General features: G+C 43.0%; 4 protein-coding genes and 1 long non-coding RNA gene across 21 annotated transcripts; 4 read left to right on the plus strand and 1 right to left on the minus strand.

Annotated features, from left to right (window-relative positions):
• Positions 1-4,257: 4,257 nt before the first annotated feature.
• On the plus strand, positions 4,258-30,418 carry MYOZ1 (myozenin 1). 2 transcript variants are annotated; one of them, XM_082223649.1, is made up of 6 exons: positions 4,258-4,462; positions 11,802-11,884; positions 17,154-17,335; positions 27,685-27,955; positions 28,555-28,720; positions 29,809-30,418. In XM_082223649.1, exons 2-6 carry the CDS (start codon positions 11,809-11,811, stop codon positions 30,038-30,040), a joined length of 927 nt encoding a protein of 308 aa, XP_082079775.1. In that variant the 5' UTR covers positions 4,258-4,462; positions 11,802-11,808; the 3' UTR covers positions 30,041-30,418. The 2 variants fall into 2 exon arrangements, with proteins under 2 accessions (XP_082079775.1, XP_082079776.1); XM_082223650.1 differs by lacking the exon at positions 11,802-11,884.
• A 15,048-nt stretch (positions 30,419-45,466) lies between these two features.
• Positions 45,467-151,436, plus strand: USP54 (ubiquitin specific peptidase 54). 6 transcript variants are annotated; one of them, XM_082223555.1, is made up of 23 exons: positions 45,468-45,618; positions 98,114-98,940; positions 103,683-103,775; positions 110,715-110,849; positions 112,788-112,901; positions 113,020-113,102; positions 115,582-115,687; positions 116,156-116,302; positions 116,563-116,712; positions 119,731-119,899; positions 121,757-121,927; positions 126,048-126,179; positions 126,336-126,704; positions 128,875-129,100; positions 130,424-130,563; positions 132,342-132,515; positions 133,797-133,916; positions 135,051-135,237; positions 138,309-139,747; positions 141,570-141,688; positions 142,863-143,000; positions 148,728-148,917; positions 150,079-151,436. In XM_082223555.1, the coding sequence occupies exons 2-23, from the start codon at positions 98,794-98,796 to the stop codon at positions 150,723-150,725; spliced, it is 5,196 nt and encodes a 1,731-aa protein (XP_082079681.1). In that variant the 5' UTR covers positions 45,468-45,618; positions 98,114-98,793; the 3' UTR covers positions 150,726-151,436. The 6 variants fall into 6 exon arrangements, with proteins under 6 accessions (XP_082079685.1, XP_082079686.1, XP_082079681.1 ...); XM_082223558.1 differs by having other exon boundaries at positions 126,048-126,173; positions 126,330-126,704; XM_082223556.1 differs by having other exon boundaries at positions 45,505-45,618; positions 98,118-98,940.
• A 1,859-nt stretch (positions 151,437-153,295) lies between these two features.
• On the plus strand, positions 153,296-196,884 carry PPP3CB (protein phosphatase 3 catalytic subunit beta). Of its 11 annotated transcripts, none has more exons than XM_082223616.1 (15): positions 153,296-153,424; positions 161,550-161,750; positions 165,949-166,073; positions 168,553-168,664; positions 169,719-169,864; positions 170,284-170,423; positions 170,502-170,579; positions 170,679-170,773; positions 181,954-182,079; positions 183,015-183,092; positions 184,153-184,179; positions 187,733-187,817; positions 188,882-188,979; positions 193,642-193,671; positions 195,327-196,884. In XM_082223616.1, exons 2-15 carry the CDS (start codon positions 161,723-161,725, stop codon positions 195,503-195,505), a joined length of 1,347 nt encoding a protein of 448 aa, XP_082079742.1. In that variant the 5' UTR covers positions 153,296-153,424; positions 161,550-161,722; the 3' UTR covers positions 195,506-196,884. The 11 variants fall into 11 exon arrangements, with proteins under 11 accessions (XP_082079742.1, XP_082079738.1, XP_082079740.1 ...); XM_082223612.1 differs by lacking the exon at positions 153,296-153,424 and adding an exon at positions 155,750-156,013; XM_082223606.1 differs by lacking the exon at positions 153,296-153,424 and adding an exon at positions 156,224-156,244.
• Positions 184,192-186,993, plus strand: LOC309532894. Its single transcript, XR_014220058.1, has 2 exons — positions 184,192-184,650; positions 185,010-186,993. It is a non-coding gene; the product is annotated as an uncharacterized lncRNA (long non-coding RNA).
• Positions 196,885-200,891: 4,007 nt separating the features above from the next.
• Positions 200,892-228,076, minus strand: ANXA7 (annexin A7). The gene is made up of 13 exons (XM_082223621.1): positions 227,919-228,076; positions 221,549-221,603; positions 214,892-215,114; positions 213,626-213,721; positions 212,050-212,087; positions 210,278-210,380; positions 209,369-209,463; positions 208,594-208,707; positions 206,888-207,058; positions 205,125-205,295; positions 204,944-205,019; positions 204,006-204,118; positions 200,892-201,501 (listed from the first exon to the last, which is right to left on the minus strand). Exons 2-13 carry the CDS (start codon positions 221,600-221,602, stop codon positions 201,379-201,381), a joined length of 1,377 nt encoding a protein of 458 aa, XP_082079747.1. The 5' UTR covers position 221,603; positions 227,919-228,076; the 3' UTR covers positions 200,892-201,378.
• Positions 228,077-235,520: the final 7,444 nt, after the last annotated feature.

A 235,520-nucleotide genomic window follows, 5' to 3' on the forward strand; every position in this document is an offset into this window, starting at 1 on the left:
GTGGTTCGAATCCCTGTGACGGGGTAAGCTCCCGTTGCTCGGTCCCAGCTCCTACCGACCTAGCAGTTCAAAAGCATGTCAAGTGCAAGTAGATAAATAGGTATCGCTCCGGTGGGAAGGTAAACGGCGTTTCCATGTGCTGCTCTGGTTCATCAGAAGCGGCTTAGTGATGCTGACCACATGACCCGGAAGCTGTCTGCAGACAAACGCCGGCTCCCTTGGCCTATAGAGTGAGAGGAGCACCGCAACCCCAGAGTTGGCTGTGACTGGACCTAACGGTCAGGGGTACCTTTACCTTTAGGAATGACAAGAGACCCTTTTGCCAAAGCAGTGCCCCTCACTGCTCAGCAGGGATTTGCTTATTCCTGGACCCTAATTTCAGAGCACCAAAGAATCTCAGGTTTCCCCAATTCTTTCTTCGGTTTTGTCAGAGCATCCTTACAATGCTACCACGCTAAGGAAATGAAACAAAACATCAAACATCCTTTCTTTCTTACAGTCATTAGATTAAAAAAAAAACATATTTAAATATAATAAACTGCATGTAACCTTTCATGTAGGTTTTATATAACGTGATAGTGAGAAGCATGGACAGAACGTGGTCCGTACATTTAAAATTATCCCACTGTCACTACTGGCCATGCAAAGCAAAGAACTAAGAGTCAGGATGAAGACCTTTCAGTCAAGCAGGCATAGTGGAAAGTACTTTCACTTAGGCATAGTCCCAGCCTGCCATGATCCTACAACATGAGGACTCCGCAGAAGCAGAGTCCACTGGGAATGATGGCTGGTCCATAGACACCCCAGTGGATCAAGGTGAGAGAACCTTGAAGAGAGATCCCCACAGCTGGGAACCTTGATTGCAGCAGGAGAGTCTGGCCCTTTAACTACAGGAGACAGAACTTAGTGGGCGGGGCTTCCAGTCAATAAGTACTTTGTAGACCTGCTATAAAATTCAGCCAGTTGCTCTAAGCTCTTGCTGGAACAACTTGGATGTGTTGCTTTAGCAGCTTCATCTATGATGCTGAACTCACAACTTGGGTGCTTTTGCCTGTACAGCCAGGAACTTCTGACCTCCAATTTTGTGGACTATCACCCCTATTGGATCCCTGCGGATCACAATACAGCCTGACCTGGAACTTCATATAGTTCTTCAACATGGAGGAGAGGCCAATGGACTGCCTGGGTGGGTAAAGTTATCTTAAATATAGAGCCTAAAGGGACACCATAGCTCAGGAAGCCATTCAACCTGGAACCTCAACAGCATACCATCTGGGGGTAAGGTGTGCAATAACATAACTTTTCAATTTGTAGCCCTAACAACTCCTGGCACCCACATGGAGAGGCCCCCATGAGATAGCCCATGTGGGAGAAGGGTGCTCTGCCTGATAGCTGATTGCAAGAGACTGAGCCCCTGCTTGGGAAGGGTTTCTCTTTCAAAAAAGAAAGGGAATCCCGAGAGTGGATGCTCTGCAAGATCAGGCGCTGACGTGAAACGGCTCATACGTTCTTGCACAAGGCTATGGGAATGAGGTTACTTGCAGGGGAGAATGCTGAATGTATGAACCAAACCATGGAGAGCCTGCTTACAAGCAGCTGGTAAGAGCCCAGCAGCACAGGATCCAAGGAAACTTTCAGAGAATTGAGATCCATCAATAGCCAGCCAAATCCCAAGTCTTGATGACTCCCAGAGCACGGTCCCACAATTGACAGTAGTTATGTGAAAGAGGAAAATTCAGCAGGTGTCGTTTGCACAACAAGCTGTCATTCCCTCTTCCGCACGATTATTAACAGCGCAAGAGCCCAGCCGTCTTTTGCAACTGACCACAGTGGTTCAGAGTGTGAGTTCAGCATCCTTTTCTTCGGAAAGGCCTGTAGAGAGTTTCCTTTCAAATTCTATTTCTGATGGATTCAGGGACTCTGAGATTGCGTTAGGGGGTTTCAATAACTGAGGGGTCAGAGGCTGGGTCACAACAGCGCTGAGGGTAAGCATAAAAGCTCCTGGTGTCACATAACCCAGCTGGAATTGCAGCAGTTACCAATGCTGAATCTGACAGCACTTGATGTTTGGGAAGAAACACCTTGAATATGACCACCTTACTTGACTGCATCTTGCTGTCAGCAATTCCTCTACACTGCACCCTACGCTGCACCCAGTTCAATAATAATAATAATAATAATAATAATAATAATAATAATAATAATAATAATAATAATAAATTATTACACACACAAACACACACCGCCCATCTGGCTGGGTTTCCCCAGCCGCTCTGGGTGACTTCCAACAAAACATTAAAAATACAATAAAACATCAAACATTAAAAACTGCCTTCAGATGTCTTCTAAAAGTCAGATAGTTGTTTATTTCCTTGACATCTGGTGGGAGGGCGTTCCACAGGGCAGGCACCAATACCAAGAAGGCCCTCTGCCTTGTTCCCTATAACTTCGCTTCTCGCAGTGAGGGAACTGCCAGAAGGCCCTCGGCGCTGGACCTCAGTGTCTGGGCAGAACGATGGAGGTGGAGATGCTCCTTCAGGTATACTGAACGGTGGTGGTGGAGATGCTCCTTCAGGTATACTGGGCCGAGGCTGTTTAGGGCTTTAAAGGTCAGCACCAACACTTTGAATTGTGCTTGGGAATGTACTGGGAGACAATGTAGGTCTTTCAGGACTGGTGTTATGTAGTCCCGGCAGCCACTCCCAGTCACCAGTCTAGCTGCCGCATTCTGGATTAGTTGTAGTTTCTGGGTCACCTTCAAGGGTAGCACCATGTAGAGTGCATTGCAGTAGTCCAAGCAGGAGATAACTAGAGCATGCACCACTCTGGCGAGACAGTCCACAGGCAGGTAGGGTCTCAGCCTGCGTACCAGATGGAGCTGGTAGACAGTTGCCCAGGACACAGAGTTGACCTGTGCCTCCATGGACAGCTGTGAGTTCAAAATGACTCCCAGGCTGTGCACCTGTCCTTCAGGGGCACAGTTACCCCATTTAGGACCAGAGAGTCCTCCACACCTGCCCGCCCCCTGTCCCCGCCCCCAAACAGTACTTCCATCTTGTCAGGATTCAACCCCAATCTGTAAGCCACCATCCATCCTCCAAATGCCTCCAGGCACTCACACAGGACCTTCACCACCTTCACCATGGCTTTGACATTTGCAGCTCTTGCTTGGCATGCCTTGTGCTTCCAGTCCCTTGCTTCCCTGTGTTTCTCTTAGGGCGCCTCCAGACTGCTTAATATTTTGTGAGACATTTAGGTCGCAAAAATTGAAGCAGTCTACCCTCTAGCACAACAAATCCATTTTAAAAAAAGAAATGGACTGTTGAAAGTGATGGAACAATTTGAAAAGCACAAGATAAATGAACGATGAGCAGGACAGGACATAAATGCTCGTTGTTCTTGCATAACCCATGCAAGCAAATCAGAATGAATGCTCAATAAACACCGGATATAAACTAACTTCTGTGTATGCTTTGTGCAAGCAAACCAGGATGCATGTTAAATAAATAGGTCATCCAGGGGGAGCCCTCTATTCCCACAGTCCTGCTTTTCTCCAGATTTCTTGACACACATTCCTCTTAAGGAGTCAGGATTGCTTCATGCCTAACTTCCTTGCTCTGAGGCTTTCTAAATGGAGAGGCAACTTATAAATGTTAAAAGTAAATTTGGAAGGTAAATAATTTCCCCATCTGCTGCAAGTACTCATACTTGTTGGTAAAAGTATGTGAACTGAAATGCAAAGTGTCTATTTTCTTCCTGCTTTGCACACTGGAGAGTTGAAACAAGTACACTGAGTCACCACCATGCCAACGGCAGCAGAAGTGACACGTGGCACGACATAGAGGGGCTGTGATCATATTGCTCGTCTGTGTTCCCCTCCGAGCCCCAGAACCTTTCCACGCCCATTCATCTCACAGAGCTGCCTGCCAAGTTCTGCAGAACTGCCTGCCCCAACCGACCCATCTCTTATCAGCTTGCAGCCGATTGCCCTTAAATGCGCGATTTCAAGCATATAATCCACATAGCTTTTTATGCAGGTAGCAGCAGTGCTTACAACCCAGAGGAAGGAGAGGGATGTGCAGAGCTGGTCCCCTGCTTGGTATCTGGCCCCAGGTTGAGGTAGCTGTCGTGGGAGTGCTGAGGTGCACTTTTCTCTCTTCCCAGCCTTGCCTGGGCTGGTGCTATCTGAGACTCTTGGACTCCGAGATCCCGTTGACTATTAATAACCCCAGGATGTCTGTGTGAGCAGTGTCTCCAAGAGTCAAATTCGCAGCACTCCACATCAGCACTTTGTGCCGTGCAGACCCTGAGCAGGGAGCGTGTGGGCCCCCGGATACCCAGGGGGGTCAAGAAGAGCTACTAAGCCTCCTGCAAGACCAAGCAAGCGAAGAACACCAGACACACCAAGGTCTGCTCTTGCTGCTGGAGGCTCTGCGGAGTGGCCTGTGCATGCGTGCCTGAGGTGAGTGCCTCCACAAGGTGATGGGGAGCCGGGAAAGGTAGCTAGGAGGGATGGGACATTAAGAGAGGGGGCGGAACAAATGGTGGAAAGTCTGCATTGCATAGCAGTGCGCTGCCTGGCAGTGGGGAAGGGGGTTAACAGGCAAAGCAGGCAGAAAGAAGTACTTGCACCTGTGAGCCTGAGACCCCTTTCCTCCCTAAACACTCCCGGAACCACTAAATCCAGCGGACCCTCTTTCGTACACTAGAAAAGCAAAGTCCTGCTGAAGTCCCGCTCTTGGGGACAATGACCATTACAGAGATCCCTTTTTCTTGAAGCCATCCACTCAAAATTGTCACCGCCGGCACTGGCAGCTTCAGCAGTCTTAAGTTACCATCCAGGACATTTGGGAAGCCTGCCAACTCTCCCGTTCCTTTCGTGGCCTTACTAAATGTCAAAATAGATCAGCTCTTTCTCTTGGATGTATCTCAGTATACTGCACATAAGGGTGTTTCCTCCCATGTTTCCCCATTTACTAACTTATCTCACTAAGTAATACTACAGCAGAAGTTCTTTCCCATTCCCCATGAGGTCAGGTAGTAGCACCAATGCCTTGCCAGCTAGTTTCTGCTCGTTTTCTCTATCACCGGAGCAGCTGTCCAGGATCTTGCCGAAGTATTCATACGGGGCATTTAATTGGCACATCTGCTGCCCTTGATTTGGAGATATACACATTTGGCAACTACATGACATGGAGTTCACACTTGTTGGATGGATCCCAGTGTGTGGAAATCAGTAAATAACTCCATTCCAGAAGACATTTTGTTGACCTGTAGGGTTCTCATTTGCTCTGGCCAAGGTGCTACACAGCAACAATCAGCCTTCACTTCTCACCTCAAACTGTTCAAAATGAAATTTAAAAAAATACCGTAAAAACAGTTTTAAGATGAAGGAGCTCTAGCCCAGCCTGAGCTCTTGGGCTCAAATGAGGAATTACAGGGTGAAATGTGTTTTGTCTTTTGATACAAGAGTAATGCTGTCCTTTGCCCTTGAAATCTAAGAATAATGAATGAAAAAACTTGCTTGCAATGGATACATTTCACAAATCCTCTCAGTTTAATGCCTGCAATTCTGTACTTTTAATCAGAGACTGGAGAACAGATGGCAGAAAGAGCAGAATTTAGATGTCCAGCTAGCTGATTTCTTCTTCTGCTTTAAATAGAAGGTGCAATCAGCTCCCTGGACAGCTAGATTCTACCAGTTATGCCATCTGTCAAAGAAGTCCTACCTATTTTGTCATGGCTGAGAGTTTGGGGTGCAATTGCCAGAACTCTCCCACATAATTGTAGAAGCAAAACTGGAAGTTCAAAGGTGGTCTTGTTTTATTTTTAACCACTTCCACAGCCTTAATTTTAATGATGGATAGCAAATGAACGCAACAAATTCATCTGTTGAATTCCCTGTCTCAGACATTCTCATCTCGCCAAGGGAAAAACTGGAAGACAAAAGGGTGAATTAGGATTGTGTGGTGAAATAATATCCCTGTGGTTTTGTTCCTACTGGTGTAAATAACTTCTGCATTAGCAAAAACAAAAGTAATGGAAGGGGTTTTCCTATGCAATCGGTTTTTTGAGAAAATAACTTTCTAAGCTTCAAGAGATTGTCCTATATCTATATTCAACCTTCAAAGTGTACAACAAAATACAACAGCAGATTAATTATCATTTTATTGCATTGATTATGACTAGGAATGGGTGAATAATTCCATTTTGGTTTATGTCAGTTTCTCGTTTTTCCAATCTGAGCACAGTTCTCGAAATTTCCACATCAGTTTCCATTTAAAAAAAAATCTCATGAACATTCATCAGCATTTTAGTGCTAATTTCACCTCGTATACACATTTTTGCATGCAATTTTTGCCTAACGCATTTTTGCAAAGCATTTTATTTTCCCTGATAGTTCTATTTTCCCCAAAATAATGCATTTTTAAATGTTATTTTCACTGATATATCCATTTTCATGCATATTTTATCTCAGTATGTGCACTTTTGTACACATTGCTTGGCTGGCGAACTGCACAGCAAAATTCGGAGACGTGAGAATTTTGAACAGTTGCATTTCCGTTCACATATTGTTTCGTAAAATGTGAATTAGGCAGATTCGCCTTTGTTTGTGAACTGAATTGAACCTATGCCTACCTTGTAGGAATGTGACACATAGGTAAATAGATCCATTTCTACACAGTCTTTCAAAAATGTTGAGGTTCTCAAAGGCAAAATGCAGTATACAGAGACCAGAGCGGCTGCTAAGGAAACCAGAGAACACTGGTGAGATTCTGGGAAACATATAAGAAAATTTAAATTTCCAGCGAATGCTTGTGATGCTCATGATTTGGGGCCAATGATTTGCTTACTTTAATGGAGAAACCCCTGCACAAAACCTTTGGCTAATATGGTGGATCCTTGCTTCATGGGAGATGAGACACAATTTCTGAAAGGATGTGAAAAATATAGGAAGGAGTGTGATGGCTGGGAGGATCACAAGAAGAGTTGTTTGCCCAGGTATGAAGTTGGCCAGTCTCTTTAGGCAGCCATATAGGGAGCAGCAGGAATAGGCCTGTAGAAGTGTGGGTACCGTTGGCATAGGGAAATGTCAGAGGGATGACCTGGGTGCTAAATTTAGGCTGTTCGGTAAGAAATTTGGGACCTCCATGGTGGCTTTCTCTAAATAGACCTCCTGTTCCCAAATAGGAGCAGTAGGGCAAGCAGAGGTTCTGATGATCAACGGATTAACAAGAAACCAGTAGTTCTAACAAGTACATTTTTTTCTGCTATTAACAAAGGAATATTCTGTGCAGGAAAGAGATTACAAGCCAGCAATGAATTTAGAACTAAAACAGAACGGAACTGGGCATTATGATACAGAAACACTTGAAGAAGTAGTTGCAAATTAGAGAGTGGTATGGACATGAACAAATTTTGCGGGGGGGGGACGACTCCCAACGAAATTGCTAAAATCTAAGAAGGCCCTGGAGGTCACACAAAAATTCCCACAGTGCCATTTCCTTGAATAAATTGGCAGCCCCCTATAGCTGCCTTGAAGTTGGGGGAGGGGGAGGGGGTAGATCTAAATTATGGTTCTGCTGAGTCAAACCTAATTTGGCTCTTGGACAAGGAGAGAGAGAGATTAAAAATGTCTCTTAACAATTAAACTCACTGGGGACTCCTGGTCAAATCATCACCTTCTCTGTCTAATCTATGAGGCCACCACTTTCCTGAAGTTAAGCAGGTCTAACCTCCTGGGAACCACATGTATGACACTTCAGGTTCCAATACAGAAGAATGGGTAAAATGCGAGTGTAAGAAAATGGCCGCTTACTCAGTCTCTGGGTAGGCAGCAGTTGCGGAATTCCCCCGGCCAGCTACAAAGGATGGTGGGATAATCCACCACCGCTAGATTTCAAATTGGCCATCAGGTAGCGAGAGGGCCCAGCTATAAAGGTCAGCTGCATCCAAGTTTCGGACCATATTCAGATCCGAGAAGGAATTTCCTGCAAACAAGATTGACCCTGTTTGGAGGTTTTGCCTTCCTGATAACAAATAGTCACAACTTTTGGCAGATAAGGCATTGAGTGGAATCCTTTAGTCTAATATTGGGTCGGTGTGAAGTGGTGCATCACCTCTAATGCAAACTGGAGCGATCGCAGGGTACTCCATTAGAGGGGTCTAGTGAGAACTCTGTCCAGAAGCCAAGCATGGGCCACCTATGTAGACCCATGTTTTGAGGAAGTCCCATAATCTCAGACACGACCCCACACAAACATCTGCCACCCACCTGGAGGCTGAAATTGGATTTGCACCCAATGGCTGAGCCAAAGCCTACCTACAACTATAATCAATAAAAGTTGTGACCAATTTTAAAATCCCAGAATATTTTCCTTTTCGGTTTGTTACACATAAACATTGCCTAGGCCCTTGCTGCCTGGGTTGGGGGTCACTGTGAGTGGGTCCGCTATAGCGATGCAGGCAAAGAGCATTTCAATGGAAAACAAGCAGAATTACATTTGAGTAGAAAATATAGGATTGTGATGCCAACGCAGAAGTTTGAGAACTGTCAAAAACTGAGGCGTAAGTAATATAGTCTTAATAGGGTACCCAAATGTTAGTGAGGTGATTATGAGGAATAGACCTAGCCAAAAGAAGCTCTATGTGCTGTTGTTTTTTAAATCAATGTAACAGAAAGGAAAGTGGACATATGCTGGACCTTTGCCATTGGGCCACTAAATGTGGAAGTTTATTGGTGCATTTTTTTTCTGGTGGGCGGCTTGTCGTGTGTGCGGTGATGTTTCAGTGGGTGGTCCCTTTTGCCAAATCCTTGCTTCCATTTGCTTTCCCCTAAGCACAACCTAATGGGACATGGTGTAAACTACTGGCGCTGTGGTGTAACCTACTGAGCCTAGGGCTTGCTGATCAGAAGGTCGGCAGTTCGAATCCCCACGATGGAGTGAGCTCCTGTTGTTCGGTCCCCGCTCCTGCCAACCTAGCAGCTCGAAAGCACACCAAAGTGCAAGTAGATAAATAGGTACCGCTCCGGCAGGAAGGTAAACAGCATTTCCGTGCGCTGCTCTGGTTTGTCAGAAGCAGCTTAGTCATGCTGGCCACATGTCCTGGAAGCTGTACGCCGGCTCCCTCAGCCAATAAAGCGAGATGAGCGCCGCAACCCCCGAGTCGTACATGACTGGACCTAACAGTCAGGGGTACCTTTACCTTTACCTTTTTAAGCACAACCTAATCATAAATTAACATGTTAGACATATACACACACCCATGCACTTTGCCACCCCAATATATATTTGTAAGGAGCAGATTTCACTCATTTCCCTCTTGTGTAACCCACACATATGGCTACGCATAGGCAGTCCAATGGAAGAATGGAAATCACTTAACTGTTGCAGAAGGGGCTAATCCTGTCCCATGTTCATCTTTATTTGTCTTGGCTAAGGGTATTTTGAGGGTAGGGAGGGCATATGTCTTACCAGCTGCCAACTGTGCCTTTGACTGGGGATGTGGACAAAGTTTGCACTTTTTGTAATCGCTTACAAAATGTCACGCAATTCGCTGTTTTGTGCCCCCAAGCACAGTGAGCGAGATTCTTCGAGCGATCGCAGGATTACAGTGCTCTGCGTGGTGGTGGTGCTTTTTAAAATGAAAAATCCTTTTTTCCATAATGAATTCTGCTATTCTAGCTTCCCGTTATACAAGTAATCTCCTGGACATATGGCAAGTAGGGTGATTATTATTGTTGTTATTGTTATTATTAAAGAAAACCTGTTAAAATTCCCAGAAAAGCTCCCCCCTTTTTTGGGGAGGGGTGTTCCCAAAGAAAGCTAAACAACTTTGACCCCCAACTTTGTCTAGATTTCCACTTTGGGGGATATGGCAGCCCTAAAAATATGGTACGTAAACCAAAACCATGCTAGAATTTGTGGCTGGAATTCATGTTGAGAAACATACAGTCTGTCAAAGTTTTTGAAAACAATTATGAATTTTGTACAATTTTTTTTTTAACTATTTTTACAACAGATGTATCACATTTATGAAAGAGAACAAGGTGTAAAGTGGGATGGGTTCAATAACTTGAGAAAAATGAATGAAATAAGACAAGATCACAAATCACATCGTTATTGATAACTGAAACCAGAAATAAAAAAATTCCTTCTAGTAGCACCTTAAAGACCAACTAAGTTAGTTCTTGGTATGAGCTTTCGTGTGCATGCACACTTCTTCAGATACACAAAAATGCACGTGTATCTGAAGAAGTGTGCATGCACACGAAAGCTCATACCAAGAACTAACTTAGTTGGTCTTTAAGGTGCTACTGGAAGGATTTTTTTTATTTTGACTATGGCAGACCAACACAGCTACCTATCTGTAACTGAAACCAGAAAGAATAGAACATTGATAACTCAAGCAAGAAAAACACGGGGATACATATTGCAGACTAACCTGCATATCTGGAATACCTGAAACAGGCAGCAATTGTTAGTGGCAGAACTAATTTTTTTGCTCAAGCCAAATCTGCCCATTTACCAACATACATTTTCATGAGCACAATATAGATACTCCGATTGTTAAAAACAAAACAAAACACCTCAGAGAAAAGCACTATCAATAACAAACCTTATTCTGTTGCAACGTAGATGTGACCTTTAAAACAAAAAAGCAGCTATACTTTTAAGTAACAGATTTAAGAAATAAATCTGATAATATGTAAACTAATTATCAGATTATGTTTCTGCCATGCAACATGTTGTATCTACATCTATTAAACATTGCTGAACAGATTTCTAACAATATATCTGGAACATTTATATGGTCCAGTGTTAGCAGAGAATCTTCCTTAGCTTCTTCAGCCTAGAAATTAATAAGGAGGCTTCCTGGTCCTTTCTGTCCTCCTCAGGGACATGCCACATTATCAAATTATTTGTTTGGGTTTACTTTCCAAATCTGCAGCCTACACAGTTATCTTACTGAATAAAATCTCCTGCATAGCTTATTCATCACTCAATTTCATTTGTTGTTTTGGTACATCCTTCTGTATATTATCATAATTAACAAATATAGTTCTCTGTACTGAGGTGAGTCGTCTGTAGACCAGAGATCTCAGGTGAACCTCAACAAACCTCAAACATACCCAGCAGCTGGGTACCAGGTCATGAAATTCCTGTTGGTGCTGCTGCTGCTGCTTCTTCTTCTTCTTCTTCTTCTTCTTCTTCTTCTTCTTCTTCTTCTTCTTCTTCTTAGCAGCAGTAGCAGTAGTAGTCACCCATCTGACTGGGTTGTCCCAGCCACTCTGGGTGGCTCCTAACAAAATATTAAAAACACAATAATACACTAACCATTAAAAACTTCCCTGTGCAGAGCTGCCTAAAGATGTCTTCCAAAAGTATAGCTATTTATCTGTTTGATATCTGATGGGCAGGTGTCTACAGGACGGGTGCCACTACTGGGAAAGCTCTCTGCCTGGTTCCCTGAAACTTCACTTCTCGCAGTTGGGGAACTGCCAGAAGTGATTGCTGAAATTGGCCAAAACTGCAAAATATGCAGCCAGAATGAAAAACAGGTCATGTGCCATCATTGTTCCTTAGGGTTTGCTGGGGCTAGGAAAGATTCCAGAAGCATCTGTGTGGACTGGCCCCTTTTGTCTTGAGAGAGGAAGTTGGTAGACACCTTTTCTATATACGCCAGAAGGGGGAAGGGATTAGCAAACGAAAGAAAACTCCATCGCGAAAGAGGCAACAGCTCTGTATTTAACCTAACACGAATGAGAAGTTCATTTACACTATTCTATTCTCGTACAGAAACAGCATGCCTCTTGCAGGAACCCCGGCTCCCAATAAGAAGAGAAAACCTACTAAACTCATTTTAGAACTAACCCAAGAAGGTAAGATATATGTGCACCTGAACGCAGACATAAAATCCTCTCTGAGCACTTCCTCCCTAGAGTATCTGTGGAGTGCCAAACAGAGAACAAGCATAGAAGCTTCTATGAAAATGAAGAGTCATGAGTGGTTAAGTTACGGCTTATGTAGAAGGACCACAACAGTCTCCTGCTTTCTAGAATATTTACAGAGCCAAAGGGCTCACCCCAAAGAGCCAAACTGTATGTGATGATGTTTAGTCACATGCAGTTGGTTTCAAGTTTTTTCTTTTTCTTTTACAAGATGGAACCCACAAGCAGAAGAATGGCACAGTGAGGGACACAATGGCTACCCATATTTTCCCAGCTGAGGAGAAAATATGGATATTTATTGCGGTCTCTCACTGTCACCGGTGTTAAGTCCTTAGATTTCAAGTAGCACTGCAGTGGCAAAGGTTATTTAGATATACACTGACCAGTGCCGGATTTACGTATAAGCTAAGCAAGCTATAGCTTAGGGCCCCACTTTCTTGGGCCCCCCCAAAAAAGTTCACTATTAATATACTTCTTCTAAATTGTATTTCAGTTCAACAATAACTTTGATAAAATACATATTTTGTTATGTGCAAATGGCTTTAGATACCTATTAGGTCCATAAATTACCTTATAGCATATATTCAACACAAAAAACAGTGACAATTTGTTGTTGACAAAGGACATCTGGACATATAAAGGGCCCCATTACCTTCAGTGGTTTAGGGCCTCATTAAACCTAAATCCAGCCCTGACACTGACATATGTGCCTCTCTTGCGCTACACATTGAAAACAGTATTATGCCATTTTAAACAGTCATGTCTCGTCACAAAGAATCTTGGGAACTGTAGTTGGTTAAGGGTTTTGAGAGTTGAAAGGAGACTCCTTATTTACCTCACAGAACCACAATTCCCAGAGTTCACTGGGAAGAGGGATTGAGTGTTAAGCCACTCTTGGGATTGCAACTCAGAGAACTCTAAAAAACTATAGCTCTGTAAGGGGAATAGTGGTCTCCTCACAACTCTCAGCATTGTTAACAAACTACAGTCCCCAGGATCCTTTGATGGCATCCATGACTGTCATAATAGGTACAGTGGTACCTCGGGTTAAGAACTTAATTCGTTTTGGAGATCCGTTCTTAACCTGAAACTGTTCTTAACCTGAAGCATCACTTTAGCTAATGGGGCCTCCCGCTGCCGCCACGCCACTGCTGCGTGATGTATGTTCTCATCCTGAAGCAAAGTTCTTAACCTGAGGTACTATTTCTGGGTTAGCGGAGTCTGCAACCTGAAGCATCTGTAACCCGAGGTACTACTGTACTGCGTTAGAGGTACAGTACAGACAGGGTGGTTAAGAGTCGGGAAAGAAGTTAATTGTTTAATTATCTTGCTTTGACTGGAAAAAAGGCATGGCTTGATTCTGAATCTCTAGTTCTTTGACTTGTTGATGGGGGGTGCATAAATATACTTGCACAAGCAAGCCACACGAAGCTCTGATTCAGTATAGTAAATGAATGGCAGTGCCTTGGCTGAAATGCTTCAGTATTGCTTGAAACCTTGTCGCATGGCCTCCAGCATGCTGTGCACATAGTTTATCAGCACAGCAGCCACAGCAAGTGACTGCTGGGGTTGGGATATGAACAGCTGTGACCTAAGAACCATGAAGGATGTTAACGGTGGCACAAGTTTTAGGACCAGGTGGCCTTCAGGTTTAGGGCCCCAAACATATGCAGAGCTCAGACCCTGCAAGGTGAGCAAAATGGTGTTGCTCCGATTGTGTGGCGTATAACTGGGCTCATCCCAGCTCTGTACTGCGGAGACATCAACAAAATCACAGAGGTTCTGTTGTTACAGTTCTCATGGTGGATTCCTGCTGAGGAAGCAACAATTGAATCCATGAGAGGCGACCGGGATTGCTGTCTTAGAAATGAAATGTTAACAGCCTGTTTTGTTTGTTTATGTTTGTATGTGGTTGGGAAAATTAAATAAAAATATTTCCTTTTAAAAAATGGCGAAGACCAAAAATTGGCTTCTGCTGGCTTCCTTGGTGTCGGGGCTAGTGCACATTCTAATGAGCATAATCTGCCAATTTCTGTTTGGATTAGGATGGAAATCATCAAAAGTAAAAAACAACAACCCAGAGATCCAGAGACTAAGAATTCTGCTGTCAGGTGTGCAAATGCCATGCCCATTTTCACTTGCCTAAGTCAAACATCTGTTCTGACAATGACCCATAGAGATCAGTCCTTTTGCTCTGTCTTTTGACACCCGATATCTGCTGTAAACTGTGGAAGTGGACATGGCGAGAGAGTTCAGATCTCCACTTCATAGAATAAGCAACTGAGGACAACAGGTTGGCAATGAAGTATTTTTAGTTTGTAGGCTAGTGTTATTGTTTCTCAAAGGTACCGCCAACCCTGCTTGATGCCACCTGAGTGATATTGTCATTAACTGAGAAAGAACCATTTGTCTGCGATAGCTAGTAGTGTGTAAAGATGGATAAAGTTGCAGGGTGAATGGAACAAAAAACTGAACGTGTTCAAAACTTAGTGGTGCTTGCTAAGCAGGACAGATAGAAGTAAACATGGTTAAGACTCTAAATGTCACTTCCGGGATAGCCAGAGGAAATGTCACATTGTATAGATACTTTCTTCCTTTGTGGGGCCATCTTTGCTCTCCACATAATACCACCCATGACACAGCCCCTTCCCACCACCTCAAACTTATTGCTTAAGCTTGGCTGGCAATGGCTTCTTTGCTGCTGCTATTCCTCCTCCTCTCTAGCTCTCAGGCAAACTCACTCCCTTTCTACTTCTTCCTCCTGCAAAATTTTCTCAGCCTCATTCCCTTTATGACCTCCTTTGTCCCTTCCACACCCATTAATTCTGATAGCCTGGATCCAGAGGTCCCACCCTTGCTCTCTCCTCAGTCAACTGTTTGGTATTCCTGTCACTCCAGCTGTTCTGTGCCTGCCTGGGTCCCTCATCCCCTTGGCTCTGGGCTTCCCTGCTCTCTCCTGGCTTGGTCTATCCCTCGTCTTGACTCCTTGTGGTCCTCCACTTGCGCCCCAACCCCACTGCTTCTGGAACACAGCCATGGTCACCACCCCCTGGTCTTCCACAGGGGGAAAACAACACACAGTTGCTGAGGAAATAGCAAATACAGTGGTGCCCCGCAAGACGAATGCCTCGCAAGACGAAAAACTCGCTAGATGAAAGGGTTTTCCGTTTTGGAGGTGCTTCGCTAGACAAATTTCCCTATGGGCTTGCTTCGCAAGACAAAAACGTCTTGCGCTTTTTTTAAAAAGCCGCTTGAAGAGGCGCAGTTGCGACGGACCGTGCTTCGCAAGACGATAAACATCGCAAGACGAAAAGACTCGCGGAACGAATTCTTTTCGTCTTGCGAGGCACCACTGTAACAAAACTATGATATGGCAACATGTGGCTTTTCTGGTCATACTTCTTACATGAAAGAAACATGACTAGAAAAGGTACCATTGTGTGCATTACATGTACTGTAACAAACTGTTTGCAAGGACACACAATTTGACGTCAATAATGTATGGATTTTTACAGGGCAAGATTGAGGCTTTTTGTGTGTGTCTTTTTGGTGATTAGTAACAAGATGGTGGTCATTCAAGGCCACTATTGGTTTCTTCATTTATTTACTTATTTCACTAATTTCCTTTAGCAGTAATACTTGCAAGGTAGTCTACAAACCAAAATAACAATGCTACCAATAAAATAACAACAAAACTATAATTGAAGTCAAATTAATCAAAAGAAACATACCCGCATAGTAATATATGCTTGAGTCAGGAGAAAACATGCACAAAAGTATTGTAAAATTGATGACATTGGTGTTATTTTTCTAGAAAAAGAGGTGTTGAAACTCACAATGAACACTTTCCTCATTCTCTCAGAATGGCAATGGTGCCCACCTGACAGGTGCCAGAACTGAGTTCTGGAGAGTTCCAGCTGAAAAAAGTCATTAATAACGTATTCAGAATCTATTTAAAAGCAATGAGAGTTCCCACAGAAGGGGATTCAACCATAGCAGAGCTGCTCCTGAAAAATCCTTGCCCCTGTGTCCATGCATCTAATCTTTGCTAATAATGAGCAAGGCCTCAGCAGCTGATTTTAATGGCTGAAGTAAGTTTGTGTTTGCAGAGGAGATCATTCAAATAATCTTTGAAAAGTTAAAACCAGCACTGAAATGACTCGTTGTTAACCAGCATAGTTGTGGTACAGAGTCAGTAACTGCCTTGTTCATCTCAGCAAGTTGGAGGGCCAGAGTTTGAACCAACTGCGCTCTCCGAACTGTCTTTAAAAGCAGCTCCACTTGGAAAGCATAATTGTAGCCCAGTCTAGATGTGACCTGTGCACTGTGGAGACTGGTCCATTTGGGTGAATGGGGGCACTGCTCCATCAGTCTTGCCCTCAGCCAACTGTTACCTGTCTCTTCCAACCACACCAAGGGATGGCACTGCCTGTCTGCTTCCTGCTCCTCCTCAGTCTCAGTACTACCTTTATGTAACTCAACAAGGAGGAAGAAGGTGACTAAATCTTGACTGTCACTGGCTCTGGTTCCACCTACTGCAGATTTATTTAAAAGGCTGTGGGGATCATACCCTGTTAGAAACAACGCAGGGCAACAACGCAGGGCAACAACGCAGTTGGTAGGCCGCAAACCTTCAAGCAGTCTCCTCAGGAAGTGAACGCTTGAAACCTAACTGGGCAGTATACCATATACACTCATGATACAGGTGAAATCAGAGTCAGAGTGGACTCGAATGATTTTTATCTGCAAAAAGTATCGAAAACCTGTCACAACAGGCCACTGATAGCTCCATCAGCCGCTCCCTTGGGCTTGGCTGCAATAAAACCTTCACCACTCTGAAAAAGGTCAGCTGTTTGGCACTGTGCAAATGTATGTTCCCAAGCCTACATTTTGCCAATATAATGGGAATGGAATCAATTACACAATATTTACAGAAAGGAAAGAAGGGTGCTTACCCCCACCAGCACATGTAGATTCTCTCTTACAATCCCACCACCAAGGTCATTTAAGTTCTTCTTACCTATTATTAAATTATCAAGGGCCCATAATTTCCCTTCAGAGAAGGCCAGTTCCACCAGTCACACTTTATAGGCTTTTTGTTTTTTAACTGCTCTGGTTGCACTGGTTTGGAGGAATGAAGAAAGAGGTCAAAATGGAGGTTTCTTGTAGTTGTAACGTTGTCCTTGTTGTACACCTTCAGTCATGCCACAAGAAGGGTCCAAGCTGAACCTGGGGAAGAAGATCAGCATCCCCAGGGATGTGATGCTAGAAGAACTCTCTCTCCTCACCAACAAGGGATCCAAGATGTTCAAACTTCGTCAACTAAGGGTAGAGAAATTCATATATGAGAACAACCCAGATGTGTTCACCGACAATTCTGTGGTAAGTATAGAAATGTGTGGTCAATTGCATTTGTCCATGCTGATCATAGACGAAAAAGGATACCTAGATGGTTGCATGCTGTCAAAAGTGCCCAAAGGCAGGACCGGCTGTGGTTCTTGGTGAAGTTTGTTTTTGTGCCTATATAAAAGCTGGCCCTAATACAAATACTGATCTTCAAATTACAGTAGGTGTATACCTCCATACAAATGCATGGTAGTTAATAATAACTCTTTTATTTTGGCAGCACTGCTGCTGAATGGTTGGATATATTTGGGAGGGGGCATTTGAAATCATTTGGGAAGCCAGATCAGGCCCACAGCTCACCAGAGTGGTTTTGGGTTAGTAGGTTGGATTGAGATATAAGACATCCAAATTCAAATTCCTGCCGTCAAGCTCATTTGAACAGACTCAAGCTGGTCAGTCCCTCTCATCCGAGCCTATTGTACCTGATCTTTTGAGGATAAAATGGAACAAGGACCTCTTGTCTAGAGGATGAGGCAGAAAAGCAGGTCACCTTACTATCTCCCTCGTATATTAATGTTCAAATAATATTGTTTCACCTACTTCTGCAAATTGTTTGAAGTTCCAGCAGCAGTCGCTACAGGAGCTATTTCCTTGTGAGGAGAAAGTTCTAGAGGGGTGTGGCATTTTTTGGGTGATATATGTTTGTTTATAAATATACAAATTGTGCATAGAGATCTGACAACTATGTTCCCACATGGGAGTCTAAAACAGAGCAAGGGACCCAAAAGCAAATATAATCTACCTGCTGTCCTGCCCCTGCTAAGAACAGACCCAGATTGCTGCCTGTAGCTGAACTACAAATGATTCCCCTTGCTCTCAGGCAAGGTGCATAGAGCCTAAGGCTAGGCAAGTTATTTTAGCACCTGAGGCAGAAAATCCTGTGAGTGCTTCTCCTTGGGAGTAGAAATACAACAAAAGGAACAACTGCTGATCTTTCGTGACTCTCAAAATTAGTTGCCCCACTCTGCCAAATGTTAGGGCTGGCACTGCAACTGCAGAGAATGATTTATTGTCCAGAAGCAAGAAAGCCACATCAGTTAAGAACAACAAGAGGGAAAGTTTACATCATACATATATATTTTATTATAGATTGTTAATATACGTGATGCTATAAAATATTGCTTTTATTCTTGAATTTGACTCACTGTGTTTGAAGTTGCTTTTCGAAGCGTACAAAGAGAAGCACATAGGTTATAATGAAGCAAATGACCCTTCCTACCACTTTAAATAGAAATAGTTTAATAGACCAGGGGTCTGTTTTTCAACCCAAAGGGCTGTAATTCCTCGTGGGGAGCCTTCCAGGGGCTGCATGCCAGGGGGAAATCCAAAGCATGTCCTGGATTCACATGTTGCCCTGTTCTTCATAGTGTGATATCTCATTATATTTCCTAGACCCTCCCTAAGTTTTGCAGTCAAACTAAGGAAGCAAGAGATAGTGGCAGGCAGAGGCAGAGCTTCACTGCTGCTTCTCAGGCCACTGAATTCCATGTGGCAAGCAAAGAAGGTCCTAGTCTTTTCTCCATATCTAAGTGCTGGGCCTTGGACAAGGGCAGCTTTTCCAAGCTACGTGCCGACCAATAATTGCTGGCCTGCCCACAGGCCAGTGGCGTAGTGTGCAGGGGCTCAGGGGCAATTGCCTTGTGTGCAACATTGTTAGGGGCGTAAAATGTCAACACGCGGTGCTGCCTCAAAACAGCTGTGCACTTCCGTCGCTGGACTCTGTTGTAAACAGCTTCTCCATGCGAACCAGGAAGTGGCCTTTCCAGACAACAGAGCAACTCTCCTCTGCGGCTGCAATCTCCTGGGTGACACAGGTGCTGTTAGGCAGTTGAATGCACATGCAAACCCTGTCCATTTCCTTCCCTCCCATCCCCCCTCCGCACCTGCAAGGCCCCGGATGCTGGCAACCCACACTATGCTACAGACCGCTCTGGGACTCCCACAGGGCTTATGGGTCCAGGACAGTTCCTAATTCAGGATCCCCAGCACCATACAGACACCATTAGCGGTGCATGTAGGTCGTAGACATGATCACTGATTGGCTTTATTTTCAATGGCTTTTTTTAAAGCAATATTGGGGTGCATACCCTCCAACATTTCCCCAATAAAAATAGGTACATTCTATTTAATAGTAGTAGTAATAATAATAATAATAATAATAATAATAATAATAATAATAATACCCTCTCCATACGACTGGGTTGCCCCAGCTTCTCTGGGTGGCTTCCAATATATATAAAAACATAATAAAACATCAGACATTAAAAAACTTCACAATACAGGGCTGCCTTCAGATGTCTTCTAAAGGCTGTATAGTTACTTATCTCCTTGGCTCGGGGGTCACATAACTCCATACCCTCCCACATTTCTCCAATGAAAATAGAGATGTCCTACCATAGCTTTCCAATATTTCTCCAATGAAAATAGGAACATTCTAAGGAAAAGCAGGACTTTCTGGGATCAAATCAGAAACCGGGGCAGCTTCTGTAAAGACTGTCCTTGGAAAATAGGGACACTTGGAGGGTGTGGGGAAGGGTTTAGGGTTCAGAATCTTAGGTGGCCTCTCACTTCTGACATAGGAGATGCAGGTACCAATTCTGTCCCAATGAGCATAGGGAGATTTACTTCTAAATAAACATGTGCAGAATTGCAACAAAACACCTCACAGGTATTATTTTAACTTTTTATAGAAATATTACCTGCACAGGTAAGCGCAGGGTTGCTCACCATCAGCAGTATCACAGATTCCAGCCGTTAGCGACCCGTGACATGCAAAAAAAACCGCAGATCCTTGTAGCATTCAGTGCTTGTCATGGATATATTGGGGTTTTCATTACATTGCCAGCAACTGTGAATAGTGGTTTGAGTACCGGAGAAATGTAGTTCCCAAACAATCTGGCAGGCTATTTGAGGAAAGGCGTTTGACTCCCTTATAACAACTGACTAATTACAGAGGATTTAAGCTTCCATGTACAACACAACATGGATTTGGAGAGGTCTTAACTTCCCCCGTTTCAAACTAAAGGCTCCTTTCTACGCGGGCTGAGGACAGTGACTGAAGGCGAGTGACTGTAACTCCAGACGTGTTGTTAATAACATAGACTGTAAGCATTTTGGGAAGCTCTTCATCAGGGAGGTGGAAATAGAAACACACATGGTGGTCTCAATCATTCCCTTTAGGGCACGCTGAAAAGAGCTTCATGGCATCTCCCCATCTCAGCAGGCCTCCTCCCCCAGTGACGTCAGGACCTTGAGATGCCTAGCAGTTCCATCTCCCTGAGGTGGATCGTTTTTCATTGCCTAGTTCTCCTGAAGCACATATAGAAATGCTGGAGCTAAAGACAGCCCAAGTGCCTTGCGGCATCAGGAAAATTGCCGCTATTGGGACTTCCATGTGAGGCAGCTGAAGGGCACACAAGTGGAGTTCTCTCTCGTTGAAACAGAAGGCTTGGCCTGCACCAAACTTGAAGGTGCCCTCTGGGCTAGCCAGGCTATTTGGTGACTAACTCAAGCCACTTTGGGCAAATGTCCAAAGGTCATCATGCCAGCCTTTAGTGTGCAGTGGACATGCAGCTCCAGTGGCTTGGGGTCATTTTGATCCTATATTAAACTGGCATTGAAAGTAACAACAAAAACAAAAGTGAAATGTATGAAAATGCCCTTTCCTGATGTCTGAAGCAGCTGCTTTTTACATGAGCTGCACCACACGTGATCCTGTGTCCCACTGCAATGAGCACTGTACTCATGGGGTGATTAATACCTCACAGAACAGGAATGAGCCATACCGCATTGTCACTTTGCCAGGACAAACATTTTCCTAATGCCCCCGCCAAACCGTTGCCCTCCCCATCTCTTCTCCCTTTGTGTATGTGTGTGTAAATAGAATGTGCACACATCTACCTTCTCACTTGTCTTCTTCACTAGATATCTCATATCTCATCTCTACCATTCCATCATTCACCAGCCTCCCAAGCTTGCAGAAATATAGTTGTTTTGCACATATATTGTTTTGTGTGTGTATTGCATACATTTCTCCCCTTGGTTTCATGTTCTGTGGATGGAAGTACTCATTTGCTCATTTCCATACCATTTGCCTGTATTCAAGATATTATGAAGGGGGGAAACCTTTCAAGATTCATCAGTACCTCTTATTATTATACCCAGATATTTATTAATGGGATCACCAATTGCACTGCCGGTATTAACCCTAAGAACTGACTTTTTGGCTTTCAAAGAAAGAACACTTTAAATGGGGTTTCTGTTCACCTGTCTGTTCAAGAATTAGAACCAGGTATATTGTTGGATTGTTGGGGGAATGAGAACTCTGTGTAAGATGATGAACGGTGTGGAAAGAAGAAATAGGTAACATTTCCCCTTGCCCTCACACAATGCTAGAACTCAAGAGCCCCTTTCAGCCACTTCATATTGTTGTTGTTGTTTAGTCGTGTCCGACTCTTCGTGACCCCATGGACCAAAGCACGCCAGGCACTTCTGTCTTCCACTGCCTCCCACAGTTTGGTCAAACTCATGCTAGTAGCTTCGAGAACACTGTCCAACCATCTCGTCCTCTGTCGTCCCCTTCTCCTTGTGCCCTCCACCTTTCCCAACATCAGGGTCTTTTCCAGGGAGTCTTCTCTTCTCATGAGGTGGCCAAAGTATTGGAGCCTCAGCTTCAGGATCTGTCCTTCCAGTGAGCACTCAGGGCTGATTTCCTTCAGAATGGAGAGGTTTGATCTTCTTGCAGTCCATGGGACTCTCAAGAGTCTCCTCCAGCACCATAATTCAAAAGCATCAATTCTTCGCCGACCAGCCTTCTTTATGTTCCAGCTTTCACTTCCGTAGATCACTACTGGGAAAACCATAGCTTTAAGTATACGGACCTTTGTTAGGGTTAAATAAACATGCAAGGGGGAGCCTTGGGGACCAGCACATTGTCTGTACCTGCATCACTCTCCCCTTAACTCTCTTTGAGTGGGAGGGCAAACCTGTGAACTCAGGAACCTAGGGAACTCTAGGTGGGAGCCCTGACACGATGGCTAGGAGTGTTAGTCGGCAGGGTGTAAATTCAGGCAAGACAAAAATAAGGACTTATTTGCACAATCAATGTATGCGATCCATTGTCCCAAGATGTAGCGAATAGTTTGGATGACTTTTATTATTATATAAATTTGTGAAAGATAGGTCTCGCAACAGCTGTTGTATCCATGATCAATTGGTCCTTCAGTGAATATCTTAGTGAACAGCCCATCAATTTATCCCTTTTTTGTTGCCTCTGAACAGAACATACCTATAGCTATTGCAGACAACACACATCCATATGTCTCACCCCATTATGTCTTCATAATGCCAACATAGGTCATAATCCTGCTGGTGTCCCCAGTCTCTCCCAATCATTTTTCATAATAAATGCATTTTTCTATGTACAAACATCTAAAACAACATGATGCATCAATACCCCTTTTTCCCTTTGGCTATTTTCTTATTGGCATCGTTCGCTCATGATTTTGCAGACTTTGCCTAAAGCACAGAGAAGACTCCTCTTTGCACTTTTGTCTCTCCCTTCCACCAAGCCTGGTGTTTGGTTTTGTTAACCCTTCTTCGCTCGGCCTTTTCGAGTCACCATCCGAAGATTCCCTTCCTAATTGTACTCAGGTGGAGCTCATCTGTCCCCAGAACTCTTGGTTTCTTCCTGAACAGCAGCTCTTGGGTCACATCCACACTAGCTATTTAAAGCACAACACGTTGCTTAACAAACTACAGTTCCCAGGATTCTTTCTGGGGCGTGCTTCAAATGTATGGGTGTGTGTGTGTGTGTGCAGCTGTAGAAAGGCCCCAGTGGAAGGGAATGTTCCAGTTTAGTGTACCAGATAAGCGTGTCAGATTTCAAGCAGGAAGACCCACGTTTAAATCCCTGCTCAATTATGAAGCTCTGGGGCAGTAACCAGCTCTCAGACTATCCTACTAACATAGTAGTTGTAGACCCCCCAAGTGTCCCTATTTTCCAGGGGCAGTCCTGGATTTACAGAAGCCAGTTTCTTATATGATCCCAGAATGTCCCACTTTCCCTTAGGGTGTCCCTATTTTAATCAGAGAAATGTTGGAGGGTATGAAGACATCTGAAAGCAACCCTGTATAAGGAAGTGGGGTTTTTAAATGTTTAATTACTGTATTATGTTTTTATATCTGTTGGAAGTCCCCCAGAGTGGCTGGGGCAGCCCGATGGGCGGCGGGGGTAATAATAATAATAATAATAATAATAATAATAATAATAATAATAATAATATACTATTATTGAATCAACCATCCCTATTTTCATTGGAGAAATGCTGGAGGGCGTGCAAGCAAAGAATATGTTCTTTTAAATATCCCCAGGCCAGAAACTAAACAACTGTTTCAAGGACAGGTGAACAGGACTGCGTCCGTACAAAGATGCAGAGAACAAAATTAAGGAAGTTGTTTACCAGTATATCTCACTGAATGAGACCTCCAACTACCATATGATATCCCCGATGACTTAGGAGCACAATTATGTGGGCATCTCCATTTGTTTGATCACCTCCATCCTTCCCTATATTTTGATCTTCTTGTGACAAGGCTGGTAAACTTGTCACCCTTCAAATAGACTTCACCTTCCATCCTCCTTGACCACTGGCCATGCTGACTGATGCTGCTCTGTGCCCTCTTTTGGTAGGAATATGTGGTCAAAAGAGTTTATTTACTATGTACCTCGGAATTAGGATTGTGGTGTATGGGACGTTTTGTGATTGGGCTAGACAGAGGCTACAGTATTGATGTTATTGTGCAGCTAAGTTAGATCAGTGCCCAGGGATTTCCTCTTCTTCACTCTTATCTACCCACATCCCCTGCTCAGTCTGGCTTTCCATTCTCCTTGTTGAAGGCAACCACCAAACTTTTGAGCTGTCTGTAGAAAATCAGGTGGTGCATGACTGGATCTCAGTAACTGAAATGCACTGGATGCATCTCGCTGCATGCGCACTTTCTATTTTGTACTGCAAGCACCACTAAATACCACCAGTTTACGTGCATGCGATTGTTTCAAATTGTGGGCCTAGCCATTCTTAGAACAGCTCGGCATTTCAGAGGATCAATTGTGGCTTTGTTAAGAGTGGGTGCGTTTTGCTAGCTCCTTTTGCTAGATAATGGGACACGGGTGGCGCTGTGGGTTAAACCACAGAGCCTAGGGCTTGCCGATCAGAAGGTCGGAGATTCGAATCCCCACAACAGGGTGAGCTCCCGTTGCTTGGTCCCTACTCCTGCCAACCTAGCAGTTCGAAAGCACATCAAAGTGCAAGTAGATAAATAGGTACCACTCCTGCAGGAAGGTAAACGGTGTTTCCGTGCGCTGCTCTGGTTCGCCAGAAGCGGCTCAGTCATGCTGGCCACACGACCCGGAAGCTGTACGCCGGCTCCCTCGGCCACTAAAGTGAGATGAGTGCCGCAACCCCAGAGTCGGTAACGACTGGACCTAATGGTCAGGGGTCCCTTTACCTTTATCTTTGCTGGATAAACACGAGGCTGGGGTGCCCCACAATTTTGGTAAGCGCTCACAGGGACTTTAGCCTGGCAGAAGAGGAAGCAGATGCAAGGGAGGGAAGCAGCCCCAGATGGTTGTTGGCGGCTGGAGTTTAGTGAGAAGCTGTGCTGAGGAATTGCCCACCTGCAGACGTAGGCATCATCGTCACATGTTCACCCTTCAAGCAGTCTGGCCTCCTGAACTCAGAAACCAGTTGCGGATTTCAGTTTGTGTTTGTGCCGCTCCATGCTTCCCTGTTTAGTATGGGAACAGACAGCCCTACCAGCCACAGCCTCCAGCTCCAGGCCGCATCAGAGATGAAACCTTCCATGACTCAGATTCTCTTCCTCTCTTCCTCTCAACCCCCAATCCCATATTTCCTAACATTCAGAGGGAATTCATTCTCCTTGTTCTTAAAATGGGAAATTTATATAGGCAAGGGAGGGAGATTCCCCAGAGCTCTGTCAATTTAGTTTGCTTGATGGCTCTGTGCCCAGACTGCAGATTGGATGACCTGCCGTGAAGCCCTGGCGACTGCAGCTGAATACATGGAGTGGAGTGTTAGATAATTCTACACTCAGCCTTGTGGGGTTTTCACTTCTTCTATCCTATATTTAGCTGACCGAACAGCTGGCCTTGGAAGCCTGTTTACAGCCTGGAAAGCTTCTCATCGCCAAACAGTGCTGCATGTAACAGGCAAGCAAAGTGCTTGACCCTTTAAAAAAAACCAATGTGGGGTTTTGCTAGGATCCCTCAGAGGTGATTTTGCAGGTGGATCCAGTGGGCCTTGCAATCCTGCAATCATGTGCCTTTGCTCAACAGAACCTGAGTAGTTGCTGTTATCTCTCTGTTTCATGATTTGCACATGACTGTGCAAATCATTCCTAAATTTTTTCCTGCAAAATGTATTTAGTGAAGGCAAATAGCTGGATAATATGAACATCATCTAGTTAGTGCACAGATTGCCTGTTGTTGGCAAAAGTCAAAATGACTTGCTGGGATTAGCTACATGGAGAAGGAGAAAACCTGCAGGAAAAAACGCCCAACAAATCTGCACACAGATGGCATAGCAGAGGTGTTTGTTTTTAATCATGGGGTGAAAAGGGCACCCTGCTGATCAACCGCTCTATTTCTACAATTTTCAGAATTGGTGGAGGAGGTTCCCTTAGATATCAGTTAAGCTGCCAACCAATCAATGTCATACGCTTGTATGGATTTTCTTCCCACACCCAACTCTAAGTTTGTAGGTAAACTTGACTATGTCAAGTTTAAAATTGCAGGTAGGCTTGGTAATTTTTGTTCCTTTTCTAGCAGGTCTCCTCCTGCTGCATTATGCATGTTTGTGTCTTAGTTGTGCCTTTTACCGCCCGTTACATCTTGAGTGCTGCCCTAGCATTGCAACAAGGGGCACTTTGTCCTAACAATCTAGTTCTCAGAACCTAAATTATTATTATTTCTTAATTATCATTATTATTATCAATTAAATTTGTATCATCTGAATATCACAGGGCAGTTCACAATGTAAGTAAACCTAGCAAAGATACAGAGACTCTTGCCAGCAGCAATTCTCACTGTTGCTCCTTTCTAATATTTTATTTTATCTAAAGAATTTATATGCTGCTTAACTACAACGCTCTCTAAGCGGTTTACAAAGATAACCTTGAGGCCACCCAACCAGCCCTGCCAACGCATTTACACCTATGGCATAACTGCTCACAGGGTGGATTTGATTTAAATCAAATCAATTTAAATCACGATTTAAATCACTAGCTAGTAAGACTTGATTTAAATATTTTTTTACAGAAAGACTCATTCTTTCTGGTATAATCTTGATATTTACAAGCAGATTAAGGTTTCATTTTTGGAATAATAAATTTTCAGAGTAGTTTTTACAGTTATATAAAAATTACTGATTTGGTTATACTGTACTATTAGAAATACATAGACTGATAGCTATGAAATTATTGGGAGGGTTAATAAGTTAACTGTATATCATTGAACATGGGACGCAGGTGGCGCTGTGGGTAAAAGCCTCAGCGCCTAGGGCTTGCCGATCGAAAGGTCGGCGGTTCGAATCCCTGCGGCGGGGTGCGCTCCCGTCGTTCGGTTCCAGCGCCTGCCAACCTAGCAGTTCGAAAGCACCTCCGGGTGCAAGTAGATAAATAGGGACCGCTTACCAGCGGGAAGGTAAACGGCGTTTCCGTGTGCGGCTCTGGCTCGCCAGAGCAGCGATGTCACGCTGGCCACGTGACCCGGAAGTGTCTCCGGACAGCGCTGGCCCACGGCCTCTTGAGTGAGATGGGCGCACAACCCTAGAGTCTGGCAAGACTGGCCCGTACGGGCAGGGGTACCTTTACCTTTATATCATTGAACAATTTTTCTGCTGTACTTCACTGGAAGGAGAAAAACAATCATTTCCTTAATAACAATTTAAACAATTTATTTAACTAAAACAATAACATTATAGCATATGTATCCATATTTGTTAACTGATGTGGTTAAGCAATTTAAAAAAACGCACAAAAAACCTGGACTGAGTTTTAGCACATATGAAAAACTTGAACAAATCCTTATTTCCTGATGAATAGTATTTGGACTATAATGTAACTTAAATAGAAAACTTTCTTTAGAAAGATTTTTCCTCCAAAAGCATTTTATTTTGAAAATCCAATTTACATTAAAAAAAATTGGATTGATTTTTGTTAGCTGGAAATAGGTGTAATGAATCGTCACCTTGACATTCACACTTCTTTCTCTCTCTCTCTCTCTCTCTCTCCCTCCTCCCTTCCAGGATCATTTTCAGAGATTCATCCCACCTGGGGGACACTACGGAGTTGATTCTCACGGTTATTCACACAGCAGTGGGAGGATGGTGGGTGGTGTAACTGTAGGGCAGTATGGATCCAGTAAACTGCAATACCCTCCTGCTCCTCCTCCAAAACCTGGGAGCAAAGGTGGAGCTGGAGGAACAGGAGGAACAGGAGGAGGCCACACCGAGGGATCTGCCGGCACAGGAGGAGGTGTGGATGGTAGCGGAGGAAGTGACACCACTGGCGGGAAAGGCAAGTATCTGTGAGCACATACACACACATATACAAGCTTAAGCGAGGAAAGATGCCAGGGTTTGGGTGCTATTGCTCCAGAGATCGAAATACGTGTTTCAGTTGCGCAAGAAGCAATCCACATCCTGCCTTTTACATTATCTTTCCCAAAATCTGGATACCCCTGACAGTCATAAAACATTCAATTGTTTATGCTTCCTGGTCCATTTCAGCACCATGGAAAGATGGGTTGGGTATAAAAAAATAAAATTATTATTATTATTATTATTATTATTATTATTATTATTATTATTACAGTATTATTATTCCTACTACTAACTTATTCCAGCTGCATCCAAATAAATGACAATGTGGCACTCTGGTAAATTCACGCAGAATGGCACAACTTGCGTAATTTATTCTGAATGGAGGCTTCCTGATTCTTTGGTACAGAATTTGGATTTTGTTTGAAGCAACCTACTGTCACCTTTTGACTTTATAATTCATAACATTTATCTGCCCCACTGGCATTCTTTTATGTGTTCCTCTGTTTTGCCTTTAAAAAATGACCTAAATAATCTGTTGTTGTTGTTGTTGTTGTTGTTGTTGTTATATTTCAGGTGACAGCAAAGGTGGAAGTGGGAAACATGTCTCCATTTTTAAGACCTACATCTCTCCATGGGAAAGAGCTCTAGGCATGACCCCACAAGAGAAAAGTGAATTCACAATTGACCTCCTTTCTTATGGCTCCAAAGCAGACCTCTGCCATTATAAATCTTTCAACAGGTAAGGGGAAACTTTTGATATATTGGTGGAGTCTGACAGTGGATGGTAAGTAAGATTATTGTGAGTTAAACAGAAAATGGATTTGATCTGGAGCTTCAGCAAAAGGAAGTAAGACCCTCGTATTAGGAAAAAGACCCTTTCCCCTTAAATGCAAGGGAGATGAGCTCTTTGGTTATTAGGGAAGCTGTGAGTACAAGACAAAATAGCCAAGGTCTGTCGATACTGGAAGTCCCTCTTTCCTGCTAAGACTGAAACAGGCTCCGGTTCCACCCATTGTGAGAAGCCAAGGGGTAGACCTGAACCCCATGCAAAATGGCATTTTGGTTTCTTCCAAATCGATGATTCTATAAACTGTGAAGGGCTGAGCAGAGAAGATGCAGAGAGTACACACACGAAGAAAGATGGAAACTGACAGAGAGTTGTTACGAGGAAAACTGCGCGACAAAGTGGCAGGGGAGGGGAGGGTACGTTGAATGTGGACAGTACAACAGCGGGGAAAGATATTTGATATTTTATTCAGTTTCTATACTGCCTTTCATCTGGGGATCACAGGGCTGATTACAGAGGCATACTTGGGGGGGGGGCGCACACGAAACTGGCTTCCACTGGGGGCGTAGGCCCAGGCCCCCCTCCAAGGAGTCACCTATCAGACTGTGGAGAGTGTGACGCATATGTGTGTGTTGTTGTGGCAAGTTCAAACACAAGATAAGGTTCCCGTTTGTCTCACACTGTGGCACAAAGGCGTGTGGTAAAGTGATTTTTTTAAGGGAGAGAGTGCCGATACAGCCCCTTGCCAAGGTTGCAAAAGACCCTAGGTACACCTCTGGTGGTTAACAGTATAAAAACACAAAAATACGTAACATAAAGGTAAAGGTAAAGGGACCCCTGACCATTAGGTCCAGTCGTTTGGGACTATAATTCCCATCATCCCTGACCACTGGTCCTGTTAGCTAGGGATGATGGGAATTGTAGTCCCAAACATCTGGAGGGCCAGAGTTTACCTATGCCTGAGCTACGGCTTCCCTATGCACTGAACTGTCCCTAGTGCTGAGGCCAAAACCTTGATTGCCAATTCTACTTCTCCCTAGGACTGCAATGCCGTATGGGGGATATGAGAAGGCAGCCAAGCTGATGACCTTCCAAATGCCCGAATTTGATGCTGGCCCTTTGGTACCCGAACCTATCATTGTGTGCAGCCAAGAAGTCACCAATAGACCGTCTTTCAACAGAACCCCGGTACCCTGGCTGGGGTCTGGAGAGCCTACTGAATACACCATTGAAGTGAACGTGCCAGTTGCAGGTGAAACAGAAGAATTATAGAACCTTCCTTTCCCGCCCCATCCTTTCTGCATCTGCCCACATGCAAGTCTGTTACAAGGAGCTGAAAAATGCACTTCCAGTCCCAGAGATTCCTAATCTTTGTCCTTAGAACAGCCAAGTTCCCACTAGGTTCTCAAACGTATCTATGCTGTGGTATTTATCCATATCAGAGGTAGAAGAAGGAAAGCACTAAAGTAGGAAAGAAGAAAGAGAGATGGTGTGGGGAGGGGGAGATAAATGACTTATATATCTGCCCTCCAAAACAAAACAAAGGGACAGTCTTGGAATGTTTAAGCTGCCTGCCTGCTCTGTACCGGGTTTGATCCTGTTTTATCATTTGGCAAAAACAAATAAAGCATCTAGAAAGAAAGAAGACAAGACTCTCCAGTCTTTGTTTCATGTTCACAGTTTATTTAAAACAACCACATCCTATTTTCCATTGCGGGGGTGGGGGGGAATCTAACAGGGCACAAAGAACTACCATTCAGCTTTGCCATGATCCAAGGTTGCCAAATATATTTGTGGCTCTGGCATGTAAGGATGCACCAATGGGACTGGCACCAACAACCGGTTCAGTAGCTTTTGAAGTTGCGCAGCTCTTGTGGAATTATGCTGCTTGTTATGTACTGAGAACAATAGGATCCAAATTGCAGCAGTCTGATTAGTCCTAGAACAATAGGATTCAGAATGCAGCAGTCTGATTGGTCCTAGAACAATAGGATTCAGAATGCAGCAGTCTGATTGGTCCTAGAACAATGCAGCAGTATGATTGGTTGGCAGGAACCACCCAATCCTGCTCCAGATTGAAGTGAATCCACAACCTGATTGGCTTACAGTAGAATTCCAGAATTAGCCAATCATGTGCAGCCCATTGTGTAAATAATGTATATAAAGCAGATACTGTGAGGGGACATTCATTCATTCCTCCTCACCACTATGAGCTGAATAAAGAGCATGAAATCACTTTGCGACTCTGAGTATATTTCACTGGCGACGAGGATGGGATCCCGCTGAGCTGACTGCCACACACAGCACCGCAGCACCGCCACCTGCCGCACCGCTGCCTCGCACCGTGTATCCAGGCTTCAGCTCCGGGACACAAGGAACTCAGAATGGCAACCGACAGCAGCTTCTCGCCATTCAACCCAGCATCTGGAGACTGGGAAGCATACGCCTCCCGTTTCACCTTCCTCCTAGAAGCCAAAGGGGTCACCGACGAAGAAGACGCCAAGAAGAGGGCGATATTCTTCAGCGTCTGCGGAGAGGAGACGTTTGAAATCGCCCGGGCTCTCCTTGCGCCTGAAGACGTCGCTACTGTTCCATACAAAACAATAATGGAACAGTTGAAGGGGCACTTCTCGCCGCAGCCCTCAGTGGTGGCTCGTCGAAATGCCTTCTACGCAAAGCGACAAGCCCCTGGGGAAACCATAACTGGGTTTGTGACCTCTCTCCGCCAAGCCGCCCGGTTCTGCAACTTCTCAGAGCTGGAGAACATGCTTCGTGACCGCCTCGTCGGTGGCCTGAAGGATGAGAAGCTGCAACGACGCCTCTACGCTAAGAAGGACCTAACGTTCCAGGTCGCTCTGGAGGAGGCCCTGGCAACGGAAGCTGCCGAGAGGTCGACGCAAGAGGCACGGCCGAGCCAGCCATCCCAACCGAGGGTCCACCACGAAGACCTCACCGACGACTCAGGATCCGACAGAGAGGAGGTGCACCGAGTACAGCAGCGCACTCAAGCAGCGCACAGACCACAGCTGCCTCGACGAGAAGGAGGAAACTGCGCAAGCTGCGGGGAGAGTCACGAGAGGAGGACCTGCCGTTTCCGCAACGCAGAGTGCAGGCAGTGCAGAAAATCGGGACACATCGCCCGGGTGTGTCGGGCTCGGCCCACCCGACACCAGGCATCAGATGACCAACCCAAGAGCCCCAGGTCCCGGGGCCCAACGCACCAAGGCAACTCGACGGAGCTCACGGACTGCCAGGTATACCAGTTGCCCCACCCCAACGTAGAGAAAATTTATGTAGAGGTACAGATAGAGGGGGCCCCATGCCGCATGGAGCTTGACACGGGTTCAACTCTATCCATAATCTCGGCAAAGACCTTAAGGAAACTGTGTCCTACTGGGGGTCCCAAACTCAAGCCGGCCCCATTCACTCTACGGGACTTCCAGAAACGTAAGGTCCCCACAATGGGGGTGGGGACCTTCAGGGTGCAATACCGAGGGCGGACGCGGCAACTGGACTTGCTTGTGGTCAAGGGCCCCTACATTAGCTTACTGGGATTGGCATGGTTTGGACCACTGGGGCTAGCTGTCACCGGGGTGAACCACACTAGCTTACAAGTGGACGTGGACGCCATATGGAAGGAATTTCCAGGGGTTTTCGACGGGAAATTGGGACAGTATACGGGCCCCCCCATTGCTCTACAGCTTGACCCCGCAGTACGACCGGTCAGGCTCAAGGCCCGCCGGGTCCCGTTCGCCCTGAAACCCCGTATAGACGAGGAATTGGACCGGCTCGTGGAGCAAGGAGTGCTGGAGCCGGTGCCTAATGCCCCCTGGGAAACCCCAATCGTCACACCCGTCAAGCCTAATGGTTCGGTCCGCATCTGCGCAGACTACAAATGTACCATAAACAAGGCCCTCACGGCCCACGCATACCCAGTGCCAGTGGTCAGCCATGTCCTTGCCACCCTGGCTGGGTCGAAAATTTTTGGGAAGCTGGACTTGGCCCAAGCATATCAACAGCTGCCAGTAGATGAGGCCACAGCAGAGGCACAGACGATTGTGACGCACAGAGGAGCGTTCAGGGTAAAGCGGCTGCAATTCGGGGTCAGCGTGGCACCAGGCATATTCCAGAATCTAATGGACTCTCTCCTTAAAGGGATTCCTGGTGTCACCCCCTTCTTCGATGATGTGTTGATTGCTGGGCCCACACCAGAGGAGTTTGAGGACCGCCTCCGCACCGTTCTGCACCGTTTCCAGACGGCGGGTCTCAAGGTGAAGCGGGAAAAATGTCTACTAGGAGTGCCTCAGGTGGACTTTCTGGGATTTATGGTGGACGCAGAAGGGGTCCACCCGACTGGGGACAAGGTACGGGCTATTTGTGATGCCCCAGCGCCCAAGAGCAAGACTGAACTTCAGGCCTTCTTGGGACTATTGAACTTTTACCATTCCTTCCTTCCCCACAAGGCGGCGGTAGCGGAGCCCCTACACAGACTCCTGGACAAGCGGGCCCCTTGGGTGTGGGGCCAGCGCCAGGAGGCCGCATTCCAGGCAGTCAAGAACTTGCTTGTCTCAAACTCTGTCTTGGCACACTTCGACGAGAGGCTGCCAGTGGTGCTAGCATGCGATGCCTCACCCTATGGCATTGGCGCTGTCCTGGGGCACCAACTCCCGGATGGAAGAGAGGTACCGGTGGCGTACTTTTCCCAGACACTCAACGCAACCGAGCGGAACTACTCGCAAATTGACAAGGAGGGTCTGGCAATCGTGAAGGGAGTAAAAAAATTCCATGATTTCTTGTACGGGCGGCCCTTCACCGTGGTGACTGACCACAAGCCGTTGCTTGGCTTGTTTGCCCCCGAAAGGCAGACCCCCCAAGTGCTGTCTCCTCGCGTCCTCAGGTGGTCAATTTTCCTTGCCAGCTACCAGTATGCACTGGTTCACCGACCTGGGAAGGCGATGGGCCATGCGGACGCCCTCAGCAGGCTACCACTACCGGAAACAGGCCCTGACCCAGCACCTGCACAAGAGGTTATGAGCCTGGAGCTGCTTCCCGACCGCCCCATTCAGGCACAAGAAGTTGCACACCATTCCAAGAAAGATAGGGTCATCTCCCGGGTCCTGGACTGGGTGTGGAGGGGATGGCCCAGCAGCAGCCCCGGGCCAGAATTCGCCGGCTACACAACCCGCAAACATGAACTGTCGGCCCACAAGGGGTGCCTGTTATGGGGAAGCAGAGTCGTTGTTCCCCAGCCCCTCCGCAAAAGGGTCCTCACAGCCCTACACGAGACACATCCAGGGGTAGTAAGAATGAAGGCCCTTGCCAGGAGTTATGTGTGGTGGCCGGGGATTGATGGAGAGATAGAGGCCTGGGTCAAACACTGCCAGGCCTGCCAAGAATCCCGCCCAGATCCCCCAAGGGCCCCAGTCCAGTCCTGGGAGTCCGCCCGAGCACCATGGTCACGCCTGCATGTGGATTTCGCTGGCCCATTTCAGGGGAAAACATTCTTCATAGTGGTGGACTCCTACACCAAATGGCTGGAAGTCGCACTGGTACCGTCCACTTCCACGTCCGCAGCCATCCGGGTACTACGCAGGCTGTTTGCAACCCACGGGCTCTCTGACACTCTCGTCTCAGACAACGGGACCGCATTTACGTCAGGAGAATTCCAAACCTTCACAGCACAGAACGCCATCCGCCACATCCGTTCGGCGCCGTTCCACCCTGCCACCAATGGCCAAGCAGAACGCATGGTGCGGACCACCAAGGACACCCTTCGCCGCATGACGCAAGGGGACTGGGAGTACCGCCTTGCCACATTCCTTCTAGCACAGCACAGCACCCCCAGCTCAACGACTGGCCGGAGCCCCGCTGAACTACTAATGGGTCGGCGCCTTGCAATCAGATTGGACCGCCTTCACCCCGATAGAGCTCAGGATGAGGTAGTGGTGGGGGAAGGCAGGAACCCCCGGACCTTCGAAGCCCAGGACCCAGTGTACGCAAAGAATTTTGGGGCAGGCCCAGCATGGGTACCCGCCACAGTCACCAGGGTCACTGGCCCAGTGTCGTATGAGGTGCTAACGGATGGGGGGCAATGCTGGCGCCGCCACTGCGACCAGATACGGCGACGATTCCCGGGAGAAACCCAGGAGGAGGACAGGTCAGAGGAGTCCCAAGGGGACAGCGGGGCAGTGAGTCCCATAGAGCAGGAGGGGCCAGCAGGAGAGGCAGAATCAGTAAATACAGAGAGGACCCGTGAGGCCGAAAGGACACCGGAACCAGAACCACGAATGAGCGAGCCGGTTGCGCCAGACCAAACAGGCCCATCACAGCCAGCATCCTTGGAACACGAGCCAGAACCTGAACCCCAGACCAGGGAACACCACAGGCCGCAACGCACACGTAGGCCGCCGGCATACCTTGAGGACTATGAATGCGACCTCCCGGGCAGGACTGGAACTTAGAGGGGAGGGGTGTTATGTACTGAGAACAATAGGATCCAAATTGCAGCAGTCTGATTAGTCCTAGAACAATAGGATTCAGAATGCAGCAGTCTGATTGGTCCTAGAACAATAGGATTCAGAATGCAGCAGTCTGATTGGTCCTAGAACAATGCAGCAGTATGATTGGTTGGCAGGAACCACCCAATCCTGCTCCAGATTGAAGTGAATCCACAACCTGATTGGCTTACAGTAGAATTCCAGAATTAGCCAATCATGTGCAGCCCATTGTGTAAATAATGTATATAAAGCAGATACTGTGAGGGGACATTCATTCATTCCTCCTCACCACTATGAGCTGAATAAAGAGCATGAAATCACTTTGCGACTCTGAGTATATTTCACTGCTCATCTGCTTAGCAGTCCAAGAAGAAATTTAAACCTTTTACCCATCAACTTCCTGTTTGACCAGCCACAGTCTAAAGGCTCTTCCACGCAATGGCTGGATCCACACTGCAGCCCCTTACAGTTGCAAGGTATTGCTGTACTAGGTTGTTGTTGTTGTTTTTTACAAATGCAATCGCTGCTCATTTAAAAAAAATATATAGCCATTCGGTTATTGAGAATAAAATGAAGTATAAAACTTCATTCCTAGAACCATCCAGCTAGCTGAGATTAAAGGTTAAAAGTCAATTTCAAGCTGCCTATTTTGCAAAAAGGAAATTGGTTGAATACAGTGGTACCTCGGGTTACATACACTTCAGGTTACAGACTCCGCTAACCCAGAAATAATACCTCGGGTTAAGAACTTTGCTTCAGGATGAGAACAGAAATCGCGCGGCAGCGGCGGAAGGCCCCATTAGCTAAAGAGCTAAAGTGGTGCTTCAGGTTAAGAACAGTTTCAGGTTAAGAACGGACCTCCGGAACGAATTAAGTACGTAACCAGAGGTACCACTGCACTGGGGTTTTATCCCCCCCCAAAACTAAAGTAGTCTGACACAAGAAAGCTACTTTAAATAGCTCCAAACTTTTTGCTGTTAGGAAAGTGATGGATAATACACTAACGACTGATTAATGGGAAGATGTATAACCACTTATGAAAGGAAATTGGGATGAATGTTCATTGTCATATAGTCAACCTGCAAACAAATCAGAAGGAACATGGGGGGGGGGATCCTGACCAACTGCCACGTAAGCTGTGTGCAAGCACACCAGGAAGCATGCCTAAGAAACAGGCGCCCAAATATGGTGTGGGGGCAGAAGGTGAGGAAAAAGGGTACCTAACTGGTTTTCCAGGACTGACACCACTCCTATCAGTAACTGTATTAATGTCATTCAGGTGGTTGACATGACCTGAACTGCAGAAGGAAAACGCAACAACTCAACAAAGTCACCATTAAAGTAGGCTGCAGAATCCTGAAATAAAGGGTCAGTAGTTGCAGTATTACTTCAAGGTGGGGTAATGTACTTGTGTCGTGTACTTCATAAGCAAGCCAGAAACACAATACAGTTCCAAGGCAGAGTGCAAATATGGATCTGACCAAGAGTCATAGTATCCTAGCTGGGATTTCAGACTTTACTCAATACACCTCTCAGTTCCTGTTCAATGGTAATAGCATGCAACCACTTGCCTTGGAGCCTCACTTCCTGTGAATAATAGAAAAGTCACACTGAGATGGGAGACTGGAAATTCCCCAGGTATGCTGGCTGCACTTCAAAACGTTACAAATTCATTGGCCTTTTTCATGGAATCCCCTGCTTAGTGCAGTCAGATTTAAGTGAATATTAAGCAGCATTTGTGTAGCCATCACTACCCCACATTTGGCAAACCCTCACCATGATCAACTCCTGCCCAGAAACCTATATCCCCATTGTGGAAGGACGTGCAGATCCAGAATTGGCCTCCACAGTCACCTACGGACACACTGTTAAGTCCATATTCATGGAAGACCATCTTACTCGGCTACGAGTGTTAAGTTGTGGGCGAACATATCAGACGACACAGCGATTCTTCCAAAGCAGCTCTTTATTTGTAAGCTGGAACAGAACTGAACTGAAGAGCTCAGTCAACCTGCTTATATAGAGCTCCAGAACAACGTAACTGTAGCAACTTTCTAACACTATCCAATCACTGAACGTTACTTTCGATCCTTCATTTGCATACAAACTATCCAATCACTGAACGTCACTTTCTATCCTTCATTTGCATAACTATCTACAGTATCCCCCTGCTGGCCCAGGGTGAGAACTTCAGTACATAACAACGAGTGATCGCCAAAGAAGAAGGAAGACATTGCAACATTGCCATGTTGCTTGGTTTGCCTTCTCCAAAGAAAGAGAAAGCAGCCTGTTTTTGCTTTCCCTCCTAACACCCTACCTCGTTTTTCATCTATTAGGGCCCTTATTCTTCCATCCCTGTGTTGCTTCCTAAAAACTCAAGGAGTCGCTCAGTATCCACACATGTAACTGGGAGTAAGTTCCAGTGAATTTGGCTGGATTCAATTCTGTGTAGACATAGTTAGGACTAAGTTGCTAGTCCCATAAGCTTCAGAAGCTTATATGTTGGGAAAAAACCATCAACTGGCAATTACTAAGGTGCCTAAACAGTATGCTTACTCATAGGATTCAAAGGTAAGAGGGTGGTAAATTAGATCTATTATGCACTGGCTACTGCCCAACACAGTATGCTTGCCAAGTCTGCATGTACGGCAGTACCTTCTCTGCTAGAGTGTGAAAGTGCAGTACTGGAGAAGAATGGTATCCTAAGAAGCCACACTGCCTGCTTGGTCCTACGGCTGAAGAGAGAATATCTTTTGTTATTTCTCTATGAGTCCAGAGGCATTGCACAAAGAAACAGAGAGGCGGGCATGTGAGACAATTCGTGCTGGAAGATGGGTTGGAAAAGTACAGTACTATCATTAAACTAAACTTATTGGGAAGAAACAGAGCCTAAATTAGATAATGCATAGTTCTCCCCAAAATGGGTTTCTAGACTACTTATGTAAGAAATTCAGACCAATCAAGTGTGTTTTGGGATTTTAACATGCAATTTATTTTATTTCAATGTTTTGTGCTTTTGTAAACCACCCTGTGAGCTTTGCTGAGGCATGGTATACACATTGAGTCAAGAAAACTGTTTTATTTAGCAAACTGCATCATGTTACAGTGACCCTGTTAAAGCAGATTCTCAGCGTGGGATTTCTTGTCATTGTGACTATGTTGTACCTCTTCTGAATATCAGTTGCCGGAAATTATGAGCGGAGAAAGTGATGTTTCCCTCAGTCCTGCTTGTGGGCTCCCCATAAGCATCAGGTTGGTCACTGTAAGAGCAGAATGCTGGTCCAGATGGGTCTTTGGTCTGATCCAGCAGGGTTCTTCTTACATTCTTATATCCTTACTCTTGAACCTAGTTCTGTTCCTTGAAAGGAGTTGGGCAGCTTGAAAGCACCTTTCATCAATTATATCTGAAAGGCCTGCTGTGTACGCCTTACACAGAAACAGGGATTGAGCTAATGTCTTCCATGCATTGAAACCACAAAGCCAGAGCGCACAGAAACGTCTGAGCCATTGAGCCTATTGGGCTTGCTGATCGGAAGGTTGGCGGTTTGAATCCCCACGGTGGAGTGAGCTCTTGTTGCTCTGTCCCAGCTCCTGCCAATCTAGCAGTTTGAAAGCACACCAGTGCAAGTAGATAAATAGGTACCGCTGTGGTGGGAAGGTAAATGCTGTTTCCGTGCACTCTGGCTTGGTAGACCTGTGGAGTACGGAACACCCACAAGCTCTGGAAAGGATTTTAGCAGAACAAGTCAGACTGCTCACAGTTGCCACACAAATTCAGTTACACAGCACCTCAGCCAAATTCCACAGTGCATATCGGATGAGTAATTACTTCCACATTCTACTGGAAGCACACAAGCATCTTCCAGTAGCCCTGAAGCAAGTGCAGACTCGGGGCTTTCTGCTATTTCTTCTTGTTAAGTGTTTGCCTTAATTATTTTGGGTCCCGCAGAGAATCTCAAGGCATCGCCTCCACGGCATCTTCAGTTTCTGAACGGGTCAGTACACAGACACAATGACTTAGAGAAATGAGTGACTCTTGTGGTGAAGAGGCAAATCTTTTGAAAAATATGTGCATCTCCTTGTAGTTTTCAGATAAACAGATATACTTAAAAAAAAATTAATAACTTGGTGTTGCAGTTAAAACATATTGCGGATATTAAAAATCCCAGCTCTATCAAAGACAATAAGCAAAAGATAGCTGAATGAGGCTTGGACTGCCCCCTATAGGCTTCACTGATTATTTATTAACTAATAAATGCAATACAAAACATAATACTTTGCAGCACTACCCATATCAATCCAAACCATGCCTGCAAGTCAAGCAGCCACAATAGAAATATTCTAGAATTTCTAGAATTTAATTCTTGTTTTTATGATAGTGTCAGAGCTGCTCCAGATCCTAGCTCACCGAGGATCACGCTAGCCAGCGGTCACTTTGTAAAAGTCTTTATTGAGTTACAGTTTCCATTCTCAAGCGGCTGCGTGCAGCTCTACGTCTTAAGGGTTAGACCGGCGAAGCTCCGTCTGAGTCTCCGCCCCCTGTACACCAGCTAAGTACCCTAGCCTTACTCCACCTTTTCCGCCTGACCGTTCTTCTCTGGGTCCCTCTGCCCCCCGTGGTCTCTTCCTTTCGGGACGCTTCTGACGCTGACCCCCCGGACCCTTCTGTCTCCTTGCGCCGGGCTTTAGGACCTGGCTCCCTTTCCGGGCTGCTTACTGCGCCACCTTCCTGTGTATTTGAACTTGGCGCGCGCCGCCTGACCGTTTCCTCGCTCCCCGATGGAGGTGTGGCCACTCCTGACTCATGTCCTCCCTCCTGCTGCGAGCTGCCAGAACTCGGTACCTGGCGCCCTTCCTCCCCACTGCGTTCTGCTGGTGATGCTGGCCCCGATTTCCAACTGCTGCTCTCTGAGCCCCCTCTGGACCCTTCTTCCTGGGGTGTCCCCCTAAGCTCCCCCCTTGCTCTGGCCACTGGCGCTCCTTCCTGTGAATCTTCTGATTCACTGGAAAGACTCGGAGATCTCGGGTCGTCGTCATCACTCATCTTTTCTTCTGCCTCCTCCCCCTCGCTCTCTGTTTCCTCCCTTGCCCTCGCCTCTGCTCCTGAACCCCTGACAGATAGTATTTCATAAACAGCTAAAACAGAAGAAAAATCAATAAAATGACATTCTCCAAGCTGATCTACACCTGGCCATTCTTGAGATCTGCATATCCTTCTAATTTAAGCATTGCATGCATATACAGAACTTTTGGCAAATTATCCTTCAATCAAACTTCGTCTGCAGCAATGTTCTTGTACATTTGTGTACAGGGGGAGCTCAAAAGCAGAAGTGATCCACGACTGCACTCTGATCTGGGTTCACCTGCAAGGCAGGTGAACACACAGGAACCCAAGGCAGCTGAATTTACAATCAACAGTTTTAAACATAGCGTAATAAAATTAAATGGAATGTTAGAAAACCCGAGCCTTTTCACAGAGGGTGAAAAAAGAAGAACTCTACAGGATCAAACCAAAGTTCATGATCCTGCTTTCCACAGTGGCCAAACCAGAGGCCTCCAGGAAATTCACAAGCAGGGATTTAGGGGATTAGACCTTTTCTGCTGTTTCTCCCCATCAAGTGATATTTAATGTTGTACTGTACTGCCTCTGAACCAGGATGATTCACTATAGCCATCACTTTCACTAGTACCGACCTTGGGCAGAATGTACTGATGGCATGCTAGGCAAAATGGCCTCAGCTGTGAACAGGAGGGGGGACTCTGCGTGCTCAAAACTCTGCGGTTTCCCAAAATACAAAAAAAGAAGGTGAGAAAGCCACATGCCCCTAACAGAAACAGCCCACCCAGACTGCACATGAAACGGCCACTAGATGGATCTAAGACAGGCATAGGCAAACTCCGGCCCTCCAGATGTTTGGAACTACAATCCCCATCATCCCTAGCTAGCAGGACCAGTGGTCAGGGAAGATGGGAATCGTAGTCCCAAACATCTGGAGGCAGGAGTTTGCCTATTTTTAAGTTGTGGGCGAACATATCAGACGACACAGCGGTTCTTCCAAAGCAGCTCTTTATTTGTAAGCTGGAACAGAACTGAACTGAGAAGCTCAATCAGCCTGCTTATATAGAGCTCCACTAGAATGCAACAGTAACCATTTTCTGTAACTAGCCAATCACTGAATGTCACTTTCGATCCTTCATTTGCATAACTATCTACAGTATCCCCCTGCTGGCCCAGGGTGAGAATTTCAGTACATAACACCTATGCCTGGTCTAGGACGGTGCATAAAAGGGGAGCTTGGAACAAATGCAGAAGTGAGAGGGGCAGTCAGCTAAGCTGCCCACACATAGCACAAGCCACCTTTTAATCACAGTGGAAGAGAAAGCAATTGTGCTGGATCTTGGAGGTAGGAGAAATTAGGGCAAGGAAGCGGTGGGGTGAGTGAGGATCCAGGAAGAAGGGAGGGAGAGGGAGGAGTAACAAGTGCAGCAGCGGCACCTGAGAGACATGGTGCAACAGCAGAGAGAAATAAAGGGTGCAGGAGAGATAGCTGATAGAGAAGAATCTGGAGGCAGCATGTCTTCCTCACAAACACACAAGGCCTCACTTGTCATAACTAATAGTCGTGGATAGATCAGTCCTCTAATACAGGGCTCCACTGGGCTCCAGGCTGTATCTGGCTCCTCTCTCAGCTCACATGCTGCTTCCGGTCCATCATCCTGTCTAAACATTGCCTAGGAGAAGGCAGAGGAGGAAGAGATATTAGCTGCCCTTCATTCCCCAGACGATCAAGAGCGAGAACAGGGACCGATGGAGCGACTGCTGCACAGATTCACACATGAAGGACTGATTGTGTGGGTGATTTATTTCTGAGTAAAATATACCCAAGAGGAACAAATTTATTGAAGGGATCTAGGCGAATATTTTTGAGGTGGGAAAAATTGACTCGGGGCAATCTCCAGGTAGGAAATTAATTTGGGATGAACTTATTGATTGCCGTTAGGATCTGGTGGCGGTATGTGTGGGCAGTGGCGTAGCGTGGGTTGTCAGCACCCAGCACCCAGCAAGGCAAGTAATTTGCGCCCCCTAACCCGTGGATTTGCGCCCCCTAACCCTAACCCCCAGATGTTGCGCCCGGTGCGGCTGGCCCCCCCCTGCACCCCCACGCTACGCCACTGTGTGTGGGAGAGAGGGAGAGAGAATGAATGAATGAATGAATGAATGAATGAATGGGGTGCATGCCGGTATGACTGAATAAGTGAGAGGTTGCTCATGTGTGTGATGGTGATGAAATAAAAATATGATCCACCTAGATAATATCCCACTAGCCAAGTTACACCAGCAGAACAGGTGAAAGCAGGATGGGGATGTGGCAGAGCTACAATTTTATCCTAAGCTCCTTCATTTTTACTGACAACGATGACACAACTTCAGGCCAGATCAAAGGCGGGTGTGAATATTTTCCCTCCCTTTGAAGTCAACAAAGCAAAGAAAAATTAAAATTAAAAAGCTGTCTTCCTGCTTCTTGCCATGCCAATGTGGAAATGAAAGAGAACAGGATAATGTGTGGACCCACACCCAGCCACGTGACACCTCATGCGGTATTACAAACTGCACACTGGGAGGCCACAAGTGAGATGAAAGGTGCCATGGCCCTTTCTAGAAGCTATTTAATTTGTTTCTTAACCAGTGTGGTGTAGTGGTTAAGAGCGGTAGTCTCGTAATCTGGGGAACCAGGTTCGCGTCTCCGCTCCTCCACATGCAGCTGCTGGGTGACCTTGGGCTAGTCACACTTCTTTGAAGTCTCTCAGCCCCACTCACCTCACAGAGTGTTTGTTGTGGGGGAGGAAGGGAAAGGAGAATGTTAGCCGCTTTGAGACTCCTGAAGGGGAGTGAAAGGCGGGATATCAAATCCAAATTCTTCTTCTTCTTCTTCTTCTTCTTCTTCTTCTTCTTCTTCTTCTTCTTCTTGTTCTTCTGATACTGTGTGGGGCTAGCTGCCACAGAGATGCATTAAAGTACCCAAGCCAAAGAAAAGCCCACAATCCTGAGGTAACACTACTTGGTGATGAAAGGATGTTAAAACTGCTTCACTCGGTAAAAACATTTGGATAAGTGCTCCTGAAAATTTTAAAAATTGAAATGTATTCAACATAGTGCATTTTGTAAATAAATTATGAGTATCACCAGGTACTTGTTGCTATATGCTTTTTCACCTTCTGGTGCTTTATTTCCTTCCATTTTAAATTTCTCAATCTCAACCTCAGGAATAATCCACAATTCAAAAAATATGGACGGGAAATACATGAAGAACAGGGGAGACTCATCAAGAGAACAAAACAAATCTGCAATATAGACGCGTTGCTAAAAACATACCATTTTAGGGGGGAAAGAAAAAGTGAGCAAATGAGATTTTCATCAAATTTCCCACTGTATGTATAATATTTTTGTTTCCTCTCCAGATTTAAGGTTATCAGCCTCGTAACTACAGCAATCCTCTTCAGAGGTCGACAAGAGAACACACCTGGCATTCTTCTAGCAAACGTGTCTTTCAGCCTGAGGCATGTTGATGCACTCAGTTGTGGGAAGCATAATGCACCGTTTGTTTGTTTATTTAGATGAGTTGTATGCCGCCCTTTGCACACATCACAGGGCAGTTTACAACAAGGCAGGTTATGACTGGGGAGCGGGCCCAATTCTCCTGGCTTATTAGATCAGGGGCAGGAAAGCAGGTTGGGTGGCCTGTCTGTCCATGGTGGCAGTGCTGAGCAGAGCTCCAGTCTACACACCTAAAACCCATGGCTTTTTTTTCATCTGGAACTCACCAAAACTCAGTTCCGGCACCTCTCAGGGTGGGCATCATGACATGGTGAGTTCTGGCACCTTTTTTTTCTAGAAAAATAGCACTGTTAAAGCCTCACCCGTCTTAATAATACAGAACTTGCCCCTGATTCATACATTCTGGGAAGAGATGGCATGGTGGATGCTGCCAAGTTCAGATGTGCAGGCCATTACTGTTGCCAGACTGCCCTCCCTAGTCTGAATCATGGTCAGTCTGTGTGTGCTGCTGCTGAATGAAGCTCTATGCCTACGTCTGAATTTCCCGGCCTGACCATCTATCTACTTGTTCTCCCCGACGTACACACATTTGGTGTAGGGGCTGATGCAAGTAAAATGGCAGTGCCAGAGCATTTTGGGTTTGCAGGTGCAAAGTTCTGCTGCAGCATCATCTGCGATCCCTGCTGTTTGCCCCTCAGCCCTGGGCACTAGGCCTGCTGGAGACAGATGTTGCCAGTATACATTTCTGAGATAGAATCCTAAGACATACGCAGAATTTAAAAACAATGCGATCTCAAGGACCACCCGCGCATTGGAGAGCAAGCTTTTGCCACCAGCCTGAAGAAAGCAGAGGCGGAAATGAGGTTTGAGGTAGAATCCTATGTTGCAGTTATTCAGTCTTTTATTCATTAATTATACGTATACCTTTAGGCGCCAGGCAAACATGTTCCTTTTTAACCAAGCCTTTGGTTGACCTGATTGACATATTACCCTTTTAAAATATGGCTCTTTTGGGGCGGATGTTATCTTGTTATTGTTATTTTGATTTTATATACAGTATTGTGATCTTTTCTGTGAACCGCCCTGAGACTGCCCTGTATAGGGCGGTATATAAATTCAATAATAAATGAAAACAATAGCTAAGGAGAGAAGCTCTTTGCTGGCTAACTGCACCAGGCGGATGCAATCAGATCGCCCCCCACAAGAAAAGGAAAAGAATATTGTTAGCTTATTCTTTGCTGAGAAAAGACCCCCTTACAATAGAAGGCTAGTATCCTCCCAGGACCACTTAAAAACATCAAGAAAATCACAGGGCGCTCGCGAGCAGCCCAACCAGAAACACCCCGCCCCTAGGGGCGTAATTGGCCAGCGCATCTGGCTACTAACCAGCTGTTTAATATCCCTTCCAACTCAACAAATTCTTTATTATTTCTGTACGCTCTGCAGTAGCGGCGGTGGGCCTCGTTCGCTCTCGCGATACTTGGGTTCCTTTATTCCCGCCGCCACATTCCGCCCCCCCCCCACGCCCCGTCGGCGAGCCGAGGCAGCTCTCTCTCTCTCTCTCTCTCTCTCTCTCTCTCTCTCTCTCTCTCTCTCTCGGGCCGCGTCCCCTCGCGCCTGAGCTATCGCGAGAAGCGGTTGCCTTGGCTCCCCGTAGCTATAGCAGTAGTGACACAGCGGCCCGAAGGGCGAGGGGGGCGGGGCGGGGAAGGAGGCGAAGCCGCCGAGGAGGCGAGGCGAGGCGATGCTCTTCGCGAGAGACGCTCCTGAGGGGGAACGGGCAGGGTTGGCCGGCGGTGAGTAGGCATAAGTTGGTAGACCCCGTTGAAACTCCTCGGAGCGGGTGAGGGCCTCGCTTCAAGCTGGGCCGGGTCCTGAGCCCGCCTCGAAGCCGGGGAGCCCAGAGACCTCGGGGGGGGGGCGGGGAGTAAGGCGGCGGGCGACCCTGACTTTGAGGAGGGTTTTTTTTTTGGGGGGGCGGGATAAGCTCCCCCCTCCAATCCCCTCGAAATATGGGCCCCTCCATTTTCATTCACATTTTTGGGGGGCATTGTTCCCACCCCCGCCGTTTCAGGGCACACGCCCCCCGTCTCCCCCCAATATCGTGTAAATGCTCAGCTAGACTCTTAATCCCACCCCCACCCCCCAATCCCGGTGCGGGCGCCTTTTTGTTGTTGCTTTGTCACGCTACAGGTGTTAAATGGGCACGGCATAGCTGGAGAATGCAGTTGTCACACACAGACACATACCCGCACCCCGAAACTGCAACAAAACACATCCTGTTGAATAATCTTAAGGACTCGGATTCATCAGATGCAGAAAAGTGTTATCCTCATTTTGTCAGGCATGTTCATATGGGTTCCGGCAAAACATTGGCTCTGTTGGTATGGGCTATTTCGTTATCCTTGTTGGTATAAATTTGGGCTTTAGCAGGCCAGCTACTGCTACTCAACATTTTAAGGCCTCCTGCTGCCTGGACTTAACTTTTTAAAATACCTCCCACAATTGTATATGTGTGTGTGTGTGTGTGTGTGTGTGTGTGTGTTATCTGGCAAGAAAAGATCTTTGTGGCATCTGAAAGCCTACTGCGGTCCACAATGCTTATGCGACAATAAACCTGTTTTTAAGATTCCATAGATCTCTTTTGCTCCATTCTGAAGGATCATGCTTCTTTCATTGTTCCCTGCTTCACGTTATGCATTACTAGAAATTCCTGGTAACCTTTAGGAATCTTATACTTTGAAAACCGTGGATTAAGGCTGAAATTCACTTCACTTTCTGCATCTTTCTAATAACAGAAGGCAGGGGTATTTTGAAATAAAGGCTGTTCATCATACTGCATGGCATTGGCTTTCAAACTATTGTGCAGATTGTTGAGTTATTTACAAGTTTATCAGGGTTTTCTCAATGGGAAAATGAATAATGGCAACCAGGGTTCCTTAAGTTTCTGCAAAGCAGGCTCCAGTCTTTTCCTGCAAGTAGATCCACTGCCAGTGGGCTACAGAAGGTGGGAAGGTTTTGCTCTTCCATGCAATGAAATCTTACCTCCCTCATGATTTGCAGCTGCAAGAGAGTATCATGTACAGTATTCTCTATTCAGAAAGAGCAATGATGAACACCTTGTTTCTGTGTGTGTGCACTCTGAAATGTGTTGTGCAACTCCAGGATCTTTTGGATGAGTTTGATCTCAGGTCTGATTTAAGTTATAAAATTTCATTCCCCTGACAAGGGGACCCAGTTTATTTCCCCAGACCTCTCAGTGGGTTTTCATACCATCAACTGTGGTAGCTTTTTGATTCATTGTATGGGTTAGGGACACTGTTTTACAGCGGTTCCTTTCACACTTAAAAAACTGTAGTTTAAATACATTATTGTCTTACAATATGTTATATAAACAGCTCAAAGAAAGCCACCCTAGCATATAAAATAGCTGCATTTCTTGTTACTGTGTAGTCACATCTACATACACGTGCAAAGAAACACGATGCCTCTAGTATCCCTTTTCGAGATTAAACTTGCAGAAATTCTCTCACTGTAGTCCTAGGCACACTTATCTGGAAACAAGTCCAACTGAACATAGTGACATAGTGGGGCTGACTACTGCTTTTTATTAGTACAGTGGTACCTCAGGTTACATACGCTTCAGGTTACAGACTCTGCTAACCCAGAAATATTACCTCGGGTTAAGAACTTTGCTTCAGGGTGAGAACAGAAATGGTGCAACGGTGGCACAGCGGCAGCAGGAGGCCCCATTAGCTAAAGTGGTGCTTCACGTTAAGAACAGTTTCAGGTTAAGAACAGACCTCCAGAACGAATTAAGTTCTTAACCAGAAGTACCACTGTACTGGTTGGGTGGTTTTTGAAGGGACGCTGGAGAAACATTTTTTTTGAAGGGTTGTGGGAAATCAGGTACTGTATTTATCAGGGTGTAATTCATTTTAAATCCATCTTAAACTATAACTAGTATTTCAAGTTGAGCATTTTCTGAAGGCATTATTGACAAATTACAGTATCTTGAATTCAGAATTTAAAAATTAAAGAAGTCTACCTGTATTTATTAGTACAGTACCAACTAGCTGCCTCTGTCCTCATCTGACATGTTGCTTAGCACACCCATGCAAACTAGCTACAGTATAGGCATGAATGGAATCTCGTATTCAATAATATCCTTGACACATAGGGAAAAAATTCCATTAGTTTTGGGTGACCTCATAGTCTCACTAGATATGCACCAATTAAATCAGTATATCTTCTCTGTAATGTAAGTAATATATAATATCACATCTAAAATACTGTAAATATTTATGCAGTGCAATTTGATGTGGTTCATTAGAGGCCCATGAAGAGCAGGGGGCAGCTGGTCGCACTTGTCTTGGGCCTTGGTGGGCTAAGCTGGCCAGGGGCCCTCACCAAGGGCCTACTGGACTTATGCTATCATGCAAAGAACATCCTGAGCCTCCCAGCTGACTGGGGACTCTTGCTTCAGTCAAGCTCTGCATGGGCCTGGTTCATAATGCCTGTCCATGGACTGAAGCATAGTTTGAATGTTTAGAGATCTTTGCCATTGTAATTTAGGAGTAGATTCTATTTTGCCAGTTTCCATCAAACATCATACACCTTGTATAAAAAGTCTTTTTGGTCAGGAGAGGTCCCCATGAAAACTTCAGAAAGTTAGATTCCTTCTGTGTATAAAAACAACAGCCATCTTCCATTGAATGCAGCTTCAAATTTCATGAATTTAAACAGGGGAAATGGTACATTAGACAACTTTTGTATTATTTAGCCAAAGAGAAAATGTTCCCCTGAGCTGTATTTTATTCTTAGTTAAAATGTACTGATTGCCTTTATACAATAAAAAGCATGCAGAGGGTGAGCAATTTAGTCTCATCTGTTCCAACTATCTACAGAAACCTATCCTCTTTTTTTAAAAATACTTGCTAGGATAGCAGCTCAATCGTATCTCTTAATATTCAATAAGGACAGGACTTCTGCCAGGCTTGAGAGAGGTCTGGGTAAAGAGTCCTCTGCTCCCTGGAAAATGAAGATGATGGTAGATGATGAGTTTTGCCAAGTTCTTCGCTTCTCTTAGTGCTGGGCTGAGCACCATCATCCACTGCTGCTGTGAGCCACCACTGTCCAGTGCTGCCTGCCTCACTGTCTGTCTCCCATAGGGTTGCCAGGACTGTGATGGAGCAGACTGTGATGATGGGAAGAGAAACTTCACAGCAACTTCTACCTTGGTTTTCCCAGAATGCCCGTGGGCACATGTGGGAGAGTATCTTTGTAACAGAGTTAAAAGGAAAGAGAAATCTGGGGCACACATAAAATGGCATGTAAGAGACAAGTGACAAATAAGATCAAGATACAGAATTTAGAAGGAAGTTAAATGACTCGCGTGTGAAGAGTTTTGATTTACCAGTGTCAAAACATTTTCATAAAGCTGCTGAATAAACTGTTAGACAGTAAAACGTCATTCTTCAGTACAGTACAGTCCTAGAATGAAAGGAGCTCTGATGTAGGCGGATTCAGCTCTGCCTGAGATTATGTCTGCTCCCTCCCACAGGTTCAACAAAGGAAGAGGTGTTGTGGCACCCTGTTGTATTACAAGTTATGTTGCTTTCACACCAGCTTTTTTTCCTGGAATGTTTCCTAATACCAGCTGGAGTTGCTGAATCAGGTTCCTCTTTTGAGTTTGGCTGCAGGAAAGCGAGTTGCTTTTCCTCAGCAATGTTTTCCCAAGACACTGTTTTCTGAGGAAGGACAGCAGGACAGCTTCAACTGCTGTATCACAAAGTGGGCTCCACTCTTCTTGCAAGTCAGACCATTTCCATGGGGCTGGAGAAGGTGGGAGGGTTTTGCTCTTCCTTACAATGAAGCCGCCTCCTTTGTGACAGATTCCCCATCAGCTTGCTGTGAGATGGAGCATGTTAGAACCCTTTCTTATCAGCCCATTTGCTAGTTAATTCCTGTGCTCTGTTTGCAGGTGTGAAATCCGTGCATGCATGCAACCAACAGGACAGGAAGTCATAAGGATAAGCAGGGGCAATCTTGAGAAAGATTGTTGCTTCCCCATCCTTCTTGGAAGTTAACCAGTGGGCACACACAAGTAGGAACAGTGTACTAATGACAGCACTACCATATCATCCAACCCTGTACAGTTTTTCTGGTATACAGGAGAAATCATGTAGGTGAATTATTAATTACTGTGCTCCACTGAACAGCCAACTGTTGTCTTGGAACCTGACTTTGCCATTTACTATGTGTAAGCATGCACCTGACATAAAAAGCTACATCAATTTGTATTGGCACAAAAGTGGCCTAATTCGTGTAATCAGAGGTTATACACATCAGGGATGTAAAGAGCTTTTTAAGTGGACAAGAGTTGTTGTTTTTCTTTCAGTCTTCATGGATACTAGGGACTCAAATCCGTTAACACAGTGGGACTTTTTTCTGAACAAATATGCATAGGATTGTGCTGCATGACTGACAATGGATCACAAATAACTAGGTATGGTTGAGCAGGCAGGCTTATTCTTTTTTGAAAGCCTGTTGTATCCGTTTAAAAGGAGGAAAATCAACATGTTCTTACATACTTGAAATCCAGGATGTGATTAATGAGGGAATAAGAAGACTGCTTGTTAGGGGGGGAAACTGTGGCTTCTGTGTTAACAGCAGCTGAGGATGCTTTCTGCTGGAATATAATTTTGAATAGCTGCATTAAAGCTTGTTTCTTAGTTATTTCAGTGCAGCAGGATTAATTACTAAAACTAAAGTCTGAATACTATTTTGGAAGACTTTAAGTTTGCAACTAAAAATGTTATTCAGGAGATGCAGTGATGATAGCTCTGTAGTACTGTATTCTTGCTGGGCTGATAATGAGTTCTTTAACAGGGCTACATATTCTGCCTGCCCAAGACAGTCTGTTTTGCTAGTAGATAATGTATTCTTCACTGTAGCAGAATTACATGAACATAAAATCTGGATGCTGGTTTTAATTGGCCTAATCATATGGAGTATGTTGTTGTATTAGGGAAGAACATGTGTCTGATGCCCACCTATGCAGCCCTAGTTTTGGGAAGTTTTGAAAATGCCATCAATATTCAAACTACTCAGTAACAGGAAAAATACTCTTAAGTACTGTAATATCATACTGATAATGAATACTCTTGGATCACTTATGTAACTGTAATAGAAACTAAACATTATTTCCCCTTTACAGCATAATTCCCTGCAAACGCACAAAAGGGAGGGCACTTTCTCTTTTAGAATACAGCTACATGGTTCTTTTGTTAAAGGTTTTAGTCTCCTGTTCTGAAGAATGATTATGGCTGCTGTTCTGTAACCAAGGATTAGAGTCCTAAAAATAAACCAAAACAAAGCTCTTAAAATTTTGCAGGTACTACACTCCTTTTGTTGGATCAGTAAATCAGTGAAAAGAGAATTGCTATGGGCATCATGGGTATAATAAAGTGATTGCTTTCAGTATTGTTAGTACAGAAAATGTATGCATAATTAAATTTTTAGATTTTAATTTTTTTACTTTATGTGTCTTCAAAAGATCAGATAGGCAGGGCTTTTTTTTTTAGCAGGAACTCGGGGAAACTCAGTTCCGGCACTTCTCAGGTGGATGCCGTTTTAAGAGAACGAGGGAGACATTCATGGTGAGTTCCGGCACCACTTTTTATAGAAAAATAGCACTGGAGATAGGTAATAACAGTTTGTCTCCAGAATCTTCTGATTATCCCCTAAAATTAAACGCTCATGCAAATAAGATTTCTCGCCTTGTTTCTGAAACACTATAATATGATCCCTAGCATAAACCCTTGTAGCAAAGTCAAAACTGAATTAGGCAAACATACATTGTAGTATCAGAGTGGGAAGGGAGCTCAGAAGTCATGTGGTCTATTTCCTACCCTGACAATGTAGTAAATGTGCTCCTGCAGCATCCTTGAAAGGTGGCCATCCAGCCTTTGCTTAAAAATGTCTAACAAAGGAAAGTCCACCATATTCCAATACACTACAGCATATTTCCTTTCTGATCAAACAACAAGGGTGCCAACTTGAATAAAATGTTCAAGGAGGGGCAGGTAAGCCCCACCCTCATAATCGATCACATGATGTGGTGCATGCACACCGTTTGAAGGGCAATGACCATCAACTTTGGGGGCCCCCTCAAATATTTTAGGGGGGCAAAGGGATCTTGGCCCCTAGGAGTTGGCTCCTATGTCAAACGGCTTGTACAATAAGGAAGTTCTTCTTAATGTTTAGTCTAAATAACTTTCCTCCTTGTATCAGGAGCCGTTTCTGTTATTCATCAGGAAAGCTTGCGCAGATGAAAGGGATAAAATGAACAAATTGATTTGCTTTTAAACATATAGATAGATAGATAGATAGATAGATAGATAGTAAGTACAGTTAGTTTAAGCAAGAAGTATGCCACTTATTGGTGCCTGAATTATTTAGTTTAGATGGAAAACAGTTTGACAGAAACAGTAATTCAATAAGCCGATTCATGAAGCCAGTGTGTAACCCCCCCTTCATTACTTCCATCAAAGTTCAAGTAAGGCAAAGGTCAGACCAGTTAATACAGTTGAAACCGAGAATTCTAATGCTCACTCAGAAACAAGATCAGCACACTCAGATGAGAGTGAAAAGTGTAGAGTTGTTCAGGTACATACTTCAGGTTCTCCTTTTAGCTGTTGGTACAATCTTATCCATTAGGCTCTTCGGACTGTCAAGCAATGCTTCACAGAAAGCCAGGAATCTGAGTCAATATTGTTGTGCTGTGCTTCCTTTTGTGATGTCCTAGGTGCATGTGCTGATAACCATGCTTGGTGTGATTGCTGAGATGCTACCACAGCTAAGATTGAGGTTTTTGTCTAGGAAAACTAGGAAACTCCTCCCTCTGTCTGTGCCTTGTTAAGGAGCTATGGTGTTACTTGGACCTGCATGTGGTTGGTGAAGACAACCAAAAGAGCATACTTCTCCCTCTGCATTCGCCATGTCCTCAAGTCAGTTTCTGAACACCTCTATTGTCCTTACTCTAGAAGTGAAGTGGTGTACATCTTTTCAGTTGTGGCACTGCAACTCTGAGAGAGGTCCAACTCGTCTCCTCTAGGTGAGCAGTGAAATCTTGATTATTTAGCAAGGCTTGTGTGATGAGTTGATACTGCTTGACTGGTCGATTTAGATGTAGTTTTAAGCGTAGATTTCTGTGTAGCAATCTCTCTGTTGCTTCTCCCTGACTTTGTAGATTATTATGGCTTATTGTTGTTTTAATCTTGTATAAACTTTGTTGGTAGTGGAGGTCCTTGAATCCTAAATTTGTTGTATTAAATGGTCAAATAACTAAATAATGAACTGCTGTTGGTTGTGTTAGGATATTTCCGTTCCACCTTAAAAGGGAGCAGGATGTTTGTGTCACAGCCTGCGTATTTCCTGTTTGCAGGATGTTTATGTTTGCTATTGCTTTCGTTTCTCTCTCTCTGTCGGAGACACTGACGCAGACAGTCATGTCTTTCTCTGTTCTGATCAACGCTGAATAAAGCTTGTAAATAATGCTCTCCTGAGTGTGACTTCTGCTGTCAATTATCTGCTGATAAGAGTGTGCATGAGCTCTGGAATGTGGCAAGATATTTTCTAGAAACTCATGTCGCTAATCGATGATACTGCGTGCCTACGAGAGGTCGATGGATCGTCCGGCACACGGCTTGGGCCATGATGGACTTTATCTCCCAGGCAGTATCCCAACAGGTTGATCATGTATGTGGGGCTGTCTCATCTTGGTTATGGCCTGGGTGAGCAAAGTATATATAAGGAAATAGTCTCAATGCATATGGTGCATTAATTTTGCCAAAACTAACATTGCTAGGTTTCATCATGTGGACGGTAGCCTCAAATGTTCTATGTGCTGCTTTTAATTTCCATGAAAGAAATATGGGAAATAAATGTAATAATTATGAAAACAAATTCCCATTCCCTCCTCTGTTCCCATTACATTTTTGTATTACTTGAGAATGATAGCATACCTCACACAATCCATTGGATCTTTGATTATATTTTGTCGGGGGGGGGGGGAGAGTTCTGTCGAACTTGAAAGCACCCAATTTTCCCAGCAAAAGTAATGGCTATGATGACACCATTAGCAACGAAAATCTTGATAGTCTCCATAGCTTCTGTTGAGACTACCAATTAATTTCTCACAGCTGTTGAACAATCTTTTTTTTTGAACTATGAGCTATCTTAAGTTAAACCAGTGCCTTGCCGTTGAAAAGTAGTGTATCCTGTTACCAATCCCTTGAGCCACCCAGATGCCTCTTTATCCCAAATCTTACTTGATCTCTGCTCCAGACTCTACCATGTCCATTTAACAACACATTAAGACTGCCTGCTCTGGATGTGAGTAAACGGTTGGTTAAATATAGAAACAGTTTCTTATTTAGTGAAGATTTCCATGACAAATCCTTGTGGATCACCATATAAACACAACCATATGGCCAAGTCCAGTATTATCTTAAAACGATTAGCTTGGAGTTTAATACTGTCATTAACTGAAAAATACACACATCATTTTATTTGTATTCCACCTTTCCATAGTTCTAACCATGCTCAAGGCAGCTTACAACATGAAGACAATTGCATAATTACAAACATAACCAAAAGGAGCCTTAAATAATAAATAAAACATCAAAAAGTACATAACGAAATGGAACAATTTCGACATAAATCATAAGGACGAAAATAAAGATACAAATGATTAATATCAATACCAGCATCAACCCTCAAGCGAGCCCCCCTAAACAGTATTCCAGGCCAAGATTGAATTCACAGCTTTTGCGACTGGCTTGTGTCAAGCTATTGATAATGATATGTAAAAAAAGTTGCCGTAAGCATAAATAAAAGAACATTATCACACATTCATTAATTTCTTGATCTCATGAGATCTTATTGATTGTTGTTTTATTTAGTGTTCATTGATGATGTTTAATGGAACCTAACTGGAGCTTTTTTGTTTTTGTTTTTTTTAAAAAGCGCTATGAAATGCTCCATGTTTCTGTTGCTGTCAGCTGACTAGAGCCAAGGCCCTTTGTTTTTCCATTGTTTTTTCTACCAAGTGGGATGTTGATGGAATTGATTGAAATGTATTGAAGTGTTTAGTGCTGATTGTGGTTGGGAAGTCAGCTCTGAAAGGAAACTCATTGTTCTGAATGATGTGTCCTGCGGTTTAATATTTAGCTGTCAAAATAAAGATTTCTCTCCAGGGCCAAGCTAAAAAAAATAAAAAGTAGAATTGCTAATTTAGCATATGCTTACAGGGCATAGTAATAAAGAGGAACAGCAATGATTTATTTTGTCCTCTTTCGATGTATTTTAGAATAAATATTTGCTTTTGTAAAATTGCCCGGGGGGGGGGGAGGAAAGCCCCCAACAATGCTATAATTCTCTCACAAATTAATTTCCACCCTTTGCAGAGGCGCTAGCCACAGTACCAGTATTTGGTACTGGTGGTGAGGGCTGAAAGTATCCCAGATACATGGTTTCCCTTGTACCAAAACCATTATTTGTGTTTTTACCTCATTGCCTTGATATTATTTCCCCATCCATGTTTAGAGAGAGCTTATAAAAATAATGGACGTGGGTGGCGCTGTGGGTTAAACCACAGAGCCTAGGACTTGCCGATCAGAAGGCCGGAGGTTCGAATCCCCACGACGGGGGTGAGCTCCCATTGCTCGGTCCCAGCTCCTGCCAACCTAGCAGTTCAAAGCACGTCAAAGTGCAAGTATTTAAATAGGTACTGCTCCGGCGGGAAGGTAAACGGTGTTTCCGTGCACTGCTCAGGTTTGCCAGAAGCGGCTTAGTCATGCTGGCCACATGACCCAGAAGCTGTACACCGGCTCCCTCGGCCAATAAAGCGAGATGAGTGCCGCAACCCCAGAGTCGGTCACGACTGGACCTAACAGTCAGGGGTCCCCCTATAAAAATAAATATGATGACATTCAAATAGAAGCAGCCTTACAATTGTGTGTGTCTGGTTTTGGGATGTCAAACTGGAAGCTATTGCTGAGAGGTAGGTTGTAGAATTTTCCTTATCATGGAAATGTTTGTGAAGGTCAGATTACACAAGGTTCTTGCGTGTGGGTGCTTTGGGGAGGTGGGTACCTAGATCAGTATTACCTCAGTGTTGTCTGCTCACAAGTTCTTACAGGTTCCTTATCTTGAAGCAGCAGGTCAGCACCTGCTGGGAGATCTTTTGTTGAATAGTCTTGACTGTCTTTTTCCCTCCCAAAGAGCTAAAGTCTTTTACTATTATTGGGAAATTTATTTCTAGATAAGTGTCAGTCAAGAAATTCTGCTGGAAGGGTGGGGGGACTCCTTTGCTTAGTGTAAGATTGGGTTTAGCAAAACTTGATGGATTTGGCTGCCAAGAAATCGGCAGCTATTTAACTGAGTCTTGCTATGCAACTTTAAAGATTTGCTGTGGCTGTGCTGAATCAAGTTCAATAGCTCAATGTGCAAAATAATGGCAATATTGTTCCATTCATATCAGTAAAGCAAGAGCTGAGAACTTGTGTACTACCAAATTGCTGTTTATTTCAACATCTGACTTGTGTAGTCAAAACAAAATTTCAGAATAGAACATTATGCTGGTAAAGAAAGTCAATTGATAGATGAAGTTTTAAGGATTAAGATGAAAGTCTGTGTTCAGAATCAAAGTTATGACAAAATAGTTTTGCTTAACTGGTTTAGTGATCTCAGCCCAAAGCATCCAGTCAGTTCAGAATTTAATGTCTGCATATCTGTCAGCATATGGATAACTTGCTCCAAAAACAAATTGGCTCAATTCTCCTAATCTAACATCTGCAATGCTCTGACTTACTAAATTCATTTTGACATGGGGGGCAGGGAAGACTATTGGAAAACTGTGACAAGGACCTCAAGTGTATTTGAGAGAATGGAACTAATCAAATTTTCTTTTTCATGTTTGTTTTTCACTTGCTTTATTATTGTGCTGAAGAGAATATGGCATAACATTAAACTGTTGTACGTTATGAGTGTTTGAGAAAAAGTTGGCCATGTCTAAGTGTATTGCTCCTTATATTATGTAGATGTCCATTGTGTACATCCTGGAGGCCTAAGTGGGAGGAGATACAAATTAGGAAAATACAGTGGTACCTCGGGTTAAGTACTTAATTCGTTCCGGAGGTCTGTACTTAACCTGAAACTGTTCTTAACGTGAAGCACCACTTTAGCTAATGGGGCCTCCTGTTGCTGCTGCGCCACTGGAGCACGATTTCTGTTCTCATCCTGAAGCAAAGTTCTTAACCTGAGGTACTATTTCTAGGTTAGCGGAGTCTGTAACCTGAAGTGTATGTAACCTGAAGCGTATGTAAACCGAGGTACCACTGTACGTGGATCGAAGAGGCTTCCTACCCTTGCAGAAAACAAACAAACAGAAGGTTGGCATAACAGAAGAAACAGAAGAAAACCCTATACAGTGGTACCCTGCAAGATGAATGCTTCGCAAGACGGAAAACTCGCTAGACGAAAGAGTTTTCTGTTTTGGAGGTGCTTCGCAAAACGAATTTCCTATGGGCTTGCTTCGCAAGAGGACAATGTCTTGCGAGTTCCTGATGTTTTTTTCCTCTCCCCCTTTCTTCCTAAGCCGCTAAGCTGCTTATCAGCTGATCCGATCAGCAGATAAGCCGCTAGTAGCGCTAATCCGCTAATCCTTCAATGGGCTTGCTTCGCAAGATGAAAAAACGGCTAGACGAAGAGAATCACAGAACAGATTATTTTCGTCTTGCGAGGCACCACTGTAAATGTCCCAGCTGAGTGGGAATTTGAACTTGGGTTTCCCTCCTCTTAGTCTAGCCCTCTAACCACAAGTTTCCATTGCCTCCTTTTAAATGATTTTATGTAGGAATGTGTGTGAGAGAGTTGAACAATAAAGCAGATAGTGTATAGGAGAACTACCAACTACCCAGGGCAAATGTTTTCTTTCATCTGGAGAAAGCTCACTGCCATCATCCAATAACTTTTTTATCCAAAACTTTCATCCAAATCTTTACAAAAAATCCTATGTGTATTCTTCAGTGGCAAAAATTGAAGTGAAATCACTGGGACCTCCTCTTTAAGAGATGCATTTTGATGACAATCATGAAAATACAGCCACCTTCTAATTTTGTGTGTGTCATTATGTGACAGAGAATTCTTGTCACTTCTCAGTAGTGCATATTTGTAGAGTCAAGTCTTATGATTAGCTACTGTTTGAAGAGATACAAAAGAAGCAAAACTTGTAACATTTTAGATGTAAAAGGAATTAGCCTGTTATTGCTGTGTTGTGTTTGGAGTATTTAACATGCAGGTTGAAGATACAGTGGTGCCCCGCAAGACGAATGCCTCGCAAGATGGAAAACTCGCTAGACGAAAGAGTTTTCCGTTTTAGAGGTGCTTCGCAAAACGAATCTCCTATGGGCTTGCTTCGCAAGACGAAAAGGTTTTGCGAGTTCCTGCGGTTCCCCCCTCCCCCTTTTTTCTAAGCCGCTAAGCCGCTTATCAGCTGATCCGATAAGCTGATAAGCGGCTAATAGCGCTAATAGCGCTAATCCTCTAATCCGTCAATGGGCTTGCTTCGCAAGACAAAAAAAACGCTAGACGAAGAGAATCACAGAACGGATTCTTTTAGTCTTGCAAGGCACCACTGTACCTGCTTCCTTCCTGCTGCCATAGAATATATCAGTAGGAGAGCACATGGGTAACCTTTGCTATCTGGGTAAGGGAAGCCATGTGCATTCCCTCAGCTTAACAAGGCCCCCAGTGAATGTTTTAAAGGACAATGTTTGCTCTGTCATTTTGGTGAAAAGAGTGAGGCTTTACCTTCACTGCCAAAAGTAATCTGGTGGGGAGGGGTGGAATTGTGATTTAAAAAGAAAAAGGGCCTCTTTCTGCCTGAGACCAGTTCATCTCTCTGCTCAGCAACAATTGTTCCTAGGACAAAAGGGTACTAAGATCACTCTTGGCTACTGAAATGGAGCCAGCCTCTAAGGGTGGGTACATTGCAGAGGGGAAGGAAAGGAGGGATACCACAATTTTAAAAAAATCAATTTACAATGACCCCATAGTTTGGACAATAAATACTACGAGAACCAAAACTCCCCTTTTCTTTCCTTCTCCTGACAATTCTTTGCTGGTGTGTGTGTATAATATGCCTGCCACTTTTTTATGCAAAACCTGTTGGGATATTGTCTGTAAAAGTTTGCTTTAACTTGGGCAGCAGATCTTCCCACAGATTTCCTTAGCATATTCTAAAACTTTTAATGAGGAAGACTAGGCCTTCAGGCACAGAGGAACAAGCATGGTTTGGATTTCAAATTGCTTTGTCAACTAAATAGTAGAGCAAGGATAACTAACATGAGGAGCCATTGTTAGGGATAATGGGGTTTCAGTCCTGCCCTGTTTTCTTCCCAACCCTATACTGCATATAACACCAGTGTCTCACAACAAATTTAACTGAAGAACCTGAAGAAAGAGACAATGGATGTGTTTTTGAAAATGAGGGGAATTTATTGTTTTATTTTAAAAAAGAAAAGGAGTGTGCAGCAGCCCCCAGTATTTAAAGAGCCCCAACCCCATTACATCATTAGAACCAGAACATAAACTGGAAAAGAGGAAAAATTTCAATGTTTGGTCCAGATCCTAGGTGCTGCACCCTCACTAAAGGAGACTGTATGGCTGATTCACGAAATGATTGTAGGATGATGTGTGTACCTGAGCTTATGGCCTCAAATTCACTTTATCTTATATGCTGCCTTATTGCAAAAATGACGACTGGACTACTAATCCTAAACGGAATAGTTGCCCAACCACCCCCTCCAGAACCCACCGCTCTCAACTGACTGTCAACTGCCTCGCATTCAAACTCCCTTTCAAATCCTCATCTAATTGTCACTCACCACCAGAATTCCACAATCTCTCTTTCCCTCTCCCTCCTTAACATTCCCATAATAATTCTGATACAATTACCTTAATAACCTTATTACATTCAATATTTTATACACGATGCTGCCTATAACCATACTGTTTGGAGCACTTGAGCTTCCCATTCCTGATTCCTAGAAATGGGGGAGCAAACTGTAGGTTCTCCATCCCTGTTCTAAAAACCAGATGTCTCCCCCCAAATGATCCTGGGAATTGTAGTTTGTTAGGGGTTTGGGGGATTGTAGGTCTGTGAGAGGGAAGCCACAATGGCACGAATCATTTCGGGGGAAGTCATGTGCTTTAAAGGCGCATTGGATGCAATGAAGGAATCTCAGCTAGGTGATCCATGGCTGATCGCCATCCAAGCACTGCTTAAAAACCTCCAAGGAAGGAGAGTCACTGCTTCAGGCCCTAAGCGCCTCTGGAGCAGGAGAAAGCAAGCTTGCTCCATCCTCAATGTGACAGTCCTTTATATTTAGTTATTGAAAAGGCTGCATGGTGCGGATCTCATATCAGTGTTATGAGAGTGTAAGCAACACATTTCTCTCTCCCCTTTCTCCACACCATGCAGAATTGCAATGGTAACCAGAAGGCTGGAGTTTGGAGCCCAGCCAGGGCTGGCTGTGGGCAGGATCCTTGCTTTGCCGGGGGTTTGACTAGATGACCCTTGAGGTCCCTTCCACCTCTGCCATGCTATGATTATATCAAGCAGCTAAAGGAACAAAAAGATGCTTCTGAAACATTTGGGAATCATAGGCACATTCTCCCCACCAGTGGCTTCCAGCAAGAGCTTGCATCTTCCTTAGGAGAGAGGCAGTCCAGAACAAGGAGGGGAAGGCTCAGAGTTCAGGTAGGTGGAAATGCCAATTGAATGCTCTATACTATAGGAATGCTTCCTTCCCATGTCCCCCACCCTCATGTGCCAGACTGGTGCTAGCATGGCTGGGAGCCAGGTGCCTGCTCATTCCTCCATTTTCTTTGCAGTGGGGAGCCTTTCCCCAACATATACTTTGTTCTGACCAAATCCCTGAAGAGATGTGATGACCCTCAGGTACTGGGGCAGAGGGAAGGAAGGGGTCCTTATGAAACACATTTGGGGAGTCTGTGGCTTCCAGCAAGTCCTTTTCAGAAGCATTGCTCCCTCCAACAGGGGAGTCTGAGCATAGTCATCACAGCTAGTTGCCATTGATAGGCCTCTCCTCCATACAATTGTCCAGCGCTCTTTGAAAGCCATCCCATCCAAGAGGCTCTTGTGGTGCATCTGATTCTCCTGTGGTTCCTTGCTCCTGCAAGGAGATGACTTCGAAAGAGCTGTTCGACAGTGGAATTTGCTGCCAAGGAGTGTGGTGGAGTCTCCTACTTTGGAGGTCTTTAAGCAGAGGCTTGACAACCATATGTCAGGAGTGCTCTGATGGTGTTTCCTGCTTGGCAGGGGGTTGGACTCGATGGCCCTTGTGGTCTCTTCCAACTCTATGATTCTATGATTCTATGACTATGGTGAGATCCTTTGGTTAACATCTGTCTGGGCTGGAAAATATTAAAGAATCAGAGGACTGGTGAGCTTCCCTTGAAGCACAACTGATCAAAGGCAGGCAGATCTGTTAGCATCTTGATAAAGATGCTCAAACAGCAAAGGATGCTCTCATACCCCACAAGCACCTCAGAAAAAGCTCCCAGGATGATGGAGAAGAGAGCAGTTAAGTGGTTAGTGGGGCTCCAGGTTGCCGTTTCCGGATCCCACCACAGCCCTTCCAAGTTGCCCAAGAAATCAATGTCACAACAGTTTTTTCCTCGCACCTCCTCCCCATGACCCCTCGTGGGGCCTTCTCAGACATATGCTGTGTCTGAACCAGCAGATCCCACCAAACCAAGTATTTTGAGGACCCAGTCAGAAAAGGAGTGTGCACAGTCATACCAGAAATAAGCAAAATAACTAAACAGGTACTAGAAGTCACCCCAGAACTGACCCTACTGAACATCTTCCAAGATAACAATGCCCACTCGCACTAGAAAGAGCTCATAACCCACCGACAGCATACGATTCAATATGGCTAACGTAACCCGACAACCCTCCTCACCCATGCACAAACAAATCCCACTGCAGCCAGCCAAAGAAGAAGAAGAAGAGTTTGGATTTGATATCCCGCCTTTCACTCCCCTTCAGGAGTCTCAAAGCGGCTAACAATCTCCTTTCCCTTCCTCCCCCACAACAAACTCTCTGTGAGGTGAGTGGGGCTGAGAGACTTCAAAGAAGTGCGACTAGCCCAAGGTCACCCAGCAGCTGCATGTGGAAGAGCGGAGACGCGAACCCGGTTCCCCAGATTACGAGACTACCGCTCTTAACCACTACACCACACTGGCTCTCCCTCACTGGCCAAAGACGATCAGCCACACCCTAGGCCACCCCAACCCCTCTCACCACCAAGGAAACATAACAAGTGAATAGAAAGAGAACTTCCCCAAGTGACGCTGGCAGAAAACCCCCAAGCATACACTAAATAAAAGAACTTAAGCTTTGCCACCCCATCCCCTCTCTCCTGTCCCCACATCTGGAGCACCACATGTTAACTAACCCTGGATCAGGGGAATACTCCATTTCCCCCCTCCATTTTGCCTCCTCAATTTTGTTTTTTGTTTTTTTGGGTGGGGTGGGGGGGGAAGGGTAGAAACATGTGTCCAATCCCATATATATTAAAATCTTTCTCTGAGTGCCTGCACATCTGCGCAGCCATAGTTGCTAAGCCATAGTGTGGCAACCCAGCCCAATAATGTGCTTTATTAAGTTCTGGTGGATATTATTAGTGAGCATTTAGGAGTATTAAACAGGGATGTGGGTGGCACTGTGGTCTAAACCACCAAGCCTCTTGGGCTTGCTGATCAGAAGGTCGGCGGTTTGAATCCCCGTGGCGGAGTGAGCTCCCATTGCTCGGTTCCAGCTCCTGCCAACCTAGCAGTTTGAAAGCAAGTGCAAATAGATAAATACCGTATTTTTCGCTCTATAGGGTACACCTGACCATAGGGCGCACCTAGTTTTCAGAGGGGGAAATCAAGGAAAAAAATATGATCCCCCCCCCCCAGCTCTGGGAGCAGCGGACAGGCTGCACGCAGCCTGTGCACTTCTCCCAGACCACCTCCCTGCTATTGCGGGAGGTGGGGGAATTCCCCCATTTCCCGCAACAGCCCACAGGAGGGAGAAGGGACTGATTCGGTCAGACAGTCCCTTCTCCCTCCTTGGGGAAAAGCCCCCAAGAGTGGCGCGCTCTTTAAAGGCTGTGTGGCTCCTGCGGGCTTTTCTAGGAGGTGGGGGAATTCCCCCACCCCCCACAAAAGCCCACAGGAGCTGTGCACCCTTTAAAGAGCGCGCAGCTCCTGTGGGCTTTTTGACCGAGCTTGTGGGGCTGGCGGTGGGGGGAAGCGCTGCTTTTGCTACCACCAGCCTCAAAACCAGGTCGGGGAGCAGCGCAAAGGCGTCGTGTGCCTTCCCGCTGCCCCCCGAGCCTGTGGGGCTGGCAGTGGGGGGAAGCGCTGCTTTCCCCCACCGCCAGCCTCAAAGACCAGACTCTCCTGGCCTCAGTGAAAGCAGCGCGAAGCCTCCGGAGCGCAGGCATCGGAGGCTTCGCGTTGCTATCGCTGAAGCCAGGGAGCCTGCATTCGCTCCATAGGACGCACACACATTTCCCCTTAATTTTTGGAGGGGAAAAAGTGTGTCCTATAGAGTGAAAAATACAGTAGCTTCCTCTGGCAGGAAGGTAAACGGCGTTTCCGTGTGCTGCTCTGGTTTTGGTGTTCCGCTGCACCAGAAGTGGCTCAGTCATGCTGGCCACATGACCTGGAAAAACTGCGGACAAACGCCGGCTCCCTCGGCCTGTAAAGGGAGATGAGCACTGCAACCCCAGAGTCGTCTGCGACTGGATTTAACTGTCAGGGGTCCTTTACCTTTACTTTTTTAGGAATATTAAACACCCGTGTATGGTTGCTAGCAATTTTGAATGAAAGTAGCTTGTGTTCTTTATTACTAATCCATACCCTGCAACATTTCACAGATAAAGATTTGACACATGCATGTAACACCTCCCATATTATTAAATATGGTGGTTTAATATATTTAATATTACCCCTCTTTTCTGTGCAATAGCTTGTCCTGCACTGGTTTAAAATCTGATAAGAGTCTGTTTGGTTTTGGGGCTAAAATTATACTTGAAAAACAATGAATTTTCTCTTGGGTTCTTAAGAATCAAAAGGAGCTTCACCAACATATGCAGTTGCTGTCTGTGCACTGCATGGTGCTTTAGTGTTTCTGCGCACATGTCTACATGCATATAAAGAGACAAGATGCATCCACCACCCCAATTCTTGTGAGCCTGGGAAGAGAGCTAAATATGGAAAACTGACAGCAGCTCTGGCAACTCCCACTAATTTTTTTTTATCAAGATTTCCCCCAAAGGCAAATATAGAGACAGTGATTGTACAGGAAATATAGATAATCAGAGCATATGCTGAATAAGCATGTGCTGTGCAATAACAACACTCTTAGGCATTTATGGTGGGAACATAATTTCAAAAGTTACAGAATACAGAGCATCTTTAGGCATGGGGTCGAAATTAGGGATGTACCAAGCATGTCGATGGAATGTCTTTATACAATATAGTCACTTTTTTCAGATTCCTTCTCTTTAAAACAGGGATTAAAAATTCCTAACTCAATTACATGAACCCAGCCTTAGACCAACGAGTGTATTGATGGAGGTAAAGGCTTCCCCAACATGATGATTTCCAGATGTTGGACTACATCACTGCAACACCTCAAGAATGGCCTCTCTGCATATAAACCAACCTAGACTGTGCTCATAATTTGAGGCCCTTTGTGTGCCTCCTCCATGTGAGGTCCAGAGAGTGGCAGCATGAGACTGGGCCTTTGCTGCAGTGGCTCCCCGTTTGTGGAATTTTCTCCCCAGGAAGGTTCATCTGGTGCCTTATATATCTTTAGGCACCAGGCAGAAATATTCCTCTTCAACCAGGCCTTTGGCTGATTAATATTCTAAAGCTTTTTCAATGTATTTGTAGGAGGGGGGTTATTGTATTGTTGTTTCTGTTTTAGCTATTTATTTGTGCTTTTATCTCATGTGTTTATCTTATGAAATGCCCTGAGACCTTTTGATGAAGGGTGGTATATAAATCTAATAAAGAATATATCATCTCTAATCACTGCTGGCTGTGGCAGATGGGAGCTGAAATGGAACATTATCTGGAGGGCACTAGGGACTTGGTAGATTGTTAAAGAAAAAGTGTTTTATATGTGTTGTATAGATGCTATAACACTGCGACACTAGATGGCACTGTGGAGTCCTGTCTTTCCATACCGGATATCCCTGTATGTGAATTGCTTCTTTGACATGTCTAGATCCAGCCCAGCTTAGAGAAGACTGCTTTAGGAAGTGAGCAAACAGATTCTTCTTACTCATAAACTCATGCAAACTCTTGTGTTCTATTCACCTAAGCAGGTGAGCAGGGCTAAGGTTGCTGGTTTGATCACAGCACAGCCTTGAGCCTCATAGACTAGGAAAAGATAGCCTAACATGAAGTGTAATGTGGATACGTTGCTGCTACTGTACCACACTACTCTGCATCTATGTCTCCCCTTGCAGGCCAATTGCCACCACTGTGTTCCTCCACCTCTTCTCTATCCAGGTCAGTTGTGTACACACAATTTAAAGAAGAAATAGGAGGGGTTGGAATGGTGTTAAAATCTGGCCTGGCAAGCTTACACTTATTCATCCTTTGTTGCCTGTGGAAAGCAAAAAACTGAGTGCTAGTCAGTCAATTCACAGCAGACAGGAAGAAAAAATCCTGGGTGTGTTTGTATTATTTGTTTGCTGAATTGTTTGCTGAATTGTGACCATAGATCATATTTATATTATATATTGCACTAGAGATAGTAGGATTAGGAAAAGGGACATTTTTGTAGTGACTAGAGGAGGAAATGGAGGTGAAATATTCAGAGCTAAAATGTTTTTGAACAAAAATGTTTCTAATATGAAAGAGAGATTTCTCTCGTCTACCTTTACGCATTTGGGGCAGAATTACGGGACTAAACTGCATTGTCTTTGGTTTATTGCTTGTTATAGAGGAATTGTGAATTGTCACATGCATTTCAGCTAAAAATGACATTTCTTTGCTGTGGGTCCCCCCCCGCCCCAAAGGAGCAATTTACATCCAGGGTGAGCAGAGCAGAGCAGGAAAAATGCAGAAATTGAATGATTACGGGAGTATGTTCTGCAGTGCCGAGAACACACTGGCAAGGGCGGTCTCTGGCTGTCACTTTAAAAAAAAATGACCTGCTTGTTGGAGGAGGGGCAGTTTCCTGAGAATCAGGTGCATGTCTGTAGAGATGATGTCATCTTTCTAAGTAGACCTGCTTGAGAGAGACGGATGCAGAGGAGGGAATGATTTCCTAATTGCAGATCTCCAGCTGGGAGGAGTAAGAAATGGATAGAGCACAGGCAGTTTGTAAGTATTAAAAATATTGCTGAAGTCATCCGCAGTCTTCAGGAATTAATTGCTGTGTGAAGGTGATACAAAGAGCATGCTTCTTAATTGAGGACTGTGGAAAGACACTGGTTTGAAAAGGTGTTTTTTAAAAATTACTAGTTGTCCCATGTTTAGAGGTAACATTTCTTAGGTTTCTTCCTAATGACAGTAAGTGTCATATGCTTTCTTCCTAGGGAAAAAAGCATGCTGCGTGGCTTATTGAGTAATTTTATCTGCCTTTTCATACTGCCTTCTTTATACTAAGAGGCAGTGCTGTAGCACTCACTTGTGGTAAAATGTAGTCCTGTATTGATGAGAAATGTCCTTGGTCCCCAGGCACTGCTTGCTTGTACCTTGGCTTTTAATTTTTGGCTTGCAAATGTAATTAACACATGCAAGATGGGCAAGAATAGCAAAAGTTAGCTGCTTTCTTGTCTTTGATATCAGCTGTCAGCCTGCTTCATGGTCTGTGATGTGATTGTTGGACTGCGCTGAAATAGTTCTGGCATTGCACCACATTATCTAGGTGAACAGAGGGTCTCTAAATAGTGGCTTCATGGTGACTTGTTAGCCATTCTTCTCAGTATTCTCTTTCAGAAATAACCAGGCCTCTACAGACTCCTTAGGTACCCACATACACAAGGAGAAGCAGTTAGTGCTAGTGGATAGGTATGGTAGGTATTGAACTGTAATAGTGGACCTAAATTAAGCTAGCACAGAACCTAGAAAGACTGCAGTTACAGCATGTGGCTGTAGTGGATTGTTGTTTGCTCTGACACGTGTAAATTTCAGGAGGAAGTGAAATGTTTACTTTAGATGAAAGCAGTACTTTAAGGGAAGGGAATCTGTAATTGGATTGAAGGACTAGCAGAACTTACTGGCTATTTCAGAAAAGGCTCTTTGTGTAGACTATTTGCATCTTTAGTGTTTATAGTATCTACCAGGTATGAAGTAGTGGACATAGGTAAAATGTACCTGCTGTTGTGTCTTGTGAAGTTGAAAGTATAATTATGGTTTGGTGGAGAAACTTGCTGTAGGCAGTGGGGTACTGGCATATAGTTAGAAACAGGCCGTGTGGAATGGCACCCCTAGGTGAGCTGAGTTTCAGTGTGAAGAGGCCCAGAGTTTATATACAAGGAAGGTAATTGGTTCATTCTGTTCACATGACTCCTTTGCCAGAAGAATTCTGCTTGAGGTTTCCATCTGATGACTTGAAAGGCCTGCAAGCTTCTATTCCGATGAACTCTCCTGCTAGCACAGCATGTTAAGGGAACAGGAACCTGACTCTCAGTGTTCTGATGTGAATGCTCCAGTCCCTGACAAGAATGCTGCACTTATGAGTTGGTGCTGCCTCAGTTTTTTTCTCCCATGGTCCCCTTGGATGCTTATCAGCACATGGCTTTCAGTAGGTTCTAGGGCGCACACATGCCCTGTTGTGGCTGTCTTACTGCCTGAGATTATTCCATCAGCTTCATAGGGTCACAGGAGAAGAAAGTACCTGATCTTTGGGTAGGCCCATTTCTACAGAGCTAACTATCCCTTACTGATTAGGTGTGTATTTATTATAGGTTGAAGATGTACATTTGGAAGTTAGATTCATGAATGGAGGGGAGCCATGGATTCAGAACTACTAGAGGCAAATGGACTTGCTTTAGCCCAACATAAAACATGTTCTGAAAATGTACACTGTTCATTAGAAAGGGAGTTCATTAGCTGTGTTCTTAAAAGCTTTAATAATTACATGGTAACTGTTAGAGCTGCAAGTTTAGTCAAGAGCTAGGAATCCACCTCTTGTAGACCCCTAGGTGTACCATATGTGCCACTTAGAGCTGTGGAGGTGGGGTCACTGCTGTGGGATTTTAAAGACCTGCAAATGCTGCTCTACCCCTTTCTTTCATGCTGAAGGTAAAGGACTGTTCTGTTCCAGGTAGTGGACTCAGCCAGATGAGGTTATAGCTCAAGGTGTGTTTGTGACCTAATGTTAGGCACAAATTTGTGTTCCAGCAAGGAAACCAAGGCAAAGTCAAGGATAGCCAGGTTCTGGTCTAGCAAGGCAAGGTTCAGCTTCTACTAAAGCAAAGACCAGCAAAGTGGAAGCCAGGCTCCAAGGAGGTTGGGGTAGGGAACTTTTTCAACCTGGAGACCACATGCTAGTGGTGGGTAGAGCCATAAGCAAAAATGAACAGACCGGTGAATATTAATGTTACCTATGTATAGTAGCCCCTTCATGGATCACTGCCTTGCCGTGGCGAAGGGGCTTGAAGAACTCAGAGAAGCTATGAACTACGCCGAGCAGGGCACACAAGATGAACAGGTCATAGTGGAGAGTTTTGACCAAACGTGATCCACCTGGAGTAGGAATCGGCAAGCCACTCCAGTATCCCTGCCAAGAAAACTCCATGGACAAAGACAACAGGCATATAAAAGTTATGACACTGGAAGATGAGCCCCTCAGGTCGGAAGGTGTCCAACATGCTACTGGGGAAGAGCGGAGGACAAGTACAAGTAGATCCAGAGCTGATGAAGCGGCTGGGCCAAAGCCGAAAGGACGCTCAGTTGTGGATATGCATGGAAGCGAAAGGAAAGTCCAATGCTGTAAAGAAAAATATTGCATAGGAACCTGGAATGTAAGAACCATGAACCTGGGTAAGTTGGATGTGGTCAAAAATGAGATGGCAAGAATAAATATTGACATCCTGGGCATCAGTGAGCTAAAATGGACGGGAATGGGCGAATTCAGTTCGGATGACTACCATATCTACTACTGTGGGCAAGAAACCCGTAAGAGAAATGGAGTGGCCCTCATAGTCAACAAAAGAGTGGCGAAAGCTGTACTGGGATGCAGTCTCAAAAATGATAGAATGATCTCGATACGAATCCAAGGCAGACCTTTTAACATCACAGTAATCCAAGTTTATGCGCCAACTACTGGTGCTGAAGAAACTGAAATTGACCAGTTCTATGAAGACTTACAAAGCCTTATCGAAGTGACACCAAAGAAGGATGTTCTGCTCATTATAGGGGATTGGAATGCTAAAGTAGGGAATCAAGAGATAAAAGGAACAACTGGCAAGTTTGGCCTTGGAGATCAAAACGAAGCAGGGCAAAGGCTAATAGAGTTCTGTCAAGAGAACAAGCTGGTCATCACAAACACGCTTTTCCAACAACACAAGAGACGACTCTACACATGGACATCCCCAGATGGGCAACATCGAAATCAGATTGATTATATTCTCTGCAGCCAAAGATGGAGAAGCTCTATACAGTCAGCAAAAACAAGACCTGGAGCTGACTGTGGCTCAGATCATCAGCTCCTTATAGCAAAATTCAAGATTAAACTGAAGAAAGTAGGAAAAACCACTGGACAGGTAAGATACAATCTAAACCAAATCCCTTATGAATACACAGTGGAAGTGAGGAACAGGTTTAAGGATTTAGATTTGCTGGACAGAGTGCCTGAAGAACTATGGATGGAGGCTCGCAACATTATACAGGAGGCAGCAACTAAAACCATCCCAATGAAAAAGAAATGCAAGAAAGCAAAGTGGCTGTCCAACGAGGCCTTACAAATAGCGGAGGAGAGAAGGCAAGCAAAATGCGAGGGAGATAGTGAAAGATACAGGAAATTGAATGCAGATTTCCAAAGAACAGCAAGGAGAGACAAGAAGGCCTTCTTAAACGAGCAATGCAAAGAAATAGAGGAAAGCAACAGAATGGGAAGAACCAGAGATCTGTTCAAGAAAATCGGAAATATGAAAGGAACATTTCGTACAAAGATTACCATAATAAAGGACAAAAGTGGTAAAGATCTAACTGAAGCAGAAGACATCAAGAAGAGGTGGCAAGAATACACAGAGGAATTATACCAGAAAGATATGGATGTCTCGTACACCCCAGGTAGTGTGGTTGCTGACCTTGAGCCAGACATCCTGGAGAGTGAAGTCAAATGGGCCTTTGAAAGCACTGCAAATAACAAGGCCAGTGGAAGTGATGGTATTCCAGCTGAACTGTTTAAAATTTTAAAAGATGATGCTGTTAAGGTGCTACACTCAATATGCCAGCAAGTTTGGAAAACTCAGCAGTGGCCAGAGGATTGGAGAAGATCAGTCTACATTCCAATCCCAAAGAAAGGCAGTGCCAAAGAATGCTCCAACTACCGCACAATTTCACTCATTTCACATGCTAGCAAGGTTATGCTTAAAATTCTACAAGGAAGGCTCAAGCAGTATGTGGACCGAGAACTCCCAGAAGTGCAAGCTGGATTTAGAAGAGGCAGAGGAACCAGAGACCAAATTGCAAACATGCGCTGGATTATGGAGAAAGCCAGAGAGTTCCAGAAAGACATCTACTTCTGCTTCATTGACTATGCAAAAGCCTTTGACTGTGTTGACCACAGCAAACTATGGCAAGTTCTTAAAGAAATGGGAGTGCCTGATCACCTCATCTGTCTCCTGCGAAATCTCTATGTGGGACAAGAAGCTACAGTTAGAACTGGATATGGAACAACTGATTGGTTCCAAATTGGGAAAGGAGTACGGCAAGGCTGTATATTGTCTCCCTGCTTATTTAACTTATATGCAGAATTCATCATGCGAAAGGCTGGGCTGGATGAATCCCAAGCCGGAATTAAGATTGCCGGAAGAAATATCAACAACCTCAGATATGCAGATGACACAACCTTGATGGCAGAAAGTGAAGAGGAATTAAAGAACCTTTTAATGAGGGTGAAAGAGGAGAGCGCAAAATATGGTCTGAAGCTCAACATCAAAAAAACGAAGATCATGGCCACTGGGCCCATCACCTCCTGGCAAATAGATGGGGAAGAAATGGAGGCAGTGAGAGATTTTACTTTCTTGGGCTCCATGATCACTGCAGATGGTGACAGCAGTTACGAAATTAAAAGACGCCTGCTCCTTGGGAGAAAGGCGATGGCAAACCTAGACAACATCTTAAAAAGCAGAGACATCACCTTGCCAACAAAGGTCCGTATAGTAAAAGCCATGGTTTTCCCAGTAGTGATGTATGGAAGTGAGAGCTGGACCATAAAGAAGGCTGATCGCCGAAGAATTGATGCTTTTGAATTCTGGTGCTGGAGGAGACTCTTGAGAGTCCCATGGACTGCAAGAAGATCAAACCTATCCATTCTGAAGGAAATCAGCCCTGAGTGCTCACTGGAAGGACAGATCGTGAAGCTGAGGCTCCAATACTTTGGCCACCTCATGAGAAGAGAGGACTCCCTGGAAAAGACCCTGATGTTGGGAAAGATGGAGGGCACAAGGAGAAGGGGACGACAGAGAATGAGATGGTTGGATGGTGTTCTTGAAGCTACTAGCATGAGTTTGATCAAACTGCGGGAGGCAGTGGAGGACAGAAGTGCCTGGCGTGCTCTGGTCCATGGGGTCACGAAGAGTCGGACACGACTAAACGACTAAACAACAACAATGTATAGTAGGCTTACTGTACTTAGCCACACTCTTCTCCATCCAGGCAAGCAATAAGCATTATCAACGACATGCTCTAGCCAGGCAAAGTACTCAAGTCGAGCACACAACAGGGATGGTGAGAATTCTAAGAACCAGACAGAGAGGCACCAAGAGCTGCATTTAGTCCCTGGACCTGAGATTTCCCATTCCTCCAGTATGACAAAGTCTAACAAAGCAGAGATCAAATTCTGCTAAGGCAAGGCAAGCAAAGCAAGTAGCACTGTGGATAGCTCCATTTGCCACTCAGGCTGGAGAGTCAAATGTTGCTTCAGCAACAAGCAAGCCCAGACTGAGCCAGCAGTTAAAGGGTCTTAGTCTGCTTCAGTAGTAGTAGTAATTGTTGTTGTTGTTTGTACTCTGCCCATCTGACTAAGTTGCACCAGCCACTCTGGGCAGTTTCCAACAGAATATACAAAAACACAACAGAACATCACACATTAAAAGCTTTCTGATGCAGGGCTGCCTTAAGATGTCTACAGAAGGTCGTATAATTATTTTTCTCTTTGACATCTGCTGGGAGGGTGTTCCATACCATGGGCATCACTACCGAGAAGGCCCTCTGCCTGGTTCTCTGTAACCTGAGTTTTCATCATGAGGGAACTACCTGGACCTCAGTTTCCGGGCTGAACAATGGGGGGGGGGTGGAGACACTCCTTCAGGCATGCAGGGCCAAAGCCGTTTAGGGCATTAAAGGTCACCACCAACACTTGGAATTGTGCTTAGAAACGTACTGGGAGCCAATGTAGATATTTTAGGACCAGTGTTATATGGCCCTGGCGACCATTCCTAGACACTGGTCTAGCAGCTGCATTCTGGATTAATTGTAGTTTCTGAGTCACCTTCAAAGGTACCTGCCTGTAGGGGGCAATACAGTAGTCTAAGAAGGAGATAACCAGAGCATGTACCACTCTGGCAAGACAGTGGGCAGACAGGCAGGGTCTCACCTAGCATACCAGAAGGAGTTGCTAAACAGTCGCCCAGGACACAGAGTTGACCTGCGCCTTTATGGACAGCTGTGGATCCAAAATGACCCCAAGGCTGCACGACTTCCGGAGGCGGCGCGAAGCAAGTAATGGCGGTCCTCTTTGCGCTGCGAAGAGGGGCTCCGCAGAAAAGGGTCGTTCGCTGCGGCAAAGCGACGACCCATTAAGAAAAACCACGAGCAGAGTGAGCTCGTGGCCGTGGGATCCGGCGGGCACCAAGAGCGACCCCCGAAACGAAGAAGGGACCCCGTAAGGGGTTTCGGAAGCGCGGAGGGGAAGCGGTGCTGTGGGTTCATCGCTCTTTCTGCGGGAGTGAAGCCGCGCGGCTGTTACTGATGAGCGCCGACCTTTCTTCCTTCTACATTGGATTACAAATCAACTACTCGTGAGTAAGATTTACTCAAAATTGGATTATAAATCTATGAATTTGGCTGAAAGCGGGAGACGAGAAAAAGGAAGTCCGCCTCCCGATGATGCTTAGTGATCAAAGGCAAAGATCTGACAAGCTGGAAGCAGCACAGAGAGGCTTTTAAAGTGAGAGACATCATACGTCTAGAGAAGTTGGAAACTGAAGGAGGCAAGTTACTCTTATTTTCCTGTTATTTTCTGTACTTCATCTGGGGACTTTCTCCTCTGCTAGACTTTTAAAAATCCTAAAGATTCTAAAACCCCCAGTCTCCGGACTTGCAGCGGGACAAAAGGCTATTTTGCGGATACATTTACAAATTTGAAATGGATATTTAGAGGCATTACTGTTGGATACAACTAAACAACTGTACTTTGCACCTTTTAAGAAACTTGTGGTAACATTGTGAGAGCTCTGCCAGAGGGAAAAGGTCTTTTCCAAGGATTACTGTTAATTTACCTAACTGAAGGAACTTTAATGGCGACTGAAACTTTGTTTCTTCTTTCCTGAACTGTAACATTACTCCCTCTAGTGGAGTTTGGGATTTACAACTCTCTGGGAACCAACTTTGCTTTGTCTCTCTGTGGTTTGATTGTTTACTCCAAGGCCTGTCTTTCTCATGAAACTTTAGACAGTTTGACCTTGAATCCAAAGACAGGTGTGGAATGAGCGACAGAGTGAAAACAAGAGCTGCGTCGAAGGCAGGGAAAGGCAAATTGACACAAACAACCCTGTTTTCTCAGGGACGTAGATCTTCAGTCCCTGCCGTTTTACAGACTGCACCCTCACCAACAACTCCAGCTGAAGAAGCTGAACAACCAACAGGTGAGGATATGGCATCTGGAGGATCTAACACTTTGCTAGAGGAAATGCTACAACAATTCGCAATTTTGAATAAAAAAGTGGATGATCAAACTGGAAAAATTGATTTAGCCACATCCTCAATTACCAAACTTTCAGAACAGGTGGCTAAGCACTCACAAGATATTGGTAATTTAAACGACGTAACATCTGAAAATCGAAAATTGGCGGAGGCTGCGATTGGGAAAGCAGAAGCTGCAGCCAAAGGAGTGGAGGAACTGAAAGGAGAGGTTAGGCCGCTCTACAAACATATTACGGACCAGCAGGCCTACCTGTCTTTGGTGGAATTGAGAAACAGGGAAAATAATTTGAGATTACGCTCTATCCCAGAGATTGAGAAAGAGGATTTGACTGGCTTTCTAACGGCAGAATTTTCCAAATTCTGGGGTATAAATCAAGACATAGACTTCAAAATAACGACTGCATTTAGATTGGGAAGAGTTGCCGGGAAGGACAGGCCTAGAGACTGTTTGATCATTTTAAGGACTAAACAGGAGAGAGACAAGCTACTTGATTTACATTTTAACAAAGCACTTGTGATCCAGGACAGAAGAGCACAAATTTACAAGGATATTCCTAAACAATTACTAGACCTAAGAGCTAACTACACGGACCTAGCTGGACTTTTGAGAGGTAACGGAATACCTTACAGGTGGGAGTTTCCACAAGGCCTTTCATTTAAATACAAAGGAAAGAAGATAAAAATCAAAACGAAAGAGGACAGCCAGAAGTTCCTACACGATCACGGAGAAGACTTACAGAAAGGAGCGGCAGCTATTTGGCCACCACCAGAGTTAGGAAAAGAGTTACCACCCTCGGATTCGGACAAAAAAGAAGACACCCAACAAGAGTAACAACAGATTGACACAAGATGTCTCTGCAGCTGTATATTTGGAACATTAACGGCGCGAATTCCCCAGAAAAACGCAAAAGGATCTTCCATATCTTAAAGAAAGAGAATTTGGATATAATTTGTTTGCAAGAAACCCATGTGACCAGGCTACACAGGAAGGTGTTAATAAATAAAAGATTAGGCCAAGAATTTATCTCATCAGACAGAGTCAAAAAGAGAGGCGTGGTGATTTACGCCAAAGAGAACCTTTCACCAAAATTTTTGTTTAAAGATGAACAAGGAAGAATCCTGGCTATTGAAATTTCGACCCAAGGAGAAAAAGTTTTGATATTGGGAATCTACGCACCAAATGAGGGGAAATCAGAATTTTATAAGAAGCTACATGAGACACTACTGGACTATCTGGACTATTCCAACATCATTATGATGGGAGATATGAATGGGGTTGTCTCTACTTTGATGGATAAGTCACAGAATCAGAATCTGACTAAAGATGGAAGACTACCAAAAACTTTCTTTGAACTAACTGACAATATGGATTTAATCGATCTATGGAGGACGAGAAACCCCCTAGGTAAAGAAGGAACTTTCTTTTCTGAAGCCCACCTGTCATGGACAAGAATCGACCAAATTTGGACAACTAGAGGGCTGGCACCTAAGACTACAAAAATAGAAATCTGCCCAAAGACTTGCTCCGACCATAACGCTCTGAAAATGGAAATGAGATTTACTACTGCCGATTCCTTCAGATGGAAAATGAATGACAACCTGCTAAGAGATCAAGAGATTGTAAAGAAGGCCCAAAAAGTTTTAAAGGACTACTTTGAAATCAACTTAAATACCTCGGTGGAAAAAAGAACAATCTGGGACGCGAGTAAAGCTGTCATGAGAGGGTTTCTGATACAACAGAATACGATTAAGAAAAAACTCTGGAATGGTAAAAAAGACAAGATATTGGAGAAGATAAGAGACGGTGAGAAAAAACTAAGACTGAATCCAAAATCAAAAGAGACTCTAAGAGAAATTAAATTCCACCAGTCACAATATGCGCAACTGATTAACCAAGAAGTGGAATGGAGAATTAAACAAATGAAACAAAGATCATTTGAGTCGGCAAATAAATGTGGGAAACTGCTAGCTTGGCAGTTGAAAAAGAGACAAAAATTAAATTATGTTACCAATCTAGAAGTTGAAGGAAAGAACATCCAGAAACCCGGAGAAATTAGAAAGTGTTTCCAGAAATATTTTAAAAAACTGTACACACAAGGATCCGAGGATGCAGCCGAGATAGAACAATTTTTGAAAGAAAATGGCCTTCCAGAACTATCTCAAGAGAAGAGATCAATCTTGAATTGTAAAATAACACAACAGGAAATTGAGGATGCCATTCAGAATATGCAGTTAGGCAAATCTCCAGGACCTGATGGACTCACCTCCAAGTATTATAGGACGTTAAAAGACTATTTGATACAACCACTAGAGGAGGTTTGTAACCAGATTATGGGGGGAGGGAAGGCACCAGATACGTGGAAAGAAGCATTCATCACATTGATACCTAAAGTGGAAACTGAAAAGACTCAACTTAAGAACTACCGTCCCATCTCACTCCTAAACGTGGATTACAAAATATTTGCAGATATTTTGGCTAACAGATTTAAAAAAGTACTAAATGAAGTAATTCATAAAGACCAGGCTGGCTTTCTCCCAGGTAGACATTTGTTTGATAATACCAGGAACATTATTGATATCTTGGAACTTTTACAAACAAATATCAACACCAAAGCAGTGTTAATCTTTATTGATGCGGAGAAGGCCTTTGACAACATTTCCTGGAAATTCATGAAGAAAAATTTGGAAGGGATGGGAGTGGGAAGGGGGTTTGAGAATGGAATAGAAGCAATTTATTCAGAACAAAAAGCTAAGTTGATAGTGAACAATGTGGTGACAGAAGAACTTCATATTGAAAAAGGGACACGACAGGGGTGCCCCCTATCCCCTTTATTGTTTATTTCAGTCCTGGAGGTTTTGCTGAACATGATAAGGGAGGATCGGCAGGTACAAGGAATACGGGTCGGAGCGAAACAATATAAACTGAAAGCATTTGCAGATGATCTGGTTTTAACACTACAGGAGCCAGAACCCAGTACAAAAAGAGTTTTGGAACTGATCCAGAAATTTGGTCGGGTGGCGGGTTTTAAGCTGAACAAGCAAAAAACTAAGGTGTTAGGGAAAAATTTGACGGCTATGGAAACAGAAGGGTTCCAGAAAGAGACAGAACTAAATATTGTTAAAAAAGTGAAATACCTGGGAGTTAATCTGTCTTCTAAGAATTTGAATTTATTTAAAGACAACTATGAGAAATGTTGGTTAGAAGTTAAAAAAGATTTAGAAATTTGGTCAAGACTGAAATTATCCTTGTTAGGTCGAATCGCAGCTATAAAGATGAACGTTTTGCCAAAGATGTTGTTTTTGTTTCAGGCCTTGCAGATTGTGGACAGAGTGGAATGCTTTGGAAAGTGGCAGAAGGACATCTCTAGGTTTGTCTGGCAGGGCAAAAAGCCCCGAATAAAGTTTAAAATATTAACTGATGCAAAAGAGAGAGGGGGGTTTGCCCTGCCGGACTTAAGGTTATATTATGAAGCGGCGGCCTTCTGCTGGATGAAAGATTGGATTTTACTAGAAAACACTGATGTCCTAGATCTGGAAGGCTTTAACAATTCGTTAGGTTGGCATGCGTATTTGTGGTATGACAAGGGTAAATCATATGGAATGTTTAAAAACCATATTGTCAGAAAAGCAATATATATGGTCTGGAAAAAATACAAAGACTTATTGGAAAGCAAAACTCCGAGGTGGATTTCACCAATAGAGGCCAAAGCTCGGAAAACAACCAATATGGAGGCATACTGGCCGAAATATTGGGAAATAATAGAAAATATTGGAGGTAATTGGAGACTGCAGAGCTTTGAAAAATTAAAGGATAAGGTGCAAAATTGGCTGCATTATGCCCAAATTAATGAGGTTTTTAAGTTAGATAAAAAAACAGGTTTCCAGGTGGAAAAATCGAAACTTGAGACAGAGTTGCTTGAACCAAAGACCAAGTTATTATCGAGAATGTATAACTTGCTGCTTAAATGGAACACTCAGGATGAGACAGTTAAATCAGCAATGATAAAATGGGCTCAGGACATTGGTTATAATATTATGTCTGAAGACTGGGAAAGGTTATGGACCACCGGTATGAAATTTACTGCATGTAATGCTTTGAAAGAAAACATTATGAAGATGGTATACAGGTGGTACATGACCCCGGTTAAGCTAGCTAAGATATACCATTTGTCCGATAACAAATGTTGGAAATGCAAGGAAGCTGAGGGGACATTCTTTCACCTCTGGTGGACCTGCCCAAGACTGAAGGCCTTCTGGGAAATGATCTACAATGAGTTAAAAAAGGTGTTCAAGTACACCTTTCCCAAGAAACCAGAGGCCTTTCTTCTGGGCATTGTCGGCCAGAAGGTGTCTAAAAAGGATAGAACTTTTTTTATGTATGCTACAACAGCAGCAAGAATTCTAATCGCTAAGCATTGGAAGACCCAAGATTTGCCCACACTGGAGGACTGGCACTCGCAATTGATGAACTACATGGAACTAGCCGAGATGACTGCAAGGATCCGGGACTTGGGAGAAGAAGCAATGGAGGAGGACTGGAAAAAATTTAAAGACTATCTGCAAAAGTATTATAAGTTATATGAAACATAAGATGTCGTATGATTGGGAATCTAGCCCCAGTAACGAAATTTAACTATTTATGAAATTTGATAAGATTTATGAAAGAACCAAGATTTAAATGGGTAAAAATGATATTATGGTATACTTTTAGAGTATATGGTGAGTAAGAGATTTAAATCTAAATTGTAATTGAAAATATAAAGAAATACACGAAATAAGGGTATAATTTGCTGATAAATTTATTGTCAAGAATGCATTATGCGGGGGACGGGGGAAGTCCAATGGAAATTTGAAATAAGTTATTGAAGTGGTCGTGTTTCTTTTCTTTTTTATTTTCTTTCTTCCTATCCCTTTCTTTTTATTCTTTGATTGCTTTGTTATCTCTGTAAAAAATGTAATAAAAAATATTATAAAAAAAAAACAAAATGACCCCAAGGCTGCACAGCTGGTTCTTTAGGGGCACAGTTACCCCATTCAGGACCAGCAAGTCTCCCACACATGCCCGTCCCCTGTTCCCCAGAAACAGTACTTCTGTCTTGTTGGGATTAAGCCTCAGTCCGTGGACTGCCATCTCTCCCAGCCACCTCTAGCCACTCACACAGAACATTCATCGCCTTCACTGGTTCTGATTTAAGTGAGAGGTTAAAGGTAAAGGGACCCCTGACCATTAAGTCCAGTTGTGGCTGACTCTGGGGTTGCGGCGCTCATCTCACTTTATTGGCCGAGGGAGCCAGCGTACAGCTTCCAGGTCTAAGCCACTTCTGGCAAACCAGAGCAGTGCATGGAAACATGGTTTACCTTCCCGCCAGAGCGGTACCTATTTATCTACATGCACTTTGACATGCTTTCGAACTGCTAGGTTGGCAGGAGCAGGGACCAAGCAACGGGAGCTTCACCCCGTTGCAGGGATTCGAACCGCCGACCTTCTGATCGGCAACTCCTAGGCTCTGTGGTTTAACCCACAGCGCCACCCGCGTCCCGCCAGTGAGAGGTTAGAGATGGCTATTATCTGCATACTAGTGGACACTCAGCCCAAACCCCCAGCCATTTTATATAGATGTGAAAAAGCATGGGGGAGTGGATGAAGCCCTGAGGCACCCCACAAGTGAACGCCAGGGGTCTTAACACTCACGCCCCAACACCACTTTCTGGACACAGCCCAGGAGGAAGGAGTAACCACTGACTGATGGCACAGAAGTGACTGTAGTTTTCTGGAGTCCTCAGAATTTGAGGATGTCAGTGTAACTTTCTCAGGCTGGAGTGATGGTGATAAAACAGTCCGCTCCTGTGCTACAGCTTTCTGGACAGTAAAGTTTGACTTATTCCAGGGGCAAATCCCTCTCTTACTTTGATACTTCCTCTGAATCTCTGGCCCCATACCCCAAAGATAGGGAGTTTGTCCATGGGTCTTGAAAAGGGACAAGGTGCTAGTGTGTGTGTGTACATACGTGTGCACACACATATACACGAGGAATGAAGTACTGCATATGTGAGAAAGTAGGGTGTTGCTGCATATTTGAGGGTTGATGCGGCATTTATATTTCAAAAGATACCATGGGTTTTCAAGAAGAGATGCCTGTGGCAGCATATTAGCTCATGGACCAAATTGTAGTTCTGTCTGTGTGGTGGTAGGATTTTGCCGTCACCTCTGCTCACATCTTTTCCAGTGTGCTATCTTGCAAAGCCATTGCATACATTCCGCTTCAGTGCACTGAACCCTTGGAGCTAAATGATGCCGCGGAACTTGGATTTGTGGGTCATGCAGTTTGAGTTGGTGCTCCTCAACTGTAGGTTAATAGTTTCAATATCCATGCCTATTCAGGGCTTTAGTGTTATATGAATTTTTCATAGCAAAATGCCAGGTATGCTAGTAAATTCAAACTGTTCAGAGTAGTAAACTCCTGTGCAGGTACATTCTCTACCTGTTGGTGGAAGTGACTAGTAGATGTCTTCTTCAGACACTGTCTTTGCAATTAATTTCCTCCACTTAGCTTCCCAGTGTAAATTGAGTTAAAGTGTCATATTTGTATTGGAGCAGCTGCACTGAAGTATAGCACAGAAATATTTCCTATGCTCTTCTGTTATTAATGATAGTTCTTTGTGGTTTCTGTTCAGTCCAGCCTTTGCGATTAAATATGTGCAGGCCATACTACTTGGGAATCCCAGAAAGTTCTGATAGTTGAAAAGGCCTTTGGCTCATGTTTTTCAGGGAAAGTTTGTTATCTTATACTTGTGTTTTTATAATATCTTTAAACAGGCATAAGTACATCTGGGCAGTATTGTTTCACGCCATGCTGTTCATCATGAATAAGTGGTAGCATCTCACAATCTGTTTGAACTGAACAAATCTCAGTGCTGTTTGTTATGAAAATGCCCTCTATTAATAATTTTATGAGCTATAGATCCCAGAACAAATAGCAGAATTAAAGGATAATGCTGAAACTAGGGCTGTGCTAATATTTTGGCCAAGAGTTTTTTTCCAGCCGCTCACTGAGGTTGGGGAAGAAATTGCCCTCAAAGCCTGGGGCAAGATGGTGAAAATTAGGAGAAATTAGCAGGTGTGCTGTCGGAAACGCCGGGGGCGGGGCGGCAATGCAAAGCCCCCGCACTGACGTATACTGACATGTACTAGGACACTTACCTTTTATTTAAATTACAAGATAACTGAGTATGTGTGCATGAATGTTTCTATGCTTGTGTCCATGCTTCCTGTAATTAATTTTTTTTAAAAAAACCACAATCCTTGTGCAGTTCTGCAGTGGAGCACTTGAAAGCGATGCAAAAATATTTTGCCATTCCCAGTCTCTCCACAGGTAGCATCACCAGCTGCTCACAGGTCCTTCTGTTTCGAAACACCTTCCAGGAAGGTAATAGTGAGACTGCAGAGCTGCAAAAGCATTGTTGGGGATTTTTGGTGATTGAAGGAAGTGCACACGTACACTCTCAGTCATCTCGTGATGTAAATAAAAAGTAAGTGTAACAGCATACCCTTGCTAATTTCTAGGGATTTCCCCAACAGTTGTTCTGCAGGTCAACAATGCTTAGTATGGTAGAGCTGCCAGGGAATGAGGTGGACAGATGGAATCAATTGCCTCTCCCCCATCTCCATGCTTGTACTGCCTGGTTTGACAGTCAATCAGTATCCTTTCCATCTTGTACTGTCAGTGCTTCATGTTTCAGCTGCTTGCTCTTGGCTGAGAGCTGTAGGATTAAAACCCTTGCTAGGCACAAGCCTTAAATATTACTGGGAGGGGAAATGTTATTGCACCTATTGCTGTGACAGATCTATGGTGTTTAAGGTTTCCTTTGGTTAAACTTGTGTATGGAAATATTTAAAACATTTTTATTTTTTATTTTTTCAATAAGAGACCATCTTGCTCCCTTCTTCCCAGTGATGTACTGTATTTGATTATACAGGACATATAAGATTGAGCTTCATTTTCCCATGCTGTTCAGTTCTGTGTCCTAACAATGTATACTTAGAAATAAGTTCTACTGAATTCAGTGGGATTACTCCCAGGTAAGTGGGGTTAGGAATATACCCCTGCATATTAAACAATTTACCACTTTCATTTCTTCCAATTGTTTATCTCATCTCTCTTTTTCTAATTCTCCCCTTTCCAATGAAGAAAAAATAAATATGTTGCTGGCGCAGAAGGTAGGAGTGTAAAGGGGAAATTCTAAGAAATTCTGCCAAATACCTTGAAATTTATCTTACATCCATCTTTTTATATAAAGTATTTGAGCTGCAAGATTTAAGAGGTCTTTCACCCATTAATCTACATCAGGAGAGCTTGTGGCTTTCCGTTTTTGAAGCATGATATGTTCGGTCCTGTAATAATCACATGCATTCAGTTCTGCAGTCCAGACAGCTGCAACAATAATCTATTTCTATGATTTTTCTAACTATGGTCCAAGATAAAGATCAATACTTTTAAGTTTAACAGGGCAGTGGGTCTGTGATCAAAGAACCACTGGCAGTCTATACTTCCAAGTGGTCTTGAAAGAAAAGAAATGCTGAATTGACAGTAATAAATGCCACAACTCCTTCTATACTCAGTGTAGCTGTACTGAGTATGTGGGGTGGAGAGAGAGATTGTCCTCCACGCCATAGAACTTTTTGTCAATTAACATCACAATCCTAACCATATCTTAAAAATCCTATTGAATTTGGACCCCGCTTATACAGTATTTTCAGGAGGTATACAAAGATTAAATATCTGTGGAGATTATTTGACTTAAGCTAGAGAGGTTAAAAGAGAATCAGTTTTAAGAAGAAATCTTAATGCATCTAAATCTAAATAATCCCTACTTCTTCCTTCAGGGCAGATTGACTTTGACTTGGTGAAATTCTGCACTTCCAGGACTGCATCAGTCTAGTACTGGGTGTAGTACTAGATTATTTGATGTTTAGAAAACAAAACTTGCCATTGTAGCTGTAGAGATAGTGTTTGGAAACATAGGTAGTGACTGCAGAAGTTAATCATTTAGCTAATTGGTTTAAAACTTTTTTTCTACCCTGCCTGCCAATAAAATAGGGACGCGGGTGTCGCTGTGGGTAAAACCTCAGCGCCTAGGACTTGCTGATCGCATGGTCGGCGGTTCGAATCCCCGCGGCGGGGTGCACTCCCGTCGTTTGGTCCCAGCGCCTGCCAACCTAGCAGTTCGAAAGCACCCCCGGGTGCAAGTAGATAAATAGGGACCACTTACCAGCGGGAAGGTAAACGGCGTTCTGTGTGCTGCGCTGGCTCGCCAGATGCAGCTTGTCACGCTGGCCACTGACCCTGAAGTGTCTGCGGACAGCGCTGGCTCCCGGCTTATAGAGTGAGATGAGCGCACAACCCTAGAGTCTGGCAAGACTGGCCCGTACGGGCAGGGGTACCTTTAGCTTTTTTGCCAATAAAATGTTTTCAATGTGGTTTGCAATAAACATGCAAAACAGTGATTAAAAACAGTTAAATAAAAGATAAGCAAATTCCTTAATAGTCAACCATAGACCAATCTGGAAACAATTAAAAGACTAGGAAAACACAGTACTTTTAATCTTGTGCCAAAATGAATTGATATGGAGAAGGAGTTCACTCCATTGATAAAGCCTAATCCTGATAGCCAACCTCCTCATTTCTGGGTACCATGAGTCAGGCTTCTAAGAAATACTTCTCAACTCCGCTTTTAAAAGGCCTAACACTTCCTTCCTCATTAGCTAGATCAGATGGTCACATCCTCTCCAAGCAGTTTCATGTAATATTGAATGGCATGGGAGTTTTTGAATAGCATGGGAAACTTGCAGAACCTTACCACATAAATGTCATGGTCCAAAGCACCTGTGTCTCAGTTTTACCTTCTGGAACGATTCAGCCAAATTATCAAAACGTTATGCCTTCCATTCCCACCCCGACAAAACTGTCCAGAACAATACAAGCATACCAAGCATGATATGCACAGTTGTTGTCTCTTTCCTGATATGTGTCACCCAGTGGGGTGGTTTTATTTCTCAGAGCTTGCTGGAAGCAAGACTGAAGTGGGTCTAGATCAGGATGTGAAACCCTGTGGCCCTACAGATATATTCAGTTTCCAACTCCACCCAGTCATCAGCTGGATAGCTCAGTTGGTTAGAGCATGGTGCTGATAAGGTTGCAAGTTCGATCCCTGTTGAATTTTATTGTTTTATTTAACTTAAATATCAGATTTCCTGGCTTTGGAAGTTAGGCATTGTGAAACAATAATATCCTTTCTTTCGCTAGCGTTTAGATTTGTAGCAAACCAAACTTGCTTTTTGCTTAGGGGCAGGTTGTGGGGGAAGGCTTGACTTCAGATATGTTTGAATACTGTCTCTTTTTCTATCAAGATAAAGAAGATAACTTTTGCTAGTATTATTCTGTTCACTGTAAACAGCTTCACTGATAGCTGCCAGCATTGAAAGCATTGAGGTTATATGTTTTATTGGATCAAGTACTATTGGTGTACATTATTAAGGAAGATTACAATGTGTTTGATGTAACTTAAAAACAAACAAACAAAGCTAAATTTTGCTGTGGTGATCTTTCTGTGTGTCCCCCGCCTCTTTTTTCTGTTGAACATTTTGTTTCTGAAACAACTGTTATGGAATCCCTTTCCCCCCTAAGCTATGACTTGGCAGAGAGAGCAAGCTGTGAAAACATTGTGCTCTGTTACTTTATTGGGAAGTTTGTATCATAAAAAGCTAAAGGTCGTGAAATGTTAGTGGATTTTCCCACGTTTAGGAAACAAAGATTTAGCAGGTGTCTGGGATTTGACTAAATCACAGTGGTTCTCAAAGGCTAGGGCATGTTGCACTGGTGTGGCAGGAGAGAATGGCAAGTGTGGCAGGCAGAGTCGAGGGCAATCAAAGAAACATTTAAATGTTTCAGTGTAATATAGGATAGGATGGTATCATTTTTTAATATATATATATATATACAACCAGAAACAGTTTTCATGCCTCTCTTCAAGAGCATTGGCTATTCCTCAACGGTTTTCCACAATGGATCTTTGTCAACAAAGAATTTTATCTCTGACAAATATGAAAGGCCAGAAAAGAGAGAGCTTATTCCATGAAAAGAGTGGTATCTGTAGTTTTCCAGAAATACAAAAAATAATAATAAATAAAAATTTGAAGGGGGAAAACCTGAATGAGGAAAGTGCATTAAGAACGGAGCATGTGCACTGGACATGGAATGCTGACTTCCTGTTCAGGGCAAGAGATGGAAAACTTGGGGAGTGAGTGATACTTCCAGGAATCCAGGATGTTTTCCATATTCTGGGAAATGATATGGTTAGCATACTGGAACCTCGAACAGGAGCACTCCAAACAGTAGCATTTTGTTGCAACTCCCACTTGTATCTATTTAATGCACATTACTTTGAGGCTGCTAATTTATATGATTGCTAAGTCATTTGATCATCCCCTGCAACCTTGGAAAAAACATTATGGCAACGGGAAGACCAGCCTGGTCCATCCATCACCCCAAGAATGAGCAGCTGAAGGGGATTTCTTTCCCTTCTCCCTGCCAGAGAGAACACTTGGCTGCAACTGTGGGTTGACCTCAGCAGCATCTACCTTAGGGCCAAATAACAGGGCGCAAGGCCAGGATCCTGCAGCTTAGCAGGGAGCCAAATAAATTACAGGGGCAGCTGCACCAATATATTTGTTCACCTTTAAAAGTCTTTTTTGCAGAGGTGGGTGTATTGCAAAGTAAAGCTCCAACTGCACCTACCGTCTTCATTTCCCCAGTGTGCCTGTGGTCCCACATGGAGCCCAGGCACTCTAGGGAAATGAAGTTGGTGGGCGTGACTGATTCTTTACCCTTGGTCATTGTAAGAGAGGAAGAAACTAAAGGGATCTCTTGGTGTGCAGCTGCAATGAACCCCTTCTGTCATGGCCACTATATTAAATTTCTCTAGGGAAATGGGTGCAATTTGGAGCTTTGCTGCCCAATGCACATTACAAAAACCTCTGTCAAAAGACAAAGGGATTAATTTTTCTGTGCCCCTGCCCCCAACTGGCACAGGTAGAAGGGATAAATGGATCAACCAGGCTGCATAGTGGGTGGTGGTAGGAAATGAGTCTCTTACTTTTAAGAACACTTTTTACAGAGTTTGTTGTTGGGCATGATGGACAGTAAACTTCTGGTTGTGCCTACCAGCAACCTCTGTATAAAGTTTAAAAAGGGGGGGGGCAAGCAATTAAGGTTGCTCTGCTGGTGGGCGGAGAGAGGAAACAGGACACCAGAGTGACTTGGGTACTACAAGGGGGGGGCCCAGCAGTCGTCTTGCACAGGGACCCTTCAAATATTGAGAACAGAAGAGAAGTGTACCCTGGCACCTTCTGTCAGGCACGGGGGGAAAGGCTTCATGTGTGTACGTGTGCGCATGTTCATGTGCATGGAATTTTTCTCTTCCTGTTATCACAGCCTGTTGCTTGTAAGCCACTGTGAGAATAATTTGATTGAAAGTTGGGGCATAAATCTTCTAAATAAATAAATAAATAAATAAATAAATAAATAAATGGAAAGTATTCAGCAACACTTCTGCCTCTTCAGTTCCTGCTGCACTATTAAATATTTATCCATTCTTATTTAGCTTTTTACAAAAAGCTTTGCAGTGTCAATAGTTGTGCTGCTTTTTTCCAGTCTTTCTCAATATTTACTCTAGTAAAAACACATCACGTTGCAAGCATTAGTGGATATATGCCAGTAGACTACCTCTCCCTTCTGGTGTGTAAGGGACATACTCACATTTCTTTACAGTTTGTACATCGTATGGCGAGGTAGGGACTATTACAAGACCCTGCAGTGTGTGGCCTTTTCTTTCTTTGGGTTGTATTCAACCATTAGCACAAAGACTTCCTTTTGTGCAATAGAACTTCCCTTCTCCCCCCCCCTCCAATCTGTTATGGGGCTTTCCTCAACTCAGAACAGGTCTGTAGGTAGAAGAGAGAAGTTTCATTGCTCAATAAGTCATCCTTCTGCTAACCGTAACCTCATTATTCTATATTTATTTATATCCTGCCCTTTCCATAACAGGCAGCTTGCAGATAAAATAAGAACAACTAAAAGCAGGGATGATGGTGATGATGGTGATGATAAATTAATAGAAATCTATCTATCTATCTATCTATTAAAATTATACAAATAATTACAATAAAACCAGCTAGGCACCCTTTCATTAAAAGCAGATTTCCCAAAAGCCTGTTGGAATAAGAAAGTTCTCACCTGCCAGCAGAAAAATGAGAAGGAGGGAGTCAGTCAAACTTCTCCAGAAAGGGAATGCCAAAGTCTGAAAGCAGCCTCTGAGAAGGCCCTCTGTTGCATCCCTACCAAGCATGCCTGGGAGAGTGGCAGGACCAAGAGAATGGCCTCCCCAGAAGAACCTTGATAGGTTTGGATGAGGTCCTTGCATGCTGTGGCATTACATGAAATACAGACATGTACCCGATACTTTCAAAACTTATGAACTGTCCCTAGATAATAAGGGATAGTTGGTCAGTTATGGAACTGTTTTAAGTAGCAGTTTCAAGAGAGAACCTTTGGTGCTTGATGCTTTGGGGTTTTCTATAGGATATTCATCATACTTTTCTGACCTCTCCCCCTCTCCTTTTCTTCTTCCTTTCTTCCTTTCTCATAGCAGGGAAGAGGTAAAGTGGATAGCTTGTGTGAGAATGCTCCATGTTCTTGTAGTATTTCCAGGGCTTAAGCATAACTTGAGCTTCTGTTTGAATTAAAGAGACGATTCTCTTTTGCCTGGTTATTCAGTAGCAAATGCCGTATTTTTTGCTCTATAAGACTCACTTTTTCTCTCCTAAAAAGTAAGGGGAAATGTGTGTGCGTCTTATGGAGCGAATGCAGGCTGCGCAGCTATCCCAGAAGCCAGAACAGCAAGAGGGATTGCTGCTTTCACTGCACAGCGATCCCTCTTGCTGTTCTGGCTTCTGAGATTCAGAATATTTTTTCCTTGTTTTCCTCCTCCCCAAACTAGGTGCGTCTTGTGGTCTGGTGTGTCTTATAGAGCGAAAAATACGGTACTTAACTTCTATACCAGGGGTGACCAACTCCCAAGAGACTGCGATCTACTCACAGAATTAAAAACTGGCAGTGATCTACCCCCTTTTGGGGGGTTTAGGTCAAATAGTTGTTAAGCTTTTTTTAGTGAGGGGGAAAGCCTAACCTCAAGGGAGAAAGTGGAACAGCCACTCATCAACAGGTTGCTGAGTAAACTCCATCTTCTGTTCTGCAGATCGTGGAACAATGGAGGGTGGAGTGACAGGACAGGGTCGGATTCTATTTTACCTACGCTAAGGAAAGGGATCCAGCGATCTACCAAAACCTCCTGGGGATCTACCAGTACATCGCAATTGACCAGTTGGACATTTGAGTGCTCTTTGTGTATTAGAACAGATTCCCTATCAGGAGAATCAGATGTGTTCAGTGTAGTAATTTGAGGCTGTCCCAGAGTTTTCCTCAGATCTCTTTCCTAGGGAGGAAGTAGTCAGTCAGTCACTGCACTCTCCATGGCATCAGAGGAACAAATATTTTACAAGTAGGAGTAATTAGAGAAGAATTCATAGCTGCTTGTCAGGAAAACTGAAGCATGTTGAGGGCTTGTGATGCCCCTGCAGGTGCTTATGTGAGCTAAAGTGCCTTTTAAGCCCGTACTGTCTCTTCAAAATTGCCTGACTTTTGTTAGATGTTTGATTAAACTTCTACAAAGCGGAAAATTGCTCAAAAGGATTCACAGGAGTTCTGTGGTCTCTGTTGCCTTTATCCTACTTTGTCCATTTTGCCTGTATTAACCTGAATTTGAGTGTTATTTCTCACTGTATGACCATTTCACAGGTAGTGCCCATTTGCAATAGTGTGCTTCATGCCTTCCACATCTCCCAGTGTTGCATTAGACAAGATATAAAACAAACACCAACCCACAGACATTTACTAGATTTCAAGATGATGCAGCCTTTGAATTACTCTTAACAGCACACTCCCATTTTTATAAGCCTGCTTCTCATATATTCTAGGGGTGTGTGCACATACTCTTTTTACTGAGATTGGTGTGAAAAAAATAAGTTGACTGTCCCATGGGAAAGTGAGTAGTGTTGACAGCTCTTGACATAAAGCATTATGGCACCTGGATGGGGCCTTAGGGTTGAAACTTCTCATGCCTAGGGGCAGGGCTTGCAGAAAATGCTCTGCTCATCTGAGCAGTACACCTGTTGCATGTACATACAAGTTCTGTGCAACAAGCAGTGCTGTGAATGCAAGTTCCCCTAGATCACTGTGCAATCCAGACTACCAACTTTTCAAGAAAGCAGGGAAGAATTTCTCTGCAGAACAGATAACACAACAAAATGAGCCAAGCTACTTGGTGTGCGTCAAGTCACATATATGGATTATAAGGCAAAGGGATTTGTTGGAAATCCATAAAACTCACTTAGCATAGTCCTTAACTGGCACAGTTCATTTTGGGTGGGTGAGCAAACTGTGGATGTAGCTCCTGGCCAGAGGACTGAGGGGGCATGACGGGGACTGCAGCCACAACTGGCTGTGCTAGGGGTGTGGGACCTATCACATGATTGATTGATTGATTGATTGATTGATTCATTCATTCATTCATTCATTCAAATGAATCTCAAAGTGGCTTGCAACCAATAAATAACCATAACAAAATAAAACATAATAGCATATTGCAAATACAGCATACATCATATAAAATAATTAACAAATTATCAATAAAACAGTTTCAATTTTTTAAAAAATTAACAAAACAGCAACTAAAAAATAAACTTCACAATTACGGCAAGTCATGTAATTAACAAATCAATGCGGCATTTAGAATCTATAAAATGATATTAAAAACATTAACAAAATAGCAACTAAAAATATAAGCTAAGCGGTAAGTTCATTCACACAATCTCTGCACCCCCATGACTCATACCCTTTCCCCTTTAAACAAAATAAAACTGTACAGCAAACCAACAAGATAATACTAATTGAAATAATGAGAGTTACATTTATACTAAAACTAAAATAATCCCCAGCCCCGGCAAATGTCCATCCCACCCACAAAGCGCAAAAAACAACATTTAAAACACCATAAATTAACAAGTATTTTAAACATTTAAAAACTTTTAAAAACATTTTTGACATACTCAGAGTAAGTGTGGGTCCTGCACCCTAGGCCATGTGAAAATGGGCCTTGCAAGCAGGGAGCGGTCTTCCTTCCACACTCACAGCAGCAGCAATGTCCCGGTGGCCTCCTAGGAGCCATTTAGCTGATCAGGGAGGGTAGGCTAACCAGCTAGAGAATAAGATCTAGCCAAATAGCATCTGTCCCTGCTTTTGGTCTTCCTTCTAGACCATGGAATCCTTGGTTCCTTGTTATCTGCCCACTCTCTGTATGATTCATTCAATTCATTCAAGTTAATGTTGTGTCCTTTCTCTCCCATAAAACATACATCTTGCAGGATTAGATCCTAAAGAAAGAAGCTAACCAGTCATATGATATTGAGACTTGGCTTGTATAGTGGCCGGAGTATCCAACTAGGACCCAGAGGACCCAGGTTCAAATTCCCATTCATCTATATTGCTCAAAATGTGACCTTGGGCCAGTCACCATCTCACAAGGTTGTTGCAAGGATAAATTGGGCAGAGAAACCACACACTGAGCTCTCTGAAGGAAAAACAGTAATCTAGTGAAATAATGTACAGTATCAACATATGGAGGTTGGGCAGGGAGCTGGAACAGACATGGTCCACAAGGGTATCATCTCACTCATCAGACACTTACCGTATTTTTCGCCCTATAGGACGCACTTTTTCCCCTCCAAAAATGAAGGGGAAATGTGTGTGCGTCCTATGGGGCGAATGCAGGCTTTCCCGGGCTTCCTGCAGCTCTGCGCCACCCTCCCGATCCTGGCGCGAAGTCGCGGGGGGCTCCGGAGGGTGGCGCGGAGCTGCCTGCGCTCCAGGGCTTCCTGCAGCTCCGCGCCACCCTCCCGATCCCGGCGCGAAGCCGTGCGGGGCTCTGGAGGGTGGCGCGGAGCTGCCTGTGCTCCAGGGCTTCCTGCAGCTCCGCGCCACCCTCCGGATCCTGGCGTGAAGCCACGCGGGGCTCCGGAGTGTAGCGCAGAGCTGCCTGCATTCCGAAGCCTGGTGCGCGCTGAAGAGCGCCCCCGGGCTTCGCGCACCTCTCTGCAAGCCTGGGGAGACCGGCACAGCTCCCTAGGCTTGCAGATAGCAGGCTGTTCTGGGGGCTGGGGTCGGGGGAAGCTCGGGCTTCCCCCGCGCCTGCCCCGTGCCTGGGGAGGGAAAATTTTTTCTTCTTTATTCGCCCCCCCCCCAAATTCAGGTGCGTCCTATGGGGCGGTGCGTCCTATGGGGCGAAAAATACGGTAGTCTAGCAGAGCAGCTTTATTGTGTCTATGTATCTAGTGTTCTTGGGACAGAATAGAGATTTCTGTTTGTCTGTAATTGAGCTCACAGAAATGGTCCTGGACCCAGTGTTGGAAATGCCCTGAGTGTTATTCCTGGATGCTTGTGGCTACTGTGACAACCATGGGATGTCCCACTGTGTTTCTGGCCCTTTGCAAGTTGCTGGCAATATATCAATATGGAATTCTGTAGCAGTCAAGAAAAGGGACAGTTTGTGAGTGGAAGACACCAATCACAAACTTTTTGTGATGGATAGTTGTAACAGTGGGTTGGAATGGAACTTTTAGGAATGGAAAAAACCTTTGCAAAGATAAGGGGCCAGCTAAAATTTCTCTCCCCCAGAGGCTTGCTGCATTCAGGAGGATTCCAAACTCCCACTGGAGTTTCCAGCTGACCTGGCAAGCTCTCTTGCTGAAGAAGTTTAAAGATGCTGAATTGACCTAGTCAAGTGGCACAAATATTCTCTCTGGGACTGTGGTTTACTGCACAGCTGCTAGAAATTAAGCAAGCTAAACAATAGCTAGAGCACAGGAGGTAGAGAACCCAGAATGAACCTGGCAGTTTTAAAGCAATCTGGACAGAAAAGTGGTCGTGTTGCTGCATTGTGTCTAAAGCAGGCTTCCTCAACCTCGGCCCTCCAGATGTTTTGAGACTACAATTCCCATCATCCCTGACCACTGGCCCTGCTAGCTAGGGATCATGGGAGTTGTAGGCAAAAAAACATCTGGAGGGCCAAGGTTGAGGAAGCCTGGTCTAAAGTATGCTGTGCAACATAACTTTTCATACTGGTTCATAGCCCCGGATGATTCGCTGCAGTCATCAATTAGTCCTCTGTGACTTATTTGCAAGGCATTTTGAGGATAAAGTTCCTTATGCCCCTTCCAATAAGGGTTCCATATTAGCTGCATAACCTTTTGCTTTATTTTAATAAATTGTGCTCCCAATTTTATAATCACTTTTGTCGATATCAGTTACCTTAAAAACAAAGTGCATTTTTAATTGAAAGCCCTCACACTTCTTCTTTTATGACTGGATATTATCAGAAATCCTCATGCTTGGTAATTTATTATTACTGTTCTACCTTTCAGGATACAAATCCTTCCAGGGCGGTGTAAAAGTAACGTTAAAATACGTTAACAGCAGCAATATACAGTGGTGCCCTGCAAGACGAATGCCTCGCAAGACGGAAAACCCGCTAGACGAAAGGGTTTTCCGTTTTTGAGCTGCTTCGCAAGACGATTTCCCCTATGGGCTTGCTTTGCAAGACGAAAACGTCTTGCGAGTGTTCCGATTTTTTTCCGCTCCCCCCCTTTTTCTAAGCTGCTAAGCCGCTAATAGCCTTTTAGCCACTAATCCGCTAAGCCTTTAATAGCCGCTAAACCGCTAATAGCGCTAAGCCGCTAATAGGGTTGCTTCGCAAGACGAAAAAACCGCTAGACGAAGAGACTCGCGGAACGGATTAATTTCGTCTTGCGAGGCACCACTGTATAAAAAATCCTTGGGATTGTTACCACAGGGCAGTTGGTGGTACATGGGTCCAATGGGGAGAGATCAGCTGGAACAGGCTCAGGTCTTCCTCCTTGGGATCTTTCACATGGTGGCAAATGGCCCTGACTTCTGAATCTAAAGGGGGATGGATGGTGCTAAAGGGTCTATTGATAGCTTCTTGCCCAAGGGCCCAATAGATAGAAGACTTCTTACAGATTTCTCAGAGAATGAATTTTAATGCAGTTGAATGAAAGACTAGCCCTTTCCTTAATGTCATTAAATATTAAGACCTCCTTAAGAGCTTTCAGCAAGGAAACAAATGGAACCTTAAAATTTAACTGATTGTTAATTTAATTTATATTATAGGTTTTAATCACATTGAGTCTTATTTTTTAAATTAATTGAAACTAGATGTTTTTTATTGATTGGCTACAAAAATTAAAATGAAGTGCTACATTTGTAGCTTCATCTAGCCTGAGAATACAAAACTGCACAGATTTGTTTATGTCATTATGTTGTTTGACATACATCTGTTCTGCTTCTTAACACACAAAATATTTTTCAAAACATGTTTTGTTTACTAGATAATTAACATTTTCCACATGATGCTGTGTCATGCTGGGGCATTAGATTCATTTATAATATTGCAAGAGAGAGAATTTGGGAAACATTAGTTCAAATTGTAAGTTGTGTGGGCACATTATTACAACACCCCCCCCCCAATTGCTTTTAGCAACATAGCAAGCATTTATTTCTTATACCAGTACATTGGATAATGCAACACCTGTTCATTGTAAGTATATGAAACTTTGGAACAATAGTTAAGTGTGTCCAATTTTCCATCTAAACTTCTGGGATGAATTGTCAATATCTTTGAGGACATAGATTCCATGGACATGATATTGACATGATAGATCTCCACAATGCACCCTGCAGTAAGAACAAGAACAGACTTTATTCTTTTTCATTATTTTTATGTCTATACTCGTATTTCTGTTGTATATTGTTATAATAATAAAAATGCACTTACTGGCATGAACTGGTGGGACCATTTGGAGACCCCTTGACTTGATGCTGGCTGGGGAGCCTGTAACCTCCTGATGCTGAGTTCTACTCCCATTATCCCTCACCATTTGCAATGTTGGCAGGGGCTGATGGAAGCTAGAGTCGAACAACCTCTAAAGGGAAACAGGTTCCTCATCTCTGTCTTAATATGCTTTCCAAAGGCTATAGTCCTAAAATTCTGCCTTCAAGCTCTCTCTCCAATTTTCCTCTTCCTTGTCATACCACTTGTCTATTGCTGTTCCAAACACAGCAGAAAATGGTTTGTTGTAGCAGCTGTCCAGTTAGGGTTGCTTTCTTCCACAGCAAACAGCTCTGCTTTGGCTGCCACACCTCTGATCTTGAGTCTTGCCATATTCTCATCATTTTTTTGGGACAGGGTTCGCTATTGTTTCCCATGAGAGTGTGAATGAACCCTAATCAAGAGTGATTTTATCAAATTCAAATGTGGCTTTTAAAATACATTTATATTTGCAAGGGAAAATCTAAGACAAATGCTCATCTGAGTTAGTCCATATCAGGCTTCCAAGCAATAAGGAATACTTTACTACATGACATAAAAATGGGCATTTGTACCCACATATATAACATTTAAATGAAAGGAGAGCTAGATTGCTTTGGAGTGTCACATAGTTTCTTGGTGTGAGTTCCTACTTGTTTCTTTAGCCCCATTGAATTTAATAGGACTTCCTTTTGAGTTGTTAGTAATTAGGATTGCACTGTTAAGTATCGTCCCCCCCCCCACTATGTGCTATTGCTTGGTAGGTGCCCTTTTAAAGTACTCTTGCACCATGTTCTTGATTGAAAAGTAATTCACTCTGGTTATGCACCACAACAGCAAAAGTGGCATCCTGTTATCGTGTTACAAGCAAGTGGAATGCCAAACAAGCACATTATGAGAGATGGAGAACAAAACTGTCTAGCTTTTTCCATTTGCTATGTTGTCTCTAGGCAGCAGCACATAGTAGATGGGGTTTTAAAGGAGCATTAATGTTAATTTTCACAGTGAAAGATTAAATGCTTACATGCATCATCTGATAATTGGCTGGCTAAATCCTACCCTTGTTTCATAGACTTAACCTGGTACATATTAACTGGGTCACTTTGTTGTTTATGAAATCATTGTTAAATTATCTAACCCTGTTAGAAATATCCAAGAAAGCTTGGAGCACCTCAGCAACTTCCCAGCCTGACTGCAGGTTTGGAAAAAGGGGGTAGGGTTTATCCCTCAATTGCACTGGGCTTTGAACAGGAGCTTGTTTGTGTTGTGCTAATAGGACAGAACAAGATATTTTAATTTCTGTTTCAATGGGTCTTCTGTACCACATAAGAAAGGAACTACTTGTTTATTATACCAGATAGGACAAGTTTAGAAACTTTAGGAGTTTGAAACAATTGTTTGTTGGTTGTTTTTTTTCAGAAGACTTGTAACATTATATTCTTTGTGCTCTGATTAAGAAACATCCTTTTTTGTTTAAGTAATCTGATCTGGATAGAGTCTAAACCGTTATAGCTTGCCCCACATATTTCCTTGGCCTCTCTCAGCCATGCTATTGCAGAGGTGTGTAACTTCTAGGAAACTGAGTGGGAAGAGATTTGAGAAGCTGGCAGAAAGGTGACTCAGTACCCTTGTCAGAAGCTTGCTCCTCAAAATATTTTGAATCTTACTGCTCTGTTAATTCAGTAAGTGGCAGCAGTTAGCAATTCATTATTGTCCCAGTGGTAAATCTTGGATGCTTAAGGCACCATTTAATATTTTTTTTAATTGACTTGCCTAGTGACTCTAGGGTACTAGGATAAGTACTCACATATGCCCCAGATACAGACATCTTCCTTCCGAGAGATGTTATTTAAGAAACTTGTTTACTCTCATCTCTCATTTGTGGCTTCAGTTTAGATCAGTGTTGTTTAATTGGACTTTTAGTTGGCTGATTGACACTGTATTCAAGAGTCCTTTTTTACTAATGCCCCCCAAACTTTGATTTACATGTGGAGTAGCTTCATATAGGTGAAGGTGAGAATGGATTTCTGTACACGTACACTTTCAAAAAGATGTTTTTAAAGATTGAGAAGACCCTCTGAAATAGAATTGGATATGGCAGTAGACATTTTTTTTGGGGGGGGTTGGGTGTTTTTATTTTTGCAAATTTAGGTACTCTGACTTGGCGTAAATATAAATATTTACCTGTAAGGCAAAGTCACCATTGGATATAATCTCTTTCATATTCTGCTGCTCTTATATATACTTTGCAATAAAGGAATTTGTTTTGCTTCTGTCAAACTGAAATAATTAGTTTGGAATCCACAGTGTAATCCTATTTTTTTTCTTTTGCCACAATAGAATTAATTCATATAGTTATAGATAATGTGGCTATATTTTAAGGCTATATAAATGAGTAGTTGTCACTGAATTCATTGCATTAAGTGCTTCTGGATTGGCTTTTGAGTTTGAGCAAAGACTGGGACTGGCATTATTGGAATAGGTCTTGGGTATTATTCAGTGTTTAGGAATGTTGGAGAACTGGTTTGTTCTTATTCTTTGCACTTGCATCCCCTAAAGGAGCATAGATGAATAGTTAGGGCACTAAAGGAATAATTCTTCTGCAAAATCTGAATTATGCTTTCTTACTTCATAGGGATGTGGAGACTTAATTAATATTTTGTAGAATCTGATCTTCAGATAATGAAATGAAAGAACAAAATATGCATTAGGATGACTGAAGCTTGCATTGGAACACACATTTGTATTTTTTTCTGGACTGTGTTCTTTATATGCTAATAAGAAACATGGTATATAATGGAGGTCCGGGAAGGAAAGGCAGTCTCCAAATGCTTTTCATTTGGTCCCCAACAATAGCCCCCATCTGAAAAACTAATGGACACACCATTTTGTTCTACCAACACTTTTATCCTGTATCAACAGAAAGTAAGACACTGGCAAAAGGCTTTTTAACATACACACACCCATGTGAACAGCAAGAGACTCTATAGTAGAACTCTCCTCTTAGTGTGTAGTTCAGGTGCTCACTCCCATGTGTAAGCCAAGACACGAGACAGTAGTGGTAAACAGCTGTAGGTTGTCCATAGCCTGTCCTCTCTGCTGCGGTATAACCCTATGCAAGCTGATATCCCAAGTGTTCTGACTGTTTATCCTGCTTGAATTAAGAATTCCCTAACAGGGAGGAAGTTTTCTCTCCTCTCTCTACCTCCACCGTTTAGTTCCGCAAACAGATTATTTTCTTCATGGGTTTTTCGCTTTTATTTGATGGTTTTTTGCACATCTGGAAGAATGTGCTGCCTGAATTAAAAACACCTAGGTAACAAGCGACACTGGGAAATAAAAAAAACAAACCTTTGAAAGAATCTTAATCTTCACCATAATGAACTGAATTTTCTGTCTGCCATCTCTTCCATGTTCAACAGTGATTTAGGAACCATATCTAAAATACTGAATAGAAAACTGTCATTTGTAATTATCCAGAATAGAGCTAGGTAAATAACTGGCTACTTTGAGATTTCTCTGCGCATGTGTGTAGCAAGAGATACTAAAGCCCAGCCATAGGCAAACTCCGGCCTTCCAGATATTTTGGAACTACAATTCCCATCATCCCTAGCTAACAGGACCAGTGGTCAGGGATGATAGGAATTGTAGTCTCAAAACATCTGGAGGGCCGGAGTTTGCCTATGCCTGCTATAGTCTCATTGTAAAAAGCTATGTGTAATGTCTTAAAATATGCAAGTTTTCTGTTCTAGGAGTATCTCTAAACCTGACCATGGTAATGCTTCTTAGCTGCAATGGTTAGATTCGGGTTGGGATTTTGTTTTGCTTTGTTTTGACTCTGGTCCCGAGTTTCTGGTAGGAGGTGAGGCAATGCTAATCTTGGCAGAAGAGAACAAAACCAAGTGAGTAATTAAGTGATGCAAGCCTTTGATTATTTTTCTCTCTCTCCTCTCTCTCTCTCTCTCTCTGGCACAGCTAGGCATTCCATTTGCAAGAGAAGGAACACTAGAAGAAACTGCTCAAGTTCTACGCAGGACGTTAAAAGAACTTCAGGAAGACCTTTTTCTGCTCGGATTAAAGAACATTATTCTTGAATCTCTCCTTTGCTCAGCTTCTAAAGAGCCAGTTTGCCTGAATCAGTATTCCAGCAAGAAACTACTGACAAGAAGCAGTGAGGGGGTTGGCTTTTCTTTACTGGATCTTTTCTCTGTTGGATTTGGCTCATCAGTCTGAGAAGATTTCATAAGAAAGGGAAGTTGTTTTTGTTTTTGCTTGTTTTGTATCCATTTTGAACACTTGCAATTTTATTATTTGCAAAGTGTTACCTGAATTGTTACTATTTTTATACTAAAGGATGGCACATAAACACAACGCTCCTTGAAAGACTATGACTTCTTTTAGTTTGCCTTCCATCTTTTCAGCTGTTATGACAGGTGTTTCTCTACATGGACTGTAGTTTTATATAGCAAAATTAGCAGCATTTGAATAAAATTATGGTTTACTATACCTTGATGCAATACAAATGAGAAATCTGGAGACAGAATTTTGTTTTGGTGTTATGCAAGCTACTTCTGATTTTGAATCAAGGAAAGGACTTTGCGTACATAACATGCAGGTATAAAACCTTCCATATGATAAAGACTGAAGTGTGAAAGATGTCTTGGAAGAGGAATTATTTTTCAGTGGGACGGGGCACTGTACAAGGAATGTTCACTCCACGTAATACAACATCTATAGCACCTAGTAAAGGTCTCAGCAATGAGCCTGGACAGAACAGCTGTTTCTTGAATAGTGCATTGCAGGTAAGAAATCTAAAAGAATGTGTGCCTATCTTTTATACATAGTTTTTCTCTTAATTTTTTTGTGCTATGGTGCTTCTGTGAGAACACCTAAACAGCAAAGCAACAACGTAAAAACTATCAAACGCTTCTATGAATTTATTTCCTCTTAATTCAGGTACCAGTCACTGGTACAATTATTGTTTCTTGTCTCGGATTTGTAGAAATTCATTTAATTATTTTATGAGGTTAAAATGTATTTCAGAGTGGTAACAAATGTTACTTCGAAATCATATACAATTGCAAGGCTGTTAGCAGTGGTTTGGATTTGAGACTGGGTTGAGGTAAGACTCTGTTGCACAATCTTTATGTAGGCTTTTCAAATTGGCTCCCATGTGAAAGTTGTGCTTGGGAATAAATGGCGTGGGCACACCCTGTTCTTGTAAATGTATGTTTTCACTGCTTTTAATTCTGAATTTTGAAATTGTTGTAACCCACCGTAGGGCCTGCTGGTGTAGGGTGCATAACATATAAATTGTGTAATAGTAATAATATTTTTTTTTTAGCAAGCATTAGTTGGAATGTTATAATGCCAGGAAATGCCCCATTAGCTTGTGACAATTATTTATAATAGTCCTTTGGATTAATTACACAGTATGTTTAGAATAAGTTTAAGTGGTACCTATTATTCTAATTTTATGAAAAGATTTGCTAAAGCATTTGATCTAATTGCTCAGGACTATGAAACTTTGGTAATAAAGCCAGGATAGACATACATCTGATTTTGTTCACACCAGAGATTGTTGGTACTAGTACAGGGTAACCAATAGAATTACTCAGTTTTATGAGAGCAAGACATATTCTTTTTGATTAGAGACAAAAATATGCAGAAATATTTTTGTGCAGGTGTGATTATTGTTATTGGCTGCTTTAGTTCTATGGATAGTGGCATATCACGTTTGATTTTCCCTTACTAAGAGAGGCATGGAAAACTGTTGAGCAAGTAGTTCCAGGCAGTGTTATGGATACACATGATGTTTCACTAAATGACATTGATAGCAAAACCGCAGGGTTTTGGAGTATATCTGTGTCTAAGCTCTGTGTTAAATGGAGTTGCTCTGAAGCGGGACATGTATCTGCTTATTTTTATTGAGGCAGCCCATTCCTATTTTTTTTTTTGCATGGTTGCCACTTTGAAACCGATGAAACTTTATTTAGTAGTGGACCTGAAATGGTTTCACCTGGAAAATATGATCACCCCTATTTAAAACTAGGTCCTTGACATGGGCATAGCCAGGATTTATGTTGGGGGTGGGGGGAGAACTGATCTATCTGCGACAGAAATGGCCAGTTAAGTATTTTTATTTATTTACTTGATGGGAGGGGGCAAGTGCCCCCCAGCCCACTGCCTATGCTCATGGTCCTTGATCAGTAGACCAGGGGAAAAGCTAGAAGAGGAAGTGTTGGTTTACTGTCTCATATTAAGAGGCACTCATTGTACTTCTGTTGCTTTATCTGCAAACATCCAGGACAACAAGTGACATTTTTAAATAGTTATATTTAGGTTTCCTATCTTTTAAATATGAAAATTACTTCTAACAGCAAGCTGGCAGTGAGGAGGAGATAAACTACACTTTAGTAGTTAGAACTTATACCAGACCTAGAATTTGGTCATATCCAAAATATAGAACCATTATTATGTTATAAACTGCAGAGAGAACTTTAATCTTTGGCTTAGTCAGCGAAATGATAAAAGCCTTTAATTCAGGGGTCAGTAAACTTTTTCAGCAGGGGGCCGGTCCACTGTCTCTCGGACCTTATGGGGGGCCGGATGATTTTTTTTGGGGGGGGGATGAACGAATTCCTACGCCCCACAAACAACCCAGAAATGCATTTTAAATAAAAGCACCCATTCTACTCATGTAAAAACACCAGGCAGGCCTCACAAATAACCCAGAGATGCATTTTAAATAAAAGGACACATTCTACTCATGTAAAAATGCGCTGATTCCCGGAGCATCTGCGGGTCGGATTTAGAAGGTGATTGGGCCGGATCCAGCCCTCGGTTTGCCTACCTATGCCTTTATTGGTTAGATGCTATGAAGGGCTGTAGCTCAATGTTAGAGCATAACTGCCTTGCGTGATGAAGGTCCCATTTTTTTAACCTTCTCTATCTCTATCCCAATGTTTGAGTTAGTATCACAGAATCGCAGAAGTGGAAGGGACCATGTGGGTCATCTAGTCCAACCCCTGCAATGCAGGGATCTTTTGCCCAACATGGGCGTCTTTACTAGTCCTATCTAGAGATTCCAATCAGAAACCGTGGAGATCCATTGCCAAGCAGTGTAGACAACACTGAGCTAAATGGACCAGTATTATGACTTGTTATAATGGAGCATCTTGTGCATGTTCATAAAATTAGTTTATTAAAGTTATTATTTTAAGAGCCATATTTTATTTTTTTAGGATTATCCCTTACTGCAGATAATGCTAGCCTATATAAAATACAATATGACCACCCTAATTTGAACTGCTCCCCAGATCCAATATTATGGGATGCTTTAATATAAAAAAGAATTTATTGAGCCATTAAACATTTGACTATCTTGGTAAAGAAATTCAGATCCAGACAATAACTAAAGCTTTTTAATTAAAAGAAGACGAAGAAGACATTGTCCAGGCTTTAATACCTTGCATTGTCCAGGCTTTAATACCTTGCATTCACACAATCAAATTAGCATTTAAATATATTAAAAATAAGATCATTTTGATAGTGAACATTCTATCAATTTTGAAACAAAACTGGCAAGCGGAAGTATAAGTTGGTACACTAAAAGAAAAAGAAAGAAAGAAACCTGAGCTTCCATGACCTATGGAATGTTGTGAGCATGAATATAAGAATATTCTACATAATCCATATAATTGTTTGGAGAAAAGCTTCTGGGATTAACTTCTGCCTTTGCTGCTACTTTGTTCTGGGCTGGAGGTGGAGAAAGAACATGCTGCTGGCAATTACATCTCCTCTAAAATCCTGGATTTTTAATTATTTTCTATAGGCAACTCTCATTTCCATCTGGGGAGAGAAAAAAGCGGTAAAGGGAAAAAGTCAGGCAGACTAAGACTATGAGTCTAGCAATTAAGTTTGTGTTTTAGGACAGTTGATCCATGGAAGTTGAAGGCATCAGTTAAAAACAGAGAATGAAGGAAGAGAGGGAAAGTTGACATACTTGAGCATTGGCGCTGTGGGGGGTATAAGCCAGAGTTAAACACACACACAAATAAATAAATAAATATATACCCACACTGATAGCTGATATACAGGGAACTCCCCACTTGTGCGTGACCATGCATGCATGTAGTGCTGGGAACCCAGAACTGGTTCGTGGGGAGACCCTCCCCAGAGCCTGAAGAGGACATTCTTTTTAGGCTTTGGAGAGCATCTCCACACAAGCCAGAGGTGCAGTGGGGTTTTGTTGAGACAGTTCAGCCTCCCTACCTAAAACCTGACATTCACTTTTCCCGCATGTCAGCTGAAGAGCCTTAACAAAGGCCCACTGTGTGTCCAGCTCACGAGAAGACCCGCCCCAAAGCTCAAAGAGGGCATCCTCTTTGGTCTCCAAGGGTGGTCTCCTTGTGAGCCACAAGGACTCAACAGAGTGCTGCCCACTTACATACATTTCCCATGCACTCGGGGCCTGGAACGTAACCCTGTGTAAATGGGGAGTCACCTTTGTAGCACTGGGTGGAGGAAGAAGGTTTTAAGAGGGTGATGGGGGCAGGGGGAAGGTGCCAACTTTAAAAAGCTCTACAAGCTTCCTGTTGCATGCTGGCTGGAACCATGAAGAGGAACACTCCTAATAGTGGCTGGATATATAGTGTAGTATTTTGCTGCTGCTCCATTGCTGCCAAAACTAGTAGCCAGTGGTAGATCCATACTCTCTGAACTGGTCTAATTGCTTTTCCCACATCATGCATAATTTTATACAACTCTATCGTATCACACCTTAGTTTTCTTTACTAAAAAGAAACTAAAAGGCACTGATTCCTTCTCCTTTCCAAATTGGGAAACTGTAGTTACTAGGTTTGGAAGAAACCAGGATTTTACAGCAAATTCAAGCCGTGGTTTATGATCCTAGCTTATTATGAATTTCATAACCATAGTTTCCTCGTTCTTATGAAATGGGAAACTATGGTTAATTAAAAACTCTGTAACTTACTGTGACCTGCTTAAGAGATTAGAAAAGGCTTGAGGACAGAACAAGTGGGCAAAAAGCTCATATAAATAAAGTGGCTGAATAATGTGAGGTATGTGTTTGAAATATATTAGGAATACTCATATCACCTAGTTTATTCTGATAAAGCATACCTCTTTCAATCCTGGATCTTAACCCCTTTTATCTGTTACTCTTTTAATTTTTATTCTCTGGGATAAATTGACTGGTAGAGCATGAGGCTCTCAGTCTCAGGATTGTGGGTTTGAGCCCCATGTTGGGCAAAAGATTCCTTCATTGCAGGGGTTTGGACTAGATGACCCACATGGTTCCTTTCCAACTCTACAATTCTATGATTCTATGATACTAACTCAAACATTGGGATAGAAATAGATAAGGTTAAAAAAAATGCTAATCTCCAGATTAGATTTATCCCAAAGGTACTTAGATGCTGTTGATGAATTTATTATCTGTCTAATTTTAGCAAGAGATTCTTATCTAAGACATTCTGAAATGGATAATTTAAAAATCACATTCTTCTTCTTTGCTTTACAGGTTCTCTGGCATCTGGATATATTTCGACGTAGTTTTCGACAACTTACAACACACAAGTGTATGGGAGATTCCTGTATATTTTGTGCTCTCAAAGTGAGTAATTTGTCAGTTCAGTTCAGTTCAGTTCAGATGAAAAAGTAAGTGTATATTAGCTCCATCTTCATTCATTGAAGATTCTTATCCTGCCCTTCCTCCAGGCAGGAGCTCAGAGAAGCTCATGACTGATAGATAAACAAACAAACAAACAAACAAACAAACAAACAAACAAACATACAAAATGAGATTTAAACAACAAAAGTCATAATAATGTTGTAGCAGTATTTCAAGGTATGTGCCTCGCTTTACTTTCAAGCTATACTTTGGTCACACTGAAGTGAAGCCATGAGATAGAACTTTGTGAAGTGCTTCAATTTATGGACTATAACTCAGGTTTCTCCAGCAAGAAATTCCTCACTGTGATTTTTCCATTCATGTGAATATAAATTCACATTCTGCAAGAGTTAATTTGTGTCTTACCGCTCATATGCTTTCGTCTACATTGAGTGTCGTCGTTCAGAACCTGTCATACCTGCTCATATCAAAATAAGACGTGCTCCTATTGTAGCTTTCATAATCTGAGCTGCAATCCTAAACCTCTGCCTTGGGAAAACAACCGTGAGTGGTAGTGATGCATGGATCAAGGCTCCTACTTGCTTTCAGGCCAGCTGTCTTAGTGACTGTAGGATGCAGAAGTGCTGCCTTGACACTAGAACAATTTTCTGATCTATTATTCATTTTGATGTCTGCTGTGCACAGTCCTTGCTTTCTTTATTCATCTAATGTATGACTTTGGTTTGGAGTTTGTTTATCTCTGCTCAGGGAAGGGGGGGAGGATTGGTCTGTTGGTGCTAAGCATGCCACAAAGAGTTTGTTTGCCTTCCAGGGATTGTAGTGCCAGGATGTAGGACAGAGGGTGTTTTGTTGTTGGTGGAGAAGAATGCAGCATTGATTTGTACATTCTGCTAGAGCTTCTGTATTAGAAGTTTTTCATATGTAACAAAAGCAGGAAGAATTAACTTTCTGGGCAGAACGGGTGTTTTCTGAGGTGAAAGCTGAGACACACAGTGTTTGGACTGACATTAGGGACAAGAAATGTACTGTTCTAATTTTAGTAGGTAAGTCCATATTGAGCAAGCAAAATAAATTATGTACATCTGTACAGATCTACTTACATTGCTAAAGCTGTGTTCTGGTTTCTGAGACTCCTGGCGCCACTGGCAACTTGTTCTTTCAAAATGTCCTCTTGTTAGGCTAGACACTCCCTCTGTTCCAGGATTGGGGAACCTGTGGCCCTTCAGATGTTGTTAGACTCCCAACTCCCATCCAGAATGACCAGTGGCTAAAGATGGTTGGAGTTTTCATAGAATCATAGAGTTGGAAGGGACCATGGGGATCATCTAGTCCAGTGTTTCCCAAACGTTTTTGGGCAACGGCACACCTGTTTACTGAAAAAAAATCTCGCGGCACACCACCATTAAAGCCCCGCCCCGTGACGTCAGCACGCAGCGTCACGCCGGGAGGGACGCACAAAAGTGAAAGTTTTTTCCCTCCCCCTTGCCGGGGAACCTCCAAGCTTTGGGCAGGCAGGCAGGCAGAGCTGGGAAGGGGGTTTCCAGGGGACACGGCAGCTCCTCGAAAGGCTTCTCTCAGCTGCGCTCAATCCTCCTCGGAGAGGATTTCCCCTCCGGTCCCATGCGTTCGTTTGGGGGAGCCCTCCGGCTGCTCCCTCTCCCGCCGCGCAGGAGCGATGCCTCTCTCTGGCTCTCCCTCCGCGCAGGCTGAGGGAGGGAGGGAGGTGTGTGTGTGACCCGTCTCTGCTGGGAGACCAAACCCAGTGAGGCAGAGTCGCGCGGAGGCGCCCAGGCAGCGCTGCCGGCTGCGAGGAGGAGCGTCAGGCAGCAGCAGGAGGCGCGGCCTCACCTCGCCGCCGCCGCCGCCCCGCCTCTCGCCGCCCGACTCGCCCGCCTCCCTCCAGGCATCTCGCGGCACACGAGGCAACGTCTCACGGCACACTCGTCTGCCGCGGAATACCGGTTGGGAAACACTGATCTAGTCCAACCCCCGTGATGCGGGACTCTCTTGCCCCGTGTGGGGCTCAAACCCACAGCCCTGAGAAGTTGTAGCCCAGGAGTGTCTGGAGAGCCACAAGTTTCCTGTTCTGTGTGTAATCATACATTCATTCACTAAGATACATACACGGAAACACACATGTTATTAAGGCAGACTTACACACATTCTTCTCATTTTTGGAGCAGGATAAACGCACACATTATTTTAAGGAACGAGATACATACCTGGATTAGTAGGCATTCTCTCCTTCAGTCAAAGGGTGAATTGTTACAGGCCACCCAAATCTGTGTCAAGCGGTGCACATGATTCCAAGGGTCTTGGCGCTTAGCCAGGGTTTGTGGTTTGCAGAATTAGTGTCTTTATGATCTATGGTTTAGTTGCACGTATATGCAACCTGAAGCTTTCATTGGAGGGGTTCACAGCGGCAGCACCCCAAAGCGTGCCAGCTTACTCCATAGTCGCAGCATCAGGATCTTTTCTCTGCAGCCTCTCTTGTTCTGCATGACACATCCCAGCTTAACTGTTCCTCTCTGCTTCCTGGTTACATCCTTTCCCTGAATTAAGCCCTCTTTGTCTATAGAGGGAGGGAAGACTCCATTCATTTGCTCTCTAACACCTATTTCTTTTGAGGCTTTGAACTCCTAATGGTTAATTCCCCCCCCCCACTATTTTTGCTTTACTTCATTAACACTTGTTGATTGACTAGTATTACAATGTCTTATACGCAACCCAGGAAGTGTGCCTAGAATACACACTATGCTTCCTTGGGTTTTAACCCCTAGATAGTATGACTCAGTTTTTAACACAAGCTTAATTAAACACCTCAAGTCACCTCCTCACTTAATTGGCTTTTGATACTTAGCTTAATTGCACACTTAAATGCATGAGTCTAGCTATCACTTCACACTGGGAGACTACCGTATTTTTCCATGTGCAAGACTACCTTTTTTCTGAAATTGGGGGGGGGGGTCGTCTTATACACAGGTTAATAAGTTAAGTAATTGAGGGCTGGAGCTGCTTGCAAAAAGAAGCTCAACAACTTCCTTAATTTTTAAATTTCTTAATTTTGGCCTCCCAAAATAGGGGTCATCTTATACACAGGGTCAGGTTATACCTGGAAAAATATGGTAGCTTTTGCCACCCCAAACCTTAATTAAATCATTAGCACCCCTAAATTCTTAACATTATTAAGGCTTAACATTTTTTCCCCTCTGTCTCTCATTCACACCCCAGTTGCTATCATCTGCAGCAGTGTTAGTAGAAACATTTGTCTTGAGAAAAGGCAAGGCAAATAATTGTTGTGTATCATTACCTTTCTTATTTTTTATCATTAGCCATTAGTTATTAAGTAGTCTACTGTCACTCTGGGGCAATGTTGCTGGGTCCAAGAAAAAATTATTTCCTCCTATTTTGGTAGCAGATTTTTGTTGACAGCAGTTTAAATAATTGTTAATCTATTGATTAAATTTGCACAAAGGTAAAAACAATATTTCTTCATCAATAAGTATATTTTCCTTGCTTTTTAGGTCATACACAGGTGTCATTTTAGGAAAGTAGGTGTGTGAAAGAAGGGTGAATACCTCTTTTAAGATGATACTCTATGCTTTCCTTTAGTCTCTTGCCAAGCCTCCTTTTTCCTAATCTACACTTTAAGTATTTATTATTTATTATATTTCTTGTTTGGAAAATGCCCTGGGGTGCCCCTGCAGGCCCCGAACTCACTGTTCTTCCTAAAGGAGCCCAGAGGTCATCTAGTGTGCAAATTCCCTGCCCTTCTAGAAGTGAGGCTTGCTCCATATTAGTAAACAGGCAGCCCTAAAGGTTAATAGGGAAATTTCATTGGACTGCAAATACAGTGATCGTAGTATTGCTTTATTGTAGAATTTGATTTTTTAAATGAATGTTGAAAAGTGCCTTTTTAAGCTCCTTCCTCACCCATGAAAATTCTTTATTTAAAAAGACTGACTAAAGGTGGCATGACTCATGATTTGTATTCAGAAAAACTCTCATTACACATAAAAATGGAAATTAAAGGGCCAAACGGATTGTGCTTAATTTTGAAAATAGAATTAGGATTAGGAAAATGGAACCAGAAAATAACTCTTAGGATGTCTAATTCTAATAATGCTTACTGGTGGTTTTATTTCCGTTTGAAAAAAAAATTAAAGATCGCTGGATGGAAGTTAATATTTTATTCACGGAGCTTGAACAAAACGTTGGAGCCTTCTCCCTCGTATTGAATATATATATATATAAATCTACACGATATTGTATACATAAATCTACACGATATTGATTTGATGCGATCTGAGGAGAAGCCAGAGTATATTGTTTTGATAAGCACATGCTGATAGATTTTCACCCTTCACCCAAAAACTAAAGTTTTTACTCTTGAAGACATAAAGCCTACTCCATTGTTTTAAAATGATTTAAAGGAAACCATGAAAATGAACCATTTCAATCAGTGCTAAACAATTTACAAAACTTAAATCAGGATCCAAGATTCTTACAAATAAACAATCTATTAATAAGCATCTTCCTTACAGATTCCAAGTTACCTTTTACTCCCAAATGAAAAGATTCCCACTGAGCTTATTGCTTAGAATCCAGGCTTACGAAGCACCTTTCAGTTTCTTCCTGCCATTAAGAGCTTCTAATCCTGGTCCTTCTTGCAAAGGACTTCTAGCCGAGCCCTGTACCTTTTGTTCCAGTTTGCTCCCAGTCTCTCCTCATGCAGGCTCTCGGTCCCCGTGTCTCATGTGCTTCCTCCTCTCTCAAATTCTTGACCTTTCTTGCATTCAGGTGCCTGATTCCTCCGCTCTTGACACCACACCATCTGGAGCGTTCAAAGCTAACCCGGGCCCCATGGCTCTTCTCCTGCTAGCTTTAAGCCCCGGAGGGGTGTTGCAAGGGCCTTCTCCCCAGGTGAACTGCATCCCTCCAGCCCCCAGGCAGTAATGAGGCAAATTCAGGAGCTCCTGGGCTCCCACCTGCCTATCCATGAAAAGTTTCTCCGCAACCACATTGGCTCATACTTTATGGCTGAGATTTTAAGTTGAAATGCTGGTTGGGAATTTGAAATCTTATGGCAAAAATAGATCAAAGGAAGGTATGTGATAACATAATAATAATAATAATAATAATAATAATAATAATAATAACAACTATTATTATTATTATTATTATTATTATTATTATTATTATTATTTACTTATACCCCGCCCATCTGGCTGGGTTTCCCCAGCCACTCTGGGCGGCTTCCAAAAGAATATTAAAATACTGTGATACATCAAACATTAAAAGCTTCCCTAAACAGGGCTGCCTTCAGATGTCTTCTAAAAGTCTGGTAGTTGTTGTTCTCTTTGACATCTGGTGGGAGGGTGTTCCACAGGGAGGGCGCCACTACCGAGAAGGCCCTCTGCCTGGTTCCCTGTAACTTGGCTTCTCGCAGTGAGGGAACCGCCAGAAGGCCCTCGGTGCTGGACCTCAGTGTCCGGGCAGAACGATGGAGGTGGAGACATGATTTTTTTATTTATGCATTTTATTGTTTTTGTTCCCTGTCCTTTCTCCAAAGAGCTCAAAATACTCCGTTGCATGTTTTGGAATAGGTAAACAAAATGTTGAAACTGATTTTTGCCAGCTAAGAAGATTTTGTGATGCTTAGGAGACGGTCCTCCACAAGATTTCATTAGCGTTACGTTTAGAAGCCCGTTAGCATCATAGGAAGTTAATTGCTCATTTAGAAAGGTAGAAATTATTGCAGACTGGAAGAAGACAGAGTCCCTAAGGTCACTAACACTAAGAAGCTTTGAGTTAGTTGTAATGGAAAGTGGATTGGAATATTTCTAGCCGTAGATGAAATCAAATGGGGTTGCTTTTAGTAGTAAAACGTTTTTAAAAGGACTATACTAGGACTAAAATGGATAGAATAATTTAAACCATTTGAGACAAAAAATGTAACAAAATACCAGCAATCAGCAAACAAGTGGGTCTAAGACTGTAAGTCATACACGTCTGGGGTGTAGTAGTTATAGTGCCAAACTAGGATTGGAGAAGCTCAGTCTCAAATCACTCCACCATGAAGCTTGTTCAACTAGACACAATCTGTCAGCCTAACTTGCCTCACAGGATTGTTTTTAGAATAAAAATGGATTTTCTACGTATTTATTCTTAAGTCCAATTTTGCTAAAGCTATATTTGCAGATGTTTCCCCCATGACAATTTATTGATAATATGAATGTTTAGAATAGTTGCCATTGGGTACTAACTAAGGACTGCAATTTGCATTTTGACATTGGGGCTTTTTAAGTGCCTTTCCTGTTGCATCCCCTTGCACACCTGAAAATTTTCTCCTGGTTGTTGGAACCCTTTGCAGCAGAATGGAGTCCAGTGCAAAGAGGTGCAGTCAGACTAAAATAGTCAAATCCCCTACATGTGTTTCAGATGCTGATGTCTTTTGTTATGCTAGTCAGATGCCTACTGTTACAGGCAAGTCAGGAACCTATAAACGACCACCTGTTGGCCGTATCTTAAGAACATTGAAGCCTGGTTGTTTATAGGGTTGTTAACAAAAATAGATGCAAAATGTTTTGTGCAGTAACATCCCTGGCAGTAATCTCTGATGTATGGATGTGGGGATGGTATGCTGGTGCTGTCTAGTAAACACTAATTTAGCACGAGCATGTGAACCAAAAATAGGATAAAAGTAAAACATGTAGCTAAGATGCCAAAAGCAGGAAAAGAGTGAAAGTTTGAGTCTGCAGTTAGTATCAAGGTTTTCATATATGACATGATAACATGACAGATACTGGTAACCTGGATTCACTTTGTGTAAATGTACACTCATTTAAGACGTTGTGTCTGTCCCGAAGAAATAATGTGAGCTTATGTAAAAGTTGACCTTTAACTTTCCTCCTATCCTAGGGTATCTTTAACCAGTTTCAGTGCAGCAGTGAGAAAGTGTTGCCATCTGATGCTCTTCGTAGTGCTCTTGCAAAGACTTTTCAAGATGAACAGCGTTTCCAGTTGGGCATCATGGATGATGCTGCCGAATGCTTTGTGAGTATGACTTCTGTGGAATAGCTGAAAATTCTTGTAGGAAAGAATGCCTTGCCTTGCTAAGCACAAACTAGCAGATAAAAACCCCATATTCTCAAATGGGAAGTGGTTTTTTCATATTAATAATAAGTATTTTACAGCAGAGGTAGTAGTGAGGAACACTGAGCTGCTTCTAGTGAGACACTTAGGTAGGCTATACAGTGTAATAGTGAAGATAATACTGTTGCAAAAGCAGGCGAATTTAACAACTATTTTAACCCATCTAAACAGCTGCGTGTTTGTGAATAAGACTGTGAGAAAAGCCACAGTTTGGGGCTTAAATAACGATAGCATTAAATTCTACTAAGGATATAGTTTAGCCTTCACTCTCTTGCTCTCTCGCTGCTTAAGTAGAAGCATAATTTTAAAATTTCAGATCTTTGAATCTCTTACATAAATCCGTCAAACATCCATTGTTCGAGAAACAATCATGGCAGCTGTTAAGAGAGTGATCTTTCTTGAATTCAGAGACAGTACTGGCCAAGTCATTGTGTTAATTTTACCAGGAAGAGAAAGTGTTATATCTGGCATAATCTGATGTCTCTGCTTGGTGCCTAGTGGGTTGCATCTGCTCCCTTATTTTGTTATTTTAAATGATTCTTGCCACTAACACCTGCCATATATTTACCCTTTTCTTTTAAAAAAACCCTATAACTAGTTAAGGTTTTGAGGTACAGTATTTCTTCTGTTTGGAATGCCAGTGTTTTGTGTATCCGTGTTTCCTCTGACTTTTGGTGCATAGTGTCCAGATTTAATTGAACTGGGAAATCTTAGTTGATATGGCTCCTGTTTCCCTGTGATTTTGGCTAGGTTTGTGAAGCTGCTTTTCTATATCTGCTGGTGAAAAGGGGGGAAGTAATATTAATTGGCAGTCACTTCCATATTGCGTACCCATACTCACAATAGTAAAAGGATATGTCATAACTGGTTATATAAAACCCACCTGTAATGTTTGGTAGCTAAAACTGGAAAAGGCTAGGAACTCAAGACTTGCCAAGCCAGTTTATAAATGCTAACAAATACAGTACGGTGGTGCCCCGCAAGACGAATGCCTTGCAAGACGAAAAACTCCCTAGACGAAAGAGTTTTGCGTTTTTTGAGTCGTTCCGCAAGACGAATTTCCCTATGGGCTTGCTTCGCAAGACGAAACGTCTTGCGAGTTCTTACGAGTTTGTTTCCTTTTTCTTAAAGCCGCTAAGCCGTTAATAGCTGCTAAGCCGCTAAGCCGTTAATAGCCGCTAAGCCGCTAATAGCCGTGCTTCGCAAGACGAAAAAACCGCAAGACGAAGAGACTCGCGGAACGGATTAATTTCGTCTTGCGAGGCACCACTGTATACAGTTTGTGTCATCACAAAATGTGATATTTGCTAACCTTGCAAGCTGGTAGGCTGGCATAAAGGTTGTGGATGGAGAATGCAAATAGGTTCCCACTTAAACCTTATAACAACTTCATTACTTCACTTTCTTTCCTTAAAAGGTATGTCAATACTACTTAAGCCAATATTATATGTACTTGAGAAATCACTGAACAAAAGATAATAACGTTATACCAGGTCAGTAAGCAGATAGCTAGGCTCTGCCTGTCACCCTTTGTCAGCCCACTATTTAGATGCTGCTTTGTATTTCAGCCAAACCACTGACATTTGAATATTTGTCAAAAATAATAATGGCAAAACCTGAAGATTTGGTGTAACATCCAATATGGATGGAATACAGGATAGCTTTCTGAGTTACATTAACTCATTCTTGACATTAGCTGTCAAGCTCCTAAATTCTTAAATAAATTTAGAATACTTAGAAGGTACATCCCACCTGACCCTAAAATGTCACCTTTCATTATTTGTCTTTCTGAAATTGTTTAATAATTCTTATTTCCATTTCCTCTCTCCCTGGCTACAGGAAAACCTCTTAATGCGGATTCACTTTCACATTGCAGATGAATCTAAAGAAGACATCTGTACTGCCCCACACTGCATTTCACATCAGAAGTTTGCAATGACCCTATTTGAGCAGGTATGGTACAACATATCCATCCCAAACCAATTCAGTCCTGTGATATAGAAATGTGGAAATGTGCATGAGAAACTGTTTTCAGTTTTGACTACTGACGGTTTTTATTTCTCTGATTTAGTGTGTTTGTACCAGTTGTGGTGCCACCTCTGACCCACTGCCCTTTATCCAGATGGTACATTATATCTCGACCACTTCACTCTGGTGAGTCTCACTTCTTTGCAATGGAAAAGAAAAGGAAAAAAATTCCCTTTGTGTCAGGAGTCTTATCTACATAACATACCATATATGTTATGTATATTATTGATAATTAGCCCCCAGTTCATGATATAATAATACTTTTCAGATATTTTTATTTATATTATTTATTATATTATTTATAGTATATTATATTATTTATATTATAAAAGCATTTATATACAGTCATACCTCGGGTTGAAGTAGCTTCGGGATGAATATTTTCGGGTTGCGCTCCGCAGCAACCCGGAAGTAATGGAGCGTGTTACTTCCGGGTTTCGTCGCTCATGCATGTGCAGATGCTCAAAATGGCGTCACGTGCATGCGCGGAAGCAGCGAAACGCGACCCATGCATGCGCAGATGCACAGTCGCGTGTTACGTTTACTTCCGGAAGCGAACGGGGCTCTGGAACGGATTCCGTTCGTATCCAGAGGTACCACTGTATCTCCTTTTGGCTCTCAAGAGGACGCCCCTCCCTGTGTTTTACAGCACTAAAATTATACAGTGGTGCCTCGCAAGACGAAAAGAATCCATTCTGTGATTCTCTTCATTTAGCGGTTTTTTCGTCTTGCGAAGCAAGCCCATTGACGGATTAGCGCTATTAGCGGCTTTTAGCGGCTTATCTGCTGATCGGATCAGCTGATAAGCGGCTTAGCGGCTTAGAAAAAGAGGGGGGAAAGGAAAAAAAACCAGCAGGAACTCGCAAGACATTGTCGTCCTGTGAAGCAAGCCCATAGGAAATTCGTTTTGCGAAGCACCTCCAAAACAGAAAACTCTTTCGTCTAGCGAGTTTTCCGTCTTGCGAGGCATTCGTCTTGCGGGGCACCACTGTAATAGGCGCTTGGTGGATCATGCCCATCTCGTCCCGCATCCTGTTCTCACAGTGACTGACTTGCAAGGAAACTTGCAAGCAGGATTTAAGCATTCTCCCCTCTTGTGGTTTCCAGCAGCTGGTATTCAGAAACATTGCTGCCTTAAACTGTGGAGGCAAAGCTAATAGCCATAGATAGCTCTCTCCTCCCAGGAATTTGTCTAATCCTTTTTAAAAAGCCATCTTGGTTGGTGGCCGTCACTGCCTCCTGTGCATAGCTGACAACGTTTCCCTTTTTTAAAGGGGAAATTCCCTTATTCCGAATAGGATTCCTCGCAAGAAAAGGGAAAAGGTGACAGCTGTGCTCCTGTGGGAGGGAGTTCCATAGTTTAACTGTGCATTGCGTGAAGAAGTGCTTTAGCCAATTAGAATTAAAATTTTAAGATATGAAAACCAGAGGGAAAATGAGATAATTTTTACACTGCACGGTGTGATTTGATTAAATATACAAATTAAACAACGTGTGGACAAGAAATACCTACAACTTATATTGCAATATGGTGTAGACAAGCGGGCACTGCTCATTAGCTCACTGCTATTATTCTGTGTTTTCCAAGTTGATTCGTTGAACAATTCATTGAACTGGTTTATTGTAATCGCTTCATTATTATGTTCGGTAAAATAATATGTTTAGTATTTTACACCTCCCCCCCGTGGCCCTTTTTTTTGTCAGTCGTCTCATGTTTTATGATTTATGTGTGTGCAATTTTGTAACAGTAAAATGATAAATAAAATATAACAAACAGAGAGCATTAAATCAAGCAACAAAAACAAAGCTGCAAGCAGGTAGGAATTAAAATAAATCAAAGGCATGGCAAATTAAGAAGACTAATCACTTGCCTAAAAATCATTATTGAGGAGGCTTGTCTCTTGGGAGGGAGTTCCATAGCTGAGGGGCTGCAATAGAGAATCTGATATTTTTTGCATTTTAATTGGCACAAATGTGGCTTTGAGTATTTTAGAAAAGGCAGCATGATATAGGAAAGAAAATGATTAAAACAATGTGTTATAAGTATTCACCCTTGAGGAACTTGTTACTGTATGTTTACATGACTAACAAGTTCCTTTCTGATCAAATTAGTAACTAATCTCTTCCCTTTCTCTGTTACTGTAGTCTTCCTCCCAATCGACATTAAATGTAAGCTCTTTGGGGGGAAGGATCTGTCCTCCTTGCTTAACTTGTTTTCTAAAGCGGTGTGTATTCTGAAGCTTTTATCCAAATATTATATTGCAAGAAATGCACACAAAAATTGGCTATAAAATCTTAAGAGATTTCAATTAGTTTTCAACATTTGTAGGATGTGGAGGAGCAGGATAGTGTATCCAGTACAGGGCAGTGAGCCGGCCATTAAATCCTTCATTGCTAAAAGCATCGCTCAGATGCACATTAGATTCTGAATCATATGTTGCCCATGCACATGTTTCTGTTCAGCTTGTGAGTTTGATTTTTAAGCTGAGACTCTGTACTTCTACACCAGATCTTAGGATAAATACGCTTTATTAAAGTATTGATCACAGACCAAAGTCTAATGTTTTTAATTCTTGCTCTATACATTTCCCCCCTCAACTTAAAGCAATCAGGCAATTTGCATGCTGGAAAGACGGGAGAAACCCACTCCAGATATGTTTGGAGAGCTGCTACAAAATGCCAGCACCATGGGGGACTTGAGAAACTGTCCGGTGTGTATATGCTGTTTTCCTTTAATAGAAGCAGTAGACTGAATGGTATCTACTGAAATCTGTGTCTACCTGTATCTAATTGTAGAATCCGCCATGTCTTAATTCATCAGCCTACTAGAAATAGTAGAAAATATTGCTGGTTTCATAATGGAAATTGTACAAGTTTGTGTATGACTGTCAATTGTCAATATTGTCAATGTTTTAACTGGGTGAGGTTTTCTGACTCCCTCCTTGTTTCATATTGTTAGTTTACTTAAACTCACAGTGGGTGCTTTCAGCCAAGGAAACCTGCACCACGTGCACTCGTATTTACTTTGTGAATCAGTTACATTTCAAGCCCTTTCTGTCTTAGAGCAATATATTTAGGGTGGAAAGAGGTCAGGATTTGAGAGGATACGAAACAACAGGAAGCCGCATTAATTCCAGTTTTAGTTAACCTGGGACTTTATTTGTTACTCTTTTTTTCAGAGCAACTGTGGGGAAAAGATTCGCATTCGTCGTGTACTGATGAACTCTCCCCAGATCATCACTATTGGGCTGGTGTGGGACTCCGATCACTCTGATCTGGCTGAGGATGTAATTCACAGCCTGGGCACCTGTCTTAAACTGGGAGATGTAAGTCCATTGCATTCTATGGCAATACTGTATGCCTCTTCTCCTTTTTTTGTTTTAGTTTATGCCAGTGCTGTTAAATTTTTGTTCCTTTTTACTATCAAATGGACTGCATGGGCTAGATTTAAGGTTGAGCTAAATAGTTAACTTCCTTTCTTTTCTTTTTAAAAGAAAAAATAATAATGACCTTTCAGTAGTTTTTAGATGTAATTTTCATACAAAAGACAATACAATTTTTGCTTTTTCCTCTCCTTTTTTAAAAGCTTTTCTTCAGAGTAACTGATGACAGAGCAAAACAATGTGAACTGTATTTGGTTGGAATGATCTGTTACTATGGAAAACATTACTCTACCTTCTTCTTCCAAACAAAGATCCGCAAGTGGATGTACTTTGATGATGCTCATGTCAAAGAGGTAAGAAAATTAGATTTGTTTATCTGAAAGTTCAGTAAAGACGTTTGGGTGTTTGTGAGAATGTGGGTCTATTTTGTGTTTCCTAAAGATTTTTAGATCAATTTAGGATGGGTTTTCACGTTTCAGCTCTGTAATGGGAATTGGGGTTGCTTGTGCTTAAACTGCAAACTGCTCCAAGCTAGGGGTATAGCTAAACCTTTCCCGGGTTTGACAGCCCTTACAACGCGACTGTCTCAGTCACTGGCAGAATCCGTCAGTGGGCGTCTCCTAAATTTCCTCCAACATAAAAATTCTTTGACACCAAGTCTCCGCCTAGATTCTCTGCGCGGAAGCCTTCTGCACAGCGTGGGCGTGCCAAGCGGAGGTCCTGGGCTCTCTCCGCTGATTTCACTAGAAGAGTCTCGGAGCCTCCCCTCCGCCTTGCTCTCAGCTTCCCCTTTCTCCCTGGTGTCCCCTGGATTTCCTTCCCCCGTGGAAGCTCTCTCTCTCTCCTTGCTAGTTCCCTCCCCTGCATCACTGGAGCATCTTACCTCTCCTCTTGCCTCTGATGGCGGTTCCCTGACAAGCTCATACTTGCTTCACATCATGCAACTTGTTCTTGCACGGCTTTCATTTATTTCCAGGGATCTCGTGCTGGAAACGTGCAAAGTAAGCTGTGCTCATTGCTTCTAAAAGTGTCACTCACTAGGAAGGTACTTTATTTTTGAGAGCAGAGGCTGGTGTTCATGTAGCGGCTGCTATATGGAGGGCATTTTAAATCACTTCATGCAGTGGCTCTCCATGTAGAGAATGGTTACAGATTATTATTCTAGGGACAACTGCATATCATTTGAATAAAACAGAAATGGGCTACCTCCCTTTAGCAATATGTGTTCTGGTCCATATATCTAGAGAGCTGTGCAGGGCAAAGGCAGGTTCTTATAGAAAAGTGATCACTTAAAAAGGAAAAAGAATGATGAGTGTGAGGGTAGGGTACCAGAGAAACATGGAGGGGGGAAGAAAAAATAGGAGGCTTACTTAACCACATCTTCCTTTTGACTATACACAATGGATGCCCTTTCTGATATATGTTCCCCCCGCAGCATGTGTAATATTTGGTTGTGTGATATATGAGTGGTATTTCTTTCTACGTTTGCATTGTCCATTGCTGAAATTGTTCCTGGCTGGCAGTGCTGCTTGTGTCTACATTTCAAATACCTGTGGACTTGTATACAGCACAGCCACCAATGCCTGATATCATGACACTTGGTGCATTGCTCAGAGTGCAACATTTGGGTTACTTGTTTGCCTTCCTGCATCAGGTTGGAACCCTTCAATTTATAAGCTTTAGTCTTATTCCCTTCTTCTCAGGTGTTTCTGTACAGCTGGCTTTTGCAAAGCTTGTAGCTGAATGAATCATAAATAGCTTATGTAGTTCACCCATCAGTGGCCTGTCCCAGCTGGTTCCCCATTCTTGTTCTTTCTGCAAAATGAAATACAACAGACTGTAGCAGATGTTGGCTAGTGCAAACATGCCATCACTTAAGCATGCTGTTTCCTAATTAGAAGTTCTTCTCTCTTGCTGCTCTGGATGAAGTACTTGCCATGAAATCTATCATTTTGAGCATACAGTTCACTTTGATATTCTCTATGGTTCTCATCTTCTGTTCCTACTTGTCAAAAGCCAAAAAGTAACAAAAGGAACATCCTATTGCAATGTGAATATTCACAACCCCTAAAAGAGGAACTTTACCTCTTTAATTTATTTTTGGTTGTCTTTCTCTGCCGTAAAATACCTGTATTTAAAAAACATCCCTGTGTAAGGATAAAATGCATTTTAAGGTGTTTGCTTCAGTGCATGTCTGTGAAGTACAGGTGGTGACCATTTTGCATGGGGGTTCCGTTCTTGGCCCCCATGTGCATTAGCGGAGTGTACATAAGCCTGCCCCACCCTGTTCTGCCACCCATTCTGCTCTCTTCTGGGTCCAAAAGGACCTGCAGATCAATTGGACATGTGCGTAATGGTCAGCACCTGTACGAAACAGAGTAGTGGTTATTGGAACGCTCAGAATGCTACTTGTATTTTGCATGCTGTACAAATCCTTTTCTGTATATTCATTCTGATGGACATCAACCCTTTGATCTTGAAAGTATGTGCAACTCAGATTTAAACAATTAAGAGGTTTTATCAACAGTAAATACTCCATTGGCATATCATTTTCATTTTTAAGGCTTTTCGACTCATTTTATATCTCGGAACGTTACTCCATTGCTACATTAAATCTTTTGTATGTAAGTTCATAATGGTCAATCAACATTTGATTCCTGCCTGCCTCTCTGCCAAGACCAATGTCTTTATCATATTATGGTGGCAAAGGAGGGAGGCTGAGCAATTCTGGCAAGGGACCAGGAGATTTAGAGTAGTAGGTCCACAAGCACATCCAAAATCCTATTGGCTCATGCCAGCCACATGTGGAGGGTAAGGTGGTGCTTTAAGCTGGTGAAATTGGAGGACTGGGCCTTTAAGCAGATCCATGTAGCTACCCCCACCCCTACCCAGAAATTGTCCATTTCAGAATTTCCCACTGGCTACTGCTGGTGAAAAGGCTACTGCATGCTGTCCTTGTCCTCAACTACCAGCTTTTTGTCTGCATGAAGAAATGTGCTCATGAGAATACAAATTATCACTAAAATCTTTAAATCACATAGCCTTTAAGAATATCCAGTGAGGGCAATTCCAAAAGCCTAAAAGTTCTTGCTCAGGTTTGTCTTAGGAGATGCGTCCAGAAAAACCAAACCCCTCCCCAGCGAGTACTACATTTGCTCATAGAGCTTGCTGGGGAGAATAAGATTTCGTGACTTTCTCCAACTGTAAGCATTAACACTCATTCAAAAGAAATAAAAGAGAATTATTTTTAATGTAACCTAAGTTCAATGTGAATCTCCGTTGACTAATGATGTGTTAATTTTTATCATAATTCCAACTAAATGCAGGTAACCTCTACTAAGATGTGTTTTGAACTTTTCCAAAAATTTCAGATAGGTCCGAAATGGAAAGATGTTGTGACCAAGTGCATTAAGGGTCATTATCAGCCCTTGCTACTACTATATGCAGACCCGAGAGGAACTCCAGTGTCAACGCAGGACCTTCCCACACAGGTGGATCTACAACAGTATAGCAGGACCTACTATGATAGTGAAGACTCAGGTAATCTTTGAGCACTCAGAGTTTTGTGTGTATTTTTGCCCGTCACCAAGATTTATGGTGCGTTTGCCTGGTGAAATAACAGAAAGCAGAGGAGTGGCAAAGAATCCTGCTGGATAAGAGATGGTGTCAAAGTGTTCTCCAAAACTCAGTATGCAAATAAAATACCCTTTTTAATATCCAGAATTTCCAATGTGACTTGGAATCATTTGTTAATGTTAGGCTGCCGCAGTGCAGGTTGTGGCCTTCTGGTGAATCCTCAGGTGCTTAGATTTCATACTGAAAAACACAAGAGGGAACTGACAAGGACTTGCAGAGGAGCAAGGCAGAAGTCAGGGGCAAGTGATTCTCTAAATTCTTCTGCTTACTTGTTCTTTTCCCCACAAGGAATTGACCATTGCACAGGGTTAGATGACATTTCACCTGAGCCCAGTTCCTGTCTTGCAGCAGTGTCTGTTCACACAGTTGCCAATCACTGTAGGTTTGATGTTTTTGCTTTTGCCGACACTTGGTGAAGCTTTTGCAACCTACTTGTATCCTCGCCCTTTTGTCATTTTGCTGCTGAGCTACATCTTGAAGTCTACTGAATTCCTGATTTGGAAGCAGGAAATCTTCCCCTAAATTCCTGTTCTTGTGGAACAAAGGAGGGACTATTTTCTCACTTGTTTTTATGGGTTTGACTCATCATTTTTATGGGTTGGGCTCATCATTCTGAACAACAACAGCTCCACAAGGAAGGGCAAATCACGACTAGCTCTTCCTCCTTGCCTTGAAGACTGGAGGGCATACCTCAGCAGCAATTAATTCCTTCATTTCATCTTTGAGAAGAGGAATGTATGAACTAAAAATTCATTCCCCCCCCAATGCTTTCCATGTATAATGCGAGGTAGCAAAGGCCCAGGGAGATATATTCATTGTTCTCTTGAATACTTGCCACCGCTATAGCATCTTTCAGAAGCACCGTAAGAGCTTTCCATTTGATGAACTGTTTGGTGTGGCAGGGAGCTAGGTTAAAATGCTACATCTGTCCCAGTGCTATAGGATCATTTTCAGTTGATTTCGACTTACTTGCAGTAATGCATCCAGCCATGTGCCCTCTGGTCCCCTTCTCTTCCTGACTGGTTGAAGCTAGTTGGAGGAGGATGATCAGGTGGACCAAGGGTGTTGTGAACACATCATTGTGTGATGGGGTGCTGCCTGCAGACCTTAAGGAGGTGGTGGTGTTCCCTCCAACCCAATGGTGTGTAATAATAAGTACTGTCCAGTCACCAATACCCAATCTTGAACAACTTGTGTGCAGGATACTTTAAGTGCCACCTGAGTCCTTAAATACTAGCTTGATCACTCAGTTCATCCAGAGTACTGCTGTTATTTATCCCCGTGTTTCAGGAGCCAACTGGCTTCAACTAGCAGTCCAGCAGTTAGTGTTGCCAGACCCATGCTGTGGAATAGTCTTCCAGCAGAGATTCGGACATCTCTTGAAGACCTTTTAAGGTCAACAGGCTATTCAGTAGTTTAAACTTTTGCAAGATGAGATGCTTATTTTGTATTGGTTTATGCTATTTTATGTTGTATTGTACTTGCATATTTTGCTGTACACCACCTTAATATTTTAGATGAGTGGGTTTTTAAAAAATATTTTGTATGATAAGAGTTTTTTGTAAGGTAATTAAAACATTTCCTGTGCTTTTGAGGAAATTTATCAATTGCAAAAAAAAGGTTGTTCTTGGCTGCACTGAGATATGTTATTATGCACAGTGGTTGTTGTACATCATTGTATAGCACTTCTCAGTTACTGTTTTCCATCTTAGCCCTTTTCAGATTTGCCCTTCTAATTATCCTATCATTTCTTTTTATCAGGGCGTGAGCCTTCTATCGCAAGTGACACTAGGACAGACTCTTCTACAGACAGCTATCCCTATAAACATTCCCACCACGAATCTGTGGTCAGTCACTTCTCTTCTGATTCTCAGGGAACTGTCATTTACAACATGGAAAACGATGTAGCTTCACAAAGCAGCAGGGACACAGGTAATCATTTTCTTCTTTTAAGGCAAACACAAAGTTGGCCCTGTTATGAGCTACACTGAGCCACATGGCTTAAGGCAGCAGATCTGGGGTGGGGGTGATAATAATAATAATAATAATTATTATTATTATTATTATTATTATTATTATTATTATTATTATTTATACCCCGCCCATCTGGCTGGGCCTCCCCAGCCACTCTGGGCAGCTTCCAACAAAATATTAAAATACCGTAATACATCAGCTCAGTTTGTGCTGACTGAGCTCCCATATGCCTCCTGCAGGGTCACCCACCCAAGTTCAGGCGATCAAGTGTCTTATCAGAGTAGGGATTTTTCAAAGGTCTGCTGGGCTGCCAGCCTGCCTGTCAGATCCTTAGAACTGTGCTTCCCTCTCCTTATTTCTTGGGTTGGGTCTATGAAAACAAAGCCATTGAAAGATATGAGCTGGGTTTTCTGCAGCTGTAGGAAAAATCAGCAGTATCTGTCAATGGGTGGGCATTTACTATCACCCAATCTAGCTCAATTAAGGAAGGAAAATGAATGGTAGAAGGTAGGTGAGCTGAGGGGGAGCAGGTGAACACTAAGCAATGGGCCAAAAGCAATGGGAATAGTTGAAGACAAGAAACAATTTACTTTCCTTTCTTCTCTCTGTGATTCTTTGATCCACTTGCTGCTGCTTGCCTTTTGCTACCTGGTTTGTCATTCTGATGTGCGTTCCCATGCTTTGGATTATGGTCAAAGTTTTGCAACCCGCCAAGCATTGGTTATGGATGTTGTGAAAATAAACTGTTCAGAGCCAAAATAGTGCAGTGTGGCTAGTGGATCTGAACATGAAAACCCAGGTTCAAATTCCCACTCAGACATGAAGCGCTTGTGGGATGACCTTGGGCCACTCCCCCTTTCTCAGCCCAGTCTAATTCACAAGAATTTTGTGAGGATGCAGCATGGAGGAGACAACTGCCACCTTGATCTTTGTTGAAGAAATGTAAAATATAATTGCAACACATGAATGTGCTGGTGTGAAATGAATAAGGAGCTCTTTTGGATGTGGCCCAGTCTGCTCCCACACCCGCAAGAGGGAGTTGCTGAATACCGTATTTTTTGCACCACAACACTCACTTTTTCCCTCCTAGAAAGTAAGGGGAAATGTCTGTGCGTGTTATGGAGCGAATGCCTGCGGGTGATTGGGGGGATCTGCTGCAGTCGTGAGCAGAGGATCCATGGTTCCCCTTCCTTCTCTCCTCCATGGTTACAAAGCATGGCTCCTCAGGATTTTTGCATTGGGCTACTCCAAACTCACTGTCAGATCACATGTTTGTGGCCACAGCATGAACCACAAAAATCATATATCCACTATTTCATTTAGAATATTTTTTTTCTTGTTTTCCTCCTCTAAAAACTATGTGCATGTTATGGTCTGGTGCGTGTTATAGAGCGAAAAATACAGTAATTAAAACACCAGCAACACAGCATTACACAAAATATATTCAAAACAATGTGTTGTTTCCCCCACACCAGGCTTTATTTCCGTTGGTTCTGTTTTCATGGTTTGCAAATGTTTGAAGTTTTAAATATGCTACAGTAATAGGCTCCCAGCCCTAATAAGAGAGGAAGGTGAGCCAGAAAAGGGAGCTGAAGCAGGTATCACTTCTATGTAAACATGTAATTAGTTGCAATTAACTAATTCACCCTGTGCATCCTTACCTGCTGAGTTACCTGGTGCCCTGTGTAGTTCCCATGGTGATCAGAAGAGTTCATGCTGGGTCCAGTATATGTAATCTTTGTATCTATAAGTTCTTTTGGTTGCCATGGGAACCATATAGGCTGGTGAACAGCGAACATGAAATCTTTTTCTTTCAAAATATTAATGTTTAAGGACTTTCTCAAAGCTTGCCCTTGTCAAAATTTTGTATTGTTTCATCTCTAAATTTCAGGTTCACTTATTACTTTCCCTTGAAGTAGTGGGAGGGGCGGTTATCTCCTCCTATTGGCTATGGGTAAATCTAGTTGCTGGGGCTCCGTTAGAAAGAGAGTTGTAGGCAGATAGTGATGCAAAGATATGTTCCAGACCTTATGGGCAATTTTAAAAAGTAACATCATCGTTGTTGTTGTTGTTTCAATGCCACTTTTATAGAAACAAATCTAAAGGCATTTTACAAAACCTTAAAACATCAAATAAAACCGTGCAGAATAAAGCAAATCACTGCATCCAGATGACATCTACTCTCAGAGAGGACTTAAATAGCTCAGATAGGAAGCTGTTGATCTGACAAAAATATGTAACTTTCCCCTAAGATTGGTCTTCATAACGATGGACTAGAAAATGGCGATTGCAGTGCTCTTTCTTTTTTTAAAGTAATGGGGTGGGTGGCGGTGGCGAGGAATGCAGAAAACTGCAAGCCAGTTAGCTTAGCATCTATTCTAGGTAAATTGTTGAAACACACATTGCTAAAGAAAAATTTATCAAGCACATGGAATAGAGTGATGGACAAATCTTGCTGAAGAAGGATCAATATGATTTTTCTAAGACAAATTTTATCTCACTAACTTTTTAGATTTTTGTTAAGAGTTCCAGTGAGCCCGCCGATCTTCTTTTAATTGGGGGAGGGAGGGAATCTGGAATGGCACAGCCATTGCTGAGAGCAGAAATGCTCCAAGGAGTTTTTTCTGATCAGTTTGTACAGCTGGCTGATGACACAGTGAGTCAATGCCAGGACTAGGGCACAGCAGAGGCATTTGGGATATTATGTTGGGAATGCTAAGAAGGTAGTCAGGAGAGAAACCAAGCTATAATGTAGCAAGCTTGATCATCTGTGGTAAGACTGGAAGTATAACCATAGTTTGTTAACCAAAGCATGACTTAGTGTCACATGCAAACCAGACCATTGTTGGGTGGGGGGTAAGTAAAGGACAGATGATGGGAGCTGTATGAAATTATGCATGGTATGGAGAAAGTGGATAGAAACCCCTTGGGGTTATATCCAGGGTCATCTGGAGTAGATGGATGGTGGGAGATTCAGGACAGGCAAAAGGAAGTACTTCACAAAACACACAGTTATACTTCAGAATTCCCTTCATAAAATATTACCATTTTGATGGCCACTAATTTAGACAGCTTTAAAAGGTCATTGAACAAATTGATTGAGGATAAGGCTAGCCATGTCTCCTAATCATGACATCTGTACCAGGCCTCTGAATAGGAGATGTTGGAGAACAACTGTGGCAGAGGACTGTTGTGTTCAGGCTCTGCTGATGGGCTTCCCATAGGCACTTGACTGACCACAAACAGGATGGTGGACTATATAGGTTTTTGGTCTCATCCAGCAAGGCTCTTCCTACATTCTTTGCATACCGTGTTGTTATAGAAGAGCTCAGTTAGGGAAAGGGAATATATATGTATTTGAGAAGATGAGAGGAAGTTCTTCTGAGCTGTAAGGCAGAACTGCAAGGAAACAAAACTAGAAAATGACCCCTTCCCCTTCTTGTTACATACATTATTAAATGTATTTTCAGCCTTTTCAGACTTGATTTCCCCTCCCCCCCATTATTATCTTACACAATATGCTGAATTTCTGAACTGGGGTGGCCAACCTCTGACTTTCCTAGATGTAGCTGGACTCTAGTTCCCATCAGCTCTAGTAGTCAGGAAAGATGGCAGTTGTAGTCTAGCAACATCTGGACCAAACACAGGTTCTCCACCCCTGTTCTCAACTGGGCTGATAGGTGTGGTATGATACCAAGAAAAGACCATAAGTGCAGCAGGAGGAAGAGTGAAACATAGGTATTCACATTCGCTTGGAGAGATGCATGAATTTTGTCTGTTAGTATGGTAGTACTGAAAGGTGCTAGTGGCCCCGGAGGATTTTGAGCCAAAGCTCAACGCATTGCCTCCTGTCCCTCTGTATTAGCTGTTTAACTTACCACATCTAGATGGATAGTTGCTTTTATTATACTGTAACTCTTCACTTACTGAACTGATACACTTACTGAAAGCTATTCGTTTTACTCAGTTCTAGCATTAACCGGCAGTTTGTGGGGAGTGAAAAAGGTCTGCTATTCTTAGAATGCAACACAGCCAATTGGAATGCTCTTTCCATCTGAAGTATATTCTTTTCTTTCAGGACACCTGACTGACAGTGAATGTAATCAGAGGCATATTTCCAAAAAGGGCTCGCTGACAGACCGCAAGAGGAGTTCCAGCAGGTCTCGGAAAAAGGGAGATGAATCACAGCCGTCAGGATATCACAGTGAAGGCAAGAAGAATGGTTTAATTCTTCTGTGTGTCTGTCCAGCATAGATTGAATCTCTTCTTTTGCCTCTGCCAGTTTAGAGAGATGATAAAAGTACGGTTAATTTAAAAGAAAGTTATGTAGCTCATACTGTCTTCTGCTTCTATTCTTGAGCTGCAGGGGAAACATTGAAGGAGAAACAAGCCCCCAGAACTGCCCCTAAGGCATCCAGCAGTACCAGCAGGCTGAGGGAATTTAAAGAGACTGTCAGCAACATGATCCACAACAGACCATCACAGACAAGCCAGGGCTCTCCACGAACAGGAAAGGATCAGGCTGAGATACAGTCACTGCCCAGAGCTCTGCCTGCTCTGTCTCGAGACTGGGAAATGGAGAGCACAAGCAGCGAATCCAAATCAAGTTCTTCTAGCAAGTACCGTCCAACTTGGAGACCCAAAAGGGAGTCACTGAACATAGACAGCATCTTCAATAAAGAAAAGAGGAGACAATGTGGTTACACACAACTCAGCCCCTTCTCTGAGGATTCAGGTAAGAATTTGGGAGAGGTGTGGGTTGGGAGAGTATGAAAAATGCATTCTTTTTTTTATTAGTCACTGTTTAGAAACAACTGATAACATTCTTAACTAGTATGCATAGCCAGTACATTTTCTTACACTGTATCAGATGAATCGGTGAGGGAAGCCTGTGCCATTTTGACCCTGTGAACAACGTGTTTGCTGAAATATTTCAAACACACTCAAAGGTCTATATTTTCATTGTGAGAGGTCCTTTCGTCATCCCCTTCCACTTGTCTATGCAAAACACAGCAGTCATATTTTGCTTTTTCCTGCTGTACAGTAATTTAGGACGCTAGATTAGAAAAGCAATTGAGGACAGCTACTCACTACTGTTTCTGTTGAATCTCTCTGACAGTGAAATTGACTGATACAGAATCAGCGAGTGCCTAACCCTGGTTTGCCTCGAATAGAAAAGCCCTTTAATTGTCAAACCAAAACCCAGTCTTCAGTAAGGAAACATCAGAAACTATATTCTCCGTGTGAAAATGGAAGATGGGCGTACTCGCTAATCCTGCTCCTGCTTATTCATAATGGTTAGGGATGCAAACTATTTTTTTTTAAGCAAGAAACCTGCACAAGGAATGGTGAAGACATTTTGAAGTGGTCTCCACTTCAGAGGTTTCAGAATTAGGGTTGCTTGGATTTAGGATGAAAAAAATTGAGGCTGTTTAATGGTGTAGCAATTGGATGGGAAGGAGGTAGTGGAAATTATTGATACGCTCTATAAGAATTGGAAATTGCTGAGAATTCAATAGAAATAGGAAGACAGGCATCTTTCTAGGTGAATTAAAGAAATCGAGACGGGAAGGATTGATTTACATAACCAATTTCTATCACCAAGTAGAAACAACTCATTTAAAGCATTTGTTTTAATTAAAACTAATTTATTTAGATGCTTCTTTAACATGAATATAGCCTTTGTGCAAACTCAGGTCCACCCTCCAAGATTCTGAAATACTTTAATAAAACGTTATACAGTGCACTGCTTATTTTTAGATAATAAACCAATTGCAGGGATCAGGTAGTTGCAAAGCATAAAATAGGTGCAAAAAGGTCACTCAGATAAATCAGTGGAATAACAATTCTGACCTGACCTGGCCCCAATTTCAAGCCATAATCTAGGTATAGGATGACAGATTGTGATGATTTTCCTCACAGGACCAAAGCAAGCAGCTTTTCATCATTGTTTATGGTTGTGTTTATTGTACATCAAGAGCTACTTTCAAACATAGTGGCCATACTTGGAGCGCACAGTCCGCTAACTCATAATCTTAATTTACTAGGTATTGATCTGCACAAAAAAGATAATAAGCAGAGCACAATTAACAAGTTCTTTGCAAAGCAATGCAGGAGGTTTTGTGGCTTGAAAATACTGCTTTGGTAATTGATGAGAGCTCATTCACAACTGAGCATACCCAGTGGGTTTTTATTTACTTGCTTGCTTCATTCTGTTTGCTTAGGGTTATTTCCAGTCTCTATAGCAACTGACAATCTGTTAAGGGCAAGCTTATTTATCATGCTGATTTGTATTAAAGCCAGATTTCATTTAAACCATTTTTTAAAAATATACTTTCAATATAGCTTATTAAAAACCCCAATTTAAATCTGATTTCCAAAAAAATCGTCTTTTATCTATCATCATAGTTATGTCTTAGGGGACCTCTATAGAGTTGGGAAGAGGAGCCTGTGGTCCTGCGGACATTGTTGGATTCCCATTAGCCCCAGTCACTCTGGTCAGCTATCTGGGACAATAACATCTGGAAAGCCACAAAGAAGAGAGACTGGTTGCTTACCTGCAGTTGATGTTCTTCAAGTGGTCATCTGTGCAGTCACACAGCCCTGTTGGTGCTTCCCCTCCCCCCCCCCAAAAAAAATCTGCTGGCAGTTAGAAAGAACTGAATGGAAAAGTCCTTGGCTCACCTCTTTAACCAAAGGTTCCTTGTATTTCTGGGAGGGAAGGGTAGTTGTTGGTTTTCTGGCGAAGGTTCTAGAAGGCACTGGTCCCAGCAGTGTTGAGTGCACTGATAAGAACCGAAAGAACATCAATTACAGATAAGCAATCTTTCTAGGATGCTGAATTGTATAGAGAGTGTGACAGAATAAAATTTGATTCTTCACCCGTGTTCTTTGTATCTTATCAGCTAAAGAATTTATGGAGGAGGAGCCGAAGGAGCCAATCTCCCAAACAAGATCAAACCAACCCAACAAGTATAAGCAATGGACTCTAGGTCGGGGTGCACACTATATGATGGATCAACAACCTCGTCTGATCCAAAGGATGGAATCTGGCTATGAAAGCAGCGAACGCAACAGCAACAGCCCAGTCAGCCTGGACATGCCTTTATCAGAGAGCTCCAGCACCTCCAGGTAAGTTTCATAAAAATATAACCTGGTTCCAGTTCCAGTGCTCTAAAGCTCAGTTCACACATTACCCTCGTAATATATCATCACAAGATTTCTCTGTTAACCACATTGGGAGCTTACATGGAGAGATGGTCAGTAAATTAGAATAAATTAAAAATCTGCACAGGCCTCCCAAGGGCTTTCATGGCTGCTAAATTGACAACTGAAGAAGGGTTTGGATAGGATATCCCGCTTTATCACTACCCTAAGGAGTCTCAAAGCGGCTAACAATCTCCTTTCCCTTCCTCCCCCACAACAAACACTCTGTGAGGTGAGTGGGGCTGAGAGACTTCAGAGAAGTGTGACTAGCCCAAGGTCACCCAGCAGCTGCATGTGGAGGAGCAGGGAATTGAACCTGGTTCACCAGATTACAAGTCCACCGCTCTTAACCACTACACCACACTGGCTACAGGTGCATGTGTTGAAGGGATGCTTTTCATCTCTCACTTTGCCCCATTCCCCAAGCGGGCAGGGCAGCCAACACTATACTTTGCCAACTGTGCCCCACTATCTCTTGCAAAGGAGGAACAAGGAAGTCCCAAACTGTTTTCTTTCTTGTTCTATTTGACTTTAGTTATTCCCACCCACTCTTTATGTTCTGTTCTAAACTGCAGGCAAGAGGAGCCGAGCAGCTAATATTAGAGATAACAAGGAATGATAATTGTTGGGGAGTGATTTCCTTGTTTCTCTGTGCAGGAAAACAGTGTTGCTGGGGGATAGAATTGTCCACAGTGGCCAGATAAAGAAGCTTCTGTACCTGTTAAGAGGTTAATGTATAAACTAAGCCTAGGATCTTGGAGTTTGAGATAAAATATAAATTCACTACAGTGGTGGAAGTAAACAAAACACCAGAGCCCCTTGTTCTTAATTCTAGACCATTCTATGGGAGTGCATTTTGGGGTTCTAAGGAGCCAGAATGCCATATGTGAAATACAGGATAGGTCCTTAACCTCTACTTTTAGGATCTGTATACTTCCGACTGAAAAGGTAAAAATGTTAACTAATTGAGGAAGGTATGGAAACCACCTTTTGAAGATCTGGCAGGTCTAAATCCATGGCTTCTAGGGCAAAGGCTATACAATAATACTGCGCCTATAGTGTAAAAAACACTGGGAGGGCAGGGGAGGAACAAAATGGGGAGGGGTGAGGTGGAAAGGGTTTGGACAGGTGTGGAAAGTGGGTTGGCAAAGGCCTTTGTGAGTAGGCAGGGTTGGTGTGTTAGACAAGCAAGGACAGCAGACCCTAGTAGTTCATAATAGAATAACCTTGCTTTTCTTCGGGTTAAAGAGATTCTCATATGAAGCGACCTGGAGCTTTTGTTCCTGCCTGGCGTAATATTCCCAAATCACATAGCAGCAGTATCTTGGAGGTAGAATCTGCACCAACTGCTGGTTGCTGGTCAAAGAACAAGCACGCCATCGGTAATGGTAAGGTTTTATTTTGTACTTGCAGTCCTTGGAGCATGTTATTTCTATTACTCCCTCCGCCTGCTGGTTTTCCCTCCCTCATCTCACACAAGTAGAAGGCATCAGAGCTGTGGGTATTCCTCACTGTGTCACACTAGCACAAGTTCTTAGTATTGGCGGCAGAGTATCATTGGCCCTCAACACCAAAAGAAAGTCTGGTGAAAGCAACAAGGTGGTAGCTCAAGTGACTGGGATAGGCTGTGAGGGCTCAGAGCACCTGCAGTGCGAACAGAACACACTACATACACAATTCGCTGAATAATCAGGCATATTGAGAAAGGAATGAATCTTTTCTCTTATACTTTCAGTTCCGTTTAATAGAAATGCCACTTGACACGTTTTCAGTTGTATTATTTTTGCTTGGTGCTGTGGTAGTGGGGAAAATGAAAAGCAACCACAGTCAGAAGTAGGCTGTAGTCATCCCAAAAAATACATGTTTTTTTGTAAACAACAAAGAGCCCTTGTGGTACCTTAGAGACTAACATTTGTTATGGCATAAGCTTTTGTGAACTGCAGTCCATACCATCAGACGTATGAAGCGTTATCCTAAATTGCTGGCATGGGTGGGTATCTGTCTGTAAACACACACACACACACACACACACACACACACACACACACACACACACACAAATATATTTACCAGGTAAATCACTGTTTAGATGCCTGCTTTCATTTTCAGTCTATTCTGCACTACTACATCTAGGTGCAGGAGCCTTCAGTGGTGGAGCAGTGGTCATAACCATGGTTTGTAAAAGCATACTAAACAATAGCACAAAACATTGTTTGCAAACCCGCTTCAAACTGGTTTCTGATTTGGGTTTATTGGCTGATTACAAGCTATGGTTGGTCCCATCATTGCAGCAACCACCCAGAAGTTGTAGGACTGCAACCCCCATCATTCCTTACCACCGGCCAAACTCCATGGGAGTTGTGAGAGTTGGAGTCCAACAGCCACAGAGTCCATAGGTTCCCAAGCCCTGCACTAAACATAGTTAAGCTTTATTGGTTGTGGTTTATTATGATGTCTGAACTCTGAGAGAGAGAGAGAGAGAGAGAGAGAGAGAGAGAGAGAGAGAGAGAGAGATTTAATGTAGATTGATCTGAATTAGCAAAAGGAAATGGGGTTGGTGAGAAGCCCAAGGAACAGCCTATGTTTTCCAGACTACCGTATTTTTCGCTCTACAAGACGCACCAGACCACAAGACGCACCTAGTTTTTGGAGGAGGAAAACAAGAAAAAAAATATTCTGAATCTCAGAAGCCAGAACAGCAAGAGGGATCGCTGCGCAGTGAAAGCAGCAATCCCTCTTGCAGTTCTGGCTTCTGGGATAGCTGCGCAGCCTGCATTCGCTCCATAAGACGCACACACATTTCCCCTTACTTTTTAGGACGGAAAAAGTGAGTCTTATAGAGCAAAAAATACGGTAATTTGGGGAACAAGAAATTGTACAGCGGTTTGGGTTTTGTGGTGAAAGAATAGAAGGTATAGGAGAGGATGCTAAAATTGCATTCCCAGCAATCAGAGAGGTATTAGTGTGGGCAGAAATAGCAGGTTTTCGCCTCCTTGATAAGTTTCATATTGGAAGTAATTGCTTGGTACAAACTTTGTATCAGCTATAGTAGATTTAAGAAAACTGACCAATTTTTTGGGGGGGAGGGGGGCAGTGTAATCCTGGAAAGAAAACGGCGTGTTTATTAACAAAATGTGGTGTTCTTGATGTTTTTTCCCTTCTCAAGGCGGGGAGGTCCTTGTCTCTTCTAAGAGTGAACTGGATGAATTACAGGAAGAAGTGGCAAGGAGGGCCCAGGAGCAGGAACTTCGAAGGAAGCGGGAAAAGGAACTGGAGGCTGCAATGGGCTTTAATCCCCGCCCAAGCAGGTTCATGGACCTGGATGAACTGCAAAACCAGGGTAACATGTATGGGCAGGCTATCCATCCTGCACAGAAGTGATAGGATTGGGGTTGGCTGATCTGTGCCTAGGATGATAAATGGGGAGAGAATGGTTTACTACAAAGATCATTTCACACCCTTTGGGGGTTGCAGTGTAACTTCTGTAGCAGTTTCATACATACTTGCAGAGTTTGTTAGATGTGTTTCAGTAGAAAAAGGAGGTCCTTAGCTTTATTGATTTCATTTCCTTTCTGTCCTATCATTGGATCCCAAAGGGCTCCAAAGGCAACTGACATTAAAATAAGTCAAATATTTTTTTACATTGGAGCTGCTATCAAAAGTGAACTAGATGAATTACTCCCAGAAGTTGTAAAACACCCAAGAATTTAAGATATATCTGGGCCATATGAAAAACAAATATACAAATTTCCACTAGAGATAATATGTTTTGTGATACCTCTTATTTTGATGTTTTTTCCCCGTCTATGTTATATCCACTTTTAAACAAAGTTCCTCAAAGTAGTTTACAGAAATGGAGTTAATAAACCAACCGCTCTAACCAGTAGTTTGAACTGAGCTTGAAAATGAACAGAGAGCTAGGGAAGCTGTTTTTAAAACCGCAAGGTATGTTCCAAACAATCAGTTCTGGTTAGTAGCGTTTTCACTGCATTGTACACAGGCTGTCATTTCTGAATAGTCTTCAAAGGGAGTCCAACATATAATATGTTGCAGTCGTTAATTTGGACGTTGCCAGGGCATAGATGACAGGTGGTTAAGCCATCTCAGTCCGGGAGGAGTCTCAGCTGGTGCTCTAGCTTTAGATAATGAAAGGGACATCTGAAGTTGGTGCTGAAATTAACAGCAGTTTCAAACTGTGAATCTGACCCTTTAGGGGAAGAAGAAACTCTCCAGAGCAGGCTGAACAAATATTCTACCTTTTCTGGACTGAGCTTCAGTTTATTAGCCCTTATCCAGTTCATTACTTCTCCTGGGTTCCATATTTAGCCCACCCACCTCCTCCCTGTATTAGAGGAAAATGAAGGATAAAACTGGGTATCCTCAACATACTAATGATACTTGCTTCTTAATCCCTGGATAGCTTAGCTGCATTTGACCCACAGTTTTCCCTCTCTTTCTCTCTGCTGTGCTTGTGATTCTGAGAAGGGTCTGCTATTCAAAATGTTGCAGAGCTAAGGTTGCTCTGCGTTAGGGAGGGGATGTTGTCTTTTGCTGAGGTGAAGCGGGGAAAGGAAACTTGAAAAGAATGTCAATGAAAACGAAGAGTGCTGCCCCCTTGCAGGGAGGACTGATGGCTTTGAGAGGTCTGTGCAGGAGGCAGATTCAGTCTTTGAAGAGTCACTGCATCAAGAGCAGAAGGGAGACTGTGCTGCAGCTTTGGCTCTCTGTAATGAAGCTATATGTAAGTAATCCTTAATTGCTTCAGCTTACCCCGCTTTTTGCAGTTTACTAATATCTAATATCATCACTTAGGAAAGTAAAACTGGACAGGTCAATGCAAACTCACAGTTGGAAAAAGCTTGTGTGTGTCTTAAAAGTGTATGGAAGCATCTTCTTTGTGAGCACCATCATCCCTGGAATTCAGTCCTAGCGTTTCCCCATCCCCTTTTCCTACTGGGGCTCCTTTTGAACTAAGGCAATAGAAAGAGGAACAAAAATGTTCCACTTGATGCCAACAGTTCTGACTGCTGTATTATTCTACCTCCTGCTTTCCAGCCGCCCGTCTCCGCCACGGCATACATTCCCCCCCAGTTCAGAGACTGGTTTCTCAAAAAGTTTAAATTCCCAAAGTACAGCATATAGCCTGATTCCCCCCCAGAAAGGAGAGAGTGTATGCTGTACCAGTTGAAATTTTGTGATGGAAGAAGAGGCATCAGTGTTTCAATAAGTTTAAGACATGTGCTGTGACTCTTGGGAACATGTGCTGCTGCATTTCTTTATTTTGATACGTTATATTTTTGATTGGCTGACTCTTTCCCCACCCTCCATTCCCTTCTTGCTGGTTAGCAAGGTTGCAGACAAACTGATTTCTAATGTCATGGCTTTGGAAGGTTGAAAGTATTTCTTTTGGGAAGTCTGTTCTCATGGATTAAAGGAAACAAGAAGGCAAAATACAGACTTCATAAAGGCTCTGGTAGCAAGTGTCCCAACTGGCTATATCTTGGATTTCATATCCTGACCAGATTCATTTGTATATAGAGTATTATTACAGTATTTGGAGCTAAACACGGCCATTTGAAATGAAACAATTAGTTGCTTCAATGCATCAGGGAGTGACCCATGTCACAGAGAAGAGGGGGTTTCCTAAAAAAAGAAAAATAACAAAACTCAGCTTCGTATCTTTTCAGTTTTGATTAACCTGTTTGGACACATAGCTAACCTGAATGTGCATTAATGGGAACGGATGCATCCTTGTGGACTCTTCTGTGGCAGTATTTGCATGTTTCTTTTTTATGTTTTTGTTGCATCTTTTGTTTTTCTCTCCCTCCCCCCCAGTTTTGTTTTTGTTTCTGCTATGTTTTCTTTTGCTTTTTAGCTAAACTAAGACTTGCCATGCATGATGCCAGCTCTAGCACTCACAGCAGAGCTCTAGTCGATAAGAAGCTGCAAATCTGTATCCGAAAAGCACGGAGCCTCCAGGATCGCATGCAGCAACAGCAGCCAGCACAGCCGCCGCCCACCCGCCACCCGCCACTGGGGGGCAACATGACCCAATCTTCAAGGTAGACTAAGAATATTGCAGTACTCCAGATCTGAATTGGGCCTGATCTGGAAAGAAGAAGTGAGCTTATATGTTCCCCGGTTTGTGTGAAACCCCTTCTTTAACTCATGCCCCCAAGCAACTTAGAATATCGTGGACCTCTCCAGGTGGTGAGAATAATTGGATTTTGTTTTTTGGTGTTGAACAGTGCAAACCCTGATCCAGAACTAGGACTACAATCCATTGAAAGGTTAATGCCTCTGTAACAGATGTGGGAAAGGTGTCTTGTTTTAATGGAAATGTTCAATTTGGCAGGGGTAGGGGGTGGAATATGCATTCTAGTGCTGAAGATGGAAGTATACATCTCATTTTTTAAAAGTCTGCAAAGTATGCACAGTGGTTGAGGAATGCTTCTCATAAGGCAGTAAGCTTGCTGGTTTTGGGGGGTTTGCTGTGCTCATTTCTAAAGGCCACTCTTCTTTCATTCTTCCAACAGGGAATAATAGTACCTCTCCTTTTTTAAAGGCTGAGAATGGTGTGGGCATAGGAGCTGAGTGAATGTTCCTTATCACTAGTGATACTGTGGATGTTGGCCAACAAGGAACCAGCAGGGGCACACAAGGAATTTTACTGCATGTGCCTAGCTAAGGGGGAATCACAACAACAAAATGACAGTTTAGATGCTGAGAAAACAAAACAGAACCACCTATAAGGAGAAAGACAGAGAGAGAGATCCACTGCAACAGCCAAGTGCAACAACTTTGCATTAATTGTACAATAAAACAATTGCCTAGTAAGGTATTTAAAGAAATTGATAGTAGTTTGCTAACCCAGGCAGGTTTTCTTCACCACAAAGAAAAAAATAATAGATAGATGACAGTACCATTTAAAAAAGGAGCCGTGTGAAGGCAAAAATAAGATGTGAATGAGTGAGAGTAAAAAAGAAGAAATGCTTTACAATACCAAGGTTGAATACGCCATGTAGATAAAAGAAAGCCCTTCTATTAATGAGTTTTGATGAGACATCTTCGGAAATCACAATGATGACCCTGCAATAGCTGTCCACAGGGTGTGTGCACCCCAGCAACCCAACACTGACTGCCATACAATCAGTTCTTGTCTGATTTCTGCAAATCCTGAATTATTATTTTTTAACCAAGTTTGTGTGTATGGAGGCTTCCTAGTCTGCAAAGTAGTTTTAGAATGTGGCACAAAGTGTTTGAGTATGTTCTTCAGTACCAATCAAATTGTCAACGCCAAGTTACAGGTACTGAACCAGGATCAATACTTATGTGGTAGCAAGCTGATTTTTAAAATTGTATCTAACGTCCCAAAATGCACACAAACTAGCAAATAAAATGTGGAAGCATGCCTTTTTCCAAACTAGTATTCAGTTAAGTCTTTAGTAGAGAGATAGTCAGTAAGTCTTTGGAAGTATCCTGACTTCTGCTCAGTTCTGGGGCATGCCGTTTATTTTTCCATGCACTGGAGGGTTGCTTCCTGTGTTCTGAAATTTGGGGACTTGGAAGCAGGAAAACTCTCTTAGTATCAAGGGGGATGAGAACCTCCCTACTCTAGTACTTCAGAAATCTGAAAAGAGACACATGTTCAAATTTTCCTCAGCTTCAACAATAGCTGTATCATATGGCCAAATTGCTTTATAGTAAAGGGCAAATAGCAATTGGGGTGGGTGTGAAGAGAGTGAGTGGCGGGCAGGAAGTTGGTATGATCCACAAATCCAAACCAAGAACACATTTCAGACTTGGGACGCACAGCTGCTTTTTCTTCAGAATGAAAGTGGCCAGTTTGAGTATGCTTTTTAAAAAGCACAAATAACACAATGCAGATTTATGCTAAGCCTTGCTTGTTACAGCTTTCTTCTAGTCCTTTTGAGATTTAGCTGGAAACTGGCCTGAAAGCCAAAATCCTTTGGGTTGGGGGCAGGCAGAAAGGGCTGGAGAAAAGAGACTCTGCCCTTAGGTATTTCTTCCAAAATCCAGGCTAGTTTTGCTTCAGATTTAATAGTTATCAATTTACCCACCTTATGGTGGTCGTTGGAGAGATGTTACATTGAAACCAGACCATATCGCCCCATTTCCTCTCATTCAGACTGTTGTGGTTGTGACAATCTCTTGCGGCAAAAAACTTAGAAGACATCAAAACTTAGAACATGTCATGTTATTAGACTAGAGTTCTTGTTATTTCCTCCATTACAGTGTGCTGTGGTGTACTGTATACTAATTTAGATCCCTACAGTGTGTATTATACAGACATGAGTGAAAATAAGATCTCTGGAAAATAAAGTTCCATCACAGTTTTAAAATTTGACATCACCATACGCACAAAAAGTATTCTTTTATGTATTATATTTTGTAGATATGTATCTGTTACAGAAATGCTCATGTTAAAACAACATTACTTCAAAGGTAATTTTTAATGTGGAGAGTAAATCAACTTGTAACACTATTATAGTCACTGGTTCTCAGGGTGAAGAGTCAACTCCATCTAAAGCGCTTACTGGTTGAATCTTCTGCATGATACCTTCAAACTTCCTTTTACACTTGCTTTTGGAAAACTTCAGCTTAAAAAAAAATGTGGAGAAAATAAGTTCTAAGAAGAGTTCTACCATAACACAGCAGATGATTGCACATAAGCTAGGAATTGCATCTTCTTGGTTTTATGAGGATCTCCTCTGCCCTACTCAGATTAAAAAAACATACTCCGTGTTTGGGTTTCCCTCTAGATATCTTCCAAGCTGCAACTGCATTTCACATGCACTTTAACTAGGAGTATTTTGACAGAATGCACACTAAAGCTCTTTGTTATGGATACTGCTTTGCGAATGATGATGATAAGTACCAATGGGACTCATGCCTGTAAGAAGACTAAATGTTATCCTGAAATCAGTAGCCTTTCTTCTCCCACCCCACCAATTTATTATTTTTTAAAATGCTAGAAGAATTAACAATGTGCCTTGTTGAAGGTGAATTAGAGTAGGCGTTGGTGGAGCACAAGGGGTTTCAAATTCATCCTAAGATTTGTTTTCCAGTTAAGAAGCACTAAAAACTGACTGTGATTTTATGTGTGTTTCAGTGAACAGACTGGCCCGCTCCAAGTACTGCTGAGCCAGAAGATTGTACTGGAACCCAGCAGAGAAGCAGAACTTGGGTCCAGTTCTTACTTCCATCCACCTGCTTCCCATCATGAAATGCAGTCATCCTATCCCAAGTCCTTTCTCCCACCTCCTCCTGAAAGCAACCCCTCTTGCAAGCCTTCTCTGAATTTTCAAACTGCTTCTGCTGGTTTCAGTGATCGAGCTCCCTCTTTTCCAAGTAGACATGGGGTGGGTGACAGATCCACTGGAATGGAGAATGAAGTCTGCCATGATACAGTGCGAGAGGGCGTCTCTCCCACTAGTCTAAAAGACAATAAGGATTGCAGCAGTAGCAGTAAGCTCGAAGAAGTGCATAACATAGTGGCTTCTCTCACACCATATTGCAAATTGAAAAGTAACATGGTAAACTCTGGATCTTTGCCTACGCTATTCCCCTCTTCACATCCAGCGCAAGCACCATCGGATAAAAACAGCATTCATAATCCATGCTTCAAACCATCAGGTTTTTCAGAGAGGCCTCTTGTTGAGCAGCAGTGGGCCAATCAGGTCATAACCCTGACTTCTCTTTCCCCTTTGCCCCACTGTCCTCCAGATCCATTGCCGACTGCAAATAGGTACCCAAGAGCAAACAGCCATGAGAGTTTACATCACTCACAGGAAGAATTTGTCAGTGGGGGTTCTCTGAAACCTGAGATGATCAGTGCTAAGGGGCATGTTCGCTCCCTTGCAGAGCAATTTCAGCGGTTGCAGGGTGTCCCCCAGAAGGAGGGCACTCATGAGAAAGAAAGGGAAGTGTCTGTCTGTCATGATCAGTATGCTCCAATGTTACAGCAGGAGCCCTTCAGCAATCCTCAATTCCTAGGGCATAGGCAGCCAGTAGTTGGAAGGCAAGAGAATGGAATATGGCTTGCTGAAAAGTTGAACTCGTGCCTGAGTTCTAGGGACAAGTTCAGTTCCGGAAATTATTTTAGTTCTCACAGTAAAATGTCCGAGAGTTCTGGATCACACAATGAAGAACTGTGTAACAAAGGGGAACAATGTTCCGTAGATCCTGACTTCTCCCCAGGGAAGTTCAACCACGAGGGAGAAGTGAGAGAGGTGAATGACGGCAATCTTGCTGGCTTGGTTACATCTATGCCTGTGGACTGTTGGGTAGACAATGTTAAAAGGTATTATAGTTCTCAGCTGGATTGCAAGAGTGCCACCTGTCTTCCGGTGCCTAGGAACAAGTCGCCTGTGTCTCATCAAGTAGCCTTTGGGGAGGACCCAGTACAGAAGCACCCACAGTGGAATGAAGACACAGAACAGGAGATTTCTGAGCTGGAGTCACTGTATCAGGCTAGCTTACAGGCATCTCAGACAAGTCAGTCTGTATCTGGAAGGCTGGACAATCCCTGGCATCCATTGGGCAAGACAGGTAATGTAAATGCTGTGAATTGCCATATATATATATATGGGGGCCTAGACTGGCAAAATATTGCAAGTACTCAGTGCCTTGGAGTGTATAAAAGGCATTTCGATTTAAATTAAAGGCCAGTGGCATTGTATGTTTTGACATATATTGCACCAGTTGGTAACATTGGGAGTTTGCAGTATAATTTCTGTTGCTCAAAAAGGCACAATATGAGATTTTTGGAAACAAATGTGTAAAACGAACATGTCATGAAATAAATGCTTAAAGCACACAGGTTATGCAGAGAAATCTATATCGCCAGGAAAATGCTGCCAACATTTTCCTCTGAACTGATATGCTTTGATGTTCAGTTACTTTCTTCATTCGATCTGTGCACGTTCCTTGTAAAGGTTTCCCTTGGTGCGCAAGTCTATCAAGCTCCATGCAAAAGCTCAAACCTCTGCCATTAACTGGAGTGTTCTTGTACTATTTCCTACAAGTCATACGTACTTTACTTCTATGCCAGAACCTCAAGATTTGATGGGTTATTATTCCTCAGAAGAATTCAGTTTTTATGAACACGATAATCAACAGTTTTGCAGCAATTCTCATTAATCATGACCTATCTTCAGTCAAGATAACCCTCTTAGCTTGGCATCTGGAACTGCATTTTTTACAAACTTTTAGCAAGCTGTGGCTTTCCCTAAGTTTAAAAAAATAGAAATGTGCATTTCATGAGGAAGAAGCCACGGTTATGCAATATTCTGACATTGTAGGATGAGTCTTTTACTCAGCAGATCATGCCTGCCTTTTCACTAAACTGATGGTAATAGCCAAAATTGGACTGGTAGAATAGAAGGGGTTAGGGTAAGGCCCTTGTAGTAATAATAATAATAATAATAATAATAATAATAATAATAATAATAATAATAATTTATACCCCACCCTCCCCAGCCAAGGCCGGGCTCAGTGCAGCTAACAAGCAATAATAAAAACAAGTTGAATGAATTCAACTTAAAAACAAGATTAAAATACAACAATTAAAATATTGAAATATTAAAATGCACCCTCATCACAGGTGGAGAAAGGAAAAAGGAAAAAGAAAGAGGGGGAGGGAATCAAATTGGTTCCAAGCCAAAGGCCAGGCAGAACAACTCTGTCTTACAGGCCCTGCGGAAAGAAATTTGTAGTCTTAAGGTTCTAGTCTTCGCCTCCCCTGCCAGATCCTTCCTTCAATCTTTCCACTTTTCCTGGTTTTGCTCCCTGTATATGCTGAGCTTTCAATGCTCCTAGGCCAGTATGGGTTGTAATTGGGAGGCAACAGGATGAGTAAATTTAATTCCATGTGTTGAATGGCCATGCCCTACCATTCTTCCTGTGTTCTGCCCTCAGTGGCCTTTGAGTGCTCCAAGCAAAGGTCAGTTGTGCAGCTTAGTGAAAAACAGTCACTGGTGCAGACAGTGCACCTCCTCTGCCAAACACACATATAGTTTTTCACCTTGGTTAATACGAAGAAAACTAAGGCAATAGCTGTGAGAGGTATAAGAATATGAAACTAAGTTATGAGTAATTTAGCTATTTTTTTTTACTACTGATAATCTGCGTAATAAAAATGAAATGGAACTGTATAATTGTGACTTAATTGTTTCTGAACCTAAAATATGGTGTCCTGTAAAATAATAGGTTATGGGATAGATTATAAAGATCTCTGTTCTTTTTGCTAGCTCTCATAGTTTATACTACTGTACTGGTCACTGATGGTTGGCAGGAAAAACCTGAATGTTTTACAGATGTATACTTAAAAGTTCAGCTTACCACTACTTTTCCCCCTCCCCTTTCCCCACAGCATCTGCAAACTTACCTACCAGAAAGATGCGCGGTGTAGCTTGCATGGGTCTTTCAAAAACACCAACAGCAGAGATCGAACGTAACCTCTGTGGAACCCTTGCATCTCCAGTCTTCAAGGTAGCAACACATTGTACATGTGTGCTGAAAAGAGGGTTGTGTTAAATAAAGGAATGCTAAAAAAGATGTGAGGAAATGAAGAGGTAGAAGCCGGACAGTTATAAGTACTTGTTTTAGATTAAACCTTTCATCATATCCAGCATTAGAAGTAAGGTAAAGGTAAAGGGACCCCTGACCATTAGATCCAGTCGCAGACGACTCTGGGGTTGCGGCGCTCATCTCGCTTTATTGGCCGAGGGAGCCGGCGTGTGGCTTCCAGATCATGTGGCCAGCATGACTAAGCCGCTTCTGGTGAACCAGAGCAGCACACGGAAACGCCGTTTACCTTCCCGCCAGAGCGGTACCTATTTATCTACTTGCACTTGACGTGTTTTCGAACTGCTAGGTTGGCAGGAGCAGGGACCGAGCAACGGGAGCTCACCCCGTCGCGGGGATTCGAACCGCTGACCTTCTGATCAGCAAGTCCTGGCCTCTGTGGTTTAACCCACAGCACCACCCGCGTCCCTAGCATTAGAAGTAGGGGCAACTAAATAGGTTTACCTGGTCATGATCCTAATAACTTTTTAGTATGGTTTACTGAACCATAAGATGAAAGAAATAATGTTCTAAACCCAAGCACACATATGCCAGTCCTTTCCCAGTGGACTTAAATCAATACAGAGCAAACTGTTCAATTTCCACGTTCTGCTGGAACAGTTCTTGAGCTGGGCTAACCTGATGCTGAACATAGTTGCTGCATTTTAAGATGGCTTCTCCACATCCAGCATAATACCATTATTTTCTAAATCTGATGCAAACTGATTTCTATTGCTTTGCAGCCTTGGGTGGAACCTAACATAGTGCTAAGACAGTTGTTCCATCAATGCAAGTATTTCTGCTTGTGCAATGGAACATTCTCCCTCTCTCCTCCCACTGTGCTAGGGGTTCCAACAACCCTCTGAAGCAGATTTGGGGATGGCATGGAGCATGTGTAGGGGGAGAAGTCCTGGGGCACAAGTGGAAATCCATTCGTAGAATGCCCCCCTTTGCTTCCTTATTTTTGCCATTTCTGAAATGGAAATGTTAATGATCGATGTAATTTCAGTGTCCATTTCTGAAACTGCGTGTCATATTGCTGTGGTCTCCTTTAGCTAACAGTGTTGTATGCCCGTTTTCAACGGCAACATCTCTTCAGGTACCATACCCAAGAAACCACGGCAGAGAACCAGAAGAGGAAATGTACAGTGCAGAGAACTTCCGCCGCATTGCACGTAGTCTCAGTGGGACCGTCCTCACAAACAAGGAGGAGACACTTGTTTCTTCCCACAGTTTTGTAAGTACAAGATTCAAATATGAGTGTGATTGAGTCAGTCCCCCACCCCAAATAATTTCTTTAGCTTTATTGCCAAGTTCTAAACAGGGGGGGCATTTTAATAAGCTTGTTCTATGAGCCGTTCTTACATCTCTTCTCATTTAACAGAAAGTGCCTTCCTGCTTATGCCATTGGCACATGGGTCAGTTAAGTTTCATCTCTCTTTTAGGTTGTTTTGCTGTTTTAGTACCAATACATTCTAAACCAAGGGTAGCCAGTCTGGTGCCTTGCAGATGTTTTGGATTACAACCCCTACCATCCAGGACTAGTGGCCATGCTGGCTGGAGGTGGTGGAGAGTGTTATAGTCCAAGCCTTCTTGGGGGCATCCTACTCTGTGTCTAAAACCTTTCAACTGCTTTTCCAACACTTTCCCCTCAGAACCCCACATCCAAAGCCTTTGCATTAAAAGATTGTGAACAGCCATGCAGTCAGTAGGGTGCTATGGCCAAATTTCAAAGATTCTAGGGCTGTGTTTGGTGCAACATACACTCATTTCTACTAATCATACAGTGCTTCAGAGTGCAATCCTGTATTCAGAAGGGAATTCCACGGTGATCAGTGGGACTTATTCACAGGTACAACCTGCCTGCTTAAGCAATCCACCCAGTAGTGCTTCCCTTCCTCATCATCTCCAAAACAGAATACAAGTCCTTGGAAATGAAATACACTTATAGAGACCCTATAAGAGACCCTTACAGGAGTGTTCCTTTGGGGCAGGAATGCCTCAAATCTTTCTTCAGAGGGCATATGGTATTCATCTCCCACCTTGAGTTTTAGAATCACTGGAGATGGTGAATATGTTTTGGAAGGATAAATCTGAGTTTGTGTCTGAGGAATCTGCAGGGAAGATGGAAGAATTGGAACTGGAGACCTGAAGATACAGACTGATAGAAAGATCAGGATATCTGGGAAGGGCAGAGAAGATCTTGATTTTCAAACCACATGCAATGGGAAGACTGGTGTAAGGCATTTATTCTTTGTGTTCCCTGTTCAGGGACAAATCATGCATTTATGCAGCATGATGTCTGGAATTTTCTAAAGCTAAATTCAACCCCTTTTTGCTTTTAAGCGTGGAGTCCACTTCTCCCAAGAGGAAGCTACATGCCCAAATAGGTGGAGCAAGAGCCCTCCTGCTCCATTCTCTTGACAGCATCAACACCAATAGTTTTCTCTGTGGCTTTCTTCCACAGTGAGCCCACTATACCTTTTCTTCCTTTAGCCATCTTTTTTAGTCTTCCTCATTCTCATTTTGCATTTTTGTTCTCCCTCCCTCAGTGTACTTTCCCCAACAACCATGTGCTTTGGGTGCAATGACCTTCTTTAAGTAAGTGTTGGAAGGATCGTGGCAAACCCCTGAACCCCTCTGATGTGACTGTTCTGCCTCAGTGCAGTGCACATGATGGCACTAGCCAGCAGTCAAAAACAGGCTGAAAGAAGCATGCCGCAATGTATTTTTTCCTTTCGATGCCATTCTGTGGGAGCACACCCTTTCAGCTTTGGATGCCTCAGGCTCCACCTTCTCCCTCATCACAAACCTGCTCTCCCCCACCCCATGCTTTCGGCTGATCCCAGTGCCATAGCAACTTTTCCACATTGGTACTGACCTCAGGCTCTAAACAAGCGGGGAGAAAAGAAAGCTGCTGCTGACTCTTTTCCACTAGGAGATCCTATGGGAAAGGGGAAGGAAGGAAGAAGAAGCAGTGCCGTTCACCAACTTCCAGCACCAGTTGCAGCCCTTCCTGGACAGGAATAATCCTGCTTCAGTATTCATGTGCTGGCGACTTTCCCATTTGGATTACTGCAATGCTCTGTGCCTGGGGCTGCCTCTGAAGACAGTCTACAAACTTCACTTAGTTCAGAATATGGCCATGAGTGTACTAAGTGGGCCTGGGTGAAATGAGCACATAGGCTTCAACCCTACTCTCCAGCCCAGTTGCAATACCAGGCTTAAAGCAGTAGAATTTGAGGGAGTAAAAGAGAGCAAAGGGAGAGAAAAGGCTGCTCCCATTTCCTGCCTTCTCCTTTTAAAAGTTGGATCTGCCACTGCTGCTTTGTAGCTAAAGCTGTTGATTGCATGTTAAGTATGAATGCATTTGGTCTTGCCCTGAATTGTTACTTCAGCAGATATTAGGACAAACTCCAGCAGATGTTGTTGTGCTCTCCTGATATTCATGTCCTTGGCTCAGAAGGTGAGATCAATGAAACATCAATGAAACAATTTTGGATTCATTCTCTATACCTGAATCACTCTCCTGCTAGCTCAACCAGGCATTATTCACCTCATTCTTATTTCCCCTTGTCCTGTTCTCCAGTAGGACAATTGCTTCAGGTATAATAATCACATGCAGGCTTGGGACTATGACTGCTTAGAGCATATACACTCCATCCATGCTGCCAGTATTGAACCCAGCACCCACTGAAAATCTTGCACATAAAATCAGTTTGTCTAAAGGATTAATGAAACCAGTCACTATTGGGGGGGTATCCTTTTATTGCTTATGTTGGTGCTGATGCTCTTTGCCCTGGAATGATGCAGACAACCTTCTGGAAAGACTTAATTGGTTGGTCTCAACTTCTTTACTCTGTTATGCAGTGACAAGTGAGACTTGCAACAAAATGTTGCAGTTCAGAGTGCTCCTGTTCAGTGTTGGTCATGTCTTCTGTCAAGATAATTCCATTCCATTTCCACCTCCTCCTTTTCCATTCCTGCCCCAGCATTCCTTGTCCACTCAATAAGCTCGAACCTCATTGGACTGTTTAGGGGTTTTGCTTCCCCTTAGGGTTTTTATCCACAAGTTTTATTTAATACTTCTTCAAACCTTGATGTTCCTCAAGGTTACTAATAACTTCCTTCTGTTTGTGAATGGTACTGTTTTTACTACCTAAGGGTTGGCACTCTGAAAACTGAGTTTGCTATTGGTGTATACAATGTTTGCCAAGTAATGTTGGCGTACAGAAACTCTGTTTTATTAAGTTACTAGTATACGAAGCATTTTTCTTATACTTATTTCCCAATGCTGTATATATCTGGCATTTCAATAAAATTTTGCAGGTGTTTTTTTTAAAGAAATCAGCAACAAAAAGGTGATTCTTCAAGCATTTCTGGTCATAGTCACCCATTGGTTGGTGAAATAACCAGTCTGTTTGTCTGTACCTTGACTTTCTCATCTATGAACATGTGGGTTGATGGGAATGGTATGTGTCTGATATCGAGGGGAACTGTGGAGCTGAGCAACAGGCAGCAGTGAGCAAATTCACTGAGCCCACAAGTAGATCCTTGGTTTCTGAAACCTTCAGGAAATCACTGGAAAGTATAGACATGGGGGGAAGAAGAAGAAGAAGAATTTATTATTTATACCCCGCCTATCTGGCTGGGTTTCCCCAGCCACTCTGGGCGGCTCCCAACCGAATATTAAAAACACAAGACAGCATTAAACATTAAAAACTTCCCTAAACAGGGCTGCCTTCGGATGTCTTTTAAAAGTAAGATAGTTGCTTATTTCCTTGGCGTTCCACAGGGCAGATACCACTACCGCAAAGGCCCTTTGCCTGGTTCCCTGTAACCTCACTTCTCGCAGTGAGGGAACCACCAAAGACCCTCAGCGCTGGACCTCAGTATCCGGGCTGAACGGTGGGGGTGGAGATGCTCCTTCAGGTATACAGGACTGAGGCTTTAAAGGTCAGCACCAAAACTTTGAATTGTGCTCGAAAATGTACTGGGAGCCAATATAGGTCTCTCAGGACCGATGTTATATGGTCTTGGCGGCCACTCCCAGTCACCAGTCTGGCTGCTGCATTCTGGATTAATTGCAGTTTCCAAGTCGCCTTCAAAGGTAGCCCCATGTAGAGCACATTGCAGTAGTCCAAGCAGGAGATAACTAGAGCATGCACCACTCTGACGAGACAGTCCACGGGCAAGTAGGGTCTCAGCCTGCATGCCAGATGGAGCTGGTAGACAGCTTCCCTGGACACAGAATTGACCTGTGCCTCCATGGACAGCTGTGAGTCCAAAATGACTCCCAGGCTGTGGACCTAGTCCTTCAGGGGCATAGTTGCCCCATTCAGGACCAGGGAGTCCTCCACACCCACCCGACCCCTGTCCCCCAAGAACAGTACTTCTGTCTTGTCAGGATTCAACCTCAATCTGTTAGCTGCTATCTATCCTCCAACATATGTTAACACTCAGATGTTTGTTGCACCTGAGATTGGGATGAAGACAGGTTACAGATAGGTTGTGAGTTGGAAGGGAAACTTCAGTGGTCATGAGGGTACCTCAACTGAGAACTGCTTACAAAATTTCTGTTTAAGAACCGAGCAGCATAGCTCTTCACTAGCAGAAATTTACAGACTATCTTCAAGGGCAGTTTCATGTAGAGTGCTTTACAGCAGCAAATAGAAAGGTAACCAGAGCTTGGGTGATTGTGAACAGAGCTACATTGTCAAGCCAGGTGATCAGTTTTCATTGATAAAAGCCATTCCTGTAATTTGCTATTATTATTAGACACATGAGCTGGGATTTATCTTGCCCAACTTCATTATGATTTTCCTGACTTTGTGAAATTGCTTGGATTTGTGTAAATGGACATGTCTCCTTGCAGTTTAACTGTTTCATTTGACTGCTTCACAGGTCTGCGATATCAGGGGGGAAAACGTTGTAGGGGCTATGGTAAAATTAGCATGTACGGGTTAGCAAATGAGAACTATTTTATGTCTGAAATCTTATGATTCTAATCTTGGTGTATCATTGGTCATTTTAAAGATAATATGTATTCATTTGAATACTCCCCCCCCCACGTTTAAAAATGGGGGTTGGATATTTAAAAAGTGGGGCGTGATATGTCCAAGTCACGACCTGCCCTTTTTTTCTTGCTGACTGCTGAGAGTTGATTACAATGCAGAATTCCTTCCATCCTCTCGCTGCTCTTCAATGGTTTTGCACAGTGTGGGATTGCTGAAAAGCAGACACACCAAATTCAGATTATGAATAGAACTAAACCTGGCCTTGCTTACCTGGTATCTATGCATTGCATATGCCAGAGATCTTGATGCATCGCAACCTGGAAAAAAACCCAAAAAACTGAATGTCCCTGTTAATGCTTCATGTTATCTCCACCCTCAGCTTACTTTGAGGATAGTTTGTGCTGTCCACATACTTAACATGCTGGGGATGTTAAGAAATATGTCCAAGGACAGCCAGTATTGTGCCCTTTAGATGTTGCTGGAGCACAGCTTCCATCCTTGACCATGGGCATCTTTATTTATGCTTTGTCTCTAATCCACTTAATTTACAATGTTGACGTGTTGTTTTTGATGAAGACCGTGGTTCTTTATTTATTTTAACAGTTGATCTTAGTCATTTTGTTCATGTCTGTGTCTCCAAATTACGTTGCACTAGATTTTGCAATAGTAATAATAATAAAATAACTATACAATAAACAAGTTTTTTAATAAATAAATAAATCTTGGCAATTCTTTTACAAGCTCTGAGAACTGTGATGGCCACACCTACAACATTTCTATTTCTCTTCACAAGCAGTTGCATGCCCTTTTTGGAGTGACCATATCACTCAGTTGTCCCTGCGCTCTCCCCACCTGTTATCCCAGTTCTTTACTTGCCTGGTTTTTCCCCAGTTCTGTGTTTAATCATTATTTTCAATTCTATTTCCCTTTTTCCCTTTTGTCAAAAGGAAGTGTCCAATGAGAGGAAAATGCCAGTGGAAGCCAGACACCGTTCCTTCAGCACCACTTCCCTCACTTTCCCTCACGATTCTCCTCCTGTGTTACCCTTTGATCCCCAGCACTATTCAACCCAACTGCAGCACCTCTCCCATGATGCACCAGTGCCTAGCATGGTGGGCAAGACACATAGGCCATCAGGTAATCACTGGGCTCTTCCTCCTCCTCCTCCTGTGTCATGGGAGAGTAAGTACGCCGCTCTTTTATCAGCTGTAGCACAAGGCTCTGGGCTGGGCTCTTCTGCAATAGTGATGCTTTTGATCCCTCCAGCTGCTTGGAATGATGCATGACCTTTCCACAGTACGTGGTCTTAACACACCGCACTGCTCAATCCATACTGTAGCGAGTGGGCATCTAAAATAAACGGTTCATCTTTAGCCTATGTTAAGTAGCAGTATTTCTTCATCCTGTCATGGCGGTACAGTGGTGCCCCGCAAGACGAATGCCTCGCAAGACGGAAAACTCGCTAGACGAAAGAGTTTTCCGTTTTGGAGGTACTTCGCAAAACGAATTTCCTATGGGCTTGCTTTGCAAGACGACAATGTCTTGCGAGTTCCTGCTGGTCCCCCCCCCTTTTCTAAGGCGCTAAGCCGCTTATCAGCTGATCTGATCAGCAGATAAGCCGCTAAAAGCCGCTAATAGCGCTAATCTGCTAATCCGTCAATGGGCTTGCTTCGCAAGACAAAAAAACCGCTAGACGAAGAGAATCACAGAACGGATTCTTTTCGTCTTGCGAGGCACCACTGTATATCTGTCGTATGACTCTATCCTCCCCACAAAGAAAAGGGTGTGAGAAGAGTTGGCATTGTTTGTTTGCGTTGTTATTTTTACATGCTAGTTATAGGCTTATCAAGTTTGGTGGAGGTATGGGATGAAGAATACCAGTCATTTCCCTCAATCTTTCAACACCCTACCATCCTACCGACCATTGAAGCCTTTACTCTTGGAAAGCGAGGGGCAGTACTGTGTTGTTGTTTTCTTTCCCCAAACCTGAACCTATTGCCTCTTCCTTCTAACCCTGGAGTCACCTTTAGGAGAAGGAGGATGTATGTTATTTCATATCTGTCGTAATCACCCTAGTGACCCTGTGTGAGGGGGCCGTAGTCAGTTTTGCCTATAGTTCAGTATTGTCCCCAAGGAATGAATAGCAGCTATTTATGAATTTTACTAGTGTTCTGTTTTAAAGCACTCAAACTCCTTTGTTAGTAGCTTTTGAGGTACATTGTTGATATATCATTACTTAAAAAACAAACAAAAAACATCTGCTCGGGACAAATAATTTTACATTTTTCCTTTTCTCAGGAAATCAGAAGAACATCCAAAAAATTTTGGTTGTGCCTGACAGGGGTGAAACTTTCCAAGGTGAAGACAACCCAGCTGTGGCACTGAACTATGGGAGCCTCACGTACAAACAGCAGGGCCTGCCTTCTCAACTTGGGCAGAGACCTCTTCTTAATCAACATTTAGGAAGCAAAGAAGCATCTGACCCTGCTGGCCACTGGCGGCAGATGAGTCACACTGCCAGACAAACAGCAACACTGCCAGATAGACAAACAGTACACTGGGGATATGCTGCTCCAACAAGCAAGGGATCACAAAAACATTTACTCCAGCAGCCACTGCAGCAAGGAAATGCTTGTGCCGCTGACTGTAGGTCGCCGCTTGGCACGAGTTACAGTACCTTCAGCATACCTCAGCGGGCTTCAAGAGACACAGGTGGCTTTCAAGGTTGTCCAGTGCCACCCACACAGGCCAAGGCTCCAGGTCCCAGAAGGGTAGATATGCCCCCAGATGAAGACTGGCGGCAGAATAGCTATACCTCTCAGCCTGGAGCAAGGAGAGTGTTGCCAGTGCACATGATAGATGGAACTTATTCATCTGCTTCTGAAGCTCACCGTAGGATGCTGGCCCGTGCAGCTGCTGCTTCCATGCACAACAGCAACTGGTGAGGTCTCTTTAACTTCAGAAGGGATTGCCCCTTGTCCGAGCTATAGTTGATAAGACAGCAAGATTTTTTTTCAGTCCGTGTCTGTGCCAGTCTTGTCTTTAAAAGTAGCTATACGATAAGTGGAAGCTAATTGCACTGTGTTTCTGTACTGCCGAACCGCTGTCCATGGGGAACTATTTGGAGACTCCGTTCTCCGCCTCTCTCTCCGCAGAAAATGGTTTCAGGCCCACTAGCAATTGGAAGAAGAGCAAGAGCTGCGAATGAAATCGGTTGTTGACAACAGGCTGTGTTTAAAAGGACTTAAGTCATGAAAAGCATCGCTACTAATCCCATATGCCAACCCATTATCCAGTTTTGAGTTGTTCTTCTCTGTTAGGTGGGGCCTGATAAACTTCCCATGTTCTCTGAAGTTAGAGATTTGGCAGTGCTTATGGGTTAATGAGGCAAATGTATCCTTTGTGTTGAGATGTTAGGCACAGAAGACTGCTGTAGGTGCTAGTTCGGAGCTGGAAAGAAGGCATAGCTCATGTGTAAATCAGGCCTTCTCCCACTTCCTCAAAGCAGACTAACAGTGCTTCAGAAAGCAAAGACTGTTAAGGCTGCACACTTAATTATAACATTGTAAACACAGAATCACTTTAACTATTTTAGGGTCAAACATACTTGCCTTTGTAAGTATTTTTCAAATAAATTTATGAAATAGTTATATTTATTGGGTGGTGTATGAATTGCTCTTTTTGTCTTTCAACCAGGCAATTTAAAAAACCTAACAAACTGGTATTCTACAGTTCTTGCACATTCATTAGCTCTTACTTTTGCTTTGCACGTGAGCTGCATATTATGGAAATATGGCATCTGCTACAGGTTCGCTCATGATCCTGTATTTGGAGCAAACCTCTGGAAACAGGTAGGACTTCCCACTCTATAGGCAGAGGTGTAAGAGTACCGTGCTGCTATGTTTTTGGCATCCGTCTGTCTGGAGAGACAAGGGAGTGTGGCTCCAGGGGTGAAGACAAACGGCTGCATTAGCAGCACCGGAGTGACCTCAGGGCGCAAGCCTGGGCAGTCTGTCTGGAGGTTTTGGACTGCCCAGATGACAGGACTCCCCCTCCCCTCTCACCCTCACTGATGTGGTCCAAAGAGAAGCAGAGCTATATGTTTGACACCAGCTTGGCTGCAGGCGTTCCTAGAAGGGGGCGTACCAAGGCACCATCCAGCCACCTTAGGGACTCCAGATTTATGTAGCATTTACTGCTTAGCCTTTTCTTCTGAAGATGTCCCAAACTCACCAAGGATTTGAGACCCATCGGCTACCCTCACCTGGTTTAGCCAGCCAGTCAAAGCCATTTCCAGAGTGTGGCGGCTGTCACATGCTGGCAGCTTCTAGTAGCCACAGGTGAAAGCTGAGTGCAGGGTATGGACCAAAGGTGGACAAATTACCCCAGAAGCAGCACAATATGTCCCCCAACAGAGATACTACCTCTCCCCTAACACCCTATACTAGTGTGGCTATTCTATAAACATATGTAGAAGTTCACCAGTGTGGTTGGATGAAGGCCAAGAAGTTCAAATCCCAGCTCAGTCATCAAGCTTGCCAGGCAACTTTTGGCCAATCGGTCTCATACCCTACCTCATAGGGTCGTTGTGAATATTAAATTGAAAGGTAAGGCACATGTATGCTGACCTGAGCTCTTTGGAGGATAGGGGGGAAGTAATCAAAGATAAAAATTAAAAGATAAAACAATTTGTTAACAGGTAAGGAATCTCCATACCATCTGCTGCCTGTCAGAGTTAGTCTGAGACTTTATTTGAAGAAAAACTGCTCTCTGCCTGTTAAAGGGGCTGGGCTGGCTACTGACTTCCATATGATCTCCGTTCCTTTTGGGATTTTTTTACATTGCCTGTAGCTCCTGCCAAGAGGTAGGTGTGTTGAATGAGTAATTAATTGCTTTTTAAAAATTAGGTATTTTGAACTTAGCAGCTAGCTTTACCAGGAGTGTTGGTGTGTGAAAAATCTGAGCTTTGTGAATTGTTCTTCTTTGTCTCATTGCTTGAGTCCTGCAAGAGCATGGCACATTGTTACATTATCCTTTTAGGGAATATTGTCAAAGACTTGCCAGTGTTACAATGAACACCATTGTTTGCTCCCACACAGAAACTATTAGACTGAAAAGTGGATTGTTAAGTTCTTGACCTCCATATAAAACCTAGACTGCTGCCTAGTGTTCCTTCTAAATACATATGCCAAATTGTCATCCTGCTTGAAAATTATACTTCCCCCCCCTTTTTTTTGCAGTGCAACTTACTAAATGTACAGCTCATTTAACATGATGCTGTGGTTTCGGGGGGGGGGGGGTTGTATGCAGTCTGAGCACTGAGCTGCAGATAATATTTTTACACCTGACCTAAATGTGATACAGTTGCCCATTCAATTTTCAGTATTCCTCTGTAGCACTGTCATATGATGTCTCTAGTAACAACCATGCTCAGAGCAACCTTTTAAAAGCTCTCATGTCACCTGTTAGTGGTGATGCAGGAGCAATCAGCTGGAGTGAATTGCCTTGTTACAAAGCTGAATAGAGCACAGCTGTGCCAAAAACAGTCTTACTGGGCTGCAAATCAAGGCCAAGGCTCCTATCAGAGATGTGCGAGCATCGTTGTGAACACTGACTTCTGATGCTGCCCCGATTCTGGTGAAAAGTAAGTACATTGAGTATAAGGTGAAACACAGGCTGCTATTTCACTTTTGATTTTATTTTTTGCTTTGTAGATGAGGATTTGTGAAGACGCTGGTTTTCTTACATTTTAATATTTTTAAGGTGGTAAAATAAGGTAACAAAAGACAACACACAAATTAGGTTACAAGGTGGTGATCTATATGCCCTTATCACTTGGCTGGAACCCAGGCTAATGAAGAAGGTGCTAGTGAGGGGGGCAAGGGTTAGCTGGAAAATAAATGCAAATTTGATCACGTTTGAATTCCTAGATATTGTAAGTATTTTGTTGCAATCAGCTTGGCCTACAGTCAGGGATGTTGCTACAGGCACTATTAAGATAGGTGAGCTATAATTTTAAATAAATGGGAGTGGAGAGAGAAGTATGTGTGTAAAGAGAAAGGTGAGTTAAGGGGTGTTTGAAAATGTGGCTTGGGTTAAGGATTCAGCATGTCCTGTGTCGGGTGTAGCGATGTGTATAGATGTTAGGAGACTATATATTTATTAGATGTTATGCTTCCTTACATTTGTGAGTTCAGCAGAGTACATCCTTTTGCAGCTTATAAAGAAGCTTAAATAGGGTAGTTTTAGCCTTTCAGTTTAAGTAATGCAGGATGTTTTAAGGCAGACTGGATTCTCCTCATACCCTCCCCACTTCTCCCCCTTAAAACAATAATCACACAAGCAACATTGTAAAAAGATAAAAATAACCTTTACTCAGTTTATGTTGCAGAATAACAGATACAGTAGCTTTGTTCAGGTAGGCTTAAAATGACAATTCAATTAGACATGCTTCAGTTTAGCTTCAGATGATGTCTGAACTACGAAGCTCAGCCATGCAGATTGTTCTCAGCTTTCTGGCTTGTGGTGGGCAAAAAGCTTTTTGGCCTGGATTTTCACATTTTGAAATATGGCAACCCTAGGTTCTCTCTAGCAAACTGGTCCAGGAGCTTCGACTTCTAACACTACACAGGTAAAACATTCCCTCAAAGGTCACACCTGCTGCTTAAAAATTCTTTGTCAATAGCAAATAAAAGCTAGGAAGGAGAAATATGTGTAGCATGGAAGTCTAAGCAAGCTAAAAAGAGATCAGTGTTGATCTCATTGTTACGATCCTGAGCTCACATACATATATACAAGGTGAATATATTCCCCTAGATGTAGAAACTGATGCAGAATAATCTTGTCTTAATATGGATGGTCCAAGGTGCCCACCAGTTTATTGCCCAGTTTAATAACCTCTCTCTAGACAGAGAAGGCTTTAATATGGTCCTAGATCAGGGATGAGGAACCTCTGCCCCTCCAGATGTTTATGGACTCCAGTGCTTATCAGTCCCCGCAGCCAACACAGCTAATCGCTGGTTGGTGATATAGTTTAAAATACTCTGTAGCGCCATAGATTCCCCACCTCTATTTTAGGTCCTCTCTGATAAGCATCCTGTCTCCCATAGTCTTAACCAGGACCACCTTATAGTTTTTAAAAAAGCCTGGGTTTGCCAGTTATAAGTCCAGCATAAAAGCCTCTAGGCAGAGTAATTTAATATCAATGGTGATTTAATAGGAAGCTACCAAAAGAGCCTTTTCTTTGGACAATCCACGAATTGTCACATGAAATAATTTATGCAGCATGATGACACTGGGGAAGTGAGCTTCCTAAATGTTTCAGACCGCTTGAAGGCTTTTAAAGGGAACTTTATTACAGCTTCTGCCTCTGCAAAAAAATAAAGTTGTAATTGCAGTTTCGTTCACTTTTTCTTTCTTTTCTTTTATTATTATTGGTGGCCGTCCAGCGCTGGATTTAGGGAAGCCTCAGCAGTTCCCCTCCACAGGGTACTGAGCTGAGAGGGCGCAAAGCCCATTTAAAAAGCAATTGTGCCTGTGTGGAAAATAAGAGATATGGGGCGGGCCCTTGGGACTGTAGCTCTCGCCTTTGTTTTATTGCTTGGCGGAATTTCGACACGCTTCACGCTTTTTTTTTTTTTTACACTTTTGTGAGCCGCCTTGCCACAGTCCAATATCAATACCGCTTTTTTGGGGGGGGGGAGTTAATATGCCACAAACTAATATTCTTACTGAGAGGAATAGACGCTTTAAAAAAAAAGAAAGGGGGGGAAGAAAAGCATTTCGGAAGCAGCCTCATTTATTTGCATGAGGAGCCTTTAATTATGGCGCCTCAGCCGAGCAGTTCTGAAGCGCTCCCTTAAAGCCTCCTCGTGGCGGGGGCGGCGGGGAATTGCGGGCGCGGTGCATGCCGGTCCCGAGGCGGGCTGCACCCGCCGCCTCGTCACTCGCGCGCTCTTTTTCCCCTCAGCGGCTAGTCCGCCGCCATGTTGCTTTGGGCCCTGGCTGCTCCCGCCCGCCCCTAGTCTCTCGCCGCCCGCCCCTCGCCCTCGCGCTGGCCGGGCCCCGGCAGGAGGCGGATAAAGAGAACCGCAGCCGGGGCGGGGGGCGGGTAGAGACGCTGAGGGAGCCGCCGCCGTTGCTGCTCCTCTCGCCGCCCGCGCCATGTCCGGCAAGGAGGGGACTCGGGTTGCGCTGGCGACGCCTCACGGTACCTGTGAGCGAGCCGTCAAGGGTGAGTGACAGGCCCGGCCAGGCCCGGCCGCCTTGCTAGGCCCGCCTCCTGGGGCTGGGCTGGGCGATCCCGCGCCTCGCCCGTCAGTTCCCCTCGCTCCGCGTTTGTGTATGTGGGGAGTTCATACGTGCTGTGGGTGCGGGCCTGAGAGGCGGTTGCAGGCGCCACTCGCGTCCTCTTCGTGCCCGCTTCCTCACCCGAGGGAGGGAAGAGCGCATTGGCTGCTTGTTTGTATGGCGCCTGCCTGCGAGCGTGGTTGTGTGGTGGATGTCCATCGGGATGCCGGGGCGGGGGGGGGGGATTTTTCTGTGGTGTTGTAGTTGTTTTCTTTATGCAGCGAAGGTGCGGGCTGGGTTTTGTTTGGTAGCCCTCCGAACAACCCTCTTGAGTTGGGCTGAGAGAGTTTGTGGGGTTGCCTCCCCCCACCTGAAATTTCGGCGGGGATTGCTTATTTGAATCCTGGGTTTTCGGGTTAGTTTTTTTTCCCCCAAGGCAGGGAAACAAAAAGGGGTGAGATGGAAGGGAAATACATTGAGGGTTCCAGCTGTTCTCTGTCGAGGGCAATGTATGTAAAATGTATTACCATCATTATGTATTTTATTTATACCCTGTCTTTCCCCGCTGATGAGCACTCAAGGCAGCTTACAGATAAAAAGAACTGCTAGGAACGTGATTAATATTATTATTGAAAAGCTTTTGTTTGTCGAGGGCAGTATAGTAGAATGAAATATTGGTATCTATATATTTATACCCCAACTTTCCCCCTGATTGGGACTCATGGTAGCTTACAGATAAAAACACAAACTGCTAAAAACATCATCATCATACAGAGTGATTTACAATATAAAAACAGACAAAAAAATACATAACATAGTAACAAACAACACTGTTCCCTCCCAGACTTTTAAATTAGCCAAAGGTCTGGGAGAAGATCATTTTTTGCCTCCCACAGGGGCCACAACAGAAAAGACCATTTCTTTTGTTGTCACCCTCCCAACCTCTCATGGAAGAGGGCACACGAAGAAGGAGTTCAGGTGCTGATCACAGGGTCCAGGTTGGTTCATATGGGGAGAGATGGTAGTGTAGAAAAACATCATTAACATACAGTTAAACATTAACAGAATTAAAACTATATATATCTGTTTAAAACATACTGATAATTAGAATAAAAACAGTGTAGCACCAGTCCTTTCATTAAATGCCGTAAGGTCACCAAATGAATGAGTTGGATTATGTAGAAGGAGACAGTATTCATTGCCATATAAATCAGCAACATCCCGTTAAACTTGGCTTGGTAGTTCAGTTGAGCACATGTGTGTTATGTGCACAGTAGAATGTACCACTGAGCATCCTAACCACTGTGTTTTGCACTAGCTGCAGATTCTGAATAAACTGTAAGGACAGCCCTACATATAATGCAGCTTGGTGATTCAGCAATATAAAAATAGCAGAAGTACTGTAAATAATAAAATAAAATAAATAATTCACTCTAGAGGCTACTGTATCTAAACTGTCTCTGTTCAGGAAAGGGTTCACCAGCTGAAAATTGGGTGTGTTTTGGTGGTAGAGAGTCGAGACACATTACATTCATTCTACACCAAGTAGACTGGTTGACACTGTGCTTCCAGATCCAGTTTCCTGTTCTGATGTTTTTAAACTTTTATGTATTGCCTTTATGCCTATGAATCTATCTGTGGCTTAAAACTGGCTTTGCAGGCTTGCTCCTTTCCTACCATCAGCTCCCATCAACAACCTGGCCGCCAAATTTTGCATGAGCTGCAGATTCTGAACTGCCTTTAAAGGCAGCCGATACACTACAGTAGTCCAAACTAGGGTTACCAGTTCACAGGCAACAGAAGTCAGGCTGCCCCTGCCCAGATATGGCTGCAGCTGGGCCACCAGTTGAAGGCTCATGCAACATAATGGATCCAGAAGGTACCCCCAAGCTATGCACTCACTCCTTCCAAGAAAGTGTATAGCATTCAGCCTTGATTATTGTAAATCTTAGATCTATTTCATCATCAGCATATTGAAATCAGAACTACTATGTCTGATCTTGCTCTAAATGTAGTTTTGTCATCCTAAAATCAATTGATGAGAAATCTAGCATAACGTAATTTGTTTACAATTCCCGAAACATGAGTTCTTTGAATGGTTTAGGAGTGGCTCTGGGAGAGAGCAGAGCTCTTTGCCTTGAATGGCTGTTTAGCAGGTGGAAATCTAACAATCTGACAGACATTTTATGTGTAATCTCTTTTTTTTTTCTGTGAGTCAGTGGCCCTTAAAAAAAAATTCAAAGATTTCCCACCTCTGCCTTATACTTATCATAGCAAAAAGACCCAGACATGGATTAGTCTCCTAACCTGGTTACCATCTTCCCCACTATGGGGAGAGCTAATTTACCTACAAATTAGTATATGCAAATTTGTATCCTCTTTTGGGAGGGGCAATACATATATAGTGTACTGGGCCCAAATAACTCTGTTGGCACGCTGATCCCTCTTGTGTGCCAGAAACCTGCCCCCTCAGGCAACCTCTCAGACGTGGGCAGGGCAGCAGGACCAGACCTTTGTACGACTTGTTCACATTGCTGAGGCAGCAGCTCTCCTTGTGGAAGGATTCTCTAGCCACCACCTTCAGGAGTGTGCTATCCAAGGTCCTGATAGCCCCTACCTTACCTGTTGTGACCCTGCCTTGCTTTGCCTGCTGTGACTCAGACTAACTGGTAAGTGCCTCTGCAGCCGTATGCTTTGCCTGAGCTTCAAGCTGGGTCAGGGCAGGACACATGCTTTTCATTAGACAAAGTGGTCCAGGCAGCTGCTACTGATGGGCTACTTTTCTTGGCTGCTTACAGCAACTTTCTGCCTTTACTGAACCCATTCCCAACTTAACATTTTTTTTTTTTATGTTAACAGTGCCATCCTACAAATTTGTATTCAAAAGTCTTGGTATGTTCAGTGGTGCATCTTCCAGTGTCATAGGAGGTATATAATAAAGCAAAACATAAAATAAAAATGACCCCTCACAGCATCTAAACCTATTATAAAGTAATCCTTGTAAATGCAAACAAATTCATTATTGCTTTGTTACAGTAAAGCTAAACTTGATTGAGTGGGAGCTTCTTTTCTATTATTTTGGTATTTGCATTTGATGAAGTAAAGTGTAGTTCACAAAAGGTTATGTCTTTAAGATGCCACAAGACTTCGTTGTGCTGCAAAAACCTAACATAGATATCCCTCTGGAAATAACAGATAATGAATCATATAATGTATAAATTATCATTGAATAAAATCTGTGTGGTCTTCTGTAAGCTGAGTCAATATTTTGAACCAGATACCATTTTTAAAATAAAATAATTAAATTTGGGTTCAAACCCCGTGTAATGAAGGAATCTCAGCTAGATAATACATTACAGATAGCCATCTACCCTCTGCTTTAAAGCCTACACAGAATCATAGAATTATAAAGTTGGATAGATATTGGCATTGATTCTTTTTCCATAGCACCCAGCAGGATTTAATTGGGAACAAAGGGGACTGAATAAATTCCCGGTAACAGGGCAATCTGAGCCTTCAGTCTGCTTTACTGGATGGGGTTTGGTGTCCCTCTGCTGAGCCCTGCTTGGATCTACCAACAAAGAGCAAATACCCAAATGGGGAAAAGTTGCTACCAGCACCACTGGCATTAATTCCCACCCCATGTCTTCCCTTTTCACCTAGGGAGATTAAGCCCTTCCTCACTTAGTATTGAGTGTGGCAGCCAGCACACCTGCCATTTACCACTTGACAGGGAATATCCCAGTCAGTTGGACAAATATAAGTTAAAACAATCTCCTTTAAGGAACAAAACAAGTCCAAAAGGGGGTGGCTGCCCTTGTGGCATTCTCCTTTGGTGTCATCCCTTTGAAAGCCAATGCAATTCTGGGCTGCATCAATAGGAGTATAGCATCTAGATCAAGGGAAGTAATAGTGCCACTGTATTCTGCTCTGGTCAGACCACACCTGGAGTACTGTGTCCAGTTCTGGGCACCACAATTCAAGAAGGACACTGACAAACTGGAACGTGTCCAGAGGAGGGCAACCAAAATGGTCCAAGGCCTGGAAACGATGCCTTATGAGGAACGGCTAAGGGAGCTGGGCATGTTTAGCCTGGAGAAGAGGAGGTTAAGGGGTGATATGATAGCCATGTTCAAATATATAAAAGGATGTCACATAGAGGAGGGAGAAAGGTTGTTTTCTGCTGCTCCGGAGAAGCGGACACGGAGCAATGGATCCAAACTACAAGAAAGAAGATTCCACCTAAACATTAGGAAGAACTTCCTGACAGTAAGAGCTGTTCGACAGTGGAATTTGCTGCCAAGGAGTGTGGTGGAGTCTCCTACATTGGAGGTCTTTAAGCAGAGGCTTGACAACCATATGTCAGGAGTGCTCTGATGGTGTTTCCTGCTTGGCAGGGGGTTGGACTCGATGGCCCTTGTGGTCTCTTCCAACTCTATGATTCTATGATTCTATGAATTAGCCCACTGGCACTGGCCTGTCACATTGCAGCATGTTGCTTTTAAGCCATATGGGCAGGAAATTATGCCAGAGTTAATTTTTACCATCATATCTCCATTTGGTACTGCCATAACCATGGAGCTTCGCAGATGGATAAGGACTTTTAGGAGTTGAGGAGAGCTGATGATAATATGCGTCCCTTGCCCCTTTCCTCCGCACTGTCCAGCACAAACACGGGGGGGGGGGAAGTTTGTGACTTTCTACACCAAACCATAGCTTGCTCTAACCACAGCTTAGAACTCAAACAGTGTCCTGAGCTTCCCAACGTAGCTGGTTTATAATTGCTTTTCTGTTTCCAGTTTCATTGTCAGATTTTTTTTGTTTACTCCAGTCCTTTTGGTGAATCAGCCTGTGGAGGTAGATTATAATTATGGCTTTGTTTAACTGAATTCAGACATCACACCAGTTCACATTTAGCACAAAATATGGTTTGTTGTTTCAGACAGCTCCTCAAACTGCTTAATGAACTTTAGTTTGGCATTATGTCTGAACTGAACCATACTCTTGTTCTCCAGACCAAAAAGGGAACTGGAAAAGGAATGTACAAATAGGCCCAAGCTTGGTTTTGTAAGTTGCTGCAGTCACAAGACGTAGGGAATATGTTTATTTCAAACCTCAATGGTATCCTAAAGCACACTCTTTTATTTCTCTAATAATATTGCCTGCCACTTTTCCTGTGTGGAATACTAAATCAATGCACATGCATTTCTGAAACTGAATGGCCTTGCCCTCACTGCCAAGGAAACTATGTTTTTGTGTGCCTTGTGCCGTATAATGTATAGGAATACCCTATAATGTATTCCATCCTCACACATTCAGCCCCCTCATTTTCCCAGTATACATACATAAATAACCAAGCCAACTGTGTTCCTTCCTTCCTTTTTAAAGTCACTTTTTTGTCTCATCTTAGATCAAAATGGTGCTCAGAGCTTTTTTCAAGTCATTGATTGTAAGTAATATTTGCGGTATTTCATTTTCAGCTGTCCCTTTTCCGCCAACACACCGATTAACATCAGAAGAAGTGTTTGATGCAGCTGGAAAACCTCGGGTTGATATTTTGAAAAACCACCTAATAAAAGAAGGTCGGGTAGATGAAGAAATTGCACTAAGAATCATCAATGATGGTGCTGCAATTTTAAGAAGAGAGAAAACCATGATAGAAGTTGAAGCTCCTATTACAGGTGCAAGCTCTGGCTAACTGTTGCCACTTTTAATGTCATAAATGCATGGAATGAGGTTTCAGTACCTTTGGAAGTAAAATAATTTAGGTAGAAAGAAGGGGTAGAATTTTCGCATGAATGGTAAAGAAAAGAAAGGGATTATTGGAGCATTGAAATATACTGGGGTAGTGATGTCAGTGATAAGCCTTGAGCACCTGTCCTCCCACTTTTTCTTCCTCACGTGGTACAATTGCAAGGAGGTGATTTTTTGCTTTCAGTTGACTACAGTTTAACATTACATCAGAACATAAACCATCTAGTACTAGCTATGATTTGTGGCCAGGTGGGGGGGAATATTCATAATCTCTGGTTGGAAGTTGACTTGTTTCAAACAAATCATAGTTAATATTAACCGCAGTTTGTTGGGTTCAGATGCAATGAAAAGCTGCAGTTAAAATGGCATTGTATCTAATCTCCTTGCTTGGTGTGCCAAAGGAGAGAGCAGAGGGTGAGTGTGCAAGTCTCAGACTTGTCTCATATCATTCTTGTCATTATACAAATCATGATTTATTGTGATGTTTGAATCAGCTCACTGTACCTTGGATGAAGCTTTGCTTTTCAGCTTGCTAAAAAAAATACAATTTAATGGTCCAGTGGAAACTAGAACAAGTCTTTCTGAAATTTTATATTTGCTTAATAATTTTAGTAGTGATATAATTTACACTTCTGAAATTGAATACATTTAAATTTTATCTAAGGCTTGATTTGGTTGTTTATAAGTTTGGCTATGTGTCAAGTTTTGCTTTTTATAGCTTATATTTTTGGGGAGGCAGGATTAAATACTTTAAATTATGACATAAAGGTTATATTTCCTAATTTTAGAGTTTTAGTATTTCCTAAAACACATTGGACTTCATAGAATAAATAACATATTTATTCACCCTTATATTGTCATGCTTTTAGACTTCTGCATCATTTGCTTTTGCTACACATAAAATACCCATCACTTTATGTGCAAAAATGATGGTGCCTTGTGACTAGGAATGCACAAGTATTGCTGCTGCTTATCTGAAAGAGACCAAGCCTTTGTGAACCTTCCAAATGAATGCTTCCCTTCCTTTGTGAATGTTCACTAAGTCTTGAATTTTTGTTTAATGTTTCATTAGTGAGTGACTACAAAGCATCCTCTGCTGCTGTCTTTCCCATTTCTGCTCTAAGGTTCAGTAACTTACCTTGGAGCAGGACGGGGGAAAGTGGCAGAGATGTCTTGTAATCCCCTAAGGTAAAGGGAAAAAAAGGTAAAGGGACCCCTGACCATTAGGTCCAGTTGTGGCCGACTCTGGGCTTGCAGCGCTCATCTCACTTTATTGGCCGAGGGAGCCGGCGTACAGTTTCCGGGTCAGGTGGCCAGCATGACTAAGCCGCTTCTGACGAATCAGAGCAGTGCACGGAAACGCCATTTACCTTCCCGCCGGAGCGGTACCTATTTATCTACTTGCACTTTGACGTGCTTTCGAACTGCTAGGTTGGCAGGAGCAGGGACCGAGCAACGGGAGCTCACCCCGTCATGGGGATTTGAACCACCAACCTTCTGATTGGCAAGTCCTAGGCTCTGTGGTTTAACCCACAACGCCACCTGCATGCCTTGTACTCCCCTAGCCCCAGAGAAATGACTTTTCATGATGAGGATTGAGATTACTAGTGGGAAACTGATGGGTGTGCGTCATTTCTGCCTGGGAAGAAGGCCCTCGGACACTGCTGGGACATGGACACTGCCTACCACCTCTCCAACCTTACTTTGGGTTCTGGACAGAACAAAGAGATCTTGGGGCAGGGAAGGGGAGACGGTACTCGTAGGATAAATGTGATCATGCACCCTGCATGCAGCAAACCTTCTCCCAGGCAGAAATGATGTGCATAGCATCACTTTCCTTATGGGGATTTTGGAACTGATAGTTAAGAGTTTGTGCCAGGAAAAGCTACTCTACTAGGACTTTCATCATCCCCCCCCCCCAATCCTTCCCCCCAAGATTAGTTACTGGTCTTTGGGGCAAGGAAAGGGGGAACACTTGCTGGTGCTCACTGACTCAAAGCAAGGACAGATTGCGCTTTTAGCAGGCTGTGAACACGGCTGTGCACACAAGCATTCAGGCTGGGATGCTGCTCACTGTTGCAAGTGCTCCTAGCATCTTGAAGATTCAATGGGCATGATTTTTCATAGACCAGAGGTTAATTAATTAATTAATTAATTAGATGGTAGATTAATTTGGAAAGCTGGTAGATACATAGACAGTGGAGGTTGAATCCTAAATAATAGAGTTCATTAGCAAATTTGACAGTGTTTATTTCCTTTTAAATTAAGACTATGTTTGTATATTTCAGAATATAGCTTTATTCTTGAACACCTAGAACTGGTAGGTATTAGTAATCTACTGATTACTGCAAGATGATAATAATAATAAAAATGTAAATTGAAGAATTGGCAGGAGTAAAATAAATCATGTCAAATGACTACAGAAAGTTGATATGATTAATGCTTAGGAAATAAAGGCTACCTTTTAATATTTTAGAACTGGACAAAACACTGGAAAATCTTGCATAAGAAACTTTGGTTCTGAAATGAGATAGGTTCTTGTGCTTTATTTTTAATATAAGAATTACTTTAAAGTTGTAGACATGGATATTTGAATAGTATGACATCAAAAGTGTGAAGGTTAATTTCTTCCGCAGTTCTCTTCTGCATTTTTAAAATATTGTATTATATATTTATTACTGTTCAATTCAAGTTAAATACTATCGGCTTAACTGATGTTCTGACTGACCTTATTCATGATTCATTTCTTGGAAATTAACTTTGCCCCCTGATGCATGTGCTACTCAGTTGACAACAGGTAGGTCTTTCCTCAGTTAGCAGCCTAATGTTCAACTTCCCAGACAGATATTAAGAGTTCCTTTCTTTGATAAAGCGGATGGTTCTTTGCTTGCTACACAGATGCTAGACTTTTTAAGAGCGGTTTTAAATCAGTTTTTACTTTGAAGTTTTTCTGTCCCTTTATCTTTATGAAAAAATTTCCCTATCCCTCAGGAGATTGTGCTCTTTTTACTTTCAGGCTGGGACCTTTTCAGTTAAAGAGAATCCGCTTTCTGAATGCATTGCAGCTGGAATATCATACTTTTGACTGGTTTCCATATATAGTGTGTCTACCTCCATTTGTGTGTATGTGTTTCTCTCCTCATCCCCCCCAAAAGTATCTATCTATATGGGATCGTAGCCCCAGAGAACTCTGCAGCAGCATTAGGAAAAAACTGGGAGCCAAATACACAATGCTTTCTATTAAGTCAAGTATGTTTTCCTATCTACCACCATTGATGGTGGAGCTGCATAGTGAACACCACAGGGAACATTAAGTCAGACTTGGTTGTGGAATGGGATGAATTCTGTGGTCACTCAGAAAACAAGTCCGTATGGGAAACACTATTTCACGCTACCTTGTTAAACAGAGTAAATGCATGAAATGTCATGTGCCAGAGTTGGTTGCCTCCAGGACTATATGCCATTGGTGTGTGAACACTTCCACCCAGTACCACGTGGTCATGGGAGAGGTGGAAATTACATGCAGGAATAGTTAACAGGAAGAAGAGGGGATGTAAGGACAAAGACTGAAAGGAAAATTAGGAAAAAGAAGAAAGGTCAACAAGAGGAAGAGATTGGAGCATAAGTTATGGTAAAAAATGAATGGATCAATAGCAAGTGATAAATTAATGAGGAAAAAGAGGACAAGTTTGCTTGAATACAATTTAAGATTCTAGTTCTGCCATAATCTAGATTTGAGAAAGTTCAAATAACTTTAGTCTTCCTTTAGGGAAGTTGGCAATAAAAATGTTTGATATCTCCTAGGGTATGCATACAGCCTACTGAATAGCCCTGAACAGTTTATATGTTCCTAACACTTGAACATTCTTGGTGGCACCTGACACTGCAAATATTTTTTTCCAGTCCTATTAATCTGAGTGTGAACAATAGCTGAAAAACAGATGGTGCAAGATTGGTGCTGGGGTGGGAAGTCATTGCTACTTAAAATTAATTCTAATTGCTACTTAAAATTAAGATGCAATGACTAGATTCTTGACCTGAAATTCTGATTGAATCTAGTTTGGGTGGTTTTCCCACCAGTAGAACTTCATCATGGTTTTTTAATCAGCAGCATTTTTATTGCAGTGTGTGGTGACATTCATGGCCAATTCTTTGACCTAATGAAGCTATTTGAAGTGGGAGGATCACCTGCTAACACAAGATACCTGTTCCTTGGTGACTATGTAGACAGAGGATATTTTAGCATAGAGGTAATTGAATGTGTGTGTCCTGATGTTAATATCAACAATGGTTTTCCCATTTATTTGCTATAGTAACTGTTTCACCATGGTAAGATGTATGTTTATTCTCTCTGAAGGAGGTGATGATAAAACTGCTATTAAAGAAGCTGAGTCTAGATTCCTCAGCTTTGGAAAATTACTGTCCCATTTCAGGCTTACTGTTGCTCAGCAAGGTCCTAGAGTGAGTGAAGTCTTGCCAGCATCAGGCAGTTTGGAGGATACTAGTTATTTAGAACTGCTCCAATTTTTTTTTTCCTTTGCCTGGATTCAGGATGGAAACTGCCTTGTTTGCCCTGGTGGGTGACTTATCCTGAGAACATTGAAAATATGACCCCACTGGTTCTTCTGGGCCTGGTGGCGGCTTCCAATAACACCAACCATTATATTATGTGCCTACACCCTTTATTAGCCTTACTTGGTTTGTAATTTTTTCCACAATCACAATCTTTCACATATTACTACACCATAGGCAGTGTTTCGGTCCGCTAGAGGTTTCCATGTGCTAAAGGACTTCTGTTCCTCCTCTTGACCACTGGCCTTTGGAGTTCCACAGGGCTCTGTTTTGCTCCCATGCTTTTCATCATCTACATGGAATTGTTGGGAGAACTAGTGTAGAGATTTGGGCCGCAGTGTCATCAGTATGCAGATGAGACACAGCTCTTCTTGTTCTGTAATCTAATCTCAAAGAGGAGGTGGAAATTCTGAACAGGTGTCTAGAGGCAGTTCTGGGATGGATGAGGGCAAACCAGATTAAGCTTAATCCTGACAAGATGGAAATTTGGCAGGTTGGGAAACTGCTGATCTGGATGGATGTATGCAGTCTGTTTTAGAGAGGATTGCACCCCACCTGGCAAATGAGGTAGGCACTCTGGGTTTGCTTCTGGGCTTGGCACTCTTGATGAAGGCACTAGTGGCCAGAACTGCTTTTCATCAGCATTGGCTAATTTTCCAGCTATCACCCTATCTGGAGAAAGTAGCTTGCCTTAGTGGCATGTGCACTGCTTATGTCCAGGCTGGAATACTGATGCGTTCTATGTGAGGCTACCTTTAAAGATGGTTTGGAAACCATAGCTGGTGCAGAATGCAGCAGCAAGAATGCTTATATGGGCCCAAGCAGCTGGAACACATTGCACCAATTCTGTACCAGTGGTTGCCTGTTGGTTTCATGGCCCAACTTAAATTTGAAGCCGCTAGGTTCCAGATTTGATTTGAAACCTATAATAGCCTCACAACGTTTATGTACAGCAGCCTGTTCTCTGACTTGTCAATAAGAGATGTTGGGTTGATGGGTCCCTAGTACAGGGACTTTCTGGGAGTGGCACTGTCCCTCTGGAATTTCCTATCCCCACCCAAGAAATAATTGTGGCACACATCACTGCCAGTTTTTAAGAGAAACGTTAAAACATGTTTATTTCAATCCACTTTTTATTAATTTTATTAATTGTGATAAAAATTTGCTCAGATTTCCTTTTAGAATGACCACCCTTGCCACCTGATAGGCCTGAAAAATAAGTTGTACCCCTCTTAGCTGTACGTTGCCTGCTCCTACATTACATCAGTAAACAATTAGGAAACTGACTGATAGGAAGCAAGCATTCTAGAGTTCTGTGAAACTAGATTCAAAGATTCACTAGATTAATTGTGAACAGCTTTTTATCTTTTTTTTTTAAAGGAACTTCCTTTTCTGTGTGCTTAATATGCCATACCATACAGAATAGTGTGCTCTAGTGGAGCAGAGCCGTCCAGGTTGACAACTGTGTGTGCAAGGGCATCTTAAGACATTTGGATGCATTTTTTGGAAACACTGGGCCTTTCAAAACTGATGTGGCTGGTTTTATAATACTAATGCAAGGACATTCCACTGTGCTGCTGTACACCGGGCATTTTGCACAGAATTTGATACTATGTTCTTGCACCAACAGGAAATATTCATTAGAATGCCTCTGAAGTGCCAGGCAGTTATTGCCAAGTAGTAATGGATTTTAGGTTACCACCATGTTTGAACTCGGCTTCAGCCACAGAGTAGAATTACATACAAGTGTGGATGGAAGGATCCATTGGGCAGTATGTTTAACCCTTCTGCTTGTCAATTCTCATCTCATCACTTCCCCAGTAGGAATGTTTCTTGATGGGGAGGAGGTAAAGGGGTATCAGGGGAAAGATGGGCTCAGTATGCTATTCCCACCTGCCAATTATTGCCTTCCAGTTCCCTTGCCTCTCAGCAGTAACAGAATGCAAGTTGGGAATTCTGTCTTATTCTGTGTCATTCCTTTCCAAATTGCCATGGTAATTTTCTAATACACTGTTCTGAGTTCCCTGAAGGAAGGGTGGTATACAAATGTGATAAATGAAGTTTAAGTGAGCATTATTCTATATGTCAGCTGGATATTGTGCTGTAATACTTGAAATGGGGCTATCACATATGACTAGTACTCTTGTTTTTCAACAGTGTGTGCTATATTTGTGGGTTCTGAAGATTCTGTATCCAAGCACATTATTTCTTTTGAGAGGCAACCATGAATGCAGGCACCTCACAGAATATTTTACTTTTAAGCAGGAATGTAAGTATTAATAACAGTGGTAATTGTTGGTTTCCTGATTACTTAGTTATCAGTCCCCCCCCCCTTTTTTTTACACATTTTTGTCTTGCTTCGTATGTATTTGAGCGTTTTCCGGGATCTGCTGCAACATTGTAGTCTTGAGATATCTATAACAGTACTGTGTATGTGTTTCTTTTGTGCACTTTCCCATGAAAATGTTAGAATAGGACATATCAGTATGGTTATTTCTCTAATAAATCTTTGTCCTTTCAGCCCAAGTGGCTGCCAGGATAGGATAGCAGCCTACCCTGCTATTAGACTCACATGGATTTCATTAAGTGACTTACCCCTATATACAAATTGAAATTGATGGCTATCCTACAGCTCTTACCACTGTGCCAAACAGCAACAAACCCTTTGAGCTTAAGATAACAACCAGCCAATCAATTTTAAAAAATGAAGACAACATGTAAATACATTTACCAAGAAATGAAGCTAGATCCATATATCACAGGTCAGTTAGCTAACTTTATAGAAAAGTTGCTTTACTATAAGAGGAAGGCTGCAGAGCCTACATACAGATTGGGGCTTCCAGCAGATCAGGTATGTGTGGACCATATATCCACTTTTTAACTGAGCCAGGACAACTTCCTGCCTGCAGTTCTTGGAGGATGCACCTGACCATGATCAGGGTATTCCAGCATTGGAATTTAAGATGACAGGCAGATTGGAATTTTGTATGGACAACCAGGCTACTAATTATTTTTAATGGAAAGGTGATTTTAATGTACTTATTTGAAAAGCTGTTATTACATGAGCAGTATCCTTCTTTCCCCTTCTAGTATATCATATTGTTAAAACACGTGGCAGCTTATATTCATCTAGTTAAATGTGCTTTGCCAGAGATGTCTCCCTTTTATTTTATTTTTTGTTTAAATTATTATACCCATTCATCCATTTTTCAAGGAACAATCTTGATAACTTATTTTTAAATGCTCCTAAGATGTAAGCCTGCCATCATAAACAAATGTATGTCATAGACGATGTCTCTCTCTCCCCACCCCCACCTTTATAGGTAAAATAAAATATTCTGAAAGAGTCTATGATGCTTGTATGGAAGCTTTTGATTGCCTTCCTCTTGCTGCACTTCTAAACCAGCAGTTTCTTTGTGTCCATGGTGGACTCTCTCCAGAAATAAATACAATAGATGACATTAGGAGGGTGAGTGTTACTGTGCTAAAGGCATGGGGATATTGGGGACTTTTGTAATGCTCTTGACGTGCCACTCTTAAATGTTAAGCTAATTCTTTTCTTGTCCTTTGTTAGACATCAAATGAAAATTAACTGCAACCCTATACGTGCCTGCTAAGAAATAAGCCGCATTGAGGCTTAGTCCCCACTGTGACTTAGTTCCTGGTAAGTGTGTATAGGATTGCAGCCTAATTCTCTGATTTATGGAGTTTTTCAGTCTGAGAAGGTAAGTGATAGATGAAAAAAACATAAAGTAATGAATATTCTTTTATTTCTTTGGTATGATTAGATGTTTGTGATCTATATAGCTTAACAAGAAGAGTGAGAATAATAAAAGAAAATGGACATACTGAAAATGAAGATCACTGTGGTATTTTTCATTGAAACAGCTAGATAGATTCAAAGAGCCCCCAGCATTTGGACCAATGTGCGACTTGTTGTGGTCAGATCCCTCTGAAGACTTTGGAAATGAAAAATCACAGGAGCATTTCAGTCACAATACAGTCAGAGGATGTTCCTATTTTTATAGGTAAAAAAAAAACTGATCAAGTTGATAAATGATTGCATGAAAGCATTACTTTATACTCATAGTTGTTTCATTTCACAGCTATCCTGCAGTTTGCGAATTTTTGCAGAGTAATAATTTGTTGTCTATTATCAGAGCTCATGAAGCACAAGATGCAGGGTAAGTATCTTGCCCTCCCATGATACAAATATTCAGTACTCAAATATTCAGCTTCACCACTTCCTTTGTGACACAAAGTCAACTGTTCTTATTTTACAGTTATAGAATGTACAGGAAAAGTCAAACGACAGGGTTCCCATCATTAATAACAATTTTTTCTGCACCTAATTACTTGGATGTCTACAATAATAAAGGTAAGAGCATATTGCTAAGAAAGGTAAATATGTATGAAACATAATCTGTCTTTGTTTAAAAACATTTCTAAACTGCTTAATTTATTTTTTTTAATCTCTCGTGGTGTATGCTATTTACAAAAAAGATTAGACAGTAAAACCAAATGCAAGATAAAAGAAATACAGTGGTAGCTTGGTTTAAGAACAGCTTGGATTAAGAATGCTGCAAACCCGGAAGTAAGTGCTTTGGTTTGTAAACTTTGCCTTGGAATAAGAACATGTTTTGCTTCCTGTCGAGTGTGTTCCATTTGTAAATTGAGTCCCCCACTGCTATGGGAAAGCACGCCTTGGTTTAAGAGTGCTTTGGTTTAAGAACGGACTTCTGTAACAGATTAAGTTAATAAATGAAGTGTCAGGGAACTGACATCAGAGGGAAAGGAGGTGATAGGGCTCCCAGAGACGGGGAGAGACTCAACAGCCAAAGCAGGGACCAGCAGGGGGAGCGCGGGGTCTCTGGAGGAGGATCTCAGTAATACTGAGAGAGACGCAGCAACGCAGGCAGGAAGCAGGGGAGAGAAAGGGGTGAGAGACACGTCCAGCGAAAATAGTGGGGAGGTGTCAGAAGCAACTGCAGGGAGACCCATGCTTCGTCGGAAGCTGTCACGTCGTGAGTCCAGGAGACGTGTTTCCGTTAAGGAACTTCTTTGTTGGAGGCGTTTCCGCAAACAGCCACTGTCGGACTCTAATAGTGACTAGAGCAGACATGTCTGAGGAGCTCTGTTACACACAGAGGTTTGTGGGGCCGCACAAACTCTGAAGGGGCACCATTTTAAGCACAAGCAGCTAATCATCCCCTGATAGCAGTCCGACAGTCTCTGTACGCTGCCTGTGCAGGAGAAAGCATCATGAGCGACCCAGCCGGAGCCGGAGTAGCAGGGGGAGGAGCTGATCCAAGCTTGGAAGAAAGATACCGAGCATTGGAGGTCCAACTGGCGCTGCAGACGGCGAGGCTCGAGGAGAGGAGGGCTCAAGATGCAGACAAGAAGGGGAGAACCACTCAGTTCCCCAGAAAGGTACCAGGATTGGTGCAGAAGTTTGGGGGGGACCCCAAGGATTACCATGCCTTTAGGACTGAAATGCAATATGCCCTGAATGTCCAGTTTGATGAGTTCCCTGATGAGGAATCTCGAGTTGCTTTTGTAATTGGGCATCTTGAGAAGGGCGCGCGAGACTGGGTTCGACCCCTGATGGCAACGCACAACGATATCCTAAAGGACACTATGAAATTCTTTCGTGCAATGGATATCATGTTTTCCAGCGACATTGAGGAAGGGGCGGTGCGCAGACAGTTAATGGCTTGCAAGCAGGGAAGCAGATCTGTCCGTGAGTACTGGACTGAATTTACCATGCTGATTCACAGATTGGGGTGGGATTTATCGGCAGCACCCATTCAGATGCTATTTGAAGAAGGTCTTTCTTCAGCTGTGAAAGACGAGCTGGCCAGGAGCCCCAGGGCGGTGTCTATGGATCAGCTGACCAAATCTGCGCTGACCATTGGAGCGCGCCAGGAGGCAAGAGCCTTGGAGAGGCGGGAAGGGAGAGGGGAACGTTGGAAGGAGTTACGCATTCCAGACATTCCTGAGCCAGCTTTCCCGCCGGCAGAGCCGATGGAAATCGGAACAGCCCGCGCGCGCGCAGTTTCAAAGCCCAGTGAGGGGGCGAAGAAGGAGGGAAAGGGAGCCCGGAAATGCTATCTCTGCCAACAGCCAGGCCACTTTGCCAGAGTCTGCCCCCAGAGGAAGGAATGGCAAGGAATGGTGGGAGCTGTTGAGGGGGAAGAGCAGGGAGAAACGGAGCAGGTAAAAGCCAACGCCTGGTTGCCATCAGGGCACTGCAGCCAGGTCAAAGAGCAGTGAAAGTGCCCCTTCCCCAAGTGCCAGTGCCAGAAGCTCCTCGACCTGCTCTAGTGATTGAAGTGTCGCTAGAGCTGCAAAATGGACACCCCCTAAAAATAAAGGCACTGTTGGACTCAGGCAGCTCCTGCAATTTTATGAGCAAGGAGTTTGCTGCTGAACACCAGATACAGACTATCCCTTTAAGCAACCCCCTGCAGGTGACCACGATCGATGGCAGGGAACTGTTGGGAGGAGGAGTCAGCTTGCAGACCATCCCAATGATAATGAGGGTGGCAAGGCACACAGAACTGATAGCGTTTAATGTGGCCACCTTGGGAGGTGCTCCCATTATTTTGGGAATGAGCTGGCTAGCCCTACATGATCCGCTGGTGGGCTGGCATCAAAGAGTGGTTTCCTTCGGTTCCGCACATTGCTTAGAACACTGCAGGGGGGAAAAGGGGTCAGCAGGGGCCCAAGCCACCCTGGCAGGGACTGAAGTAATGGAGAAGGGGAAGGTGCCACCACAGTATGCTGATCTCAGCGACGTGTTCAGCGAGAAGGAAGCTGACCAACTACCTCCGCATAGACCCTTTGATTGCCAGATCAATTTACTCCCCGGAGCACAGCTTCCTGTAGGCAAGTTGTATGCCATGTCAGACAGGGAAATGCAGGAGTTGCGAGCGTTCATTGACAAGAACCTGAAGAGAGGCTTCATCAGAGAGTCCAAGGCAGCGGGGGGTAGCCCAGTGTTTTTTGTGGACAAAAAACACACGGACAAGCCGAGGCTGGTATGTGACTTTCGGGCCTTAAATGCAGTGACCGAGCCGGCGGCTTTTCCTATGCCCAGGATTGATGATATTTTGACCAGGGTGCGGAAGGGAAAGATTTTTACAAAGCTGGACCTAAGGGGGGCGTACAACCTGATACGTATAAGGAAAGGGGATGAATGGAAGACCACCATGTTCACCCCTTTGGGGGCATTTGAATACTTAGTTATGCCTTTTGGATTACAAACAGGCTCCGCGTGTTTTCAAGCTTTCATGAACCACGTACTGGGGCCTTTGCTCTACAAGAATTGCGTGGCCTTCTTAGATGACGTGTTGGTGTATTCGGAGAATGAGGAGCAACATGTGAGAGACGTCAGAGAAGTGTTGAGCAGGCTGCAAGCCAACAGACTGTGGGTGAAACTGGAGAAGTGTCAGTTTCATACCAAGGAGGTGGAATTCCTGGGGTACCGCTTGTCAGATAAGGGGTTGGCCATGGACCCCGGCAAGGTTCAAGCGGTGCTGGAATGGAAAACACCCAAGACCAAGAAGGATGTGCAGAGGTTCCTAGGGTTTGGAAACTTTTATCGTAAGTTCATCCGAAACTTCGCCCACCTGACGGCGCCCATCACGGACTGTCTCAGCAGCAAAAAGAAGTTTGTTTGGACGGGGGAGGCGGAGCGAGCGTTTGAGGAACTGAAAAGGGCCTTCGCCTCTGACGAACAACTTCTACATGTGGATTTACAAAAAAAGCTGAGGGTCGAAACAGACGCGTCGGACAGAGCCATAGGGGCGGTGCTTCTTCTGCAGCCGGGGAAGGAGGGGTCAGAGTGGCGACCGTGTGCCTTCTTTTCGCGAAAGCTGAACAAGTCTGAGAGGAACTACACGGTGTACGACCGGGAACTTCTTGCAATTTATGAGGCCTTCCGGAGATGGAGGCACCTACTAATTGGTGCACAACAGAAGGTGCAAGTGTGCACGGACCATAAGAATCTAGAGTATTGGAGAACTGCGCGAGTGCTCAACCAACGGCAGTTGAGATGGGCCCAGGAGTTCTCCAAATTTAACTTTGAGATTTGTTACGTACCAGGCCCGGAGAACGTTAGGGCGGACGCTCTCTCACGCAAACCTGAATATTTGGAGGGAGAGGGTGCACCCGAAGAGACCCATGTCATTCCCGAGGACCGCTGGGTGTGTGGGGCGGCATTGGTGGGGCAAAGGGAACTGGTAGAGGGAACGGGGCAGGATGAATACGCCCAGGACAAACTCAGGAGTCTTAGGAGGGAGGGAGACAAACCCGGGGGTTTTGAGGAGAGAAATGGGGCGTTGTACTACAAGGGAGCGTTATACATACCTGAAGGGGAATTGAGGGAAAAGGTACTCAAGCAACTGCACGATAACCCCACAGCAGGGCATTTTGGGCAACACAAAACCATGTGGCTGGTTACCAGGGAATTCTGGTGGCCCAAGGTTAGGGAAGATGTACGGGAGTATGTGAGAGGGTGTGACCGATGCCAACGAGCCAAGGGGGAGAGGCGGGCGCCGGCAGGTTTATTAGAACCACTACCCACGCCGGAAAGACCGTGGGAGGCAGTGGCAATAGATTTCATGACTGATCTGCCCAGGTCCAAAGGGAAAACAGCCATTATGGTGGTGGTAGATCTGTTAACCAAGATGGCCCACTTTATAGCCTGCTCACATGCGGTCACAGCAGAAGAAACCGCCAAATTGTTTGTGGAAAATGTGTTTAGGTTGCATGGCGCCCCCTTGAGGGTGGTTTCGGACCGAGGGAAACAATTTACTTCCAGGTTCTGGAGGAAGCTCATGAGCTTACTGCATGTAGAGGTTAATTTCTCTACTGCCCGTCATCCAGAAACCAACGGGCAGGCGGAAAGAGCTAATGGTGTCCTCCAGCAATATTTGAGGTGTTATGTTAATGACAGAGAGAATGATTGGGTGGAGAAGCTGGCGTTGGCAGAATTTGCTTACAACAATGCAGAGAACGTGTCCACGGGGATGAGCCCTTTTTTTGGCCAATCACGGGTGTCATCCCCGAGCCTTCCCAGGGGGGGAGGGGGAGAACTGGAGCGTTCCAGCAGCAGAACAGTTCGTTGAAGAAATGGAAGCGATCCATCGCCAACTCCAACTTAATTTAAACCGGGCGAAGGAGGAATATAAGAGGCAGGCAGACAAAACCAGAAGGGAAGGGGAAAGCATTAGGGTGGGAGACCAGGTGTGGCTGTCCACCCAAGGGTTACCATTTAAAGGAGGTTGTAAGAAGTTAAGACCCAAAAGACTGGGCCCATTTGAAGTCACGCAACAGGTCAACCCAGTGGCTTTCAGACTCCGGTTACCGAACCACATGAAGTTGCACCCAGTGTTCCACAGATCGTTGCTGTCACCGTATATAGGGGACAGAGAGGGGAGGGTCAATAGGGGACCAGCGATGGAGGAAAAAGAACACAGCTACCATGTAGCGGAGATTCTAGATTCCAGGTGGAAGGGAGAGCAAGTAGAGTATTTGGTAATGTGGGAAGGGGAACCGGAGTCGGAAAACACCTGGGTCAGGGCAGAGGATGTAGATGACGAGGTTCTAATTGAAACTTTTCATCAGAGATTCCCTCGTAAACCCCAGCCAGTGGCGAGGTTCCGGAGGGAATACTTCGCCACCACCGACGAAGAAGAGGAGTTGGAGGGGTTCTCTGATTCCGAGGTGGAGGAGGATTCAGCGAGTCGGAACGAAGACCGATGGAGGGAAATGTTCAAGACGTCTGAAGATGAAGAGGATTCGTTTCGGGGTTTCAGCTCCTCACCGCCCAGAGGAGAGGGAGGGGGCGGGGGGGAAGGGGGCCCTGGAGGGGAGGTGGATGTCAGGGAACTGACATCAGAGGGAAAGGAGGTGATAGGGCTCCCAGAGACGGGGAGAGACTCAACAGCCAAAGCAGGGACCAGCAGGGGGAGCGCGGGGTCTCTGGAGGAGGATCTCAGTAATACTGAGAGAGACGCAGCAACGCAGGCAGGAAGCAGGGGAGAGAAAGGGGTGAGAGACACGTCCAGCGAAAATAGTGGGGAGGTGTCAGAAGCAACTGCAGGGAGACCCATGCTTCGTCGGAAGCTGTCACGTCGTGAGTCCAGGAGACGTGTTTCCGTTAAGGAACTTCTTTGTTGGAGGCGTTTCCGCAAACAGCCACTGTCGGACTCTAATAGTGACTAGAGCAGACATGTCTGAGGAGCTCTGTTACACACAGAGGTTTGTGGGGCCGCACAAACTCTGAAGGGGCACCATTTTAAGCACAAGCAGCTAATCATCCCCTGATATGAAGGTACCACTGTAAAACAATATAAAAACATAAAAGCAAGTGATACAGAAATTCAGGGGATTAATGCACATTAATCATGGTCCAGTCTTACAGGTCAGGAAAGCCTAGGCAAAAAGATGTCCTTACAAGACATCTGAAGCAACTGGTGGTTGCTGCTTCGTCTATAGCAGAGTGAAGGGTATTCCACAAAAAAGGGGGGCAACAGCAGAAAACGTCCATGTCCACTCATCCCCCTATGATATTATGCTGGTTATGGTTTCACGAGTAGAATGTTTGAGTAGTTGAAGGGATGAATGAATTGTACAATATGTATGCAATTGAACACAAACGTTCACAGTAACTTGTATAAAAGAACCCAGGAAGTTCTTTAAAATGCTACGGTCTGGTTCTGCTTCATAGATTCTATGCCCAGGCATAGGCAAACTTGGCCCTCCAGACGTTTTGGGACTAGAACTCCCATCATCCCTAGCTAAAAGGACCAGAGATGATGGGAGCTGTAGTCCCAAAACATCTGGAGGGCCGAGTTTGCCTATGCCTGTTCTATGCAGTGCTCCATACGGTCTGCAGAGGCACATTCCCATATGCAGAACCATCTGGAAACCTCTGGAAGATTAGAAGAACTGAAGTGCAGATACAGTTATATTTCATTACATTTCCACTCAGGGTAATTTCTCTCACACACATGGCCACAGCAGAAATGGTCCTCTCTTTATAGAGCTGCTTAAACGTTTGCCATAAGTTCGTTCGATAGCTCTCCAGTATTCAGTTGTTTCTCTTTAATCAAAATTTTGCACCATGGAGAGAGAGAGCTTTATTTTTTAAATGCCATAAGTGCAGCGTCTACATTCCAAAATCAGGCGTTTATGGTTGAGTGAGAGCCTGGTCATGGAAATCTGCAAGTACTTTCAGAAACCCAGTGAAAGAATTTGCAAATTAAAGGCTCAGTACCTCCCAAGTCACTATGTGAAAGAAGCCCTTCAAGACATACTTCATCATACCAGTTCTCCTGTATTCCTAGGTGGAACTTCTCTGTAGGCTTCTGCCTCCCACACTTCATTATGTTCTGGCCCCTTTCCTGCTGTTTATTCAATATCTGACCTGAGTCACCTATATCTGGCTCCTTGTCACCTGCTGATCCAGAGTGCAACCCTTAATGCCAGTAAAGCCTTCTGGTTCCAAATCTTCACCTAAGAATTAGAACTTTGGATATTGAACTACCAATGCATTGTCTTCAGTGCTTAGATTCTGAAGTGGGGGGTTATTGGGTTGTTGTTTTGATTTTGATTATATATTTTGTGGTTTTATATTCTGATTTTGTGCTGTGAACCACCCTGAGACCTCCAGTTATAGGGCAGTATATAAATTCAATAAATAAATTAACAAAATTATAAATCCTCAGCTCCTGAGCATTTCAAAATTGATTGCAATATTTAATCCTTCAGTGGTTATTAAGGTTAGTTCTACCTTCTAGTCAGGACTCAGGGGGTGGCAATCAAACTCATAGCCCTCATGTAACTGATAATGAGTGTGGCACAGATCTGATATCTACACTCTCCAACTCAGTTCCAACAGATGAGAACGAGTGGGGAGAATGAGGACTTTATGCTCACATTGCAGGTTGGACAAAGCCAGAGTTGTTTCCTTCTGTTACAGCGTAGGACACACAGAGACAGACAGACAGACAGAGTGATGGAGGGCAGCGGGTTGACAATAACTTGTAATGTAATTCACTATTGTCCCTATATTGCAGGTTATGGTGGGGGTTACCACAAATTGTGTTGTGTTCTCCAGATTTCAGATGAGGGCGCAAGCTGCTTAATAGTAGCTTACAACAAGTCTCTTTAATGGAAATTGTGTATCACAGATACAAGCCCCCATTGCAGTACTACAGAGTGTACATGTGTTATCAAGATGCAGGTAGTTACACAGGATATGCATTTCAAGTCTAAATCACCCGAAGCGCATCCACATTGAAAACAAGACAGCACAGGAAGAAATAACTCCTACAAAAAATACCTCAGGTAAATCTCTAACCATCTCCTTTGCACCACCAGCAGCGCACTGGAAGCCAGCCCTCAGTTAAAAGTAGACTCATTGTGCTTCACTTACATGCAGACACTTGCTTTTACCCCATCCTACAATGTAGAATAGAGATCCCGAATAGGAAAGCAGAGTGTGACTAGCCCTCTGGAAACAACCGGCTTCACCAACCTCACCCAATGCATAGAATTCTATAATATGTGGGATGAGGGGCCAGTGTTCCTAATCTTCTACACCTTTCTAAAAGGTCACTACTGTATATGTGTGACTTCACAGAAAACTGACTTTATAAGAACAGGTTACAGGTAAGCAACTCTGTATTCACTCTCTATTGCCTTCGGAAAGTGGGACTAACACTGTCTGAAAGTGTCACTGAAAGTGAGATCAGGCTTGCACTGGAGGCAACAATTGTGTGAGCCAGTGCCTCTATGAGTGGAACTCAGTTGTGGTCCAGCATTGACCCTGTGCATTCCTGAGGTGATGGTGAGATGTGAGAAACATTTTTTAAAAGGAGGAAACTAAGGAAATAAATAACAACCTCCCCCCCCCAAAAAAAATATATGATGGGGCGAAAAGAAGGTTCCCCCAGAATGGATCCAAAGAAACATTAGTGGGAAGAAATAGGAATAATATGAGGGTTTCAAAAGCAAGGAAATAGCTAATATGAAAACAGTGCTGTATATTTTTGAAATAATTCTCAAAAGGACTCAAAACTGATGGAGATGCTGTATTTCATATAGATGGAAATGGAGAGCAAGTGTCTGGGGCACTGAATAAACAATAATAGGGCCTGGCTTTAGAGAATGCTCACGTGAGAGTTTTGCTGTGACAATGGAAATACAAGGATGGAGCCTCAGTGTTGAGAGAGAGAAAAGGCAGCAGGTTTAATTCTTCTTTGAGCAAATGTCACACAGCATCATGTATGTGTGTGGCTGTCTGGGAAACACTTTCCAGGCAGTGTCAGGAGTTTACAGGAGAGACATCCCCACATCTACTAGCACCCAAGACATCCAGGTTATATACTGGGAGTGGGGAACAAGAACTTTCTATTTTCTGTCTTTCTAAGGGGAGCAGAAGTGCACAGATATCAGTGTACCTGGCATCTGCTTATACATCTGTTCACTAGTAGTGTGATCCCTTCCCTGTTGGATGGAGGGGAATGTTCCCTCCTGCTTGCCATCACTTCAGACTTCTGCATTTATACTCTTCCTCTAGGGAGGTGGCTTGGTTTTTATGCTCTTCAGCACACTAATTCCTTGAGTAACTAAGGGTGATCTTGGTAGGAGTGGGAAGTAAAGTAGGGTAGCCTTAAAGTGCTCTGGTATAAATCTCCACACATCTAGGGCAGATGACCACTTTCTACTGAGCTTTGGAGCATTGCACATGGCTGCTCTCGGGATAAAAGTTATTTTGTTTATTAAAATATTTCTGTCTTGCCTTTCAGCCCCAAGTTAGTTCAGTCTCAGATTAAAGCAAAATACAGTATAAACCACAAAGGGAAAACAGAGCTTGTAGACTTGTTCTTGTTTATATTTTGATTATGTATTCTGTGTTTTTATATCATGATTTTATCCTGTGAAACCGCCCTGAGACCTGGGGTATAGGGCAGTATGTAAATTTCTTAAATAATAATAAAAGACCGAGCTTACTACTAAAATATATGTGCAGCAGGAGGGGAAGGGGGGAAATCAAAACCTCAGCAAAACAAGATATATCTACAGAATGTTGGAAAGTGTTTTGAGATTGGCCTCCCAAAGTAACAATTCCCACAGCCTTGGTGCTGAAACAGAAACCGCTGATGATAAAGAGATGCAGGGCGAGTCTTCAGATGAGAATCACAGTGGGTAGACAGGCTTATGTGGAAGAAGGCGATCCTTCTAACAGCTTGTTCCCAAAATGTTATACGTAATAATAAGCACTTTAATTCTTTCTGCCGGAACAAAAGTAACACTACAGTGGTACCTCTGGATGTGAACGGGATCTGTTCCGGAGTCCCGTCCGCATCCTAAAGTGAACGCAACCCGCGTGTGAGCGGATCCCGATTCGCCGCTTCTGCGCATGCATGTGACGTCATTTTGAGCGCATGCACAGAGCGCAACCCGAAAACGCTCAACTGGAAGCTACTTCAACCCAAGATATGACTGTATCAGAATGAATATGCTCTGAAAAGCCACCATATTTTGCACCACCTAAAGTCTCCAAACACATTTAAGAGACTGTGTCCCATAGGGTGCATTTCATTACTCTCATCTGAATGTGAACAAGATAGTGCAATTTGCATTCCTGAATTATATTTGAATCAGATATATAGACACGTGTCACATAGACACGATGTAGTAGTAGCAGCAACGGCAATGGCACTATTTTGTGAGAGTCCTAAAGGACAACTGCAGCTAGTCATTCCAACGTACCTACCTCTTCAGGGCAGAAGGAGTGTTTCATTACTCAGGAAGAGACATCTATGTTAGTGAATCTGATGCCATCACTCAGTTTCCTTATCTTTCCCTTCACGTTAGCTAAAACCAGTTGGCAAGGCCACAGTTGTTCCGGATGAGAAAGAAGCACAAAGGTCTCTCAGTATACCCTGATACAGTGGTGGTAAAACCTCAAGTCTGATCATCTTGTGCAGAATGAGAATTTGACTCATCTAAAGCTTTTAACTGGCTTTCCTTCCAGCATCTGCAACTTTCAGGGAGAGCACTCATCTATCTTTGGAAATTCCTGCTATGTCCAAGATGACACTAGCTTGATATTCTGTGTTGCTGCTGCTTGTTAGAGGCCATATTGGATTACATCCTTCAAGTTTCACTGTGTGCCTACTATGGTTGTGGTTGAATAGTTACAGGGGCTGTTTAAGCATAATGCCAAATGCTCTCCTCTTGTGCTCTGAAATTAGTAACTCCTAGTCCTTGTTTGTGACAATTGTTTATTATTTTGTTCAAACAAACCAATTCATGGTTTGTGCTTGCTTGCTAGCCAGGCTCACAAACTAAGGGGCTTGTGCCTGCTTAAACTCGCATATGAATAACCCAATAGAATCTACAATTCACACAACGGTTGGCTGTTTAAAAAAATGTCAAACAACCCTCAGGTGTTGGAATGAATGTGCTAGCTGAAAGGTTTGCAATTATTATTGATTGCTTGATACATAATTTCAGCTAATCACTAAAACCTTTTTACAGCTGCTGTATTGAAATATGAAAATAATGTTATGAATATTCGGCAGTTCAACTGTTCACCGCATCCTTATTGGTTGCCAAATTTTATGGATGTCTTCACATGGTCTTTGCCATTTGTTGGAGAAAAAGGTACGTCATATCATGAAACAAGGCATAAAAACAGGTTGTCACTCAAACATTTGCCACTTATCTAGTGCTACATTTATGCAAGTAGATTTAAATGCATGCTTTCAACTGATAGCTTGTGTGTATCTGTGCGGCCAGATAAAACCTGCCTGTAGCCCACTATTCAGACACCGCCTACAAACTGTATTTTTGCCCATTGTTTGATATTCACTTTGGTTTTTGTTTATTTTTGTTTTGTTTGTTTTTTGTTTTGTTTTTTGTTTCAGGCAGGTAGCTAAATTACAATGCTTGTTGTTCCAGGCAGGTAGCTAAATGTGATGCTTGTTGAGCCCCGCTGAGTTGCCATGTTTGACTGTTAGGTGGGTTCAGCATAGTACGTTACACACAGTACTATAGTTGTGCTTTACATTGTTGGGCTGCAGATTTTTATTTATGTATGTAAAACAGACATTTCTGTTAAGAGTCAGCAGCCATCAGTATACTGCACAAGCACTTCCCCTTTTAGGCGCAACTGATACGCATGCAATCACGCACAGCACCGAACCCAGAAGTAACTCGGAAATGTCATAAAAAGTGTCATTAGAAGGGCAGGACGGGGTGGAATGAGGCCGGACGGGGTGCTTGCAGGCTGTTTAAATTGCATGTGATTTCACACAATCTGGAACGCAGCCCCTGCTGGAAGCAAGGACTGATGCCTTCATGCCCTGTTTGTGAGCTCTCTAATGGCACCAATTGTTCTTAATTTCTAAGAACAGCAGTGCTGTTCTTTTATTAAATGGCTTACAGTGAAGGACTGGAAGTTGACCTATTTAGCTTTTCATATAATTTTGTTGTTTCCCTCCAATGTATTTTGCATTTTAATAGTATTGTAGAATTTTAAACCATTCTGCTTATGATAAGTATTATGTTGTGTTGGATTGTTTTTTTATTTTATTTAGTGACAGAAATGCTGGTGAACGTTCTGAGTATTTGTTCTGATGATGAACTGATGACTGAGGGTGAAGATCAATTTGACGGTAAGGCTACTTTTATGACTTACGGCTCTGTACTGTGAATTCCTGAAAGATTTTATTCTGTGCATAATTTGTGAACTTCTGAGGAATGCTATTAGATTTTTAAAAGAGAGTCTTCAAATGATTCTGGTATATTAAGAATTGAAAACTTAGTGTGCCTATATTTTCTGTATTAAAATTCTTCATGTAAAATATTTATTCCATTGCATAGAATAAAAAGACACGAGACCTGCTCCTTCATTGTCTCCCCCTGCAACACACACACACACACACACACACACATACACACGATTGCCATCATGCAAGGGGCAGAGTAGGGATGAACTATTTGGCCCCAACACTTCCTACACACCCCCAACATATTGAGGGCTAAATCTCTTCAGTAGGGAACTTGACTAGGCTCCCTTGGGCAATCTAGAACCCTGACTTAGGGGCTAAATCATAAGTGGAGCCTGTGCAAGTAGAAAAGACTCCTTGCTGCCCATGTTCAGCCCCAAAACTGTGAGGAGAAAGATGGGATTGGTAGCAAGGAAAGCTTGTCCGGAGGAGAGAATGACCGAATAGGGCTGTAGATTATCAATTATTTAGCCCATATTTCACATTTCTGCTTCCTGATACATGTACTTTATTATTACTCATTGCAAGGAAAGCTATGAAGTCTGTTTTGTTTATAGCACTATAAGTGAATTTGGTCGATCTACGGTTCAGTAGCAACAACTTTTACATAGTTTGACTTCGGGGTGCTTTTTATACTATATTTAACAGTGTTTGTTTGTATATTTGTGTTACTTGAAATTTATGTCTTTCCTACACTATATCATCCTGTCAACACTCACTGAATACTGAACAGACATTACAAATGCTACCAATATATTTTAAAAATGCACTCAGCAGTATGCAGTGTTCTATGAGAGTAGCAGTTTTCCATTTTTCCTCCTCATTTTTCTTTTCAACTTCCATTCTTTATTATCACTGCCAATGTAAAAGCTCTTCCTTTTAGTTTTCCTCACTCACCTTTTTCTCCATCGTTCACTTTCTTTTTTTCTGGACTCTCCATCTGAAGAACGAATCATATATGGCAATAAAAAAGGTACAGAAAAGACGGAGTAATATTGTTTTGAAATATGGCTTATCAAAGTTATCAAAGTAGAGAACACATTTATATATTTTCCTTATATAAATGTGTAGTATTTGTTTTATTGCCAGTCTTTCTGTGCATGAAGGGTTTTTCCTTTTTTCCATTCCCCTTTTGTAGTAGCTTTCATATTTTCCCTACTTTTAATATCTTTTTCTGATCCTGCATGTGTAGGAAAGTTTTCAGTTGTCTGCCTTGTTTATGATTTTAGTGTAAGCATTCTACATTACAAATGGTGCATGAAATGTGATCTCTGTAATGTTTCAGTTGCTGTTTGTGCAGTAATTTTGTTCTCTTCCAGCTAATATTTGTATGAGAAAGCTTTACATCACTATTGTGCTAGTTTCAAGCTGATGTGTATAATAATAAGTTAGAATAATTTATATTACTAGAGTAGCTTCGTCCACAAAGGGAAGAACTAACCAGGCCTACAGGGACGCGGGTGGCGCTGTGGGTTAAACCACAGAGCCTAGGGATTGCCGATCAGAAGGTCGGCAGTTCAAATCCCCGCGACGGGGTGAGCTCCTGTTGCTCAGTCCCAGCTCCTGCCAACCTATCAGTTCGAAAGCACGTCAAAGTGCAAGTAGATAAATAGGTACCGCTCCGGCGGGAAGGTAAATGGCATTTCCGTGCACTGCTCTGGTTCGTCAGAAGCGGCTTAGTCATGCTGGCCACATGACCTGGAAGCTGTACACCGGCTCCCTTGGCCAGTAAAGCAAGATGAGCGCCGCAACCCCAGAGTCGTCCACGACTAGACCTAATGGTCAGGGGTCCCTTTTAACCAGGCCTGCAAGCAGAAGTTCGCGCAAAGACTTTCGCTAGCACAACAGGGCTTTCCCTGCACCGTCCTCTCCCCACAAGCCCCCTGTTTTTACCACTTCCCATTTGCATGGAGAAGGTTAGGAGAACTCCCAGAAAGGCACATGGGAGGAAGGTGAGCAGAGATTGCTCCATCAGCATAAGCATAAGTGTTTGCACTGATAGAGCAATCTGCTTGGCGCTATGTGGAATTCCTCCCAGAACTTTCATAATGAGCAGAAGTATATTTTAATACCTTTGAAATAACCTGTTACTAAATATTGCTGCAGTGCTATTGCCACAGATCCAAAGAACTGTGCAACTTGCTCTACACACGTGGGGGAGCTTTCCACTTGTGTTTCTTTAATGGCCCTCTCCCAACCTCTCAGTTGCATGGAAAACCATTTTTTATGAGGGGCGGGGAAGGCTTTTTAAAGCTGTGATATCACATAGTGGGGGTGGTTCTATTGTTTAAAAGTAAAAATTAAACATTCCATGGGGCTTGCCCAAATCCTTGGGTGCACCAAATATAACCCAGAAATGACCTTTATTGACCAGGCTTTGGGGACAGATATTAAACACAATTATGATAAGAATGTAAATTATGCAACCAGTATGCTGGTAGTGGCATGTTAGATTGCCTACTAAGTGTGCATCTTAAATAAAGAAGAAGTGTCCCAGTAATTCTCTAGTCTTCCTTCTGAAAGCTGTATTGGAAACTGCCTTTTGTTCCTTATATGTCTCCCAGTTGCACACTGTATTAAGTACAGTCTTACAGTTCTTTGGTTGAGGAGACAACTTCCATTCTAGTCTCCATCCCCCCACCTTCCTGCTTTCTTGTGTTGTTGGTGGGATTTTTGTTCCTATCCATGCCTAGAGCTTAGTATTATTATTTTTTAAGAGGGAATCATGCAACTGAGTTTCATATGTAGTTAAAGCAGGTAGCCTGCAGTACAAAGGTAAAGTATACATGCTCTTTGCCTCTGACGCTGCCCACCCCTGGCAGGCTGCCCGGAAGGGAATGTGGCCCTTGAGCTGAAAGGTCCCGCACCCCTGTCCTACAATCTTTGTAGACCACATCCCTGAAGGAAAACCATGTTCATGTGTGTGTATGGGAGTCTAATCTAATTTTTCAAACAAAGAAGAGATACCGTGTTTTTCCGTGTATAAGAGGAGCTTTTTTGACCCAAAAATGAGGTTCAAAATTTAGGATCATATTATACATGGGTAGTGCTGAGGGAGGTTGGGCGAATGGTTTTTTGGCACGAGCCTGAGATTGTAAGTGGTGATTGGCCGCTTGATTGGGGGGCGGGGATGCTGAAAATCGCTCACCCCCCAGAACGCAGCACACAACTGCTCATGTCGCTTACAATCGGCGCTTACAAAATCAGGCTCACGTTTCTTTCCAGTGGGTGAGCAATTTTCAACATTCCCCTCCCCACACACAATCAAGCGACCAATTGCCGCTTACAATCTCGGGCCCGCACTTCGTTCCAGCAGGTGAGCGATTTTCAGCATTGACCGCCGGAACGCAACACACAACCGCTCGCGTCGCAGCTGCCCGATCACCACCATTAGCCCTCCTGATTGCCGCTGCAGCAGCCAATAGGCAGCTGCCTTTGTTGCAGCAAGCAGGAGCATGATTGGCGGCCGCTGGTGGCGATCGGGAAGCTGATAGGAGGTTTCTGCTATCAGCTATCAGCTTCCTGAAAGGAGCAGGTGGTCCGTTTACTGCATGTGTAGGGAGGAGCGATGGCAGAGGTGGCCTCCTCCTTGCAAGCCTTGTTGCCTGGCTCCGCGCGATCGTGTCCTGCCTGTTCCCTAGCCTCCAGCAAAGCAGAGCAGCTCAACAACTCTGCCCCCCCCCCGAAGAAAACGAAGTGTGTGTGTGTGTGTTTCTGCCACGAGGGAACAGCTGATAGGCAGCTTGTTGGATGCGTGCGGCTGTCAGCGTTTGTCAACTATTCCCCCCCCCAAAAAAAAGCTCTACAAGTCAGGGCAATCTCCCCCCACTTTCTAAATTTGGAGTCCCCAAAAATAGGGGTTGTCCTATACATTGGGGTGTCCAATACACGGGAAAATACGGTATCTGCCTGGAAGAAACTTACAAGTGAAACAGCACTTAGGTTGGAATGAAGTATACATGCTAGGAGAGGGGATGTTAGCTAGCTAATTGAATTTATGAATCACTTCCCACAACAGAAAGTCCTGAACTGATTTACATGAATAAAATATAGTGATTGTGGGAGATAGAGGGAGAGATGGAGATGGATGAATAGACATGCTGTTCAGTGTTCTAGAACACTGTCGATTTGGAGCACATTTAGGTTGCCAGTTAGTAATTGGAATGCCAGCTATGGTATAAGTCCCATTTATTCCTTGAATTTTCTATTTGTGCTCAGTCAGGTTCATAACTGTTTAAGAGATCAGCAGTCAAAAGCCTAAGAATGAAATGCCATCAGTAAGCAATTGGCAGCAATTAATAGTCTTGATATTTGTCACTTAGTGTTTAGAACTGTTTAATCTTTTCAGGATGTTTGGTGATCTGTGGACTGAAGAGATTTGTCTGTGATGAGGCATCATTATTCAATCACCTTAAGTTCCAGGCTGAAGGAGAACCATATGTTATCACAGTTTTATTGATGGTCACATTGTATGCAATTTTTGTTGTGTGCTCCATTAGCTTGAGACTTTCTTCTTCCATTGGAAGTAGGTACAGCTGCAGCACGAAAAGAAATAATCAGAAACAAAATCCGTGCAATTGGCAAGATGGCAAGAGTCTTCTCTGTTCTCAGGTAATTACTATTCTCAACTTGTCTGATCTGTTTGTATGGAAAGACTACGTGTTAGCAGCTCCCTACCCACTCTTACAATTAAGTGCGGCTGTAACTTTTTTAATAGATGAGTTATCTATTGCTAATACTGTACTTCTGCTAAACATTTATTTAGCACCAATACTTGTTTTTCAGAATGTGGAGCTATCCTAACCCTTTCTCATGCAGCTGAATAATGAGAGCAGAGCAAAGGTGATGGCAGGATCAAAAGAGTAAAAAATAATGGCAAGAAAAGCTGTGCCAAAGAAATGGGCTCTGAAAGACAGGTGCAAGGGAGGGAAGGGAAATGATGTCATGGGCGCAATGAATGGACAACACAAGAAGCAGAATTTAAAGGCAGCAGGAGTAAGAGACAAGAACAAAGGGATTTGGTATTTGGTTTCGCTTAAAAATAATAATCCTGCCACATCCAAGCTCGGAGTAGCTCCTGACATATAATATTTTTGAAAGGCAAGAAGATGCCAAAGATGTACAGTCGTACCTTGAAAGTCGAATGGAATCCATTCTGGAAGTCCGTTCGACTTCCAAAATGTTTGGAAACCAAAGCGCGGTTTCTGATTGGCCGCAGGAAGGTGCTGCAGCCAATTGGAAGCCATGGAAGCCCCGTCAGACATTTGGGTTCCAGTGAACGTTTGCAAACCAGAACATTCACTTCCGGGTTTGCAGCGTTCAGGAGCCAAAACGTCCAAGTACCAAGGTGTTCAGGATCCAAGGTACGACTGTACGTATAATGGGAGGAGGAAATGCCTTTCTTTCCTTCCAGGGAGCAGGGCTGGCAGACCTCTCCTGAGATTGTGTTCCCCAGCCTTCACCTTCGTCTCACTATTCTAAATCACACCCTCCCTGCTATTTTCACTTGCAGCATTACATTTCCCGGTTCTTCAGTGTTAGATAGGAAACAATGGATTTGGGGGATAAGAAGAGCTCAGGCATGGACCTGCATGCAAGTCTGAAGTATATTGGGTATGAAGACCTCTTTGGGTAAAACAGTTTTCCCCCTCCCCTTTTTTGTCTCCTAAATTCAGGGAAGAGAGTGAAAGTGTACTGACACTCAAGGGTTTGACTCCCACTGGAATGTTACCTAGTGGAGTATTGGCTGGAGGACGCCAGACCTTGCAAAGTGGTAATGATGTTATGCAACTTGCTGTGCCTCAGATGGAATGGGGCACATCTCACTCTTTCGCTAACACCACACACAGTGCATGCAGGGAATTCCTTATGCTTTTCAGTTCTTGTCTTAGCGGCTGATGATAAAGCATAACTTTATGTATTAATCAGGCAATGTAAAATCAGTATTTAACCAGGGTATTAAACAAAAAGCAAACAGTATTAGTCACGCTGTGCTAATCTTTGTCTGTCGTTGAGCTTTCCTTGATAGAGCATTTCAGATAGCAAGATTATTTATGAACTGGGAAAAGATTGGCAGGGTAGTTCAGAAAGTTAAAGAGACACCATTATTTCATCAGATATCACATATGGCCTTATTCTTTATTCCTACAGTTTTATTACAGACGTTAATCTGTTTAGTAAATGCCAGTTGCCTTTTAGTATTGATAGCTACAAGTTTCCAAGCTCAATTTTGCATTCCACGGATGGAAAATGTGCTTTGTTTCGTACCCTGGTGATTGATGCCAAAGTTTGTTCCTTCATGTTGTTTGTCAAATGTTCTGTGTAATACTACTTGACTTCCCTGAATTGTCCTTGTAAGTTGCTATTTCCTTTCTCTGCAGATGTAGCTGCTTTTTTTAGATCTGTCTTGTCTTTCTCTAGGTATCGCTGTATGTCTGTATAAGTGTGTAAAAAAATTAAATCACTATCTCAGACACTTGTCTGTCTCTTGATGTACAAGCAACTTTGTAGCACCTTATTTTTGAGGTTGGCTGCATTTGACGCTGCACCCGATGCATTCTGATGGCTAATGTAACTGAAAAATAACCAATAGCTGTTATAAAATCCAATTGAGAATAAAGGGGCTAAATGAAAACCTTGTAAATAAGTCAGACTCAAAGGGTGTTTAAGTGTGCTTATATTTTTTGCATGAAAATAAAAAGAAAATACACCTGTATTCTGGCTCATTGAATACTTTATAAAAGTTGATGGATTAGTTGTTGCCAGAAGAATATTGTGAGATTCTTTTTTCTTTTTTAATTTCTTCTGACTATATAGTTCGTTTTTTTGTAATGGATGTCAAGAAAGAAAGTGGGCGTCATAACATTCCTGAGCTTTATTAACAGAAAACACTTTAGTTTTCTGTGTCAATATTTCTGTAATATCTGAGTTCAATTTTACAGCACATGTTTTTTCTTGTCTGTCAAAAAAAATTTTTTTCCACCTAATGTAATCAAAATTCAACATTTTAATGTAAATTTGTGAAACTTTTCTGGTACTGTGTCAGTCTAAAATAATTTTTGTTTGAGTTAACACATTTTAATATTATTTAAACTGTTTTATTTACTATCATTATCCTCTTGGAGCATATAATGTCTCCAAGTTCACTTTTCATAAGTCCATATATATGTATGTATGTGATCTGTGAATGTCTGTAATAGCAAATGGTGTGTATGTTCCTTGTATCATCAGATTTCCCCCTCTAAATGTTACTTTCAGTGTGTATATTCACTACCCAGCTTGCATATTGTAGTTTTCTCAGCACTATGTAAGCTGTAGAGATTTGGAACATGCGCATTTGATCAGACTTGATAATGTTGTCTCATGTTTGTTTTAAAACAAGACAAGTGGACCTGACATATAACATCAATCAAAAATTTTAATTTCAGCATGACCACAACTTAGAATTTTAACTAACTTTACTCCTTTAGGAGCCTCAAATGGCAACAGTTTAACAGAAATGTTGTGAATACACAGTAGGTTTTTAAGGTGCTCACACAATTTCTACTGTTGTTGATAGGGTAAACCAGATGATTCCTGTTGCAAGTTAGACGTTTCTAATGTTTAATGGAAAGTTGTAACACAAATCTTTCATCACTTACAACAATGAAATGTTATAGTAAATTGGACAAATAGAAAACTGGCATTCAGGAGTCATTTTGTTTTCCAAAGGAGTAATGCCATAGTGTTGTCTACGTTAAAATTAGTGTAGTAGCAATATAAATCAAATGGCTTCTTGTGATGAAAGATTTGACTGAGCACCATTGCTTTTATCCTATATTTTATTTTATTTTATTTTATTTTATTTTATTTTATTTTATTGTAAAAGCAGCTGCATCTTATGGGTGAAGCTGTTGGGAGTGGGCATCCAGCCCTTAATAGCCTGACATTTCCATTCTTTAATTCAGGTAATCTTTCAGAACTATGAGGTACAAATGAAATACTACATCGAGATATTTGAGTTTTGGTATCTTTTTTGCTAGAGGGGGAAAAACCCTGCCAGAAATGGGATTAGCATTTCAGAGAAGCTAATTCAGCTCACTAATTTAGTTTGTGCCAGACCTGATGCAAGTTAAGTAATTTCATCAGGTTTGGTTGGAATTACATGCTTAAAACGGTATCTCTGATTGTGCTGGTATGTGTGTGTTCTTGCATCCCACAATCACCTCCCTTTGCACTGTTGTTGTAGTCTAGGATTTAACCATCTTACACACTTGTAGATGGACTGGTCTCGTAGTAAGTAGTAAGATGGTTGAAGGTAGTAACTGCATTTCCAAACCAGCACCCTGATAAGTGCACTGTTGCTGCTGCTGTATCATAGGAGGAAAAATTACATGAAGAAAAAGGCAAATGTTTCCCTGTCTTGACTAGACTGAATTATTTTTAAAAGACAGCAACCTTTATGTCACTGGTTTTCAGTGACCTGGGTTGTGGTGCAATGGGATTCAGAAAAAATAAGATATTGTCTCTTGAGTTTGAAGGGTGCCCAGTAAGAGCAATCCAGGCTTTGCCTACAAACTAATGCTGTGGCCCTCTTGCTATGTTCACACAGAACGCTAAACTGTTTTACCGTTACAAGAAGGAGCCTAGTCCAGCTTGTGCTCTTCTCTGCCACGTTTACAACAGCCACAAGGAGGAGATTGGAATCTTCAGCTTCAGTTGTCAATCAACCACAGTTTAGGGATAACATTTCACCTGAACTGTTCATAAACTACAGTTTGAAATGGGCTTGTTTCAGTAAACCACAGTTAACACCAACTGCAGTTTATCCAGTTTCAAATGTAGTATGAAACTGGAGCTAGTCAAAAACAGAAGCAGAAGCTTCTGATGTTTCTTCACAGCCAATCCTATAGCAGAAGAGAGGAACAAAGAAGCCCACCGCCTGCCTAGGTTTATTCCTACAATAATGAACTGTAGTCTATTGTTGCATCCAAACTCAGTAGGGCTTTTTCAGTCCCATTTCCAGATCCAGGAGCATGGCAAGCTGCTTTTGAAACTCAAGCGGGTTTCTTAAGAAATTTGAAGTGGGCTTTTGTGTTAAAGGAGAGTTTAACACTTGGGACTTCAGTTTGGTTATTCCTGAAAGAGGTGAAATTAGTTTCTACAATGTTTTTTATTAGTCCTCATCTGTTCCTGCGGTATCTTGGGAGATTTCTACCCCCCCCCCAAAAAAAAACCCTGATTAAAAAATACAACAGTGTTTGGGGGTTTTTTTAAATGCACATAAAACGCATTTTGAAGCAGAGCTTTATCACTGTAACTTCTAACAATATATGCCAAAACAAATGTTTCATCGTATTTCAAAGAATACAGTTCTGCACTTAAATGACAAACTGACAATCTAAAACTTGAGAATTATAGGTTGGCTTCATCGTCTATATCAATGGTTTCATTGTGGGTGAGTTTGTAGGTAATTCTGTAAACACAATATTGATCTGAAAGACCTTGTTGTCCATAACTCCTCCAGTTTCCACTCCTCTATATGCATTTGTAAATTTTGTTCCCACCTATTTCTTAATCCTATCCTATTGATGGTAAACGCAGAAGAGGAACTTTTTTGATGGTAATAAGAGATCATTGCTTTATAGAACAGGTATTTGTCCTCTAAGATCTTACTGAGCTAATGGCATGGGTCACTGCTTTTTCAGTTGTCATGGTGGGTACACAGAGATGTTTGAATATTTCATCTCTCCAAAGGAAATTACAAAGAAAAACAGTTAATTCTTGATGATGTGATCATCAGTTTGTTTTACCTTGGCTATCAGTGAAGGGTCTTTACGTTCCTTCTCATGTGAAATAGTGTTAGTCTGTTCATAAGCATATTAGAAAATGTGCAGAAGAATATCCAGAGGTTTTTTTTTCATAGCTACTTTAAACAGTAGGGGGGGTCACATCCATTTTTAAAATCTGGGGATTCCCATTATTAACTGCAGCTCACATACAAACATGCAGACTTTCGTCTTCTTAGTTTGCATGGCAACTGGTTACATTTTTTAAAAATATCATCATTGTATGTAAAGCAGCAGTTACTCATGATGATGATAAGAAACGTTCCTTTCTTAAATTCTTGTGTTTGGCTCAGGAATAAAATACTTGATATTTTATTGCATGTTGGTATTGTGGACTAATGAAGAAAGTCCTCCCGAAACATTACAAACTGTCCCTTTCAGCCCTTTCCATGTTGTTGGGAACTCATATTAACCTGTGGTTTCTTTAAAAATAAATAAATAAATGGTAGTATCAAAGCCAAAAAAGCAAGGAATTTTTTTATTTTCAAAAAGGACTTCTTAAATCAACCTTCAGCTAGTATAATAATAATCATATTTTTTCTGCTATGTGATATTACACTCTTCATCTTTCTCATTCATTTTGCATGCATCTACTCACTTCTGTACAGCCACAGTAGAGGCAATTGAGGCTGAAAAAGGTATGGTCTCAGTGTCTTTGCTACTGGCAGGGATTGGGGTCTGGGAGGGATTTAAAAGCCTGTTCTGCTCTTTCAACTTGCACAACCAGAGATGAATCAATACACTGATTCATTTGCTGTTATCTGTAGTATTTTGTCTTGCCTTGTCTTGATGATGACTTGCCTTTCGCTTTTGGGGTGATTTGCTTTTCTGACTGTGGAATAGGGATGCGTTTTCTTTCGTTAGCGTAATAGCATGCTATGTTTATTTCCCCTCTTTTAGTTGACATACTTCCTCTGGTGATAATGGATTTTAAATGTCTCCAATCCAGCAGGCCACTTTTAAGTATATGCATGGCTTGAACACTCAAATTGAGCTTTTCATATTTGCTGCACCCAATATTTTGAATGTGACTTCTCAACAATACATCATAGCCATGAGTTTCAAAAGTAGTTTCTGGTGCCATACAATAAATGCAGCCCTCCTCTCTTCCACTGTGCGCAGATAGCTTCCCATATGGTTTTCTGGATTGAAGTCTGTGTCTTTTCGTTTCTTCTCATAACCCATCTGGTAGTGCAAGATTTAGTTTTATAAAGGTGTTTTTATAATGTGTAGTATTCATTTGTGAACACTGAGTGCCAGGAAGCTGGCAAAGTATAAAATGTTAACTTTGGATGAGAGCCGAATAATAATTTAGACATGGCCAAGGGCTTGCCTTATTTCCAGAGACGCATCTTATTTTGGAACGGCAACCTTTCATGCCATGTCACTGCTTTGGCAACTCTGTTCAGTTGCTTGGGTGGTGTGGATAAAGTTTCCTGAAGTCTTCTTTGGGTCCTAGCCTTAATAGCCACTATCTCCATGATGACTTTTATATCCCGTCTTTGTCAGGCCATTGCTTTACTATAAGCCACAAAGTATGTATATGTGCACAAATGAGCTACCAGTACCAAGCAAATCTGTGCTCTAATCACGTTTGTAGACTAATCTGAAGACTTGGACTATACTTATTAGTGACTCAGCATCTCCTTAAAAATCTTCAGAGGAACTTGCCGGGCCAGCAAGCTCCCTAATGGTTCAAGCACCATATTTATACATCACTGTTGATGATTAGTTACATTTGCAGGATGGGATTGTCTTGGTGGTGGAAAGTGGAGTAAGATGCTTGGCATCATTTTCTAGTTTCTATAGCAGTGTGTGCACATGACATTGTTCTTCAAAACTGAAAAATGGTCTTCTTATCAGTGTTCAAAATAAAATGGGATTCTTCCTGATGTGTAAGGTGATCTGTTGAAGTCTAGGTATTGTCCTTATTTTAAGGTGGCTTCCAAGGCTGTTGTGGTTATTCTCACATGTTTAGCCTAGGTATTCACAGTCATATCTTGCATTGCTGTCAACTTTAGTTTTTGTGTTCTCATAAGTGATGTTTGGAATGCCTAGCGGCCTTAAGCAAAAATTGGTGTGCTATAGTGAAGAAAAGTCAGAGAGGCTGTACAACTCTGCTCACTTTTTACAAGAGAAGTGTAAATACATAAAATCATATTTAATCTAACTTACTGCTTTTGTGGGTGTCTCCCCCCTTTTTTTTTACATTTTGATATTATTTCTTAGAAGTTACTAAGAATACGCAGAGCTTTTTCCCATTACTGACATGTCTAATTTGCATTTTGTTAAGCAATACGAGGATTCTCTCCACAACATAAAATCTGCAGTTTTGAAGAGGCAAAAGGACTGGATAGGATCAATGAGCGAATGCCGCCAAGGAAAGATGCTCTTCTTCAGGGTGGCATTAATTCTGTGAATGCAACAAATGCCAACGGAAACAATGGTGCTGGCAAGAACAATGCACAGTGACCGTCGCATCTGCTTACTTACGTAATAATTCGTTGAGGACTGCTTCTTGAAAAGACAGTAGCCAAAACATCCCAGGGAAATGCAGTCCCCACGCTTTACCTGGAGCGAAATCACAACTTGATCTTGCAGAAGAGAAGCCATGATGCTTTGGAGATGACAGCCACTCTTCTAAAAGTGACAACATGATTATTAACAGTGCATATTTGGAACTCACTTGTGGAGAGAGATCCAGGGACAAGCTTCCGCTGTTATCACTATAGACTTAGCATGTTACTTTTTTATCATTGTCAACACTTTTTATGTTTACAGAATGGGATTGTAGAGCTAGGTGGTGGGTTTGTGAGGTGGTTTTCTTTTGTTTTTAAATCGGACGTTCTAATGCATCCGTATTTATTTAATGGTCTTATGAACTGTCTTTAAATGATAGTTTTACAGTGGTCTTAAAATATAAATCTGAGGCTGCAGACATGTCTGTGTTTTAAATAAGTGAGGAAGAAATGCCAAAAATCTTAGTAATTATGTAAATTTCTGGTCTTGGGTATACTCCTGTTGCTAATTCTGTATAATGTTCAACATATTATTTTTAGTTAAAACTTATCAGAAGATTTCTATATAAAAATGTTTATTACTTGAACCATAGCTTTTGAAAAATATTTTAATTTAGAAACTTTTTTGCCCAACTTTTTGAGAATTTCCCCACACTTGAATGTTAAAAGAACTATTAACAGTATAAAAAAAGTTTAAAATTAAGGTACTTTGTACATTACGTTTCAAGTAAATTTGATTCATATCAGATCTGTAAAGCTTGGCATTGTATTTTCTGTATGCATGTTTTAATTTTGCAGATATTTAATATATAGACCTAGGGTGTACAGGAGAAAACATCCTATAGGTTATGCAGCACAGCTGTTATGGGTATTTTTAGTTTATTGTATTAAAGTTGCTTAAATAGTTAATAATTGTTGGGCTGAGTGGCTGCAAGTGTGTTCTTTTAATTCTGTTTGGTTGTTTCTGTTTTTGTTTTGAACTTTTGGCCATACAATGCATAATTACTCTGGACATTATGATGTTAGTGAAGATATAAAATCAAGATGCATGTTATGTTTTTGATAGCTGGACTGTTCGGTTAAAATAAAATCAAACCATGTGTTGATCTAACGAATGAGGAACTGTAGTTAAATCCTCCCAACATTTTGTTACTTACCTTTCTTATTCTGTGGGAAGCTGTTGGAATCTTACGGCAATGGATTTCACCTGCAGTGTATTTGCCACAAAGTGGAACTTGTGTGTGACCCTAAGTTGGCTCTTTGATGCATGTTTTAAACCATTCAAGTATTTTATAATAAGAAGCGCACAATAAAGTTTGTGCATGGGCCTCAGCTCAGATTGGTTTGCTTCTGTTTTTGTTTGCGTAATGAGGAACACAACACAATCAACCATTTTAGTTGACCTCCTGGGGGCAAATATCTGGAATGGGGAGGTTCCCAGCACATTTTAGAATCTTTGAAGTCCCTGAGTTAAGGAAGCCTCCCTATGTCAGAAGTTTGCTCCAACTTGAGAAAGGTGACAGGGGCAGAGCTGGTGTGCTCATTCCTACAATCCTTCCTCATATAGTTACTTGGATGTAGAGCAGTGCTGTACTTAATGAGACTATTATATGGTGGGTGATTAGATCTCAAGCACAGCTAACTAAAATGGCAAAGGAACATTTCATTTGAAAGTCAGTGATGGTTTTGCATGTATGGGCAATGTAGAGTTAGCAGCTCTTTATTAATGATGTGTGTAATTTGGGGTGGGGTGTTGTTTATTTTTATTGATTTAAAAAAAAATTGAAAAGTAACAGCCATATTTGTGCCCAGCGTTCCCAGCCTCCTCCATCCCTATCACAGGTGACCTCCCATGACCTATGTCACAAGGTGGTTGTGAGGTTAAATGGGGAGAGGGAGAATCATGTACACCACCCCGAGGACCTTAGTGGAAAAGTGGAATATAAAAAAGAAAGAAAGAAAGAAAGAAAGAAAGAAAGAAAGGTAAGCCCGCAGGTACAATACAAAAGCAGCAAAGAACGTCCACTTTCCAGTGTCTCGTGTATACAATTATAAATGTGTATGAAATACAGTGGAACCTCTGTTGTCAAATGGAATCCGTTCTGGAAGACCGTTCGACTTCCGAAATGTTCGACAACCGAGGCTCAATCCCATTGAGAAAACCGAGAAATGTGCCCCAGAAGCCATTCAGCTTCTGATGCGCTCAAAAACCAAGGTTCCACTGTATATTGGGGGAGGTGTCATCGCCTCCTACATCAATTAGAACGTGCAACAAGTATATGCTATTTAACACCAATGCTGCTCCACAATAAAGGGTGGGGGAGGGGTGAAGTGGGTGAGTCCTCGGAATGCATGTACATAATGTGGGACAATACTGACGTTTCCCCCCTTTTCCCACAGGTTTATCTGAAGCTTCCACCTGTCCCAATCTGCTATGCCATTCACTAAAGAGGTGAGAAACAGCAATGTCTCTTAACTTGTGAGGTGGGTGGGTGGTTGGAGAGATTAAATGGTTAAATATCTGAAATGTTTAACTGCAAGAAAATGCAGTTCCACTCAGCTGCATTTGTTGTGAATTGGCTGAGTGACTTGGCCACAGACTTATTCCATATTTTATACATTGAGATGTCCATCAAATGACTTATTTACATGCATTACTTGAGGCACAGCAGCTGTCCCAGAAGTAAGATAATAAACTGCACACAGTGCAGTTTTGTTTTCTTGGCGTAAAATACTGGTTCCTTTTAATGTTTGTGTCTTGAGGATGCCAGAGCAATATAAACTAACAAGGGGCAGCCCTGCCACATTATTTTAGCATCTTCACGTCCTTCTACAGACCTGAACACAGACATAATTATTTCCAAATGCTTGTTAAGCATCTTCTCAATTTAGAACTCATTCCAACCGCTGGGAAGTTCTATTAGTGGTATAAGCCTGATGGATCTGTCCAGATTTCAGCCTCCCAGCATGGAAGGGCTCCTGTCTGTGAGGCTTTTGATATAGCAGAGGGATCTCACTGGTAGAAGGGAGGTGACTTGCCTGCTTCCAATTCCCTCTGCAGCCTTCACACACTAATCCAGAAGGTGTCTCCGTCTTTCAGAGTAGGTTTTTGGAGGCTGCAGGGGAAGGGGAAACTGGCAAATGCCACCACTGTACTACATTGTGCTCTGGGTAGTTCGCAACAGCAGGAGCAAGCCTACTCTTAAAACCTCACATATTATTAAACTTGAAGCAGGCAAAGTTTTGACCTCCTTACTCTCTGCCCCTGCTAATGCAACTATTTCTGTCTGCTTACTCTTGTCTTGCTTTTTTCACCTCGTTCAAACGTACATGGAATTAAATATTACTAGCCTCTTAACTGTGAAGAACACTGGGTCAACATGGCCTGGGCTGCTGCTCCACAAGCATCTCCTTCACTGAGGTCCTCTCTCAGCGAAGACAACTGGTTTAGTTTTGGGTTATAAAGTTCTACTGTTAAAAGTTATATGAGAGTCTGTGCTCGGGTTCCTCACTGCCATAACTGGACTGAGTCCTAGATGTACTGGAAGAATGCAAACAGTTGTTGGATAGTCTAAATGTTCGAGTTTTAAAGCTGTCATTAGCACTGTGTGTTAGTTAAATAGGTGTTTGTTAATTCAGTGCTCATTAACACATTGTGTTAAGGGCTTTCCATGTTCACTCAAGCAACAAAATCCTGGGAAATGACCCAGCTTTGTGATTAGTTTCAACTTCCTTTGAGCTGAATGGCTGTCAGAGGCAGAATGTTAGATCCAAGTCCCAGATTTGTCTGTTCACGTTACAGGGGTACGCTAGTAGTACAACTTAAAAATGTATGAGAATAGGAATTGGGAGCTAGGTTGAGGCTTCAACCCGGAGATGTCATCAGTCTGCCAGACAAAATCACTAGTGTCTGTTTCAGCTCAGATTAGGAAACGCTTACTACATATTATACAGGCGAGTCTTTTTTGTATTTAATCACATTGTTAGTACATGTGTGATCTTCACTGTTTTGTTGTTTCTTCAGCTTGCAAGCCTCCTTGTGTATAGTAATATAGAGAGGCAGTATACAAATGAACAGTGAAATGAAATGAAATATCTCATGCCACTGAACTTTCCTCATATAATCAGGATGCGTAAACCTGAGTGCTGGAGAGGTCAAAAGTTTTGTAATAAAATTCCTAAATTTGGGCATACAGGGACCTTCCTCTTTAGATAGTGGTGGTATATATTACTTCACTTCAGTATGTGCTAACTAGAGCTTTTCTGTTTGGGGCAGAATAACCAAGAGGACTCCCAAAGTCTGTCCTGCTGGCACCACTGTGCTTGAATAGTGAAAATGTTTCTATGACTAGCAAGTAACAGGGACTTTGACAGCCCAATTAAATGCCTCACTCAAACAGAGAGTAGCAATATGGGATCAGACTCTGGAGAAATGTTTCTTGAGAAATGTTTCTTACTACCATATGAACAGGGTTTTGGTCACTTCATACAGTGGTTGAAGATCTAGTTAAATCATAATCCTTTTAATCGATTGCTGTTCCATTTTATCAGTAGCTAGTATTTGCATACTTTGAAAACTAGAAGGGTGAAGGTGCTTATGCACTTCTGGTTTCTAAATGAGACTGCAACAATGTGTTGCAGTGCAAAGAGCTGCAGGTTTCAGCTCTTAGTTGTTGTTGTTTTTAAATTGTTTTTATTAAAGATTTTCTTGAGTTACATAAGTACATACATCTCTGTTTTTGCAACATACAGTCCTTTCAACAGATCAGTTCAATTCAATGTTGTATACAGTATAAGGTTGTGGGAAGAGAGGTGGGGCGTAGTAAACTTGCATTTTTACAGTGTATGTGCAAGGTTTTTGTGTCAGAATCACATGCATAGGTTCCCTTTCTATTCATTCATTCGTGTTCATGTTCATGGGGGCTACAGTAAGTTGCTACAGTAAGTTTTGTTTGTGCATGAAGGGTTGTTGGCTCAAGTTAGCCATGTCAATTTGCATGCTGTCGCTGGGTTCAAGTTGGGCTGTGTGTGTAATAAAGGGGAACCACACTGGGGTGAAGGCATCCTTGTTTATTTGTCCCTGTGCTAGTTTTGGTTTGTTGGTTAGCTTTTCTAGTAAGGCTGTTTCCCATACAGTTTGGTACCAGTGCTCCACGTTCACTCCTAACAGCTCCCTCCAGTGTTAATGTTCTTGACTGCTGAGAGTAGGTAGGTTATAAGCTCTTGGTAGTGTGAGTGATTGTCTTGCAAAATGTTCCAACGGGGATAATTGTGGCATGGCTTCTAGTACTGTTTTGTTATTTTGCATATTTATTGAAGGTTTCAGCAAGACAGCCATGCATTATTCCAAGATACTTTATTATAGCCTTTTCTCCCCACCCCGGCATGTTCTGAACTGCTACAAACTTTGTACATATAGGAAAAATTTCCTAAGTAGAAAGGACTCTTTCTTGTATGTGTGAAATGCTCACAAGAGTAAGGGGTGGTTGTATTCTACTACTGTGGTTCATTAAGTCTACTCTGAGTAATTTAGCTAAAATCCAAGGTTATTTAATATTTGTAAATAAGAGATACTGATTTATATTACTGTATTGAGTATAACCACGGTAACAAGAAAAAGACACTTCACTACAACTCAGACAGCAGGTGTCTTATTTTATATTGTAAAGTACATGATGTGCGAAATTAAGGCAATTATATGTGCAAAATAAACCATCCATTAGAAGCATACTTGTTTACATTGTCTAGGATAACTTATGCTCTTATATGCAATGATAGTCATTTGCCCAAGCAGCTCATTTTCCATTTTCTTTGTTTCAGCGTGGTCTATTGACCAACAAGGGCCAGGAGCAGACGCCTGTAATCTCCACTTGTGTCACTTTGTATCATTGTGCCCACAGTCTTCTGATACATCTGGGTGAACATCTGTTTGATTTGTACAAGATCAATCTGTGCCAAAAGAAACAAAGCATACAACTGAGAGAAGACACAACTTAATTCATGAATCCCATTAAACTCAACAGGCAGGTCTAGTGCCACTGAAATTCCAGGTGGATTGGGCCCCATTCACCAGCACCGGGCATTAAAACTTCAGTGCCAGTTTGATGATGAGGAAGAATTAATTTGACAATGGAAACAGTCTGCAACATGTCACAAAGCTACTCAAGACATAGGTTTGCCTAGCGATCCAACCTCTATTACTGCTCTCTGTGAACAAGTAAGTAATGCATATATGCTACTCTCTGGCACAGTGGATGATGTGTAATGCAACCTTCCACATTAGGGGAGAAGTTCATCGTGTTATTTGTATGCCCTCTTTCCTGAAGGCATAGTTTTCACTATGGAAAGATAGCATGCAAATAATAACTAGGGCTGGGCAGTGTTACCATATTTTTCGCTCTATAGGACGCACCAAGAGAAAAAAAATATTTTGAATCCCAGAAGCCAGAACAGCAAGAGGGATCTGGCTTCTGGGATAACCGCGCCAAGCCTCTTCAGGGCAGCGGGATGAAGGCTCCCCCTGCCCAAAGAGGCTGTGTGCGGCTAAGGCAGAAGCCAGGGCAGGCGCATGGCTGAAGGGGCGCTGGGCAGTTCTCCATCTCTGCGCAGAGAAGGAGAACTGCGCAGCACCCCTTCAGGCGAAGCTGGAGGAGGAACAGAAGGAGTCTCCTTCTGTTCCTCCTCCGGCTTCCAGGCAGGTGCGTGGCTGAAGCCTTTGGAGCGCAGCGGGAACTCGCGCTGCGCTCCAAAGGCTTCGGGCAGCTATCCCTTAATCCAGGAGAGTCTTGCTCTCCAGGCTTCAGCGAAAGCAACGCGAAGCCTCCCTCTGCGCTTCGGAGCCTTCACGTTGCTATTGCTGAAGCCAAGGAGCCTGCATTCGCTCCATAGGACGCACACACATTTCCCCTTGATTTTTGGAGGGGGGGAAGTGCGTCCTATAGAGCGAAAAATACGGTACATTTTCAACATTGTGGTGTCTCACCAGCAAGGGGTGAAACCAACCTCAGCTCTCACTGTGGAAGCTAAGGTGCTTTCACCCCAGCGCCTGGGGGATGGGAAGGCTCCTACCCCCCAACTGAGAGCCCTGGTGTGCCAGCAGCAGGGACCTCCTTTTGGAGGCACTCTCTGCTGGTGTGGTACCTCTTTCCCCTGGGAGGAAGATGCAGCCAGCTTACCCCCCCCCCCAAAAGATGGACCAGGCAGCAGTAGCCAAGTTCACAGAGCCTGTCAGGCTCTGTGCGTTGACTGCCCTTGCCTATGCAAGCCTCTTCCCTTGTGGGGTGGTAACAGACAGCTCACCCTCCCAGACAAAGGCAGCCAAGTGAACACAGCTGGTCCTCAAGCCATGGGGTGCAAAACCACTGTATCCACGCAGCCTCTGCACCCCCTGGCTGAGCCCATCCAACCCCCTAAGCGGCAGCAGTTGAGGCAAGTGCACACAGGCTTGCCTCAGCAGGTGAAGTCTAACAGAGCCAGAGGAGAGGTGGGTGTTCCTTTAAACGTCTCTGTTGAGGGGTGCACACCTCGATGGAGAAGTGTGACAGAGCCTGCACTTCCCCAGCCACAATCCTGCCCACGTGCAAGCGGGAGTGGGGCTGGGAAGCACTTTAACAGAGCCCCCCCCCCCCACCTCTGGCTTGTGCGGTGTCAGGGGATCTGCAAAACTGCTTGGCGAGGGCAGCGGCGTGCTCAGCCAAGCAGTTTAAAGCACAGGGAGGAACAAGCTGTATCGTGCCTTGCACAGTAGGATGGCGGCTTTACTCAGGAGGTGGCAGTTTCACCTATACCACTGAGTGAAGCTGTCATCATGGTCTGCCCCTCCTAGCAGTCCTGGGCAAGATATTGATGTATTGCCAGGCCTAATAACACGACAAAAGCAATCACACACAATAAATACATGAATCAGTACACTGCTTTCATTCTTAAAGTGCATGGCTCCAACCTGTCTTGGCAACTGCAGCTGCCCCCACCTCATGTTCATAGCCAGTCTTTCTACCTGGAAAGCCTCTCTAAAGCAATGACTCAATAATGAAGTCTGAGGTCGGGGCAACTATCACTGCCAGGAACAATGTGGTACTGAGTCTGCTACCTAAAAGAAGGGTGCTTTCTATCATCTAGATCTGTGCCAGCTCAGGTAACTGGCATCACCACTAATGGCCTTGAATCTATACACTGTGCCACTTGGGTTGTACAAGTTTAATAAAGAAAGCTGCTTATAATACCAGGAAAGTTTCAACTATCAATTTGTCAAAAGTGTTTACAGCTTCTGTTACCTTTCCATTGTGCCTGAACTTCATACAGTAAAAGACTGTGATGGATTTGCGTTTTAATAAAGGAGCCATTTGACCTCTTTGGAAATATGGCCAGATTGTGTATATAATGAACACAAACAAGATTAAATAACCGGCCTTTAATTACATATTAGGTAAAAGTTACACATAATAAATTCTTACCTCGCTGCGAGTGACTACAATTCGAACCAAGGTAGAGTCATCTGTGCCGGCTCCTTTCATGGAATGATAAAGCCTCTCTGCAAAAAAGGCTGGGCGATTCAGAGCACATTGCACTGCAATAAAACAGTATTAGGATCAACTCAAAGTTGACACTGACAGCTCAAAGCCACAAGATTCTAACAGCATCAACCTGCCAGAATCTTTAATCCAAACTGCATTTTTTGTCATTGCATTCCCCCCCCCCCAAGTATATCATAACATAAAGATTATACAAAGACCAAGAGTTCAAAAGCATAAAATTATCCAACCCAATAGTAATTAAAAGTAACAATCATGTCCTTACTAGGCAAATTAGAGTTAAATGTTAGATCAGCCCTAACTGGTTCTAGGGAGGAAATGGGTAGTGCATCTAGCCCAGTTCCTAGTGAGGGCTTGCTTTAGGGAGTGTGCCTCCTAGTGGAGGGAATGGATTACTGCACCACCAGCAATCTGAAGCAGTCTTGGTTCTTGAACAGCTTAGTTGTTGAACAAATTGGCTCCTGAACGCCACTAACCCAGAAGTAAATGTTCCAGTTTGCAACTGTCTTTTGGAAGCCAAACATCCGAAACGGCTTCCACTTGAAAGCAGGAACCTCCTGCAGCCAATCGGAAGCCGTGCCTTGGTTTTCGAATGGTTTCGGGAGTCGGACGGACTCCCGGAACAGAATAAGTTTGACAACCAAGATACCACTGTACATCACATGTGCAAATTAAGCAACTGACACCAGTCCTCTTATTTTGCATAAATTATTTTACAGGTCTGGGAAGGGCACTGAAGCCCCAGCTGATGCTCATTAATCAGTGAAGTTTCCAGCACCTAATAGTTGTAGGTGCTTGGTAAATAAATTGCCCATAAAAATGACCTCATTGAACAATGAAATGCAGGAAAAGTCCCTTACCGATAGCCTTCAAACCACGTTCTACATTTCCTGAAAACTCCCGGCCAATGCTGCTTAATAAATCTCGGTTAGCAACCTGCAAAAATATAAGTAGGAAATGTTAATTTTTTAGCCAAAGAACTGATGAAAGCCAAATCCAGTCCTGTCTAGTCCACACAAATGCCCTCCCCTTCTTGTCTACCTGAGAGTAGGCTTCAATTGTGGCTTTCAGCTGGGGAAAGCTTCTAGTTGCCAGGACCATATTGAAGGCAGACTCATCAGTCCCCAGCTTCCCTTCACCAGCTTGGAAAAGGCGCTGAGCATCTTGTTGAGCCTTTTGGTAATCTACAGTTTGATTCTCATCCCGATTACCCTGTAAGAGAGAAAAATATTGATTACTACTATTATATACAGTAAGCCCACAACTTATGCAGGGATTACGTTCCAGGGATCACAGCAGAAATTGTGTATAGTCAGAACTCATTGGATTCAATGGCAGGTAGGATTGCCAAGTCTTTTTCCCTGGATGCCCACCCTCTTTTAATTTACTTTTTTGCCAAGTACACACATTTAGACATAGCAAATCAAATGATTAAACATCTGGCCTCCATTTATGCTTTATAGTATCCTTGTCTGAACACAGCTATGGCTCCACAAATATGCAAAACAAAATGAGCAAAAATAAGATCAACTGTTCAGTCATCTCATGATTTCAACCGTCTAGAGGACAAGGCAAGATTAATTTATATTTAAAGCCACTGTAACTGTGACCAGGGAGAAATTAGAAATTTATACTTGCACGTTACAGTGGTAGCTAAATTAAGCAGAGCCACAGTATAAGATAAATACTACTAACATGACCAAACTATTTATCTTTCTATCAGTTAACAACAGACTAGTCCAGTACTTTTATTACTTTTATTGTCAACAATGATAATTACTTAGGGGAGAAATTGAAACTGAGCTGGATAGACAGACTAGTTTCAAACTTTCTGGCACTGTAAGATTGTGAGCATTGAAATGAACCAATTTTGTTCCGAGAAAGAGGATGGGGGAACCTGCAGCTCTCTAAATGTTGCTGGACTAAACCTCCCATCGTCAGTGGCCCATGCGGACTAGAGCTGGAGTCCATCATCTGGAAAACCAAAGGACCATAGAGCAAGATATGACAGAGTGGCAGCACATTAATAAAAGTGCCTATTTTTTGGGGGGGGGGGGATTCAATACAGTGTGCAAAAAGAGGAGGCCTGGTCCATGATCTGTGCCTGTATCAACACATTAACAGGTTGAACTGGTTAGGAGAGATGTATTCCAAATCAGAGTTTTGGTTTGGGCAAGATGGAACAAGTCTATTTAACACAGTATTTTGGTTGCATCTAAGAGAGAAAAAATTGTCAAATACATCCCGTTTTTGGGCACCATGTTTGTGTGTGGGCCAAATGACTCGTGCAGGAGCGCAGCCCAGAAGACACACATCCTGGTTTTTGTGCTGGGTCATGTTGAAGTGTATGGTGGCACCATTTACATAACAAAAACTACCACATTTTAAAAAGTAGGTCTATGGCTTGGATTTTGAAAAAGGGGGGTCCACAGTACTAAGCTAATTGGGAGCTACTGATCTATTGTGTCTGTTTTATTCCATAATATTCAGTAATAGGTCTCCTTCAGAGCTGAATGTCACATTGATCGGGTCCTAGAGGGTCATGTTAAGTCAAAACCATTTACTTCAAGAGATAGGTATTTGAAATCTCCATCTGATAGAAAAAGCCTAGTCCTATCATCAAATCCTATTTCATACAAGGAATGGTACCTAACTCAGGATACATTTCAAAAGGGGTGGAAAACTTACAGCTGTAACTGTACTTGGTTCAAACTAGATACTTATATGGTGGCCTTGTTATCGAGAACAAGGTAAACGTGTGCTTGGTAAACATAAATGCGACAGAAGGTGGTTGTTCATCCTACCTGGCACATAGATACAAGTAATCGTTCAAAGTGTCCTGACGTATCAGACCGAATATCATGCTCGATATCTCTTCCAAATTCACTGTTGTAACATCTGACAATTTCTCGAATCTCCTGGTTTGTCCTTGTGCACAGAATCTCAATCAGCACATTCTCCTGTGTGCCTGCACCCTGCAGGCAGAGGAACAAAGCACTACAGACATTACCTCAATGCAGGCTGCTCAGAAAGCTGACCAGAACATCTAATTGTTTTATTACATTAGAAAGAAGATTGATCACTTTTTTGTACTGTAGGAACATCTGAGCCATATTGCTTCATTCAACTAGATCATGTTGCAAGCCATTGTGCGTCTTTCAGCTCAAAACTTGCTTCATTTAGCCACCAACAAACTTGCTTCATTTAGCCACCAACTACCAATAGTTCCCAAGGTTTGTTACAGAAGAAAAATATTATAATCTAAGAGCATAATCCAGTGATGATCTCACTGGAAATGAACAGGATGCAGGCACAAGCACGGGCGAACATGACTTCAGTCTACTAATTTTAATGGGTCTATGCATTAGTAAAACTCAGCTGGCTACAACCAGGGAACTGTGTCTATAGGGCATTTGTCAATTGTATCTCTAACACATACACATTTCCATATCTGGGTATATATAGAAGTCATGCAGCCAGAAATGTAAGGAGCTTGAGCAAAGAAAGCAAGGACACCAATCAATCCTTCAGTTTTTCAGAACACAGAAGGCCTTGTCCATTTCTTAAAATAACTAAGGGATGTGTGGGAAGGTTCATGTTAGGAATTAGTACCATGTACATATAAATTACACTTGGGCACTGCTATGCTCTTTGCACAGGTTTCATTCATTCTCAGTGGAGCAATATTTTCAACTAGACTGTAGCTTAAATTCACAGAATGAGCATCCCTGCCTCCCTCCTGAAGTACTCCCACAGTTGTCTTACAGGTATTTCTGCATTCAGATCAATCATAGTCACCCAGCCCTGCTACTGGAGACAAGCTAGTGCTGCATATCTGACTTGTTGGCTGAGGATGACAGAAGCGTTGTCACTCTTCTTCTGTATGCCTGACATTAAAAGTTTCTCTCACCCGCCTCCCCACCCCAGCTCTTGCTACTCCCAACCTGCCTTTCTGGAAAATTGAAGGGGGCTGAGGAGAAAACCAGGAGTGGATTCCAGTGGATTTGGGGGTGGGGGTGCAGGGTGTTACTGTGATGGTTTATTTGTTTCTGCCAAGCACAAGGCGTTCCTGGATTGCACATGTGCCCCATTCCCCAACTCTAACAGGGTGGGGGGTGGAATAAAGAACTGGGAGAGGGAAGAACAATCATCTCTGACTCTCTGACTGAAAGCCAAGTGAATAAGAAAACAAGAAGTGGGGTTCTGTGAGTAGAACAAAAGAATATGCAAAACAGAGGACCATGGTTAATTTTGCAAGACAGGCATTGGTGCCTATCTTTATGAGAGATTTGCCATAATTTTGAGAGAGTGGGAGCAGGTTGCATTTGTCTGTGAATATTCTGGAAATGTACACTGCATATATTCCTTAATTTTAAAATCTATTAACACAATTTTCACCTTTATTACTGAAAATAAATTTTGAAATGACTTTGAGCTAGTTGAGCATTTACAGTCCTTTACAGTTAATGTGCTCATTTTACATGAAAATAAATGCCAGTGAAAATCATACCTTCATGGCATGCCGCAAACTCCAAGCATCATAGTAGGTACTTGGCATGAACAATGCAAGGATCAGCTCTTCCATATTTCCACTTAGCTCCGACTTCAGGTCTTTAATTAAATCCTGTCCAATTACAAAGTGGTATCAGAAAGACATACATTCATAAAATATGCATGTGCACACAAACTGAAAATGTACAGTTCAGCTGCTGGCAAATCAATGTTTACTGAAGTCTAGTGAGACATATTTTCAAGGCAGAAAATGAAGGCAGTAATCACAATAAATCAATTTAAAACTTCTTTTAAACTAGGGGATCGTAACACAGGCAGCCATTTTAGAAGAAATTACTATTTTATACAGCAGAATGCAAAAGAGTTGGTGTGTTGTAGACATGTGCCTTGTATGTCAATATTAGTACCTCAACAAGGCCCATACTGACTTTTTATGTCAAAGAGCTATTTGGAATCTTCTATGATAGGAGAGAGCCTCTGTCTGAAATAGGTTGCATCACTCAGCACATACTGAACATGAAGCTACTGTCAACATTTCACTGTTACACATTATACTAGTAAAGCACAGCCAGAGGCTATGTCCACTCCTAGCTTTCTTGAAAACCACTACAGGGGAGGGTCCAGTATTTGACAAAATAAAGAAATGAAGTTAAATTACAGACCTCACTCTGCTCATGACAGTTAAGCACACAAGCTGTCCATATGCTGTACCAGCTGCTGATTTGCTTTTCATTATTATTATATGACTAAAACAAAATCACCAGCAATCATACCTTGCCATACATGGTCTTGAAAGCAGCCTTAATTTGCTGTCTCTGACTATTGGAGCGGTTGGACACAACATCAATGATTGCCTGTTCATCCGTTCCTAGGGAGCAAGAAGGCAACTCAGTGTAGTCTCGTATCAAGCCATTTCATCCCTTTTATTGTACACCCCAAGGTGTACATCGGGCAAAAACACTGCTTTAGTAGAGACTTTGCAAACTGCTCACATTCATAGATTTCCTGTACAAAATGAAACTACTTCACTGCAGAGTTTGAATGCAGAGAGATCTCATAGGCTTGCTTAAAGCAGGTATTTAGCAATGTACACTGTAGGGAAAAGATTTCAAACACGGGGACATCTGACAAAAAGTTCTGGGGTAGAATCCAACTTGGTGCAAGTGGACTTCTCTCATACAATGGAACTTCACCTCCTCTCCTCCCACCTGCAGCCGCCAAATCAGGCACCGCCAAAATCTGCCCTGGACAGTTTTGGATACACTTTAGACAAGCGAGTTCCCTGCCAAGGACAGTATCAAGGAGCATCTAGTGCCCTGCGTATTGTGCAATCCTCTCTCATGGTTACGATTCTTCATGCCCCGCTCTACAGACCCATCTATCCCAAGTCTTGCTGCTCTTCTTCACTGTTGCCCAGTATTTCTATTTTTAAAAAATCCAAAATGGAAACCAAACCATGGAAAGAGGAAGCCATGCTGAAAAAATATTCCATATAAACAGTTCAGGTTTTAGAGTCAAAGGCTGATTTGCACCCCAAGTTATGTTAAAGACTATGGTTAAAATATATGCAAGTGTTGGAAGGATCTAGTGAGAGGCGTACAGGATTAAGGTAGAGAAGTTTGGTTTCTGGGCCTACACAAGTTTAAACACGAACACTGTATGAAACACAAAACCGCTCTTACCAAACCCTTTCATAGCCTTGCGCAGAATTTCTGCATCCCGCCCTGCGTCAAAGTTCGGAGCTGGTCGAATTGTGCCTTGCATATGTTGAGTCATTGCTGCAGGCTGAGATTGAGAAATCTGTTTGACCATGTTATTGATCCATGTGAAATGCTTATTCAATCTCAACAATGAAATCTTAGGCATCAGTACTTTAAAGGGAAAGGAGAGACATCCTAAGCAGTCGGGAGGCCAATATATTCCAGATGAACAGAATTGGTTTACTAATATGATGGGGCGCCACCTGTCATCGGCTCAAGCCTTTATAAGTATTTGCAGGAAATTTCCCCAGCAATCTATTTCAGGCTGGAGGACACATCTCCTCCCTTAGCATTCAGAGTTAAAACAGAAACACAGAGAGGGAGAGGTAGGCTTGAGGCAAAGAGAGGGAGAAGGAGAGAACAACTGTGGGAAGCTTGCAAGCACAACAGCCTTCTCCCCTCCTGCGGTTTCTAACAACTGGTATTCTGAAGCATACAGCCTCTGACTGTGGAGACAGAACACATGCATCATGGCTAATGTTGATATCCTTTATGAATTTGTCTAACCCTCTTTTAAAGCAGCTGACTCGACGATAAGTAGGAGGGTGGCAATCCCTCACTCCCTTGGGAGTCAAAGGAAAGTTTATTGGGTGAGGCAAGGGGCAACAGCACTGCCTGTGTCAACTGTGTACAGGGGCCAGTCTAAGAGAAGGAAGGAGGAGGAATCTGAGCACAAGGAGGTGGTAGAAGAAGCCTCTAGGAGGGTCCTGTGATGAACTGGGATCCTGAATTCTGAGAACAAGGGCTCACTATGTCTACTCCAAAGCAAGAATGGCCTGAACCTCAAGGGGGATGGCTTGGGGGGGGGGGAAGAACCCTGTTGTGAAGTGTAACTGTTGCCAAAATCTATTATGTTCCAAGTTACCACACTGGAATCATCAAGGCTGCAAATCTCAAAACATGACAGGCCTTTACAAATGGCTACTGCAGAAGGGTTTTATTAGCACTTAATTTAAAAGCAGGTTTTAAAAAACTAATATCAAACTTCTCCCTCTATTTAAATTTTACTATTTTGACTATTATTATTATTTGCCCCCAGCTCTTTCTTTTACATGGAAGGCTTGCCCAAGCGATCTTCTCCTTGTGTACTCCAATTCATCTACTGTCCTTCCCAATACATGATAACAATAGTTTATTCAAAATCAGGCAAGTAAGTTCCTCTCCCATTTCAAATCATGGTTTCTAATTCAGGCCTGGAGGCAAAATATGCAGCAACTATGGTTTGCCACATATGGATGACAAACTATGGTTGCCACAAGGAAGTGAGGTAGGGAATTTGACACACACCGGAAGTACAGCTGGTGTATGCCTGAGCTGAGATTCCACAACCTCCCTTAGAATGTTTTTCTTATACTTTCATTAAGCATACCTTTTTGTAGTTTAAACTGGTTCTACTTGTCCACCCAGAGCCCTTGCAACAACCTAACCAATAGTTTGCTTAGCTTGATTTCCCTCAAAAGGGAAGGTTGCCCCCTAAGACTGAAGGACTCAGTTATATTTACAGCATCCTCTGGCTTCTCAAGCCAAACTCCAAGAGGTGTATTCAAATATGCTGCATACACAAGTGAGTAGTTTTCTATACTGATCTGCAGAACTGGACCACAACATTTTTTCTTTGTCAAAACAATTTGCATTCCCACCATGATCAAATAAAACCAACAACATTGTCCCATTTTATAATACAAATGACATACCTGAGGTGGTGTTGGAGTTGGTCCACCTGGATATCCAGCTTAAGAAAAATAGAAAATTGAAATAAGATTTTACTGTTGCCATGCTGTGTGCATAAAATATCATGATAGCAAAATGTGAAGTCTGCTTCTGATTCATGCACTGTTTTTCAGCTAATATTTCCTCATGCCGATCAGGGAGAACTTCAGGACTTGCAAAGAAGCCTGCAGGCTTCACAGTGACATGAGCACCCACCAAATTGTGTCACTTTCAATCACATTTCAGATTTCTGTCTCTTTCCTTGCATCTCCTGCTCCCTTCAGGGAGCTGTGCATGGAACAAATACTTGCTGGATGCAAAGCTGACCATTAAAACACTATCACTTGCAGCCTGGAACTCCCTATCTTTATTTCCAAGGTCCTTTCCGACACAAGGTTAGGAAGTGGGACTACGGTAAGGCCCAGTGCAGATGTGGCATGAACAGCAGCATAACCAAGATGAGGAGGAATGCCACAAATTCACAGGTTCCCTCTCTTTTTTTGCACCAATTTCCCCCCTCCTTTTCCTGGTTAGTACTTACAGTGGTACCTCGGGTTACATACGCTTCAGGTTACACACTCCGCTAACCCAGAAATAGTGATTCAGGTTAAGAACTTTGCTTCAGGATGAGAATAGAAGCAGGGGGCGCCACGGGGGCGGCGGCAGCAGAAGGCCCCATTAGCTAAAGTGGTGCTTCAGGTTAAGAACAGTTTCAGGTTAAGTACGGACCTCAGGAACGAATTAAGTACTTAACCCGAGGTACCACTGTACTAGGGTGTCGTGTTATATCTGCATTGCCACTGAACAGATTAACAATAACAAAAGGAACCAACTATGGCAGCACCCATGCAATCCAGGATCATGCAGGACCACTAGTGGACTCACAAGCCAGCTGGGGCTGTGCATAGATGCTGTTTCTGTGAATCACTGTCCCCACATGGGATTATACATGAGGCCGGTGCAAGAGCTGCAGGCATTCGTCTGTCTCGAGAGACCATGAAGTGCGCTTCTGGGGTTGAAGTCAAACTGCTGGAGAATCACAGCACCTGCTGTGGCTGCAGAGACTGGTAGTTCATAGCTGTTGCCTCTCACATTGTTTCTGCTATGTTAGCAACATCGAAGTGACCTCTCTGAGGCAGAGGCCTGGGCGGCGTGTATGGAGCTTCCTAGATGACAAGACCCACCACCCCACCCCACCCCACGGCGTCAAGGATGTGGCCCCAAGGAAAGCAGAGCAATACATTTGGCACCGGCTTGGCTGCAGGAGTTGCCAGAAGGAGGTGTACAAGGCCCCATCCAACCATCTTAAGGACTTCGTTTCAAATTTGCGTAGGGTTTGCTCCTTGGCCTTTTCTTCTCCTGAAGATGTCCCGCAAGGCAGTGGGTAACAGTACTTAACTACTATTTTGTGTTTCAGCAGTGGAATACAGACTTACAGTAAGATTTACAGATACAAGTTTGCTTCACTAGTCTCATATTTTACAGGGTGCATTCCACCTCTAAACCCATAAACAGGATGATTTATCCTTTCCGTATCCAATCACAATAGTCGTTCAATACCTGGTACTTGTGCTGGTCCACCTCCCATATAATTTTGGGTTGGAGGCTGCGGATAGCCATAGCCAGAACCATTTGAAGGTACTCCAAACCCAGCGCCTGGAATACATACATTTAAAAAATAATTAAAAAATCTGATACCATGCAAGTGCAAGCAAAATATTTCAATCACAAAGTACAAAATATATAGTTAATACATCAATTTAAAGAGCTAGAAAATGCTCAGTTGATTTAATGTCTGTTTGAAAACCTGTATTACTTGTGCTCACTACCAGAATCCTAATCATTTTTTCCCTTTATATTGGGTAAGGAACTTTCCCAAATGAATCAGGCAGCTCACTGCATGCTGTGGGCAGAGAAGGGGGGCAAGTTAAAAAATCATTCAGCAGACACTGCAGAGTTAAGGCTTATCCACACTTTCCAGGCACGCTCCATGTGCTTTAGGGCTCAGTGTCTGAGCACCTTTCTTTCTTTTTGCTCCAGAGCTTTCACCACGAAAAGCTGGTCTTTAAAGCTGAATCAGAGCAAATGGCAATCCTCAGAAAACCCAAATTGCCATTTGCTCAAATTCAGCTTTAAAGAGTGGATTGTCGCAGGGGGAGTGACTGGGGGGAGCTTTAAATCATGGACTGTGCCTGGAGAGAGCAAAGGAAAGGTATGTCTGGATAAGCCAGCCCTTGTCTGAAGCTTACCTATTCCTTAACATGGTTCTGGTTTTATAGTAGGTTTTTAAAAAGTCACTCATGTGGGGCCAATGGTGGCAAGTACGCAGTAAGCTAACACTATGTGGGATTGGGACTGGTGTGTGGCCTTGAATAGTCACTTTCAGTTACACAGTGTCCTTCCCTAGCCTGTTCAGTGCCTGATTGGAAGACAAATGGGAGCTGAGCATTTAGGTTTGCCCTTTTCATCTAAGCTTCTCTGACCTTTCTGAAACACAGAGAACATCACCACCACCTCACTGAGAGCATTGATTCATTTCTTTCTTGCTTAGGGTTTTGTATGAAGTTGTCCTGTTAGTCAAGGACTTCCTCTTCCTCATGCCTACCCCCCCCCACAAACCCATTCTGGGGGGTTTCCACAACCTTTCAGAGCAGATCTGGAGAGTGGGGGGATAGATGGGTAGAAAAAGAAGCCCTGCTGCACAGGTTGAGGGTCCTGCACTAACAGGATGGTTTTGCTGGATACAACCTTATATTTCCTAAGCCACCAAACACAGGCGTTCAACTACAGCAGAGATAAGCAGCCAACAGTGTTTCAGCACATTACCTCCAGGATAAGTTGGCATTCCACCAGGCTGAGGAGCCCCAGGGTATCCAGCAGGCGCAGGGGGGTACCCACCAGGTGCGGGTGGGTATCCTGTAGCCCCCGGGAAGCCACCAGCTGGTGGAGCAGCAGGATATGCACCACCTCCCATAGGTGGGAAGCCTCCAGGAGCAGCAGGGTAAGGATATTGACCAGCAGGTGGGTAAGTAGACTCTTGCCCTGTAGGCTAAACACAAGCAGTAGATCAAGAGTTAACACAGTTGAGAAAGAAAGACCTAGAGAAAGTCACAGAAAATTGAAAATCTATACTGAGGGTCTCACTTCAGCTCCACCACTTGCTGGATTAAAGAAAACAACTCTGGTGTACTTAAAAAAAAAATCACACATGGAACAAATATGCTTGCCTAATACATACAGTGCAAACCTGACTATTAAAACAGTTAATGCAATAAATTTTGGGGGGACAGGGGTGTGGGGGATAACTCTGGTGTACTTTTAAAAAAAATCACACATGGAACAAATATGCTTGCCTAATACATACAGTGCAAACCTGACCATTAAAACAGTTAATGCAATAAATTTTGGGGGGACAGGGGTGTGGGGATTCCCTGGTGGGTGTGGGGGATTCCCTGGTCCTGAATGGGGTAACTGTGCCCCTGAAGGACCAGGTGCGCAGCCTGGGAGTCATTTTGGACTCACAGTTGTCCATGGAGGCACAGGTTAATTCTGTGTCCAGGGCAGCTATCTACCAGCTCCATCTGGTACGCAGGCTAAGACCCTACCTGCCCGCGGACTGTGTCACCAGAGTGGTGCATGCTCTGGTTATCTCCCGCTTGGACTACTGCAATGTGCTCTACGTGGGGCTACCTTTGAAGGTGACCCGGAAACTGCAATTAATTCAGAATGCGGCAGCTAGACTGGTGACTGGGAGTGGCCGCCGAGACCACATAACACCGGTTCTGAGAGATCTGCATTGGCTCCCAGTACGTTTCCGAGCACAATTCAAAGTGCTGGTGCTGACCTTTAAAGCCCTAAACGGCCTCGGTCCTGTATACCTGAAGGAGCGTCTCCACCCCCATTGTTCAGCCCAGACACAGATCCAGCGCCGAGGGCCTTCTGGCGGTTCCCTCATTGTGAGAAGTAAGGTTACAGGGAACCAGGCAGAGGGCCTTCTCGGTAGTGGCACCTGCCCTGTGGAACGCCCTCCCAGCAGATGTCAAGGCAAGAAACAACTATTTTACTTTTAAAAGACAACTGAAGGCAGTCCTCTTTAGGAAAGTTTTTAATGTCTAATGCTGTATTGTTTTTAATATTCAGTTGGAAGCTGCCCAGAGTGGCTGGGGTATAAATAATAAATTATTATTATTATTAATGTAAAATAAAATGTAAATGTAAAATTCAAAATGCATTTGCCAGGACCAGAGACAGTATAATAAAGTTCCAATCTTGGAGTCCTCTTATGTACTCAAAGCATGCATTTCAGAATAACTTCTGCAATATGTATGCATGCATGTAACTAAGACAAGTTTTCATCAAGAAGATGGAACAGTATCTATTCTACAGAAAGCAACATCAGTAGTGACATCCTCTCTGCAGTTGTTTAATCCACTTCTTGAAGAGGTTTGAAAGTGGGGCGTATTTGATTTATATGGTCTATTTAGTTCCACTTATGGTCTATAAGTAAGCCAATATCTCCCTTGTTAATTTGTAGTGTCCCCAATAGATGTTTATAAAACTATTTGTTCCACATTTGGTGCATTTATGCCAACTGTTGCTAGTTTTGCTCTGTGCATGGTTTCATTTAAGGAAGATAGACCAGTGATTTGCTTAGGACTATAGTTATTGGATCTCTGTTTCTAAAGTTTCTGCAACTCCCTTAGATCTTTTATCCTGTTTTGGAGTGAGCTCTTAAACTTACAGTTTCCCACTTAAGATTTCATGGAAAGCATGGTTAAGAAACCAAAGCTAGACAATGTAGTGATGATCAGTAATTTAGATGGTTTTTGAAAGGGATTATGAATTCATGGACGATGAGCATTCCATGTTGGTATTCTGCTATCTTTGGAAGATGCACCTGTTTACGCAGTCATTTTTAAAAACAAACCATAAAACAATTGCATTAAAACAACACAGTAGTTAAAACAGGAGACTCAGGTCGATAGGTCAAGGGAATGACTGCGTAAACAGGTGCATCTTCCAAAGATAGCAGAATACCAACATGGAATGCTCATCGTCCATGAAGTGGGAAACCTCTTCAAGAAGTGGATTAAAATATATATATATATATATAAAATAAAATAAAAGTGGATTAAACAACTGCAATTGAGAGGATGTCACTACTACATACCATCAAGTGCCAGATATGGAGAATACCTCTGCCTCTTCCACCTGAACAGCTTCTGACAACATTTGATGTCAGAAGCTAGACTGAAGATCTCTAAGCTCAGAGGAGAGAAAGACAGAAAACGCCCTGCTTATCACCCGGGCTACAAGCGTCTTGCAAAGAAAGAAACAGATACCCAGCTCTGCAAGGTTGCCAGAAGTTGGGCTCCCCTGTGAGTGTTTCTCCCTTCCTCTCTGAGCTAGGCAGAGAAAGCTCCATCGCATGCACCCAGTTTCCAAGCACTTTGCAAATTATCCTGTCCTGCAAAGCTGTTGGAGTCTACCACTGAAGTAGAAAAAATACAGATCTATACAGAAACTGCCTCCGAGATTGTGGCTGAGTAAATACTGGCCCTTATTTACCCAACCCACAACAATGGACTTCGGACTAAAGTAACAGAAGCAAGGTCAACCATAATGCCTACTGTTATCAATACAGAAAGCGAAACTTCATTGATCAGAAATCCCAAAGGAGCAATGAAACAGATAATTAATTATTATGGACAACAGGGATCTTGGATCTTTCTCAGAGGGATTCAAATTTCTCTTTGAAAGGAGAAAGTCTACACCACTATCAAGCATAAGCAGACTGTGGGCAAAGACAAAGACACACCCACCCACACACCCACCCGCAATTCATGCTGGAAAGAGGGGATTGCACATTCCAGTTCACATCACAGATAATTTATACCCTAAGATGGTTCGAATATTCCTCCTACAATTCCTATTGGTTAAGAAACTGCAGTTTACAGGCTTCCCGATCCGCCTACATCATGTTTGCTCCTAAACATATACCCCCAACAATAGCATATATCCCATGTCCATCCAAATTAGCAGTTTTTACAATAGGGGTGTGTTTTATAATATTCATGCAGCATTTAAGCCTGCGTACTAGCGTGTGGCGCTGTGGGTTAAACCACAGAGCCTAGGGCTTGCCAAACAGAAGGTCGGCGGTTCGAATCCCTGCAAGGGGGTGAGCTCCCGTTGCTCAGTCCCTGCTCCTGCCAACCTAGAAGTTCGAAAACACGCAGTTCAAGTAGATAAATAGGTACAACTCTAGCGGGAAGGTAAACGGTGTTTCCATACACTGCTCTGGTTCGCCAGAAGTGGCTTAGTCATGCTAGCTACATGACCCGGAAGCTGTACGCCAGCTCCCTTGGCCAGTAAAGTGAGATGAGCGCCGCAACCCCAGAGTCATCCGCGACTGGACCTAATGGTCAGGGGTCCCTTTACCTTTTTTTTTACTAGTTCTTAAACTATCATCTGCTATTTCTCATTGTTATCTCGGGTCACCTCTAAACTATAAATCTATCCCTCTTTCAAGGCTAACAATCTAACACATTCTCTACTTAATTTTAACATCAGCCAGGAAACAGGCCTCTTAGGGAGTCAAGCTTCTGAGTCCAACATTTGCTTTGTCTCAGCAACTCAGGATGTAAGACATTTACAACTCAGGTAGTAAAACATGCTAATAAACAGTTCTGCAAAGGGGCCCTCCTTGGGGCTTCTTTGAACCTCTTTGTTCACAGAATCGTTCTTAAGGCAGGCATGCTCATCTTCACCATACCATCCCTAAGAATAAAAGTCATTTTCATTCATTTATTCCACACCTATTCCAAAAATACAGTATCAACATCAAGACAAAGGGAAGTGAGGGCAAGCGAGGGCAATAAGCACATCATACAGTAGAGACTGTTCAGTCTCAGGGTAGATTAAGACCTACAAACATTTACAATATACGGTTCTGGGATTGATTAATATTTCATTGCCCAGAAAGAGTGTGGTGGTGCATCTCCCTCCTTAAAGAGGACCTGCTTGGATGCAGAAGTACAAACAATTTTGCCACACACGCACACAAACAAATCTAGTAATACACTACGCTACCTGAATAAAAAAGTAAAAACTCTTTACACAATACCAACCATATCACTCATGGGAAAGATAAAAACAAGCAGTTAAAATAGTGAATTGCAGAACAAATAAATGTAGACATGGAACAAACAAACAAAAAGCAGCCAAAAGGGGGGGGGGACACCACAATGAATAAAAAAGAGAGGAGGGAGAGAATGAGAAAAACACTGGTAAAAGTAATACACATTATAGTAGACAAAATTAAAGGTTATAAATAAAAAGCAACATTATAACAAAAACAAAAAGAAGCCAAAAGCAAACATGAACAAAAGACCAAACAAGAATTTAAAGCATAAACACTGAAACAAGAAAAAATTATGAACAGAAGTAAAATATACTATTATGAAGAAGTGGATGAACACAAGAGCGAAACAATGTGTGTCCATCGAGTAAACATGAAACAGGAGAAAAATAGAGAAGTAAAAGTGCCATTGAGCGCATTTGCTGGAGAAGCACAAACTGTGCTTTTATGTGGTGAAACCTCAGAGCACTTCGGAGGACAGAAGATGCCATTATGCATGACAGAAGCAAACTGATGTGTGTGAGTCAATATCCTTCAGCACAATTCAAAATACTCAACATTTTCTTTTCCTCTGCAACTTCAAAACCCAATACCAACACAATGCAATAACGCTCGCAACAATAAAATAATTTCTAGACCAGTTGAACCTTACAAATTACATCTGTGTCAACAACAGGGAAAATTCAATTTAATTTTTATTAAGCAATAATATGCGCTTGTTATTATATATAGTAACAACACAAGCCTCAGTGTTCTTACAGTAGTCCTGGTCTTGGACGAGAAGGATTGGCAATATCTCTGGGAGCTGTCTGAAACCCAAATAAAATTGATCCAGAAAGCTACCCTGGGACTGCTTCAACCACTGGTGGCTAACCTGCAACTCTCCAGGTGTTGCTGAGCTCCAGCTCACATCGTCCCTGACTATTTTTTTTTTAATATATAAATATTTATTAAGATTTTACAAATTATAACAAACATATCAATACACACAAACACAAACAAAAATAACATAAAAAAGAACAAGTATAGTTTCAATACCTTATTTTCTTAAACTTATTTCACCGACCTCCTCATACCTCCCCTTTCTGCATTCCCATTTCAAAAATTTAGTTCAGCAAGTCCTCACCCTTAATTTTATCTAATTATCATCCTTACTTTCCTTTCACTTAATCTTTACAGCTGTACTCCATTTGATTCATCCTTACTTTCCTTTCACTTCATCGTCCCTGACTATTGGCCATGTTCAACAACATCTGGAGGGCCATAGATTAGCTATACCTGGTTTAAAGGCACCATCTGATTGAAGGTTTATGCCTACTAAATACATAGCAAAACAATGCAAATCATCTGCTGCTGCCAATAATCATTACTGCTCATAGAATTAGGCCATGATCAAGCTGCTCTGAATCTTAGTTGCAGTATATAAGTTTATTTGCTGATGGCAAGTACATCTGTAGAAGTTCATTGTTCCTAACTAAGGATCACATCACACCTTTATCATTACCTGCACAGAGACAATATTTGTGATGTGGAGCAGGGGGGAGGGAGGTAAACATACTTCAAAAAGCATGCAACATAGTACATCACACATGAATCCAATTTTTGTAACTGAACATGTCATACACTACAAACTTGTAAGAAAACATATTGAAAAATATAAAGGAAATTCAGAGGATCAAAAAGGAGGTTGTTTTCTAAGGCGACATACTTTTATAAAAATACAGTATGATCTCCTGATATTATAAATTTTTAAAATAGCAGTTTAAAATATAATCCCTGCTTTTTACTTACTGCTGCCTATACACAAACCCGAACTCTAAACACCAAGACAGCTTTCTGTATAATATTTCTTGTGAGAAACCTGTAACTATCACAGCATATCTCGTCCATGATACATGAGGGTTATTCATATTCTAGACTGAAGCCTTTTTAATTTATCCCATAGACTCAAACAGGAGAACCAAGCCAATCACCACCTACATACTGTAATCCCATTCTAATTACCATTTTTCAATCATGCTAGAGCACAGATAGCAAGTAGGTGCCCTCCAGAAGTGCAGAGGTGGAGCTTCATGCTTCAGCACTGGGGGGCAGAGAGCAGGCGGGGCAGCCAAGATGGCACCCCACCGGGATCGCACTGCTGGGGGCAGTGCGCTCCCCCCCATTCCTCTTCCTCCGCCAGTGCAGAAGTGACTGGACTACAAATCCCATAATCTTTGGCCACTGGCCATGTAGGCTTATGCTAATGAGTCCTGATGACCAGCAATGTCTGGAGGGCATAATATTGTCTATTGCTGTGCTAAAGTGTGACAAAGAGATAGAACTGAAATATAGTAAATACTTACAGGATAGCCAGGGAAAGCAGGGTAACCTGAAGGGGGATATCCTGGGTACGACATTCTGTAAGACAAAAGAAAAGTAATTGAGAACTTTTACTTAAGAGCTAAGTGATTTCCTCATGTGAGCACTTCACCACCAGAAGGATATAAATCTGTTGGTTGGTGCTGCTCGCTGTAGGGTTCTGGTTCACTTGTGGCAGAATATGCCAGCAAAGCAGACCTTTGGCAGGTCTACTTGACAGTTAGGTGATCTTACCCACCTATCAGCCACCATGATGTTGGGCAAATGACAGGTGGTAGCCCCTCCTACATGTCAAAGTTGACCCACAAGAGCTGGAGAGAGATAACGATCTAGTCCATGGGCCAAAAAGGTTTCCCACTCCTGTTTTAATGCATGTGCCATCCATATAATGGCCTTGATAGTCTTTCATCAGAATACAGAAGGGCAGGTTTCTTTTTTTCCTTGCTGAGCAACTGGGTAGAATATGCACCTTGCCACCATATAAAAGGGAGAAAGACTTAAAAGCTTAGAAATCAGAGGTGGTGAATTGAAGTCAAGCCTCTACAAGCTCCACAGTGCCTTATAGGCCTCTCAGGCATTTTCTGTTTTTCCAGAGAACTGAAGTCACATAATATGAGCTTACTAAAGGCCAGCCAGCTATGTTTCCATCTCACAATGAGTCACTAATCCATGTTTCAGTGTATCCTCCTGAAGTAAAAAATGAGGACCACACCCTCCACAAAGGCAGTTACGTAACGCCAAGCAGGAAACAGAGCATTCATCTGACTGTGGAAAACTGTGTGTGTGTTTTCGGAAAAACAGTCTAAAGTTTAAAAGCTTTTGAGATAATTTAAAAGGATCTGTCTTTTTTATATTAAGGCTATCTGGGTAGCATTCAGTTACAACAGACTCTCTTCTCCCAAGCTTCATAGCAACGCAAATTAAATTAAGACGTTCCTTCTAATTCAGAATCTTGGAAGAGAAGCACTGATGAGGCATGGCTGTGCACTTTATCGCTGGATCAGTAAATCAAGTCTCCACAAATCTACTCCCCAAGGAGTAGAATCTCTCCTCCTTTTACCATGGGAATGGGGAGGAGAGGTTTAATGTCACAAACAGCTCCAAGTGTTTCTCAATGCAAAGCTTGGAAGGAAGCTCAGGGTAACAAAAGCCCCAGCCTGTTTGTCACTTGGCCAGATATGAAGATTCCCCCTCTTCCTACTAGGCAATTCTCATCACCCTGCAGTCTGGAGGTGGTCACGGTGCAATTGTGCAATACACTTCCTCTTGCACATACAGGGGACTTGGAAGTGAGGGGTCAGAGGTGTCCATAAATTATGACCTGCTAGTGAGCCAAGTCAAAATCTGTAGATTCCTGTACCAGACTACAGTCAAACCTGTTTCTGAAAACCTCCCCTTCTTCCATGGCTACACCTTTCACATTTGCCAGTGCAAATTTAACTTTGTTACATTGCCCATTTAACTGGGTCAAATCTGAGATACAGAGGGTATGTGAGACTATGACATCTATTTCATTTCGCTTTCCTATATGCTTCTATGAATGTAACAGTTGGCAATGAAGTTGCTAGTCCCTTGTTTTGTCTGTGATCCTCTTCCATTTCCTCTTATTTATATGGGGCCTGTTCACTACTCCAGCCCCAAGTATCGCTACAGACCTCTTCTATTCCACACAGAGAAATCTTATTCATTAACTGTTTATTCATTAACAGGTTCACTCAGCACTTTCTTCCCCTTCCATACTGTTTCCTAGCAAGCCATGCAAGAGTAAAACAAAATCCAAAGTTGACTGTTAAAACTGTGATGACCTTCAGCAATGTTTGAGAAATCCTTTTAAAGAGATCTTGACAGGGGAGCAGACACGCACATATCCACAGTCCAGGACTAGGTAACCTTGCATTTACAGTTTCTGCTAGACTGATTTTCAAAGGGAAAACCTTGTCTTCTCTTTTTCCAAACCTTGTCTTCTCTATGAATGATAGCAAAGCACATTTCTGGTCAGAGATTGTTTTGGGAAGCTTTAGGGCATTTTTGCTATGCTATCGTTCTTGCATTAATTTCCAAAGCCATTTCAAAATGGGTAGTGGTGTAAATAAAACTGACTAATCAGGGAAAAAGCATGAAGGAACGCAAGAACAAGGAAACTTGGTTAAAGAGTTTGAGAAGGGTGAGGCACCAAAGCAGCATCTTATCAAGTAACTGCAGGAATGGGAGATGGAACGAAACCCAAACATGAGATAAAGGTACCCACTACTTCAAATTAAGCTACAAATATAGAGGGAAGGTTTTTGCAATTTTAAAAAGTGCAATAAATGCATCCTTGTTACTAAATTGTTTTTTGGAATCCAGATATCCTCTACCTAAGGTAATATTTTAGTGACAGGAGACACCAAGATTTTTTTAAAGCATTCAAACCATCATATTTTTGTTGCTGGGAAAGTTACATTCTTCCCACACACCAGTGAATCCAGTGCTCTTGCATAAGCATCACAGGCGTCTACTAGATAGCACTGCAATACAACTGGAGAAGAAAAAAATAGGGGAATTCCGTAAGATTTCACAACAGAAATGGACAGAGCCACAGGGAATAAGAGGGCCAAATCATTATGTGGGAGATCGACTATGGGAAATAAATACTGACAAAATCTCTCTTTTTTTGGTAAAAACCTCAATGGAGCAAATATTAGGTTACAATATCCAAACACTATGTTTATTAACTTACTCTAAAGACAAGAGAGTAATGCTGCCAAAGGCATATGAGAACAGCAGCTAGAACTATACCCAATCCAGAGGACAATGAGAAATTAGTCTGAGAAGATAAAGCACTATTTGCTAATGGCAAAACTGATAAGCTAAATGAGGGTGGAGAAAAGAGAGGGAAGACACACCTTCATTTAAAAGGGTAGCCTGTTTGCTGAATGCTGCAACAGAAATCAGCTGCATTTAAATACAAATACAGTTATATTTTATTACCCTGGCGAAGTGTTTGTTTTTTAAAAAAATAAAATAAAAAATAAAGCAACCGTAAGAGGAACTGAATGAAAGGACTAGCACTGAGAGAGCAGGTGGTGACAGCGCTTTAACCCTTTTCATCCCCACCCTGTTTCTTCACACCCATCAAGCACCATCTGCTATTAGCCCTTTCTGGGTGAAGACAGATATGATGCAGGCAATTGTCCCATTCCACAGCAGGGCTAACACCAGCAGAGGGAAATGCCTTGCCCTAGCTTCTCTACTCCAAGTCGGTTTGGGGCCCCTTAAAAAACCCCTAAATACATATAACTATATGCAATAGTCGGCCCAGTAATAACACAGAGCTTAACAGCAAAATGAAATGAAGGTAGCAAAAAGGAATGTAGAAAGACAAGAGTTGAAGGAAGGAAGACCAGAGGAGATGTGCAAGGGGGCATACATGAATACTCTATGGGTAGAAATCTGGGGGGCCCTTTATGGATTGCCTGCACTGAAGAACAAATAAATATATCATATATGACTCATCTGCAGATTGTCTCATGTAATGGCCCTACATGAATGTATTTCAGCATGTATGCTTCAGTGCACAAACATTTATAATTTTATTTGTAATATCTGATTATATACTCACTGCTTTCTAGCCTACACTAATTCCTATATGATAGTGTCTAAGAAACCCATATACTGTATATAGTGTGTAAAATTGCTTTCAAGATTATATGACTGATTTATTTTATTTCGTTGTTTTTTTAAAATGAGACTACTCAACAGCAGCCACTTTTTTTTCTTGTAGTTGTGTTTGTTTTCAGCTTGGGCTGTTTTGAATTAACAGAAAATAATGATGTACTATGAAGCTGTACTACGTGTGCTCAGAGAGATTATTCTCAAAAACAGAGTCTCCTAAAAAGCAAGTCAAAATTCGTAACAGCCTGCTTAGGAGTTCAAACACAAGCTATTAACATCAATATGGAAGGTTCACTTTGGAAGAGAACATAAAATCACTTTATGTATGATAATCATTTTAATCCCACCCCCAGTCTAACCTTTCAATTAATGTTTTTGCATGAAATAGTAGCGAGAAATCTACAGGGGTAATTGCTCACTTATGTATGATCAGGGGTGATCATTAAGAGTGCACACAAGAACATAGGGAACTTGTTCGTTTGTAGGGGTAGTCTGTTAGGGCTAGCTTTTCAGGGTAGTTTTAATATGAGGTAAGTGCTAAAGAATCATGTAATGGTCATTATCTGGTTATTTAAATTTCAGTCTTATGGACTTAAAATCTTACCTATCTTTGAGATGGGGCAGTTTATATGAATAAATAAATTGCAAGTACAGGACCACATAGCATTGTTTGATTGAGGAGAAAGTGCAATCTCATTCTGTCTGAAGTCCCGATTTCAGGATTACTTCATAATCTCCACCCCATATATAAATAAATGCCACACCTTTTAACTACTCAGCCTGCTTGTTTGCAAAGAAACTCAACAGCAGTTAACAGATCTTTAATATTAACTCAAAGTTCTGCAGGGAGAACCTGTTGAATGAAGGCCACTGTGAGCACACAAGGCAGGATGGCAAATCCAGGGTTACAGCTACCTTGTATGACTCATGCGTTTGCCCACTGTCACGCTTTCCGTTTTGGACATACTGTACAACTAAAAGCAAATGTGTCAAGAATCATTGCATCACAAAAGGCACACAGTCACAGAATCACAGAATTGTAAAGTTTGAATGTGCCCCCAAGGGTCATCTTAATCCAAGCCCCTGCAATGCTTCACTTCAGGGTAATCCAGAAAAACTCCAGTACTTTCACAGTGTGTTAAACAAGAAGAGGCAGCTACTAGTCACTGTTAACACTGAAAGCGCAACGGCAAACAAATTTCGTCCAAAGAGCATGAATGTCGTTCAGTAACCACGTGTTGTTGTTTTTTTAAAAAAGCAAAACCACCTATTTATTTATTGAATTTATATACCGCCCTATACCCGGAGGTCAAACCTAGACAGCATCTTAAAAAGCAGAGCACCTTGCCAACAAAGGTCCATATAGTTAAAGCTATGGTTCTCCCAGTAGTGATGTATGGAAGTGAGAGCTGGACCATAAAGAAGGCTGGTCGGCGAATAATTGATGCTTTTGAATTATGGTGCTAGAGGAGACTCTTGAGAGTCCCATGGACTGTAAGAAGATCAAACCTATCCATTCTGAAGGAAATCAGCCCTGACTGCTCACTGGAAGGACAGATCCTGAAGCTGAGGCTCCAATACTTTGGCCACCTCGTGAGAATAGAAGACTCCCTGGAAAAGACCCTGATTTTGGGTCAAGGAAAAGGGGACGACAGGGGACGAGATGGTTGGACAGTGTTCTCAAAGCTACCAGCATGAGTTTGACCAAACTGCGGGAGGCAGTGGAAGACAGGAGTGCCTGGCGTGCTCTGGTCCAGGGGGTCACAAAGAGTTGGACACGACTGAACAACTAAATAACAACACCCGGAGGCCTCAGGGCGGTTCACAGTGTGTGTCTGTGTGTGTGTGTATATATATATATATTCTGTGTGTGTGTGTGTGTGTGTGTGTGTGTCTCTCTCTCTCTCTCTCTCTCTCTATATATATATATATTCTGTGTATATATCTCTTGCCACAACCATCATAAAAAAGACTCAGGGCCAGCCTAGCAGCCGAGGCAAACCAACCCCACGAAGGGGCAATTCCTGGGGCTTCCTCTGCCGCTTTAGGCGAGGCAGCACCTCTGCCCCTACTTTCTTGAGCAAGCAGCCGGTTTTATAGAATGCTAGCAGCTGAGGAAATCACGCGCTGATCTCCGCGGCTGCCGCCTGGGGCGCAAGGTTGAGGGGGGGGGGGAAATGTGGAAAAAAATAATGCGCATTTATCCCTTAACGTTACCCTTAGTTACTCTCAGCCTCGGTCGCCTGATTTCCAAGGGAAGCTTCTCATTCCTAACCTTGCCCTGAGTTGAAAAAGAGTCGTGGTTGCCCTGCGGCTGTTAATCCGAATTTGATCCACCACCGAGGGAGGAGAGAAAAAAAAGGCAATGTCCGCAGTATTAAGAGTTTGCAGTTCGACTCTCGAGAAAGGGTCTGGAGGGGAGGAGGGGGCTTGTTTGTTTGCTCGAGCCCCTGAACTTCAAAAACTTGGCACGCTCAGAAGCGGGGAGAGAGACCGTTGTCCAAAAAAAGCGGGGCGAGGGGTGAGGAGACGTCCACGTCGTCAAGAAGGAAAACAAACACAAACACGGGTTTGGTTTAAAACACACACACACACACAACACGGGAAACGTCGCTAGAACTTAATACCCCTATTACTACTGCTACTATTACTACGGTATTTTGCCCCCCCCCGCGGGTTCCCGCCTTCCCGCTCTCTCACCTGAGGCGCGGCCGACAACCCCCGCTAACGCAGCTCAGCGAAGCAAAATGGAGACGTCGCCCGGGCGAGGTGAGGCCGGCGGAACCCGGCCCGCCCCTTCCCTGGGGCCGGGGTTGACTTTCGCCCCGCCCGCCGTGAGAAAGCGAAGACCCGCCGCGTTGCCCCAGCGGCTGTGAGGAGAAGCGGCGTCGTGGTTCAGGGCGGCTCGCGGGGAGGGCCCCGCCGTCACGTTCGCACATTCAGGGCGGCTCCGCAACGCGGCGGCGCGTTCCCACCACCACCACCACCCAGGAACCTGGGACGTTTGAACGGCTCGCAGCTGCTCGCGAATGTCGCGCTTGCTGTCGGGCAAGGTGGTGGCTATACCACTCCAAGCTCTCTTAGCCGAGAGGTAATCATAGTGTGACGCGGCAGCTAAAAAAGCCAATGCAATTCTGGACCTCATCAATAGGAGTATAGCATCTAGATCAAGGGAAGTAATAGTGCCACTGTATTCTGCTCTGGTCAGACCTCACTTGGAGTACTGTGTCCAGTTCTGGACACCACAATTCAAGAAGGACACTGACAAACTGGAACGTGTCCAGAGAAGGGCAACCAAAATGGTCAAAGGCCTGGAAAGGATGCCTTATGAGGAACGGCTAAGGGAGCTGGGCATGTTTAGCCTGGAGAAGAGGAGGTTAAGGGGTGATATGATAGCCGTGTTCAAATATATAAAAGGATGTCACATAGAGGAGGGAGAAAGGTTGTTTTCTGCTGCTCCAGAGAAGCGGACACGGAGCAATGGATCCAAACTACAAGAAAGAAGATTCCACCTAAACATTAGGAAGAACTTCCTGACAGTAAGAGCTGTTCGACAGTGGAATTTGCTGCCAAGGAGTGTGGTGGAGTCTCCTTCTTTGGAGGTCTTTAAGCAGAGGCTTGACAACCATATGTCAGGAGTGCTCTGATGGTGTTTCCTGCTTGGCAGGGGGTTGGACTCAATGGCCCTTGTGGGCTCTTCCAACTCTATGATTCTATGATTCTAGGTGGATTATCTAGACCAGCCGTGGGTGGGCAAATTGTGACACTCAAGATTTTTTACCGGATTGCATTCCCACCATCCACAACCACAGGTTGATGGGAGGTTTGCAAGGTTCAGGACCAGTGTTAGAAACTGGGGTGGGAGCTAAAGCTAGCTAGGAGCTAAATGGCACCTTAAGCCTAGGTTATGGGTGCCACAGCGGAATGTCCAGGCAGGCTTTTGAATGCAAGGCTGAAAATGAACGAACTGCAGCTAAAATATTATGTTCATTTTTCACATGGTCTAGTTCTTCCTCTGCCCACCTCCCTAATATTCTTAATAGGGTCTCTTCTTCAGGCTTCAGAGAGTAGCAGGAAATGGGGAGGCAGAAATTTTTTTTCTTTCCTTCCACTCTGGAAGTTTTAATCTGAAATATTAGGCGCAGTACTAATAAACAGCTCACGGTAATGAAATTCCCTGTCACAAAATGCGCCTAGAGCAATGGGGGTTTCGAATGCTGTTCAGAACCACTAATCTACACCATTTCAATCCAGCCTTGAAACTGCTTTGGTCGCTCTAATAGCAGGAGACAGAATGCAAGGGTAACAATTTTCTTGGACCTTCCAGTGGCTTTTGATACCACTAACCGCAGTATTATTCTGTGGGTAGGAGCATAGAGATAGGAGATTCATTCATGACATCTTGGCTGTGGCTCCCCACCAGGCTTCCACCTTATCCCCAATGGTTTCTAACATGCATATGAAGCTGCTGAGGCAGCTCATCCAGAGCTTTAGAGTGAAATGTTACTAATAACGCTGATGACCTCTATTTCTCCTTGTCATGGGAGTCATGTGAGGCACTTAAAGTTCTGAACCAGTTCCTGGAATCAGTAATGAGCTGGATGAGGGCCAATAAACTAAAGCTAAATCCCAACACACTGAGGTTCTGTGAGTGGAAAACTTCTCTGGGTGGCATTTAACCTGTTTTGAATGGGGTTGCAGTACTCTCCCAGAAAGATCATGTTCAGTATGGGGGTGCTCCCTGGAGGACCACATGTCTTTAGTTGTATAGATTGCTTTAAAGAAGTGCATATATATATATATATATATATATATATATATATATATGCAGGTTTTGGTGTCTTCGGGTGTCTTCCCGTGTAAGAGTCGGGGTGTCTGTGCGACGTATCGACGAGGTCTCACTCGTCATCTTCAGACACCCCGACTCTTACACGGGAAGACACCCGAAGACACCAAAACCTGCATTCCTGTACCCGTGAAAATCTACGAAAGCAAATATATATATATATATATATATAACAACAAACAGGCAGTAACTCACGTTTTTAAAGTTCCAAGTTATGTGCCGCATCTTAAAATCCCCAATGAGCAAAGATTGCAATTGCCATGATGGTCCTTCATTTGTTCCTTCTCTCTACCTTGTTTAACATTCTATGGTGCTGGTGTGATGCATACCTATGCTATTACTCATAACCCACATAGCTAAAGGAACACTTACCCCTGTATCAACCTGACCACACATTGGACTCATCTGTTGACTCCTCAGGGTGCCCTCACCCTCAGCTGAGGCAGGTGATGTCTAGGGAGGGGGATATTTTCAGAAGTAGGGCTCCACTGAATTCCAGTTCCTAGGAATCCATTATTGGCACCTGCTTTGCTATCCATTCGTTGCCTGGCAAAAACTTCATTCTCATGAGTCTTAGTTGTGGTCGGTAGTTCAACCATTTGAAATATTCTGAGGGCTAACCTGCAGCCCTCTAGGTGTTGTGGGCTACAACTCCCATCTTCCGTGACAACTGAATGTGCTGGCTAGAGCTGAGGAAAGTTGGGAGTCCAACAACATAAGTAATCCTTCATAATAGATTCGGGCAGGTAGCCGTGTTGATCTGACGCAGCTGAAATAAATTAAAAAATAGTCCAGCAGTTTATAGCCAGAACAAGCTTCATAATAGGTTTGATTCACACAGGAACTGTTGCTAGAGATGGTCTCTTTATATTTTTGTTGCCTCTCAGTCTTATACGTTGTTCAAATATCATGTTTCATTATATTGTGTTCTCTATTGTATGCCAACCTGCAGTTTGCTGAAGGCCAGTTTAGACATTAAAAATAAATAAATTAGAGGTGAGCTAGGGAAATGCAAGCCTCTTCACCCACCACCCCAAGCGGTGGTGTAATTTGTTGCCTGGCTCTGAACTAGCCATCAAGGAATGCTGAAAGAACACTAACCTCTGCTTTCCTTTAAACTAAATGCAACAATTGTATAACCACACTCTATCCAACTTAAGCTAAGCAGCTGAAGGTTGACCTTTCCCTATGCAAATTACTGGTCAATAGTCCAGAATGGCTAATTGATGTCTCATCAGTGGGAGGCAATTGTTAGGTAGATCAGAGTTCGAAGGAAGATACACCAAGCACTGCTTGACACAGCTGAGAGGAGGCGATAAATATTGGCTGAAAACACTGCAAAATGGAGAGGAAGAGGGTCCGAGACCTCTGCTTGTCTATTATATATTTTGAAAAATGATTTGTCCATCTGGTCTCCAAACTTTGGAAGTCTGTTGAGATATCACAACCAAACAGCACAAGAGTTCACAAGCTGGGGGTGGCAGACATTGCTGACTTTGGGACACCATTTTGAATCAAGATGGTGGACTGAAATGTGACTTTGGTGTGATTTTTTAGGCTTAGGTTCTGCCACCTTTCAAGATATCATCACCAAACTTGGGATGAGGGTTCCTGGGGTGGGTGCAGCAGTCTTTGTCAATGTTTGGAGTCTGGGTATCATTTTAAATAAAGATAGCAGACCGAAATGTGACTTTGACATGACATCACCTGCTTTTGGTATGACACACATACTATCCATTTAACTCACAGTATTTTTCAGTTTCTGAAATTTTCTGGGCAGCACCGAGCACTCCCCACTAGTATATTTACAAGTAGTGAAAATATTACAAGGACACCCTCTATCTCTAGTGCACTCTCATCCAAAAGGAAACCAAAGCTGCATAGGGTTGCCTTGAAACTTTTCACTGCTCATCATCACTAAGATGCCAAAGTGCAAAAGAGCGTGAAAGCATAAAAAAGATGCCTGAAAGCAAAACACACATAGGTGTCACTAGAGCTCACAACTCGAATGTGCTATATAAACAGTAATATTGCCAAAATCACAATATAGGTGCATTTTGTGATAAGGAAACTAAGAGGTAACAACCAACCATATGTGAGAAAGGTCCCTTTCTTTCTCTCTCCTTTCCCCTATACCACCTATCAAAACTGGTAGAAATTTATAATCTCCTCCATGTTTTTGTTCAACAATAGGTTTCCATTTGTAACACTGATGAAAGTCGGGAGTAAGCTTGCAGTGTCTTGAGAATATGAAGGGGCTCTATAGTCTTGCTAACAGGTAGAAGGCAAAAGGCTGCTGATTGAGAAGACAACTGTTAAGGCAAGCTTTTAGTATTAATGAGTCGAGTGGGGCAGGTGATAGGCAGAAACTGCAGTTCTTTCATTCATTAAAGGACATGCTTGTGAACAACCTCAGAAGCAAGATATACCTTTGCCTCCTCCCTTTTGTTTTCTTTCTGCCAAGCATACAATATATGCTGATAGGGGACAGACTAGTAACAATGGTGTGTTTTTACAAGCATCACAAAAGAGACCACAGATGCTGCCGTCTCAGGTTTCTCAAGGGCCATTGTGTCACTACCATTAGCACAAATCATGGGTTGCCTCCCCACCATTAGACAGTCCAAGTAAAAAATAAATAAGTCCCAGTACAGACAAGGGCAGTAGAACTTCCAGAGATATGTCCAAGTTTAAAGGGCTGCTCAAGCAAAGTGACCACTGGTGGGGCCCCTCTGTCAACAGGTTCTCTCCAACTAACCTGGCTTTGTTGGCAGCACTGAAAGCTGTTGGGTATAGCCATCCTTTTAATTTCCCGTAATTCCTTTACATGGCACTAGATCAGGGGCATTGTTGGTACTGTAATTAAAAGGTTGGCTAAATCCAACCAGGTGGCACTTCTTGGAGTATCAGACTGAAAATAGAATTTACAGTGGACCAGGGCAGGAATCGTTAAAGCTGCTGGGATCCTGGCACCTGCCCAAGGAAATCAGGTCCCAACAGTGGCACTGAGACCATCAGAGGCAATGGAAAGTGCTATTCACATCCTCAGTTTATAGAGTTTGCTACCCTGACTTAACTTTGCAAACGGAATACACAATTTGGGCAGGCTTGCATGCGTTTATTTGTCTGTTTTTCGGGGTTGCAGTTAATAAGTGCTACTGTTGAGCGCAAGTCTGCAATGTACATAGTGGCTAACCAAGTCAGGATCTTTGAAAATGCTGTTGCTTCCCTTTTATGTGCATTAAAAGGTTCAAATCCCTCTCTGATGAGTCCTCACAAAGACATCACAGCGGGGATATTTTCCGCAAATGTGGAGATGAAGTGTGGTTGCTTTTGTATTTGGGGTTTAAAATCACAAAGGATATTACCGTATTTTTCGCTCTATAACACGCAGATTTTTTCTCCTAAAAAGGAAGGGGAAATGTCTGTGCGTGTTATGCAGCGAATGTGTGGTCTCTGGAGCCGAAAAATAAGGCAAAAATCAAACCGCGCTTCAGGGAGAAGGGAGCTCCGTGAGACAGGAAGTTGCTGCTTTCCTGCATTCTGCTTCAGGGTCTTACTGCCCGCCCTCTCTGTTTCGTTGCTGTGTTTGCTCAAACGGAACAAAGAGCAGGGAAAGCCCCTCCCCTCCAGGCAAGTAGAGAGGAAAGCAGAGCGTCGCTCTATCCTGTCCCTGCTCCGGAGGGAACAATGTTTGTGAAGGGAAGAGAGATTACAGGTTCGGCTTAAAATTCTGATTTGACTTCCTGCTTTTTGTTTTTGGAGACACACAGCATTCAAATATGCTTTCTTCCATTTAAAAGGATGAAATCCTTAAACAGTGGCTGGCTTGTGTGGGTGGGTGGGGGGAAACTTTTGCCTTCCTTTCCTCACGTTATAGCCCTCTCCTGCATTCTTAGCCTTCTGTGTTTTTCCTTCCCTCCCCACTTAAAATGTGGTTACAAAGCATGGATCCACATGGATCCTCAGGATCTTTGCATTGGGTCACCCCAAATTCACCATCAGAGCACACAGCATGTCCATGGCTACAGCCTGCCCCCCCAAAATCACACACCCATTGTTGCCTGGGGCTGCAATGGTGCAAAAACATGGTTACAAAGCATGGATCCACATGGATCCTCAGGATCTTTGCATTGGGTCAGCCAAAATTCACCATCAGATCACATAGCATGTCCATGGCTACAGCCTGCCCCCCCCCAAAAAAATCACGCACCCACTGTTGCCTGGGGCTGCAATGGTGCAAAAACATGGTTACAAAGCATGGATCCACAGGGATTCTCAGGATTTTTGCATTGGGTCACCCCAAATTCACCATCAGATCACATGTCTGTGGCCACAGCATGAAGCACAAAAATGATACGTCCACTGTTTCATTCAGAATATTTTTTCCCTTGTTTTCCTCCTCTAAAAACGATCTGCGTGTTATGGTCAGGTGCGTGTTATAGAGCGAAAAATACGGTATTTTTCGACTTCTCAGGATAGCAATAGGAGAACTTTGTTGCCCAAAAGGTTCTCAAAATGAGAAACCAAGGACCACTCTTTCCAATTAATCTGTTGGCTATTGCCCATCACAGATTAAGCTAGCAACTGTATAAGTGTTTTTTAAAGCATAATCTAGGAAGATCAAATTGATCTAGAAAGCCCTAAATGCTTATGTTCCAACAGATTGTGCCCTTCCGTGATAAATTATAAGTAGAGGCATACAGAGAGGCTTTCAAAGGTTGCTTTGTGTAGTCTCAAGGTGAGGAACTCTGATGCACTCCATGTTGTTGGGATTCCAACAACTATCAACCCAGCAACCATGGGAAGAATGGATGGGAACTGTAGTGCAGCAACATTTGGAGGGCCAAAGGTTGTAATATTATTTTTTCATATCACGTATGAGAAATAGCACAGCTGTAGAGACCTGATGAAAGTGAAGGCTTCAACAAGCTTGGCAACAGTGAGTGTCAGAGAAACAAGAGTTTGGAATGCATTTTAGAGAGATTATAGTTAATCATGAGATACACAACTAAGTATCATATGCCTCTTGGCAGGATAGCTCCCTGCAACAGAGGAGACACTGTTATGTGTTTAGCCAGAAAACATGCTTAGGAGCCATACCGCCTTGCTGACACATGTGCTTTATATAGAAAAAATGGGACTTTAAACAATGGCTCCTTGCCATGGTTTAGCATCAATTCAACACTGTTCTGACCAAGTCCACTTCCAATAAACTCTTGTTGTCACTTGGCTGGAATCTAATCTGTACTCCTGATACAGGAGTACATTGAATATTGAACTCTTAGAGAGTCTTGGGGCAGAAGCCTCTACCTCTAGGCCAAGGAAAAGTCAGCCAATATCTCCCGCTCCATTAGATTCTCACAATTCTTCACTATATTTTATGGTTTCTTCCCCCACCCCAAGTACTTTTGATGATCAAGCAGAGTTTGGGTAGTGCTGAAAGAACTTCGGCC

The sequence above is a fragment of the Podarcis vaucheri genome (assembly GCF_965113315.1).
Source record: "Podarcis vaucheri genome assembly, chromosome: 5".
NCBI lineage: Eukaryota > Metazoa > Chordata > Lepidosauria > Squamata > Lacertidae > Podarcis > Podarcis vaucheri.

Bases quoted from the DNA above. Each gene is read 5' to 3' on its own strand.
- MYOZ1 (XM_082223649.1), top strand. From the start codon at position 11,809: ATGCCTCTTGCAGGAACCCCGGCTCCCAATAAGAAGAGAAAACCTACT. The intron at 17,336-27,684 runs GTAAGTATAGAA...CCTCCCTTCCAG, and splicing joins TGTTCACCGACAATTCTGTG to GATCATTTTCAGAGATTCAT. The intron at 27,956-28,554 runs GCAAGTATCTGT...GTTATATTTCAG, and splicing joins TGACACCACTGGCGGGAAAG to GTGACAGCAAAGGTGGAAGT.
- USP54 (XM_082223555.1), top strand. From the start codon at position 98,794: ATGTCTTGGAAGAGGAATTATTTTTCAGTGGGACGGGGCACTGTACAA. The intron at 126,705-128,874 runs GTAAGAATTTGG...GTATCTTATCAG, and splicing joins CCCCTTCTCTGAGGATTCAG to CTAAAGAATTTATGGAGGAG. The intron at 132,516-133,796 runs GTAACATGTATG...GCCCCCTTGCAG, and splicing joins GGATGAACTGCAAAACCAGG to GGAGGACTGATGGCTTTGAG.
- PPP3CB (XM_082223612.1), top strand. From the start codon at position 155,944: ATGTCCGGCAAGGAGGGGACTCGGGTTGCGCTGGCGACGCCTCACGGT. The intron at 156,014-161,549 runs GTGAGTGACAGG...TTTCATTTTCAG, and splicing joins CTGTGAGCGAGCCGTCAAGG to CTGTCCCTTTTCCGCCAACA. The intron at 188,980-193,641 runs GTAATGATGTTA...ACTTCTGTACAG, and splicing joins ACGCCAGACCTTGCAAAGTG to CCACAGTAGAGGCAATTGAG.
- ANXA7 (XM_082223621.1), bottom strand. From the start codon at position 221,602: ATGTCGTACCCAGGATATCCCCCTTCAGGTTACCCTGCTTTCCCTGGC. The intron at 205,020-205,124 runs GTAGACAAGAAG...ATATTTTTGCAG, and splicing joins CAATTGAAGCCTACTCTCAG to GTTGCTAACCGAGATTTATT. The intron at 204,119-204,943 runs GTAAGGGACTTT...GTTTTATTGCAG, and splicing joins ACGTGGTTTGAAGGCTATCG to TGCAATGTGCTCTGAATCGC.